At 35.7% G+C, this 288358-nt stretch overlaps 4 protein-coding genes across 19 annotated transcripts; 2 read left to right on the top strand and 2 right to left on the bottom strand.

Annotated features, from left to right (window-relative positions):
* Positions 1-22344: 22344 nt before the first annotated feature.
* CTH (cystathionine gamma-lyase) lies at positions 22345-45493 on the bottom strand. 3 transcript variants are annotated; one of them, XM_036863830.1, is made up of 12 exons: positions 45142-45492; positions 41620-41701; positions 39943-40038; positions 37146-37255; positions 35237-35368; positions 31970-32027; positions 31452-31529; positions 29718-29870; positions 28302-28423; positions 26430-26482; positions 23185-23323; positions 22345-22918 (listed from the first exon to the last, which is right to left on the bottom strand). In XM_036863830.1, the coding sequence occupies exons 1-12, from the start codon at positions 45307-45309 to the stop codon at positions 22892-22894; spliced, it is 1218 nt and encodes a 405-aa protein (XP_036719725.1). In that variant the 5' UTR covers positions 45310-45492; the 3' UTR covers positions 22345-22891. The 3 variants fall into 3 exon arrangements, with proteins under 3 accessions (XP_036719725.1, XP_036719717.1, XP_036719735.1); XM_036863822.1 differs by having other exon boundaries at positions 22345-23323; positions 45142-45493; XM_036863840.1 differs by lacking the exon at positions 35237-35368 and having other exon boundaries at positions 45142-45493.
* A 44997-nt stretch (positions 45494-90490) lies between these two features.
* ANKRD13C (ankyrin repeat domain 13C) lies at positions 90491-173136 on the top strand. The gene is made up of 13 exons (XM_036857340.1): positions 90491-91275; positions 115890-115931; positions 124693-124797; positions 130412-130497; positions 131678-131723; positions 136121-136187; positions 140865-141009; positions 147135-147266; positions 150446-150607; positions 158120-158199; positions 159448-159546; positions 162419-162519; positions 170910-173136. Exons 1-13 carry the CDS (start codon positions 90831-90833, stop codon positions 171038-171040), a joined length of 1641 nt encoding a protein of 546 aa, XP_036713235.1. The 5' UTR covers positions 90491-90830; the 3' UTR covers positions 171041-173136.
* Positions 173137-176553: 3417 nt separating this feature from the next.
* On the bottom strand, positions 176554-223788 carry SRSF11 (serine and arginine rich splicing factor 11). Of its 12 annotated transcripts, XM_036856177.1 has the most exons (14): positions 203912-204042; positions 203141-203252; positions 201797-201859; positions 200434-201325; positions 200030-200139; positions 198164-198256; positions 197312-197361; positions 195491-195618; positions 193386-193467; positions 188130-188261; positions 185664-185753; positions 179088-179204; positions 178569-178707; positions 176554-178463 (listed from the first exon to the last, which is right to left on the bottom strand). In XM_036856177.1, the coding sequence occupies exons 7-14, from the start codon at positions 197329-197331 to the stop codon at positions 178266-178268; spliced, it is 906 nt and encodes a 301-aa protein (XP_036712072.1). In that variant the 5' UTR covers positions 197332-197361; positions 198164-198256; positions 200030-200139; positions 200434-201325; positions 201797-201859; positions 203141-203252; positions 203912-204042; the 3' UTR covers positions 176554-178265. The 12 variants fall into 12 exon arrangements, with proteins under 12 accessions (XP_036712072.1, XP_036711997.1, XP_036712032.1 ...); XM_036856102.1 differs by lacking the exons at positions 200434-201325; positions 201797-201859; positions 203141-203252 and adding exons at positions 210022-210240; positions 223673-223788 and having other exon boundaries at positions 203912-204045; XM_036856137.1 differs by lacking the exons at positions 200434-201325; positions 201797-201859; positions 203141-203252 and adding exons at positions 210022-210243; positions 223673-223785 and having other exon boundaries at positions 203912-204045.
* Positions 223789-223817: 29 nt separating this feature from the next.
* On the top strand, positions 223818-275540 carry LRRC40 (leucine rich repeat containing 40). 3 transcript variants are annotated; one of them, XM_036856090.1, is made up of 17 exons: positions 228834-229169; positions 229498-229626; positions 230172-230285; positions 238744-238925; positions 240062-240135; positions 241292-241421; positions 244372-244495; positions 248345-248487; positions 250891-251063; positions 255007-255094; positions 255211-255256; positions 261870-261978; positions 264633-264740; positions 267256-267366; positions 270010-270087; positions 272329-272514; positions 274802-275540. In XM_036856090.1, coding segments are annotated over exons 3-17 (1659 nt in total). In that variant the 5' UTR covers positions 228834-229169; positions 229498-229626; positions 230172-230284; the 3' UTR covers positions 274908-275540. The 3 variants fall into 3 exon arrangements, with proteins under 3 accessions (XP_036711968.1, XP_036711985.1, XP_036711979.1); XM_036856084.1 differs by lacking the exon at positions 229498-229626; XM_036856073.1 differs by lacking the exons at positions 228834-229169; positions 229498-229626; positions 230172-230285 and adding an exon at positions 223818-224045.
* The last annotated feature ends 12818 nt before the right edge of the window (positions 275541-288358 follow it).

Raw genomic sequence — 288358 nt, 5'->3', positions numbered from 1 at the left:
GAAGACACAACACAGTCATAAATAAATAAATAAAGAAAGAAAAGAACGTGAATTTCTTTAAAAAAAAAAGGAATGCCTAACTAATAACCAGTGACCTCCTAGGAATTTTATTTCAGTGTAAAAGCCACCAATGTAATCAGTGCCTTCAGGTGCCAAATCCAAAGGCATAGATATTTCTGATCTTTATGCAAACAGCGACCCAACAAACAGAATTTTTTTTTTTTTTTTTTTTTGTAGCACCCGGGCTCAAGAGTTATGTCTTGTGGGCTCCAGAGCACAGGCCCAGCAGTTGTGGTGCACAGGCCTAGCTGCTCCGCGGCATGTGGGATCTTCCCAGACCAGGGCTCGAACCCATGTCCCCTGCATTGGCAGGCGGATTCTTAACCACTGTGCCACCAGGGAAGTCCCAAAAGCATTATTTAAAGTTTTATTTATAATAGCCCCAAACTGTAAACAACCCAACAAATAAATAGATAAATAAATTGATGTATTTCTTTACAATTGAATGCTCCTCAGCAATAAAAAAGAATAACTATTGATACACACTAAAATGTGAGTTAGTTTCAAAATAATTATGCCAAGCAAAAGAAGCCAAACAGAAAGTACACCTGTCCACTTATATAAAAGTCTAAAAAATGCAAAGTAAACTGTAGTGACAGAAAACAGACCAGCAGTTATTTGGGGAAGGGGAAAAGAAAAGAGGAAAGGGGAGGAATTACAAAGGAACACAGGAAATTTGAGGGAGTGATAGGTACGTTCGTTATGTTAATTGCAGTGACAGTTTTATAGGTGTCAAAACAGGTCAAAATGTACCAAATTGCACACTCTAGATATATATGGTTTATTGTAAGTTCAATTATACCTCAATAGAGCCATTAAAACAATATATCTCTTTAGGGACAGGGGCCAAATATTAATCATATTTGTATCCCTGAGTTCTGGATGCTGCTCTAGGACATCAGAAGTACACAACAGCACAACAAGAAGTAGCAATTGGTAAATGAGATAAGAATAGGATGGTGTCCAACGCCTGCAGTGATGTAGGTTGACTTTGGACAAGTAAATTCATTATATCTTAGTTTCTGGAAGTTATTGCATAATATTTATGCTGAAGCCTGCATCATAGGAATATTTTTGGTTTTTAATAAATGTTTATAAAGGACTTAACATCATAAGTATCAATGTAATTCTTTGGGTGAAACTTTAATACGTTATTTTCTGTAGTTAGCTTCAAATGTCCACTGCCTTTTGACACACTCTTTATTTAGAGCAAAAGGAAAAAAAAACAATAGTCTGTCATTTACAAAGTAAGAAAAGAAAGAAGAGAAGCAAAATTATTTTATCTTCAATTAAAGCACAATAGAAAGTAAAGTGTTTAAGCCCCGTTAAAAATATTTGGCAATAGGGCTTCCCTGGTGGTGCAGTGGTTGAGAATCTGCCTGCCAATGCAGGAGACACGGGTTCGGGCCCTGGTCTGGGAAGATCCCACATGCCACGGAGCAACTAAGCCCGTGAGCCACTATTACTGATAAATAAATTAAAAAAAAAAAAAAAAAAATATTTGGCAATAGATACAATACTGAACAATTCTGTCACCTTACAGCATAAAAAGAAATAACTATGAAATATAATATATCCATTTAATCTGGGTTAAAAATTTATAATAAAAATGTAGATTATCAATATGCTGAAATTCAGTCTTTGGCACCTCCATCTTAAAAAATCACCTCACTCTATAAGTCTATCTATATCTACTGTTATTGTTGAATCTGAATATAGAATAATAATACTACCAGTAGTTGGACAGAAAATCTCTGCCAAGGCATTCATCACCCAACAGGAAAATGAAAAAGAGAGAAAGTTGGTAAAAAAAGAAATACAAATGACTCTTAAATATATGAAAGATGTTCACTAAATGCAAGTTAAAACTATAATGAGATATCATTTTTCATCCATCAGATTGGCAAAGATCAAATATTGATAAATTCCTGTATTGGCAAATGTTGGGGAAGGAAGCAGTTTTATTCTTTGCTGGTGGGAGTGCAAATTGACACACAACATCCATGGAAGACAATTGGGCAATATCTCTCAAAATTAAAAAGCACATATCATTTAGCCCAGCTAACATATAGCCTGCTGAGTGTAGTACTTCAAATTGATGTTCACTGGGAATAAATGCCAGTCATGCAAATGTCCTTTTTCTTAATATAATATTTTCTATTAATGTAATTATATGAATATGAGAGATCATCTAATATAAAATTTAAACTATGGTATAGATTACTGAGATTAAAGTTTCCACATCATATTTTTTCTCATTTAGTCTATAAATTTTCATCAAATGTGTCCAATGCTTTTTTCTTAAATGACCTAGCAATTCTATCTGAAAAACAGAGACAATACATAGCCATGACTACACAATATTGGACCCAAAATGTCTTATTTATGTTTATTCCTTATCTTATTTATGCACAGGCACAACACATCTGAGGATTTCATTACAGGTGTGTTAAACTAATATGGAGGCTAAGAAACAGTAAAGAACTGATACTAATGGCAAGGAAATTTTAATCTCATGACATCAGTGATTTTACATAGGGGTAAGAGGGGTCTCTTTTTGATTCAGAGTCCAAGCAGTATTTGTCAAAGCAAACTTAAAATAAACCCACCCAAAACACAGCAGATGGAGCAGAAAACTGTAACATCAGGAAGTCATTTTTTATATATAATGCAAATAAATAGTCAGCCAGTGGTTTGCTGAACATCTTAGAAGTAAACATATCCTTTTATAAAATGCTATTAATAAAGGCTTGATACTTAGACTGCACTTTGAGTAGTGCATAATCAAAGAATGGCTTTGTAATGAGAGCCCTAAAGGAGGAAACTGACACATATTATGTGGGACAAGACCTACATGAGACATACAGAACAAAATAAAGATAGGACCAGAATGGAAACTATTTCTCTGCTACAATAGATATGAAGACACTAGATTCTTAGCAAAGGGAATTGGGGATTATTTCTGAAACCATTGGGAAACCTTTAAAGTCTGTTATACATAAATATGTGAGGTAAAACATTTCCTATTACAAAGTTTGGGTTTATTTATTCCCAACAACTCATTTTATTATCCTTATCATGTACCCAGTTGGAGATATCAAAGTAGTGCAATACTTCTGTCTATGGAGTTGCAATCTGGGAATAGCCTGCCTTGAAGAATTCTCTTGTAATGAAGCCTATTTCAATCTTGAAAGGCAACACGTTATACTAATTTAGATTTTTCCTAAGTGTATTCTTTGAAAAATTAGACATAACTGATGCTCCTTCGTTTGCGGGGTAAAGGGTGAAGGGTGAAAAGAGAAGATGTAGTGTGATTTCCATGGTTTGAAAATTAGACCTCTATTGGAAATAGACCTCTCTTGGAAATCTATTAGACCTCTCTTGGAAATCAATAAAACACATTTGCTTATTAAAGATGAAAAATTGTTGCAGTAAAGAAACCTCTTTAGGACTTCCTTGGTGGCGCAGTGGTTAAGAATCCGTCTGCCAATGCAGGGGACACGGGTTCAATCCCTGGTCCAGGAAGATCCCACATGCCTCGGAGCAGCTAAGCCCCTGTGCCACAACTACTGAGCCTGCGATCTAGAGCCCGTGAGCCACAACTACTGAAGCCCGCGCGCCTAGAGCCCATGCTCCGCAACAAGAGAAGCCACTGCAATGAGACGCTCACACAACGCAACAAAGAGTAGCCCCTGCTCGCTGCAACTAGAGAAAGCCGGCGCGCAGCAATGAGGACCCAACGCAGCCAAAAATAAATAAATAAGTAATAATTAAAAAAAAAAAAGAAACCTCTTTAACTTTATTTCTCAAATTAACTTGATCAAGGAAAGCTTTTCTCACATAATATTAAATAACACATTGAAGATGTAACATTTCACAGAACAAGCTTTGGAAGAATACACTACTTTGTGATAATTAGAGATAAGGAGCAAGGTGCCTAGATTGTAACCAGATCCATATACGGAAACTATTTTCTCCCACCCCAAATTATAAACCTATTAAAGACATAGACTGCTGGTTTAATAACTAAAATCCAAGAACAGGAGTATAATTTGAAACATCTTGACTAGAATGACTTCTTGGGGAGTCTATCTTCAAGAGTTTAGTCAGGGAGCAACACTGCGGAATTACATTGCTAAACAAATGGAAGGAATATGGAAGGATGTAATGGCTCATAAAAAGGGAACGAGTCATGAGACATCTATGTGGTTTAAGAAAACACAATCTCACTAAAAAGGCTTTAGAGGGAAAGAAGTTGTTCAAAACCCCAACAGGAAGTTTCCTGAGATAAGAAAAGGTATAAAAGTCAAGAATCATGGGTAGGGGATCACTGGAGAAATTAATTCCATTTTACCAATATAGATTGAGAAACTGATCTTATGTCCAAATTTACACCTGTTATCTCAGCATAACAACTAATAGTATCCACTTTTACTCTTAAAAAGTGTTTCAATTTGGATAATAAATTATATGGGACCTCTTACCTATTAAACACCTACCATGTGCCACGTGTACTAAGCAGTAACAAACATTTTTTTTGATACGGTATGTGCCTTGCCATCAAAAAAGTGAACAATCTCATTATAGAGGCAAGAATAGTATGTCTGAAACAATCTGAAAACAATGAAAGGTTTTCTAGTTTAAGGTTAATATCTAGTACAGCAAATAAATTGCAGAAGACAGCAGCCAGGGGAGAGGGTAGAATGCACCCGAAGTGCTGGGGAAGATAGATGGATAAGCTGATACCTAGAACCCAGACTTGAATCACTGTGTCCTTGAGTGGGACAAGGGTGCAGACAGACATGACTGACTGACACTAGCCAGGACCTTCAGGCTGCCTCTCCTGCTGCCAGGGAACTAAGACTACATTCCTCGATGGAGTCTCCATTTTTGAAACCACTTTCTTCAGATTAGAATGTCAGATACTGCTTCCATATCAAATGTACTACCCCAATTACAAATCAGGACTCTGTTCCCCATCTTTTTCAGGCTGCAAATATACCAAATTTTGAATTTTATTACTTTCCAGAAAAGGGCAGGTTTTTGACATCCAGAAACCAAATTATAGGACCGTTTTGCCCCCAGAACCCTTTCCATGGCTAGGGGAGCCTCTGGCTCTTGGTCTCTGCCTCATTTGTCACCATTTTAGCAGTCACCTGCTGAATATCAGCGCCTATGTTCAATTTGCTCCCAGTGTTCTCTGGGGTTAAACTATACTAGTTTTCTAAAAACTAATTCACTTTAACAACGCTTTCTTCTGAGCGGAGTCAGTTTTGTGCTCATAAAAGCAATCTTTACTTAACATTCTGTGAAATTTGGTGGCCTAGGAAGACGACACATGCCAAGTATGGCACAGAACCCAACAGTCTGTTTTCACAGGGAAAGAAGACGAATGATGCGATGCAATCGTCCCTCTGCGGGCAGCAGACCTAATAAGAAAATAAGCCTTTCATGTGGAGGCTTCATAATGCTTTTCACTGACTTCACACAGCAACTTCAAAGCCCTTCTCTGTCAGGAGTAATTATCTCCAATTTGCAAAGCAGCACACACAGTCTTTTCACAGATCACACAGTCCCCTTCAGACCTGAAGCTGTCTGTTTGTGGACGCTGGATAGCACGTCATTTCTTGTACAGGAAGCAGGATCCTGATTCAGCCCAGAGGCTAAGAGAAGAAGGGGAACACCTCTAATTAAAGACTTCCCAAAGAGCTATGTGCTTTGTGCTGGCATGCTGCTCACAGGGGTCCAAGAGCCCAAGTCAGCACAACTTGAAATTAAAAGACAGCCCTAATACTCGGATCACTCAAATAGGATCCTAGGGTATGGGGCACCTCTCATGAGCAAGTCAATCCCAGTGTTACATAAGACAGAGTAAACTAATAAAATGGACAAAACGGTGACTTGTGCAACCTTCGCTTAGTCCCTACAGCACTACTGCGAAACAAACCACTTGGCTCTTCACACAATCAATTTCTGGCTGTAAAACAGAATAAAATTCACAACACTTTATTCAGAGCAGTTGACATTTCTTCAACATAAGATATTTTTTTAAAGAATGAATGATAAAATATAAAAGGATTTCTAGGATCCCGTCTCATTCTAATACGCAATCTTTTACATAAGAATTTTTATCCTTTTGTGCATCTTGCTAAAAGGTATGAAAAGTGCGTGATGTCTCTTAACCAATTGTAAATCGACTTTCCTAGGATTTCTACCTTTCATTTTTAATTAACTAATGTAACTTTACAGCTAAATTCTAGGAATAATTGCTAAATTTCTACCACCATTTCTTTTAGATGGGACTGATTTGAAACCAGCAAGAACTGACTCTACACAGACCCTTTTCCCCAATAGATTGTTTTAATTAATTTTAATTTTTAATCGAAGTATTACATTTACAAATTTTTTGGTGTGTATACAAGACTAAAAGATTCGTAACAACAAAAGACTCATAACAACAGCAACCCAAAAAAAAAATAATAACAGTTCCATGTTCTCCTTGCCTGCCACTCTTCTTGTCTTGTTTACAGTTTTAAGTTTCTTTAATATTTATTTTCAAGACCCTAAAAAGTGGGTATGTACAAATGTCTCTCAACTCATCATAATTTAGTTATTTACTAACTTTTCTAATACCGTAAATTATTTCACTCACCCTCTTCTCCTCCTTCTATTTCTGCCAATATAATTATATTTTTTCTCTCTCTCCACCATATAAACCCAAATGCACAGTTTTCATTATTATAATTATTTAAATATTCATCACTGCTGTGTTTCCAGGAATTGATAATAGCCTCATTTTTTAAATTTCTTTTATCTCTAACACACTCCAGCAGCTCTACAAAATACCTTGCAATACAGTTTTCAGTTCAATCAAACCAGCCAGATAAGTTCTCGATAAACTCACTGCAGCTGTCCCCTGACCTCCTGCTCCAGTCTGGACTGACTGCTCTTTAGGCCATGCATTATCCTGGAAATTCCCTTTGCTGGCATCTTGAAAATTCCCTTCGCCTCTCTTGTTTTGGGCATGCTGTTTCCTAAGTCCAAAATATTTTTTTTTCTTAGTTTACTCACTTATTTTGTTGAAGATATACTTTTCAGTGTCTTTCTGAGGACAAAAAGGTTTGGGAATTTACATGTCCGACAATATCGTTGCTCCACTATAATACCTGATCAATATGCCGTTATATATAAAATATGTCTTTCAGCTTTTAAATTCCCATTAAGATGTCTGATGTTATTCTATTTTCTGTTGCTCTCCTTTGTAAGTAAACTTCTTCTCTCTAGAAAATTTTGGAAGGTTTTTTTTTTTTTTTTCTGGCATTTTAATGCATTGGAAAGAGTTTGTCATTTTTTGTGCTGGAAATTTAGTTGGCTTTTTCAATGTAGAATCACAAGTGTTTCAACTCTGGGTAATTTTCCAGTAATATTGAATTGATAATTTTTTCCTTTCTGTTTATTCTCTCCCTGCTGGAATTTATGTTAGTAGGATGTTGGACTTTCAGAAATAAGGTTATCTTTATTTTCTTATCTTTCCCTTCTATTATCTATTTCTTTGTCTTTTCATTTTCCTAGGGATTTTCTTAACTTTACCTGTTGACTCTTCTTTTGAATTTGTTTTTATTTGGCTATCATAGTTTTAATTTCATGAAGTTCTTTCATAATGTGATTATTCCTTTTAATTGTATCCTGTTCTTGATTGATGGATGTCATACTTTTATTATCTCTGGAAAAATAATGACGTTAATTTCTTTGTTTTCTTCTGCTCTCTGAATCATCTCCCCTTCTTCTTTTTTCTGTTTGTTTGTTTGTTTTGATGTCTCATGCTAAAGGCTTTATTCACATATCTAGTGCTCCTTAGCTATCATTTTAGGATCAGCAAACTATGACCCTAGGGCTAAATCCACCCACTACCTGTTTTTGTAAATACCTTGGTTTCACTTTCTCCAGAGATTAATCTCCAAGCTCCCCTAGGAGTGAAGAGGGGTAGTAACCTAAATAGCCAGCATGGGGGTGGAGATAAGGTAAACTAACAGTTTCTTTTACAGACTGTTAAATAATCCCCCAATTTGGGGTCCCTTTACATACCATTTTATGCCTTCATTGTGCATCACCTGATACCTCCAATTTCTGATATTTTCCAAGGTTCTATCAATACAAGGCAAATTAATTTGCTTGTCCAAAAGGAAATTTCTGTCCACTCTGGAAGTGAGAAATTCACCCAATACACAATCTCTTGGTTTTTGGAGAGCCTGAGGAAATGTCACCTATACAACCAAAAGCTGGCTTATGTGCTAAGATCACTGTCTTGAGGAACCCAACTCAGGATCAATACATTCCGTGATGCAAAGATTTCCTAGAGGCATAATTGTATGCTGCAGAAGAGCCCTGTAAAGAAGAGTAAGGACAGAGAAATAAAAATTGAAAGGTAGGGCTTCCCTGGTGGCGCAGTGGTTGAGAATCTGCCTGCCAGATTCAGGGGACACGGGTTCGAGCCCTGGTGCGGGAAGATCCCACATGCCGCGGAGCAACTAAGCCCATGCGCCACAACTACTGAGCCTGCGCTCTAGAGCCCGCGAGTCACAACTACTGAAGCTTGCGCGCCTAGAGCCCGTGCTCCGCAACAAGAGAGGCCACCGCAATGAGAAGCCCGCACACCGCAACGAAGAGTAGCCCCCAGTCACTGCAACTAGAGAAAGCCCGCATGCAGCAACGAAGGCCCAACACCAACAGCAGCCAAAAATAAATAAATAAATAAATAAATAAATAAATAAATAAATAAATAAATAAATAAATAAATAAAAATTAAAAAAAAAAAATTGAAAGGTACCCAGAACGAAGCCATCTGGTAGTGTTGTTGTCAAATACAATCTAGAGTCTAATCGGATATCTGCTTAATGACCTTTGAGATTTCAAGGGAATGTTTTTCTGCCACTGACGCAAGGATGTCATTAACCACATTGCAAGTAGCCCAGAGTATGACCAGAGGAATGATTTTCTAGTTAAGCAGAGACCTCTTGAGCTTTCACACTAAATTAGACTGATACTAGAGAGGCTATGGTAATGGAAATCTCTGAAAATAGAACATCTAATCCAATTCTGCAAAGACTGACTGACACTTAAATCTCATGTTCTAATCTGAAAACTACTCTGAGCTCTGAAATGTTGGCTTCACCGCACATAAAGTATTTTGCCGTAATTTTAGTTCCAGCTAATCCTGAGATAGAGGACAAAGAGAAACAGAGACAGAGACAGAGAATAATATAATTTAATAAAAGATGCCTCATGAAATGGAGCAATCATAGACCTCCATTCAAAGACAAATTATTTTTTTAATTTCTAAGTACATAATAAAAGAAAGAGACAAGGCCCTTGCTCACATGCAGCCTACAGCCTGGTGTAAAGATACAAGATGCCTAGGTCAAGAATATGGGCTCACAGAGGAAAGAAATTATTTCCAGCTAAAAAGAACAGGGATGGCTTTATGGGGAGATGATTTGAGCTGGCTTGTAAAGGATGGGTTAGATTTTGACAGATGATTGTAAAAACAAGGGACAAATTCTGATTCAAAGAAAAGCAATGCTTCTCGCAGCTCAGGAGACATTTCAATTTTAAGGCTCTCAATGTACTAAAAAGTAAAGAAATGAAAAAATATAAGGTTATAAAAACATGGCATATCTTAAAAATTCAATCCTGTGTATGTGTTTCTGTTTCATTTTGAGGTAATATTAAAAAGTCTAAATTTAGGACCGATTTTAATGAAATCCACAGGACAAATGGTCTTTTGGGGCTTCCCACCATCAGTTACCCGAGATAAACTCTGGGATACAAAAGCAAAGGGAGGGAATTCCTTGGCGGTCCAGTGGTTAGGACTCCGCGCTTTCACTGCCAAAGGCTTGGTTTCCATACCTGGTTGGGGAACTAGGATTCCCGCAAGCCACGTGGCACGGCCAAAAAAAAAAACAACAACAACAAAACACAAAAAACTCAAAGGGAGACAAAACTACAAAGTATATTCAGAGGAAATAAATGTGATCCTGATTACATAAATATACAAGACAGGTGAGGTGGGTTTTTCCTCCTATATCTTTAAGAAATGTTTAATGACATTTTTTCAGGCTAAAGAAAGCACAAGAAATATGATTTCTTTTAATGGCTTAAAAGCATTTATCTGTCTCCTTCATGTATCACTCCCCTTATCAGCAACAGTAATAATGTACCTTTTTAGTGAACTGTCTCATAGATTTTCTTCCACATCAGTTTTGATTCTCCAGCGAAAGGAAATATCATCAAAGTATAACGTGACTTTTGTTGAAGTGGCAGCCAACTTTCATGGCATAAACACTAGATGATCTGTTCACCAAGGGTCAGATCAACAAGAGAAGAAATTGTCCTCTGAGGAAAAGAAGCTCATCTTCAACAACAAAAATATCCAATAAAAATCAGCATCAATGCCAAAACTCACAAGCTCATAAAATCACTATTTCATGTTTTATAAATGCCTTTGTTTTATCCACTACATTTCACACAAAACTCACTCACTTCCCCCGGCTTTTTTCCTATAAGTATTTTCTCAGGATTAATCATAACATTGTAGATGGAGTTGTTGAACAAATCAGAGTTTATCAGGCAGAGAAATTAGCAAATCTATAATTATTTCTCTAGACCTTAGAAGAGAATGGGTTGAAAACACCAGGCAAGAAACTGTCAAAGGAACTGGAAGTGGGAAAGGGCCTGCAAAGTCGCAACAAATAAGCTCTGAAATATATCAGATGAAGATTTTCCAGGAGAAAAACAAATAAAAATTGAGAGCCATGAGTCCTACCTGAATGTAACCAGGGCATCATTTGAAAGTAGAGGTGAAGAAATTACAAATAGTCTTTATTTTGTTAGCTTAAATATTTATTTAAGTATTATCTTTTTAAGTAATGCCAAATGAATTTGTTATTTATTAGGTTTATAGACAATACACACTTAATGGTTGCTTTTTCACAATATTTTTCTCCATTGATGGAGTGAATGTAGAAAGATGGTACTAGAGTCATTGTTGATGATCCCTAATACAAGTAAGTGTTTTTTCATAAATAGAATTTAAATTACATATTTACTTTATATTATTCTCTTTTTGGGAGCTTACCTGTTAGGCCTGTCTCTGTCGGAAAGAAACATTTATTCCCTATTCCTCTTCAGTGTATCTAAGAAGCCCTACCATGGCCAGAGATGGCACCTGGTAGATTCCAGAGGAAGATATATATGACTCAGAGGATGCTCTAGACAACTCCCTTCATGATTGTGATATATTAATTGCAAAAAGGTCTCCAATGATTTACCTCTTTCTAGTATCCATACTGTTTGCAATGTGACTTTTAACTCCTTCCATAAAGAGGTGGAGTCTATTTCCCCACTCCTTGAATCTGGGCTAGACTTGTGACTTGCTTTGGCCAATAGAATGCAGTGGAAGCAATGCCATGCAAGTTCAAGGCCAAGATCTCAAGAGACAGTGCACGTTTCCATTCTCATCTAGAATTCTGCCACTGCCATGTTAGCAAGCCTGAGCTAGCCTTTTGAAGGATGAGTCATTTGGGGAAGGTAGAACAATTGCTGGGTAGAAAATAAAACAGAAATATCCACAATATTAACAAAATTTGTGTTTGAGGAAACAAAATCAAGAATTAAAGAAAAGTAAAGAGAATATAACATATATATCTTTTCTTGCAGTTACAAATCATCCTCTTTGACGTTTTTATTTTGAGAGAATTTTTACAAAGGAGATTAATATTTGCAATAATTATTTTTTTAAATCAACTTAGTAGACTTTGTAAGTATTATACTTTATGGATTGTTTTTCCCCTTTTATATATCAAATATTATTCCCTAAAATCAATTGTCTGGGAGAACAATTAAAAGAAGGAAGAAGGAAAAAAAAGTTTCCTAAAATAATCTCTCCTGGCAACTGAGGATATACTTATCTAGAAACAAACTTACTGACCATAAAATCTTGTTGTATGTATTTGTTGAGAACTTTAGTGAAACACAACTCATCAGTGGATTGCTCTGTCTGAAGCTGGGGGCTTTTTGGTTGGGGAGTGCCCTCAACCCTCTATGAGCCAACTGTAGTTGGCTATTTCTAGTACTACTAAGACTACCTACACCAGACCAGATGTTCTTGAAGATTTACCAAAGATTATTGATATAAGTTTTTTTTAAAACAAAGAACGAGGAAAACACATTATCACAATTTCTGGCAACTTTAAAACATTACCAGTTTGAAAAAGTGAAAAATCAGAAGAGAGAGGGATTTTGAAGTGTCTTTTGCAATAGCAAAGCAAAATGTAGCCAAATTTGGTTATAACTGATTTGGGGCATGGAGAGACAAGATAAATACTTCTCTCCTATAGATTTTCTCTGAGACTGGGAGTAAAAAACTCACCTGACATCACTGCATACACGGGCTATGTGGAGGTTCAGAAACAAGAGCGTGGATTAGGATGGAGCCAGGAAATGGGCTCTGGGCTTGGATCCACTGTAACTGGCTGTGTGACCTCTTTCAAGTTCCTTCTCAGTACCACGGAGACAATAACAGTGTTCTTTCAATAATGAGTTCTTATTTCCATTTTTTAAAATAACAGTGTAAGTCCAGTAGTGACTGTTACTATTTAGGGAGTGCTTAATATGTCAGACACTATGCTAAGCAGTTTACAAGTACCCTACCTGTTACTGTTCAAAATAATCCAGAGAAGTAGGTGCCATTATTATCCCTGTTTTAGAGATGAGAAAACAAAGAGGAGATTAAGTAATTTGTCTAAAGTCACATGAGAAGTAAAACCAGGATTCAAATTCAGGCCATGTGGCTCCAGAGTCCATACTCGTAAACTATTCTGTATTTGAAAAAAAAGTATGATATATTCTAGAGATAGTATGTGACTTCTAATATTAATTATATTTCACAGTATTATAAAACATGTGGTCTTGCAAGTTAAAATAATTATAGTTCATAATAATTGTATTGGAATTGTGCTAATTGGAATTAGCACAATTCTCCTGTTCTATATTTCAGATAATACATTTTCCAGCAGATGGGTGAATGTGACAGTGGAGAGATGTCTGGATCCCAAGGTTCTAATTTTTCCTCTCCATATGTACCTGTTTCTTCCATGAATTTAGGAAATCTGGTCTCTGGCATCCAGGTTAAAGAATTAAGCTTATTGTTTCAGACTAGTTATCTCCCACCACAATGGGGATGCTTGTCTAAACCACACTGCTCCCTCCTATCACCAGGTTAGATCCAGCTCAGTACAGGTCCTGGTTTATTATAGGTTTGAGGAGTACGGAGGAATCCACCAAGGTCTGAGGAAGATCTAAAGACCCAGTCAACCTAGGCCATGACCTGGGAGTGGGAAGGAAGCAGCGTTGTAGATCATCACCCCAACTTTAGTGAGGGATAACCAATCTGAAACATAATTCACTTGATTCAGCAACCTGAAGACCAGAAGCCAAACTAGGGAGTACATAAACAGGCCGTAAATCTTTCCAGAAAAACCTGAAGATACAACACTGATCTCACCCATTAGTCAGAACCTTCATCCCTCTCCCAGCTGTTTCTTGACTTCTAGAATATTCCCATAAAGAGGAGGACCTTCCAAATGTGTAGAAGTACCTAGGGCTACTCTAGGTGATGACCTCTCCCTCCTGCTCAGGGAAGAAATTGTACCTACAGGTGTAGGCTTTTTTAAAAATTAGAAACCAAGGTGTTACATCTACAAATTTTCTCTGTCTTATTTTTATTATTAATTCTCACAAAATAAGAAAATATTAAAATTGGAAGGTTGTGGTAAGTAGAATAATGGTCCCCCAAAGATGTCCCTGTCCTAATCCTCAGAACCCAAGAATGTGTGACCTTACATGGCAAACAGAACTTTGCAGACATGATTAAGGTCAAGGGCCTTGAGACAGGAGATTACCTTGGATTATCCAAGTGAGCTCAATCTAATCATATGAGTTCTTAAAAGTAGAGAATCTCTACCAACTGGGTCAGAGAGATGAGATGGAAAAGGAAGGAGAGGTTCAAAGCATGAGAGAAACTCAACCCACTGTCGCTGACTTTGCAGATGGAAAAAAGGGGCCATGAGCCAAGGAATTTGAAGAAGCTAATAGCCCTCAGATGACAGCCAGCAAAGAAATGGGGATCTCAGTGGTATAACTGCAAGGAACTGAATTCTCCAATTGAGCAAGAAAATGAATTTGCCTCTAGATCCTCCAGAGAGGAACACAGTCTGGCTGATACTACTTTAATTGTAGTCCAGTGAGACCCATATCAGACTTCCAACCCTCAGAACTGTAAAATAATGAATTTGTATTGTTCAAGCTGCTAAATTTGTGGAAATTTGTTATGATAGCAATAGAAAACTAATACAAAAGGGATCTTAAAGATTTTTTGAGCTCTATCCCTAATTTTGACCAGTGATAAAACTGAATTCTAGCTATGCTGTAGAATGTTCTTCGAACCCTATCCATCTGGCTAACACCTACTTTGCTCTCTGGATTCGACTTAGATACCTTTACTTCCAGGAAGTTTTCCCTGGTCCTCCAGGACTGGATTAGGTGTCCTTGCCCTATGGATTCATAGCACCCCATGCATAATTTAGCACACTGTCCACCTCTCTGAACTCTCACTAAATTTTTGAGGTCAAGGACTTTGTTTTACTCAACATGCTGCTAGAGTATTCTGCTGAAAATGACCAAAGTGCAGTAAACAAATTGGTAACCTTGAAAGGCAGTATGGCTTGGCTATTAAGAGCATGGGCTTTAGAATCATACAAGCTAGGTTCATGTCCTGGCTCTAACATCTATTAGCTGTATGGCCTTAGACAGTTTCTTTAAAGTTTAATTTCCTTTACTGTTATTTCCTCATAAAAAGAAAGACAGTATAACAGCACCTGCTCGAACAATTGTATGAGAATTCATTTAAATGATGCTTGTAAAAAGCTTGGCCATGTTCCTACTATATAAGAATAGCTAAAAAAATATTTCTCATTTTTATTATTAGGTATCTGTGATGGTTAATGTTGTGTTAACTTGGCTGGGCCATGATGCCCAGATATTTGATCAAACATTATTCTGAATGTTTCTTTGAGGGTGTTTTGGATGAGATTAACATTTAAAGTGGTGTACTTTGTAAAGCAGATTGCTTTTTATGATGTGGGTGGGGTAGGCCTCATCCAATCAGTTGAAGGCCTGACTAGAACAAAAGACTGAACTCCTCCGAAAAAGAAAGAATTATCCAGATAATTCTGAAGGCAGACGGCCTGCAGAGTTGAACAGCAACATCAGCTTTTTCTGGGTCACATACACACACACACCCTATTGGTTTCTTTGGAGAACTCTGAATAATACAATATCAAACCTGTAACCTGTAAATATGGTAATATTACATACAACATGTAAAAACAAAAATGTGAAGATGGGTAAGATTCCCATTACCCATTTTAAGTAAATTTTCCTTCATTTCAATATCAGATGGGACTCTTTCAGTTAAGAGGAGTACCAGCAAGAAGACAACAAAAGAAAAGCAGGCTTTAAAAAAAAAACAAGAAAGAAAGGAAGAAAAAGAAGAAGGAGGAGGGGACGGGGAGAAGGAGGGAGCGGAGGAAAAGAAATGTCTTAGCTCCTGTGACTGATATGTACAAGCATAGGTCTAGCCTCTGGGATAACTGTATCCACGTTTCAAGAATATCACCAGGGCCCGGTTTCTGTCCATCTCTCAGAGATGACTTCTCCATGGGGTTTCATTCTGAGATAGGTGTTCTCCTCGGAGTGGTGAAATGGCTATAGCAACTCCACATTACACACTTTCAGGCTCAAGTCACAAGGGAATGAGAATGCATCTTTTCTGGTAATTCCCATAAAGATTCTGAGATTCATTCTAAGTGGTCTAGCTTAGATTGGGTGTTCATCTGGAACCATCACTGTGGTCAAGAGACCAGATATGTGCATTGGTTTAGGTTAGTTAATCTGTGCTCACTGCTAGAGCTCCTCACTAAACCACTAATCAATCGTAGGGACAGGGAAGCTTTCTACAGGGTATATTGTGCCTGAAGAAGGTAAGATGGGTGCCAGGTAGTCAACAACAAGCCACTCCAATTGCTTAACAAAATCGCTCTTTACAATTTTGGTTATTTTGCCTTTTACAAATGCTATTTGATTTCTGAGAATCAAAAACACAAGAGGATGCTTGGCATTAAATAGTTTTTAAACATCCATGTTATAAATTCATCCAACATGGAAAATTTATAACAGTGAATTTCCTTTCTTGGCTCCTTTAAAACAAGAACAATTTCAAACCTTTCCACCACATTACAATTATCATTGTTGCCACTTGGTGATGATTACTTCTAAGCTTGCTTTATATTTTCATAATATTCTGTTACCATTATTATTAGCTATCACATATGGGCCAGCCAGATTCTCTGGCATTTCTTTCTGCAATATTCAATTTAAAAAACAAAGACAAAAACAACAAAATCCTCACACCAGTTGGATGAAGCAGATTGTCGCTGGACTAAAATGAAAACCCTCCTCCCTCCAACCTCGATAACCAGTCTGTTACTTGGTAACAACAGCAGTTTCTAAATCTAAACCACAACAGGAGTTGGATGGACAGTTTTTATCTGCCATGATTCCAACATGCAAAACACCATCTGTATAACTTAGAGAAAGAACCCAAAGGCATACACACAGAAATTTTACAATGGTTATTACTGAGCCAAAGGGACAGCTAACAACGACTGAGCACCTACTGCATGTGTGCTTTACAAACATTATGTAACTTAATTCTCATAAGAACTCCATGAAGCAACCATTACTACTATCTCCATTTTACTGATGAGGACAGATATTGAATCTTAGAGTATTTAAATAAGTTGCTCAAAACAAAGTCAAATAGCTGGTAAGCGCCGGACCTGGGTTTTGAACTCAGAAAATCTAATTTTTACTTTTCCGTAATGGAAGCCTGTTTTTAAAAATTTCCTTTTCCCTCTAATTCCCTAAATTCACTAGAAAAAAATCATTTTTCCAAAAAAGAAAAAATAGTATAGAAGGAAGGAGGAAGAAAGGAAGCAAAGAAGTCAGGCAACAATTTTGTCATAGTGTAATAATCACATTATAGCCACAATAAATTTTTTAGACTAACTTGGAGGTTGTTAGATATTAATGGAAGAAATTTTCACATGTTGAGGTGTGGGGAAGTCACTCTGGCTTATATATGATTTAACTTGAATTTTATGCTGACTAAAACAGCCTGTTTGCGGCCTATCAAACATACATTTTACATCTGCTTTAATCATTAAAGAAAAGGGTGCATTGACCACAAATAAAGAATGTCCCTATTAAAAATAAAGATTAAATGCCTCCAGTCCTGGGACACCAATGCAGGTACTCCTTCGATGATAAGACCACTTTCCCAGGTGTCAAGGCCATACTGACTCACCCAGTACATGCTAATCTGTTTGTTTGTTTGTTTGTTTGTTTTTGGAAACCTGACCCTTTGATGTTCTTTGTTGTGACAAGGTATAAGGCTGTGTGAAAACCATGTTTCTGTGGGGCAGTCCCTCAGACTTATCTAAGTGGCTGTCTCCCAGGCTATAGTCCTCAATTTGGTTCAAATAAAACTCTTTCTTATCCCTGTTATAGTTTGGTTATTGATTATCTGCATCAACAATGTAAAAGGACGAGGCATGACATTACTTTGCAGTGGGTGCTGTAATACCCATTGGACCCCCATTGCCAGGCCAGGGCTCCTATCCACCCTTCTCTAGAGAATTGCCTCAGCTGGGTGGAGCCACTTCACCAGGGAGGTTACCCACACCCACCATCCCCACCACCTTCCCTGCCCCTCCCCCTCCCCACTCCACAACTAATGATTGACTAATACAGGACTATAAAAGTCCAGCCCGCTTGACCCACATCTACAGGGCATTTATTTCAGAGACCATCCCTTGAGAAGCAGGCCAAAGCTAGACTTTGCCAAACTTTTATTCAAAATAAAGTGAGTTATGTGAATAAAATACATGTCCATCCTAGAGAGTCACATCCTATTCCCTTTCCCAACTAAACACTAATAACTAATAACAACCCTTGCAATATCAAGAGAGTAGTTTGCTAATCTGCTTATGAATTCTCTCTGCTGGACTAAGAATGGTGCACTGGAACAATGAAATGAAAGGTCAGAAGAGCAGAGTTCTAGCCCTGGTTCTGCCAGTTATTTTTATTAGCCATGTGATATGGAGTAGTCACCTAACCACTCTGAATCTTCCTTTCCTCTCTATAGAAGATGGACTTATACTTGTGCCTCCTAATTCAACAGGTAGGTGTGAGAACAGCTGAGCTAATAAATGAAAGAAAAAAACAAAAACAAACAAACAAAAATAGGTCTGGACTTTTTTCTATTTGAAGAAACTGAGATATGAAGTATTGTAAAATTAGTCATGAACTCAGCAATCTTTAATTCCCCAGGGCTATGCTATATGTGTTCTGTCAGAGGCACACTACTCAAAAGATCAGGACTATTTGCAGTATCTGACCATTCTCACTGGAACAAATTTAAATTGATTTTGTGAGCAATAAGTCAATATTTAATCAAATGTGGTTATTAAGAAAAAGAAATACAGCAATCCTTTCTTCAATGAACCTTCAATTTCTATTCCAAAGCAATTACATTGCATAGTTTTTTTTCTAAGTTTGGGACTTCCTTAGTGGCGCAGTGGTTAAGAAACCACCTGCCAATGCAGGGGACACGGGTTCAAGCCCTGGTCCAGGAAGATCCCACATGCTGCGGAGAAACTAAGCCCGTGCACCACAACTACTGAACCTGCGCTCCAGAGCCCACGAGCCACAACTACTGAACCATGAGCCACAACTACTGATCCCGTGTGCCACAACTACCGAAGCCCATGTGCCTAGAGCCTGTGCTCTGCAACAAGAGAAGCCACCGTGATGAGAAGCCCACACACCGCAACGAAGAGTAGCCCCCACTCGCCACAACTAGAGAAAGCCCTCGCACAGCAACAAAGACCCAATGCAGCCAAAATTAGATAAATAAATGAATAAATTATTTAAAAAAATTTTTTTTCTAAGTTTGTAGTTGTGTTATGAAGCAAATGGAATCAGAGTTTCTTTTGCTGTGGAGATGAAAAAAAATTTTTTTTTTAAGTTTGCTGTTCTTTTTTATTTATTTATTTATTTATTTATTTATATTTATGGCTGTGTTGGGTCTTCGTTTCTGTGCGAGGGCTTTCTCTAATTGTGACAAGTGGGGGCCACTCTTCATCGCGGTGCGCGGGCCTCTCACTATCGCGGCCTCTCTTGTTGCGGAGCACAGGCTCCAGACGCACAGGCTCAGTAGTTGTGGCTCACGGGCCTAGTTGCTCTGCGGCATGTGGGATCTTCCCAGACCAGGGCTCGAACCCGTGTCCCCTGCATTGGCAGGCAGATTCTCAACCACTGCGCCACCAGGGAAGCCCCGAAAATTCTTTTTTTAATACTTACTTGTCTTTGGATAATTACTCAGAGAAGTTTTCTTATTTTTACTAATAAGACTTTTGTTATCCCTTGACGACTTTGGTTTAATCATGTTTGCCATATTTCTTATTTCTTTTGATATTGGTCTCCTAAGAGAGGTTTCTTATGAAGCACTTGTGTTCCCTTTTGTGTTTTTCTAAAGTGCATTACAAGCTTTATTCCCTTTTTCCTGAAACTTTCTTTAGGTCTACTTAAGTAATTAAGTGATCATATTATATTTACAAAAATACAGGGTGTTAGATTTCTATTTTGTGTAAAATCAGTTTGTAGTTCCCAACTGTTTCCTGGCTCCTCTGTGGAATTCAGGTCATTTAAGGCTATGCTGTTGTTAAAAAGGATGTCTTAATTTTTTTTTTTTAATTCCAGATTTCACTGTTACTTTCTTATTTACCCCTCACATCTAAGAGCTAGTAGTCTTTGGCACAATATTCCAAAATAAAGGACCACATTATGCACCTTACCTATAATAGAACTCACTAAAAAACTAAAAGAAAATGTACAAGGTAGGACTGAATTTTGACTAATGTGCCTTATAAAGCAACTCAGTGAAAAATAGTGTCCCGGAAGCCTGACCTCATCTAACTTGATCGGTATGTGGCTGTCCAGTTATGTTACCCTCTACAAAGCTAGATGTATTATGAAGTGGGAAGGGGTGGGGTGCAGTGTTTAAACACTGAATCATCAACTCGGTGTGAACCATGTTAATGGAGACATACTTGCAGATAACCAGAAGTGTAGATAAGCTTCTTAAACCCTAATAAACAAAATGGTGCCTTCTCAGGCAATAAGGGAAATTGCCTAGAGCATGGTTGTGACAGTTAATTTTATCCACAAACTTGGCTGAGCTATAATGCCAACTGTTCGGTCAAATAAATGCTCGTCCAGATGTTGCTGTGAAGATATTTTTTAGACATGATTAACATTTAAATCAGTAGCCTTTGAGTAAAGGAGAATAGTCCCTATAAGGTGGGTAGGCCTCACTCAGTCAGTTGAAGGCTAAGCAATTCTGCTTCAAAAACAGCAACACAGAAAACTTGTCTGAGATTCCAGTTTGCTGGCCTGCCCTGCAGATTTTGGTCTCAAGACTGCAATAACTCTTAGGTGAATCTCCAGTCTGCCTCACACATTTCAGACTTACCAGCCCCCCACCATCACATGATCCAATTCCTTGAAATAAATTTCTTTCTCTCAATCTCTCTCTTCACACACACACACACACACACACACACACACACACACCCTATTGGTTCTGTTTCTCTGGAGAATTCTGACTAATAAAATGGTAGTTACTTATTGCTCACCAGAAGCTCAGGCAATGGATAGACCATATATAAAAATAGACCTTTGACCTACCATCTGCAGCAATCTCCCCAGAAAACCAACTCCTTATCTACAATAAATAACCCAGGAAGCCAGCTGCTATAAGTCAGATGTGCAGGAAATCTGATTGCTGCCTCTAGTGACAATCCAGGAAGCTAAACAATAACTTCTGTAATAATCAGCCCCAAATGGTTAGGACTTGATTAATAACTGACAGCTTCCTTAATTTTTGTCCCTGCTTTTGACTGAGGACCAAACCTAGAAAACCAAATATGCTCCCCTACCCAATCACACAGGATCCCCACTTCAAGTCAACCAGCCCACCCCTTCCCTAGGCCAACAGCCTCTAATCAGGGCATACTTGAAGCCTTCTCTTTTTACACTACAAAGCTTTTTCATTCTTCTGGCTGCCTTTGTTTTTCTTAGCTTTTTTTTTTTTTTTTAACATTTATGACAGTGATTTAATGTTATTCATTTAAAAGTCATCTAACAGTTTTAAACATGGAAATTTTTGTTTCTCATCCACATTAACAGGCATTACAATTTCTGCAATTCCTATGCTCTGCCTTCCTTTGAGTCTGCCAAAAAACAAGTGACAGTAGCTGACTCCCTTGTAAGCTTAGAATAAATAGCTTTTGCTTTTCTTATTCAAATGGTCATTTGTTTATCCCCACAGACTTAAGGTACTGAAATGGCAAGAAATCAAGTCTTCCGGAAACCATGGTGGGATATAACCAGCCTCAAAATGCTGCTACTTACAGAGACAGAATTTCCAGGGTCCATACACATAATCCAGAAGTGCACAGTACATAAGAATATGTATTTGTATGTATTCTCCTCCTACCCAGCACTATTATTAATCGAGCTCAATGATAGGCTCCCCTGCCCCAGCCATGCCCTTGGGCATGCAGGATCTTAGTTTCCCAAACAGGGATCAAACAGTGCCCCCTGAAGTGGAAGCATGGAGTCTTAACCACTGGACCGTCAGGGAAGTCCCAATGATAGGCTCTTTTTAAACTGAAACAAATGGTGATAGCAAATGTGACTGAAAGCCTTTACTACAAACAATTTAAAAAATCCGATTATTTGACTTACGACGTATTGACAATAGCTTGCTGATCATGCTTCTAGCTATGAAAGTATTTCTTCCTTTAGCCTCAACAAATTTACTGTTTCAGATAAAAATATAAGAAGTAATATTTCTCTATAAAAGTGGCTTTTGAGCTGCCCTGTACAGATTTTATAACTAATCTGCAAACACCAAGATTTGAGCATGATAATTACACAATTGAATTTATAAAAATTAAGTGGCTGAGACCTCTAAGAGTTGGGAATTAAAAGGGCCCAGGAATACAATTTAATGCCACATAATACAGAAATATCACAATGGGGTACATTTGATAATTAGATTTATTTTTTAAAAAAATAGTAAGTACAACCTTAAATCAGTAGAATTTCACAGACGTTTCAGATATTTGATTTTTGGCTTATGGTAATTAAGTGTAAACCATTGCTTTGAGTGCTATTTTCACCAATATACAAAATCACCCTTGATTTAAGAACATTCATTCAATAATTTAAATTCCTCAGAAAGCATCAAAAATGAAATACCATTATATTGTAAACATGATCAACATAAATCTTAAGCTTGAAAAAAAGAACACAATCCCCAATAGCAGCACAAATCTCACCTCCTTCAGAGGCAAATGTATATCCAAATTAACAAAAAGATCTTAACAGAATTGACTTGTCAATTACAATACGGGAAAGAGGAAACTTTTTAACAGGAATGATCCCAGGAAGATTACAGTTGTGAAAGGTAATAAGGTGCCTTAAAATTTTCACTTGAAAATTCTGTGAAGGCTCATTAATGGTCCATTCAATTATTCAGAAGTTTTGATCTTCACAGGAAGCAACCTCTAATAGCAGTTCTGGAATGCTAGTTGTGACTTGCATTTGGAGGGTGCTGTATTAACGGTGCACAAGAAAAATATGTTATTAAACCTTCAGGCAAAGACTTCACCTCCTCCAAGAATTCTTTTCTGAAGACTACATTCTTTTAAATCTGCATTTCGACTGAGTTCCCTATACATTTATACACCCTGTATATTGTAATAAGAAAAGAGAAAACGTTTACAGTCCACTCTATAAACATAGTGGCCCACCCGCCCCCAAGATTAAGCACATGTGTGCGCACACACACACACACACACACACTAAAATAAAACTTACCGCTGCCTTCAAAGCTTGATCTAGATCATCCAGTAGGTCTTGTTTATCCTCTAAGCCCACAGAGAGTCGAATCAGTGTGTCACTAATTCCAAGGACTTCTCTGTCGCTGTTAGGCACTGAAGCATGGGTCATGATTGCCCTGAAAGAAAGAATGAGCAAAATTTTGATCACTATATTGTAGCAGGGGAGGCATGTTTCTATCTCATAAATCGCAACTATTTTCAAAACTTCTCTACTCTAAACATCAAATGCTTCATACACCTACAATGTTTTGCAGGCAAAAAATTAAGGAATTGTGAAAATTATCATTTCTAGTCATGATTTTAAATGAACACAAAGATCTTTTATTGTTTTCATACCATCAGTAAGGTATACTCAATCGGACACTGAAGGTGTCAGTCAAGCACCCCCATGCAGGAGGGGAAGGCATAGCCTCCAGTGTGTGGATTTTAACACCAACCTGAATGAGGCCTTGGCCAGAAGTCATACACCCCATGACCAACCAGCTGCACTTATAAGAGACCTCTTGGATCAAGAGCTGGTCAGAATTAATTCCATCTGGATCAAAGGATCAATCCAGAACTGGACCTTCTGAGGCAGATCAGGGAAAGACAACCTACAATCACTGGTAGCAATCACTAAGCATTAGGAATTAATTCCAGCACATAACTCATGACACAGAGGCCTCAGAGGATGTTCAAAACCATGTAGCAACTCATCGTCATCTCCACCATGTGTAAGAGTAGAGCACCTACTATGGTTCAGGCTCTATAGTAAGAATTGGGAAACCAAGAAGAATAAGATATTTTCTTTACTCTAGGTAACAAAGCAGGAGCTAAAGACTATGACAATTCACAAAACAGAACAGTCTACAGCAAATGCCAAACAAGTATGGACAATAAGAACTGCCAGAGTTCAGGGGCTTCCCTGGTGGCGCAGTGGTTGAGAATCTGCCTGCCAATGCAGGGGACACGGGCTCGAGCCCTGGTCTGGGGAGATCCCACTTGCCGCGGAGCAACTAGGCCCGTGAGCCACAACTACTGAGCCCGCGCGTCTGGAGCCTGTGCTCCGCAATAAGAGAGGCCGCGATAGTGAGAGGCCCGCGCATCGCGATGAAGAGTGGCCCCGCTAGCCGCATCTAGAGAAAGCCCTCGCACAGAAACGAAGACCCAGCACAGCGAAAAATAAATAATAAATAAATAATAAATAAAGAATTGCCGGAGTTCAGAGGAGGGAGAATCTCTGCGGGCTGAGGCATCATGGAGGAGAGGCTTATAGCCTTAGGGAGCGCTTAGATGTACACTGCCCCCAACACTCAACCATCCGCTTCCACCACCAGCAGAAGGAATCACTTTCTCCTATCCACTTCAGGCCCATGGAAAGAAAATCTGAGTTGTGTCCAAAGTAAATGAATATCTTCTTTTATCACTCTAATGAAGTTTTACATGCAAACATCCTCCTTAAAATGTTCTGCCTTTTTAGGCTCTTAATTCCTTAAAAGAGAGTGAATGTGTAGAAATAAGAACTTAGGCTTCTGGGACCAATAGGCTTGGGTATGAATCTCAGCCCCTCCACATACTGGCTGTGTTGGGCTTGTAAAAGTTACCTGTCCTCAGTCAATTTCCTTATCTCAGTACACTGTTATCCACATTTTACAATCGAGAAAACTGAAATCGAGAGTGGATAAGTAAGTTTTCTAAGGTCACCAAGTTAACACACGTTGTTAGGCTGGGAGACCAACCCAGTACATGTTGGCTCAGCTTCCTCCCCGCTGACTGCAATGCTGCACTGGTTGCTGCGTTGTTGGGAGACACAGAATGAGGGTAATAAAACAGACAAGTTCTGACCTAAATTTATTCTTCCACTGGCACTGGGGTTAGCGCCTAGCTGGAGCTCCTGAGGGCCAAGCAACTTTAAACCACATCCCTAAATAAATCAAGCGAGGTCTACTTTTAAGAGAGCCTTAAAGTAATATACGCTGCATTACTACGAAAAATAAACCAATTTCATATGCTGAGTGTGCCCTCTTGTGCATCCAGACTTATTAGCAAGCATTTTCCTGAAAGACTAACAAAAACCTCTATGGCTTATCTTAATTATTTGAATCATTATTTGGGATTCTTTTTTTTTTAAAGATTATGAAATTGCCTGACTCTCCGCATGAACTATAAAGAGGGCAGGAAATGTGCCTAAATTTTCGTAATCCCTGACATTCCTCAGCACATAGTTATTTCAGAATATTCATGAAAATTAAAACATAGAAACATACCATGCATTTAATACAGTTGAAAATTAATAGGTAATGATACTGATTTATCCCTGCAATAATTATAATATATGGTCATAGAAACATAAAAAGAAAAACAGGGTGTAGCTCAGAAATGCTTGCTGGGACAGATAATCATTAAATAATAATCATTATTTTAATTATTAATACCATTTTATGGATGAAAAGATTGAAGCACAAAGGTTAACTGATTGATGTTCTCAAATCCAGATCGAGGCTGCTTTAACCTCTCCGCTCAGTTTCTGACGCAAAGTCTCAAGAGTGAAGTTGCTAACATATTCCTGTGTGACATTTGATTCATCAGCAAAACTTTCTGAATGGTTGTTTCCTTGTCTGTAATATAAGCTGTTGGACTCCCTGATCTTAGGCTGTTTTGTGTTCTAATATCCTCTGGTGCTTTGATAAAATTAGATGAATTGGTTGGGTCAGTTAATGAAGGGTCAGGAATACAGTTGGATTTTCGGTTTATGTCACAGACGACACAGAGCCATTTACCCCCACAGAGAACAGAAAATAAACAGACTTGATGGTAACTAGCAGGGCTCTCCTCTGATAAATAAGAGTGTGGAGGTTTTTTAACAGAAACACATTCTCCATTTCCCCTGGAGTCTTGAAATCAGCCCTTCTGGTACAAAGTCTCCAACCTCCCTTCCAGAGCAGAGTGGAGTAGAACAAGTAGCCCTGGTTCGGAGGTCAGAGAATTACTGCTGGAATCTCCTTCAGGCAAATAGGAAAAAAGCAAAAGTTGGGAGGACGCAGCTTACAGTTTAGTAGCTCCCATGCGATCTTTATCAGGGTCTCCATTCTATGGAGCTAGAGTTCATTCCAACTAGACAGTGCCATGCTGCTCTTACTGTTAAATATCTTGAATGATCCCCGATTTTATCCTACTCCTTTTCCAAACAATCATTACAGCTGAAATCAAAGTTAAAATACTGAGAAAAACAGAAATACTTACGGAAGCTCAGCAAGACTTTCATATCCTCCTAAGCTCTCAGCCAGCGTAAATAACTATGGCAAAGAAAATATTAATATAGATCTTCTACTAAAATAAAAATACTAAAATCTAAAAATAAATGTTGTTAATAAAATGGCCTTGGGACGGGGGATGGAAAATGGTGCAATTATGAATAAACTACAAATTGGATAAAAACTTGGAGAAAAAATGAGAATAAAATCCATAACAATGATTTCACCAATTAGACTTTTTTTTAAATTAATTAATTAATTTATTTTATTTATTTTGGCTGCATTGGGTCTTTGTTGCTGCGCGCGGGCTTTCTCTAGTTGCGGCGAGCGGGGGCTACTCTTTGTTGCAGTGCACAAGCTTCTCGTTGTGGTGGCTTCTCTTGTTGTGGAGCACGGGCTCTAGATTCATGGGCTTCAGTAGTTGTGGCTCGCGGGCTCTAGAGCACAGGCTCAGTAGTTGTGGCGCATGGCCTTAGTTGCTCCGCGGCATGTGGTATTTTCCCAGCCTAGGGATCGAAACTGTGTCCCCTGCATTGGCAGGCAGATCCTTAACCACTGCGCCACCAGGGAAGCCCCAATTAGACATATTATATGTTAACTTTTAAAACATTAAAAGTTGATCGGTACTTCCCTGTTGGCACGGTGTTTAAGACTCCACGCTCCCAATGCAGGGGGCCCGGGTTCGATCCCTGGCCAGGGAACTAGATCCCACATGCATGCCACAACTAAGAGTTCAGGTGCCACAACTAAGGAAACGGCGAGCTGCAACTAAGGAGCCCACGTGCTGCAACTAAGGAGCAGGCGAAGCGCAACTAAGGAGCCCTTGAGCCGCAAGGAAGGAGCCCACCTGCCACAACTAATAAAAGGAGCCCACGTGCCGCAACTAAGGAGCCAATGAGGCACAACTAAGGAGTCCTTGAGCTGCAACTAAGACCTAGCACAAAAACATGACCTCTAAAACCTCAGAATTATTACATTTGAGACCTAGCTCTGTGGTTACCCTTTAAATAAAAATCTCTAAATGTCTATCAAGTTATATAAACTTACTCATTAATATGTATCACTTACTAAATTAATACATCTATTTAACCCCTTCCTAGGGAAGAAGGGAAAAAAAGTCGGTTGTTGTATTTAGTGTTATAGTGTCATAGAATTTCACAACATGTTAAAAATTCTTCTCACAACTGTGTTAAATCAAATGTGCACTACTATATTTCTGACTTTAGAAGTGGACAAATTTTAGAACCAATAGAACTTTGACTAATCCAGCAGCATCCTTTTCTTTAGATCTGTAGTATTTAAAACTCAGTCTTAAATACATTACTGCATGAGCTCAAAGTAAGCCTAAAGTATGGAGTTACACAGGTCTCTCTCCCAGGGCCCCTGAGAGCCTCCTGCCTCTGTGAACACTAGGCAAAGGCCTCCCTTCCGTCACTCCAGGCAGATGCAACCCGGGTGGCGCAGGGTTTAGAAAGCCATTCCTAGGCTGGATTTCAGAACAGCCTTTCGGCATTGCACTGACCACACACTACTGCGGTTCCACATAGTATTTCATTTGAAAAGACGGTTCACTTTAAATTTAAAAACCAATGGATTAGAACATTCTGTCTCTCTCAAATGGATGGCAGTGTCTGCAGAGTTAAGTAAGTTAAGTAAGCAGATTCATATATCTGCTACTGCATCACTCCTGTTTCAAGTGATTTTCCAACCCAAAGCATTTCATGACAAAGAGGCTTGTGGGTGTGAACTCCAGGTACAACAACATTAATATGAGTCGGGTGGAAGTGAGAAATAATGAGTATAATAATGCTATAAGAAGGTCTTAACGTCTACAGTTTAAAAAACTATTTTGAAAGTTTACCTTTAGGTTCTTGAGGAAAGTCTCAGCATGTTGAAGGGAGCCCTTGATATAAAAGGTGATCATCCCTGGGCAACCTGTGCATTGACGCTTTGCCAGCTCATGCTGAGGATGAGAGGGCAGCCCTGTAGTCATAAGGTATAATGAATGTCTTATTTTAGAGTCCAACATGTAATTTCAGAACAACAACAAAATCACCATTTGCTTAAGTCAACTGCAAATAAGCCTAATAATGAGCTTTATGCCATGTTGACATCTGACCTCTTGTTCTGGTCCCTGTCTATCTCTCTAGCTTCATTTTGACCTATCTTTTCTGGTCTCTCCTTGCTCTAGCCATGCCAGCTTTCTTTACACCAGTGGCACCACACTCTTTTTCATCTCAGGACTTGTGCACATGCTGTCCTTTAACCTGGAACATTCTCTCCACTGACTGCCCCCTTCCCTCCGTTAATATATCCTCTGTAATTTTTTGCTTAATATCTGTCTTATCCACCAGACTAACTCTATGAGGAGAAAGCTATTTCTTTTATTAATAATTGGATCCTAGTTCCGAGTGCAAGGCCTGGCCCATGGTTGGCATTAATAAACACTTACGGAAAAAATCTGAAATGTCTTGTCCATGACCTTTTAACAAATGCTACCCATTCCTCAGGGCACAGCCCAAAACTTTTCTCCCTTCCTCCATTCAAAATGCACACCAGTCAACAGCTCTATACCTAGTGTACATATTAGGGCATTTAATCTCATATGTATTTCTGCCTTGCCTTATCTAAATTCCTTAAGGGCAGGGATCAAGCCTAATTCTCCTTTACACCAAGACTACATGGCTGCACATCTCAAAAGGGTTTAAAAGAACTATTTACTTAAGACGACCACAATTAAAAAGTCTGGTAAAATAAATTCAAAGAGTAACATGTAAGTCTGCTAACTCACATGAGCATTTCTAGATGTTGTGAAAGGTGAAGAAATTCAAAAAAAAAGTAAGAGAATTTCGGGGAAGTTTTGGTACCAAATATCAAGTCTCAATCTATATCAGATAAAAGTTAGAGCTAGTGCAGAATATCAGACTGATAAGATTACAAGCAAATTACTGGAAAGTACAAGGTTGCAATCTTGGAACAGGTATACACAAACCTTCAAGCTAAAGACAGGAACATCTAATATGTAAGATTAATTTTTTAACATCCAAGCAACCACTAGACTATAGACAGCTCTAGGCCAGAGATCATGTCCATCTTCTTTACCATCAGACCCACCAAAAAGCCTGACACACAGACAGACAAAAAGCTCAATAAGTGAACAACGTAAAAATACATGAAAGCACCTAACTTACAAACAAATGTTACATAAACAGGATGCATAGGATAACACTTAAAATCCTAGTGTAAGCATATGTGCTTAGAAAGCAGATTAACATACCGGGATAAATAACCTTTTCTACCCGAGGATTCGACTCCAAAAACTGAGCAACTGCCATTCCATTTTCGAAATGCTTCTCCATGCGGATTTGTAGGGTCTTCAGACCTCGATTGCAGAGGTAACAGTCAACAGGAGATGGAACTGCTCCAAGAGCTGCAAAATGAACATGTCCTGGATTAGTCTGAAGGTGAGGAGGCACCCAGAAAAGCCTCTCACTGCTCTTTTTCATTATAGTGACTCTGAGAAGTTAGCGACAAAGCCCAATGTTTGAGTTTTAGTGGGAAAAACTAATATATCAAATTAGAAACATGAGAATGAAGTATAAAACATGATTAGTGAAATGGGCTTTAAAATGAGAGGGGAAGGCTTCCCTGGTGGCACAGTGATTAAGAATCCACCTGCCAATGCAGGGGACACAGGTTCGAGCCCTGGTCTGGGAAGATCCCACATGCCGTGGAGCAACTAAGCCCGTGAGCCACAACTACTGAGCCGGAGTGCCACAACTACTGAAGCCCACGTGCCTAGAACCCGTGCTCTGCAACAAGAGAAGCCACCGCAATTAGAAGCCCGAGCACCGCTACAAAGAGTAGCCCCCGCTCGCCGCAACTAGAGAAAGCCCACACGAAGTAACAAAGACCCAACGCAGGCAAAAATAAATAAATAAATAAATAAATAAATTTATTTAAAAAAAAAAATGAGAGGGGAAATGAATATCCTGAAAACTAAGTACATATACAATGATATGAACTTTTCAAATATGAGCATCAATAGCCTTTTCTATGATTTTAATGAAAGGACATACTGCACATAGTTTAATCTTGTATTTCTTTGACAGTATTATAATACACAGAGAAAATAGCAGTTCAGCTCTTATTATTTCTGAGTGTTCTACCAATATTCTATTTAGCTTTTGTCTAAAGCAGGCTGTGATTTCCCGTGCCTCAGTCCTTTTTTTTTTTTTTGTAAACGAAAGGAATTTATCAAGCAATAAATTTTGGTTTCCTTCCTCAGTGCCCCCTTTTGCTACCCAACATGTTTCCCCTGGAAGGGGATTTTTATTCCTAATTATGTTTGTATCTTATCTTTCTGTCAAATCACAGTGGTTAAATCAAGTCTCTTTCAATAAACCCTTCTCCATACCTGAGATAACTAAACAATCTAAACAGAAAACAGACGTTTAGACACCTGTTGAAAAATATGTTTATATGTTAAGTGCCATTTAAAAGTTATCATCATTTCAGATATAAAAGGTATAGTACAAGAAAGCCATCATTCCAAATGTTTAAAAAAAAAAGACAAAAAAATCCATTAAGTCATAAAACTAAAAATTCACTTGAGGGACTTCCTTGGTGGTCCAGTGGTTAAGACTCCACGCTTCCAATGCAGGGGGCATGGGTTTGATCCCTGGTCGGGGAACTAAGATCCCACGTGATGCTCGGCGGGGCAGAAAAAAAAAATTTACTTGAGCTTTACCAAATTATGACCAAAATTAACATGGCTTTGAAAAATAACAAAACATATCTCTTGGTCATGTTGTAAAGCCCTATTATGTTATAACTGTATTTTTATAACCCAATTTTTCTTTCCTATAAAAAATCAGAATTTTTCCCATTATTTCTCATTTCTTCCTAAATTAGTGGAATGCTATCACTTCACAGCACTTAGTGGAAATACAAATATCAAATGTAGTCACTTTGAGAGCATAAGGGGAAATTTGGGTTTTTTAATACTTACAATTTTGCAAGAAACGGAGCCTATTATGAAGCCTCTCAGAATTAAGTGACACTAAGCCCATCACAACATCACTGTGGCCTAAAAAAAAAAACAAAAACAAAAAACTTTAAGTTAAAAACAACATATGTTTATTCCTCAGCTTATAATTTCTAAAATGTGATTTTCACTTGAAAAAACTCTGGGAAAAAGCCCTATAGAATCAGTTTAAATAAACTTTAGCAAAAGCTATACCTTAAACAATAAAATTAAAGTCATGTAAAAATTAAATGTTTCTTTTTAAGCTATCAGCAGGATAAAAATATAACATTTATAGTAAATTTTAATCCTCTGCTGTTAAATCATGAGCATAGTTTTGTCTGCTATAAATGAAGTCCTATATTTAATCAAAGTATTTTCTTACTTTCTACATGAGTCACAGAGAAAACCTGCATAATAGAAGAAAAGAGATAAAAGGATAAAGCCTTATGCTACTTTCATCTATTGATGGAAAAGAACATTCTAAGTGAAGACTGTCTTACCATTCATATATTTTGTTGCTGAATACATGCAAATATCAGCTCCCAGAGCCAAAGGCCGCTGAAAGGAATAAAAGGTTTTTATTCCAAATGGGAAATCACTTGAAAATATGCTTCATTGCCTGCCTATTTATTATTGTAAATTCCATTCCTATTCTAACTTTTAAAAATATGCACATCTTAAAATTTCCAGGAACTCTGATACTATCTTTCCCTTTTCTCCCTCACACCAAATAAAAATACAAAGTATTAGAACCAGTATTAAATCCAAAGGCACAAATTTTCTGGAAATAGCAGATAAACTGAGGTCAACAGGTCTTCTGAACTTGTTTCTTTAGAGCAGTTGCTGACTAGCCCCTAAATTTATTACCTATAGCAGAGATGTTGGCATTTTATGACTCAGTAAACACAAAGAATAGTTGACACAAACATTGAGCAATTGTTCTGTCAAGTAAGTATAAAAGTGATTTGCTTAGGTTTTTAATCATTAAAACCTTACAGTGTATGCTGTGGTTATTTATTTGATTTGCCATGATCTTGACCCTTAATTACGCTTTTATTATACTAGTTTTGCCAAGTGTAAAATCACTTATAAGGAAATTTGTTTAGATTGTTTTCCCTCACTGAACTTACCTGCAAAGTAATTCTTTAGTCTTAGATGTCTTTGTTTACAGTGAAAATTAAAGTAATAATCAACTTATTCACTAAATAATGTAATATCAACATCTTTCCATTTAAATTTCCTTTAAAATAAAGTCTGTGTGTGTGTGTGTGTGTGTGTGTGTGTTTAACCTCCCTAGCTGGGGAATATGGGACTTTTCATTTAGGGTTTCAAAAATAGGACATTTTAAGTGTGGTATTCCTCAAAGCACTCTCTACATATGTGTTTGCTCATCTCTAAATGATGAGTCAAACTAGATGTTGTGGGAGGTCTCTTCCAGTGCTAACATTCTGTAAACTCTATGGTCAAAAGGAAAAATAGGGCTTCCCTGGTAGCACAGTGGTCGAGAATCTGCCTGCCAATGCAGAGGACACGGGTTCGAGCCCTGGTCTGGGAAGATCCCACATGCCACGGAGCAACTGGGCCCGTGAGCCACAACTACTGAGCCTGCGCATCTGGAGCTTGTGCTCCGCAACAAGAGAGGCCGCCACAGTGAGAGGCCCTCGTACCGCGATGAAGAGTGGCCCCCGCTCTCCGCAACTAGAGAAAGCCCTCGCACAGAAACGAAGACCCAACACAGCCAAAAATTAAAAAATAAAATAAAATTTTTAAAAAAGGAAAAATAAAAACCAGTAACTAACATCTGTTGATGCCATTATGCTCCAAGAATCATGAGTTACTTTACAAAACTCAGCAAAGCACTGTTCAAAATACTTTACCTAACTCAACAAAATCAGTATGTTTATGACTCTAATTGTACAGGTGGGGAAAAGGGACTAAGAAAAATAAAATAGATCACTCAGATTTAAAAAACTGGTAGAGCCAGGACTCAGACTACCGGAATTCAGAGGTTCTACATGGAAACTTTATGCTTGTATGTCCATTTTGCCTTTTGTGAGACTTATAAAAGATCAAGAAGACAAAAGACAGGAAAGAAAGAACATACCCAGTTTTCATGAGTGTAAAATAATGAGAGGATCTTTTCAGAAGATTTGCTTTGTGGAACCAAATGTTGTTCCACATTTGGTTTGTGGTTGCCTAGGGACATTGTGATTCTGATTAATTCAACTGGAATGAATCCAGATTGAAATGAAGCAAATTGCAGTCCCTGGCATGAGGAATGTGATATGGGCTTCAGAAAGGTGGAAAAACTGGACCTATTTTAGTGACAGCAATAGGAGAAAAAGGGCAAGGCCTGATGAGTAATCTGGGCAGGCCCAGCTAAAACAATTCATGCGATCTCTTTGGGAATATACAGGACTCATGAGGACTCAGCTAGAGCAATCCTATGCTATAATAACTGCCCTACTGTAAGCGGTAGATGGGGTAAGGAGTTGGGATAAAGACTCCAAGAGTGAAAATCACCTGGGACAAATAGATGATGCCAGGAGATTTTCACCTGGAAACAGACTGCCTTACTTGATATAAGAATCAGCTGAAGCTATATCATGAGCCACAGGTAGATGATACATGAAGCCATCTGAACACATTGTAGCCAGGAAATGTGTTTCAGGAAAGGAAGGTAAAACATGGTAGTGCCTTCTGAATAAAATGGAGTAAGGTGAAGAAAAGCTTTATGCAGACTCCTAGGGAGTCAGCCAACTTCAGGGACCCAGAACAGAAGCAGGGAATATAAACAATTGAGCTTGTAAACATCTGCCTAATTGAAGAGTTGGAGAAAATGAGCTGGGGTTTCAGGAGCTCTGCAGAATAAAGGTGAACTACAGGAGGTGCAATAAGAATGACCACAGGATACAGACAAAAAGGAAAGAGCAGGGAGATGGTAACTCCTAAAAAGGAAAGGAAACAGAGTTGGGTTACTCAGAGGAAAGAAAGGGAGAACGTGTGGGGAAAAGGCAGACAACCAGTCAATTATAGAGAGATCCCAAGATGATTTACCAAAAGGAGCAAAGCAGAAAAGAAGAAGAATCTGGAAAAATGTACGAGAAAAGAAAGAAAGGAATTGAGGATGAATGGGAGGGTTTGAGTGGGGAAAGAGGTGTATGCAGAGGACAGGCAGGAAAAGAGATAGCCTAAAAGGAGCACTGTAAAGAAGCTGTACTCACAGATACAAGGTGAAACATGGAGTAGAAATTCATGATACAAATAAGGTAAAGATATAGAGGGCCGGGCATGGTCTTTGAAGCACTGAGGGAAGACAAACTAGAAAGAAGGAAGACAAATGGAGAAATAATGTATGACGTACACTGAGATGTCATTGAATATAGCTTTTCTCTTCCTTTTATTTGCAAAGTTAGCCAGGTTTAAATATATATAAAATAATATAACTGACCTGGAACCAACACATAAACATTGAAACCCCTACTATATACCATCATATAATACGGCCAGGTCTTCAGAGAGTTTACACAGAGAACTTAAAAGCTTTAATTAAGACAACATTTAAAACACACAAAGTCCCATACAACATATTAACGTAGGGTTGAAAAGATATTAACTAATGGTAGAAAAGATCCAATTTTAATTCTTTGCCTAATCAATAATTATGAGCAGATTTCATGTAATTTAATGCAAACAAGTCCTTTCTCTCCTAATTACAGGTACCTGTGTAGTCTACTAATCAGGCCAAAAATATTATTTTCAGTTACCTGGAAATATGCCGACATAAAAGTGTTATCCACGACCAAAATAATGTCTCCATGTTTATGGACAGTATGTGCACAGGCTTCAATGTCAATCATCTTCAAGATAGGGTTTGTGGGAGTTTCAATCCAAACAAGCTAAAACAATTCAGTAGATGACAATAGTTTGTAAAAACACACTGCCAAACATCTATCTCATATACTGTAACCATCTGGGAGGCTACATTGGAAGACCATGGATGATGAAGTTTAAAGGTTTGAATCTGAATCCTAGCCCCATGAATTTCTAAGAAGTCATCATAGGTAAGTAACTAACCCTCTACGTTCTTCCAATTTTTCATCTATACAATAGGATTGATAATATTTACCTTATACAGTTGTTGTAAGGATCAAATGAGATAATGTACATATCAGCAGAAAAGCGTTCAAGTTAATTATTGTAATTATTTTCCATTAAAAAGAGGATGAATTCCAAAGACATAGTTCAATGTCTGGGAATGTTGTTCTCAAAGATAAATAACATAGATTGTCTAAGTTTACATTCTGGAATTTTCAGTAAAGAGAACTATCTCTATGACGCCAAAAATATCCTGAATAGTAACTTAATGCCAGGTGCACTAGAAAACTACAAAATAAGTCCCCAGAACTTGAAGAAGAGCATGGGTTTTAGAGTGAGGAAGAAAAGTGACACACACAACAGAAATCCTGGCCACAGCTCACTTAAGAGACAGCATCATATTTATCTGTCTATTCTGAAACCTAGCACAATCCAGGCACATCATGGATGTTTGATAGTTATAGAAAAGACCAAAGAAAAGAATTCTGTTTGTTAAACAAGCTGCCACTGTATTGATTGACATTATCTACAGCTTTCTCTTTAAAAGAGTTAATGGTTCTTTCTTCTATGTAAATGGGCAAGTGGTCTGGTTTAACTCTCTTCCTACTCTAGAGTTTTACTGTAGAAAAGACATGGTAGTTAAAATAATGCATATTCTACAAGAACAGAATTATTTAAGAACATATAAAAATTTATTTCTGGGTAAGAATTTATTATTCCCATTCATAATAAAAAATTAATTAAAATAAAAATAAGTAAATAAATACAAAGTAGATTTTACATAGACTTAAAAAATCTACTTCAAATGATGAGGCAGACATTTCAGGGGGAAAAATGTATTAATTCAAGTTGGTAAACAGCCACTATATAAAGTTCTATTGACAAGAATTAATATACACACAATTTGCTTTCCTCCCTTAGAAAGACTCAGACCAGCTATTTTAATAAGAATCTTTTCTCCCAAGCAAGAAAACAAACAAAAACCAACAACAACAACAAAAAAAACAAGTTCCTTTGAAAACAAACCTTAATCACTCAAAGCTCACCCTGGTGTTAATCTTCAAAGTAATTTGTGTGAGAAAAGTTTTTCATTTTTTAGCATTCACTGCAACATAATCTTGAGTACAATTCAAACCTTTTAATCATTAGCAAAAAGCTGGAAAAGGCTGACACTTATAAAAGGCACTGGTCCTTCTTTTCCCCATGCAGAATTTCAATGAAGTCCCAAGAAAGAATATCACATATGCCATTCATTCCAGCACAAAACACCTTCCGGTGGCATACAAGCTTCCCAGGATGGAAGCTAAAGATTGCTTGTGGCCCATTCTCTGTTTCTATCATTTTGCTGAAGTATCCCTTAGAACCCTTAAACCTATGCTTAGGGTTTGGGGGCTTACAAGCTTCCTTTTCTGTAACATTAGGCTATACTACACAGAAGTCAGACCTATCCTAATCTTGATGGTTTCCCATGGCTTCCAGTAAAATTTGTTATTCAGATTTAAATTATGTCCTCAAGCAAACAGAAATGATGAAAACAAAACATCACAAGGAAAACAGACAAACTGAAAACTGAGTTACCTTGGTTTCTGGAGTAATAGCTGCCTCTAACAATTTGGTTTTTGAACAATCAACAAAAGAAATCTTTAATCCAAATTCAGTTGCCACCTGCCTGAAGTACCTGTTTGTACCTGAGGCAGAAGAGAATCAGATAAAATGAAAACTGTATGAGGAAATATTAATTCCTTAAAAGTATAAACACTTTAAAAATATAAGGAAGTGTCAATCACCAATAAAGAAACAACTAAAAGCAATTCTACTTTGTTTGAATAATTTGACCTTCTTGTATACTAAAGAATATAAGGCTTAAATTTTAAACTAAAAATCAAAGAGTCAAATAAAATACACTTGATACCCACATCAAGTGGTGTGAAGCAGAAGATGTTTCTTAAAATACACAATCTCTACTCTTCAAACATGAAGTGGCATGCTTCCTGAAATATCAATATCTTTTTTAAACAATTCCTTCCTAGTACTCATATCTAAAATAAATGAATTGGGACTTCCCTGGTGGTCCAGTGGTTAAGATTCCAGGCTCCCAATGCAGGGGGCCCAGGTTCGATCACTGGTCAAGGAACTAGATCCCACATGCCACAACTAAGACCCAGCACCACTAAATAAATAAATAAATAAAATTTTAAAAAATAAAATAAATGAATCAATGCCAATGAAATATTCAAAATAAAATTTCAAACTGATTATACTTTGGTAAGAGAAAATAATTGGTTTTTATCCTTTGTACTTTCTCAATCTTTTTGTTATGTGGTTCTGAAAGCTTTAGTAGACAAATGAGACAATGTAAATCAAACTACTAGAGTTTTACAGTGAAAGAAGATAAATCATTCAACTTAGAATAGTTTCTTTTAAAAATACGGTTCTGGATTTGATGTTTATATATGCGAATTTAAAGAAAAATTTGCTGTTATTGATAGGGAACCAAAAAAGAAAAAAAAAATTTATCATCAAAGATATACTGGAGGGACTTCCCTGGTGGAGCAGTGGTTAAGAATCTGCCTGTCAGGGGGTCCAGTGGTTAAGACTCCGTGCTTCCGACGCAGGGGGCGCGGGTTCGATCCCTGGTCAGGGAAGGCCACGTGGCCAAAAAATAAAAAAAAAAATAAAATAATGGGCTTCCCTGGTGGCGCAGTGGTTGAGAATCTGCCTGCCAATGCAGGGGACACGGGTTCGAGCCCTGGTCTGGGAAGATCCCACATGCCGCGGAGCAACTGGGCCCGTGAGCCACAATTACTGAGCCTGCGCGTCTGGAGCCTGTGCTTCGCAACAAGAGAGGCCGCGATAGTGAGAGGCCCGTGCACCGCGATGAAGAGTGGCCCCTGCTTGCCACAACTAGAGGAAGCCCTAGCACAGAAACGAAGACCCAACACAGCCATAAATAAATAAATAAATAAATTTAAAAAAAAAAAAAAAAAGAATCTGCCTGTCAATGCAGGGGACACGGGTTTGATCCCTGGTCCAGGAAGATCCCACATGCTGTGGAGAAACTAAGCCCGTGTGCCGCAACTACTGAGCCTGTGCTCTAGAGCCTGCGTGCCACAACTACTGAAGCCTGCGCACCTAGAGCCCGTGCTCCGCAATGAGAAGCCACGGCAGTGAGAAGCCCGCACACAGCAACAGAGACTAGCCGCTGCTCTCCGCAACTAGAGAAAGCCCACGTGCAGCAACGAAGACCCAATGCAGCCAATAAATAAATAAATAAATTTATTTTAAAAAAAAGATATACTGGACTTTTGGTAGACTGATCCTAGGTAATATAAGATGGAAAAAGAATGTAAAGAATTGTTAAAAAATCAACAGCAGTTTTCAAGATTTTGTACCTATATTTACCAAAAGGTGTTTATAATACATTATAATAGTAACAAAAGGTTTGATTTTTCTATAATTTCAATTCATCAGACTATCATAGGGTACTATGATAAAATATAAAGCATTCTGCAAATTTCTGAGAGGGATAAAATGATTACTAACAGTAAGTCTCTTCCTTCAAAGGACTTACAGATTTAACTTTTTGTTCAAATAGGAGATAGATAAAATGATAATAATATTCTATGTCACATTTTAATTATTTGGAAGCATTTGGTATATATGTATAATATACTTACAAAATTTTTTCCTGTTGTTTTGAACACAAAAATCAGTCTTACTTAAAGGTAAGGGCAACTTGTCTTCCTTACCTTCCCACTTACCACTTTATATAACTAGCATTTAAACAATTTGGAATGAAAGTTCTTAAATTTGTATCCATGGATAGGCTTCAAGGGGTAAGGGTCCTTGAAGAGGAGCCTTATCATTTTAAAATTAAAATGATAAACGTTGGGTATAGTCTTAAGTACATTTTTTGGAGAAAGAGGTCTATAGCTTTCAACAGATTTTCAGAAGCTTCCCTAAAAAAAACCCGCAAGGGGCGGGGCGGTTAAGGGTTGGGTAGAGTTAAGCCCTTTGAGAATGACTTGGGTTATAGACCATCTTCACTGCAGGTAAAAATTTTTAATTACACTAGAACACTCTCTCTTTAAACACTATCTTCTCTAGAGTAGAGTATGTCTGGAATAAGCTCATTCCAGCTGCTTAAATAAAATTGTTATTAAACAATCTCTCTTATAAGCAAGTTCTGGAGCATAGACCATAAGAGTTTATGCTCCTCCTTTATCAAGTATGAACCAGCATAGAGGTGTTCATCATATTTTGAAAAGATAATCAATAGTCAATAATCCTGGTAGCACTGTTAACATAATTCAGGACCCATTTTATTGTCTTTAAAATATCAGCTGAAACAACATGAATGAGAGAGGTCACCTACCTCCATACACATCATCCATACAAATAATTTGGTCTCCTGCTTTTAAGAGATGGGTAACAGTCACAGTGGCTGCTAATCCTGAAGCAAAGGCCAAACCTAAGATAAAAACCAAGTTAGAGTAAGCCAAAATGTCAGAACTATAGGTTAAAAACACCTACAGTATTTATTTGCATTACTTTATATCCCTCTCTCTGCCGACTGAAAGATAACCGTCACTACTGAGTCACCAGAAATCCCCTGATTAATACCGTTACAAAATCCCCCTTTCTATTTCAAAAATAAAATATCTTTAAAATAAAAACACTTAATTCTGCTTTGGTTATAACATTTCTCTGAAAAGCTTCAAAGAAATAATTCTTTACAAAATTCTGAGACAAAAGACCATTTGCCAATTAAATTACACTTTAAAAGTAAACTCTAAAGAAATTTCAAACTTGAGGAATAGAGCTAAGATATGATTCATCCATTAACTATATGGATATGCAGTTGAGAAAATATTTTAACAAAACTCAAAATCAGACCTGATAAATTTAATAAATTTTATTTTTAAAAATTTTTTTAATGTGGATTCTCTTTAAACACATGTGATCCTGAATCTCATATTGAACAAAAATAGTGAAACTGAATAATAAAAAAATAACTGGCATTGTACACATTAAACACTGTAAAGAAAAATACCCTGATAAAATATCAGTGTATCATCTTGATGATAAAAATCACTTGTGACCGGTAGACGGGATATCCAATTAACTTGGAAAATGTAATTTTTGCAAAGTTTTTTCAGAAAAGTTGAGGTTGACATTGCAGTTCTCTACTAAGCAGATCTGTGGTCCAGCAATGAATTCATACAGAAAGTTAACCTTTAAATCCAGCTCAAAACAACCATGTTTTCTGGAGCCCACCTGAAAAAAGTGTCTGGCATATGAACCCTCAGCCTTTATAATTTCTGTGGGAAATAATATTCCCCACACATTACTAAATTTAAGAAATTTACTGTTTAAAAAACTCCCCCTCTCATCCAAAACAAAAGAAACCCCCCCAATCCCAAACAAACCCCAAAACTCATATTAACATTTCTGATTCCTACACTCTTACTGGGAGAAAACTCCTTAGACTCTCATTTTTTTTATTCACTATTCTGCCCTCATTTAGTATCATTTGTATAAAAAGTACAAAGATGATTTAACAGCAGTCCACTCCCTTCATGGAAGAAATTCAAGTTTTGAGGAGTTAATCCCTAATCTCCGAAAGCACGGTATCAAGGGTCCCTGGCTATTGCAAGTGTTCCTTGGTGCTACTCTCAGGCACAAAATAGCAGGTGAATGAACCAGAGTATAAGAAAGTTTATATTCTCATAGGTGGTATTATAAAACTTAGTTAATTTGTATCTATTTATACTGACAGCTTCAGAGGAAGAGTGCATTTACATGAATACTAAGTGGCAAATTCTGCCATTTTGCCTCTCTTCATATTTATTTTCACCTTATAATTACACATATACATATGAAGTCAGCTGTGGAACCTCGAGCAAATAATTCAATGTCGTAAAAAAATAAGAGTTTTGGACTAGCTAATCCTTATTTCTTTCCAATTCTACATTCTGTGCCTCTATAATTTTTTCTATACAAATAAGAATGGATTCTAGATTTTACAAACTTTGAAATGAAAATCACTTACTATACTTAGCCCCATCCAGTGCTGCCACTGCTTTTTCCAAGCAATTCCTGGTGGGATTTCCAGAACGGCTGTACTCAAAACCCTGAAGGAAAGAAGTTAAGAGTTCATCCTAAGAGATTTAAATTTATTATCAGAGTCTTAACATAGACATTTCCTCAATTACAGGTCCATCCTGCCATGCCTTTCTGTTATTTATCTATTACATGTCTTGCCATTAGACAGAAGCATCACTGTTGTGGCCGTAGTGGTATGGAGAGGCCCTGAAGTCAGCCAAACTGGATTAGAATTCTGTGTCTGCCACTTATGAGCTACATGCCAATAGGTTAGTTACTTAATATTTCCCAGAGTCAATCTCTATACTTTTAAAATGGGAATAAAATACAGATATCTACTTCATAAAATTGATGTGAAGATAAAATGAGATAATAAGTTCTCTGCATGATGCCTGGCATGTGCTAACCACTAGATAAATGGTGGTTTTTATGTTAGACTCACCTCTACCCATTAATCTGGGGATATTAGGAAACAGGAACCACCTGAACCAACAAAGTCAACCTATTTCTAACCTGCATTTCATTTCCTAAAAAATAAGTGATGTGAGTTCTGTTTAGCATCCAACAGGAAGCTATGAACAGATCTTACAAATGCTTGAAGTTCAGATCTTAGCTCTACAAAAGCAACTCAAAAAAGAGAGTAATTCTCGGCAAAACAGCCCTATACAACCCCTTTTTAAAATTTGCATTATATTCCTTTTATATGTATGACCAATTCTCACTAGCTGAATTCATCCAGTCATTTTATTTGATTAATTTATCTTTATTGAGGTATAGTTGATGTACAATATTACATAAGTTTCATGTGTAGAGCATAGTGATTCACAATTTTTAGAGGTTATGTTCCACTTAGAGTCATTATAAAATATTGGCTATATTCCCTGTGTTGTACTATATATTCTTGTAGCTTATTTATTTCATAAAGTAGTTTGTACCTCTTAATCCCCTACCCTAAGCTCCCTCCCCCCTTCCCTCTCCCCACTAGTAACCACTAGTTTGTTCTCTGTATCTGTGACTCTGCTTTTTGTTGTTGTTGTTATATTCACTAGTTACTGTTATTTCTTAGATCCCACATATAAGTGATATCATACAGTATTTGTCAGTCTCTGTCTGTATCCAGTCATTTTATTTAATCCTCACAATCTGCTCTAAAGAAAGTAAAGCCAAATGTTACAGGGAATGTCAGTGCCAGAATTCAAAGCCAGGACTTAAACACTGACTAAAAATCCTATACATACTTTTCTCCTTCTGCCTCATATAGCACATAACAAAACACAACCACTCTTTACACCTGTTTCTGATTGACGAGCTCCCAGTATTAGATATAGATATAGATATGGATATAGATATAGATATTTAAGTTTTGTTGCTTTTTTTGTTTCCTTGTTTTTGACAAACCGAGTAGACATTTTATAGGGCTCCAGGATATCCTCATTACTGCCCACCATCACCTCCTTGATATGACCTGCAGCTGTACTCCAGACAGAAAAAAAAGTTTAGATTCATGTGGCTATTGCCATGGAAAGGTAGTCCTATGTCTCCCTAAATATTCACTGCAAAGATTTAACTTTGGGGTGGGGGGGATGGGGAGAAGCGTATTTCAGTGCCAATTCTCACACTCTCATTCATTCAATGACTTTCCAAATGGAACTGGAGAATTAGATACTTCTCATTCAGCTCCTCAAATTCTCTTTAGTGCTCTTAACTGACATTTTAAAGATATTAAGAGGAGTTTGTGGATTTTACCACCCCTGCTGGCTCTCTGAAAACATTTAATTATTAATATCACAGCTAAATTATTAACTTTTGCACTAAATGCTAAAGCTTGGGCAGCTACACATTCACAAAGCCCTACACCAGGAAGAAACTTGGAAGACAGGTTGTGTACACATTTTGATTACAAAATATAGTAGCTAGAAGTATCCTAAACCAGTTGTAGAAATGCCCTTAGAACTCTACTTCACAAGACAAAGGGCCATGTCTAAAAGAATTTTCCTCAACTTATATAACATAACACACTAAAGAGGTGTTTGAAGTATAATCAAGGTTTTGGATCTACAAAGTTTATTCAATTACAGTTGACACTTGAACAACTCCCGGGTTAGGGCACCGACCCCCTGCTCAGTGGAAAATCCATGTACAACTTACGGTCAGCCCTCCATATCCGAGGTTCCTCCATATCTGTGGTTTACGTCCCCAGATTCAACCAACTGCAGATTATGCAGCACTGTAGTATTTACTATTGAAAAAAATCAACATATAAGTGGACCTGCACAGTTCAAACCCCTGTTGTTCAAGGGTCAACTGTAATTTCTTCTGGACCTCAGCAACTTTTAAATACTCCAAGATCCATCAAGTATGCTACCAAAAAAGGAAAAGCTATATAATTAACACAGAGGGCTGTCTCATCTATGACTCTGGGTAGGTTCCTTTTCTATAAAAAGTATATAATACCTGTCTTGCTCTCTAACCTGGTTGTCAGGATCAAACAGAAAAAGTACAAATATGAACACCATGAAATAGCAAACTACTGAGCAGTTATAATGTACAATGCAGCTTAACATACATCTCAACAACTTATGTGGTAGGTACTATTATTAACCCATTTACACAGGATCAACCTGAGGCTTAGATAAGTCAAGTAACTTGCTCAAGATCACCTGGCTAAAAAGAGGTGGTATCAGAATTCAAACCTAGGTCCTCTGACTACATGACTTAACTCTTAATTACTAAGCCACACTGATGCAATGGGTTAGATTATTGCTAGCATTACTGTAGTATAGCACAGTGTAGACTAATGCCCAAGAGTGGGTGGGGTTCCAGAGCAGTACTGCATTGGAATCCCAGCTCTACTACTTACTAGCCATGTGGCCTTCGCATTGATACTTAACATCCCTAAACCTCAGGTTTTTCATGAGAGAAATAAGAACCTAGTTCATACTAGAATTGCTGTAAGGATTATCTGAGGCAATATATGTAATACACATGATATAATGTAACTATGAATCTGGCTCAATGGCTATTAATAACTACTGGAATAATACTGGGAATTAATAGCTATTGGGAATAATCTTGATTCCAGGTGACTTATGAGACAATTTTTTTCTTAGTTGACTCCTTACTATATCTTTACAATTTTTTTTGCTAAAGGTAGCTCAAGGAAGTTATGACACTAGTTCTGAACTGCAAATTTGCCAAAATCACATGAATATCAGTCCAAATCTATAGGGCATGTTGGACAAACTGTTCCTTTCAGTCCTGCTTATCAAAAGAAATGCTTATCAAAAGAAATATGATCGTTGAACCACTCAATACAAAGCTTTACTACAAGGAGGTTTACAGGTGTAGTAAACATCCTTCCTGATATACACAAATTACACCTCACAAATTACTTGCGTGCCTTCCTAACTTATAAACCATCTCTCTTTTACCGCCCAACACTGGACCGCCCCAGACAGACCCAGCTCACCAAGTGCCGGCCAGGAGCCCCTTGCTTGAACGTGGTGGACAGTGAGATGGGGGGCACTACGGCCTGGGAAGTCCATTGCTCTGGTTCCTGGCCCACATGGATGGCCTGCGTAGCGAAATGTTGGAACCTAGGTAGGAAACCGCGTGGGGAGGCGTCTTCTTCCTGCATGCTGATCTGCGAAGGAAGGCGAGAGTTAAAGAGCAAGGAAGATAAAACTATGAAACTGGTGAGTCGGGGCTTGAAAAAGACACCGAAGAATTAGGCGAAAGAGAGGTAAAGGTACGCCCAACCGGGTGACCAGCGGCGAGCGCACAAAAGCCGGACTGTAGCAGAGACTCTATTAGCGGGCCCGGAGCTTTGCTTCACCTCGGGGCGGAACCACCGCGACCCAATGAGCGCAGGCCCCGACGCGGTCCCTGCTCCTCCTTGGCCGGCAGCGGAGGCGTTGCCTGGAGCGTCGCCACCAACCCTTGGCTCAGGACTTGGAGTGAAGCCGGGGTCCTTGTGCCCATTGGTTTGTCCCTGCGGGTGAAATTCCTGAGTCCCGGCCCAGGGAAAGCTTCATTGCTGGCTCCTGTGAGCCACCCAGGCGTCTGTGTGACCTCAGACCGGAGGTTCGCCGGAGATGTGCAAAAAAAACTGGCTTGACACTGAAACCGAGTAACCTGTAAACAGGCCACGCAAATATCCTCCTCTTACCGTAGCCCTTGCCCCGACCCCTCCCACCTCCACCAACCACCCTTTTTCCTGAGGGCGGTTCTGACGGACGAAGCGACAAAGTGGAGATCGGTGACGAAAACGGTGGCCCAAGCTGCCAAATGGGCACCTTGGATTCTCATTAACTGAGGGCAGCCTGCCCTTGAAACAACGCTGAACTCTGTAATGACCCAGTACTTAACGTTGATTGAAACAGGAGTGAGGGTCATATTTTTCTTACGTAATAGTAGAGCTACTGTAGTAAGGATCTCTAAGCAGGATTCCGGCAGCTTCCTAAGAGCTATTCAAACGACTTATTTCAAGCATCATTATCTTCTTTTGAAGTACCCAGAGAAACTCTCCCTGATGAAAAATATATATATAGTGTGTGTGTCTTTGAAAAACTTATTGGAGCGTCAAATCCTTACACAAAATGCCTTCATTGTTACACAATTGACAGCAACATCCCCGTAGGAAAAAGGAAGCAGTCCCCTGTCACAATTTATTCACCTATATCCAGAGCCCTACTCTCACAAGGAGCACTCCTTTAAAACAGACAACAAAAATCTCCTTGTTCCCTAAACAGTACAGACTTGACCTATTTACTATTGTGACAATTTTCTAGGACTAGGGTTAGGAATACTTCTGTTCCTGCAGAGTGTTAGCTAAATATCTGAAACTTTATTAAACCATTTAAGAAAGAAGAGAATACAGAATAAACGGCTCTTAAAATTACAGGAAGGACTGAAGCAAATGGCTTTTCAAATTAACTACCAGGACACAGCCATTAAGCACTAGGAGAATAGGGTCTAAGGACCTGCAAACTTTTAGAGACCTAGCAAAATTTTTAGCCCTGGGGGGAAAATGGATGGACTCCAAAACACTAATAGATATTAATGTATATTTAATTAATATTTTCTGTTAAAAGATAACATATCAACTGCAACTCATCTCAAGAGATATATAGCTGTACATGGGTATGTTTTTATGTGATATGCTGCTTAGGGACCCGGAGGGTCTAAAACAGTCCTAATTAGTTTACCTCCTAATATTTGTGAACAAACACTGAGTTGCATGAATAGGGATATTTTATTTAGTATTACCATAACAAAAGATTCTTTAAAAAATGACACTGGACTTCCCTGGTGGCACAGTGGTTAAGAATCCGCCTGCTAATGCAGGGGACACGGGTTCGATCCCTGGTCCGGGAAGATCCCACATGCCGCGGAGCAACTAAGCCCATGCACCACAACTACTGAGCCTGTGCTCTAGAGTCCATGAGCCACAACTACTGAGCCCGCGTGCCACGACTACTGAAGCCCATGCGCCTAGAGCCCATGCTCCGCAACAAGAGAAGCCACCACAATGAGAAGCCCACTCTCCGCAACGAAGAGTAGTCCCTGCTCTCTGCAACTAGAGAGAAAACACGCATGCAGCAATGAAGACCCAACGCAGACAAAAATAAATAAATAAATGAATAATAAATAAAAATAACACTAATATAAATGCTCTAAATCGAGCCTTTTTCATGCTCATAAATGGAGAAAACTCTGTTAGGTGGCAGCTCACTATTAGGTATCAAGGATTCCTATGATTTAGTAACTTTACTTGTAGGAATTTATCCTTCAAATGTATTCCTGTCTGTGTGTGAGGATGAATAAGGATGTTCTTTGTACCTATTTTTGCTATTTTTAATAGCAAAAGGATGAAAAACAGCTTACTTATCCATCCATAAGAGACTGGTCAGTGTGTTATTGATACAGTTCTGTGATGGCTGCAGTATAGCTGAGAAGCAGGTGAGATTGATCTGAGTTGGTACGTCATGATCGCTAATTTCTGAGACAGCAAAGCAAGGTGCAAAGCAATGTATATGCTATGCTCCTACTTTTTCAAAAGAGTATATACCATGTTGTGTTATTTTTAGAGGAACACATATGATTTAATGTGTATAAAAATCATTCTGGGGGAATTCCCTGGTGGTCCAGTGGGTGAGACACTGTGCTCCCAATGCAGGGAGCCTGGGTTCGATCCCTGGTTTGGGAACTAGATCCCACACGCATGCCATGACTAAAGATCTCGCGTGCCGCAACTAAGACACAGCACAGCCAAAATAGATAAATAAATATATATATATACATATTTTTATACAGCGGGCTCTTATTAGTGATCTATTTTATACATGTTAGTGTATATATGTCAATCCCAACCTCCCAATTCATCCCACCACCACCACCACCACCACTTTCCCCCCTTGGTGTCCATACGTTTCTTCTCTACATCTGTGTCTCTATTTCTGCCCTGCAAACTGGTTCATCTGTACCATTTTTCTAGTTTCCACATATATGCGTTAATATATTTGTTTTTCTCTTTCTGACTTACTTCACTCTGTATGACAGTCTCTAGATCTACAAATGACCCAATTTCATTCCTTTTTATGGCTGAGTAATATTCCATTGTATATATGTACCACTTCTTCTTTATCCATTCGTCTATCGATGGGCATTTAGGTTGCTTCCATGTCCTGGCTATTGTAAATAGTGCTGCAATGAACATTGGGGTGCATGTGTCTTTTTGAATTATGGTTTTCTCTGGGTATATGCCCAGTAGTGGGATTGCTGGGTCATATGGTAAATCTATTTTTAGTTTTTTAAGGAAACTCCATACTGTTCTCCATAGTGGCTGTATCAATTTACATTCCCACAAACAGTGCAAGAGGGTTCCCCTTCCTCCACACCCTCTCCAGCATTCATTGTTTGTAGATTTTCTGAATGCCCATTCTAACTGGTGTGAGGTGATACCTCATTGTAGTTTTAATTTGCATTTCTCTAATAATTAGTGATGTTGAGCAGCTTTTCATGTGCTTCTTGGCCATCTGTATGTCTTCTTTGGAGAAATGTCTATTTAGGTCTTCTGCCCACTTTTGGATTGGGTTGTCTGTTTTTTTAATATTGAGCTGCATGAGCTGTTTATATATTTTGCAGATTAATCCTTTGTCCGTTGATTCGCTTGCAAATATTTTCTCCCTTTCTGAGGGTTGTCTTTTCATCTTGTTTGTAGTTTTCTGCGCTTTGCAAAAGCTTTTAAGTTTCAGTAGGTCCCATTTGTTTATTTTTGCTTTTATTTCCATTACTCTAGGAGGTGGATCAAAAAAGATCTTGCTGTGATTTATGTCAAAGAGTGTTCTTCCTATGTTTTCCTCTAAGAGTTTTAGAGTGTCCGGTCTTCCATTTAGGTATCTAATCCATTTTGAGTTTATTTGTGTGTATGGTGTTAGGGAGTGTTCTAATTTCATTCTTTTACGTGTAGCTGTCCACTTTTCCCAGCACCACTTACTGAAGAGACTGTCTTTTCTCCATTGTATATCTTTGCCTCCTTTGCCATAGATTAGTTGACCATAGGTGCGTGGGTTTATCTCTGGACTTTCTATCTTGTTCCATTGATCTATGTTTCTGTTTTTGTGCCAGTACCATATTGTCTTGATTACTGTAGCTTCGTAGTATAGTCTGAAGTCAGGGAGTCTGATTCCTCCAGCTCTGCTTTTTTCCCTCAAGACTGCTTTGGCTATTCAGGGTCTTTTGTGTCTCCATACAAATTTTAAGATTTTTTGTTCTAGTTCTGTAAAAAATGCCACTGGTAATTTGATGAGGATTGCATTGAATCTGTAGATTGCTTTGGGTAGTATAGTCATTTTCACAAGATGGATTATTCCAATCCAAGAACATGGTATATCTCTCCACCTGTTTGTGTCATCTTTGATTTCTTTCATCAGTGTCTTATTGTTTTTTGAATACAGGTCTTTTACCTCCTGAGGTAGGTTTATTCCTAGATATTTTATTCCTTTTGTTGCAATGGTGAATGGGATTGTTTCCTTAATTTCTCTTTCTGATCTTTCCTTGTTAGTGTATAGGAATGCAAGAGATTTCTGTGCATTAATTTTGTATCCTTCAACCTTACCAAATTCATTGATTAGCTCTAGTAGTTTTCTAGTGGCATCTGGAGGATTCTCTATGTATAGTATCATGTCATCTGCAAACAGTGACAGTTTTACTTCTTCTTTTCCAATTTGTATTCCTTTTATTTCTTTTTCTTCTCTGATTGCCATGGCTAGGACTTCCAGAACTATGTTGAATAATAGTGGTGAGAGTGGACATCCTTGTCTCGTTCCTGATCTTAGAGGAAACGCTTTCAGTTTTTCACCATTGAGAATGATGTTTGCTGTGGGTTTGTCATAAATGGCCTTTATTATGTTGAAGTAGGTTCCCTCTATGCCCACTTTCTGGAGAGTTTTTATCATAAATGGGTGTTGAATTTTGTCAAAAGCTTTTTCTGCATCTATTGAGATGATCGTATGGTTTTTCTTCTTCAGTTTGTTAATATGATGTATCACATTGATTGATTTGCATATATTGAAGAATCCTTGCATCCCTGGGATAAATCCCACTTGATCATGGTGTATGATCCTTTTAATGTGTTGTTGGATTCTGTTTGCTAGTATTTCATTGAGGATTTTTGCATCTATATTCATCAGTCATATTGGTCTGTAGTTTTCTTTTTTTGTAGTATCTTTGTCTGGTTTTTGTATCAGGGTGATGATGGCCTCATAGAAGGAGTTTGGGAGTGTTCCTTCCTCTGCAATTTTTTGGAAGAGTTTGAATTAGAATTGGCGTTAGCTCTTCCCTAAATTTTTAATAGAATTCACCTATGAAGCCATCTGGTCCTGGACTTTTGTTTGTTGGAAGATTTTTAATCTCAGTTTCAATTTCATTACTTGTGATTGGTCTGTTCATATTTTCTACTTCTTCCTGTTTCAGTCTTGGAAGGTTATACCTTTCTAAGAATTTGTCCATTACTTCCAGGTTGTCCATTTTATTGGCATAGACTTGCTTGTAGTGGTCTCTTAGGATGCTTTGTATTTCTGTGGTGTCTGTTGTAACTTCTCCTTTTTCGTTTCTGATTTTATTGATTTGAGTTCTCTCCCTCCTTTTCTTGATGAGTCTGGCTAAAGGTTTTTCAATTTTGTTTATCTTCTCAAAGAACTAGCTTTTAGTTTTATTGATCTTTGCTATTGTTTTCTTTGTTTCTATTTCATTTATTTCTGCTCTGATCTTTATGATTCCTTTCCTTCTACTAACTTTGGGTTTTGTTCATTCTTCTTTCTCTAATTCCTTTAGGTGTAAGGTTAGATTGTTTACTTGAGATTTTTCTTGTTTCTTGAGGTAGGCTTGTATTGCTATAAACTTCCCTCTTAGAACTGCTTTTGCTGCATCCCATAGGTTTTGGATCATTGTGTTTTCATTGTAATTTGTCTCTAAGTATTTTTTGATTTCCTCTTTGATTTCTTCAGTGATCTCTTGCTTATTTAGTAACATATTGTTTAGCCTCCATGTGTTTATGTTTTTTACATTTTTTTTCCCTGTAATTGATTTCTAATCTCATAGCGCTGTGGTCAGAAAAGATGCTTGATATGATTTCAATTTTCTTAAATTTTCCGAGGCTTGATTTGTGACCTAAGATGTGATCTATCCTGGAGAATGTTTCGTGTGCACTTGAGAAGAACGTGTAATCTGCTGTTTTTGGATGGAATATCCTATAAATATCAATTAAATCTCTCTGGTCTATTGTGTCATTTAAAGCTTGTGTTTCCTTATTAATTTTCTGTCTGAATGATCTGTCCATTGGTGTAAGTGAGGTGTTAAAGTCCCCCACTATTACTGTGTTACTGTCGATTTCCTCTTTTATAGCTTTTAGCCATTGCCTTATGTATTGAGGTGCTCCTATGTTGGGTGAATATATATTTATAATTGTTATATCTTCTTCTTGGGTTGATCCCTTGATCATTATGTAGTGTCCTTCCTTGTCTCTTGTAACATTCTTTATTTTAAAGTCTATTTTATCTGATATGAGAATTGCTACTCCAGCTTTCTTTTGATTTCCATTTGCATGGAATATCTTTTTCCATCCCCTCACTTTCAGTCTGTATGTGTCCCTAGGTCTGAAGTGGGTCTCTTGTAGACTACATATATATGGGTCTTGCCTTTGTATCCATTCAGCGAGCCTGTGTCTTTTGGTTGGAGCATTTAATCCATTCATGTTTAAGGTAATTATTGATATGTATGTTCCTATTACCATTCTGTTAATTGTTTTGGGTTTGTTTTTGTAGGTCCTTTTCTTCTCTTGCGTTTCCCACTTAGAGAAGTTCCTTTAGCATTTGTTGTAAAGCTGGTTTGGTGGTGCTGAATTCTCTTAGGTTTTGCTTGTCTGTAAAGCTTTTGATTTCTCCATCGAACTTGAATGAGATCCTTGCTGGCTAGAGTAATCTTGGTTGTAGATTCTTCCCTTTCATCACTTTAAGTATATCCTGCCACTCCCTTCTGGCTTGTAGAGTTTCTGCTGAGAAATCAGCTGTTAATCTTATGGGAGTTCCCTTGTGTATTATTTGTCATTTTTCCCTTGTTGCTTTCAATAATTTTTCTTTGTCTTTAATTTTTGTCAGTTTGATTACTATGTGTCTCAGTGTGCTTCTCCCTGGGTTTATCCTGTATGGGACTCTCTGCACTTCCTGGACTTGGGTGGCTATTTCCTTTCCCATGTTAGGGAAACTTTCGACTCTAATCTCTTCAAATATTTTCTCGGGTCCTTTCTCTCTCTCTTCTCCTTCTGGGACCCCTATAATGTGAATGTTGTTGCATTTAATGTTGTCCCAGAGGTCTCTTAGGCTGTCTTCATTTCTTTTCATTCTTTTTTCTTTATTCTGTTCTGCAGCAATGAATTCCACCTTTCTGTCTTCCAGGTCACTTGTCCGTTCTTCTGCCTCATTTATTCTGCTATTCATTCCTTCTAGTGTAGTTTTCATTTCAGTTATTGTATTGTTCATCTCTGTTTGTTTGTTCTTTAATTCTTCTAGGTCTTTGTTAAACATTTCTTGCATCTTCTCGACCTTTGTCTCCATTCTTTTTCCGAGGTCCTGGATCATCTTCACTATCATTATTCTGAATTCTTTTTCTGGAAGGTTGCCTATCTCTACTTCATTTAGTTGTTTTTCTAGGGTTTTATCTTGTTCCTTCATCTGGTGCAAAGTCCTCTACCTTTTCATTTTGTCTTTCTGTGAATTTTCCTTCCACAGGCTGCAGAATTGTAGATCTTCTTGCTTCTGCTCTCTGCCCTCTGGTGGATGAGTCTATCTAAGAGCTAAATAAATACTTTTTAAAAATCATTCTGGTAGTTTGAACCATGGATCTGCAGTAGAAAGACAACTTTTTTACATTTTATTTGCTTTTGTGTTCAAGTTTTATACCATGGGCATATGTTACCTTTTAACAATAAAATTAATACCAGCAATCCTAATTTTAAAGTGTCAGTTAAGCAAGTTACTTAGAAAGAAACTTTTTAAGTGAATAGAAGACAGCTACTTTAAATATAATAAACGCTATATAGTTTGGAGTGTGTGGTAATTTTTCATGTAAATTAACTTGTAAACACCAAACAGCATTATCATAACACTTACTGAAAAAAAGATTAATTCCTCTTGGTAATGGGATTCTGCATGGCCATATATTTTCTCCCATAAATGGGAGACTTCTTAGTTTTTACATTTCTTTCATAACACAAAGTTCATTAATATTTTTATAATAAATACTTTTTACACACTATGTAAATAGCATTGTCATTAAAGTCAGGCTATGGATAGAGATATTGCGACTGAACAGCAAAAACAGTAGGGACCTTGGTGAGATGTTCCTATAATATGTTATTATTGTAAAGCATAAATATAGGCAGTGATTAGATCTGCTTTGTTTTACCTCAGAGGGAAAAAAATTGCTCTTCCTTGGCTTTTGACAATCAAATTTTTGACAAGGCAATTTGAAGCTCGGGGAGAGGAGAAAGACTTTACAACACAAGTCCTTAATTTGGGTTTTGTAGATCACTACAGTGAGCCAAAGCCCTGAGGATATCACTTATGAACCTACTTTCATTTGCCTATAAAAATAGTTTTTTTAAATAATAAGAAAAAAACCCTGAATCTGGTTTTGGTATGACATAATTGAAAGTGATAAATCTTGAACATAAAAGTCTAAACACTGTTGATAGAATTATTAAATTTAATATCAAGAGAGACATCAGAGATTAAGTTTCTATCACAATTGCTTTGTTTTTAGTGATGAGATGAAAAAAGTTGTGGCTTGCTCATGCTGGCATATATGGTGAGCATCTAATCTGATAATAAACAGAGTTCAGACATTTGGGATAATAAAGTAGCCCAGAAATCCTTAAGATGCATTCCACAGTGATATAAAAGTAGCCAAGTATGACTGAAAAATGTAATGAAGTACCAACCGGGGCATTTTTGAGTAACAGTGAAGCTGCTGAGTTTTGGAGTCAGAATGCTTGGGTTTGAAGCTACACTCTAGCACCTGCTACCTCTGTGACCTTGAGAAGTCAATTTACTGAACCTCTGTAAATCTCAGTATCCTCCTCTGTAAAAATGAGAAAAATAATAATACTTGACGGTTTTCAAAACTAGGTCCTTAGAAGCTCATGGCAGGCCAGGGATAAGATATGGGGCAAGGGATAGGATATGGGGCAGGGATAGAATATGGGACAGGGATAGGATATGGGGCAAGTAGACTGAGTGGGCAACACTTAGGTCAGAAAGCTACTTTTTGATGTTTTTGATATTTCAGCATCTTTGCAGAGGTATACTCTACATAGGCCACGTGGTCCAATGGAGAAAGCTATGCCTTTTTGCACAGCCCATAAACCACCACAGAGATAAGATATGAGAGTGATAGGTGACTTGAACTATTCAGATGTGCAGAAGTCTTGTTCAACTGGTAATACAACAATTGAAAATCTCTTGACTTACTTGCTGACAATTTTATATCATAGGGAAAATGTGTTAAGAGTAATTCTCCAAGTTTCAGGACTGGCTGGCCCCCTGCAGAGCAATTAACCTCCCTGGTGGACAATGGCACACCCCTCCGTATTTCCACAGATCTCCAACCGTGGAAAGACCAATCCCAGTTGAGAACCATGACTAGAGGAACTAAGGGACTGCTCTGAATTTAATCTTACCAACAGGAGAATGGATTGGTAATGAAGACACATGGAGAACTTTGGGAGAAAATTACCTTATCTTGAAGATTCTGGTATCTAGGAAAAGGTAAGCAAGACATGTAAGACATACTAGACAAAACCTCCCCAAACTGTGTCCCTAGGAATTTCTGTACAAAACAAACAGCCTGTGGCCAAAAATGTTTAGGAGACACTACACAGTTAATCAGTCATCTTTAGAGTTACAACACCTACTATTACCATGATAAGGGTCAGAGAAGTCTTAGAACAAGAAACCAAGTATCAAATATTTCAAAAGGGTAGACTCTTCTCCATAGACCTGTGCTCTCTTCTTCTGGCTCATGTCCCATTTCTATGCAACATTTTTCTCTTAACAGCAATTTAAAAAGATAAAAAATTAAAATAAATAAATAAAAAGAGCTTCTCTGGACAGGCTTTAAAATACAGACATACCTCAGAGATATTGTGGGTTCGGTTCCAGACCACCACAACAATAAAGTGAATATCACAAAAAGGTGAGTCACACAAATTTTTTGGTTTCCTAGTGCATATAAAATTTTACTTACACTATAATATAATCTATTAAGTGTGCAATAGCATTATATCTAAAAACCAATGTATGTACTTTAATTTAAAAATACCTTATTGCTAAAAAATGCTGATCATCATCTGAACCTTCAGTGGGATATAATCTTTTTTGGTGGAAGAGGATCTTGCCTCAGTGTTGATGGCTGCCAGCTAGTCACGGTGGTGATTGCTGAAGTTAGGGTTGCTGTGGCAATTTCTTAAAATAAGAGAACAATGAAGTTTGCTGCATCAATTGACCCTTCCTTTCATGAATGGTTTCTCTGGAGCATGCAATACTATTTGATAGCATCTTACCCACAGTAGAACTTCCTTCAAATTGGAGCCAAGCCTCTCAAACTCTGAACAAACTCAAAGTCAGCCATGAGGGTTGGAATCAATTTCTTTCAAACTCCTGTTACTGTTGGTATTTTGACCGCTTCTCATGAGTCATCAATGTTCGTAATGACATCCATTCTATGTACAATAGTTTGCATCTGCTAATCCCAAACTCCCAGTCCATCCCTCCCCCACCCACCCTCCCCCTTGGCAACCACAAGTCTGTTCTCTATGTCTTTGAGTCTGTTTCTGTTTCTTAAATAATAAGACTTGAAAGTCAAAATTACTCCTTGATCCATGGGCTGCAGAATGGATGTTGTGTTAGCAGGCACAAAACAACACTAATCTCACTGTACATCTCCATCAGGGTTCTTGGATTACCATGTGCATTGTCTATGAACAGTAATATTTTGAAAGGGATCTTTTTTTCCTAATCAACAGGTCTCAAAAGTGGGCTTAAAATATTCAGTAAACTATGTCATAAACAGATGTGTTATCAATTCAGGCTTTGTTGTTCCATTTATAGAGCACTGGCAGAGCAGATTTAGCATAATTCTTATGGGCCTAGGATTTTTGGTAAACAAGCATTGGCTTCAGCTTACTGTCACCAGCTGCATTAGCCCCTAACAGGAAAGTCAGTCTGTCCTTTGAAGCTTTGAAACCAGGCACTGACTTCTCCTCTCTAGCTATGAAAAGGTCCAGATGGCAACTTTTTTCAATATAGGCTGTTTCAATCTACACTGAAATATAAGACTGTTTCATTTACATTGAAAATCTGTTGTTTAGTGTAACCACCTTTATTAATTATTTTAGCTAGGTCTTCCGGATAACTTGCTGCTGCTTCTACATCAGCACTTGCTGCTTCCCTTTGCACTTTTTTAAAAAAATATTTATTTATTTATTTACTTACTTATTTATTTATTTGGTTGCACTGGGTCTTAGTCACAGCAGGCAGGCTCCTTAGTTGTGGCAGGCAAACTCTTAGTTGCAACATGCATGTGGGATCAAACCCGGGCCCCCTGCATTGGGAGCATGGAGTCTTATCCACTGCACCACCAGGGAAGTCCCCCCCTTTTATGTTATGGAGATGGCTTATTTCCTTAAACCTAATGAACCAACCTCTGCAAGCTCAGACTTTTCATCTGCAGCTTCCTCACCTCTCTCAGCATTCATAGAATTGAAGAGAGTTAGGACCTTTCTCTGGATTAGGCTTTGGTTTAAGGGAATGTTGTAGCTGGTTTGATCTTCTATCCAGACCACTGAAACTTTCTGTATATCAGCAATAAGGCTGTTTCACTTTCTTACTATTCATTTGTTCACTGGAAAGTAGCACTTTTAGTTTCCAACTTTTCCTTTGCATTCACAGCTTGGCTAACCGCTGCAAGAAGCCTAGCTATCTGCCTGTCTCGGCTTTCAACTTGCCTTCCTAACTAAGCTTAATTTCTAGCTTTTGATTTAAAGTGACTCTTCCTTTCACTTGAACCATTAGGGGCCATTTTGTAGAGTTATTAATCAGCCTAATTTCAATATTGTTGCATCTGAGGGAATAGGGAGACCGCAGGAGAGGGAGAGAGAAGGGGAACAGCTTGTTGGTGGAGGAGTCAGACCACACACAAAATTTATCAGTTAAGTTCACTGTCTTATATGGGTGTGGTTCGTGGCACCCCAAAACAATGACAATAGTAACATCAAATATCACTGATCACAGATCACCATAATACATATAATAATAATGAAAAAGTTTGAAATATTGTGAGAACTACCAAAATATGACACAGAAAAATGAAGTGAGCAAATGCTGTTGGAAAATTCGCACCAATAGACTTGCTTGACACAGGGTGGCCACCAACCTTTAATTTGTCAAAAACCCAATAGGCAAAGTGCAATTAAAGTGAACCACAATAAAATGAGGTAGGCCTGTATTTAAGAAAAAACTATAAAATAATTCTAGCATCGGAGAAGATGTCATTAAATAGTAAAGAGTAATTCCAACTCTTCCACTAATTTTTTTATATGTAAAAGAAATGGGCAGTACTTTAAGGTTCTCTCCTCTGATCCTTCAATCAATCAGAAATTCCTTTGAATGTCCACACCTGGTTAATTTCTTCTCTGAATGGCCACTATAGCTACTGTAAGCTTTCATCACTCTCTTTCATCACCCTCCTTCTCTTTTAACACTTTCACAGAAAAATAGGTGTGAATTCACTTAATTTTCCCTTCTGCTCCCCCCTAACTTTACTCCACCTCTTTATTGTCTTTTCTCTGAAAGTCACACCCTTACAATAATAATAATAGCTATAAGAACTACCTTTTGTTGAGTGCCTACTTATTCTAAGGGCTCTACATAATTATTTTCTAATTCTTAGAACAATTCCAAAGGATAGAAATTATCTGAATTTTATAAATGAGTAAACTGAAATTCAAAGAGTTTATGTAACTTGTTCCAGTCACAGAGCCAGTGAATGGAGACTCTAAATTCCAGATCCCATCCTCTGCCTTTCCTACATTTTTATTATGTTCTCCCACACAACTCCCTCCTCTCAGGCTACAACCATGCTCAAACCCCTCCCATAAAAAAACAAACAGGGACTTCCCTGGTGGTGCAGTCGTTAAGAATCTGCCTGCTAACACAGGGAACATGGGTTCAAGCCCTGGTCCTGGAAGATCCCATATGCCATGGAGCAACTAAGCCTGTGCACCACAACTACTGAACCTGCTTTCTAGAGCCGGCGAGCCACAACTACTGAGCCCGCATACTGCAACTACTAAAGCCCACGTACCTAGAGCCCATGCTCTGCAAGAAGAGAAGCCACCACAATGAGAAGCCCGCACACCGCAACGAAGAGTAGCCCCCGCTCGCCACAACGAGAGAAAGCCCTCACGCAGCAACGAAGACCCAATGCAGCCAAAAATAAATAAATAAATAAATAAATGTATAAAACAAACAAAAAAATTCCCTCAACACTTCATCATTTTCCAGCAATGACTCTAATTATCTTCTTCTTTTTTTAAATTCTTATTTTATTGAAGTATAGTTGATTTACAATGTTGTGTTAATTTCTGCTGTACAGCAAAGTGATTCAGTTATACATACATACATATACATTCTTTTTCACATTCTTTTCCATTATGGTTTACCAGAGGATATTAAATATAGTTCCGTGTGCTATACAGTAATATCTTCTTCTTTCTATAATCAATGTATCTTTTAAATATATCCTCTCTTCTTCATGCCCATTGCAGCATCCTTGATCAGGTGCTACCGTGTGCTCCTGCCTGTTCCCTTTTCAGTTCACCTTGTACTTTACAGGTAGAATAATTCTTCTAAAGTGCAGGGGTTTTGTCTGTTTGTTTGTTCTGGTTGTGCGGGGTCTTAGTTGCGGCATGCAGGATCTTTAGTTGCTGCAATACGGACTTCTTAGTTGCGGCAAGTGGACTCTTAGTTGAGGCATGCATGCGGGATCTAGCTCCCCCACCAGGGAGCGAACCCAGGCCCCCTTCACTGGGAGCACAGAGTCTTACCCACTGGACTACCAGGGAAGTCCTTAAAGGGCAGTTTTGATCACGTTGGCACCCTCAAGTCCCTCTTCTCAAGAAAGGACTCCTATTTGTACTTTGTTCCTAGAGCTGTACATATGTGTGTGACAATGACCAACACTGAGCTATATTCATTATTAATTTATTCATTCAACAAACAACCACTCAATGCCAATTATGTATAAGCATAATGGTTTGTCTTGGCTCAAGTCTCTTCTTATATATTACCTGGACTATCTATTCTATCCATTCTAGCTGGAAGAACTTTGAAAATGAAGGTGCAAAACTGATTATGGTATGCCCTGCCCAGAAAACGTTTAAATTCCTTCACCTGACATCCAAAACCCTTGGTTATCTTGCCTGTCCCTACCCTTCTCCAGCCATACCAATCTACATCCAGTTCCTTGGATGTGCCAATATCCTTTCATGATTATGGGTCTTTATACATATTGTTATGCTGGAATTCTCTTCCCCCTTCTTCACCAGATGAGCTAACTGCTATAGGTCCTGTATATCTCAGATCAAGCTTTTCCTCTTCTGGTAAGATTTATCTGAAGTTACTATCCACAGAGTTCGTTTCCCTCCCACAGATGTGAGTTCCATACAATTCTTACTGTTTTTATTTGAAATTGCTTGTTTAAATGTCTTTTGCTAGGTTATATGTTCCTGGAAGGAAGGCAGCAGTATCTTCGTGTCACCAGTGCCTAGCTTTGTAGCTGGCATACAGAAAACACTCAATAAATATTTGTTAAATGACTGAATAAATGTTAGGCAATCGAGGGAATACCAAGACTTCATTCTTCTCCTCAAGAAGTCTAAAAAGTAAGTAGTGGAAACACATCAGTATTGTCATACTATTTACTGTGCTGTTTATTTGTTTTAAATGAAGCTAACTTCTTTATAAAAGAAATTTGTTCCCAGATGAATTATTAACCAGTGTATTATAAGAAATCTATAGATATATACATAAACCTCTTGATGCCTATTGGAGTGGTTTTTCTGAAGTACAAATCGGACCACAGAAAGAAATGAATATGAAAATGGAGGGGTAGTTGTTAAGAAATAAGGGAAAATGGCAGAGTAGGAAAAGTAAGTTAGCAGGTTAAACTGTTCTTCCTATGGTTGCAGTTCAAGAAAAGGAGGAGAAAAGCATAATAGTTGCTGCTGCTCCTGAGTCTTCTATATTCAGATTTTTACTCATAAACAAGCAGTACTTTGTCTTCTACATGACTACCTTATCTAATCATCAAAAAACCAAATTATTCAAGCTTCAAGATGATTGGATAAATATATCCAATTATACATTACACTTAGGCACTGTTGAGCTCCTAGTATAATAGTTTTTATTAGAAACAGGCCTGAAAGTCATGTTCTCCCATTTATAATTTCATGGTTATTTATTTAAAATTCCTTCAATCTTTACAAAAAAATGTTCAACACTAGATACATCCTTTGAGATATTTCTTCCATAAGCAGAAATTCCAAGTCTATTTATTTGTCTCTTGCTAAATTTTCACTTAACAGAGCCTCAAGCAAAAGTTTTGAGTCACAACCATTAGGGTGAATAATATCACCATCTAGTCATTCATTGAATATTATTTATTGAATGCCAACTGTGTCAAGCACTGTGCTAGATGCTGGTTACATTAATAGATACAGTAATAAACAAGACACACACATTTTCAAATAAGGGAACTGGTCTCCACTTCTAGCAAAGACAGAGTAACTGCTACCTGACTTCCTCTCTTGACACAGACAGCTAAAAAACTGAACAAAATATGATTTTTTAAAAACTATTATCAGACAACAGGCAATGCAGAACTATTATATCTTAGAGAAGGAAACAAACAAGATGAGCTGTATCGTCATCCCAACAGGAAACCTGGAGTAACTTTCTGGATCAGAGAGAGAGGGATCTCAAGCAGAACATGATGGCCCAATGCAGGGGACCCAGGTTCGATCCCTGGTCAGGGAACTAGATCCCACTTGCCACAACTAAGGATTCGCATGCTGCAACTAAGAGTTAGCATGCTGCAACTAAAGATCCCACGTGCTGCAACTAAAGAACCCGCATGCCACAATGAAGATCCCACGTGCCACAACTAAGACCTGGCATGGCCAAATAAATAATTTTTTTTTTTTTTAAAAAAAGGACATGATGACCTCATTTAGCTGAGAAGACAGAGATCAGAGTTCAGAGGATTGAGGTAAAATGTCAGAGAGGGAAATTATCTAGGGAAAAGCTCTAGGAATCTGTATAAGGCATTTCTTTGTGTCTTTGGATGAAAACTAAGCTACAAGTGCATAAGTGAAATTCCACAAACCTGGGCAAAGAACAGCTACTGTATAGCTGAAAGCTGAACAATTCCCAGAGCTCACACAAGGCTGGGAGACATATGAGTTAGAACCACAGGGTAAGACCTCAGACTTCTGGGACATTCAATAGTGACTCTGTAAGTGCAGCATCTCAGTAGTAGGCTAAACCAGCCACAAAGTAAAGGATACGTTATGACCAACCTAACAAAGCTTAAAAACAAGCCTTTAAAGGGGCAAGCTGATAGAAGTAATTCCACCACTTCCACAATAAGCTTCAGCATTCTTTAAAGGAAACAAAATCCAGACACTCAGCCACATCAAAATCCACAATACTCAGAATCCAAGCCAACACCTCTAGACAGGCGGAGAAGATAATTGTACAAGGAATTGGAAGGACAATAGTTACTACAGTAACTGTTTATAATAACTGTTTTACTATAGATTTCCTGGAAGCCAGAGAAAATAAAAATCAATATAAAAGCGCCCTGTAACTCTTCATATCAGTTGAAATGAAACGTGTGTTTCTTTCAATAGAAAATCTTTATTCTAGGCACTGAATTCTGGGAGATATTTATCCTATGGATTGTTTCATGTGAGCACTAAGTATCACGTTAAAAGTATACAGCTTCAGAACATAAGATTTTGAGAATTTAAAACTTTCATTTTAAGTTTAAAATAGTTATTATTAGTTTCAGTGTCGACTCCTAATTTCTCCACAGCTCCTTAGGGAGATGTCCTAGAAATCTGTGGCAAGGTATGGTAAGAATCAATGTACTAGAACAGCAGTTGTAATAATAACAAAACAAAAACTACAGTAACATGTACATCCATGTATTTAAAAAATCAACTCTTCAGGGGCTTCCCTGGTTGTGCAGTGGTTGAGAATCCACCTGCCAATGCAGGGTACACAGGTATGAGCCCTGGTCTGGGAAGATCCCACATGCCGCAGAGCAGCTAAGGCCGTGTGCCACAACTACTGAGCCTGTGCTCTACAGCCTGTGAGCCACAACTACTGAGCCCACGTGCCACAACTACTGAAGCCTGCGTGCCTAGAGCCTGTGCTCCTCAACAAGAGAAGCCACGACAATGAGGAGCCCGCACACCGCAAGGAAGAGTAGCCCCCGCTCGCTGCAACTAGAGAAAGCCTGCACGCAGCAACAAAGACCCAATGCAGCCAAAAATAAAAACAAATAAATTAATTAATTAAAAAAAAAATCAACTCTTCAATCTCCCCCTCCCCTCTTCCTGTGCATCATTTCCCCTTCTCTTCCAAATTTCAGAGAACTTCCATATGAAAATTTTACAATAAACATTAAAGGACATAATTTAATTAAAATATCTGACATCTGAAAAGTTTTTGATTACTTGTGTTAAAAGAATTTAAAAAATTAAACTGAGTAGGATCTTGGAAATCTGTTGACCTGAATGAGATTCTTGACCTCCACTTCTGAGTCCCATTCATATGCCTCTCCTGAGCCAAATGGTGACATGGGGCTTGTGGGAAGCTAGAAGTAAGACAGGAGTCAACATCAGCCCCCAGTGGGAAGTCCTCGTCCTCCAGACCTCCCTGTCCTGTGATAGGGAAAGTATGGAGAGATTGGGGACCATGGAGGAAGTAAGGCCTCACAGTTACCCAAAAACCTGGGTTTACCTCTTGGTGGGTGTTGAGCCAAAATGAGACAGGGCAGGGGGAGGGGCAGGGCACAACCTTTAAAAGAATGACACAACTATTGAGGAGACAACAAAAACTAGTTAGAACCAACTAGGCCCAAGATGGTGGAAGATTTGACTTCCCATAGACATTGAGCCTCACTGTAATAATCAGCATGGCAAATGACACACCCAAAGGTGCCATAACTGTTCCAAGGCTGACCATAAAAAGCCAAAAATTTGGTGGTGGCCCAATTCCTGGAAATCTCCACCCTTTCCCCAAAATAATTAGAATAATCCTCCCACTTGTTAGCCTGTGAAGTTACCCCACCCCATACTCTGGGGTCACTCACAGCTTCTGAGACAGTCCCCATTCTGCCTATGGAATGTGTATCTTTCTAAATAAACTTGCTTTCACTTTACTATGGCGCACTCTTGAATTCTTTCCTGCATGAAACCAAGGATCCAAACTTGGCAGCCCACCCCAGGGACTAACCGGAGACCTGGGATGTGACCATGTTCTCACTTCCCATTCTCCTGCAACAAAAAGATACAACCAAGGCAAAAAGCAGGATAAGGAAGGATTTATTACTTGCAGCAAGTAAGGAGAACATGGGGATCTTTCCCAAAGCAGTGTGTCCCCAAACGGCAAAAGTGGGGAAGTTTTAAGCTAAGGGTACACACATATTCGTGAAGGGGCTTGAGCAGAGGAGAATTCAGCACAGAATTGGGGCAAAGGTTGACAGAGTCCTATCTTTAGTTGATTGAAGTCAGGAGGGTCAACATCATTCTTTCATCCTACACCTGGTTGAGGGCCTCAAGTCCTGCAGAACTCAAAGAAACATATCAGATTGTTATATATATCCCTTCAGGAAGAACTAGGACTATTTTATCACTGAACTATTGTTTCTTTTTTTTTTTTTTTAATTTTATTTTATTTTATTATTTTTGGCTGCATTGGGTCTTCATTGCTGTGCGTGGGCTTTCTCTAGTTGCAGCGAGCCGGGGCTACTCTTTGTTGTGGTGCACGGGCTTCTTATTGCGGTGGCCTCTCTTGTTGTGGAGCACAGGCGGCTCTAGGCTTGTGGGCTTCAGCAGTTGTGGCACGGAGGCTCAGTAGTTGTGGCTCGCGGGCTCTAGAGCGCAGGCTCAGTAGTTGTGGTGCACGGGGTTTGTTGCTTTGCGGCACGTGGGATCTTCCCAGACCGGGGCTTGAACCCCTGTCCCCTTCGTTGGCAGGAGGATTCTTAACCACTGCGCCACCAGGGAAGCCCTGAACTATTGTTTCTTGACTGCTTTTCCTTTACTCCTTCATTCCCTCTCTTCCCTTAAGATTTTTAATTACTGAGACCTGTTCAAGGGCAAGCATTGTGGCCAGGCTTAGATCACAAAATGGCTTAGGCCAAAAATGTCAAGAAAGCCATGCCTAGTTCTCTTGTCTGGGGACCCCATACCCTCTCTGCTTATATCACCAGAGACTGGCACATTACGTCTAGTCCATGCAGAGAGAGAGAACTGCTTTCCTTCACCTGCAGCACTGCCATATCTCAGGCTACCATCACAACCAGACTGAAGACTCAAAAGCTGACAAAGGAAAATGCAACCCATTTAAGGGAACATGGTATGTCAGGTTCCCCCAGAAACAACCTTTGTAACTCTAAGATTTTTGTATGGGAAGGTTAATAGGGAGTGTTTTGGGGAACAATAATTATGATGGATATAATAGAATTGGGCAGAAGGAAAAGTTGAACTGCCGTGCAGTTGCAACAGAGGCTTTAGCAGTAAGTATGGGGCACTCAGGACCTGGAATTGCCCTTCAGAGCTGTCCTGCCTTGAGGCAAGGCGGATGAGCAGTGGGGAAGTGGGCTATCCCCAGGAAGGGGTTATGTCCTGGGGTGAGGTGGTTTTCTTTTGCTAAGGCAATTCCCAGAGAGAGAGTTAATTGTGAAGTATCATCCACCAACAATCAAAGCTGCTGGGAGAATGAGTGCCCGAGCCCTGGGGATCCAGGTGGCCTACGACAGCATCCACCCAGGGCCTGAGAGTAAAAGACAGCAAGATTAGTCTGGTCAAATAGAATAAACACTCAGTGAAAAAGAGCTGTTAGAGAAGCGGAAACCACACCTCAGATGGGACTCAAATCCACAATTTTCCAACTGAAACCACACACCTTGTCTCAGGACTCAGTGAAGCTCATGTTCTTTATGTCTTGGCACAGAAGGAATTCAGCAAGAGGCAAAGTGATAGGTAAGAAGTAGATTTATTAATACCCTTTGTAAAGAGGTTGCAGGGAGATAGGGTGCGAGAGGATGGTCATATCCCAGGTCTCAGGTGAGTTCCTGGGACAGGCCACCAAGTGAGGGTCCTTGGCTTCATGCACGTAAAAATTCAAGAGCAAGCCATAGTAAAGGGAAAGCAGAGATGCACATTCCATAGGCAGAATGCAGGCCGTCTCAGAAGGTGAGAGCAGCCCTGGGGTGCAGGGTTGGTTAGTTTTTATTGGCTGGATAATTTCATAGGCTAATGAGTGGGAGGCTTATTCCAACTATTTTGAGGAAGGGGCAGGGATTTCCAGGAATTGGGACACTGCCCACTTTTTGGCTTTTTATGATCAGCCTTGGAACTGTCATGGCTCCTGTGGGTGCGTCGTTTAGCATCCTAATGTAATATGATGAGTGTATAACGAGGTCCAAGGTCTACTGGAAGTTGAATCTTCTGCCATCTTGGGCCTAGTTGGTTCTGTTGCTGAAATATCGGCTTTCCTGTGCACCAAGGCTGAACAGAACTACGGAGACAGAAATTTTGGAGGAAGAGAGAGATGGCTTTATTTTTCTGCCAAGCAGAAGGGAAAACACAGCAGGCTAGCGCCTCAAGAACTGTACCCCTCCTCCTTGGGAATCAGGGAAGATTTTATATGTGGGGCGCGCAGTCCAGGGTATACGATAAGGATCAAAGTAGCGAAGGTCTTGCATTCTTCCTTTCCTTTGCATTATTTCAAAACAGCCATAGCTGGCGTCAGGCCACCCAGTAACTGGGGTCCGGCAGTCTGGTAATTGTGTCGGTTTGCCTCTGGTTTATGGGCGGTGACCTTGTCTGTGAAATGCAAAAACTATAGGGGGTGATTTGTTACGAGGGGCGTATAGAATGTAAGGGCTGGGACATAATAAGTTTAGGGAGTGAGAGGCCCGGATGTAACATGACAGAGTTAGGGGTGATAGGTGCGGAATGTAAATTACATAGTGTCAGGGAGTGAAGTTAGCTTTGTAAAGTACAAATCTAGTTACTACAAATTAGTGACAGTTAAAGTAAAACAAGGAGTGATTAACTCTTTCAGGCCAGGTTATGTTTGTTCTCTAGCCTGTTCGTTGTTCCTTTTTTTTTTCTTGCTCTCAGGAGAAGAAGAAAGAAAACTCACTTCTATTTATATTGCAACATGATTAACTCTTTCAGGCCAGGTTATGTTTCTTCTTTAGCCTGTTCACTGTTCCCTTTATTTTCCTTGTTCTCAGGGGAGGGAAAACTTCATTTCTATTTTTGCTGAAACAATTCTAACCAGTTTATGTCGTATCTTCAACAGCTATGTCATTCTTTTAACAGTTGTACCCTGCCCCCGTCCCTCCTGTCTCAAAGCTAGACATCAACTTAAATGATAGAAAAAAAAAAATGATAGAGATATAACTGTAAAGGTAAGAGATGTTAAAATAATTATGAGAATACTAACAGCAACTGTGGCAACAGATTTGACAAGACAGAGGAAATGGATAATATCCTAGCAAAATAAGCATTACCAAAATTGACTTAAGAAAGAGGGCAAATTGAATAGACTAAATAACAGAGATTAGGAAAGTGACAAATGTTCTACCATTGAAAACTGATCACATACCTAACAGCTCAGATAATTTCAATGTTACTTTAAACAGTGCTTCCAAAGCATTAATGTTCACAGGAAACTCCTGAAATCAAGCAGAACCCCGTGGGGCTCCTGGGCTTGGAAACCTTTAAACAGTTGCTAATCAGGGAAGGGAGAGAATGCAGAGACAAGGGAGGAGCAGTCAGGAAACAATAGTGCAGCCTTGGGGCAGGGTCCTGGTTCCGCCTCAAGGGATACACATAATGATATCTTTGAACTCCTTATAGAACTAAAACCCACCAAAAATGGAAGATGTTAGTATTCTTCAGTTCAGATTAAAGGAACCAGAGAAGCTCTTCAAGGAACCACCCGAGGCCAGATTAAAGGAACTACAGAAACTCATCAGACCACCTGAGGCCAGATTAAAGGAGTGCAGGCCCTGAATACACCCTAATCCTTATCAGAACCCCACCCTTAGACCACTGTTATAAAATTCCTTACAAAATCCTCCGAGGTGGGGGTGCATGCACAGTTTTGTTGTTTTTCATCTTTATTGGAGTATAATTGCTTTACAATGTTGGGACACAGAGTTTTGAGGGGCCTGAGCCCACTGTGTCCCCCTTTGCTTGGCAAAGCAATAAAGCTATTCTTTTCTACTTCACCCAAAACTGTGTCTGAGATTCGATTTGGCATCAGTGCACAGAGGCCGAGTTTTCAGCATCATTCCTGGAGATCTTGTTAAGTGCAGTTACTAATTCCTAAATCTGATTTTATGTCTAAAATTATGAATTTCAAACAAGCTTCCTGCGATGCTAATACTGCTGTTCCATAGACCACATTTTGAGCAGCAAGGATTTATACTACTCCCGTCAGAGCAAAAGATGAAAATTCCTCTATTAAATTTTATGATGCTAACATAAATTTACTATGGAAAAATGACAATGATATTATAAAAAGAAGGAAGTAAAAAAGGGAGAGAGAGGGAGGAAGGAGGGAGAATTAAAGCTTAGAACAATATTACTTAATTGAAAATAGGCTACAGAAATATATCAAAAAAAAAAAAAGATATAGTATGACTAAGGGATGGTTTAAGATCAGGAAATCTATCAACTTAATCCATTAAAACAACAAATTAAAGAAAAAAATCATATGATTATAACAGCATGAGCTAAGAAGGCACTTGATAAAAATATAGGCATTATTCCTAATAAAACCTCTAAGTAAAATAGTAACATAAGTAAACTACTTAAATGTAATAAGGAGCATGTCCAAAACCATACATAAGTACTATCTTAAATAATTAAACCTTAAAATCATTTACTAAAATTTGTCTTATGATCCTAAATGGTTAAACCTTTATATTATTCTATTAAAATTTGTTTTGACAGTGTCAGTGTGTTAAAACACAAAATCCAACTGAGTAAATCTGAAGATCTAATTGGCTTTATTAGGTGATTCATGAATTGGGCAGCATACCATCTGACAACTAGAAAGGCAAGGAGTGATACGAAGTGGAAGACTTTTATAGAAAGAGGGGTGGGGCAAGGAAGTCATTAATAAAAGAAAATAAAGTGTTATTTTGGGCTGGGACATCTTTTTTGGTGGGGAAGGAAATGCAAAGATTTTATCATGCAGATTGCCTCTTCTTCCTTTGGGGGAGGGAGTGGGGATCAAAAGGGTCCGCATGACAGATTACCTCTTTGGTGCTGATCAGAAAATTCCAAACTGGTTGGTTAAATTTTCTTGGGAAGGTCAAAACTGCAATTAGGTGAGGTATTAAATCTAAGCTTTAGCACAAGTGATGCCGTTTTGGGCCTGTGGTTTTTCTAATTAAACAGTAAAATCAAGATAAGGAAACAAAATCAGAAAATTAAATAATTAATGGAAACATCAGAAGAGAAAAGAAAAATATCTCTTTGTCAATAGTCTGATGGTATTACTAAAAACACATGAGACTGGTTAAAAACAAAAACAATCTCCTAGAATTAAAAAGATAATTTGGCCAAATAGAAGGAAATACACAAAAATCAATACCTTATCACCTAAATAATCACCTACAGAGGAAATGGAAAAAGATATTCTATTCACAATATGAACAAAAATATAAAATATAAAACGTATAGGAGTAGATATAATGAGAAAAGAACAGAAAAAAACCCAAATATTATTGAAAAAAATGCCATGGTTTTTTCTTTTAATTAATTAATTTATTTATTTGGCTGTGTTGGGTCTTCATTGCTGCACACAAGCTTTCTCTAGTTGCAGCGAGCGGGGGCTACTCTTTATTGCGGTGCGCAGGCTTCTCACTGTGGTGGCTTCTCTTGTTGCAGAGCACGGGCTCTAGGCACATGGGCTTCAGTAGTTGTGGCACGTGGGCTCAGTAGTTGTGGCTCGTGGGCTCTAGAGCACAGGCTCAGTAGTTGTGACGCATGGGCTTAGTTGCTCCTTGGCATGTGGGATCTTCCCGAACCACGGCTCAAACCCATGTCCCCTGCTTTGGCAGGTGGATTCTTAACCACTGTGCCACCAGGGAAGTCCCAAAATGCCATGTTCTTGATTTGATAATATAAAAATGATTTCACAAAATTAATATTGCATTTTAATACAATTCTAGTTAGAATCCCAATAGTAAATGGGGGAGGAGGTGGTAGATGTAATAAATTTAAAAGAAAGCATGTCAGAAAAGAACCAACAAAATTATGAAAAAGAAGAACAGTAAGGGTACGCTTGTTTTGCTAGATTTCAAAACATACTATAAATCTACTGTAAATGGAACAAAGGGTTACAATTGACTCCTCTGTGTCTGAAAGGTCTAAAATGATTGGATCTGAACCTATTTATATGGGACAGCGTAAGAGATTATAAAGCCAGTTTGACAACTAGTAGTCTCCTGTTTGTAAGAGGATTTGAAGAGATCGATCAAGAGGCAGGTAGCAAGGATTTTTTAAAACAAATTTCAATCTGCTGTATATTTATCACCCATGTCCTTCTTAAGGGAGAGAAGAAAACGGTATTTTCCCCATCTCCCATACCTGAGCCCCAAAATTGAGATTTCAGAGAACCATTGATTTGACATGGATCCCTGGAGTTCAGGATATGTAAGGATTATTATCTTTTGATATCTGAAAACATTTAAAGGAGAGTGGATGATTGGTACTGGGTCTGATGATAGAACAATGAAAGAAGACACCAGCTGAAGTAAACTGCAATTCTACAATAGCTGGACATTCTCAGAGCCTGGCTGAGCCCCACCAAAAAGGGGCTATAGTAGGAAATATTGAAAAGGATCCCACCCAAGAAGCCTATCTAGAGGGATGAGAGAGAGTCTACGTGTAGAATGAACCACTGGAATCCACTTACTGCGAAGTCACATGTGGCCAGTCAGAGGAGTGTCTACATCAGGGAACTATAAGGGGACAATCCTTAGCAATGTGTACCTCAGGGGTGGTCACAAAATATCCCTACAAAAGAGTTAGCATTTGGACTATTACCAAGACTGAATATGTTTGACAGCCAAAAGAGAACTAAAGAATTCACTAGTTATATAACACAAACACAGCCCCTAAAACCCTGTCGATTGCACCCCACTACCCAAAAGGAATTGGAAGTTGGCAACTGAATGGCAAACAAGAGTAGGACCCAGGGAAAGAATGATAAAGATCGACCATGCTACCTCCCTACCTTTTCAGTTCAAAGCCTGAGTCAGGCATGAGCTTGGAGAAACAGAAGGATTTATAGTAGATGCATGATTGGCACTTTAATACTTAGTATATTTGAATGAAAATGGAAAAATAATCTGATCTTATTATATCTGATTGGAATTTCATAGGGGTGGAGGTGAGGGCAGAAAAACCATCTGACAACTTGGGTTTAAATTTACAGAGATGAGAATAAATGAAGTTGCTTCTGCTCTTCCCCTACTAATTTCAGTTCATTCAATTAACTGCTTACATGATTATATCAATATGATATTAGGATAGGAATAGATAAATGCACCAGTGAATAGATAACCAAGGCAAAGAGAGTTAGAAGAAAGAGATATTGCTTACCCAGCAAGTGAAAAGCAGAGCAAAGATTTACACTCCAGCAGCTAACTCCAGTATGAACATTGCTCTCTACTACACTATTCTGTCCCTCTGAAGTGTGGGAAAGGGCACCCATACATTACTGATGGAGATGTGATAGGAACCTTTTTGGAAAACCATCTGACATATATCTATTAAAAGTAAAAATATATATAGTCTTTGAACCAGCAAGCCCACACCTGGGAATCTAGCTCATGTAGATAAAACAAAATTAACACAATATTGTAAATCAACTATACTTTAAAAAAGAAAAAAACACAGCACATGAAGATACTTGTACAAGGATATTCATGGGGAATGGTGCATTAGATGGCGATATATCCAGAAAATGGAATACTATGATCACAACAAAAAAGAATGAATTAGAGCTATAACAATTGACATAAAATTTCTTTAAGGTACTGTTGAATGAGAAAAGGAAGAGGGAGATAAGTGTATACAGGATATAATATAACCCCATACTTATAAAAATTTACCAAAAATCTTTATATGTATATGTGTAGATGATCGAATTATAGAAGCGTGGAGAAAAATAAAGAACAAAGAAAGCTAAATGGCGTCATTATAAAATAATGGATAGGCGATTCAGGTTAGCATCAAATTTTGTAGGTTCAAACACCAGATGTACCACTTAATGACTATGTTACTTTAGACAAGTTACTTAACCTCTTCGTTCCTCCGTTTCTTTACCTAAAAAATGGAGATGATTCTAGTACACGCCTCATAGGTTTGTTGGGATGATTAAGTGAGGTAATGTGCATAAAGCAAATAGATAGTGCCCAGCACATAGGGAGTTTTAAATAAATGTTATTAAGTAGTAGTAGTAGTAGTATATTAGATTGTTAATGTGGGAAGCAGGAGAACAAACCAAAGTCAACATATATTAATAGAAATGGAAGGAGTCAACTAAAAAAAAAATTTTTAAGTGACTTTAAAAAGTATTATACAATTGCATTTATATAAAATTATGTCCATATATGTATACATATTTAATGGACATTATTTTTTAGAGCAGTTTTAAGTTTATAGCAAAATTAAGTGTAAGATATATAGAGATTTTCCATACACGCCCTGGCCTCACTCATGTATAGCCTCACCCATTATCAACATCCCTCACCAGAATGGTATGTCTTTATAATTGATGAACCTACACTGATACATCATAATCAACCAAAGTCCATAGTTTACATTAGGATTCACTCTTGATGTTGTACATTTTATGGTTTTGGACAAATGTATAATGACATGTGTATCCACCATTATAGTATCATACAGAGTTGTTTTGCTAACGTAAAAATCCTCTGTGCTCCACCTATTCATCCCTCCTTCTCCACTAACCCCTGGCAACCCCTGATCTTTTTACTGTCTCCACAGTTTTTGCCTTTTCCAGAATGTCATATAGTTGGAATCATACAGTATGTAACATTTTCAAAATGATTTATTTTACTTAGTAATATGCATTTAAGATTCCTCCATGTCTTTTCATGGCTTGATAGCCCATTTGTTCTTAGCACTGAATAATATTCCATTGTCTGGATGTATCATAGTTTATTTATCCATTCACCTAAGGCAGGACATCGTGGTTGCTTTCAGGTTTTGGCAATTATGAATAAAGCTTATGTATGTGTTCAGGTGTTTGCGTGGACATAAGATTTAACTCCTTTGGGTAAGTACAAAGGAGAGTGATTGCTGCATTGTATGGTAAGAATATATTTAGTTTTGTAAGAAACCACCAATCTGTCTTCCAAAGTGGTTGTACTATTTTGCATTCCTACCAGCAATGAATGAAAGTTCCTGTTGCTCCACACCCTCACCAGCATTTGGTGTTGTTAGTGTTCTGGATTTTGGCCATTCTAATAGCATGTAGTGGTATCTCATTGTTCTAATTTACGTTTTCCTGATGACATAAAATGTGAAGCATCTTTTCATGTGCGTATTTGCCATCTGTATACCTTCTTTGGTAAGGTATCTAAGATCTTTGCCCTATTTTTTAATCAGGTCGTTTGTTTTCTTATTGTGCGTTTTAAAGGTTTTTTGTATATTTTAAATTACAGTCCTTTATCAGATATGTCTTTTGCAAATATTTTCACCCAGTGTGTGGCTTGTCTTCTCATTCTCTTGACACTGTCTTTGATAGAACAAAAGTTTTTAATTTTAATGAAGTCCAACTTATCAATCATTTCTTTCATGGATTGTGCCTTTGTATTTAAAAAGTTGTTGGCATACCCAAGTTCATCAAGGTTTTCTCCTATGTTATCTTCTAGAAGTTTTACAGATTTGCATCTTATATTTAGATCTATGATCCATTTTGAGTTAATTTTTGTGAAGGGTGTAAGATCTGTGTCTAGACTTTTTTTTTGTCCAGTTGTTCCAACATTGCCTTTGTTCCTTTGCCAAAAGTCAGTTGACTGTATTGTTTTGGGTCTATTCTGTTCCATTGATCTCTTTGTCCTTTTGCCAATACCACACTGTCATGGATACTGTAGCTTTACAATAACTCTTGAAATCAGGTAGTGTCAATCTTACAATAACACACGTATTCACTCTTTAATTCTCACAATAACCATTGATATAGAAACTGCTATCACCCTCATTTTAGATGAGAAACTGCTGGGAACTATTGTAACTTCCATTTAATAGATCAGGAAACTAAAATACAGAAAGATCAAATAACTTGCCTAGAGGAAGTTATTTTGAGCCTAAGACAGTTGGCTGCAGTGCTATTGTTCATAACAAATTAACCATCCTGCTCTTTGAGATGATACTATTTTGTTATTTTGTTGTTACTGGATCTGGCCTGATACGAATATTGGAAACTTTGTAAGTCATACCAGAATAGTATTTATAATTCTTTGTGTAGGGTTATTTAAAGAACTTCTAAAGGTTTTATTTACCAGAAGATAAGCGATCAACTTTTCAGTTAATTCTTATATTTGGGATAGTTGTTAATTTATTATTTTGGAAGAAATTGTTGAATTCTCTTTATTTAAAAAAAAAATTAATTAATTAATGAATTTAGTTGTGCTAGGTCTTAGTTGCAGTGGGTGGGCTCCTTAGTTGTGGCATGCAAACTCTTAGTTGAGGCATGCATGTGGGATGTAGTTCCCTGGCCAGAGATTGAACCCAGGCCCCCTGCATTGGAAGCGCAGAGTCTTTTTTTTTTTTTTTTTTTTTGGCTGTGTTGAGTCTTTGCTGCTGCGCACAGGCTATCTCTAGTTGCAGCAAGCAGGGGATACTCTTCGCTGCGGTGCACGGGCTTCTCATGGCGGTGACTTCTCTTATTGCGGAGCTTGGGCTCTAGGCACACAGGCTTCAGTAGTTGTGGCACGCGGGCTCAGTAGTTGTGGTGCATGGGCTTCGTTGCTCTGTGGCATGTGGGATCTTCCCGAATCGGGGCTCAAACCCAAGTCCCCTGCATTGGTAGGCGGAGTCTTGACCACAGCGCCACCAGGGGAGTCCCTGTTGAATTCTCTTTAAATGAATTACTACGTATATGACCACCAGTAATGAGCAATTGCTGGATCCACTTTCTGCTTGGTTATAATATATTACCAATGGAGTTTATCAGTCCATTTGATTCTGACACAGTACCTATTTTTTTTCTGGAAGCTTTTGGTTCACTTAGAGTTCCCTATGTATGTTGTATCTTGCTTATACTTAGAAAAAAGTACCTATCCATATTTTATAGACACATACTTAATGGAATAAACAAAATATACCTATATATTAATGTTTTCTATTTATATTAAAATCAATAAAATTTAACATCTTCTATTATAGTCACACATATTAAAAATACCTTTTTGCACATAGTTTATTAATCTTTCTTTTTTCCAAACCATTACTGAATTCATGGGCTTTATATACTCAACTTGTTTCAATTAACAAAATCATAATAATAAAAATTTTAATGCTCAAATTGTTACAAGTTGGTGGATGAGAATCCCTTTAAGATGGCTCCTTTGTCCTTAAACCATGTCCCTGACATTCCTGAAATTATCCTTGCTTTCTAATAATAACAATAGATAAGTAAACAAATAGACATTAAAATATTTTTCAATCACCCTCTATTCAATCTCATTATTTTTTTCCTAAAATAGCATTAGGGATAAAAGTCTTGACTGCTAGGGTTGCCCATGACTTTTGGTGGTGGGCAAAAGTACTGCTACTACTATTGCTGCTGGATCATTTTTAGTACAGAACTAGAACACAATATTTCTTTGTAAGTTTATGAATTCACATTGATTTTTCCAACTCAAAATTTTATGGTGTTGTATAGTACTTTTCTTACAGTATGAAATTTCAACAGCTGCCAAGGCTTTCAACTATGCCCTAGCACTCTGTAAACCTCAGTTTTCTCTATACCCTTATTTGCAAAATTGGTGTATTCAAAGGTTTGTTTGGACAACAGAGAAAATAGACATGTAAGTGCCTAAAAATGTTTGGTAGGTAGTAAATAAACACCCAACGCTGGCTATAGTTATAGATTCAAAACTCATGATTATTTCCTCTTCCTTGGCATTCCCTTCCCCTGATCCATAGGCTGTGCTACAAGCTGCCATATTAGTACAACTCAACCTCAATAATTGACTCTAGTTGTTTGATTTGGAGCTGGTATTCTGCGGGACTCTGGGTCAAATTCTCCTTGTCAGGCCTTAATTACTATTTTCTTTTCTCTTGAGAAATAATTGACATTAGTAGATTGTGAATGTTCTCTTTTCACCAAAGTAAATCACTTTAAGATCTGTGTGCACCTTCTCCTAAAGATAAAAGACACATTTATCTGGCTTGGCTTTCATAAACTGTCCACAGCTGGTTCAGTCAGCCATGACTGGAGAGGTGGGGCAGAGTCACGGAGGATAAAAACTTCCTTGTTTTGTGGACCGAGGATGAGAGGGCAGTTTCTTGAAGAAGAAGGGTCATTGTGTGTCAAGCAGGCAACCCCAAAGTGTCTAATACTAACATAAATAAACTAAATGAGGAATTATTGATATTCTAGAGCAGGGCAGTTCAATAGCATTTTCTGCGAGGATGCAACTTCTCCTTATCTGTACTTTTCAATATAGTAGCCACGAGCCAGCCATATGTGGCTTTTCAGTACTTGAAATGTCACTAGTGCAACTGAAGAACTGAAGAGATAAAGTTAATTCTACATAATGAAAATTAATTTAAATTTAAATAGCCACATGTGGCTAGCAGCTATTGTATTAGATAGTACAATTTTAGAATTGTCAGTGAAACCATGTTCCACAATTATTTAAAACTTCAGAATTTGGAATCAATCCTGGTTACAAATTTGGTCTTTGCTATTGATTATCTGAGTGAAATTAAGCAAGTTATTTTACTGAGCCAAGCCTCAGTTTGGTTTTTTTTTTTTTTTAATTTATTCATTTATTTTTGGCTGTGTTGGGTCTTCGTTTCTGTGCAAGGGCTTTTTCCAGTTGTGGCGAGCGGGGGCCACCCTTCATCGCGGTGCGTGGGCCTCTCACTATCGCGGCCTCTCCCGTTGGGGAGCACAGGCTCCAGACGCGCAGGCTCAGTAGTTGTGGCTCACGGGCCTAGTTGCTCCGCAGCATGTGGGATCTTCCCGGACCGGGGCACGAACCCGTGTCCCCTGCATTGGCAGGCGGATTCCTAACCACTGCGCCACCAGGGAAGCCCCAAGCCTCAGTTTTTGTTTTCAGCAGAAAAGTAGAAATAATAATCCATATTTTGTATAGGATAGTGCTACTACTCAAAGTGTGGTCTTCGTATCAGTGTCCATCAGTAGTCTATTTGCTGCAGGTTAGAAATGAAGAGTGAGGGACTTCCCTAGTGGTCCAGTGGGTAAGAATCCATGCTCCCAAGGCAGGGGGCCTGGGTTTGATCCCTGATCTGGGAACTAGATCCCACATGCATGCCACAACTAAGAGTCCGCATGCAGGCTTCTAAGAGTCTGCAGGCTGCAACTAAGAAGCCCACATGCCACAGCAAAGATTTCTCGTGCTGTAACTGAGACCCAGCGCAGCCAAAATAAATATAAATAAATAAATAAATATTTTTAAAAATGAAGAGTGAGCAATAGAAACTTTTATAAAAATTTGACAGAGTAATTTTATATCTTTTGACTATAATAAAATTTTTATGACATTTAAATTTTTCTAGCTATTTGCTTTTGTTGTATTTTACAAAATATTAGTCTGCAACGGACTGTAGATAAAACAAAGCTGGTACTTTATCACAGGTGGTTTGAGAGAAACTGTCAGAGATTCACTGCAAAGATGGGAGTAAAGGGTGTAGAATGGTACCTGTTATGTAGCAAGTAATTGATGAATGGCTATTATTATGAATGTCAGTCTTGTAATTTCTCAGTCTCTAAGGTAATAGAAACAATTTCTCCTTTGGACTGCTCAGAATAGAATCGCATTGGTTTATTCTGTGTCTGGCTAACTATGTCCAGGCCTGTAAGTCTTTATTTCTTTGAACAGCCATAAGGTACAATAAATTAGAGTCACTATGAGTTAATAGCAATATATTCATTCTAATGATTCATTGTGCTTTTGATTGAAAAATGTGTAAAAAATGTATGTAAGGAATAAAGTTTGTTACTCCAAGTGTTTAATGAAAATTTGTATTTGGGTGAGTAAAAAGAGTCTTGCAATTGAAGTGAAGCACAGAGGAGTTTTAGAGCAGTGAAAATAGTCTGTATGGTACTATAGTGATGCCATGCATTCGTCCAAACCCGTAGAATGTACAACACCAAGAGTGAATCCTGGGGAAAGTGGGGGTAGGGAGGGTGGGGGAGGTGTGGGGTGGTGGTGGGATGAACTGGGAGACTGGGACTGACATATACACACTAATATGTATAAAATAGATAACTAATATGAACCTGCTGTTTAAAAAATAAATAAAGTAAAATAAAATTCAAAATAAAATAAAATGGTAAAAGCAGCTGTACTTACTCAAATCTTATTTGACTGGTAATCATCTTGAGGGTTTGGGTGAATCATAATGTAAAACATGGGCTTCGAGTGAGTATGATATGTCAATGCAAGTTCACTAATCGTAACAAATGCACCCCTCTGGTGAGGGATTTTGATAATGCTGTGCATGTATAGGGCAGGAAGTAAATGGGATATCTCTGCATCTTCCTCTTAATTTTGTGGTGGCTTTGCTGCATTTGGAATTTATATGGCTATTTGGTAATATTGTTTAAGAACTACTAGGTCTTCATGCAATCCTGCGTATTGCATAAGAATATAATTTATGCTATGATTTTTTAAAAAGACAGATTTATTACTAGGAGCCACAAAGACCAATCATCATTAATTTTTTATTGTGTTTTATTTGATAAATGTGTGCAGCTGTTATATTGAAAAGACTGTGACAGTTTAAAACATCATAGCAAATAAACAATATTAAAATTTTTTTGTCCACACTTGTATACTGTGTATGCAAAATGCCTTAATTACTAATAAGCCAATGTGTTGTGATACCAATAAAAATATTGTTGTAATTGTATAAATGAAACATACCCAATCAAAAGGTTTTAATTACAAAATGGTCACTCAGAGAACATATGTGCTGGATAAAATGCTTGAAGAAAGAATCTTGGAAAATAAGGAGTTGCTGAAGTAACATAAATTAGACAATTAAAAAAAATAGGTGTAGGGCTTCCCTGGTGGCGCAGTGGTTAAGAATCCACCTGCCAATGCAGGGGACATGGGTTCAAGCCCTGGTCCAGGAAGATCCCACATGCCGTGGAGGAACTAAGCCCGTGTGCCACAGCTACTGAGCCTGTGCTCTAGAGCCCGTGAGCCACAACTACTGAACCCACGTGCCACAACTACTGAAGGCCATGCGCCTAGAGCCCCTGCTCCACAACAAGAGAAGCCACCGCGATGAGAAGCCTGTGCACCTCAACAAAGAGTAGCCCCTGCTCGCCACAACTAGAGAAAGCTCACGCGCAGCAACGAAGACGCAACATAGCCAAAAATAAATAAAGTAAATAAATTAAAAAAAAAATAGGTGTAGCAAAAGAACACAAATGTTGAATAGCCATAGCATTGAGCAAATTGAAATTGCATTCAAAAGGAAATAATATTTGTTCAATGAACAATAGAGCATCGAAGGAAACAAGAGCATATATCTAGGACTCGTTGAAAATTCAGGAACACAGAGTAATAGTAAATGCCTGGAGTATGAAAGAGCATTTGGAAAAGATGGTGTTTTAAAAATTAGATGGTGTTTAAAAATTAGAGACTGATCAAAATGAAGCTGTACATATGTTATAATGTCTTGTTTAAAATTAATCTGGATGAGTTTCTTTTTCTCCTTCCACTTCCCTTCCTCTTCTTCTTCTTCCCTGTCTTCCTCCTCCACCTCCAGTTCCTCCTCCTTTTAAAATTTATCTATGGTTATTTAAAAACAAATTAGAGGGCTTCCCTTCCCTGGTGGCGCAGCGGTTGAGAATCTGCCTGCCAATGCAGGGGACACGGGTTCGAGCCCTGGTCTGGGAAGATCCCACATGCCACGGAGCAACTGGGCCCGTGAGCCACAATTACTGAGCCTGCGCGTCTGCAGCCTGTGCTCCGCAACAAGAGAGGCAGTGATAATGAGAGGCCCGCGCACCGCGATGAAGGGTGGCCCCCACTTGCCGCAACTAGAGAAAGCCCTCGCACAGAAACGAAGACCCAACACAGCCATAAATAAATAAATAAACCCAAAGTTTAAAAAAAAAAAACAAATTAGGAAAACTTTAAGAACTAAGAATAATTGTCCTATATTTTGTGTGTATGCACACACATGCAGAGGGTAGTTTAAAAAGTCTAACAAATATTTCGATTGGTAGATCACATCCATTAGTAATATTCCTAATCCTTACTTCCTGAGATGAAACATTAAAAATATTTTGCTTTTATTTTATGTGTTAACTGTATATAGACACCACAGTGAGGACCCTCCCCGCAGAAGAAAAATAATGGTTACAAGTAAGCAGAGTCATCTGAAAGTAAAAATTTGAAGTGATCACATAGTGAATTTGAGTAGAGATGTACAGAGTCACCTAAAAAAACATAATGGCTTCCTGGCTTCCTGATAATGACCACACAGAATGTTTTAATATATCTAAAGAAAAAAGTGACAAGTAGATGTATATGAGATAAGGGGATAGGGGTGTTAGTCATCCAGGAATTCAAAGAAAAAGGAATCACAGAAGCACGAGTTGGCACTAGCCATCCGAGCACGGTGTGCTGGTGAGGCGTGGGCTGGTGCTCCTCAGGTCTTGTAAATCTCCATCTGCCTCACAGACAGAAATTTCACTCCTGTGGAGCAGGGCACATCAGGTTCACAAGACACAATGCCATTAAACATTAGAATCAAATAACTGGCTTGTCTTATTCTGATTCCATGCTCACCAAGCAGCATTCTGCTACTTTGGCTTTGTATGCACTCTGTCTACAGGGGGATGTGCTGATGAGTAATTCTAGTCCACTCGATCATTAATTTTAGATTGAAATATCAGTCTTTTATCCTTGGCTATGTTAAGTTCATCCCTGGAAAATAGACTCACTCTCAAGAAGCTGACAAAGTTAGATTTCTTCACTTGTCATAGTGGGGACCAGCTCATGGACTATGGTGAATCCATCGCAGCAAGTTCCACTATAGAAGGCTCTTGACTGTCAGCCAACATTCTCCACATGGTAGCTCTTTGCATTCCCTGGGCCAAATGTTCATAACAGTCAGGGAACCATGGTAGGTTAGATTTTAGCAATAGGGGGTCCTCAATAATTATATGATCGCTTGACTTATTTTTCTTCTCTTGATATTGCCTCAAAATGATCCAGATGATATTATTTTAGAAATTGCAAAAGTAGAATGTGAGGATAAGACTTAAGTGAGAGCTGAAATTATAAAGTTTGAGAAGTGGAAATAAATAAAGAGAGTGCATTTGGAGTAAAGATGGCATCCTCTTGATACCTGTCTCACATACTGTTTTTCCCTGTGCCAACTGCTCCAGCCTCAACGCTTTCCCAATATCTGCCTTTATTTTTCTATTAATGAGAATGGGGAAATCCTGAGGAGCAAAGACTCTACGAAGGATCTTAAAATCAGAATTGAAGGAAGAGTGCTGGTAAAATTTATAGTGGTATCAAGAAAACAGATAACAGGAGAGAGAAAACTCAAGAAGGCAAATCTGCATAGTAAAGGAAAGTTGTATTATTTCATTAAGGTAATAATGTATTGATTTTTTAAATATGGGGTTAGGAGCTGTTAGTAAATCACAATTTTAGTTAGCACATGGACTTTAAAGGAAATGAAGGAAAAAGGCAGACTGAGCAGAAAACATAGGTGACAACAAAATTTGTATTAGAGTCAATAAATGCAAGTGGTGAGTATCGATACCTAATGCCTGCTGTATAATAGAATAATACCTGCTATATTCATCAAATTTGAATGCAGAAATATAAAAAGCAATTTTCAGAAACATCACCTATGCCTAAGTGTCGTTTGTAGAAGTTGATGAGTGCTTAGGATGTGCTAATCCTAAACAGCAAAAGAAGACCTAGTTTAGGTGACAGATGATATTGAAACCAAACTTTGCAATATGAATGACAGAAGAGAACTTTATTCCAGGTAATGATTTCAATCTTCACACTACGAAGTGGTAAGATTTTATGATTCCGTCTAAATACTGATTACAAATCAGGATTCATATTAAAAGTAAAATTATAGCATGCCTTAAGAATGTTCAATAAACCAGCCCATCATTAATTAATTAATTCCTACCACAAATATTTATTGAGGGCTCATTAATGGGGCAGGGGCTATGGATATTAGGGTAAATACAACATACTCTATACTTTTAGAGTTTATGTTCGAATGGTATACAGATACAGAGAAGTAAGTCAGCCATTACACTATTGTGCAAATAGATGGTAAGTAATGGTGAAAGTACTCAGTGCTCTGGAAGTCCATAGAAGGACCTAACCCAGACGTGGATAAGGTGCCAGAGAAGCTTTCCTGAAGATACTGACAATTAATTTGAGACTTAATGGCAAGAGGAGGAGGGTGGGGCTGAGTTCTTGAGGGAGGGAATAGTGTGGACAAAGGCTTGGACATCTTTTGAGGAAAATTATTCAGCATGACCAGACTTGTGTACAAGCTGGACATGGTATAATGAGAGAGGTAAACAGGATCAGTGAACCCATGAAGGTGTTTGTAATCCATGTTCTGTTCTTTGGACTTTATCTAGAGGGCTGTTAAGCTTTTAAAAATAGTTGCTGTAAATATTTGAGACACACAAAAAAGCATAGGAATTTAAAAAAAATCTATTTGCGCCACTAAGCTTAAGAAATGAAACATAAATCCCCTTAGAGAAAACTCCAAAAAGCAAAAATTAAAAAAAACATACTTATAGGGCTTCCCTCGTGGCGCAGTGGTTAAGAATCTGCCTGCCAGTGCAGGGGACTTGGGCTCGAGCCCTGGTCCGGGAAGATCCCACATGCCACGGAGCAACTAGGCCCGTGAGCCACAATTACTGAGCCTGTGCTCTAGAGCCCGCAAGCCGCAACTACTGAGCCCACGCGCCTAGAGAAGCCACCGCAATGAGAAGCCTGAGAACTGCAACGAAGAGTAGCCCCTGCTCACCGCAAGCAGAGAAAGCCCTCGCGCAGCAACAAAGACCCAACGCAGCCAAAAATAAATAAATAAAATAAATAAATTTCAAAAATAAATTAATTAAATTAAATTAAAAAAAACATACTTAATACAAGCACATATACGTTGGAATTTCCTTCTCTATCCCTAACTGATGACATTTCCCCATTCAAATTCCATAGAAACCACTCTCTTGAATTTGGTGTTACTATTCCTGTACATTTGGTTTTGTACTTTAACTACATATGTAACTCTAAATAACACAAACAAATGGGTGAGAGGTTAGTAAGGTTGCCAGATAAAATACAAGTTGACCAGTTAAGTTTGAATTTCAGATTAAAAAAATAATTTTTTAGTATAATTATGTCCCAAATATTGAATGAATATTTGTAATACTTGCAATATTGTCCCATGCAATATTTGGGACATACTTATACTAAAAAATTATTTGTGTTTTTATCTGAAGTCCAAATTTAACTGGGTGTCTTGTAATTTTTTTCGATAAATCTGGCAATCCAAGTGGTGAGAGGATGTGGGGTTCTGTGTATGTGTGCATGCAGGAGTGGGAACTGGGAGCCAGAGACAAAAGAGTCTGTGGACAGTTTCAAGTGCCAGTGGCCTGAACCCAAGTTGGCCAGTGTAAAATTGAGAGAAATAGTTCAATTTTAGAGCTATATGGGAGATAGAAAAGTCAAGATTTAGTGACTGGTTGACTGTGTGAGTAAAGGAGAGGGAGTAGTTGAGAATAATTAAAAGTGATGTACAGGTCTGGCTAGTGGGATTGCTGACAGAGATAAGTTCTATATTGGACATGTTGAATTAGATGTTCTCTTGAGGAATATTTAGGCTAATCAATATAGCACGTAATTGGATGTATCTTGGGGCAATTAGGCAGAACTAGGAAGCCATGGACACTAGCACACTCACCCTGATCCATCTGCCCCATTTAATTTCTTACATATATACCTATCGTGTCTTAACCTCTTCTTTTACTAAAATTCCTATTCATATCTTTGTATCTCTTGCTCCAAGCCTCTGTTGGTGATCTAAAAATAATCTCGTTTACATATGTTGCAATTTATCTTTTCCTTTTCATTTCATATTGACTTGTCCTCTCATTAAGGTCTTGGCATATTTCCTCCCCCACCAAAAAAAAAAAAACGTCTGTGTGTTTTATCTTTCTCAGAGGAATTGCTTCCTTCAGGAACTTCCACAGCTACTGGCTCTGGTTTCCTTGGCAACCCCTGCCTCTCTTATTTTTTTCTGATTACTTAAGAGAAATCTGACTAAATCACTAATAATCACTGATCATAAATAGTAAAAGGAATTAAAAGTGCTCAGCATACCTTCTGAGAAAAGGAGTAGGCAAATTTGGAGGGAATTAAAATACCGAGACCTAAGGAGATGGATGTAAAACGTGTGAAGGTATTGATTTACAAAGTTTGTTATTCTCACTTGTCAGTGCACTGTTTGGAGTGTTGTCAGGGCTGATGAAGACAGTACCTCATTAGCTAGGCACCTATATCATCTATCCAAGCAAAATTCTCCTAGGCCTAGCTCAACAAATGTGGAGTGTAGGAAATCATATTCTAGATTATTGTGAAAGTATGATATACAAACCTTGAGAGAAGGAGAATAAAAGATGTAGACTAAACTTGCTCTAATGTTTACATTAGAAACATATTGGTATACAACGTAAAGAGGATAGCATAAGATTAGTAACTACCAATCTTCTATTAATTAATTAATTAATTAATTAATTAGGCTGCGTTGGGTCTTTGTTGCTGTACGCAGGCTTTCTCTAGCTGTGAGAGCGGGGGCTATTTTTGTTGCGGTGCGCGGTCTTCTCATTGCGGTGGCTTCTCTTGTTGCGGAGCAAGGGCTCTAGGCCTGCTGGCTTTAGTAGCTGCAGCACGCGGGCTCAGTAGTTGCAGTGCGTGGGCTCTAGGGCACGTGGGCTTCAGTAGTTGTGGCATGCGGGCTCAGCAGTTGTGGCACATGGGCTTAGTTGCTCCACGGCATGTGGGATCTTCCCAGACCAGGGATTGAACCCATGTCCCCTGCATTGGCAGGCGGATTCTTAACCTCTGCGTCACCAGGGAAGTCCATAACTACCAATCTTAACTGTAGGTCTGTTGAAGCATTTATAAATTATAACAGTGGGATTTTATTATTTTATACAGTACATTCCATATTTCATACTGTGATACTACTGCTTTTATTAAATAAAGACACCAGGATGGGGATTAGGTGTTTGTCTAAAGCTAATACAGGTACATACATGTCCCCTAAAATTCAGAAATATTCATTCTTAGAACCATGCTTAATCCTCCAGTTATTGTTGGGTGATAGTGAACAGTAAGGCATTTAACAAAATTTTCATTAGAAAAAGTTGGGACTCCACTTATCAGAAAGGACTTCTTCCTGCTATTCAAGGCAAATTGATCATTATTTGGATTCTTAGCCATACCAAGAGGGAAATTAAGAAGTGCTAGTCTGTAAGACCAGAGTAAATATAGTATATTGAAAAGTTGAGTTATATAGTTGAGCTGTTGGATTGAATTCTATCTCTGTAACATTTGAATAAAACGTAAATATGTTGTTTGATGGTGAAGTTATTTACTCATTACTTATTGATATAATTGATAACCAACATATTTCATCATACTTAGTCTTGACACTGTGATAACAGGCCAGTTCTTCCCCCACCACCCCCCACAAGGAAAATCCCACTTTAAGTCATTGGATGTAGTACTTTTCATGGCTGCTCTTGCGTTTGTCTCCCCGTCGTCTTTCCCACCTCATTCTCATTATGAAATAGTTTTGCAGTTTGGAGTGCTTGGCCGCACCCCCCTGACCCCCCCCCCCCCACCCGCCGCCACCCCGCTCAGAGATGAGTTGTGATTGGGCAAACCTGATAAGGGTAATCTCTTCTGCCACAGGGATTGGTTCAGGTAGCCCAGGCCTGAGCCAATCAACACTCTCCCAGACCTGGAGATTGGACAGGATCATCTTATGAATGTGGAGCAGCAGACTTGTGGGGTCTTGGGCCCTCCTTCTGGACCTGAAGGAGGAATCTCGAGGCCCCTGTTACCGCTGGCAGCCATCTTGTGTCCTTGAGAGAAGCTGGCCTTCGGAGAATGCTCCGAACGGGGAGAAGGTGCCCTGAGTTACAGAGAAACTGACATGCGGTTTGGAGGGGCCCCTCTTGAAGACGTATCTCTGTACCGTTCTGTATGTAAGTCAATAAATCCCTTTAATTTAAGACCGTTTCAATTGAATTTATTGTTATTTGTTAAAAAAAAAATCCAAAGTGATATATATTTACTCTTGGGCCTCACATAAGAATCCAAGAAACTAGTAGTCAGCTAAAGTATAGTCAGATTGGGATTATTTAGTAAGTTTACTTAACATCTCATCACTTAGTTTACAGTTCTCTTGGTACATTTTAGATACTTTGGGGTTTATGTTATGGGTGATCGATTCAACAACTGTTTATTATTAATATTAAGCATTCACTGTTTCACTCTCTGTAAGGCACTGTGCATACAACAGGGATAAACATAGTTTCAGTACTGAGAAATCTCAAAGAACTAGTTGAAGAGGTGGACAAGAATATCAAAGAGGCATGCAAAAGTTAAAATCAGAAAAGGCAAATCAGAAAGATTTGGGAAAGAAAGGGAAATCAGAAGAAGGCAAAGAAGGGACACATATTCAGAATGGTGGGGTGTTGGAGAGGAGACAAGGAGAGGGAAGGGCAGGTGTCATTAGAGACTCCTAAGAAGGGGTTACTAACTTCTGTTTTTGTGCCATGGACCTCTTTGGCAGTATGGTGAAGTCTAGGGACCCATTTTCCGAACAGTGTTTTTAAGTGTGTAAAATACTTTGGATTACGAAGGAAATTTAGAGTATTGAAATAGCTATCAAAATACTTGAAAAAACGAATTTGTGATATAGCAATATATGTGCTTCTTTATTAACTCATAGAAGAACAAGATTTATCAGTGGGCATAATTATTAACATAATTTTGAGGTAGTGATGAATGTAAATGATATTTTGAGTTATCTGCAGCAACTGTAATGTGATATGAAAATATCTGTGGTTTCTTTTGGTTGCAGAGGCACAGGTACCTCTAATATTATTGTGGTTTGTGGCCTACATTCATAATAGAAGGATGTGCTAAATTTTATTTAGTGGTTTCATTCAGTGTAATTTCCTGGACTCCTGAATTCTACGGCAAGTTAAAAAAAAAAAAAACAAACAAAAACCCTGTGTGAAGAAGAGATAAAATTTGAACTAATTCTTGATAGATTGAATGAGGTATCTAGGTAAGTGAAATAGAAATGAATTCAGGATGTATGGAATAGCATGTACAAAGGCATGGTGGCATGAGAGCAGGTAAGGGACTGTCAGCAGATTGCTTTGGGTAGAGTGAAGAATGAATCTGGCATTGTGCGAGGAGGTTAAGCTGGAAAGATTGGCAAAATCTCATATCCTTGGGGTATTGGTTGGTTGTACATTATAGTATTAAATGTGATTCTGTCTTTAATGTGTTTGGAATCCTTTGCAAACTCTCTACTGCCTAGCATATATAGCCCAAGTTTCATACAGTTGTTCCTGTAATCAAGTCCCAGCTTTCCTTTCTAGTCTCATTTACCACCACTTTTCCTGCCACATACCATGCTCTGATAATTCTCAAATATCATGCTATATTTATACATACTATTCTTTTTATCTCTATTCATCATTTGGATGATCACTTCCTGTGCCTCAGTTGCCTCATCTGTAAAATAGGGACAGAAAGTACCTCATAGAATTGTTGTGGGGATTAAATCAAATAGTTATTGAAACTTGCTTGGAACGATGCCTAACACGTGGTAAGCTCTCAATAAATGATAGCTATTATTATTATTGTAATTTTTATTCTTACCTATAATATCTTTTTCCCCTTGCCCAATTGGCCAACTCCTATATGGTCTTTAAAACCCAGTCTGGACATTACCTCCTCCAGAAAGATTTTCTGATCACCCAACTTTCATTTCCTCCAGATAGAATTAATAACCTCCTCTTCTGTAGTATATCAGGATCTCATATAATTTCAATTCTTGTATTTTCCACAATGTACTATAAACTTATATTTCTGTATCATTTTTCCCTATTATACTGTGGAGCTCCTAAAAGTAAGGGCTGAATTTTATTTTTGATGTTTGTAGTGTTTGATTTTATTGAGGGGACCCTTAGGAGTTTCCACATCTGTCCATGGGTGGCAGCCACTAATAAGGTACTTTTAAATTCTAAATCCAGTGGTAACACAGATATAATGGTAGACAATTTGGTATAAGTTTTTTAAAAAAAATTTTATATTAATAGGATTCTGGCCACTCTTCCTGTACACATCCTTTATATATTGGTGTTTTCAAGGTTTTGTTCTAGACTGGACCTTAATTTCTCACTCTACGCAATCTTCCTTGGGGAACTCAATGACTTCTGTGGCATCAATTACTGTGTAATGATAACTTCTGAATCTTAACCCAGATTTCTGTTTCCTAAGGTTCATTTCCAAATACCAAAATATTTGCCATCTAACTCCTTGTGGGTGAGCAACACGAACATTCAATTCAATATGCCAAAACTGAACTCAGTTTTTTCTAAACTCTTAAACCTTCTCCAGCCTCACTCTTATTAACTTGGTTTATACTCTCATAATCTCTCACCTCCTGAATCGCATACTTCTTCTAAAAATTAATTTATTATTTTTTCTGATTAATAAAAAGGAATACTTTCTCTTTGTAAAAAGAAATTCAAGCAATGCAGGAAATATGTGATTTAGCAATCTTATCTTCCAGAGAGAACCACTGTTCCCCCTGTGTGACGTATATTCTACCAGACTTTTACATGCATATTTTTACACACATTTTTATTTGATTTATGCAGGAATCTCTCCGTTTCCTTGTCTCTATAGTAGCCCCCTTGTAATCTATTCTGGATACATAATTTTCTAAGGTATGAGTGACTGGGTGACTTTTCTAAAAGGCAAATCACATCATGCTATTCCCGTTTTGATTTTGTTCTTTTTTGCTGTGTGTGTGTGTGTGTGTGTGTGTGTTTACTATTCTCTTGTTTAACATCCCTAAAAGGCTATCCATTTCTTGTAGGATAATGTCTAAACTTTTGAGGTGACATACAAAATCCTACACGATCTGGTCCCTTCCTATCTCTCTAGCCCTGTAGTTAGACTTGACTGTGCTACATTCCACCTTTGATGCATTGGGAAGTTTTTCCAACTGTCAAATGAAGATTGAAAATAATACTTATCACAAGGAAATAGCATATAAAGTGCTGAGCCTACCACCTGTTTCAGAGGCTATTGTGGAAGAAGAAAATGTTTTTGTACATAGGTGTTCAGTCCCTCTTGCTTTCTGAGTAGGAGGATCCTTTGAGGTGCAGATTGCCCATGCAATGCTTGAACAGAATTGGAACCCCCCCCACAGCCCCCGGCCCCCCCCACACACACACACAAGAAAGAAAAGGAAGAAGGGAAGAATGACATTAATTTGAATAGATTTGAAAGACGATGGGAGGTGAAACCTGAGTAGCAGGGAAGGATGAAGAGAGGACAGTTCCCACAGGAGTTTTTATTTGGAGGGGTGGTGGAGGTGGGGTGTTATGGAGGTAGTGATAAAGTTGGTTTAAGAAAGAAGACTTTTGAGAGAAGCAGCTGTCAGAGTAAATGGGACTTAGGAGAGATAAACAGGTTAACATCATTCTGACGTTGCTAACTCCTCTGCCCTCCAGTTCCCAACAGCTTTAGTTATTTGTCAAGGTCAGATTTATGTTCTTCAGAATTTGACGCTAGGTCGAGGCTGGCCATGAACTAGTCCAGCGATATTCCGGTTACACAATTATTGTTTGCCATCCTTCAGGGTCCACTCCCCATGCTTTAACTCTGACGCCTGCCCGAAATTCATTCATCCGACAAATGTTTGAGTGATCTCCCCTCTCCCAGTCTGCTGAATAGCCTGTTTACCAGGGTCAGTCCCTAAACTTCTGTGGTGGCTTTTCTGACACTCCAACACTAAAATTTGCCTCTCCCCCCACCCCCCCTTTTTATAATTCGTGCAACCCAGCACTCCGCATCCACTTCATTCGCAGTTACATTTTGTACTCAATTGCTTGACTATCTTTCCTCCTCTAACGAGCACCTTGGAGCCAGGAGTGGTGTTTTATAAATCTACTAGCACAGTGTACGGCACGAAGTAGGTGCTTAGCGAAAGTTTATTGAATGAGTGTCCTGTGCATTTCAGTGACATCATATCCTGTGTGCCTTGGCGTCAGTCAGCACTCCTGAGGGAGGCCCAGAGGTCGCAGGGTTTGTCATTGTTTATAACGTGCATCGAATATCTCAAACGCAGGCTAAGGTTTCAGACGGCCCACAAGAAGCGCGGCCATCAGGACGCTGGATCCCGGTCTTTTAGTTCAAAGACTACAGCTTGGGGCGGGAACCCGCTGCCTGGGAAGCGCCGACATTCGGCAACTCTGGGAACAGAACCTGCGAGGGAGGGAGCAGGCAGCTCACTTATCGCGGTGTTTCCTCCCTCCTCCCTCCCAGGGGAGCTCTCGCGAGAGAAGCCAGGGGAAGATGGCCGTGCTCTGTTTTTCGGTGTGAGGCAGTGGCGGCGGCTGCGGCGGTGGGGACGGGGATTCTGGTGTCGTGGGCACCTGAACTCTAGCTCCCCCCAGCGAGCGCGCGTCCCTTCGTGCCTAGGCGAGAGCCGGCTCTTCTTCCTCCGGGAGATGCGTTTGTCCCGGGCTCGGGGGCGCCCTGGGAGTTCATGCTGCGCTGGAGTATCCTGGCCACCGCTCTAATCGCCTTGTGCCGCCGCAGCGCAAGCTTCGTCGCCAGGGGTGAACCTCCTGGATCCCCTCTCTGCCCCTGGCGGCGATGACCGGGGAGAAGATCCGCTCATTGCGGAGGGACCACAAGCCCAGCAAAGAAGAGGGGGACCTGCTGGAGCCCGGGGATGAGGAAGCGGCGGCTGCCCTCGGCGGCACCTTTACCGGAGGCAGGATTGGCACAGGCAGCAGCAGCAAGGGCGGTAGAGCCTGTCATAAGATCTTCAGTAACCATCACCACCGGCTACAGCTGAAGACAGCTCCGGCCTCCTCCAATGCCCCCGGCGCCCCGGCCCTGCCGCTGCACAATTCCTCCGTGACTACCACCTCCCAGTCCCCGGCTCTTTTAGCGGGCACCAACCCCGTTGCTGTCGTCGCAGGTGGAGGCAGTTGCCCCGCACACTACCCGGTGCACGAGTGCGTCTTCAAGGGGGATGTGAGGAGACTGTCCTCTCTCATCCGCACGCACAATATCGGGCAGAAAGATAATCACGGTGAGGAGTGCTCGCCCCTGTCCACCTCTCCTTCCCAGAGCCTAGGTTGTGCCTCCCCAGGCCTCTGAAATCCTAACAGACCCTTCTTTCCTCTCTTTTGCCCACCATTCCAAGCCAAATGCCCGTAAATCTTGTAATAGCATGCCAGTGGTTTCGGGATTGGTTCTTGTGGGTGCGAAGGAATGTTCCTTCCTTGGCTACTTCAAACTCTTAGAAGCTGTTTTATGTTTGAGACAGGGCTTCAGTGTGTTGATTCTTGACCATAAGAAATTTTAGATTGCCTCTCATCCAACCTGGTCATCATCCATTGTTTATTGAACTATATCTTTTCTTCTTCAACCCCCCTACCCCCTTGGGATCTTGAATTTTGAACATATAAATTGCCCACCTCCCTTCATTGCCCAGGTACAAATCCCAACCTGACTGCAACTGGTTGTGATTTCTACGTGCCATCAGGTTGTTTGTTTATTTTCTTTCTTTTTTCTTCTACTTTTAGGAAGCTTAGTTTGGTACAAAGTGTTTACATTTTGCAAATGCTTTGATTTCTGAAAGCCACAGTACAAATTTGTTGGTATTTGATACCTAGAGCATGTAAAGTGACTTCTGAGTGGCTAAGATTTTGTTGAAGTAGAGCTTAGAGTTTTTTGCTTGTTTTAGATAGATAATTGCTAATAGTAATGTTTTATCTTGATGATCTGTGACTAAAAATAGTACTATGATTTTTCATAGTAACCTCATCATATCCTACATGACAACATGTAGTGTCATTTGTTATTCAAGGACTGTATTTCTACTTTTTGCTTTAATTTATTAGCTGAATTTTTTTGTTTCTTCTAAAAACATAATGTGACTGAGTTGACATTTAAGCCACAGTAAATTAATGAAAACTATTGTCAACACTGATATTTTCAACATTTGATAGGCCATTTTAAACTGGGTAGTTGACAAATATTGTTAATAGCTCGGCTTTTAACTGAACGTGAGTATTGTATACATTCAGTTAGAACACACTCAACTCTGCTCAAAATAGTGTTAACACATTAATGAAATACTTGCCTGTGGAATAACCTCCCTTAATTCCATTGGACTCTAGGCTTCTTATGTACAATTAAGGCAAAAATTGAGATTAAAAAAAAAAAGTAAGATTTGTGTTGGTTGTATAATTCTCTAACAACTGCATTTGTATTCTGAATTTACAATATTGTAAGAATTACTACCTCTCATTTATCAAAAATCAAATCCCCCAGAGTGTTCCTAAAAGCTGCACCCAGTTTTTCATTCCTACATTTAATTTATTTAATTACTTTACTATTGTTGCAATGACATAATATTGTTCATTGATGGTAATTATATTCTAACCCTTTGGGAAACAGTTTTTAGAGGGAGATCTGTTGTAGCTTCGGGTTGTTTAGTTATTAGGACATTTTTCAGATTTGGTCTTCATAGTAGCTATATATATATGGTTTATCTTATGGCCATTGCCTTTAAAATATAGAGTTCCATTACGTTGAAATGTACCTGAAAACAGATAAAACTTTGTTTTTGAGAGTTGATTCCCTTTGAAAGAAGAGAGAGGTGACTATGACTGACAAAGTATGATAGTATAGTATGTTAGAACTGATTTTCTTGATTGATCACGGAAGGTACTGAATTGCAGGATTATCGGGCTTGCATATCTGTCATCTAGCATTTACAAGTTGGTTTGTTAAAGTACGAATTCTGTTCAAAGTAATTAGAATCCTGAATATCCTTGAACTCTTCCTTAGCCCACTGAAATTCTCTTTCTAAGTTGTCTTGATATACTAAATGCTTGCATTGTACTTAGCTGCCCTTACATTGTTGATTTTATTTTATTTTTATTGACGTATAGTTGACTTACAATGTTTCAGGTGTACAGCAAAGCGATTCAGTTTTTTATATGTATGTATTTTAGATTTTTTTCAGATTCTTTTCCATTATAGGTTATTACAAGATATTGAGTATAGTTCCCTGTGCTATACAGTAGGTCCTTGTTGTTTATCTATTTTATATATAGTAGTGTGTATCTGTTAATCCCAAATTCCCAATTTATTACCCCCCCCCTTTCCCCTTTGGTAATCATAAATTTGTTTTTTATGTCTGTGAGTCTATTTCTGTTTTGTAAATAAGTTCATTTGTATCATTTTTTTAGATTCCACATATAAGTGATATCATAAGATATTTGTCTTTCTCTGATATACTTAGTCTGATAATCTAGGTCAATCCATATTGCTGCAAATGGCAATTATTTCATTCTTTTTTATGGCTGAGTAGTATTCCATTGTCTATATATATCACATCTTCTTTATCCATTCATCTATTCATGGACATTTAAATTACTTCCATGTCTTGGCTATTGTAAATTGTGCTGCTGTGAACATTGGTGTGCATGTATCTTTTCGAATTAGAGTTTTCATCTTTTCTAGATATATGCCCAGGAGTGGGATTGATGGATCATATGGTAACTCTATCTTTAGTTTTTTAAGGAACCTCAGTACTGTTCTTTTTTTTTTTTTTTTTTTTTTTTAAAGATTTATTTATTGATTAGCTGATTGATTGCTATGTTGGGTCTTCGTTTCTGTGCTAGGGCTTTCTCCAGTTGCGGCAAGCGGGGGCCACTCTTCATCGCGGTGCGCGGGCCTCTCACTATCGCGGCCTCTCTTGTTGCGGAGCACAGGCTCCAGACGCGCAGGCTCAGTAGTTGTGGCTCACGGGCCTAGTTGCTCCGTGGCATGTGGGATCTTCCCAGACCAGGGCTCGAACCCGTGTCCCCTGCATTAGCAGGCAGATTCTCAACCACTGCGCCACCAAGGAAGCCCCCTCAGTACTGTTCTTAAAGGCTGTACCAGTTTACATTCTGTTACATTGTTGATATTTTTGATGAATGTAACCAATGGTTCACATACCTGTGGAAAGTGTAATTGTTTTGCCTGCGATTTACATTCTCATCTCCTGCAGTGAAGACTCCTAAGAAAGAGTAGCTTCTATTTAACGTGCTACTTCTTTAATCTTCTTTTCCCCTGTAGCTGCATAATTTCTCTGCTATATTTTACTCATGAAATTTTACTAACCTGGATACTTTAGTCTTTTTAGATTATTTTTCATTTCAAATTACAAAAGATAAATGCATTTTGAGTCACCCAACAAAAACAAGCTCTTTGTTATATTTGGATTGTTATAGCATGATGAGTACACAGCAGAATCGTACACTCATACAGGTGCATAGCAGAGCCATACAATTATATCACATCATATGCCATAGTTAGTTTTATATTCACTAGATATTCCTTCCATAATGTAATGATGATCATCATCACAGATACAGTTTATTAAATACATCAGCGCTATGCTAAGTGTTTACATACATTATTACATTTAATTCTCACAATAACCCTGCTATAAAGGGTAGCTTTATCCTTGTTTTAAAGGTGAGGAAAGTGAAGCCTGGAGAGGCAAGGAAACTTTGCCAAAGTTGCATACTTAGTAAATAAGTTCCAAAGCTGGGAACTGAACTAACAGCAAGAACCCCAAAGCAGGGCTTCCCTGGTGGCGCAGTGGTTGAGAATCTGCCTGCCAGTGCAGGGGACACAGGTTCGAGCCCTGGTCTGGGAAGATTCCACGTGTCGCGGAGCAACTGGGCCCGTGAGCCACAACTACTGAGCCTGCGCGTCTGGAGCCTGTGCTCCGCAACAAGAGAGGCCGCGATAGTGAGAGGCCAGCGCACCGCGATGAAGAGTGGCTCCCGCTCGCAGAAACTAGAGAAAGCCCTCGCATGGAAACAAAGACCCAACACAGCCAAAAAAATAATAATAATAATAATAAATAAATAAATAAAATTTATATTAAAAAAAAGAACTCCAAAGCACATGATCAGCCTGTTTGTAAATATTTCTGTTGATCAGGATGCACTATTTTGCAAAGAAGTCAATTTTAATAATGTGTATGTGGCAATTTATGGCAAAGTTCTTTAATATATATTTCTCATTTAGTACTTGTAGAGAGAGAATGCCACTGAACAGCTCACAGAGATTTTCTGTAGAGCCCAAATCTCTCACTGTTGTTATGTTTCTTTTTATGTAATGGCACGGATAAATAGGCTACTTTGTCCACATGATAGCCCTTTAGGTATTTGACAAGCAAGAGCTATCATGTTCTCCTTATCTTCAGGTTAAACATTCCTAACTTCCGTATCCATTCTTCATATGACATGGTTTATAAAGTGCTAAGAATGGTCCCTGAAACACAGTAAATGCTATAGAAGTATATTAAAAAAGTAAGTGAAAATCTTAGTCATCTTCTTTTAGTGAAACTCTGGTTTGTTAGTTCTTTCCTTTGAGGATGGTGCCCAGAACTAGCCTTAGTGTTGAAGCTATAGTAGCCTCATCAGCAAAGACAAAGAGACTATATTTATTGCTCTAAGCAATACACATTTAGTAATGTATATTAGTAAAGAGCATACATTAAATAATATAGTACAAGAGTATGTGGATTTTTTAATACTGTTTATTCTCAAGTAAGTGGCTGTCTTTCCATTCTGTCCTTTCTTGTGCTTATTTATTTTTTTTTAAATGAAAGCTTTGTTTATTTATTTATTTATTTTTGGCTGTGTTGGGTCTTCGTTTCTGTGCGAGGACTTTGTCTGGTTGCGGCGAGCTGGGGCCACTCTTCATCGCGGTGCGCGGGCCTCTCACTGTCGCGGCCTCTCTTGTTGCGGAGCACAGGCTCCAGGCGTGCAGGCTCAGTAGTTGTGGCACACGGGCCTACTTGCTCCGCGGCATGTGGGATCTTCCCAGACCAGGGCTCGAGCCCATGTCGCCTGCATTGGCAGGCAGATTCTCAACCACTGCGCCACCAGGGAAGCCCTTATTTTTTTTCTTTAACCTCAAAACAGGACTTTAGGGACTTCCCTGGTGGCGCAGTGGTTAAGAATCCGCCTGCCAATGCAGGGGACACGGGTTCAAGCCCTGGCCCGGGAAGATCCCACATGTCTCGGAGCAACTAAGCCCATGCGCCACAACTACTGAGCCTGTGCTCTAGAGCCTGAGAGCCACAACTACTGAGCCCACGTGCCGCAACTACTGAAGCCCAGGCGCCTAGAGCCCGTGCTCTGCAACGAGAGAAGCCACAACAATGAGAAGCCCGCGCACCGCAACGAGGAATAGCCCCCGCTCACCGCAACTAGAGAAAGCCCACGCAAAGCAACGAAGACCCAACGCAGCCAAAAATCAATCAATAAATAAATACAATTTAAAAAAAAAAAACAAAAAAAAACAAAAAAAAACAAAAAAAAACAGGACTTTACATTTATTAATTTTTATCTTGTTAGTCTTGATCCTTTATTCTACCTACCTGGAAAGCTTATTGAATCCTAATTTGGTCACTATTTAGCTCACTATTCATTAGCTCTTTCAGTTTGCAGTGATCTCTGAATTGAAAAACTTTTTTTGGTGTGTGTGTATGTATGTATATTTACAAATTATTGTCAAATTGAGTAGGAGCAAGGATAGAGCCTTTTCTTTTATGGAAAAATGTTAGTTGAGTTTGAATTGCTTTTTCTAAGCCATCAATTATATTGAGGAGTATTGTATTTGGATCCAAACATATCTCTTGAAATATAAGTTAAATACAGTAACAGCCATAATATCATATATATACTGTGTTCAAATATGCCAATGATTTTGACACATGGTATATTTAATAACAGCTCTTCTTGGGTGGGGAAAAAGATACATTAAGTGTACAAAAATTACTTAAACCTTATATCATTAGTATATCTTTAGTTATATACCCCCCCTTTTTTTAAGTATAGGATTAAAGTTTAAGTCTAAGCTTTTTTTCACATTGAGTGTGAAGATTTTTCTGAATCCTTTTTTGCCATTGGTAGTTAAACAAAGCATCATGGTAACATACTATTTTTTTTTTAGTTGATGCTAATGATTTTTATTTCTTCCTCTTTAGAATTGAGAATGCTTATGAAGTTTATAGAAGACTTTCTTGATTTTGACTGCATCCTATTTGTTAAACTTGTACTTTTGTTTTTTCCCTTAATTGAGTCAAATATCTTTGTAAGTTAAGCACCTTATCTTGGACATTAGTCAGAAGCTTTTAGGGGCCAGAGTGACAAAAGTCCTTGATATATGAATTGCTCAAACCAGCCTTTCCTAGATGTGAAAAATTTCTGATCTATTCTGAGAGGTTTGGCAGTTTCTACTGCCTTTAATTACATCGTCTGGCATGTGACAAGCCATCTTCTCTATACACAGTTAATTTTCATTTTTACTGAATTGTAGTGTAATCTTCTTGAAGCTATTTTACATAGTGATTAGAGATTTCAAATTTAAGATAAAAGTCAGTTTGAGAATATTCCTGCCAATGCAGGTAACTCAGTGAAGTGATAAAGAAATGGCTAACTTGTGTCTGGTGGCTGACAGATTTCTTCAGACAGAGATTTCAAAACATCTTACATTCAGAAAATTTAAAAATGTACATTTGAGAATGGAGGCAATAGGAAATCTTTTTGGTGCCCATACAATATGTTTATTTTGGCTTATTCTATATGAATTGATCTTTCTTTTGATATCATTTTCTCTGCTTCATTTTTGGCATTAACATTCATGATGGGTGATACAAGAGAATAAAGCACAATATGTCTGTTTGAGAAAAGGCGACTATGAAGGTAAATTTTGCATGGAAAAAAAAATCTTGAAGTCTCAAGTGAACAATTTTAGTCAAGAGGCACATCTTTAAAAGAACACGAATAGTTTTGTATCTGTCCTCCTCGTGTTTTGTAGTCTTCTCTGAATTTTGTTTTTGGAAGGCATACCTCATTTTCCCTTAGAAAAAAAATGGTTTCTGGAGGCCCAAGATAATCCATTAAAGTTTTATGCACTGTCACTGGGTATGAGGGTGATTTGGCTGTGAAATCTGTCACTCCACTGATCTGTGGGGTTGATTCAGTTGATCTTCATGACTGTATGAACCTTCTTCCTTTCACCTTTTCCTGCATGTGCATCTCCAACAGAATAGGACGGTCCTGGGGTTAAATGACTGTTTCCTGATGCCATCATCATTAGCACTATAGAACGTGAACTGCTACTTGAAATTGTGATATGAACACATCTGCAGAGCTACCTCTGGAGAGCTACCTTCATTGAACCACAGTAGAAGTAGGAAGTCTGACCTTCAAACTTTGGCAAAAAAGGAAGCAGAAATGAGCAATTACTGATGATATTGTGTCCTGGGCATCAGCAATGAGGCAGGAGAATTCTGGAGGACTTATTGGAGAACTGAATATGTCTGTCCCAAGTTAATGGCATTCATAAGTCATAGAAATCTAAATGAAGAGTACAAGGTAATTGTCAGGATGCTTTGTGTTCTAGAAAATGAGTGTAGATTCTAAAAAATTGGATAGGGGCTGGAAAGACAAACAGTATATTCCTGTTCGTATACCATTTATTTCACTGGGGAGAGGTAGAAAATCTGTTTTAGAGCAAGACAGAAGCATGTCAAATGAGGGTAGGAAAAAGGGAAAAGGTCTCTTTTCTAACTGTTTAAAGATTATGAATGGTGTTAGTTATCAGGATATGTGAGGTTTAACTGTGTGGTTGCATTTCATCTGTTCTTAAGCCTGTTAGTCTTCTTGATATCCCAAAGATCATCTGTAAAACTAGAAGGCTTTTTCTATATATGGAATCAGATCTGAGTTTGAGACCATGCTTCTCTACAAACTGGTTTTTATGTAATTATACTATTTATTTAACTGCTGAAATAAGTCGATATAATAATATCTATCTCTTGGGGCATTATAGTCTTAAATGGGAGACCACACTTGAAAATATTTTAACAATGAAGGCTCATATCATAGTAATATCATTAATATCAATATCTTGCTCTACTTTTGCTGTGACGTACCTTTCAGCAGAGGACATTCTAGTTTTTGAGGTTTAGTTAGGACTTCATTCAATTGAGGTTTTATCTGATTCTTGAATTTATACTGCCTATCAGTTTGCTAAAAGGTTTATTTGCCTCTCCTGTCAGTCATCTTTCGTCTACTACTGGTGTAACTGGGTTCAGTGCATTTGGATTCTTGGCTGTAGATATTGTCAGGTGTGTTAATTTATCCTCTCTTAATCAGCACTGTGCTGACTTCTATAAAGCCATCTGGGCTGTGTTGCATATCCTCTTGGATATTGGTTGGCTTTCATAGAGAATCATGTGGAAACCTGCATTGTCCTGAGGTAAAATGCTTTTTGGAGAGTAAAAACAGATTTTAACGCTATTCTAATGGTTCTTCATAGTTTTTTTCCCCCTTTTTTTGTTCATTCATTCCTTCACTTAACAGATATATACTGAACTCCCGATATGTGATAAACAGTGTTTTAGGTGCTGGGGTTACAGCAGTGAACAAAATGAACAAAGTTGTCCCTGCTGTCAGGGAGCTTACATTCTAATGGGGGAAGATAAATAGTAAACGAACTAATAAAAATATGGTAAAGAGAATATGGCAAAAAGAGTTTTAGGCAGAGAATTGCAAACACAAAGGTACCATGTTCAAAGAATAGGAAGAAGACCAGTGTGGCTGGAACAAGGCAGAGAGTGGTAGGAGATGGGAGATTTTGAGACCGGGGTGTATACACGTAGAACTTTGGTAGACCATTGTTAAGGATTTTGGCTTTTACTTTGCGTAACATAGGAAGCAATTTGAGGGTTTTGAGTAGCCAGGTAACATGATCTGATTTTAAAAGGCTCTTTCTGGCTGCTATATGAGGCAGAAAAGAAACTTGAGTGAGGGAGGCATGGGTCAATTTAACATGCTATTATAATAAGTGGGGGTAACTGGAAATAATGAGAAGGTAGAGCTGGTTAGGAGTCGATGATAGATTGAAAGTAATATGTGTGTGTGTGAGTTTTAGTACTACAGTACCATTTATGAGAGAAAGCACAAAAATTCTCCCTTTTTATTGCTTGCTTGGATGAGACTTGGATGGAAGATGTCTGTGGAAGCTGGAGCTGTGTTGGTTCTAGGACTTGTAATTTCTTGCTTTGCTCCCTCGTTAGGGGGCACATGAAGTCAAAACTATTTTTGTAATAACCCAAAGTCATTGTTTGCCTTTTTCACAGCGCTGACATTTTCACTGATGGTACAAAAGCAGTGGTGGGTAAAATTGTTGGAACATTAGCATGAATCAAGGCACCAAACTGCTAGTAGTCATTGTATTATTCACTGCCGTGTACTTGAAGTAGGAAAAAAAAAAAAAAGCCAATTTCACAATGTCTTTGATGAAGGTGTAGAAATTGTTAATTTTAAAGTCAATCTTGAGTACATACTTTTTATATTCTTTGTGACATAATGTGAATTATGCATAGTGCTTTTCTGCTGCATACTGAAGAGAAAAAAAGGGAGAACATTTGTGCAGTTGAGTTGTAAGCCAAACTAGCTGCTTTTGTCATGGAACACCATTTTTATTTGAAAGAACAGCTTACGCACAAACTATGGTTATCACAATTTGGATATTTGGCCTACATTTTCTGGAAATTGGATGAAGTGAACGTGTGACCTCAAGGAAAACAATTGACGGTATTTGTTGCCAATTAAAAAATTCAAGCTTTGAAATGAAATTTAGAATTTGGAAAACTTGTCTCTGTCACTGTAAGCTTGACAGCTTCCTAGTATTTAAAGACTGTTCTGGTCAGATTGGTGATATTACTAAATGTGATTTAAAAATTTTTGTATAGTGAAATGTGTTGACATTTGGAAGATCTGCATAACTCAGTAAATCAGTATTTTTTAGACTGATCAATGCCTGATGTTACAAAACCATGCATCAGTAAAAGATCCATTCAAAGTGCAAGAGAAACCAATGAATTTCAGTGTACCACAGTACAAAAAATTTATTGATACTGTTTGAGATCTCACGTGGCAACAAACCTTAAAGAAATAACCACTTACTAAGTTTTGGTGTAGTATCAAAGAATACCCCCAAATTATTTGAAAAGACTGTTAAAATACTCCTTGTTTTTTCAAGTGCATATCGTCTGAATCTGGATTTTCTTCATATACGTCACAACAACATTTACACCTGATTGAATGCAGAACCAGTTATAAAAACCCAGCTGTCTTCTATTAGGCCAGACATTAAATTAAATTTGTTTTTATTTTTAATTAAAGAATTTAAAATAGTACCACTTGTCATTCTTTTTGTTTTGTTTTGGAAAATTGCAATTTTTTTCATGAAAAAATTATATTAACATGTAATGGTTTTATTGTAATTTTAAAATTAATAAGGAAAATTTTAAAACAATTTTAATTTCTAACGTGGTAAATATCAATAGATTTATTCATATAAGAGATTTTTGGGATCTTCAATAATTCTTAAGAGTATAATGGGGTCTTGAAACCAGAAAGTTTGAAATCTGTTGGTATAGTAAAAAGAATACTGATTTTAGAGTCATGACTCCCATAATTTCTGGATATGTAATTTTAGGAAATTACTTAACCACTTTTAGATGTATTTTTCTTATGACATGTGAAATAAGAATAATCTTTGTCTCACAGGGTTAGAGAGCAAATTAAATAAGATACCTAAAGTATACAGCATAGTGCTGGGCACATAGTATATAATATATGCCCTGTAAATGCCAGCCATTTGGTTGATAATTTGCATACTTTAAGACTATAGTGGTCTTAATATTACTGGAATGTTTTTTACTCATTTAACAAAACAGAGTTCAGTTTTGTTTACCAAGTTAGAACCAAGGCATCCAATTTCAGATTTAAAAGTATATTTTGAAAAGCTAATGGAGAAAGTTATTTTAAGCTTTTAGTGTCCTTTGTGTAACAAATTAGTTTAAGCAGTAGGTTGAGGACTTAAAACTGAGGGGATAGTAGGTGAAGGGTAAAGCTGGGATACTTGAGCACTTAGTTTCATGATACATTTAGTCAGTAAAGTAAATGTGGTATTGGGTAGATAATAATGTTGATGAAGATTATTTTGCATTTAAAATATTGAAATCATAGCATGACATTTGGCATCCTTGATTGTAAGTAGTATGTGTTTCTGATTATGTTCTTACCTTAAAGTGAGAGGGACTGGATTGTTGAACTCAAAATCATTTCTAGTTCATAAATCTTTTGAAATCGTGATTAATTTGGACTTGTAACTTAAGCAGATGCTGAGGCTTTTACCTTTTCATCTATATGTTCTTGGAGGGTTTAAGAAAACAAAGAGTACTTATCTAGGTGCATAAATGCCTTGATTTCTTCACCTGTATGCTCTGTCTAGACTGTGGTAGTTTCTCCTTAATTTGTGTAATTTTTTGAATAGTTACTATGTTCACATGCTACAAAAGTATAAAAAGATATAAAAGGATATGAAGTAAAAATAAAATTTCTCTCCTACCCATCTTTATCCACCCAGTTATCCTCTTTGGCAGCAGCTAGTGTTATCAGTTCCTTGTTTTCTTTTTCTGCTACCATTTAGAACATGGTACTTTTTTTTTCTCCTGAAAGATAGGGAAGTGAAGAAAGAACTATTACAACCTTTCCTACTATTAGGACAAAAATGGATATTCAGAAATTTGTATGTTTGATTTTAAATGTCTTTCTTTTTTCTTATTTTTAAATTTATATCTCCAGCCTCGACTTCTCCTTGGAGTTCCAGATTTTGTAATTATCTCCACTTGGGAATCTCAGAGATGTTTCAAAATTTATTTGTCCAAAATGGAGTTATCATTTTCCACTTCCCACCTGGCCATCTAGTAAATCACATCATTTAGCTATCCAGTTCTCAAGCGTCAATCACTGGGATCATTCTTTGTCTTACCCCCTCTTTTTACCCATACATGTCTAATTAACAGGTTATTTTGAATCAGTCTACTTTCTGTCTCCACTGCTACCACTTTGAGACCAACCAATTTTTATTATCTTTTCCCTGGAATACTACCCCAGACTCATAACTAGTTTCCCTATGTCCCCTTCCATTCCATTCTCTGTATGTTAAGAATAGTGATCTTAAAATGTAATTTGTATCATGTCATGTCCCTGCTCAAGGTCCTTTAATGCCTTCTCCACTTAAAAGTAAGTTCATATTTTTTACCATATGTTATAGAACCCTGCATGATCTAGCCCTTTCTTACTTCTCTGATATAATCTTGTACCAATCCCTTCTTTTTTTCTATGTCTGGCCATACTTATTTTCTTTCAGTTCCTTGAACATGCCAGGTTATTTCTGGCCTCTGTCTGGAAATTCTCATTCTTTGATTTCATAGTTCTTACTTAGCTTTTAGATCTCATTTTAAACATTATCTCTTTAGAGAGATTTTCCTGACTTAAATATCAAAAAATATGTCTGTCCTTATTATTTTCAGTTTTAGCTTTTTATTTTTCTCAATACTTACAATCTATTTTGTTTCATTTTATATTTCTTTTTCTTTTATGAATATAAACTCCATGAGGGCAAGAGTTATTTCTAGCTTATTAATGGTTGAATCTCTAGTGTCTAGCACTATGCCTAGGACATAGTGATCCTCAGTAAAAATTTATTGAATGGAAATGAATGGATTTTCCTTCTGGGTAAAATGTTGGAGAAATAACAGAACCTATGAACTCCTTCTAACTTTGTATTAAAATACAATGATGACTCTAGAATCAAGTAAACTAGATAATGAGAGAAATTTTCAATAATAGTAATGTAGTGTGATTACATATAGAAATTATATTGATGAATGACAGGTGTTCTATCCTGTCACCTGTAATGTGACATGAAACCCTTAGTGATTAGAACATTGGTCTACAAACATTTCATTAAAGGGCAAGATAGTGAATATTATAGGCTTGCAGGCCATACCATTTGTTGCATGAAAGTAGCCATAGACAGTTCATAAACAATCAGCATGTGGCTGTGTTCCAGTAAAACTTTATGTCATGTTCCTGAATTAGAGGATGAAGAAGTTTCTAATATGGGAAACAGATGGCAGGAGCAGTTTGTGCCCAACAGCAAGCTTACCCCTTCTTCTTGCCTTCATTTATTGTTATCATTAAGACTTATAACAGTAGAAAAAAAATAAAACTTTTTCTGGTACCTTATTTTGAATAGAGAAATTCACACTAAAGAAGCAAGTGGGCAAGAAAGCTTATTTTAGTTGAGAGCTAGACTAACCTTGGTGATGGTTGTTAAGGAGCAATAAATCCAGTAAAAAGGCCTTTTTAAGGAAGACTTTTTCTTTTAAAATTATTAGGAGAGTGAATACATTTTTACTTATCGGCCACTTATCTCTTATTTATCTTTAAACAGCTTTATTCTGATATAATTCCTATAGCATACAATTGAACCATTTAAAGTGTACAATGAAATGGTTTTTGGTATATTCAAAGTTGTACAACCATTACCACAATCACTTTGAGAACATTTTTATCACCTTAAAAAGAAATGTATTTTTTTACCTTTCACTGCCCCCCACTCCATTTCCTCCAGCCCTAGACAATCTCTAATCTACTTTCTGTCTCTTTAGATTTTATTATTCTAGACACTTCATGTAAATGGAAATCACACCATCTGTGGTCTTTCACTTAGCACATTGTTTTTTAAGGTTCATTCGTGTTGTAGCATGTATCAGTACTTCATTCCTTTTTATTGCCAATTAAGATTACATTGTATGGATGTACCTCATTTTGTTTGCACATTCATCAATTAATGGACATCTGAGTTGTTTCTACTTTTTGGCTATTATGAGTAATGCTGCTATGAACACTTGTATATAAGTTTTTGTGTGGACATGTTTTCATTTTCTTGGGTATATATCTTTTGCTAGGTCATGTGATAAGTCTGTGTTTCCCATTTTGAGGAACTACCAAACTGTTTTGCAAAGCGGTTGCACTATTTTACTGGCCGAACAGCAGTGCTTGAGGATTTCAGTTTTTCCTCCTTGCCAACACTTGTTATAGCCATCCTAGTGAGCATAAAGTTGTATCTCCTTATGGTTTTGATTTGTATTTTCTTAATGGCTAATGATTTTGAGCATCTTTTCATGTGCTTTTTGGCCATTTGTATATCTTCTTTGGAGAAATGGCTATTCATATATTCCCATTTTTAAATTGGGTTGTCTTTTTATTATTTAGTTGTAAGAGTTTATTTAGAGTATTAGAGTCTCATAGGAAAGTGCTTAAATATCAGCTTGTTCTTTTAGCTTCAGAGTTTAGAGGAGTTTCTGCTATTTATTCTCTTGAATGTTGAGAGGATAGTGAGGGCAATATGCTTGTCCTTTCCCATATTAGATCTGAATAAATCATTTCAGGATGGATGAGCAGAAAAAAAAATCCATTTGAGAGTCTTTGGAAAGCAGTTATTGTAAAAGAAGCATCATTATAAGTATCCTGAAGATACTGTTAGGAATACTATAAGAAATAGAAGAAAAGTTTAGAAAATAATTGCCTTGTTTTTCAGTAACACATAAAGCAGTTTGTTTCTCTAAAACTGTTAAATCATGATGTGAAGAAAACAGTCCAAATTATGAAGATACTATGGAAATTTTAAAAAATATAGTCACTGCATTAAAATGATCTAAATTGAGTACAGTAAATAAAGTCTTGACAGTAAAGAAAATTGAATGAGTAGTGTACAAAAATAATTTGAAAACAAAGACTGTAGAGGAAAAGGAGACAGATTAAAAGAATGAAGGACAAGTTATAAATATGGGCTATACATGTGTAGATTTTATTCTATGAATAATATGAATTTCCAGAGAATAAAACAGAAGAAATGGATCAGAGGCAATACCCAAAGCTATAAATAAAGAAGAAAACAGTTTTTTATCTAAACTTTGTTCTGATTCCAAAGTTAGAGCTCATAATTTGTTCCAGGGAAAATTAATGAAAAGAGATCTGCATATCTTCATGCTATTTTTTTTTTTTAATTGCCCGAGCAGCGTGGCTTGTGGGATCTTAGTTCCCCCTACCAGGGATTGAACCCGGGTCCTCGGCAGTGAAAGTGCAGGGTCCTAACCACTGGACTGCCAGGGAATTCCCTCTTGGTGCTATTTTAAAATCGAATGAATCCTACATATATACAAGTAAAAAGCACAGATTACTATAATATTGAACTAAAATGTATATCAGTTTGGCCTCAGACCTCGCCAATGTTAGAACATACTTGATACACCATCTGCCAACTGTAGAATTCTTTCTAGCCAAGTATTCATTTGTGAAAGCAATAGTAACATTCTAGAAAATAGACCAGCCATCATGATATCATTCCTGAAAAATATTATTCAAAGAAGTATCCCAGATTGGAAGGATTAAATGACTAACCCAAGAAAGGAGACGTGTGTCTGAAAAGGACTGATAATGAATTTTAAACCAGTTAAATATACCATAGATAAGTCTAATAATTAAAGCAAATATGATTATAATCCTGAGAGCAAATTTCCAACCCCCCCCCCAAAAAAACACTTTTGCTTCAAATTTTGAGAGACATGTAATCTATAATGGGTAAGGAAATGGTTTATAACCACTGATTAAATTACTGAAACAAAAATAGAGCTAGAGGAGACATAAAAGTACTGAACTCTTTACAGTTGCATCAAAAAGAATAAAATACCTAGGAATAAACATACTTAAAGAGGTTAAAGACCTGTACTAGGAAAACTATAAGACACTGATGAAAGAAATTGAAGACGACACAAACAGATGGAAAGATATACCATGTTCATGGATTGGAAGAATTAATATTGCTGAAATGGCTATACCACCCAAAGCAGTCTACAGACTCAGTGCAATCCCTATCAAAATACCAAGGGCATTTTTCACAGAGCTAGAATGGATAATTCTAAAATTTGTATGGAAACACAGAAGACCCCGATTAGCAAAGGCAATCTTGAGAAAGAAGAACAGAGCTGGAGGGATCATGCTCTCTGACTTCAGACTGTACTACAAAGCTACAGTAACCAAAACAGTATGGTACTGGCACAAAAACAGACACATAGATCAGAGGAAGAAAATAGAGGGCCCAGAAATAAACCCACGAACATATGGTCAATTAATCTATGACTTTGTCATAGGAGGCAAGAATGTACAATGGAGAAAAGACAGTCTCTTTAATAAGTGATGTTGGGAAAACTGGACAGCTACATGCCAAAGAATGAAATTAGAACATTCTCTAACACCATATACAAAAATAAACTCAAAATGGATTAAAGACATAAATGTAAGACCAGAAATCATAAAGCTTCTGAGAAGAAAACATAGGCAAAACACTCCTTGACATAAATAGTAGCAAAATTTTTTTGGGTCTGTCTCCTAAAGCAAAGGAAAAAAAAGCAAAAATAAACAGGACCTAATTAAACCTGAAAGCATTTGCATAGCAAAGGAAACCATTGACAAAGTGAAACAGCAACCTATGGAATGGGAGAAAATATTTGCAAATGATCTGACCAACAAGGGGTTAATATCCAAAATATATAAACAACTCATGTATCTCAACATCAAAAAAATAACCCAATTGAAAAATGAGACAAGATCTGAATAGACAGTTTTCGAAAGAAGACATACAGATTGTTAACAGGCACATGAAAAGATATTCAACATTGTTTAATTATCAGATAAATGCAAATTAAAATCACAATGAGATATCACCTCACACCTGTCAGAATGGCTATCATCAAGGAACACAAATAAAACAACTATACTCCAATAAAAATTAATTAGAAAAACCACAAATAACAAATGTTGATGAGGATATGGAGAAAAGGGAACCCTAGTACACAGTTGGTAGGAATGCAAATTGGTGCAGCGACCATGGAAAACAGTATGGAGGTTTCTCAAAAAACTAAAAATAGAACTACCATATGACCCAGCAATTCTGCTCTTGGGTATTTATCTGAAAAAAGCTGAAAACACTAATTCAAAAAGATACATGCACCCCAATGTTCATAGCAACATTCTTTACAATTGCCAAGATATGGAAGCGACCTAAGTGTCCATCAATAGATGAATGGATAAAGAAGATGTGGTTTATATACAATGGAGTATTACTCAGCCATAAAAAATGGAATTTTGCCATTTGTAACAACATTGATGAACTTGGAGGGTATTATGCTAAGTGAAATAAGTCAGACAGAGAAAGACAAATACTATATGATATTACTTATATGTGGAATATAAAAAGTAAAATAGACTAGTGAATATAACAAAAAAGAAACAGTCACAGATATACAGAAGAGTCGCAGATGTAGATATGGGGAGAGAGAAAGGGGGACAAGAAGAGGGTAGTGGATTAAGAGGTACAGACTACCATATATAAAATAAATAGGCTATAAGGATAATAATACAGGGAATATAGCCAATACTTTTTAATAACTATAAATGGAATATAACCTTTAAAATTGTGAATCATTGTGTTACACACCAACTATACCTCAGTAAAAAAGAAAAAGTACAGACCTCTTCATTTGTTGTAATGGGAATCAAAAGTATAGTTTACTTTTTTACTTTGAGTGTTAGATAAGTATGAGTTTAAAAATGTGTTCTAAAAAGTGTTAGTTTGCTATAAATAGAATTTAAAATCTATCTATAATCTGTTATTGTGGAAGATGAATTTTAAAAGTCCAAATTAAAAAAAAAAAGTAGAAAAGCAAAGCCACAAGACTTAAAAAACAGAAGTCTCCAAAAGTATGATTGTGTCAAATAAAGCTTTATATTCCCATATTGTGTTAGTAATGATTCTTGGATTTACAAGTGATAGAAACTCATTGCAAACTAGCTTAAGCCCCAAAGTATTTATTGATTCATATAACTGAAAATGATAGGGTAGGAGACAATAGTGACATGATTGTATCCAGATTTCCTGCAGTGTTATCAGGACTTTTGTTGGCGGCGGGGTGGGTGTTGTACAATATGTTAGATCTGGTGTTATGTAGAACTTAATTCTTCCCTCTTGCAGTTGGGCTTTCTTCTATGTCAGAGTTCTTCAACCTCTGCACTTGACATTTTGTGCTGGATGATTCTGCATGGTGGGAAACTATCCTGTGCACTATAGGTATTTAGTAGCATCCCTGGCCTCTACCCTCTAGATGCCATTAGCACCCCCCACTCCCCAGTTTTGACAACCAAAAATGTGCCAGACATTGCCACATATCCTCTGGGGGATAAAATTGTCCCTGATTGAGACCCGCTAATCTATATGGTAGAGAATATGCAGTCTCATACTCAGAACCTTAAAGTACTAAGGTTCCAATGGCAAGAGACAGTTTTCCTCACTGGCTCAAGTACAAAAAAAAAATTGCAGAAAAGAACCTTGACCCAGGTGGGAATTGTGCCCTTCCTTGAAATAATTTTCTAATTAAGTATCAGACTAGTTGGGTTTGTGTCATGTGTCTTCCCTGGTTCATGTACTTAAGGTATGGCATTTGTTACTAAGAGAAAGGAGTAGTGAAGAAATTCCAAAAGTAACAATGATGACATCTACTAACTAAAAGGGAAGAATAGGACTTTCACACATACTTGAAGGAGAATAGTGACAAATGGAAATTTTATTGTTGAGTCAATGGTAAAGAAAAGAAAGCTATGAATCCTCAAGATTTAATTGCTGATAAAATTGAATTTGAGGTAAAAATGATTTAAAAGTGCTAAGAGAGTAATTATATTTTGATAGAAGTTATGATCATTAGCACTCATAAAAGTATTGCATCTTTATGCACTAATCAAAAAAGTATAAAAAAATAGAAAGCAAAGTATTAACGAAGATGGAGAAAAGTTGACACATAAAATCAAAGTAGAATTTCTGCCTCTAGTAATGATGAACTAGATAATGAGGACAACTCTTCTTTAGAAGGCAATAAGAATAAAATATTCTACTTTAAGGGCATTGGAGATCTAATGAGGTAGGAAGGAATACTGGGCCAAGATCTGGCAGAAGATGGAAATCCAAAGATGCAAACCTAACATTTGAGGTTATTTTTCCCCAGCAGCTTTTGTGAATCCAGAAGAAGCAGTTAAGAGGCTGAGCGGTACTTTTGACAGCCTTGGTGAGCTAAGAGGACAAAAGATGGAGGTCAGGGCCTACCAGGTGTGGGGTATCTCTTAAACATGCTGCTTTTTGGGATGGAAACTTGAAGAGCTGCAGCTTAGGAATAAGGATGAACTGCAGGTAAATTAGCTCTGATATAGGTTGAAGCATAGCTTTGAGTCATTTGTGAGGGCCAGAAAAAAAATGTCAATCCCTGGATTAATCTAGTACCCCCAGCCATATGTCAGAAGCAAATAAAAGTCTCTGTAGAATTTGTTTCTTAGACTTCTAGATTTTTGCAGAAGGAGTTAATTAAATATGTTCAGTATACAATTAAAGATAACCAGCATTATAGGGAAACTAGACAACATGAATGAGAACCAGAGAGAAGCAATAAGAGAAACAGAGCCATCAGAGCTTCATTTATTGTAATTATTACTAGACAGAGACTTTATTTTTTATTTATTTACTTATTTAATAGAAGTATAGTTGATTTACAATGTTGTGTTAGTTTCTGGTGTACGGCAAAGTGATTCAGTTATACATATATATATTCCTTTTCAGATTTTTTTCCATTGTAGTTTATTACAAGATACTGAGTATAGCTCTCTATGCTATACAGTAGGACCTTGTTGTTTATCTATTTTATATATAGTAGTTTGTATGGACAGAGACTTTAAATAACAATGTTTATTATGTTCTTGGGGGATGAGAGACAAGGTTGAATATTTTAGTGGAGAACTGGAAACTATGAAAATTGAAGTAACATATTTGGAAAAGAATTCAATAGAAATTCTCAAATGAAAATATATAATAACTGAATTAAAAACTAAATAAATGGGCTTAATAACAGTTTAGATCCTGAAGAAGACAGAACTCGTGATCTTGGAAATATGTCAGGAGAAAATATCTACAATGAAAAAGGGAAAGAAATGTTTTAAAAATTAAAAACGGTAAGAGCAGTTCTATGTTAATTGAACCCCAGGAGAGAAGAGAGAGAATATGGGGCTAAAGCAATATTTGAGGAGACAGTTGCTGAGAATTTTCCAAAATTGATGAAAGACATCAATTCAGAGATTTAACAAGTCCAACCCAAGTAGAATAAAAAAAGGATTCCACATTGGAGTGGAATGGCGGAAAAAAAATCTTAAATGCAGCCAGAGAAGTCACATTACTTTAAAAGGATCAGTAGAAATTCCTACAGCTGACTTCTCAATGAAAAAGAAAACCATAAGACTACATAGAATACTGAAGAAAATAACAGCCAATCAAGAATTATATACCCTGTACAATATCCTTTGAAGTTGAATAAACATTTACAATCAAAAACCTAAGCGAATTCACTTATCAGACCACCACTAAAAGAAATACTGAAGGATGTGTTTCAGATAGAAGAAAAATGATTCTAATGGAAGGCTAAAGAGGTAGGAAGGAATGAAGAGCAATAAAAATGGTAAGAAATCTTAAATGAATATTGATTCTATAAGGTACAAATAAAGACTCATGGGATTAGATAACAGCATATAAATCTGGATGGAGGGAATGAAGTTAGTGTTCTAAGGTCAATGACTTGCTCTCAAGAAGGGAATGTGCCATTTAACATTAGACTTTGATAAATCAAGGATGCATATTGTAAACTCTAGAGCTGTGCTGTCTAATAGAAAGGCAATGCAAGACACATTTATAACTAAGTTTTTTAATAGCCACATAAAATAGAAGTAGGTGAAATTAATTTTAATACTACATTTTATTTAACCCAAAATATCCAAAACATTATTTTAACATGATGATCAATATAAAACATTATTGAGATATTTTACATTCTTGTTTTTCATACTAAGTCTTCAAAAATCCCACTTATGGCACATCTCAGTTCAGACTAGCCACATTTCAAATGCTCGGAACCACATGTAGCTACCATATGGGACAGTGCATCTCTAGGATAACTACTAAAAGAATAGTAAAATAAAAAAATATATACCTTCCATCCACAGATAAAAACCAAATGGAATAATGAAAATAATCAATTTAGAAGAAGGTAAGAAAGATGAGAAAAAGGAACATGGAACCAGCAGGACAAATAGAAAGCACAAAGCTGGATGGTAGATTTAAACTCCAATAATATCAGTAAGTATAACATATGAGACTGGATTAAATGCTCTGGTTAAAAGACAAATATTGTCTTACTGTATGAAAAAACACCCAACTACATACAGTTGGAAACACATCTGAAATATAACAATATGTAAAAATTGAAAGTGAAAGGAGTGAAAAATATGTTCCATGTAAATATCAATCAAAAAATTTGGAATAATTATATTAACATCATAGTAGGTTTTAAAGCAGAAAACATCTGAGATAAAGAGAGGTGCTTCAAGATGAAAATCATTCGTTGAACTAGGAAAGTATAAGGATTTGATTTGTACTTAGTAACATAGCTGAAAATATATCAAGCAAAGTTGCTAGAAGTACAAGAAGACATAGAAACCCCCAATTACAGTGGGATATTTTTAACATTCCCCTTTCTTTAACAAGCTGACAAAAAACCAGTAAGGATATAAAAGATATGAACAACACAAACTGGATCTAGTAGGTTTATATGAAACGCTGTACCCAAAACCCTTAGGATACATGTTCTTTTCAAGGTTACAGAAAACATATACAAAAATTGACCAAATTTGACCATAAAGCAACTCTCAGCATGTTTCAGATTGAGATTATACTGAGTCTGTTCTCTGATCACAGTGCAAGTAAACTAGAAATTATTAATAAAAAAGGTAAATATACTAGGAAATGGTAAAAAAATCAAGCATTTAAGAATCCATTTCAAGAAATTAGAAAAAGAACAACTTAACTTGCTTAATTTCCCAAGTTGAGTCTATTTTACCCACATAACATAGAAGAAAAGAAGTTATAAAAGAGCAAGAATTATTGAATTAAAACAGACATTAGGTAGCAACATGCCAAAACTTTGTTCTTTAAAAAAGGGCATAAAATTAATAAACCTCAGACTGATCAAAGAAAAAGAAAACACAAGTAACAAATGTGAATGAAAAGTGGGGCATCTGCATAAATTTTAATGTCATTACAAAATCATAGAAGGATACTGTGAACAAAATGTATGACAATAGGTGACAATTTATATGACATGGACAGAATCCCTGAAAAATTTAATTTGTCAAAATGCACACAAAAAGGAATTAGAAAACATAAGTACTCTTGTTATTATTAAAGACAATGAATCCATAATAAAAATGTTCACTCAAAGGAAACTCCAGGGCTAGATGGTTTTACAAGTGTATTCGTGTAAACATTTAGGAAAAATAACACCAAAAGTTTTACAATTACATTACTTAATTATGGAAACATTTGAGTTTGCAACCGTTGCCTAAGGTAATGCCTGTTGCGTTTTAGTCATCAGGTTTCTGTAACTTGATATTTTTAAGGTTTGTTTCTATAGTCAGAACTTTTTCTTATGCCTTCATTCACGAATGCTTATTGACTTTTGAATGTTAGATGTGTATTGGAAGCATTTCATATACATAAATGAACAAAATATGTATCTAGTTATCCTGAGGTTAATGTCTAATGAAGGAGACAGATGTTTACACAAAAAATTAAAAGTACAGTTTAGTGTGAAAAGTGCTGCAATAAAAAGATAGGTATAGAGGGCTTTGGGAGCAGTGCAGAGGGACATCTGATTGTCTAGAGAAGACTTCAGTGAATAGGTGATGTTTGAGCTAAGCCCTAAAAGGTGAGTATTAACTTGCCAGGCAGATGGGGAAGGAATATTTAGGAAGGATTAATAAAATGTGTGTAAAATATCGAGAAACTGGCTTATTGGAGAATTTATTGTATGCAGTTCAGGTGAAATACAGGGTGAGGAAGAAAATAGGAGAAGAACGGAAGGTAAGGACATATCTCAAGAACCTTTTATGCCATGTTAAAGATAAAATATGGACCACTTCCAGCCTTTTAAGTGGAACTGTAACATGGTCAAGTTTTTGTTTTAAAATTATTATTCCAATATAGAGAGGAGATTGAAATGGGGCAAAACTTGAGGCAGGGAGACTTGACGGTTGTTGCAGTAGATATTCAGGTAAGGTGATGAGAGCTTAAACTAGAAAAGAGGTGGGAATTAAGAGTGATAGTCCAAAGTAAAGGCTTTGGTTTTGGCATAGTGTTAAGCTTTTGTTTCTGGCACCAATTTGTCAACAAGTTGGTTTACTTTTTATGACTGCTTTTTGGTTTTGATAAATTGTCATAGAATATGAATGCAGACTTATGAAAATAGTTCAATATTTAGAAAAGGTGGAAGACGATCTTATTCTAGACCAATCAAATTGGAAATTGATACTTACACATGTGGATTTCTTTTCTTTTTTTCTGGAGCTGATCAGAAACAAAATAAATATTTAGAATAACTAGGTACTGTTTTTAGTAAAACACAAAATGTGTATCTTCTACAGACCCACCTAGGATTTAGCATTTTGAGACAGAAGAAATTGTTTACCTTTGCAATATACTTTTTTTTAAATTGAAGTATAATTGGCATACAACATTTTATTACTTTCAAGTGTATAACAATGTTTTCATGTTTGTATATAGTGAAATGATTACCACAAGAAGTCTGGTTAATATCCATCACCGTACGTAGTTCAAAATATTTTTTTTCTTGTGATGAGAACTTCTAAGATCTACTCTTAGCAACTTTCTAACATGCAGTATAATAATAGTCATGCTGTATATTACATCCCTATGACATTTTTTTGACTGAAAGTTTGTACCTTTTGATTCTCTTCACCCATTTCGCCTACCCTCCCATTCTCCACCTTTGGCAACAACCAGTTCATTCTCAGTATATATATATATATTCATATATTTAAAAGATTCCACATATAAATGAGATAATACAATATTTGTCTTTATCTGACTTATTTCACTTAGCATAATGCCCTCAAGGTCCATCTCTATTGTTACAGATGGCAAGATTTCATTCTTTTTTTTAATGGCTGAATAATACTCCACTGTGTGTGTGTGTGTGTATGTGTGTGTGTACACATACACACTGATTTTCTTTATCCATTCATCTGTTGATGGACACTTGGGTTGTTTCCATATCTTGGCTGTTGTAAATAATGCTGCAATGAACATGGGGGTGCATATATTTTTTCCAGTTAGTGTTTTCATTTTCTTTTATTTATTAAAACTTGAGGACTGGGATTGGGTCTTACTGATATTTATGAGCAAGGATGAGTATATATATAGTAAGGTACTTAAATTGTGTGCTGAATGAACAAAGATTGATATAATAGAGAAATTAGCAGCAAAGGAATCTGAAATCTGTTTGGAGAAGAAATCCCAAAAGCAAAATGGATATCTTTTACGGGAGGTGGGGGGAAGAGGAGTAAGATACCTTGTGTTTAGAAAGCATGGCATCCTCTGACCCTGACTTCGCCACATAAGCAGGATCATTTTGTGGTCACATTATTTTTGCTTAAAATCTGTCAGTGAAATTTCTGAAGGAGCTGAAACCACTTTAAAATAATTTTTCTGATGTTTCTACACTAATTTAATTTATTTTTGCTTTTGTTTTAGGAAACACTCCTTTACATCTTGCTGTGATGTTAGGAAATAAAGGTTAGTAAATATTTTCTTTTTTTGTTTAACTTCACTCATGTATAGTCAGTTTAAAAATTTTAAGATGAGTTTTATGTTTTGAGTTTTAAAAAATTCACCTGATTATTTGATGTGCTAATTGAGTTTAGAATTCAGTATATTAAAAAACACAAATACTTTCTCATTTTTCGTAGCACTTTTTTCAAAGAGTTAGTGGAAGTCTTGTGCTAATCTTTGTGCCTTTTGAAGCTTTTGTTTTCTTGCTTGGTTATTTTATCAAGGAAGTATAATTTCAGGAGACTCTTGTTTCCAAATATTGTTTTATTAATTATTGTAATACTTTTAATATTCAAAGAGTTTTATAAGATTCTTTAATATGGACTATTTTATATATCTAAACTCATAAGTCTAGATTTTTTATGGTAGATGATAATAAAAAGTTAGTACTTATTTATTCTCCAAAAAAACAAAAGGAAAGCAACAAGTCATAGACAGGTGATTTAAAAGATCTACTTTTTAAGGCTATTCCTAGATGCAATAAGTCTTAGTTATCTGGATTCCCAGTAACCCTGGAAAGTGAGGATTCCAGATAGCTTATTGGCAACCTTTTGAGTGCTAGATTTTTAGATTTTGGATGTGTTTGATAAAAATCTTTGGAAAACGTATACTCTAATTTTTAAACAGGCTAATTTTTGTTAACACTTTTCTGATGATCTAGCTATATCATTATGAACATCTATTATTGTTATATAGTGTAATGTGGCTGTTGCTGTAAACATTTGATCTGACTGTATGATGATCTGAAGGATGTTATTAGAACTTGCTTTGTTGAAGAACAAAATTCTTTTGTTGGTTTGGTTTTAAGTTCTTGTGCTTAGGTGAAGCATATGATTTGTAGGAAATTTAATACTACATAAATTGGGGGCTCAAATCTTTATTTCTTTATTTAGTTATGCTATTCTTTTCTCCTTACAAGGAAGAGACTCAGTCAAGTAACTTTTAAGTAAAGAGAGATTCGTTAAGGTGCTACATAATATAGAAATTCAAGCTGTGGGGACTAGCTATGTCTCAGGAAGAGTAGTAACCAAGACAGTCTGGGAGATGAGCCATCCTTTCTCCCTTCCTCCCTCCCTCTGTCCTTCCTCCCTTCCTTCCTCTCTCTCTCCCTCCCTTCCTTCTTCTTCTCTCCCTCCCTCCTTCCCTCCTCCCCCCGCCCCCGCCCCCGCAACCTTCCTCCTTCCTTCCCTTCGGATATGTATATCTATCCATCTATCTGTCTATCCAACTATCAATTATCTATCATCTGTCTGTCTCTTACGGTGCATCTGCTGTTCTTTCTTTTCATATATATATATATATATATATATATATATATATATATATATATATATAAATAAATAAAATATTCTCCCTTTTCTTGATTGATTTTTCTGTTTAGTGAAATTGACCATGACCCAAAATAACTGTTCTAGGTTCCTAAACCTTCAAGGCTTTCTGATTTCAGTGTTCTCCACCAAGTAGTTCAGTTTCTTAGGTTCCTGAATTTCTGAAAAAAAGTTTGATTGGTCTAGTTCATGTCGAGCCAAGTCACAGTGATGAGTGACTGGCAATCTCATGAATTGACTTTGGGATATATAGTTACTCATGTGAAATTAGCTTTAGCTTGGCTGGCTTTGGGTGAGAGTTGGGAGTAGAAGAGGAAATCAAGAATACAGAGGAAGAATGTTTATCAGGAATATTGGCAGGGCAGATGATAGTCATCTTTAGTATAGCTACCTTGGTGAAAAGATATCAGATATAGTTAGCTAAATTTGACCAGTTAAAACTTATGCTTTCTTTCAAAGAACATTCGATCAGAACTTCAGAAAATAACTGGAATGTATTTATTTACAATATGCTAGATGCTTTTTTTAGTGCTTTATGTATGTTTACTCATTTAACACAACAACCATGTGAGGAAGATACTATTATTATCCCTATTTTACAGATGAAAAAAGTTAGCTCTGAGAAGTTAAGCAACTTTCCCAGGGTAAAGTAGCAGTTTTGACTTGAACTTGGAGTATCTTGTTCCAGAGCCTGGATTCCTAATTATTATGGTGAATTGCCTTGCTCTCTTTTCACTGTGAACCATTCAAAAAGGAAATGGTCTAAATCAAAGTTAGCTAACATGCATCGTGTTTCCCTCCTGTTTTCGTGGAAAATATAGTTAATTTGATGCCAAGTCTGATTGCTATTCTAAATTTAGCACTTTAATAGTAAATATGGATTTACCAGGATTCGAATATGAAATTAAACATATCTATCATCCTAGGTCTAAGTGTTCTAATTTTCAGTGGAGGTATTGTTAGGTTTCATCATAGGATTGTATCAGCCTATCCAAAATGTGTTTCATAGAATTAGTTTCATTGGATATTGATAAGTTTTTAGAGGAAAATAGTGTTTCCAGGTCAAATTGATTTGGAAAATAGTGAGTTACTAAGTTTTAAGCAGTTTTCTTTATTGTGGACGTTCTTAGAACTTTTGATATGCTAATATTCATTGTGACCTTCTGAATTGGAGCCTTCTGTTGGATATAGAGTCATTGTTCCCCATAGTTATTTGGTATTTTCTCTTTTTCACAAGTATCTTGAGAAACTAGAATTGTGTGGAACATATTTTGGGAAACACTTGGTTAAATGATTCAGGATCTGCAAATAATGTCAGTATTTGCTCTTCCTGAGTCTTTTTCATGTAGAGTAGGTACAGCCATTAATATACTGATCAATTTATAATTTACCATTTACATTTTCCAGTTGAATACTCTTTTTTGCTTTTTTCTTTTTGACCTTTTAATATTTTTCATATTTGGTTGCATAGGAGTGAGATTGAAACATGTAGTGGAAGATAAAACATCTACCTTATACTTAATTCTGTAAAGCAATTTTACATTATACCATTGTTCAATCTGTGCCACTTTTATCTTCTCCTTTAGAGCTATACTATGCCTCTAGTGACTTCACTGTTGAAGGGCACTTTCTGTTTGTATACTTGTTTGTAAATACAGTAAAAATTCCCAGGGCATTCAAATATTTGTTGATTGAATTAAAGACAGATACCCTATGACTTGTACACCTTTATTTACTTCTCTTACTCATCTTAACCTACTGAATAACCTTATTTTTCACCATTGAAGTCTGATTTTATCTGAATTTCTGAGTCTATTGACCATGTTCGCCATGTTGGCTGGCAAGTTTTTCAACTATGGATTTGAATTGAAATGGAGAAAAACATTATACTTAAAAGATTTCAGGAATCTTTAGGAGGTGAACTAGAAAACTAACCTTTAATTCTTATCCTTTTGGTTAGACATCAGAAGAAATTCTTCAAACCAGTTGCTGCAACTTTTAATTTATTCTCAGTCTTTTTTGGAACTGCAGTTTTCCATTTTTGTTGTGAAATAAGTCTAGAATTAGTATGATTTTTCACTTTCATAAGGGTCTCTCTGACTATTCTGTTTTGTTCCCAGCTGTCCTATTTATCCCATTCACTCTCTTTATATTTTGTCACCTGTATAGCTCTGGTATATTTATATGTGATTTCTGTTTATCATAATTTCATTTTGTTTAGACTCCTCAAGTCATAACTTCTTTGTGGCGCATTTGTACATTTTTAAGCCTTACTGCCTGGTTGTTAACTACCTTTTTTTCTTATTATTCATTGTTACAGTTGCTGAGAGAAGGCATTTGATTGTTCCAGTTTTTTTGTTTTTTTTTTTTAATGTATGAGACTAGGTCAGAGATCATGGTATATCTTTGATTTTCTGGCTTTTCGTTAGTTGCTCACTTCTACGTCAGTTGAGTTGTGATGTGAGCGAAAGGCCTGTGGCAAGGTCTGTGGCATATGAGAAAACAGTTGACATCTTTAACGTATATATAAATCATACCAGTTCTATACCTTAGTTTACACAATTGGTATATTGCTTTAGATACTGTTGTGAATCTTCCTTTTTAATATTTTTAAATTAATATTTTTTCTTTAATGATTTTTAGGTTATTAATACATGCTTGATGAAACAATTGAAATAATACAGTATAAAGATGTATATAAAAAGCATCATCCCTCCTACTTTTTTTCTGATGTAATTAACATTAACAGCCTAGTGGGCATTCTTGAACACCTTCCTCCTTGTAATATAGGGGCTTAGTTTGTTTTTACTGAAGTTGAATCACTGCATATAGTACTTTGCCATGTTTTTCCTTTCACTCAAAAGTTTATCATGAAATACAAAGTCTGTAGATATCTATCCGTGTTCATGTTCCCCAACTTCTTTATTTATGTACACAAACACATATTTACATAAACCCCCCTGGTAGGTTTCTTTAGGAGAGTGTCCATTTTATTTATTTATGTATTTATTTATTTAATTGTTTGATTTTTTTCTTTGGGGGGGGGAGTATAATTGCCTTACAGTGTTGTGTTAGTTTCTGCTGTACAACAAAGTGAATCAGCTGTACGTATACATATATCCCCATATCTCCTTCCTCTTGAGCCTCCCTCCCACCCTGCACCCCCCCAACCCCCCAACCCCCACCGTCCCACCCCTCTAGGTCATCACAGAGCACTGAGCTGAGCTCCCTGTGCTGTACAGCAGCTTCCTACTAGCTATCTATTTTACACGTGGTAGTGTATATATGCCAATGCTACTCTCTCAATTCGTCCCACCCTCCCCTTCCCCCTCTGTGTCCACAAGTCTGTTCTCTACTTCTGCGTCTCTTTTCCTGTTCTGCAGATAGGTTCATCAGTACCATTTTTCTAGATTCCATATATATGCGCTACTATACGACATTTGTTTTTCTCTTTCTGACTTACTTCACTCTATGACAGACTCTAGGTTTATCCACATCACTACAAATGACCCAATTTCGTTCCTTTTTATGGCTGAGTAATATTCCATTATATATATTTGTGCCACATCTTTATCCATTCATCTGTCGATGGACATTTAGGTTGCTGCCACGTCCTGGGTATTGTAAATAGTGCTGCAGTGAGCATTGGGGTGCATGTGTCTTTTTGAATTATTGTTTTCTCAGGGTATACACCCAGTAGTGGGTTTGCTGGGTCATATGGTAGTTCTATTTTTAGTTTTTTAAGGAACCTCCATACTGTTCTCCATAGTGGCTGTATCAATTTACATTCCCACCAACAGTGCAAAAGGGTTCGCTTTTCTCCACACCCTCTCCAACATTTATGGTTTGTAGATTTTTTGATGATGGCCATTCTGACCGGTGTGAGGTGATACCTCATTGTGGTTTTGATTTGCATTTCTCTAATAATTACTGATGTTAAGCATCTTTTCATGTGTTTGTTGGCCATCTGTATGTCTTCTTTGGAGAAATGTCTATTTAGGTCTTCTAGAGGGTCCATTTTATTTATTTATATATTAAAAAAAATTCTTTTTAGCTGGTCTCTCTATCATCTTCTCTCCTTATTAACCCCCTTCTCCCACTAAACATGGTAACCCATGTTAACAGCTTGCTAGGTATTCTTCCATACTCTTCTCCATGCTTATTATTATGTACAAATATGTGTGTATGTATCTAAACACACATTCAAATGTGTAGTTTTTTATTTATTCCTTTATAAAAAAATGTGATCATAATATACTTCTCCATTGAGCAGATATATGATTTAGCAGTGCAATGTAGACATTTCTTTCAGTCTATTGGGATGACTTAAATTCATTCTTGTTTTTAATATTTGTCTTTTTTATTCATATTTTTCTTTCAATGCCTTATTATGAATAATTTCAGATATACAGAGAAACTGAAAGATTATCACTCTGAGCATTCAAATACTCTCTACCTAGCTTCAATAATTGTTCACATTTTATCATATTTGTTGTATTTTTCTCTTTATCTTAGTGTTTTATATATGTGTATATATATATATATATATATATATTTTTTTTTTTTTTTTTACTATTTTCGCTGTACCATTTGAAAACTAGATGTAAGCATCATGACATTTTACCACCAAATACTTCAGCATGCATCTCTAAGAATAAGGACGTTGTCTGTCGTGACCACAATATCATTATCACACCTAAGAAAAATAATAATATTGTAATAATATCTGATATCCAATCCATATTCAAATTTCTCCAGTTGTTCGAAAAATGTCTTCTATAGGTGTTTTATATTGAATCAAGATCTGATTGGGATTCACTCATTACATTTGGTTGTTTGTTTCAGATAATCTAGAAAAGTTTGCCCACCTTTTTTCCCCCATCCTTTGTACCTGACTTTTTGAAGTGTCTTCCCCAGTTAATTTGTAGAATGTCTCCCATCTCAGTTTTGCCTGATTATTTTCTCATAATGTTATTTAACTTGTTCCTTATACTCTGTTTTTTCTATGAATCAAAAATTAGGTATCAATGCTTGACTAGATTCAGGTTAAACATTTCTGGAAAGAATACTGCAGAGGTATATAAACTTTATATTGTATCACATTAGGAAACATAATTTTAAGTTATCCCACTACTACTGCCACTAAGTTTTGATCACTTGATTGAGATGATGATCTTCAGATATCTCTACTGTAAGGGAACACTTTTCATTTTATTAAGTAATCTTGGGATGATACTTTAAGTAAATATCCTATTTCCCAGCACATAGCCTTTTACCTAGTGCCTTTAGCATTCATTGAGGTCCTTTGCCTATATCAGTTATTACATTGTCGTTATTGCTGATTTTCTAGTTTTATCATTTCTTCTACATTTATTAGCAGCCATTCTTCTATAAAGGAGAACTCATTGTCCTCTCATTTTTTGATGTCATTATGGGCCTATCAATTATTTTTTGTTTAATGTGTTGTAACTAGTCATTTTTCTTTTTGATGCTCAGTTTCTCAAATTTGGCCAGTGGCTGACCATTCAGGTGGCTCCTTTGTCCTTTTGACTCTATTCTTTAAAAATGCCTGCATGTTATTAGTCCAGGGATATAGAAGCATCATACTTTAGTCAGTCATTCCCCCATGATGGATATTCATATTTGCATTATAAATAATCCTAAAATAAACATTCATGTACATATATGCTTATATATTACTAGCAGACTTTCTTAAACACCTTTGTGAAATTTCTATATTTATTTTACTTTATTCTAATGTAATTTCCTGCTAATGTAGATATTCCTTCTATTACTAGGAATAGTGCTAAAACAGTGCCATTCTTCCTCCACCTCAGCTCACTTGCATTACATTACAACTGTCATAACACCTTTATTTCCTTCAGAGCACTTATCATTATCTTTTTTTATTTATTAGTTTACTTAATTATATTTTAATATGGGAGCTCTCTGATAGCAAGATCTTATCTTTCTTCTCACTACTTATATCCAGGACCTAGTACTTAGAATTGGCATATAATAGGCACTTGGTAAATATTTGCTAAAAGACTGATTGAATGAATGAATCATTCATTTAGGTAATTCAGGTTGGATAGCCATCCTAAATTTCCCATGAGCCTTGGTTTCAAATGTTTTTTTGCCTGTTAATATGCTTCTTATTTTGAATTAAAAACAAATTTCCTCAATGTATACAAGTGTCTATACCTTAGACTTTCTTTTTTCTTTTGTAGAAAACTTTTATTCATGTTGTCATATATTATGTTCTTATTTTAAGACTCGGTTCAGATTACCAAGTATCCTCAGTGTTAAATGTTGTAAATGCCCCAGCCACTGGAGTTGGGAACAGTAAATACTATATAAACAAAACAATTGAAACCACACAATCCATTGATGAAGTACTATGTACATTAATTTTCCCATGAATAACTGGAAACGTTGAGAGCAATGATTTATACCCACCACCCCTGAACTTATCAGCCAAGATCCAAGAGGCCAGAGATCCCTCGGTGCATCCTAAAATATCCAGTGTTGGGAATTCCCTGGCAATTCAGTGGTTAGGACTCCATGCTTCCACTGCAGGGGGCGTGGGTTCGATCCCTGGTCCCTGGTCCGGGAACTAAGATCCCGCATGCCGCAGGACACGGCCCCCCACCCCCCCAAAAAAAGAAGAGAAAAAAGAAAAATCCAGTGGCTTGGGAACTGTGTCCTGAGCATAGATTTTTCTTATATGTAATTATTCTGTCACTTGTGGCACAGTCTTCAGTGTTCCCCTTAAGTTTCAGTGGGTGACTGTGCCTGGGCTGGATGGTGAGTCAAGTATACCTTAGACTTTGTTTGATTACTAGAAGGACCGTCTAGATTTGTCCTTGTAGTCATAAACAAGTTTTTGTCCCTTTTGGGTGTTTTTCTGAAATAAACAAATTGTAAAATTTGAAAAATAAGGGTTTGTGGAAACATTAGTGATTCTTTTTGAAAGTACTTTTTTTTCCCCTGAAATAAATAGTGAGCTTTCCATTTGACCTTGCAGATTTACAAATCCTCTTTGGGGCCTTATTAGATAGTAGAAATTTTTAGGTAAATTACTCTTGAGTTTCTTGGGTTGTCTTTTATAGTATGGAAACATTCTCAAAATACCTTGGGAACAATTATTAGGGAATATAATAGTTTCTTTGCAGAGAGATCCAATTTATTTTTAGGTAATAGAATAGATACTTCTTGAATCTAAGGATCTGAAATAACCTGGTTTAGATACAGAGGAATTTTAAAAATTATTTAATTCTCTTTAGTATAGTACTTATATCATAGATCTATTATATTAACTGATTTCTTGAATTTTTACATGATTTTTTAATTTAGAGTTGCATGATGTTTGATGTTATCACCATTTTATGTTTCAGAATGTGCCCATTTACTTTTGGCTCACAATGCTCCAGTAAAGGTGAAAAATGCTCAGGGATGGAGCCCGCTGGCGGAAGCCATCAGTTATGGAGATAGACAGATGAGTAAGCAATATAAATTACTATTGTTGATATGTATTCTAAAAATATGATGTGATGCATTTGAGATATTTGTCATTCATCGTAACTTTCCATACTATGAGAAGTTTGCAGTTACTTACAAACTTATATATGAATTATTCATGACTTTTATATATATATAATTACCATATATATTATATATATAAGTGTACCTAAGTAAAAATATATATAGACATACAACATTATATTCGTTTCAGTAGTACAACATATTGATTATTTGTATGTATTGTGAAATGATCACCACAATAAATCTAGTTAACATCTATCACCATACATAGTTACAGTACTTCTATTTTTCTTGTGATGAGAACTTTTAAGATATACTCTTTTACAACTTTCAAATATGCAGTACAGTATTGTTAACTATAGTCAACATTCTGTACGTTGCATCCGCATGACTTATTTCTTTTATAACTAGAAGTTGGTACCTTTTGACTCCCTTTATCTGTCTGTTCCCTGCACCCCATCCCTGACTGTTGGTGGCTCCAGTTCTTATCTATACTGAGACCTAGCTGTCTTTTGTCTCTCCAGGACTTACTCATAGTTTATACAGATTTTCATTGTGGTATATTTATGTTAGGGTAGTTTTAGGAATTCTATCAGCCTCTTGTCTTATTTTTGTAGCACATCAAAAGTTAGTTTGGAGGGAAAGAAACAGCAGTCTGTGTTGGTTTGCAGTCTTATCAGGAACTGGCAGTCTTCTTCATTTGGGTCTCAACTTTATATTTCTTTTCCCAACTCGTTAAGTAGATTAACTTCTCTTATATGTTTTCAAAGTGGTCCATTATTTTCCTTTGCAGCACACAGCACACTTCTAAATAACTGTTCAATGTCTTTTCCCTACACTGTATCCTGATGATATAATCTTTATGGGAACTCAAGTCATGAATATGTTTTCTTATTCATCCTTTCATTTCTGGCTCCTAGAACAAAGAAAATTAAAACTGCAAAGAAAATTTGAGATTAATCAAGAATTAACATTTTTCTGAGAAGTATTATATTAGGATTTTTATTTACTATAACTCTCCTGAGATGTTCAAAACTTTAAAATATTTTTTTCTTTTAAGAAAGTAATAACATTTGTTGTAGAAAATTAGGAAATTATTGAAGAAAAAAAGGAAATAATTTCACCCAGAGAGTTATTATATTTTCTTCTAGTTTCTTTTTCTAGTCATGTTACTTTCCTATTTAAAACCCTTTAAAAATTCTTATTCTTAAAATGAAGACGAAAATCTCTAACTTGGTTTATAAGATCTAGTATGATAATGTCACTTTTTAATCTCCATCCTTATCTTGTTCTTTCCACATGGTTTCTGTATGTCAGCTCTGCTGGCTTTTCAGTTTCTCATATTCACATATCCTTCCCCTTCTGCCCCAGCTCCTTTTTTTTTTTTTTTTTTTTTAAAGAAATTTTTTTTAAGGCATTGTTTACTTTGTTTTTTTTTTATTTATTTATTTTTGGCTGTGTTGGGTCTTCGTTTCTCTGCGAGGGCTTTCTCTAGTTGTGGCAAGCGGGGGCCACTCTTCATCGCGGTGCGCGGGCCTCTCACCATCGCGGCCCCTCCCGTTGCGGGGCACAGGCTCCAGACGCGCAGGCTCAGTAATTGTGGCTCACGGGCCCAGTTGCTCCGTGGCATGTGGGATCTTCCCAGACCAGGGCTCGAACCCGTGTCCCCTGCATTGGCAGGCAGATTCTCAACCACTGCGCCACCAGGGAAGCCCCCCAGCTCCTTATAATTCTTCAGATCTCAGTTCAAGTACAAGGAAGCTTTCTCTGCCCGTATACTATGCCAGAATGCTACCTGCCACTTTCATTAGGCAGTAAGCTTCATTTAGAGTAGGGATTGTCTATTTGTCTCTTAAGTACATATCAGGTGCATTGGAAACGTAGTAGGAATGTGCGATTAGCTTTGACATTGAGGAACTCATCTTAGTTGGGGGAGAGAAACTAATGAATATTCTGCAGCATTCTGAAGTATTCACAAAGTACTAGAGGAAAAAAGATGAGGGAGAAAGTAATTTCAGTTTTGGCAAGGTGTTTGGTTTATTTAAGCTGAGTCTCAAAGGATTTTAGGAGTTAATAAGGTGGGTAAGGACGTTCTAGCCTATGACAGCAGAATATATATAAAGCATGGAAATGTAAAGAACAAGGCACGTTTTAGGGAACAATGTATATTTCAGTGTGGCTCCCTAAATGAGGCTACATGGCAACCATGGGTGAAGGGGTGAAGGGTAGTTTTGAGAGATGAAGTTTGATGGTAAAGGAGCCACACTGACTGAGATCTGCTTTATGTGCTTTTCAAGGTTTTAATCTCAATCTCCAGTCACTGTAAAACCTCAGAAGACTTTAAAGCAGGAATTGACATTATTAGATAAGCCCGAAGACTGTTTAATTGAGTAGGGAGGCAAGAGATTTTTAGAAAAACAATCTTTAGAACAAATGTGGTAAACTTGACTTAAAGAAGAACAGTGTATTTAGAAAAGTAAGGGATAGATTAGAAAGATAAATGAAGGAATCTACAGTGGTTGATTATCTCTTGGATACTGGTAGTAATGGAAGGATTCAGAGTAATTCCAAAGCCTTTATCATGGATTAATGGCTATCTCATTAATTAATTGATATACAGAAAATAGGAAAAAGAACAGTATGGATTTTAATTAATTTGGTGTTAGGTTTGTTGAATTTGAGTTTTCTGTAGTATATGCAGGTGGAACTGTACAAGTAAGAAGTAGGAGATAATTAGACTGGAGCACAGATGGAAGTAGAAGGCAGAAGATACACATTTAAGTAATACTTGGAGCAGTAGGGCATAGCTCCAAAAACTTGAGACACAAAAAACTGAAAACTTTAAAAGTACTCTATATGGGAGAAGAAGGAAAGAGAAAGTTAAATTAGTTGTGGTTTTTTGGAGTTCTTCATTTGAGCCTTTGTATGAATTCTGTCTAATATCATCCAAATCCTCTAAAGCTGATTTTATTTTCATTATCAATCACTGTTAATAAGATTCTTACAGTATGGGAGTACAAATATTGACCCTCCCCCCAAAATGATGGTAATTTTGTCTAATTGTGTTTTTTTATATAAATTTATTTGTTTAATTTTATTTATTTTTGGCTGCTTTGGGTCTTCGTTGCTGCGGGCAGGCTTTCTCTAGTCGCGGAGCACGGGCTCGAGGCGCGTGGGTTCAGTAGTTGTAGCACACAGGCTCAGTAGTTGTAGCTCGTGGACTCTAGAGTCCAGGCTCAGTAGTTGTGGTGCATGGGCTTAGTTGCTCCATGGCATGTGGGATCTTCCCGGACCAGGGATCGAACCTGTGTTCCCTGCATTGGCAGGCGGATTCTTAACCACTGGGCTACCAGGGAAGTCCCTGTCTAATTGTGTTCTGAGTGTTCGTTTCTGCTTCCACAAGGTGACGTTATTTTTTTTTTTTTATTTTTTTTTTTGGTGACGTTATTTTTAATGTGAAGTCTCATAGAACAGGAATTTCTTTGCATACATTACTATGCTATATATAGTTGTTGTCACTACGTTTTTAATAATGTTTGGTCATTTTAACATAATTTTCTATTCACTAAATGTCTTCAGTCAATTACAGTATATTTAGTTAATGGAAACTATATGACTTCTGCTTTTCATTGATATCTTTTCTATTTAGGAAATTAATTCTTTTTGTTCTTTATGTCAACAGGGGTCTGTTTGAATTTGAAGGCAAGGTAGATTGAATAAACATTTATTAAAGTATTTGCCTTTATAGTGGAGAAGAATTATAAAAAGAATTCTACTACATTTAGGTAATATCGCTTTGATATTAAAGTTAAGTTATAATGAACATGAAGGTTAACCAGATTCATATAAATTTGAATCTGTAAAGAACCCTAATGTTTATATAGGTCATTGGTTCTCACACTATTTGGATTTTATAGACCAGAAAAGAATTTTATTTAAGGATTGATGTAGAGTAGCTGACTTTTTCATTTTAGCATATAAGAACTTTAAAAGTACTTTCTTCTGCGATCACAAGTTCATTAAAAAAAAAAAAGACATTTTGAAACCAAAAATAGTAGAAAGAATAGTCCTTAAATTTAAAAAAAGAATATAATTTATAAAGAAAAAAAATCCACCCTGGTTCCCAGTTTTTTCATTTGGCTGCATATCACTGGAAACTTGAACAGTTGGCCACTGAAATGTAGACTTCTGTTTGGGAACCGCTGTCCGAGATCACAGAGCTAGTGTATAACTGAAACTAGGTCCCATGTTCCCTGACTTTTAGGTCTCATCCTCTTCTGTCCCAAAAGACCTTTAGTAATTTAAACATTGCTCTTTGATTTTTGACTTTTAAAAATACATTGGGATTAAAGTTAGACCTGTGGTTAAAAATAAGTGTAGATTCTACTATTTCTCATATTCTTCCCTGAGCTTTTCCTAATTTGGCCTTTGTGGACAAAACAAATCTGATTTAATAAGCTTTTATTACTGTCTTCTTTCCACATTATTTTTCCCCCAACCTTATACTTCCCTTATACTTCTGTATTCCACATAGGCATTAAGTAGTTTATGAGTACATACTGTAAAATAGTAAAAATAATAGTATTTTTATTTGTTTGTATGTATATATATGTATATGAAAACAGGACCAGGAGGAAATCAGCATGTATTTATGTATACATTTTACCCCCCTCTGTACATTTTTTCATCTTATTTCATTCAAGGCTAATATTTTCCCTTATTTTAATAAATGTTAGGGATTGATTGATTTTGCTAGTTAATTTTAGACCTTTATTCTAATAAACAAAACTTATACTTACCTAATTGCAGGCACAGTAGTAAGCAATTTATATAGAGCCTCTATAGTAACTCCATGTAGCAGATTTCACTTTATTCTTAATTGACATATGAAAAAAAGAAACTGAAGTTTAGGGAAATTAAGTGTTCCATGTTTATACAGCTAATAAGTAGTAATGCTGTGGTTTGCGCTTAGGCAATTTGTCTAAATCTCCATCTCTTAACTGTTGAGAAGACGCTCTGAGGGGTTTCAGGTTTTATTAGAGTCAGAAGTTCTTTTCACAGATAGAATAGGGTTCATTTTAGTATTTTTTATGCTGTGTTGGTGGTATGTGAGAGTACAGCCTCAAGTGAAAGAAGAACAGATGCAACTGGTAACAATTGCAGATAATTACATTTTTAGAAAAATAATGTCCAGTGGGATTTTTGAGATCTATCTTTGAGATCATCTTTTAGATCAGTGTTGACAACAGGACACTGCATCATCTGACTGAGATTGGTAATCTTGACTCAGTCACATAAAGCCTACTGATGATTAAAAACTAGCAAAACTAGTATGAATAAGTTGATGTCGAGGTATCTGTTTTCAGTTTTCCTTGAGGATCATAACAGTTTTGCTAAAGGTATTTTCTAACTTATTCACAGTATCTATATTATATCTCTGTGTAATAAGCCAGTGGTGTTTCCTCGCATGGTGAAATTGTTTTTCATAAATTTTTTATTGAGGTGTAATTGGCAGTCTAGCATGGTGAAATTTATTTTAAATTAAAAAAATTTTTTAAATTTAAATTTTAGTTACAGCTCTTTTAAGGAAGCTTAAGCAGCAATCCAGGGAAAGTGTTGAAGAAAAACGACCTCGATTATTAAAAGCCCTGAAAGAGGTAGGCTAAATTTCTTTGCTGATTTTGCACTAAAGGATAATTGCAAGTTACTTTTAAGCATTTTAAAAATACAGTTTAATTTCTCACTAATTATTAAGGGTCAAGAAATGGTAAAAATCCTGCCTCAATTAAGCAATAATGACATTACAAAATACTCTGATTATGATGTGTAATCTTATGGGAAGCATTATTTGCTTTGATCTTAGAAGGCAGATAAAGAATTATTGCTTTCAATAAATTAGGTAAGAGCTCTAAGAAAAAAGGAGGTAAGTCATAATTAATGGCAGTAGTTTTCCTTTGTCCTTTGGATTGAAAGATTTTCTATGAGCTGAAGTGCTACTGCCTTAGGAGCAGTTTGCATTTTCTTTATGTAACAAAACTCTTTTTGTCTGTCCTACTTCATGATGTTAAGAGCTGGGTGTGCTGGCACAGAAAGGGAGAGAGGTTTGTTTTCTGTTGTTTTTTTCCTCTGTATTTTGGATGCGTGAAAGAACTGTGGGAGAAAGATATATCATCATGACTATGTCTTCTTTTAGGTATGCTTTGTTTTTGAAGTCTCAAGGGATAAATTTTTTTGACAATATTTGATTAATAGTTCCCTGAACAGTTACAGTCTTTGATGTTTAGCTTCTAATTTGTGAAATAAAAACGTTCTCTATAGATCTCATATGATGACATATTATTTCAGATTTAGTAAACCTGTGTTATCACTTTATAGAAAAAAAGTTTCTATTGCAGTGGGTGATTTTATTAGACCATTATGAGCCTACACAATAATCATTTTGGAAGTTACTCATTTTTTAAATAACACTTCTAAAGTTATTATTTTTACAATACTACTTATTGTTATGCAAAATGGAATATTTATTGATGCAAATTTAAATGCATGTCAGTTTCAGATATGTTCTTATGTGATTAAAACGTTCTTGTAAAATCTAGAGTGGTGTGAGTTTTCCTTTGTAGATATGTGTAGTAATGTCTGCTATTGTAATGTAATTTTAAGTAATAACCATATATATTTTTTGGTTCTTTCTCCAACTCCATACATTGAAATTATTTCCTATTCCTGTCTATAGACCTTTAATGATAACAGATTTTTTTTTTAAGCAAATTATTAAGTAGGTATAAGAGCTGTTAACGAAGGTGTGCATTCAATAATTATTCATATTTCATTTCTCAGCTAGGTGACTTTTATCTAGAACTTCACTGGGATTTTCAAAGCTGGGGTAAGAGTGTGCTATATTTTACTATAAAATATGTACGTATGCAGAAATGCAAGTGCAAATATAACTATTATATAGAAATGTTAACATAACAAATATTACCCTAAGGAAATTAAAATATTTTTCATCATGTTGAATGTAATGGCTATAAAGCCCTATAGTAATACTTAATTATACTAACCTGGTTAGTAACTTTCATAATTATTATTTTTAAGATTAAAAATTCTCTTTTTTTAAAATAAAATGCCAGTTCAAATATTATAATAATTTAATATAAGGAATTTTCAGAGGGAAGAGAAGAATAATTATGGGATTATTAGATTACTGAATTTAGGGAAGTTTGACATATAGTATTTAGATCCCTGAATGTGAAGAATTTGGTTAACATTAATTGATTTTGTATGTTTTGTCATCTTTCAATCACATTTGCTGCTTTTATTGCATACTTTATAGCCACTGTTTTAACATACTATTTGGTTGCACACTCTTCCACTTATTTATGAAAGACGTTAATTCCTAGATATTTTACAGTCATTTATTGATTTACCTTGGCAAGGTAAGTTTTCTCTCCTCCTCATTTTAAACATGAGTCTACTTAGGGAGAAAACTTTCGTGTCCAAATAGGAAGTTTGATCCTAGCGACCTTTACTTTACTAAGTAAACAACTATCCAAACCACTAACTTTTGGGTTAAACATTTTTTTAATGTAATCTATATATAGGTTTGAATATAGTGTGCTTATGTGTGTTTTTTAAAGCATCTGAATTAATCTTTATGATATTAAAGATATTTGAATGCTTATTATCACCAAAATAATCATAAAAATAAATCATAAAGTAATCATAAAAATAAATCAGATACTGACAACTCTAGAAACCACTGTTAATGTTTCATATGAATATTTCAAACTCTTTTCAATGCTCACAAACGTGTATGTACATATATATAAATATAAATATATATATGTATATATAGCCTCAGCATTAGTTTTTTTTTAATGGGATCATACTATTATATCATTATGCATTTTGTCACTTTTACTTAATATATCATAGGTATCTTACATTTTAGTTCATGAGGAAGTACTTCATTTTTTTTTTAATAGCTGCATAATACTGTACAGCATGGGTGATTAAGGTTTTTCTAGTGTTTAATCTCTAAATGTAAAATTTTAATCCCTAAATATAATCGTTTTTTCTAACATTGTTAACAACTTTAGCTCATCAGGCTAGTTTTGGCCCCATCAAAATCACACATGAGGGAGTTCCCTGGTGGCCTAGTGGTTAGGACTCTGGACTTTCACTGCTGTGGCCCGGGTTCAGTCCCTGACTGGGGAACTGAGATCCTGCAAGCCTCATGTCATGGCCAAAAAAAAAAAAAAAGATCACACATGATTTTGTTAACTCTGATAGTCCTTTATGCTCTATAAATTATTCAGAAGTCCCAGTGCTCTAGAATACTGAGAGAAAAAAAGGTTTGTAATAGCACTGTATAATAAAAGAGGTCTAAGTTAGATTGGTCTAAAGCCTGAGTACTGTTTTTTCATCCTGTTTTTTTCTATCTGTAAAGACCCCAGTCATTCTTGGCGATCCTAAACTGAGGTTGTCCCTTGAGTGTACTGGCTCTTTAATTGATTGTCTTAGTAATTGTTAGTGGTTTGAATTCTAAGATAGTCACTTTATGTTGCTGAGCAAAATGTTCTAAAATATTTTAAAAGTGACATTTCAGTTACATGAAGAAATAGAAATGGATGTAATTACTCTAGAAATTGTGCATATGATCTATAGTTATAAACACATTATAAATGTTGCATAATCAAGTTCATTATGCAACCACTGAGGTACTTGTTTAAAGTATTGCTTCTTTGAGAACTTGACTTTGATGCAAAAAAGTCAGCCCATCTGTTTCATTGTTGATAAAGGTTTTTACTGATTTCATGTCAAATTATTAGCACCTGATGGTTAGATGTCATCTATAATTTTAAAAACTAAACTCATTGGCTAGATTTAGCTTAGACACTTCGGATTAAAAAAATTGGATAATCTCTATTATTTGATTTGATTATCAAGCTTTTTTCCAGAGTTTAGACATGGTTCCTCCCCTTGTTAAAGCCCCTAATATTTAAAAAAAAGGCAACCCAGAAATAAGGGGAAGTTAAGAAATATTGAGGTCTGGCATTAAGTTTAATTTAGAGGTAGTGGAGCCCACAAACTCTACTCTTTCTCCTTCAGTGTTTGGCTGAAAATAGCCTCAGACTTGGTTAATAGCAAGTCTGAAGGTGACTAAATTATTCCAGCTTGAGTTTTTAGGTATGGAAAAGCTTTAAATTGGAATCAGAAGTACTGGCTCCTAACTGTTTGACATGGCAAATCACATAACTTTCCTGAGCTTCAGTTTCTTCATTTTAAAAATGGGGATAATAATAACTGCCCCACCTATTTCAAGCCTTTGTTTTGGTGTAGATGAAATGAAGTCATGTTTTTGAAGGAAGCCCTTCAGATACTGTAAAGTGTTAAATAATTTTATAATCACTACAAATTTAACATTATGTGTATATAGCATGTTTCAACAGAAAAACTAATAGTTTTTTTTCTTTATCTCATAATCTACAGAATATCCATCCTGTATTTGGGACAGTTTTTTGCATATTATAGATGGAAAACATTCGACCTAGAAACTCTTCTTAAAATCAGGGAGTAAGTGATAGCAAAACCAAAATTAAAATTTGAGACTTCCCATTTTTCAGTTCAGAGGATTATGCTGCCTTTGGAGTACTGTGTTAGACTCTCAGATTATGCTGAGGTAACTTAAGATATAGACAGCCTAATTGTTCAGTTTACATGGGGGAAGAAAAAGTCATCACAGAATTGGGAAAATGAAAATTGCTTTATTTTTGGAATGCATTAAAATCTTTTTTTCTCAATGATATCTTTTTTTTTTTTTAACTTTTGCTTGTCAAACCCCAAGCTTCTTATTTTTTTTCTACATTCCTCTCTTCCTCCTTTTCTGATTTTTGATAAATGGGTATTGGTATGTGATTCTAAGTTTTGTTTTTATAGGTTACCATACTACTTCAAAAGATGTAATCAGTTAAATTTAAATTGTTAGAATGCTGTCTTCTTGTAATCATCTTTTTCATGCTACACCAAATATTTAAGGACATAAAAACTGGATCTCAATAAGCATGAAAGAGGAGCTTTGATCATTTACGTAGATTTATGCCATTATTAATCTTCTAAACTTCTGTTGTTTCATATAAGGAAAAATTTTATCAGAAAATGATTTCTTATGTTCTTTGACCAGGGTAACTCTTAGTTGATATTCCCTCTGGACGTAAAATTTTCTTGCTTTTATAAAATAAAAAGTCTAGAAAACTGTCTTCAATGCTGGAAATCATTTTGGATTAAATGACCTCTCAGTATTTAAAAAAGACATTTTTATATTTGGTATACCTTTAATGTTAATGAGCAAATATTGATGCTTTTGAAAAAGTTAACTAAAAAACTAGCCCTTAATTTTCTCCAAAGTCTTTGTTTCTTTCTAACGCAGGTTGATTTATCACCCATTTTTAAAACACTGTTTTGTAAAATATACATGTAATATATCTTACATAGATACACACACCCACTTACATACACATGTACATGTGATGTAATCTTTAATTTCAAGAATTTTGAGTTTCACATTTTTTCTTTTTTTGGTATGTGGTAGTTTAATTATATAGCCTGTTATGTAGATTTATTTATCCATAGAATAACTCATATTTCCTCAAAATAGAGCAGATAATAAATAATAAAAAGCTATGAGAATATAGCTTGTGATATGAATGTAAGCAACACTGGAATGTAGAAATCTATAAGTCAATAGTATGATTGCATTTTATGGATTTTGAAACTGAGCTACAGTGAGCTTAAGTAACCCACATATTTGGGATTCAGACTCAAATTTGACTATCTAGCTCTAAAAGTGTCTTTTTCTGTTACACGTATTACTTTTCTGGTATTTAATCCAATTATATTTAGAGGATCAGATGGGATCCAGGCTTATCTGGTTACCCATTCAGGAGGATTTAGTTACCACAGGGCATCGTTTTCTAACTTACAGTAATATCCTACAATATGTACCCAAGAGTGGCATTATATCAACTCTGCTACTCTTACATGTGTTTGGTGGGGGGTGGTGGTGAACCATACAGCAATTACAATTAAATAGTAGGTATTTGAAGTTGCTCAAAATTGCTTTGTATATTATTTTTAAGTGGAAAATACTATTTTAAAGGAAATTATTACAATTTTGGTGAAATAGTAAAATGTTTACATTACTCTTCTTCTAATTAAAAAATTTGTAATCTCTCAGAACTTTAGGTGGTTATTTTTTGCCTTTTCTTTTTACAAATACAGTGCCTTTACTTTCCCGAATTCTGCCTTCTGATGCATGTAAAATATACAAACAAGGTATCAATATCAGGTAAGGTGATTTGATTTTTTTCTGAGTAACAGATAATTGAGATTTAGAGGTAGCTTTTCTTTTTGTAGTAATAGCTTATACTTGGATGTAGTATTTTATAACATGTTGTAATATATTCACAATATTTTATCTCCTTTGAGATACTACAGATAAGGAACCAAAGGCATAAAATCTTGACTAAAACAAAGGTATTACTATTTAACTGTAGACTATCTGGAAGGCAAGTAGAGTGAAGATCATGATATAACACTAAGAAGATATAAGATGGTCATCTCCCTCTTCCTAGCTTTGTAGGGAATAAGGGACACATAAGGAGGACATAACTATTGTCCTTTTTTCCCTCCATCCCTCTCCAACCCTTCCCTCCCCTGTCTACCCATCCATGCTTCTAGCCATTCATCTGTTCAGTCATCTATCCATTCTAGTGAACACTTTAAGGCTAATTTTAATTTTCTTCTGTTTCCTTTTAAAACTAAGATTGATGTTTGGATCTCACAGGGAATCTATTTATTTTATTTATTTCAGTATTTTATCATTATCTCTTTAGCTTTCTATTAATATAGGTATATTTATAAATTATATATATCTAAGCTATATATAATGCTGGTGAATATGCCAATTTTTAGTATATTCATATCTATTAGTATATTTATATATACATAAAATTTTACATGTCTGTATCTTATAAAAATCCAGAATATTAATTTGAGTATGTAAGGGTCTAGAACTAGTGATGTCTTAAAAGGTTATCTCATATAAACTCTTCGTTTTATAGATTAGAACGTTCTGACAAGTGAAGTGATTTTTATGAGCATATTGCAAATTAATAACTGAGCCAGGACCTCTCTGACTTCCTGTCAGATCTTATCATGTCACAAGGCAGAAATTTTAAAATATCAACTCTTTATGAGATTTATTATTCAATATGTTAAATTATAATGAAGAGATAATCTTTAGATGGAAGTAAGTTCTAGGGTCATTATTCTCCAGCAAAATTCTATTAAGGTAGAAGCTTCTGTGATTTTGTTTTTAAAAATAACCTCCTCAGATGTTTCTGATGATGAAAGTGTTCATGCACATTAAATTCATGGTCATTATAGAAACCTTGGAAAATACAGAAAAGTATAGATGAAAAAACTAGGAAAGGATTTGATAATGATGTAGATTTAATTCAGTAGCCTATTGATAACAATATATTATGGTTATCAAAAAATTATCAGTTTAAAAATGCTTAATATAGGTGCTTGCCAAAGTTAGTAGATAACTTGGGAGAATAGTATTATCTTCCATATGCTACTTTAAGTAAAGGTTAGTTTTAGTTCTGTTTGATTCTTAAATTTAGGAGAAAAGGAGCTTCTTTCTTTTAAAAAATTGTTTTGCATTTATATATGACTTTTAAAAGTAAATGACATGATGCATATTACCTAATAAATATAGATGATAAAAAAACCACAAAATGGTTAAGATAGAAACATGAGAATAAGAAGCTGAGAGAGAATAATTGTGTCAAAGAATGTAGTTTAAGGGAAGCTACTGCAGTTTAGCAAGACTCTGAAACCTGGGACTTACTAGCAGCCGAGGTTGAGGGAGAAATGTGACAGGTTCAAAGTGCTAGTTATCAAACAAAGTTTACTAGACTAATGGAGTAGCTGCAGTTTAGGATGTATGGCAAAGGTTTTTTGCATAGATGAAGAATTATTTTAAAGAAAAAGAAGTTTGTTAACATTAAATATAAACTTTCAAATTTAAACATCAGGAGATGATTAGTTCTTTTAAACATCACTTCAAATGAATTTTACTTGTATCTCATGACAGCTATGTGATCATTTAAAGTATCTTCTTTGGGAATTCCTTGGCGTTCCAGTGGTTAGGACTCCACGCTTTCACTGCCAAGGGCGCGGGTTCGATCCCTGGTCGGGGAACTAAAATTCTGCCGGCCATGTGGCCAAAAAAAAAAAAAAAGTATCTTCTTTGTTGTCAAAGAGAAATTAATACTTTAGTAGAAATAGGAAAGTGTGGGCAACTTTATTGTTGAGAATACTAACAAATATTTTCACTGTTAATAATTTTGAGGTTATATATAACCACTGACTAAAATAATCATTTCAAACTTTCTCAGTCAGGCTCTTCCTATTTCGAGTAGGCCCTATTTCGTTTTCACTGTTACTTGGGCATTTTTCAAGTTTTTATCTGAAACAGAACATCTTCTACTCAAATCTTTGCATTTGTATAAAGAATTTTTTGTTCTTCATGGTGAATTACATGGCAAAATTAAAAGTATTTAGGCTTATAAGCTGAAAGCCAAGGACTAGTTAATACATTAAAATATCATTGTGATAAATTGTATAAAAATTATATTATAAATTATATCATTATGATAAATTAGATTTAAGGGCTCAAATGTTGCCAGTGTCAGTCTGTCTTTGTCTCTCTGTCTCTCTGTACATCTCTTCTCTCACTATTCCTACCCCCACCCCTTGCAACCCACTACTACTCTCACCCAGGATGGGCAAGAAGGGAATGGAGGCAAAAGACTGTTCTGACCCTTTTCTTCTTTTTTTGTGGGGTATAGAGTTCCCTGGTAGCTGAAGCTTGGAGTCCAAATAGGCCACGCATGTAAAATGATCTGTTCCTTTTTTGAGACTTCAGTAGCCCACATCTTATAGAGGTAGGGGATAAGCCCCTTTTACTGGCATTATTTTCTCTTACACCACATGTACAAGCAATAACAGGATATGTTTAGTAGTACAGGCACCAGTAGTACAGTAGCAGGCCACTGGAAGTGGACCAGGGGCTAGAATTCAACTGTAAAGCAGCAGGTAGAGTTCACTCATATAGGAGTTGGTGACTTGGTATTTTTTTTAGGACTTCTTATTCGGTTCTGAGGGGTGTGTGTATTTTATATGGCTCAGAAGAGAGCCTCTTATACATAGGATAACCATATTTCCCTGTTCACCTCTGTTGTCCTGGTAAAATTATTAACAGTATCACCTTCACTTCTTATTCGGTTCTGAGGGGTGTGTGTATTTTATATGGCTCAGAAGAGAGCCTCTTATACATAGGATAACCATATTTCCCTGTTCACCTCTGTTGTCCTGGTAAAATTATTAACAGTATCACCTTCACTTCTTATTCGGTTCTGAGGGGTGTGTATATTTTATATGGCTCAGAAAAGAGCCTCTTATACATAGGATAACCCTATTTCGCTGTTCACCTCTGTTGTCCTGGTAAAATTATTAACAGTATCACCTTCACCTTTAAAAACTACTAGTTTTGGTGATAAATTATATGTAACCCTAGTTATTCTTTTGATGCAGCATGCGAAATACGTTCCATTTTTCAGCTTTTCCTATAAAGGGAAACCAAAAATGCCCACTCACATTGCCTTATCTATGGTGAGAACTGAAAAACCTACGAAGTAATGAGTTCTTATATTGCATTAGAAACTCAGTAGCCAGGTGGATCTCTCACAAAGACTTAAAGGAGTTTCCTTGGGCATGATCAGCATCTCTTAACAGCTGTGAGAACCTATTTCTTAGATTAAGTACTGTGTTTTGAGCAATCAGTCAGAGATATGCTGATGTGGTGATCTCCTACAAAGCCTTGTGCAAGATTGAAGCGCTTCAGGGTACTTGTGAACTTTTCCATCCCATTATTCTCCCAAATTTCAGCAAGTAGTGATTTGTAGATTTTATTTGAGACCAACCCACTGGATCGACCATGCCAGGTCTTGGTTACAATGAGCACAACAAACATACAAACGTGTGAGTCCATTAATATTTGCCATAGGAACGATCCATAATGTTTTCAGGCTGTGGAGATGCTGGAAAAGAAAATGCTGGGAAAAAGAATACTAATCTGAATCTGGGAAGTCAAGCAGAAAGGCCAAGAATTTAGAGTAAGTTAAATGGTTTATCGAGTTGAAGGATGAAGCAAGGTTTGGTATCAAGCATAAGCATAGATGCAGATCATAAGGACAAGACTGTGGACACACAGTCCTTAGTCTAAGAATGTGGTCCATCCATGGCTATACCTCTCTTATATACAGTTGACCTTTGAACAATACTGTTTTGAACTACTTGGGCCCACTTATACGTAGATCTTTTTCAAGAAATACGTACTACAGTACTACATGATCCAAGGTTGGTTGAATCTGAGGATGTGGAAATGTGCATACGGAGGGCCGACTGTGAAGTTACATGTGGAGGGGATGGGGGTCAGCGCCCCAAACCCTGGTGTTTAAGGGTCAGCTGTACTCTGCTGAGGTAGCAACTTGGTCTTGAAGGTATCACAGAATGTTAGACAGGTCTGGTTTCCTTTTCTGCCCTTCCCGCTTGAAGTAACTTTTATGGAGTAGCCACAGTATAGGAAATGGTAGAGAATAAGGGTACAGTTAGAGAAATGCATCAACAATGGGGAAACAACCTTCTTCTTGCTGGATTAACGAAGTATATATTCAGAAAAATGAAATATAGATAAAATTGAATATATATTTAAATATTCTTTTGGTGTTTTTTAATGAGATATTTTAAATTTAACTTTTATCTATAAATTTGACTTTGAAATATGGTATTAGCATCTTGGTTTGAGTTTAGAAGGAGCAAAACTTGTTTAATTAATATGAAGTTTTATTGAAATTTTATTTGTCAGAATTTCTCATCTATCCATCTTTCACAGGCTTGACACTACTCTCATAGACTTTACTGACATGAAGTGCCAACGAGGGGATTTAAGCTTCATTTTCAATGGGGATGCGGCACCCTCTGAATCTTTTGTAGTATTAGACAATGAACAAAAAGTTTATCAGCGAATACACCATGAGGTGAGCATGTTGTCTTATCAGTATTCCTGTAAATGGTTTAAAAAAGTCTGTGTAGGGACCTCCCCTGTGGTCCAGTGGTTAAGACTCCACCTTCCAATGCAAGGGGTGAGGGTTCGATCCCTGGTTGGGGAACTAAGATCCCATATGCCGCGGGGTGCGGCCAAAAAAAAAAAAGAAGTCTGTGTATGCAACCAAGCCTCGGTGTAATTGTTTTAAAAGGCATAAGGCATAATGGAGATGGTTCATTCCTAAAGCTTTCATTTTCTTACCTCTAGTTTTTTAAAAAAGTTTTATCATCTGTTCTCTATCCTGACTAATCCACTGAGTCTGTTTGCTCTTAATTCACTGATGATCTCCTAGTTAAATAAACTCTAACTTCTCATAGTTCTCATTTGTTGAACCTGTTCTGACCCTGTCCCCATTTATCTTCCTATCTTAGTTTCTTTTATTGTTGTGAACCATCTCTATCTCTTTAATATGAACACCTCTCTTGGCTCTCTGTCTGTACCGTTTTACTTTTCCCAACTCTTTGGCCACCTTTCTTTTCTCCATCTTTTCACTCTTAAAGTACAAAATTATACCGCTTCTAAACACCATATCTCCATGTTGGAATTGCCTCCACAACGACCTTTGAGAGACCATATTCACCATTATCTTATATCCGTTGTTCCCTGAATGCTTATAAACCAAAGAAAAAGCGTTTCTAGTATCTATATATATCACTGATAGCCCTACAAATGTTTTTAGGTCAATATTTTGTTTTGTCACTGTGGCTTTTATTTTTCACCATTTCCTTTCCTTACGTTTACCACATCTTGTTACCCCCTTCCTCAACATCTCTTAGATTAGACCCTCCTACTGTCAAAGCTGTTGACAAGACCTTCGTTACCTTGTATGTGTACTATTGAAATAAATAGTTTCCTAACTGGCACTGAGCAAGGAAGATTTGGATTTGAAGAGAAGAAAAAAAGACATTCCTTGTGGGGGAAACAGGATGAGTAAAGTCAGGGAAGTAGGACTAAGAATGGTTTATTTGGGAAACAGAAAAGCAATCTATCTGACTGCAGTGAAGGTTTCTCTTACTGAGCATAGGAACATGGTTTATGGAAGGCCTTAACAGCCAGATAAAATAATTTAGGATCTGTTATAGTCGGTAATAGAGAGTCATAGATTCTTAAACAAGGTATTGATATGATCAAAAAGTAATTTAAATGAATTAATCTTATATATAATAGTTTTTTGACTTTTCCTCCTTCCCTCTCTTCCTCAAACATTTATCAAGGACCTAATAAATGCTAGACACTGCTAGGTGCTATGGATAGTGGCATTGTATTAATAGTATACAGTTTGTCCCTTGGTATCTGCGGGGGATTGATTCTAGGAATCCCCAAGGATACCAAAATCCACAGATGCTCAAGTCCCTTATATAAAATGGTGTAGTATTTGCATATAAGCTACACACATCCTCCCATATACTTTAATTCATCTCTAGATTACTTATAATAGTTAATACAATGTAAAGCCTAAGTAAATAGTTGTAAATACAGTGTAAATACCTTGTAAATAGTTGCCTGCACGGCAAATTTAAGTTTCGCTTTTTGGAACTTTCTGGAATATTTTTTTCCCCGAATATTTTTGATCCCTGGTTGGTTGACTCTGCAGATGTGGAACCTGCAGATATGGAGGGCCAACTGTATATCAATTACTATCATATATTAAGCATTAAATGCCAGCATACTGGGACTATAATCTAAATACTTTAAAGCTCTTTTATTAAATCCTTAAAATAACCTGTCTAAATAGTACTGTCTCTATTTTATAGATGAAAAAATTGAGGCTTATAAATGTTAAATGATATCGCTAAGATCACACAGCTAGTATGCAGGATGGATTGGAAAAGGGAGAGAATGGAAGAGGGGAAAATATGTGTTTTTATGGTTATAGGCATACTTCGCTTTATTGCGCTTCACAGATATTGCGTTTTTTACAAATTGAAGGTCTGTGGCAACCCTGTGTTGAGCAAGTCTATTGGTGCCGTTTTTCCAACAGCATTTGCTTACTTTGTGTCTCTGTGTCACATTTTGGTAATTCTCGAAATATTTTGACTCCTCTACCATCAAACAGATTATGACTTGCTGAAGGTTCAGATGACGGTTAGCATTTTTTTAGCAATGAAGTTTTGTGTTTTTTTTTTTAATTTATTTTTTGGCTGCATTGGGTCTTTGTTGCTGTGTGCGGGCTTTCTCTAGTTGCGGCGAGCCAGGGCTACTCTTTGTTGCTGGTGCTTGGGCTTCTCATTGCAGTGACTTCTCTTGTTGCGGAGTGCGGTCTCTAGGCACACGAGCTTCAGTAGTTGTGGCTCAACGGCTCTAGAGCACAGGCTCAGTAGTTGTGGCTCATGGGCTTAGTTGCTCTGCGGCATGTGGCATCTTCCTGGACCAGGGATCAAACCTGTGTCCCCTACATTGGCAGGCGGATCTTAACCACTGTGCCACCAGGGAAGTTCCAGCAATAAAGTATTTTTAAATTAAGGTATGTACCTTGTTTTTTTAAGCATGATGCTATTGCACACTGAACAGATTACAATACAGAGTAAATGATGGTGGTGCCACTAATAGAATTGGGGCATTTGGAAAAGGAAACAGGTTTGGGGTTTTAGATGACCTTCACATTGAATCTGTTGCTAAAATCAGTGTATTTGTTTCAACCCTCTCTTTATATAGACTTCTCTGAAGTATTTGCTATTATCGGTAACTCAGTTCTTAAAATTTGCATTTCCTTATGACTTGACCTTGATCATTAGATGTTCTTTTCCCATATCTCCTTCTTAACTCTCTTTTGCCTGTTTCCTTTTCTCTGCTCTCTTCTTGAATATTGATATGCGCTTGATGTTGTTCTCATTTTTACAAATTGCCAAAATAATCTCTTCCATTCCCACAGCTCTCCCTACCTCTTATCAGTTGATAGTTCACAAGTATATATTTGTAACTCAGATCTTCTGAGTGGGGACCTATCTATTTAAATGCCTAATGGATATCGTGTGTGTCTCCTAGGTACCTCAAAATTTAGCTTATTTAAGACTTAACTCATTATTTTCCCTTTAAGGTGCCCGTTCTCCCATTTTCTTTCCTTTGGTGATTGACATCATTCTCTGTTCAGCGAGAAAAATTGGAGGTTTTTTTTGACATCTTTTCTTGTATTCTCACGTTTCCTAATTAGAGAACATGTGTGGTTATTCTTGTCTCCCTCATGTCTTATAATTATCCCTTTTTTATTCATGTTGTTATTGCCATAATTTAGATATTCATTATGTCAACTGGACTGTCACAAAAGTCTCATAAATGATCTTCCTGGCCCCCTTCTTGTCTGCTTTTAAATTATTTCACATATTGGAGATAGGTTGAACATTGAAAACAAATTCATGACACTTGTCTTCCTTAAAGACACTTTAAAAGTTCCCTATTGCCTGAAGAATGAAATCCAAGTTCCTTAGCATGCCATGGTTCCTTCTGTGACCTGGCTTTTGTTCACTTTTCCAGCCTTTTTCTTACCCTGTTATCATAGATACCTTCATGCTGAACTCTTTGCAATTTTTTCCAGGCTATTTAGTGTTTCATTCCTTTGTTCATATTGTTTCCAATTCTGGGGATACCCTTCTTCTTGTTCCCTCACCCTGGTGGGGCACCTACTTAGTGTTACTTCCTCATCTGCCAAGTGACCATTGTTTTCTTGATGTTCTCACTAAATCTGGTACCATAGAGCTTCTAATGCTGTTTTTGTCTCTATGACTTTCTTCTTTTTTTGGGCTAAGCTTCTCAGAGGTTTGGGGTTCTTTTAGTTGTAGTCTCTGGTACCTAATACAGCATCAGTACATTCTAGTTAGAGTTTGGCAGAGTCTTTCTGTAAAAGGAGAGAGTCAGTATTTTAGATATTTAAATATATTTGCAGGTCATATGGTCTCTGTCACAACTGCTCACCTCTGCTGTTATTAACATAAAAGCTACCATAGACAATATATAAATGAATGAGTATGGCTATATTCTAATAAAATTTTACTTAAAAAACAGATGGTGGACTGGATTTGACTGCTGGCCATAGTCTGCTGACCCTTATTCTAGACTCTCATATATGTACTAAATAATTCGAATTCTTATGTTTTAAATAACAGCAGGATAGCTAACTGGGCAATAGATGAGTTGGAAAGATAGTACTAAAGAGAAGCCAGAGATTAAGGCTAGTAGTGTAAGTATTAGCTGATGTTATAATATCAATGAGATCACCAGTGGTCTGGTATTTAGGGTATATGTGTGTGTATTTTATGTCTAAAAGAATACAGAAATGCTAGATTTTGAGCAATAATCCTCAGGGCAGGGAATACTTGTTTTTTATCCTAATATGTATACATAAGTAATAATTGTTCATTAAATGTTTGTTGAATGAATGTAATTAACAACAGGTCTTTTTCAATGATGTGGTTAGGAGATAGTCTATGATTTATAGAAGAGTTATGTTTCAAAAGTTTATTTGAGGGGCTTCCCTGGTGGCGCAGTGGTTAAGAATCTGCCTGCCAATGCAGGGGACATGGGTTCGAGCCCTGGTCTGGGAAGATCCCACATGCCGCGGAGCAACTAAGCCCGTGAGCCACAGCTACTGAGCCTGCGCGTCTGGAGCCTGTGCTCCGCAACAAGAGAGGCCGCGATGGTGAGAGGCCCGCGCACCGCGATGAAGAGTGGCCCCCGCTTGCCGCAACTGGAGAAAGCCCTCGCACAGAAACGAAGACCCAACACAGCCAAAAATAAATAAATAAATAAATAAAATTAAAAAAAAAAAAAAACTTATTAAAAAAAAAAAAGTTTATTTGAAATTGGGATGTTTGAAACTTAAAGCAAATTTCTTCATAGGTAGTGTTGTATATAGTGTTGTTCCCAAGCTAGTACATAAAATCCTAATTGATTTGTAATATATTTACATCATGATGGTTAACAGTTCTGTACAATCTATGCCAGTCAAAATTTCTCTTTAGGAAACTGTGTTCAGAATTCGTTTGGCTTACCAGGAATACATTTTCACCTGTTACAGCCTTAGCATTAATGTCAAGATTTTCTATCCCTCACTTGTAAGGGTGAAGGAAATGGGCTATATCTGGGTGAAAGTTTGTGGTGACAAATAGAAAATGGGCCTCTTGAGAATCTAGAAATCAGGAGGTAGGGAAAATAGAGCCTCTAGTTATTGTAAACCTTATGGATGGTTCTCATTCTCCAGTCAACTCTCTAGGTTCTGCCTTTTTTCTCCCTCTTTTCTTCGGATTCTGGGGTCCTAAATATCACAGAATCTCTCTTGGCCTATTATATTTAGAATAGAACCTCGTCTAATACCTACTCATTTACTCTTCTGTACCTGGTCTCTTAGTTTTCTGTCCCTGAAACAAGCACAAAGCTTTCTCTTTTAAAAAATAATTATCGATCAACTATTATATGCCAGCACTGGGGAATATGTTGAAGCAAGGCTGCTAATTGAGTTTGGAAATTATGGATTGATATTTATGGATTCCTTTTCTTTCTATAAGGTGTATAGAGAAGATCCCATGTGGCCTCCTTTCCTTTCTTTCCTTCCTTATCCCCTCTCTCCTTCCCTCCTTCCCTTCCTTCCTTCCACTTAAAACTATTGGGAAAGAAAGTCTCATAGTGGTGGGTCTTTAGATTAAAAAGAACTAAAGTAAGATTCATCTATACTTAAAGAAAACAAAACCTTCTTACCGGCATTTTGTCTCAGACCTGTCTACTTAATTCTTAAAGTAATCTTTTACAATTACTCTGCATACTTTGTACTTCTGTAATAGGTAATCTAGTATTGTTTCCATTACATATCTGGAAGAGTGTGAGTACACTTTTTATGTGTCCTGTATTTTTAGATTCATAATTAGTTATAATTCTAACTTATTTAGTTATATGAAGTTTACACTTCTGTAATTGTTTTTAGAGTAACTAGCACTTCACATTTTTTTAGAATTGGTCCTTTTTGTTTTTTTGAAATCTGTAACGTTTTAATTGTTGACATTTTCATATGTGGTGCTAATAACCTTTGAAAACCTAGATTCTTATATTTACCTTTTGCCCCCACCCCAGGAATCAGAGATGGAAACAGAAGAAGAGGTTGACATTTTAATGAGTAGCGATATTTACTCTGCAACTTTATCAACCAAATCAATTTCTTTCACGCGTGCCCAAACAGGATGGCTTTTTCGGGAAGATAAAACAGTATGTGCAAATCGAGATTTTTACACTTTAAAAATTGTTTAGTATTTAATGTTGCAAAAGTAATGTGATGGAAATGCAGGTAGAAAGAAGTATCTTACTTGTTTTCAAGTAGTTTATTCTCTTCTTCTTGAATCCAAATTGGGAATTATATTGGTTGGTCACAGAGTCGGAAGATATTCTTACAGAAGCCAGGAGAGAAAGTTTAGTTCATTTGAATTTTATGTTGAAAAATATTCTTGTTGTTGGTGGCCTTGTTATTATACAGGGAACAGTGTCTTAATATGGTTCCATTATATTTCTAATGCTTTATTTCTTAGGAAGACCACAAAGAAGGATATACTTTAAAATTCATTTCCCTGGACCTTATTTCTTTCTTCTTTTAGAATTTTAAACTATTATGCAGTATCTGTCCCTCAGTATTCCATATATTTGACTAAAATTAAATAAGCTTACATTTCTACAACACTGTAATTAAATTAAATCTCCGTGGCGGTTTCCCCATTAGTGAATTGTAAATTCTTTCCATAATTCCCATTTCATCTGTCAGCAAGAGGTTATATAATATATAATATTTCAAATATAATATATTCAAAATATATTCAAACAGTTTTTAGTTGGATGTATGAAGAAGCATCTTATAAAATTTTAAAGTCAAGGATAAGTAACACATTAGGTAAGGGCCAAGATTTTAAGAATTCTATTTATCTTTTATTACACACAGTAGAAGTGAATATATCCTCATTAGAAAGACAAAAATAGCCTGTAATAGTCAGGGTTCTTTGAGAAACAAAATCAGTAGGAGTTCTATATCTCTCTGTGTATGTGTATATATCTGCATATAGATGTATGTATACCTATAGACAGAAGGAGAGAAAGGTGAGGGAGAGGTTGATTTATTTTAAGAAATTGGCTTGTGTGAATGTAGAGGCTGGTAAGTCTGAAATTTGTAGAGCAGTCTAGCAGGCTGGAAATTCAGGGGAGAATTGATATGGTCTTGAGTTTGAAATCTGCAGGCTAGAATCTCAGGCAGGGTTTCTGTCTTGCAGTCTTGAGGCAGAATTGCTTTTCCTTTGGGAAACCTTAGTCTTTGCTCTTAAGGCCTACATTTGATTGGATATGGCCTTCCCATATTATGGAGGGTAATCTGCTTTACTTCAAGTCTGCTGATGTAAATTTTAATTAATCTAAAAAATGCCTCCGTGGAATTCACTGGTGGTCCAGTGGTTAGGACTCAGTGCTTTCACCACTGTGGCCTGGGTTCAGTCCCTCATTAGGGAACTAAGATCCTGCAAGCTGCACAGCACAGCCAAAAAAAAAGAAAAAGCCTTCGTAGCAACATCTAGACTGGTGTTTGCTTGAACAGTTGGACATCATAGTCTAGGCAAACTGACATAAAATTAACCACCACACAGTCTTACACATAAAGCTGAAAAATCTCCCTTGACCACTACTCACAATCCCAGAGTCCTTTGCAGAAGGTTATCCAGCTGTATATCCCCCCAGACCTTTCTTTATGCTTTATGTACATAAATATCTATCTATAATAATATTTAGCTTTAGTTGTTGATAGGTTTATTTTTCATAAAGTGTCATTTTATCTATTGTTTTGCAACTTTTTTTCCCCCAATGTCTTAGAAGTGTTTTCTTTTCAGTAGTATTACTTCATTCTTTTTAGCAACTGCATAGTATTCCATAGTATGGATATATTGTAATTTATTTATCCAGTCTCTTATTTTTGGACACTTAGATGGACACACATTTGTGTCCAGTTTTCTCCCACTATAAATGATGTTATGTTTACTATCCTTTTACATGCCTTTATAGATAGCAAGAAATGGAATGGCTGGATTATGGGGAATATACATTTAAATTTTTTTATCGATATGATTTATTTTTAATAAATGCTTTTTCATTATAAGATTTCAAAAATTGATCATTATCACTTGAGTGTTTCCCAACCACAGAAAAATTCTCACTGTGAGATCTAGGTTCATCAGTTTTCCTCTCTAAGCCTATTTGGCAACAAGTAGCATTATAGGATTCCCAGTTGTGAGATCCTACATTGCAATCCATTTGTTGGCTTGAAGTCTTATTTGTTTGTACTCTGTTCTTCTGGACAGCATTAGAAGGATCACTTCAAGAGAAGATAAAAATTGAAGCTGCTGTTCATCTAGTGCTACTGCTAAGCAGCTCAAAGCTCTTGAAGAGTGTCTAGGTGATCTTCTTAAATCTTTGACAGGTAAGGAGGGAGTCAGTAATGCTTATGGTTCCCATTTTGTAGGTAGAAACAGGTACAGAATGCCTTGCTTTCTAATGACTGGTAAAGAAGCCACCAAAAGCAAGGTGGAAATGGAAGCAACAATAAGCACTTAGTTTTGGAATGCCAGAAAACAACAGCAAGAGGAGAGCAAGTGATCTGCATGCAGGTAGAAATGGGAAGCTTGTTTTCAGTAAGTTACTGATCATGTTTTTTGAGGTAAGGTATTTCAAACTCTGACCACCTGTGGGTCTGAAAAAAGGTGAAGGTTAATGTTGAAGGAGCCCTCTTTTCTTGATGTCCTTTTAATCCATTTGAGTTTCCCTATCCCCAGTCCGTAATATAAATACATAATTATATTGATGAGCAAAACTACTTGGTTGTTCTCCCTTTGTTGAAAGAAGCAAGCAACTGTAACTTGAAGTTTGGGCCTGTTAGAGAATATTGGAACAGGTAATTAATTTTAGTTGTACTAGAAAATTTTATGTGACTAAGACTATTTCTTTTTATTCCATTTTTTTCTATCTATAAAATGGGAACATTAATTATCCCTGACCCCTCCTTGTAACTCATGATATTTGACTATTAGCTAAATTAAGTTGTCAGATAGTTTTGTGCTACTTGGGAGTAGATTCTAAAGGAATACTATGTGTTGTTTTTACTTAGACTTAATTCATTTGCAGATTAACTACCATATATCTTGTGTGTTTTAAATTTTCCTTTATAAATTTGAAATGTGTAATTTTATGTATTTTTTAGCTTAATAGAATGTATAAAATAATTTGATAATTTCAAGTACCAGAGGAATATTTTATTTACATCTAAATGTTATATGTTTATGAAGAAACTGTGTATTACTTTGAAACTTTAAAAAAAATCTAAGATAAACTTTATTATTTTGAAATATTTGATTTTGTTTTAGGAAAGGGTAGGAAACTTTTTGGCCGACTTTTATCTGGTGAATGGACTTGTTTTAGAATCAAGAAAAAGAAGAGAACATCTCAGTGAAGAAGATATTCTTCGAAATAAGGCCATTATGGAGAGTTTGAGTAAAGGTGGAAACATAATGGAGCAGAATTTTGAGGTATAACTTTTACTTTTCTTAATTTATAATGTTCTAAAGAGAGAGGAGGTAGACTTCATTCCTGGCATTCAGTGAGTTTATATAAGTATGCTCATAGGTTTTGTTTACCATGTATCACCTTTTATTTTTCTGTGATACGGTCTTAGGTGATTTTTTGTGAACCTGTTCTTGAACTTTGAGTCTTCACTAATAAATAGATTAAAATTGTTTTGTAAGCATGAAACCTGGTGTTAATTTTTAATCCATGTCCCTTTGCATATATTCTTTTTCCTATTTCACCAACTGAAATCTGCTGCTGATTTGAAGACCTGGCTAAAAATCTACCTACTTTATGAAGTCATTTCTAGCCTATACCTTCCCATAAATTTTTTATTCAGTATGTATTTTTTGAAAACATGGTACATGCAAAGAATTGTGTGACAGTAGGAAAAGGGGAGGGAAATCAAGGAAATACATAGCTATATGAGACAAGGTAACTTGGCTCTATAATCTTATTTCCCTAGTAAGATGAATTGGAGGGTTTCTTAAATTTATTTTTTATTTTAACAATTTTAGACTTTAAAACCAGAAAAAAAATGATTCCCAAATGTTAACATTTTACTACATTTTTTATAGCAGTGTTTTTAAGGATTGGGACCCTTTAGTGGATTATGAATTCAATTTGTGGGCTGTGACCCCCACTGTTTTTTTTTTTTTTTGAAGTAGAATCTAAATTCAGATAATAAGGAAAAACTAGAGCAGATAGTATGGGTCCTTATTACTTTATGAAACAATAGTGTCAGGGGTTTATGTTGTGTCTACTTGCATATGTGTGACTGCTGTGTTATAGTGTAAAATGTGAGTCACAGTCAGAAAAAGATGAAAGGCTACTATGAGGAGACTTGAATTCCTTGAATGTTTAGCCTCTCCCCTATGGTATTGTGCCAGATTACATTTTCAGGATAGACAAACTTTTCAGAACAGTATGCCAAGTCTCAACTAATTCATGGTGATACTGTGTGTGCCAGCAAAATTATTTTAATGTTTAGAAAGTTTATATATTGAGTGAATCAACCATAGTTTAGTTAAGTGAGTATAGGATGTAAAGTGCTTAAGAATCCACATTGAATGTTTAAGTTAAAATCGTGATCCAGTTTAGTGTGAGCCTGTCCCCTTCCTGCCAGATCCTCTTTGCAGTCCTCATTTTTCTTTTGTCCTTGGGTTAGAGCCTCACTAGACTTTCTTTTCCAGAAGCCTCCTGGGATTTGCTGATCTCTCGATCAGTAGGAGGTAATAGGATGTGATATGCTCAGGAAATAGAAATGGAGATGAATTGAAGAGAGGGAATGATGAGCTTAATCTTTGACAAAGCTGCTACCCTTTCCCATTGTTAACCAGACATAAAGACTATTTCTTTGGACTATATTGTGATTTAAATTTTATAACAGTTCTTTTTAAAAAAGTGATTTTGTTGTGGTGGTGCTTATTGCTACCTTTGTTTAATTTTGGCTGCAAACCATTTTGGGATGAGTACACAAATTTATTTTCTTTAGGGCAGAGATTGTAACTTGATGCACTTGAATTGGTAAAGGGGTCTTTAAATGACATTTTAATCACGTATAGTTTGGCACGTTGAAATTAAAACATAGTTTAATCCCAGATGCCTATATAATAAAACAAAATAATATGAATTAAATAATTAAGCTTCTGACTTCTGATCAGATCAAAGGAAATAGTTCCTGGGCATTGTGTGAAGTATTTTTTCATATATCATCTCATTTAATTTTTAATGATCACAATGACCTAATGAGATAACTATCATTGCCCAATTGTATAAAAAGGAAAATGAGGTTTAAAGAAATTAATATATCTGAAGTCACAAAGCTATAAGTAGCAAAGATGGGTTTTGATTCTTGGACCTTTACCCCAAGTTCTTCTTGTTCTTGGTCTAAGTATATTGCTTCCCAGATCGCCTTTGTTAAAGTCTCTTCTTTGTGTGTATCCAGATTTTCAACACGTCTTAGCAATTCTTTCAAAATATTGTGAAGTTGAAGTTGTAAAAGGAATGAGAGAACCTTGCTATTGGTAAATGTAGTAAAAATCAGTATTGTGGTGTTTTTTTCAATGATGCATATAGATCATATTAGTAAAAAGCATGTTTTTGGCTTTGGAACAATATTGAAAATTTCAAGAACCTAGAAAATATGTATGACTATTATGATTGTTTTCAAAAGACATGAAAATATTATATATATATATATATTTTTGGCCATGTTGTGCGGCTTGTAGGATCTTAGTTCCCCGACCAGGGATTGAACCTGCACCCTTGGCAGTGAAAGCGTGGAATCCTAACTACTGGACCGCCAGGGAATTCCCGAAAATATTATATTTTAAAGCCACATTTTAACAGAATTTCAGTTCTTAAAAATGTATGTCCTTTTCAGAATGAATTTATGTTCTTTATTCTAAATGAATAGCTTTTGAGTTTCCTTTTTTTTTTCAGACAAATATTTGTTTTAATTTCTATAAGAAATAGCTTATAGGTAACACTTAGAAGTTATTATTTGCCTTTTAACTAGTTTTGCCATGCCTACTCCTTCTTTCCCCTCTCCTTTCCAGACAGTTCTAATATTTAGTATATATATTTGACAATATTTTTTATAGTAAAATTTAAGTGCTCAGAAATTCTTAAGTTATGGATACTTGCTCCTCCACTTTTGGTGCTTTTTTCCACTTTGTTCTAACCAATTATTGTTGGAGGGGGGAGTAATGCCCCATTTATACCTTAGACAGTCATTGATAAAAGCATTAATTGTATGCCAGCTATATATACAGAATATTGAGTTAAACTCTATTAGTGATTATGTATTTTTTAATATATAAAATCAAAATAAGAATATATAGATATAAAATACATGAATGTGTTAAACTTCCAGAAACCTTTGCCATATAAAATATTAGAATTCAGCAAATCTAGCAATAAATCCAAACTATTTCTTATATGCTTCAAAGCATTAAAAGTTTGCATTTAATTATGTAGGAAAGGTTTGATGTCATTTTAGTTACAGAGCCTACTGACTTAGGGAAATAAACTTAGAAAGCCATCTGGTGTCCTGTGGCAGCCTTCATGTCTTCCTGTTTCATTAGATAGTTATGGGAACAGTATAGTGGGAACACTGATGGGTTCAGCTGTGAGTATCAGTATATAACAAAGGATCAATTAGAATAAACATAAACTAAGAAAGACCTTGTTAAAATATAATAACTGATATTCATAATGATGAAGTAAAGTGCTCAGTGGAAGGTTAAATTAGATTCATTACAGTCTCTACTAAGATGGGGAATGTATAATGTATAGTTTAGACTTACAGCTTGAGTCTGGCGCCTTAGACCACTCGGCCATCCTGACAGCCCTAATGTATAGTTTAGAAAGAATTCTACTGGAAATAGTAGAAACTGCTTAGAGAATTTTATTACCTGAAAAAATATACTTATATGACATGCCGCATTATCTAATCATGCCAGGAAAATAAGTCTTTACTATGATAATTTTTTTTGATTTTATATATATATATATAAAAACACATCAGTTATAGCCAAATGTATATACAGGTATTAAATATATATATTATATATTAAATATATATATATATATTAAATAGACTGGAAGCAAGAGTAGACAAATTTTAAGCAGTGTTCTGAAAGAGAAATTGACCATGATCTGCTTAGTTAGATAGAGATTTGGGTGGAGGTGTGATTAACCTTTGCTATGGTTCTGGGTTGGAGCATCAGTGGTAAATTTTTTCAGTCATTTCTTCTGTTTGTTACAGCTTCTATTAGCTTGCCTGCCTTCTGCAGGATCACAAGACACTGTTTTACCTAATGTTTTGCCACAATATTTATGACAGTCACTACCTATTAAGCCCATTTGTCATTCTATTAATAGCCATTGCCACATGCCATACTATTGTGTGTAGTATCACATTTTATATATCATATTTAGTATTGGTTATGATATAATTTTGGCTGATTATAACAGTAACTTAAACAAGACAGGAGTTTATTTTTCTCTCATGGAAAAATCTGAGTTTATATGGTTTCTTTGCTCTGTGAGTTAATCTCAGACCTAGCCTTTTTTTTTTTTTTTGATCTTATTTCTCTACCATTTCTAGGATCTGGCCCTCATTCACATGGTATACGATGTTTTATTACCTGTTTAGCATTCCAGCCATTAGGAATGATAATTCCTAATAGTAATTAAGAAAGAGAGGACATGCCTGTTCTGTTTGAGTACCCAATCAGACGTTGCATACATCACTGCTCAAATCCCATTGGTTAGAACTTAGGTATAACTAATTTAGCTAGCTGTAAAGATATCTAGAAGTCTTTAATCTAGGAAGTCATGTGTCCAGCCAAAAATTGGTAGGGAGGTTCTTTTACAACAAAGAACAGGAGATAGATTATTGATTGAGTAGACAATTAGTATTCTCTAATGTCTCATTGTTAGATACATACCTGATGCTTCAGTTACCACATAAACACTAGTAACTGTCACCCAATATATACCTTCAATTCTGACCTGTCTTTTAATCACCAGATCTATAGTATTTTGCCTACCTCCACTTGGATAAACGTAGGTATCTAAGATTTAGTATGTTTAAATCTGATCAATTTTTTCATTCTTCTTATTTTCTGTCCTGAGTGGTAACACCATTATCTACTACCATTACCCAAACCAGCAATCTGAAATTTGTCCTTGGACTTCTTAGCTCTCCTTACCTCTGTGTCTAATCGATTACAAAATCCTAAAGATCTCGTGAATCTATTTCTCTTCCTCCATTTTGAAATAGCTTATCATTTCTCATTTGGATTACTGAGATAGCTTCCTAACTTACTCACTGCTACCAGAATGACCTCTCTGAAATAGATTGAACTATGTAAAGCCTCAATAACTAAAATGTATAGAATATTTACTATGTGTCAGGCACTATTTTAAGTATTTTATGTTAACAAGCCAGTTTTATCCTTACAATGACCCTCTGAGGTTATGTAGTTGACTAAACTGAGACAAAAGAGGTTAAATAATTTGTCCAAAGTCAGCTAGTAATTGGCAAAGCCAGGATTTGGTCAGTCTGGCTCCAACGTTTGTGTTCTAAAACATTATATTGCTCAAAATATTTGTCCATTGCTTTCTGAGTAAAATACAATCTACTTAGTGCACAAAACCCTTTCAAACTGCTTTTTCTCTTCTGTGTCTTGCCCACTTACCTTGTATCTTGCTATTTTTCCTTCATGTATGCTACACATGAAGGGAAAAATAGCACCACACTTGTAGTTTCCCAGTACAGCATGCTTTTTCTCACCATTGTACTTTCCTCAATGTCCTTCATTTGGTTATTTTGTTCTCTTTCTTTTAGACTTCTCCACCAGGAACCACCATTGCTGGCACATCTTTTTGGCTACCCCAGTCTGGGTCAGAGAAACCTCTTCTCAGTGCTTTTATGCCATCCTCTTGATCCCTCTATCATAGCACACCCATCCTGGATTATAATTATCTACTTCCTGTGTGTCTCTTTGTAAACTTCTCAAGGGCAGAACGTCATCTTTCATATTGCCTGATGCTCAAAAACTGTTAGTTTCCTTTCTTCCCCTATTCTTCTGTTGCTACTCAGAGATCATCAATGATTTCTAACCAACAAAATCTATGGCCTTTTTTTCAGGCTTCTTTCCCTTTAAAGTCTTTGTTATGATATTGAAACAGTCTTTTCACTTCCATGATACTTGTCTTGCATCTTGTCATGATACTTGATACTTGATGCTCTGGTTTTTTCTTTTCCCTTTTTGATTAACATCTGGCTCCCTTCTGTCCTCTCCGCCCTCCCCTCTGGCAAATCTGTGTAGTTTTTAGGACTCAGTCATCAGTCCTCTGTTTTATTACTTTTCATTTAGTGAGAGAATTCTTAAATCATTATCTCTAAATATGATTTCTCTCCTTTTCTTTTTGTAACTGCCCTCTAGGAACTCCCCAGTATAAAATAGTTACTATTATTTACTGAATCCTTTATACTGTGCTAGGCACTAAGCTTTTCCATACACTAACTCCTTGAATTCTTAACTATGAGTTGAGTGGTCATATTCCCATTTTGCAGGTGAGTTAAATTGACAGTAATATAAATAACATGGCCCAATTCACACAACTACCAGGTAGTGGAGCTGGGTGGGATTCCAACTCATTTTTGTGTCTTCAAAATCCTTGATTTTAACAACTCTAATATGCTGCCTATTAACATCTTAAACTCATTATATCCAAAACTATACTTCTCTGAATGGGACCCTCTCCCAGTGTTACTATTCATTTTGTTATTTATGTGTCTTTCACTTATTGCCCTTTTGCTCTACAGTTTGTGTTGTTGGTTTCTCCTTAGCAATTTTCGATTTCTACTGCCACTCCCTTAGTTCTTTATTGCCAATTCATCCTATAGTGATCCAAGCTCTTGGTTAACAAAGATGAGGTGTAAGTTTTAAATCTGATATGACCTTTACCACTGTTGTTGATCTCCCTTTTGAACTTTCCTCCCTAGTTCAAATCAATCTAGTGTTTTCACTGTTAATTCTCTCTGTCCAAAATATTCTTTTTATTTTCTTTTCATTTAAATTTGAGCCTCAATCCCCTAGTCTCGATTTATTGTCTATAGAAAACTGCTTTCTTTTCTGAACCCCTGTATTACTCAGTTTTTTGTAAGCTCATTTGATCTTTAATCATTTAATACTTTGTATTCCTGATTAACTATTCATGTTTGTATGTGTTTCTTCTTTCCAACTTTGAATTGTAAACTCTGTGAAGTCAGGATTAGTTTTTATACTTCTCTGTAGTTCCCACGTTCAGCATCTAGCGTAATGCCAGGGACATTTTAGATGACTAAAACATCGAATGGGGTTTCCCTGGCGGCGCAGTGGTTAAGAATCCGCCTGACAATGCAGGGGACACAGGTTCCAGCCCTGGTCTGGGAAGATCTCACATGCCACGGAGCAACTAAGCCTGTGCCCCACAACTACTGAGCCTGCACTCTAGAGCCCACGTGCCACAACTACTGAAGCCCATGCTCCACAACAAGAGAAGCCACCGCAGTGAGAGCCCGCACACAGCAACGAAGAGTAGCCCCTGCTCGCCACAACTAGAGAAAAGCCGGTGCGCAGCAATGAAGACCCAACGCAGCCAAAAATAAATAAATTAAAAACAAAACAAAACAAACAAAAAAGACATTGAATGAATGGATTTTACTACTTTGACACTTTTCTTTTCATTTGAGATTTTTAAAATGATAATAAATATTATTGATGGAGCGTAAATCACCATGGAAGTATCTCAGAATAACCTCTTAAAGCATTATATTAAAGAGATTAAGTAGATTATAGTTTATTGTATGTTTTAATTTTATATTTTAAAAAATATAATTTTCTTTTCTCCCTTCCTCTTGGTCTCTGTCTCTGCTTCTCTCTCTCTCCCCCTCTCTGTTTGTTATTTTTTGGCAGCCGATTCGAAGACAGTCCCTTACCCCTCCTCCTCAGAACACTATTACATGGGAAGAATATATATCTTCTGAAAATGGAAAGTAAGTGTTGTTTTGTTTGTTTATATATTCTTTGGTTTTTAGAAAAGACAATTTGTAAAAACATGAATATTTAGGTGTAAAATGTTTTTTACAGAGAATTATTAATATAGTTTCATCTGAAGCAGTTCTTTTTCCTTTTAAAAATATGGATGAAGCATGATGAGGGAGAAGCATCCCCAGTTACATTCTCTTTTTGAATAAGTTGTAGAGCCTTCTTTTTACATCCCTCTTGCCAATTTATATACACCAAAAAACCTATAGGACATTGTTCTAAGGAAATATGAGGACTTGCCCAGTGCAGTTGCTTATTTGAGTTTTTGCACTGTATGATGAACTTTATATTCTGTTATTATCCAGAGTCTTTTGCAAGGTATGTAAGGCTACTCATTGTTTATCTACTTTTTGCCTTTCCAAGTTCATCTCCTGTCATCATCTCTTTGTTTCAGCCTGTGCCAGACTACTTCTTACTATCCTTACCCAAGACTTTTGCTTAATGTTATATTGCTAATACTTAGTAGAGTACCTAGTACATAGTTTTTGTATCCAGTAAATGCTTATTGAATAAAAGAATGATGAATGAATGGTTTATTTTGAATGAATAAATAAATAAGAATTTTTTTCTAGCTGACCATGTCAAAGAAAATACAGTCCTTTGTAGAAAATATTCTTTTGGTGGAGAATAAATTATTACCTACCCTCATGCTTAGTAAGAAGTTGTCTTTTTTTTTTTTGTTTATGTTGAAAGGCTTATTGTTATACTTTTTCTAACTTCTCTAAAATGTTTCCATCTTATAATATTCTACAAGTAATATAAAATTCTGTATTCTTTACATCACTTCTTATTGATCAGTGCTGAGAACCATAGACAGTAAGAGATTGAATTGAATAAGTGATTTAAAAGATATAAAATATTTTTAAAGTTTGTTTTTTTCTATGGATTTGCTTTGTTATTAAAAATAGTGATTATTAAAATTCAATATGAAATTTTCTGGGTTTTGATCATATTCTTCTGAACTTTTATGCTTTGCTATTTTCTTTTTCTTGTTACCCTTGCTTGTCTCATTTATTATACATGTTTCATTCCCTTTTAGCATAATTTTATTTCTATCAGAGTAAGAAAAGTTGAAATACTAATGAATGTCATTGGAAGATGACAGATTCTTCTCAGGAAGATGACAGCATGTGGAAAAAATTTCCTAATATTTTCTTTCTTTCTTTCTTTCTTTCTTTTTTCCTTTTTCATTTTAGAGCTCCTCATCTGGGTAGAGAACTGGTGTGCAAAGAGAGTAAGAAAACATTTAAAGCCACAATAGCCATGAGCCAGGAATTTCCCTTGGGAATTGAGTCGTAAGTTTGTTATTAACTGCACAAGTTTATGAAAGAAGCTATTAAACTCTAAAGGCTATAATAATGTTGGCATCTGAGTGGTGCATTTGAGGCCTTTGAAATGTAAAAGCAAATAGCCATTGCTTTGACAGTGTGTCGTGCTCCCTTCTAGAAATTTTCCAGCTCACAAAATATTAACATTTTAATTATTTTAACCAGATAAATTTTCAAATAATTATTTTTTAATTACAAATGTAATACATGAATACATGCTTATTGTAAAAAACTAACAGTTTGGAAGTTTATAGAATAAAAATGGCAGTTTTCTTTCACCTCAGGTAAATAACAGGTAAATAACTGCTGTATTTTTGTCTAGATTTTTTGTTTTTTTTAGAATTTTTATAAAAATGGGGAACAGTCTACATTTTGTTCTGTTAGTTCCTTTTTTTCTTTTAAAAGTGAGTTATCTTGGAGTTCTTACAATAAGTACATTATTATCTATCTCTTTCTTCTTTCCTTGGTATTTTATAGTACTGATGTACTGCCATTTATTTTATCATCCCCCTACTGATAAACATTTTAATTATTTGTAGTTTGTCACCCTTATAAACAGTACTCCTGGAGTACTTGAATATATCCTTCCAAACCTGTATTCATCAGATGCTCATTAAAAAAATCGATTTGGAGAGATGGGTGGAATGGGAGGTGGGTAGCTAGAGCCGATTCTGACAGAACTGTACCTTTAGGCTTCTCACTAAAGTAGGGGATGAATTGAAGTCCTAGGCTTTCCTTTGTAGATCCTTCCACTTTCAGTCTGGCGTAATACATTAAAAAAAAAATTCTCATGGAAGAGAGCAGGACCCTTCCTTTCTACAAATTCTATGCACATCTCATACTCCTCAATAGCCAAGCTTTGGAAGAGTAGATAGAATTTGGTATACAGTCCTCAAGTTATTGATCAAAGAGGGAAATAAATAAATAGTTCTCAGAAGATGCAGGAAGGGAATTAGCCATACATACAAATCTGCATAATTTATCATATCTTGGACCCAAATGACTCCAAGATGCACCAGATATATACTCTAATGAAGAAGAATAATGTAGCAAATTATAGATGCTCTCAATTTTAGGAGTTATCCCAATTTCAGAGATGTTAATGTGTGAAAAAAAAAATGGGTATTTTAGAATTTATAAAATGTGGAATTATAGCCATTCCCCCTGCAAAAAGTAAAATAAGGAATATAGATAGCATGTAAAAGCCAGAAAAAGAACTCATTCTAGAATAAAATATAAGTCAAAGAACAGAAGAAAATTCTTTGTAAATACTATAGGAAAACATAAAAAGAACATGAAATTGGTAAACTAGATCACTCTAAGATGAGATGCTAAGACAATAGAATGAAATGAAAAGGAGATTGTAAAGCTAAGGAAATAAATTAAGCACTAAATAGCACTATTGCAAAACAAATACATTAGAAACAACAATAAACAGGATAGATGTGACCAAAAATTAAATTTTTATAGCGTATAGTGAATCCAGTGAAAGAAGAGGTTAAAGAAATTTGAGAAGTAATATTTATGGAGGAGAATGGTTCAATATAAGGATCATTGCTGTTCCACTTAAATAGAAAGCCTCCAAAATGTAAACAAAATAGTATTCAAAATATGATAGAAGAAAAGAAAATTTCTCTGTATGGAAGAACTAAATCTGTAGCCTAACATTAGGCTCCAAGAAAAATTGATAGAGAAGGATTAGTAACAATGATTATATTGATTAAACTATTGTATTTCAATTGTAAATAGAGAGCTCTAAAGGCATTCAGGCGAAAAAGGGTAAAAAACAACCTGGCCTTACATTTTTTCACATCTTGACATTGCTGAGGCAAAGAAAGTGTGATCTGATAGTATATCTAGGTAAGATGTCATTTACATATCAAGGCAATTGAAAAGGATACAGAAGAATTCAATAAATATAGCAGCCATGGGCCTTTTTTGAAAGAAAAATACTACTACTTGAAAATGAAATTCATCCAACCAAAGGATAAAAGAAGTTATAGTATAATGACTAACATAATACTGAATGCTAAGACACCTCGTGAAATTGTAGTTAAGAGGGAAAGATTATAAACTGAAATTTTACGCCAGTCAGATTTCCCTTTAGTATGTAAAAAAGAAACACTCAGTTATCAAATCTATAAGAAATTAAGGAATAATAAGTACATAAGAGCCCTTCACACACACAAAATTGACAGTGAAATTCAGGCGTCCAAACAGTGAGGCTAATTAAAGAACTTGGGAATTTGTAGACTTCAGGAAGAAGACTAGTGTAAGCCTTGAATCTGCTGAAATAGAGATCTAAAATCAACAACTGTGGAAATTATGGCTGCCCAATAAAATGTGAAAGTTGGGCTTCCCTGGTGGTGCAGTGGTTGAGAGTCTGCCTGCCAATGCAGGGGACACGGGTTCGAGCCCTGGTCTGGGAAGATCCCACATGCCGTGGAGCAACTGGGCCCATGAGCCACAACTACTGAGCCTGCGTGTCTGGAGCCTGTGCTCTGCAACGAGAGGCCGCGATAGTGAGAGGCCCGCGCACCGCGATGAAGAGTGGCCCCTGCTCACCGCAACTAGAGAAAGCCCTCGCACAGAAACGAAGACCCAACACAGCCAAGAATAAATAAATAAATAAATTTAAAAAAATGTGAAAGTTATAAACTTTGACACAGTGAAAAGAATAATAAAACAAAAAATCAGGAGGTAGAAGGAGGTGTCATTTTCTCATCTTTAATATCTGGAAGTCAGTAATACTGTGTAAGTTTGAAGCATGTAGTTATAAAACAACATAAAGACACAATGAAATCAATTTGAAAAATTTTTTTCTCCTTCCATTTTTCAGATTATTGAATGTTTTGGAAGTAATAGCTCCCTTCAAGCACTTTAATAAGCTTAGAGAATTTGTTCAGATGAAGCTTCCTCCAGGCTTTCCTGTAAAACTAGGTAAGAGAAAAATTTTCATGTAAGTTCAGTGTCTATTAGAAATATGGAGCTGTTTACTAACATTTAAGAAGAAGAAATATGCTTTGAAGGAAAATGGATTTCCTAGTTTATATTTTTATATGGTTTTTCTGTAATTACATGCATTGATATTCATGTTTTGTCAAATATATAAAGTTCCTGATGAAAACTCTAATTCTACTTGATTTAAATCAAATGTAAGGGATATGCAAATACTTCATTCAAGAGGGTGTGGGTGAATTATGATGCACTGTGATAATGCTTTAATGCGAAATATAGGGAGACTGGATTTTAGCCCAAATTTTCAGCAGACTCTGAGTTTCTGAATAGTGGGAATGTTTCTGTTGTCAACAGTCATTATTCAGGGATACAGTAATACTCATTACACTTTACTTTTCAGTCTTAAATGTGTAAACTTAATTTCATTTTAAACAATGATCTTTCAAAACAGTAAACTCTCATTTTCGTATATATTTATCTTCTTAACTATATTAGAAAACTGGGAGCAAGACGCTATTTACAGGTTCTTTAGGAGTTGAGGCTTAGATTTAGCATTGATTTAAGCTCCAGGAGGGCCTTCAATACCATCCATTGATCCAGCCACCAAATATTTAATCAGTGCCTGCTGTGTACTGGACCCTTTTCTATGGGGGGGATGAGAGACAGCAAAAAGCCCCTGCCCTTTTGGTGTTTACATTATGGATGGGGTGGGGGGATATTATATAATAATATAACTTTTATATAAGTCCTCTGATATATTTTATATTGTTTCACTCAATATTACTGAAACCACATCTCAGAATAATTAGGCCAAAATGCTTTACTCCCAGAAGTAATGCTTTTATTACTAAAATTAAACTCGACCTTCTCAACTTTCCAAATTTGGGAATACATTTTGTGAATTAAAATTGATTTTAAAACATGTTCTAACTATGTCATTCTAGATTCCCTTTGTGATGTAAAAGCACTGGGAACCCAGTGTCTACTTGAGTAAACCAGTGATAAGATTCTAGGCAGAAACTGTTAGAAAACTAAATCTGAGTGTTTGAGCTGTGGATCATTACATGAGTATTTCTGCAGAAGCTTAAAATCCCACTGTAATTGTCTATAGCCAGAAAATAGTTCAAGCATTGGACTCTCTTCTATATACTGTATTTAAGGGGCACAGTGACAAACTAGAATAGAGGGTAGGGATTAAATATGTGAAACTATTACTGTATTCACATTTTTTAAAGTCCCAAACACAAATCAAACCTCACAAGTTTTTTTATGAAAAAGAAATACTTTGATTATATAGAAAGGAAAAAAGTCTACAATACATTTTTGCAGGCATTTCTCTGATATAGAGCCATATTAACAAGGGATTTATAATTTTTTGCTTGTATACTTATTGGGAATTTGCTTACCTCTGTCTCTCTTGTCTCTTTGTCCTTCTTTCAAAATGACCCTATAAAACTCCAGTCCTATATCAGTTTAATCTTCAGTCATTTCTGTTTCTATATTTAGGCTAGAAGGTACAATTGAGGGGAAAAATTTGGGTATTGTTAACACAATTACATGTTTTCAAAAGAAGCCAGAGCTTTAAATGCTGATTTTGAATGATCTTTTCTCTGATTTGCTGCTTCCCTCATTCTGCTTTCAAAGGCTAAATTTGAACCTCCTTCACCAGTCCCCATCCCCATCCCCCCACTACTTCCTCCCACAATCTAAGCAGATGAATTTTGTTTTCTTAGTTACAAAAAAAAGCCATCAGAAATGAGACCTCCCTCATTACTCCCAACTTCTCATACAAACTTTTCTGCCCCAAGCCCTATCTTTTCCTCCATCTTTTCTATCTCAGTGGAAGTGGTGTCCCTTTTCTTAGCTTGATTATTCTCTTCATTTGTACTGTGGATCTGTTCTCCTCCCCGTTTTTTTAAAAAGCTTGCTCTATCAGTTTCCCCATATTTCTCCTTTATCTTCCAACTCCTTCTGTACAGCCTTTTTCCTCTTAGCTGTTAGGCTCTGTTCAGGTCTTTCTCCTTTTAAAGTTAAACCAATTAAAGGTCTTTCTCCTTTTAAAATTCACCCAATCTAGGGAGTTCCTTGGTGGCCTAGTGGTTAGGATTCTGGGCTTTCATTGCTGTGGCCCGGGTTCAGTCCCTGGTTGGGGAACTGAGATCCTGCAAACTGCACGGTATGGCCCCCCCAGAAAAAAAGTCAGGCCCAGGGAGGTGAGGAGAAGATGGCCAAACTTCAGAAATAAAATTCAACCAATCTAATGAAACAATCCCTTTAGCTCCACCCTACCCAGCCCTTGCCTTTAATCTTTGCTTTTCATAGCCAAGTTGCTTGAAAGTCTACTTTTATCTCTCCATTCTTTCTTTCTATTTATAGTTATATTATAAATGGGGGAAGGTGAAAGGAGATAAAGGGAGGCAAAATTTTTCTACTTCACTTGAATTGCTAAAGTGATGACACCAGGAGCCTATGATAAATTAGTTATATGTAATGTATACCTAGAGCAACCACTAAAGAAGGTGTACAAAGAGATATACTCAAAACCACTATAGATAAATAAAAATAAAATTCTAAAAATTAGTCATGTTGGGACTTCCCGGGTGGTCAGGTGGTTAACACTCTGCGCTTCCACTGCAGGGGGCACAGGTTCGATCCCTGGTTAGGGACGTTCCACATGCTATGCGGTGCAGCCAAATAAATAAATAAATAAATAAATAAATAAATAAATGCGGTGCAGCCAAATAAATAAATAAATAAATAGATAGATAGATAAATAGATAGATAAATAAATAAATACATAAATGTCATGTAACCTACAGGAAGGCAAGAAAAAGAAAAATATATAAAAAAAGAGAGACAACAAGCAAAAAAACAAAAAAATGAAACAGCAGACTTAAGTCTTAAGTATATAAATAATTCCATTAAGTATAAATACTCTAAATAGAACATTTAAAAGATATAGATTGGAAAAACAGATTAAAAAAACATGACTCTACTACATGCTATCTTCAAGAAACTCTCTTCAAATATGATATTGAGAAGTTGAAAGTGAAAGGATGGAAAAAGATATATCATGCAAACATTAATCAAAGGATAACAGGACTAGCTACAGTAGATTTCAGAGCAAAGAAAACTACCGGGGTGCGGGGGGCATTATATAACGATAAAGGAGTCAATCCATGAAGAAGAATAGCAATCTTAAATGTGTATACCAAACAACAGAGCTGCAGGATAAGTGAAGCAAAAACTGAAAGAAATGAAAGGAAAAATAGATTTTCAATTATAATTAGAGTCTTCAGCACCCTTCTCTCAACAGGTGATACAACAACTTGAAAGAAAATGAGCAAGGATATTCTAGAACATCTCGACAACCCCATAAACCAAAGTACCTAATTGGCATTTATAGAACAGTTTACCCAACATCAGCAGAATACACATTTTTTTTCAAGTACTCATGGAACATATACCAAGATAGGCCATATCTTGGGCTATAAAACAAACCTTAATAATTGAAAAACAATCACAGTAGAATCAAACTAGAAATTAATAATAGAAAGATAACAAGACTCTCCAGTTTGTGATATTTTGTTATGCACTCTTCTAAATAATTTAAAGGTCAATGGTGAAATCTCAAGGGAAAAGAATATATTGAGCTGGATGAAAGTAAAATTACAAATATCAAAATTTGTATAATATAGCTAAAGTCATGCTGAGAGGGAAATTTATAGCACTAAATGCATACATTACAAAAAGAGAAAAAGTCTTAAATCAATAATCTAACCTCCTACTTCAAGAAGTTAGAAGAACATATAAACCCAAAGCAAGCAGAAGGAAGGAAATAATAAAGAGTAGAAATAAATGAAAGAGAAAACAGAGAACAAATAGAGAAAGTCAGTGATGCAAAGAGCTGGTCCTTTGAAAAGAGTGATGAAGTCAACAAATCTGTAGCAAGACAGATAAAGAGAGAATGAAACAGGATAGCATGACAGATCTTGCAGAAATCAAAAGGATAGTAAGTGTAATAATGAATGCAAGGGAAAAAAAGGCATTCAGAGTAGAAAGGAAGAAATTAAATCTTCTCTATTTGCAAATGACATGATTCTATGAGTTGAATCCCAAAGGTTCTAGAAACAAACTAGAGTTAATGCATTCTGCAAGATGGCAGGATAAAAGTTAAACATACAAGAATTAGTAATGGGCTTCCCTGGTGGCGCAGTGTTTGAGAATCTGCCTGCCAATGCAGGGGACACGGGTTCGAGCCCTGGTCTGGGAGGATCCCACATGCCGCAGAGCAACTAAGCCCGTGAGCCACAACTACTGAGCCTGCGCGTCTGGAGCCTGTGCTCCGCAACAAGAGAGGCCGCGATAGTGAGAGGCCTGCGCACCGCGATGAAGAGTGGCCCCCACTCGCCGCAACTAGAGAAAGCCCTTGCACAGAAATGAAGACCCAACACAGCTAAAAATAAATAAATTAATTTTTAAAAAAATAAAAGAATCAGTAATATTTCTGTATATTAGCATTGAACACACTGACACCAAAATTAAATATTTTTTATGATTGCGTAAAAAAGGAAATAGATGTAAATTTAACAAAACATTTACAGTACTTGTATGCAGAAAATTATAGAACACTGATGAAAGAAATAAAAGAAGATCTAAACAAAAGTAGAGACATAACGATGCTCATGGATTGGAAGATTCAACATAGGAAAGATGTTAATTCTCCCCAAAGAGATAGATGGGTTTAACACAATTCTTATCACAATCCCAGCCATATTTTTTTTGTAGACTGAGAAAAGATTATTTTAAAATTTACATGGGATGGCAAAGAAACTAGAATATCTATATTAGTTTTCGAGGGCTGCATAACAGAATACCACAAACTGTGAGTGGCTTAAACAATAGAAATTTATTGTCTCAGTTCTGGAGATTAGAAATCTGAGATCAGGGTGTCAGCTGGGTTAGCTCCTTCTGCAGGCTATGAGAGGAAATCTGTTTCATGGCCCTCCTCTAACTTCTGGTGATGTTTTTTGGCTTGTAGAAGCATCACTCCAATCTTTGCCTTCATCTTCACGTGGTGTTCTTTTCCTGTACGTGTGTCTTCGAATTTCCCCTTTTTGTAAGGACACTAGCCATTGGGTTAGGGACCACTCTAATGATTCTTAATTTGATTACTTCTGCAAAGACCCTGTCTCAAAAAACAGTCACATTCTTAGGTTCTGGGGGTTAGGACTGGAATAGATCTTATTTGGAGGGGAAAGAATGTGACTCAGAACAATAGCCAAAACAATATTGAAAAAGAATGAAGTGTGAGTAATCAGTCTGCTCCATTTCAGTATTTACTGTATAGCTATAGTAATCAAGACTGCATGGTATTGGTTGAGATATAAACATATAAGTCAACATAAGAAAAGAGAATCCAAACATAGATCCTTATAAATATGCTCAACTGATTTTTGATAAAGGTACAAAAGTAGTTCAGTGGAGGAAAGATAGCCTTTTCAACAAATGATACTGGAGCAATTAGACATGCAAAGGCAAAAAAAATGAAACTCCACCTTAATCCTACAGCTTATACAAAAATTAACTGAAAATGAATCATGGACTTAAATTTAAACGTAAAATAAAACAATAAACCTTAGGAAATAAACTTAGAAGAAATTCTTAGGGATCTGGGTTTAAGCAAAGAGTTCTTAGACTTCACACCACAGCATGACCCATAAAAGAAAAAAAATCAATGAATCGGACTTCTTCAAAAGTAAAAAAACTCTGCTCTGTGAAAGACCCAGTTAAGAGTAAAAAAACACAAGAATGCTTAAAACTCATCAGTAACAAAATAAACAAGCCAGTTAGAAAAGAGCAAAAGACACAAAAAGACATTTCACCAGAGAGGATATATAAATGGAAAATAAGCACAAAAACAGTGCTGAGAATCATTAGCCATTAGGGAAGTGCAAATTAAAACCACAGTGAGATATCATTACATGCACCTAAACAGAATGGCTAAAATAAAACATGGTGACAACTCCAAATGTTTGTGCAGATGTGGAAAAACGGGATTGCTCATACATTGCTGGTGGTTATGTAACATGGTACAGCCACCCTGGAAAACGTTTTAGCCGTTTCTTAAAAAAAAACAAACAACTAACCACCCAACTTCCATGTGATCAGTCAGTTGCATTCCTAGGCATTTATCGCCAAAAAATAAAGATATGTTCACACAAAAACCTGTATACAAAAATAAGTTTGTAATAGCCTCAAGCTAGAAACAACCCAGCTGCTCGGTGCAGATTCTCTTCATCTCTTTCACTCTGTGTTTATTATTGATGTTCACATCGTTAAGTCTACTGGACACTTTTCTGTTATCTGACTTAATCTCTCCAAGATTTCATTCTTTCTGTGGAGTCCTTGTCCCAGTGAAAGCTGGTAGTTTCTCTTCAGATTTCCTCGCACTTCTTTGATAGAGTTCTCTCTCTTGATCTGCTTCCTGCCTCTCTGACTGCTCCTTCTGGAGCACATCCCTCCTATTACTTTTGTCACCCTACATTATATTCTTATTACATCTGCCTAAACTTAAGCTAGAACATGTTACTACTATGCTCACAACCATCCACTGGCTTTCCATCTCATCCAGAGTAAAAGCCAAAGACTTTTTCTTGACCTAAACCCCGCTTGATCTGGCTGCCTATTTCTTCTCAAACCTCATCTTCTGCTGATCTTTCCCGTACTCATTTGGCTGTAGCCACACTGATCTCCTAGCTGTTCCCAGAATAAACCATACACTTTCATTTTAGGGCTTCTTTACTTATTCCCTCTACCTGGAATTTTCTTCCTCTAGGCAACTGTGTAGTTTGTTCTTATCTCAGGTGTTTGCTGAAAGGTCACTTTATTGAGGTTTTCCTTTGAACCCTAATCAAGAGCTCTTACCCTCAACACTGAAACTCCCTATCCCCCTACTTGCTTTATTTTTGCCTACATACTTAGTCACAATTATTTTTTACCTATTTGTGGTTTGTATCTCCCAACCAGAATGTAATCTCCATAAATGCATGATTTGTTTTCTACTGTTTCCTGGTGTATATCCAGTGCCTAGAACAAGGGTCATCAAGGTCATCAAACTCTTTCTGAAAGATAGTAAATATTTTAGACTTTACAGGCCATATGGTTTCTGTCACAACTATTCAACTCTTGTTGGAGAATGAAAACAGCCATAGACAATAAGTAAACCACATGTTCCAATAAAACTTTACTATGGACAGTGAAGTTTGAATTTCATGTAATTTTATCTGCATGAAACATTATTCTTTGTGTTTTTTTAAAAAACTACTAAATTATGTAAAATTTTTTCTTAGCCCACAGGCCTTACAAAAAAAGGCCAGGCAACAGGCCTTAGTTCACTGACCTCTGAATTAGAACAGCATCTTTACTTAATAAGCACAAATGAATGATCTTTTCCACCAGAAATAACTGGAAACTCTGTAATCCTTATGTTGATTTCTTTAAGGTTTTTTTTTTTTTTTTAAATGAGAATATTACTTTCTGCAATAGAATACTAGGCTTGTAACAGTCAGCCTTAGTTTATGGTATGCCTTTATTCTAGGCAGACATTCAACTTAGCTTTCACAGAATCATTTCAGAGTTTTAAGGAACCTTTAGAGTTTATTTTGTAGACGAAATCCTTGAGTCTCATAAATTAAATGATGTGTAGGAATCAGAATCCAGGTTTTACAATTAGTGTTCTTTCCAATAAATCGTATTAGGAATAAAACTGCAGAGTGATTAAAGTATTTGGCCATTTTTGATGTCAGATTTCACTCATAATTTCAGCTAGAAATGTATTTTATTTAGAAGAATATTAGGCTGTGGTGGTATGATATTACTCCAATTCTGATGAGATTATTTTTATCCCATATATTTAAGTGATGGATTGTTTTATAGTGTTTTAAAACAAAAAAGGATGAATGTATTTCATTTGTATTAAATGAAAAAAAAATCAGCTCAGATTCAGAGTATATACACTGCAATCTGAAGAAAAGATATCAGAATGCAAAAAGTACAAATGTAGCCATCCCTTTGCCCCAAGAAAAAATAGTCTAGTGGAATCTGCCATCATAGTGCTAAGACTGGGAAGCAGTGGGACCTTGAGTTTTTGATGTAATTGTTGATGCCTTGGTGTCTTTCTCTCCTCACAAGTAGCCAAACTCTTCCTGCAAACACACATACTCAATATTAGACGTGTATTAGGATTTGCCTGGTCCTTGAATAACACTTTTTTACATTTTAAGGAGTATAGATATCTCTAATAGTATTTCATCGTCTATAAATAGGTTACCATTTCATTTTACAGTGTTATCATTGATTGTCCTCTCTAGATATACCCGTGTTTCCTACGATCACAGCCACTGTGACTTTTCAGGAGTTTCGATATGATGAATTTGATGGCTCTATCTTTACCATACCTGAAGACTACAAGGAAGACCCAAGCCGTTTTCCTGATCTTTAACTGACACAGAAAATGATGCCATTCAACCAAGGAAAGCTAGAGAATGCAGAGACCCCAGAAGTGAATTCAAATGGAAGGGACAAATGTTCTCATCGAAGAAAAGGGAATTATGTTGGATCGACACATCAGTGATATGATATAATGAAATGGGCCTCTAATAAGAATTCCAGCAAGTTTCCTGATGTGCCATTTTCAGTCTTTTTAAAAATATACATATTATAAGTGTAATAGTTTGACACCTTAATGACCCCAAGTCCTTCTTATGTAAAACAGCTATGAGTGCTGTGATTTGTTTTTAAAAATTTTTACACTTCTTGTTGAAATATATATGCATATAAATATATCTATATCTATATCTAAAACACTCCTGGACCATTAACATAAATTAAATGTCTTAAGAGATATGAAGCCCTTTTAAACTTGTCATCTTATATTCAAGGTGACCTTTATAAATATTCCTTCAAGCTTTGTTTTCATAAAATGTAAAGTATGTAACATTATGTATAGTACAGTAATTTGAATGTTTGTTCAATATAATGAACTAGAAGGAATGCAGTTTTCTGTAGCTGAATGAACCAAATGGTAACCATTAAACAATTGCATTTATATGTTGCAATACACTTCAGAAGGAGCATTCTCTCTGCAGGGAATAAGGTACCTCCTTTAGCACCTTAGTGCAATTCATTGTGGTGCTATTTGTTTTTACCTGAATTCTTTCTTCAATGGAAAATGTTTGTTAATAATCTTCCTTTCATAGAAACTCTTTTTTTTTCTAAACTTGAGTTTAAAAGTCCTTTTTGTGTTCATGATAAGCATGCTTAAAGATATTCTTCTTCCAAATCTGAGCACTTTAAAAAAATTCCAAATTTTTAAACTTGCTTCCTAATAAGTGCACATCATTCTGATTATTTTGTTTTTAGTGGAATATGGATGCATTTGTGTCAGTTTTAAAAACAATCCACATATTTTGGGCATCCCTACATATTTAATGCTTTCAAAATAAGGTAAAAACATTTTATATGCTAATAGAATATATTTGTTACAAGTTAAATTCCAGAAACATACACAAGATTGACAATTCCTACTGTTTATTTTTTTAAGTAAGTCACAAGAAAATATTTATTGATTTTAATTATCTCCAAAGTGTTAAAATCATGCATTATTCATTTTTGCACATAAAATTTTTCATACTTATTCCAAGATGGTTTGAAGGTCCAAGAATGACAATAAATTAGGGAGAATAATGTATAACAGTCATAAAATGTTATGTTGTATTAAAGAGCTTAGCTAAAGAAATGTTTTTTAAATGTATCTTGAAAAATGTGTCAGAATGCATCTGTCAAGTTTTTTAGAGTGACCAGTAACTTTTTTCAGGATTTTAAATAATTTGAATGTTTAGAGACCTTTATTGAAGAGATGACTTAAAAATCCGAAGCATCAACTATAAGAAAAATTTTGTAATAAACATCTTTAAAGCTGCATCTTCCATGCTGGTACATACTACATTGCATATGTTGACATTTTATTAAATACATTTTATAATGAAGAAAAATAATCATAGTTAAAAATTCAAAGACCAGTTTCTACCTTACGTGGGTCTGTTGAATTTTGTGGAAAGGGTGGGTAAACCAAGACTAGTTTTATTAAATAGAAGTTGATCCCTATTATTTTGGGAATGTTTGTTGGACTTAGAGATTCTGTTATCCTGTCAATGATTATATGAGGTTTGAGATACTGAAAGGCAATGATCACTGTAGCTTTTAGGCTCCCTTACTTTGTGGGAATATGGTATACTTTCAGGAATATACTGCAGACTTTTTTTGTAATTCAGTGGGGAAAAAACATGGTAAATTGCAGCTTGGGATTTATCAATTTCCTAAAAGCTATGACTGTTTTGCTGGGGTACACTGGAGGTAGGAAGACTACTGAAAACTTTTGCACTTGAATTTTGTTTTTAACTTTTTCTTTCATAAAGAATAGTAGAGATTATCCATTCCAAAATGTCTTTTATCTGATCACAAAGGACAAGCAAATGTCAGTATCTCTTATGATGGTAAAAATAGGAGTTATTTAATGCAAATAAACTTTTCACAGTATTAGACTTTTCAAAATGTGCCTTTTAATACAGCTAATGAATGAAGCTATATGCCGTGTTTCAAGTAAGTAGATAAAAACGCTATATATTTTGATACTCTTACATGGTAATCTAGATTTTGTAATGTAGGTTCATAAAATTCTCTTTGCCTTCCATTTGTGACTGAAAAAGTTGTTTAAAATTGGGGGGCTATAAAATGGTTACCTTAAATGGCCGTTTAGAAATGTTCAGTATATCCTGCCACCAGTATGCTTTCAAAAGAATATGGGATTCTTATCTTTAAGAAAATTCCCTAGAGACAGTTTGCCTGTCTAGACATTCATGTACAGAAAATTATCAAGCTTCATAAGAAGGGAGGCATAAAGCTGATGCTCTTATTATTGTGAGTATAGCTACATACAATTGTCTAGACATGAACACATTTCAGAGAAGCTGATAGCCAACAGAAGCTGAAAAACTATTCAGTTTTTCTCCTGCTTAGAACTGGTATTGAGCCCCACTCACACTAATAAAAATGTGTTTTCATAGTGTTTGTTATTCATGCACAGCTTATCATTCACATCTTGGGGAAGGGTGGTGAATAATGAGTGCTTAAGTGAAATTTCTGCCTAGTTTTCACTAAGCCTAAAGCAGACAAAGAGCTTGTTTCAAGGCCACAAAAGGACTAAAGAAAATACTGAATTAAGAAAATCCTGAGTTCCTTTTGCTGTTAACTTTTGTCACAATATGGTTGAGAAAAAGTTGTAAAAAACGAGGTGAATTCAAAGTCCTACTTGTAGTATGCTAGCCTCTGAAATTGAGCAAATTACTTAGTATGGACACATTATGCCTGTGCTTAACTCCAGCAAAAGGTTTATCTTAACTGTGTTTTCCAAAATTAACAAAATGTATCCTTACCAAAGTTGCTATACTTGGGAACTTTCAAAGACAACTGACAGTGAAACTTAGATAAATGGACAGGAGGTATTAAATCACTTGTAAAGAAATTAAAACTAAATTCAGTAAAAGCCCATCATTTGTATATTATGAATTAGCAAAAACTGCTTTTGTAAAGCATTTTATATCAGAAATCTGGGCCAATAGTATCTTAGAATGCCATCTAAAAATGTCATCTCAATAGCACACTTTTTAGATCATGTGGTCATCCTTACAGTACTACCTAGTGATGAACTTTAAAAAAAACTGTTAGAGCTCATTTTAGGAATAGTACTTCTGGCCATAATGGCACATATGGTACATGGAATTAGAATTTTCCTTTTGCCACAGCACCTAAAAAAACTGAAGCAAATTTCCTAAGGGTTTTAAAGAAAAGTATTTGGCAATCATTCCTGAATTTGCTCGTTGTTTTGCAGGTGAAAATGATTAATTAGCCTAACGCAGAAACTTTGTGTAATATAAAAACACAAAAATAAGACGCACTTGTACCTCCCACAGAATTCTTGGTCACTGAAGAAAGTTGACAGTGACTGGCGGGGATGTTTTAAGTAATGAATATAGGTAGTGTTAGGAATTTTGAAGAAGTGAAGCAGAAATTACGTAGTTCATACACGTTGTGGCTTATCTGCTTGGTCCTGCAGTTTCAGCCCATCCTTGTGGGTTCCAGCTTCTTCTTACCCCTCTCAACTATCCTTCTTTTCTTGACTGCCTGTGGGCTTTAGTCTCCAGCATCAGATGCACAGCATAGACAACTTTGAGACTACTAAACCAGCTCCCACAATTAAGGTCAAATCTCCATCAACAAATCTTTTTGGGTCGTTCGGCTCCCTGGATTGAATGCTGACTGATTGATAAGAACAAAATTACATGATGCTAACCTACAGGATGCTTGTCTTCCGAGACTTGATATTTAACGCCTACTATAACCTTTAAGTATATTCTTAAGAATATTCCCACTAGCAAAGAATTAGCATGGTTCACACGTTTTGCTAAAGAATGTCTAAATGAATTTTACATATACTTTGATATTATAAAATGAAAATGGGAAAATAAAACTAAGTAAAACAGACTCAAAATCAACAACTCCAGAATTAGTCTCATTTAAAAACTACCTCTGCTAATAAACCCTTAGTAACATATCCTGATGCTCTTTAAAAGTATCAGTAGAATTTCCATATTTAAACACAACTACATGTGCTTGATTAGAGAAAATATTTTAGCTAGGACAGGAGTGAAATGCACCAGCTAGATTTGAGACAAAAGGAACAGAAATCTCAATTCCAGTTTAAAAGATGTCTATCAATCTTCAAACAGCATAGACCACTTAATCTGGTGCCCAAGTGAAGAAAGTGGTATTGTTTTGCCAGAGGAAAAGTAGGCTTGTACAGGCTATATGACACTGAGAGCAGAACATCAGTTTTAAGATGCAACTCCAAGGTGAATGTAAAATTAGTTTTCACTGTTCTAGTAGAAGCCCAGTTTGTCTTTCTTCCCTAAGTAACTAATATTCTTCTACCTTCCACATAGAATCACTACCAGGGAGCTTATTATCCAAAACCTATATTCACAAAACTGTAAAGGGAAACATAGCCATATCTGCATGCAATTTTAGTGCTTTTGCTAAAACGTTACCCCAAACTAAATTTTCATATAGTTTTGAAAAGCTCCATAATTAAATAGCAGGTACCATTTACTGACCCAGGCACACTGACCCAGGGCTACATTTTTTTCTACCAACTACTTTACAAGGTAGATATCACTCCCATTTTACAGATAGGAAAATGAAGGTAGGAAACACAGGTCTCCCACAGGTCTACCCAGCTGTAAATGAAGCTGAAATTCATGACTAGGCTCTTAAATAGCTACTACCTCATTCACTCATGAAGAATTTAAGCAAATAAATAGCACAAACATTTTTCTAACAAAACCACTTTTATTTTTAAATCATTTTCACTACCAAGTACAGAACAAAATTCAGTGTGGAGGCAGTGTTCACTTAATTTCGACTGGTTATGTGTTAAAGGCTTGTGTCCCGTGCAACCCTACCTTTGTGCATAAATGTTCACTGAAAAATAACCTAAGTATAGACTCCCTTCACGACAGCATCTTAAGTTAGTTGTACTATTTTAAAGCCCAAAATTTCTTAATCCCTTTTGAGAAATTAGCGTACTATATATTCAAAGACTACAAGTGAGGGAATAAAATTTGAGTAGTATTAGGCTTAACCAAGTGAAACTGCCAATATTTTACTTGTTTTTGACTTACAAAACCGACAATATCATATAGTTCAATCTTTAAATGTTTTTCTACTAAAATTTTTTGTAAGTTTAAAGAATGTCATTTGAGTTCAACTTCGTGTTTAAAAATGCAGTGATTTTTAGGACCATTACTAGAACATCTTACTCACTACAGACAAAATTCCCTTCCATAAAATCTTTAAAAAGTTACTACAAACTGTAAAAACAATGCTGGCTTATCTATACGGCATTTCAATTTTAAAAGTTAAAAAAAAAAAATTATACTCCAATTTGGATAAAAGCTACAATTCCAAGTCTCATTTTCCCCTTAATCCCAGCCACTCAAACACTACTCATTTCATAAATGAATAAATATACTATTTAGTATTGTACAGTAGATACATACCATTGAGTTTCTATACTATTCCAGAAAAGTATGTTTATATTCACCAAAAATATAAATTTACTAGATATAGGTGGGATCATTTGTTTATCCTAAAGTTCATTGCTTTACTCAACCCAAGTCCTACACCCAAAATATAAGAAAGAAAATTACACTTAGAAAAAGACTGTTTTAGATAGAAATTAAACTAATTTTGACAATTCTAATGGCAACTAATCACTACAGTGATGGATTCCATCTTACTACTATATTAAAATATGTGGACTGAAAGGAAAAAGAACTTGATATGTAAAATGAATGAGGTAAATGCCATACATTCAACAACATAAATAAATACAAATACGGTTTTACAGGAACATAAACATAAGTTTAAGGGTTTTATTATCAAAGTTTTGTAAAACAATTTCAGAAACTGTACATCAACATGGCACAGACTGTAGCCTACTTTTGTTTTTACTGCACAAAAGTGAAGCTTGGAAACTCCTGTAAGAAAACAGTTGCCTAACTACTTTGCATTTAACATGGAATCACTGTGTGCATAAGATTACTACTGCAGTAACAGTAACACAAAATTTATTGGTTTTATACAACTCGAGATCAAATAAAAAGTACATTATCAAGTAGATTTGTCTTATTTTTAAAAGCATATGAAGGTCAATTTAAAATGCACTATCCCCCTTTTCCAACAATGAGATTAAAACAAATTAATAAAAGAGTGGACAACTGAAAATCAGGACAAGAGATAACTTTCTTTTACAGATGGACTTCAGGATAGGCAGATAACTTTCACTGATGTAGATGTTCAATAAATTATTTTAGGAAAAAAAATTCCCAAACACCTTATGAAAAAGTATACAACTCTACTTCAAAATATGCTATTTACTTACTGCCAAAGACAGTTTCATTTGAAATCTTGTTTCTGTACTTAAAGCCTAATTATAGCCATCAAAAAAGGTTAGTGCATATATAACCTTTCAAAGTTAAACAAAAGCCACAAAAATTTAGCCACAAGGCTTAAAGGATTATCTATTTCAAATGCTCATTTCCAGATGTAACTATAAGAATGTTAATTTGTCATGTCAACAAACAAGACCATAAGTAGATCCATCATGTTGGAGGATTTGAATGACATTTAGGATATTCCTGCCACAATTAACATGCAATCAGTGCATTCCCTACATGGCTCTATTACGGCAATGAATCAAATTCTAGAAATACTATAAGTGAACTTAATAAAGATCATACAACATAAACAATCCATGCCTGCTGTAGATGCATGCAGCTTTTCATTTTTGTTATGAAGCAGCACCAGAATAGTAAAACTGCTTGTTTACTCAATCAGATTTCAACCTGTCAAGAACTGGTTACCCATGTATCATTTTTGTAAAAGCTTTTGGATGTAAATAACTAATATCAACATCAAGAGCTTTATAACCATTTATGACTCAGAGCTGTATACATCTAGATTTGAGATGAACAAATACAGCATTAAGAAATCACACAGAGGAATGACACTGATGCATGTGTACAGGTGGATTCCCACAGAGGCAATATTCAGTCACTCATATCCATGTCTTCTTCATGATGATCATCGCCATTCACTTTGGATTCTCTTAGTGAATCACCAGTTCCCTTTTCCACAGAACATTCTTTTGCTTTAGGAGAAGCTGGCTCTGTCGGTTTCTTCTCCTCTTTCTTCTCTTTCTCGCTGTCATACCCCTGCTCCTCTTCATCGTAGTCCCGTGTAACCTGCTTTGCCAAGGAGAATAATAACAGTAAACGTCTTCACAGGAAAATCACTGCTTTAAAGTACCAGCAACACCCAAAACACCAAAATAAATTAGTTTGTAAACATACTTTTACATCTTTATCACTCTCTGATTTTCTTTCCCGTTCCTTTTCCTTATCTTTACTTTTCTTCTTCTTGCTTGTGGATCGTTCTCTTTCATCTCTGCTTCTTTCTTTGTCTTTATCTTTCTTCTTCTCCTTTTTATGTCTAGGATGACAGTAAAATGCTGACAAGATGCTTGAAACGAACCGCTCAAGAACTTTCACCATTAATTAAATAGGAATAAGTTTAAACTTGTTTTAGATGGCAAACTTGACCCACGTTCACTTGCCATAAAGAGGACAGCAAAGATCCAATTTCAAGTCACTCGATACAAGCTGTATATCAGTAATATAGGGGAGAAGACTATAACTTGATTACAGGTCTAAAATGCCCAATCCTAAACAGTGTTTATTATAACACAGTCTCAAGTCATGAAGAGAATATATCAGCACATTCTTAAGCATTTTAATTCCTGAAAAGGAAGAAAAACTCTAGGACAGTTCCTGAAAAACAGGACAGATTTAATAAAAGATTAATATTCTTACCTCCTAGGGGATGGTGAGCGAGACAATTTTCTTTTGGGAGACCTAGGCTTTTTAGGAGATCTTGTGCCACTTCTGCTTCTTCGTCGTCGTCTCTCTCTAGAACCACAAATGTGCAAACTAGACTTTAAAATACAGTATTATCCAAAAACTGCAGACACATCATAGCAGATGTGTCTATGATGGAGCTCCACTAGAAACAGAATTCTGACAACGAAAGACCCATTTTCAAATACTGTTTTGAGCCTAAGAAGCAAATGAATACTAGAAAACTGCAATTCTTTTTTGCAAACTATGTGCCTTTCCTTTAATGCCCTCAAGAAAACCCTAATTTCTAGCAATATGTCTTAAAGACATTATGTCCTCAAAACATTAGAAATGTTAAACTTGGGGAAAAACTGATTAACAAAAGTTCTAACTCAAGGAAAAACAGTCTGAAGTAAATTATTATCTATGGAATCAGTTTTAGATTCATTCAGTGGCCAGAACATGTATAGGATAATATGCTGTGTTATGGAAGGCAGTTGCTAATAAAATTCAAAATTACTTCTAAATCATTAGGTAAAATTTAGAGAACTAGAGTTAGCAGTAACACACATCAAACTGACTTCCTGTTGTCTAGCAAACCATGCCCAATTCACGCCCTGCTTTGAGCAATTAGCTTTTTAAGATGTACCTCTCCTCTCTCTTTAAATTTTGACTTAAAAAAAATTCTGCTTCTACAACACAAACAGATGGAAAGTTCTGCCCTGTTCTTGGACTGGAAGAATCAATATTATTAAAATGACCATATTACCCAAGGCAATCTACAGATTCAATGCAATCTTTATCAAAGTACCAATGGCATTTTCGCAGAACTAGAACAAATAATTTTAAAATTTGTATGGAAACACAAAAGACCCCAAATAGCCAAAACAACCTTGATAAAGAAAAACAGAGCTGGAGGAATCATACTCCATGTCTTCAGACTGTACTACCAAGCTACAGTAATCAAAACTGTATGGTACTGGCACAAAAACAGACACACAGATCAATGGAACAGAATAGAGAGTCCAGAAATAAACCCACACACTTATGGTCAATTAATCTATGACAAAGGAGGCAAGATATACAATGGAGTAAAGACAGTCTCTTCAGTAAGTGGTGCTGGGAAAACTGGACAGCTACATGCAAAAGAGGGACATTAGAACATTCTCTAACACCCTATCCAAAAATAAACTTGAAATGGGTTAAAGATCTAAATATAAGACCAGATACTATAAAACTACAGGAAAAGTAGAACACGCTTTGACATAAATCACAGCAATATTTTTTGGGATCCATCTCCTAAAGTAAAGGAAATAAAAGCAAAAATGAACTAATGGGACCTAATTAAACTTAAAAGCTTTTGCATAGCAAAGGAAACCATAAACAAAACAAAAAGACAACCTACAGAATAGGAGAAAATACTTCCAAACAATGAGACTGACAAGGGGATTAATCTCCAAAATATACAAACAGCTCAATATCAAAAAAACAACCCAATCAAAAAAATGGGCAGAAGACCTAAACAGACATTTCTCCAAAGAATACACACAGATGGCCAACAAACACATGAAAGGATGCTCAGCATCACTAGTCAATGGAGAAATGCAAATCAAAACTACAACTGAGGTATCTGTCACCTCACACTGGTCAGAATGGCCATCATCAAAAGGTCTAAAAATAATAAATGCTGGAGAGCGCGTGGAGAAAAGGGAACCCTCCTACACTGTTGGTGGAAATGTAAACTGGTGCAGCCACTGTGGAAAACAGTATGGAGGTTTCTCAAAAAACTAAAAATGGAACTACCATATGACCCAAATTCCACTCCTGGGTACATGTCCAAAAAAAAAAAAAAACCATAAAAAAACAAAAGAAAAAAACAAACCCACAAACAAACCAAACCCCACACAATTTCGAAAAGATACATGCACCCCAACGTTCACAGCAGCATTTTTTAACAATTGCCAAGATATGGAAGCTATGTTAAGTGTTCATCAACAGAAGAATGGAAAAAGAAAATGTGCTGTATCTATACAATAGAATATTAGTAAGCTATAAAAAAGAATGAAATTTTGCCATTTGCACCAACATGGATGGACATGGAGGGCATTTAAGCTAAGTGAAATAAGTCACACAGACAAAGGATTAATCTCCAAAACATACAAGCAACTCATGCAGCTCAATATCAAAAAGACCAAACAACCTAATCCAAAAATGGGCAGAAGATCTAAATAGACATTTCTCCAAAGAAGATATACAGATTGCCAACAAACACATGAAAGAATGCTCAACATCATTAATCATTAGAGAAATGCAAATCAAAACTACAATGAGATATCATCTCACACCGGTCAGAAAGGCCATCATCAAAAAATCCACGAACAATAAATGCTGGAGAGGGTGTGGAGAAAAGGGAACCCTCTTGCACTGTTGGTGGGAATGTAAATTGATACAGCCACTATGGAGAACAGTATGGAGGTTCCTTAAAAAACTAAAAATAGAACTACCATATGACCCAGCAATCCCACTACTGGGCATATACCCAGAGAAAACCGTAATTCAAAAAGAGTCATGTACCACAATGTTCATTGCAGCTCTATTAACAATAGCCAGGACATGGAAGCAACCTAAGTGTCCATCGACAGATGAATGGATAAAGAAGATGTGGCACATATATACAATGGAATATTACTCAGCCATAAAAAGGAACGAAACTGAGTTATTTGTAGTGAGGTGGATGGACCTAGAGACTGTCATACAGAGTGAAGTAAGTCAGAAAGAGAAAAACAAATACCGTATGCTAACACATATATATGGAACCAAAAAAAAAAAAAAAGAAACGGTCATGAAGAACCTAGGGGCAAGATGGGAATAAAGATGTAGACCTACTAGAGAATGGACTTGAGGATATGGGGAGGGGGAAGGGTAAGCTGGGACAAAGTGAGAGAGTGGCATGGACATATATACACTACCAAACGTAAAACAGATAGCTAGTGGGAAGCAGCCGCATAGCACAGGGAGATCAGCATGGTGCTTTGTGACCATCTAGAGGGGTGGGATAGGGAGGGTGGGAGGGAGGGAGATGCAAGAGGGAAGAGATATGGGGATATATGTATAACAGATTCACTTTGTTATAAAGCAGAAACTAACACACCACTGTAAAGCAATTATACTCCAATAAAGATGCTAAAAAAAAAAAGAAAAAAGTCAGACAGAGAAAGACAAATACTGTATGACATAACTTATACATGGATCTAACAAATACAACTAGTGAATATAACAAAAAAGAAGCAGACTCACAGATATAGAGAACAAACTAGAGGTTACCAGTGGGAAGAGCGAAGGCAGGGGGCAATATATGGGTAGAGGATTAAGAGGCAAAAACTATTAGGTATAAAATAAGCTATAGGGATACACTGTACAACACAGGGAATATAGCCAATGTTTTATAATAACTATAAATGGAGCATAATGTTTAAAAATTGTGAATCGCTATACTGTACAGCAACTAAACTTAAAAAAAAAAAAAACACAAAAAAACAAATCCCACCTAATGACAGCAAACTATTGGGTATAAGACAGGCTCAAGTATGTACTGTACAGCATGGGGAATATAGTCAATATTTTGTAATAACTGTAAGGGGATAGTGACCTTTAAAAACTGTATACAGGGCTTCCCTGGTGGCGCAGTGGTTGAGAGTCTGCCTGCCAATGCAGGGGACACGGGTTCGAGCCCTGGTCTGGGAAGATCCCACATGCCGCGGAGCAGCTAGGCCCGTGAGCCACAATTACTGAGCCTGCGCATCTGGAGCCTGTGGTCCGCAACAAGAGAGGCCGCGATAGTGAGAGGCCCACGCACCGCGATGAAGAGTGGCCCCCACTTGCCGCAACTGGAGAAAGCCCTCGCACAGAAATGAAGACCCAACACAGCCATAAATAAATAAATAAATAAAATAAAAAAAAAATTGTATACAAAATTTTTTAAAATTAATTAAATTAAAAAAAGTTATAGGACTTGGAAGATGACCATTATATGATTTAGGCACAAACAAACTAATCAAAAAACTAAATAAAGCCCTGTACTTTCAGTTGTCTTCATTTCAGCTTCCAAATTAAGCTTTAAATAACAAAAACCACCTTACAAGTCATCTGTGACCCCTGTCCTGGAAGCATTACACAGAACTTTCCCTTCATCAAATATTTAAGGTTTGTCAGGGTTGTATACCTTACACTTTCTTGTACTGCTTTGTGTAACTAATATTCCAAATTCCTTAGATGGAAAAGATGTTTTTTATATTGTAATTCTGTTCCCTATGATAGACTGTAGTACAGTGGCAAACAATAAAAACATATAGAATATGCCATAGATATTCAATAAAAATGTACAGAATATGCCATAATTTAAGAATGATTCAATAATTAAATAGGATAAGGCGCTTATGAATAAATCCATTAAATAAACAGGCAAACAATATGCCTCCAGTTTTTAAGGTAAGAAAATACATATTGCACATCCCATCTTTTATGCCCCTTTGCCACCTCAGACCTACTCTGGCATTTCCTTGAGCACTTATATCTGGTTTAACTTTCTTTTTTTATATATTTATATATATCTTTTTAAAGAAAATATTCAGCACCTTGAAAAGAAACCCCATATCCTTTAGCTATCACACTCCAACCACTAATCTACTTTGTCGTTATAGATTTATCCATTCTGGACATTTCATATGAATGAAATCATACAATATGTGGTCTTTTGTGTCTAGCTTCTTTCATCTGGCATGTTTTCAAGACTCATGCATATTGTAGCATGTATCAGTACTTCGGTTCCTTTTTACTGCTGAATAATAATCTATTGTATGGAATGTACAACTTTGTTTACACATGTTAGTGGATATTTGGGTTGACTTCTGGTTTTGAATAATGTTGCCAAGAATATCCATGTACAAGTTTTTGTGCAGACATGTTTTTGTTTCTCTTGGGCATATCACTGGGAGCAAAACTGCTGTGTCAAAAAACTCTCTCTGTTTAATTTCTTTAGGAATTGCCAACCTGTTTTCCAATGCAGCTGCACAAGTTTACATTCTTTCTAAGATTGAGCTGTAACAGTTTTTTATATATTCTAGATACAAGTCCATTATTGGAAACATTCTTTTCCTACCACTCTGACAGTTGTCTTTACCTTCTGAGTGTTCTTTGAAATATAAAAAGTTTTTAGTTTTCATTATCCCCAACTTATCTATTTCTCTTTTGTTGCTTATGCTTTTTGTCATATCTAAGGAATCACTGCCAAACACAAGGTCATGAAAGTTAACTTACATATTTTCTTCTAATAGGATTTTAGTTTTGGCTTTTAAGTCTTTTATCCATTTTGAGTTAATATTTATACATAATGTGAACCTCCTAAGTGAATTTAATCAAGATTAAGAAAACAAACACTGCAGTAAAATGTGTAAACAAGACTGGAAGAAAATGATTTGCTGAGAAATTCAACAGCTTTAAATTTTGAGAGAACTAAGCCTCACCTGTGTCTGTGGTAAAAGATTTAAGGATTCTTAGTGATGCTAGGAGTCCTAACATTTGAAGAATTATTTCCTTACTGTTTAAAAAAAGTACAATGACCCTTTACTTTTGCTTAATGGAAAATGAACAATGTCAAGAAAATGTTACTGGGACTGACATATACACACTACTATATATAAAATAGATAAGTAATAAGAACCTACTGTGTAGCACAGGGAACTCTAGTCAGTACTCTGTAATGGCCTATATGGGGAAAGAACCTAAAAAAAAAGAGTGGATATGCGTATATGTATAACTGATTCACTTTGCTGTACACCTGAAACTAACACAACATTGTAAATCAACTATACTCCAATAAAAATTTTAAAATAAAATAAAAAGTTAAAAACAAAACAAAAAACTAAAGATTGGAAGAAAATGGAATTAAGTATGGCCAGCCCTTACTACTATCATATGAATTCCACGTTAAGTGTGAAAAATGTATTTTCTGAGAAAGTTTGCAACACTGAATTTTCACTACAGCAGGTTAAAGATAGAATTACTACTCTAAGAATGACACAAATCAGAACTTGCATTGCCTCCAATTATTTTATCAATGAACCACTATGTATGGGAAAAAAATTATTCTGAGTATTAACATGTAGATATTTTAAATATAACTTACTATGATAAAATGAATTTAATGTGATAATGCAGTATACTTTAGCCATTAAAACTTAGATGTTTAGGGGAAAAAAACCCACACAAACAATTCAAATTATGATGTGAAATGCATATAGCAAACATAAAAACTGACCTCTGCTGAATTTCCACATTATTTTAAATACACTCTACACCATAAAACATTAAGTGAAAAGAAAAATGAACTTTAGGTTATTCTTCACAAATTGCCTTTAAAAAAACCTCACCACTGAAGTATGTAGCTATGTACTGGAAAACATTTCATGTTCACAGCCTATTGATAGTCTTGCAAACAAAGCTTAAAAAAATGAAAGCATAAAAAAATGCCAAGAATTCATAATGCCACCCTACCTGCTTGCACTTCTGGAACGTCTGGCTGTGCTGTAACTTTTTGGTGGTGTTTTGGAACGTTTCTTTTCTTTGTCTTCTTTCTTTTTGTCTCTAATAAATGAAAACAATTTATGAATGTATTAGAAGATTCAACTAATATATATTTCTATCAAACTACAAATAAAAACAAAAGTACAGTGAAATCTAATCTGATTCTTAAATTTTATGTTTTTCTGATACAAACTTAAAAAAAATAGTAACTCAAGTGGCATATTTGTGGTAAACAAATTTTAAAAATCCTATTTTCCTGGTATTCCACATACTTCTCTCCAAGAGCAAAGCAGACTATGTGGCAAGAAAACAAGGATGGTGGCCAGTTTCTTAGTATGTGTGGCGATAAATGCTAATAGTTTAAATAACTTTCCCTAGGCTCTTCAACACTCTGTTTTTCTCTCAGCTAAGTACCAGTTTCCCAACCGACCCTGGCTCTAAATCCTCTACTGACAGGCCAAAACCCCATCACTATTTTAAGTTTTTCTTTCAAAGCACACACCCGATGTAACCTCTTCATGGATGAAGCCAACCTTCTTACTTTTTCCCTGCTGCTATATATCCTGGGCTATTCAATGCTTTTAGAAAAAAAACATCAACATGGACTGCTACTACAACCAGGCCTCCACTCTAAGGTCTTTTTACAGATTCTTCTAAGATTACTTTTATTCCCCACAGCATTTTTTCGTCCCAAGATTCTAGGCAAAAGGTAAAATATATACATATTTATAATATATATATGTCCCTTATATCCTTATACTCATAAACACACACCTATTTTCAACTATTCTATAATTTTAGAGATTAAAGTATCTCTTCGGTTGTTCTAAACTAATCCCACCCTATATTCTGTATTTCATTCCCTCCCATCTTTGCTCATCCTGCTCCATCAGTTATCCTCTCTATTCATTCAAGTCTTTATCATCGAATTCCTAGATTACTTTAATAGTCCCGTAAGTGGCCCCAGTCATGTTTTCCACAAATTGATGCTATACCCCCTATCAGAAATCTTTCGAAGTACAAACTTGAAAATATTAATTCCCTGCTCATCACTTTTCAATTCATTCCTGTTGCCTCCTGGATCAGCCGCAAACTCCTTAGTGTGAACAACGAAGCCTTCTATGGTGATCTGTCTCCTTAACTTTCCTGACCTCATTTCCTGGTCCTTCTATACCAAAATACTTGCTATTTCAAGAATTCATGCTAACTTTGTAAACATTCTCTACCTGAAACCATGCCCCCGAGTCCAGTCAAATCTATCAGAATTCAACACTCAAGAGTCACCTCTCAATAAATCTCTTCCAACATCCCTAACAATGGCCCTTCCTTTGTAATTACATTCATCTCTCTCTTAGTATAAAGAAAGTTCCTTGAGGGAAGGAATGCCTAATTGCCTTGTATAAAAGACGTTTCATTAAGTAAGCTTGTTTGTTTGACTGACTGAATTAAGAGATGACTAACTCTAAAACATGAGTAGAAGCCTCGTTAGAGGATGAACACTCAGTAAAGCTATCCCAGAACCTCTGTCCCCACTTGAGTTGTATGCTGACCAAGAATAAATTTTGTTGCCCCCTCCCTGTGATCCTTACTATTTTAATTACATAATTAAATATATGAATGGGTAAAGTAGTATAAAACATATGGCTGCTTCTAGAAAATTAAGGCAAATATTTTAGAAAGAGATAAAGGACATTTGTTAAAAATTAAGTGTTGTGAAATTGTATTGTGTGACAACAAAAAATGGGGGAAAAAAATCTAGGTATTTCCAAGTAACAGAGTTCTCAACACTTTTAAAGGTGGTTTAAATGAAAAGAAAGTGATTTGGTATGTATTACTCAAGACCAGGCCTAATTTCAAACAGTTTGGCCCTATATGAAAAAACAAATTACTGAATGCATGTTTAAGTTGAAATACAATGTTAAGGTGGGGATGTCTGTTTTTTAATGAATCCTCACTTTAATTCTCTACTGGTCCCCAAACCATGGGATAAGACTGTTAAGTATGGTTCAGTCTCTGGAATATAGCAATATTGAATTCATATTTACAAAGGTGCTCACGATGAGGTATATAAAGATGAATTAGAAAGGCATGACTGTCTGCCATAAACTCTTTGGCATACCAAGAGACGTGGCTGTTAACACTAAATCCTTAGTAATGGTTGAATGGAAAAGAGGAAATGAAAAAAGGCAGTAGAAACAGCTAAGAATTTTTACTACAAAGAAATTTTCTCTAGGCCTTCAGCTGTAAGTAGAAATCTCAAGTTTATGAAGGAGCACAAGAAAACAATGTCAGCCTCCTCCAACAGTTTCTTCCTCAGTATAGTCCTATCTCCTATCATAACCTCTTCTTTGTCATTAAAGCAGCAGTATTTGGGGGTGTTGGGAACTCTAAAATTTGTCTTCCCACTCAGTGTTTGTTAATAGTTTTTTACTGTACCTGTTTTTTGATGTGCTCCTTGACCTTCTACCCCTCTCTCTGGAATGAGATCTTCTCCTTCTTGGACTTTTGGATCGTCGTCTACTCCTTGACTTAGAATGTGATCGCCTTCTTGATCTGCTTCTTGACCGCCTTATAATGTAAAAGGAAGCAAACACATGTATGTAAATGGAAAAACACTAGCTCTGTTTCTGACTATTTCATATAAGCATCAGACAAAAGATTCAGACATGTGGACTAGCCATCAGTAAGTGAGGGTAACTTCCTGCCATTATTTATTTACTCCACACAACATCTTTGATATCCTAGAAATTAGTAAATACCTTTTAACACCTGGAATTCCTCACCTTTTAATCTTTTGCTCAACCTGTCAAATCAATCCTACTTTGCCCATTGAAACTACAACTCCAAACTTAAAAATACTGCTAGAGAATGAAGGAAAACAAAAAATATCTGACTCATTTGCATCATTTTGCAATTACATAGCATTTTTGCAAGTACACCTTATTTGATTCCTCACTATTGCAAGTTAAACCCATTTACTACTTATCGAATACTTATTTATGCCCACTACATGCTTTACAAATACTAACTCATTTACCCTCATAATAAACCTAATAAAGTATGTACCATTATTATTCCCATTTTAAAAATGGAAACCATACAGTGCGTTGCCTTCTATGATTTCCAATTGTTCTCTGAAATATATTCCACTTCTTCGATTTACAGTTTAAGAGAAATCCAAGCAATGCAGGCATGATACAGATACATACAACTCTGTACAAACTGCCTTTTCTACTCTTATGTGTCCTCAACATTACATCATCATCTCCTTCCTGCCATGTAAGAGATGTTTCTCTCTGTGCCTACCGCATACCACCCCACCCCCCCCATACTTTCTCTGAAAGGTTAAGTGCAATTAACCTTTTGATGTTCTTTGATCCTCTTTCCTATATTTTATTCCTTTCTATTTTAAGAATAATTGAAAATAAATTGCAGTTCTTTGCTTAGACTTGGTCATTTAATTTCTAGTGGACCATTCAACCTCTTTCCATGGAAAACTTCAAATACAATTTAAACTTTTTGCTTTCACTTTTTCAAAGTGCCAAAGGATGGACATTTTAGTGATGTAAAAGATGTGTGTTCAAATCTCATTTATAAGCCAGTTAACTGAGAGCATTCATTATTTAACCTCTTTGAGCGTATTACTTCAGCAAAGAAAAACAGCACCTCCATCACAGAATAGTTGAAATTATAAAGCCCAGCTCAGTGCCTTACTGTAGACATATATATTATATACTGACTCCCTCTTCTCTTACTGATGTGCTAACATAGTATTGCCATCATTCTCTAGAACAGCTGTTTCAAAACCCATCAGTCGTAGTGTCTCATCAAAATTCAGTAACTTTATGTTTTGCTCATCTCTTATTTTTGACCATATTTGAAACTATCTACTAAAGCAATCCCTCTCAATAACATGTCTATATCCTAGGAAATTTTCATGTAATGCTTACCTACCTTTTTCTAAGCTCCATAAGGACAAGGGGTATATATGTCTATCTTATTCACCACTGTACCCTTGAGCAACCAGTACAGTGTCTGACTAGTAAAAGGTACTACTAATATATTTTGAGCGAAATATTGACCCTATAAAATATCAGATCCATCACTTTCTTATTAAGAATTTAAAAAAATTCTGGAAAACCAAAATTGATGCTATTAGAATTAAGTAGTGTTCATCTTTTGAGAATTCCAGCTTTAACAAAAATTTAAGTCAACAATCATCTTAGCAAAACTGTTACACATTTATCCTACCTCTAATGTATATAGAAAAAAATATAGTTGTAGGAAAAAATCATAAGTGCATTCTTGTAGGTTTCCTTCTAAACAAAGTGATTAATAACATAAAATAGTTTAAAAAAATCTAATAAGCAGAGCTATTACATCAATCAATTTATTATAAGGTGCTGAAAGTTATTTTTCAACAGCATTGCACTGCAGAGCCACTTCAACACAGTTTACATAAGCTTTTAAAAATCAGAAAAATATAGATTATCACATTATGTATCTAAACACGTAAAAAGCTTATTGAACGTAATGGTCATTTTATATACCAAGATGCTTAAAATACTACAACAACTCAAAATATTTATCTTTCTGTTATGAGGCATTACTACAAGTGTTCAAAAGCACTTTGTTCAGGGAAATAAATGTTTCACTGTTATTTCCCATTGGTCATAATTAAAATTAGTATTTGAAAGCCTTAGCATGTCCCTGTTATGTACAAACGAAAAAGATATAGGTTCTCCCTTTTAAGTCTTTCTAAGTGTTAAACTAAGCTACGAGAGCACCTGTCCTGGAAGGTTAGGATTCTAAGTACAGGCACAGCTCAGAGATACTGAGTTTGCTCCCAAACCACTGCAATAAAGTGAGTATCGCAATAAAGTGAGTCACAATGAATTTTTGGTTTCCTAGTGCATATAAAAGTTATGTTTATACTATACTGTAGTCTGTGAAGTGTGCAATAGCATTATGTCTAAAACAGGGTACGTAATTTAATTAAAAATGTTGCTAAAGATTGCTAAACATCACCTGAGCTTTCAGTGAGCCGTAATCTTTTTGCAATAGTAACAACATCAAAGATCACTAATCACAGATCACCATAACAAACATAATAATGAGGTTAGCTATTTTGGAGTGGCAATTGACAAGTATGGAAAGATTAAACCAAGATGACTAGTAAAGATCCTTGAACACCATTCTAAGGTTTTATGTGTCAACTTCTTAAGACAATAAGGAGCTTCTGAAGGTTTCATAGAGCTGTGACATGTTTTAGATTTGGGTTTTTGAAAGACATCTTTAAGAATGAGATGGGCTGGGGGAAAGTGGGTGACAGACACACCAGACAACACCACCCTGTAACATTCTGCTACAGACTGAATGTTTGTGTCCTCCCAAAATTCTTATGCAAAACTGAATACCCAATGTGATGACATTATGAGGTAGCGGCCTTTGGGAGGTGACTAGGTTATGAAGGTGCAGCTTTCATGAATAGGATTAATGCCCATATGAAAGAAGTCTCAGAAGACCCCCTGGTCCATTCCCCTATGTGAGGACACAGTGAAGAGACAGCAAACTATAAATGAGGAAGCAGGTCCTCACCAGACACCAAATTTGCTGACACCTTGATCTTGAACTTCCCAGCTTCCAGCACTGTGAGAAGTAAATTTCTATTGTTTATAAGCCACCCAGTCTATGGTATTCTGTTAGAACAGCCAAATGGACTAAGACACAGTCTAAGAAATGACTTACCAATGTTATGGGGTCTGTCAATTTTTTTTTTTCAAAATAATAACAAGATATTATTTGCCTTTTCCACTGTGACATTTGCACTAATGGTGCAAAAGCAATGGTGGTGTACAAGTGCTGGCATCTCCTTATTACAAATCAAGGTAGCGGCAACTGAACCTATTATCTACTGTATTCTTCACTGGCATTTGTAGTATGCGCTTGCAGTAAAAAGAAAGAAAGAAAGAAAAAAAACCTGCCATTTTCACTAAGGATGTCTTTGATAAAGCCAGTAAAAACTATTAATTTTATTAAATCTAGTCCCTTGAGTAATATTAGAGTAGTATTATTTTTGACTAGTAATATTAAATCTAGTCCCTTCAGCAATATTCTGTGCAACAAAACGGGTAGTATGCATAAATCACTTCTGATACTTTATAGTTCAATGACTGTGTCAAGGAAGACACCTGTGTGATTGAGTGTGAGCTCACCTAATTGCTTTTGCCATGAAACATCATCTTTACCTGAAAGAACAAGTGACAAACCATGGTTGTTCAGACTTGGGTATTTGGTAGAACACTTTCATGGAAAATGAGTGAGGTTTATCATTTCAAGGAAAACAAATTTGTTGCCAATAATAAAATTTGAGCTTTCAAGAGAAAATTAAATTTTGGAAAACTTGAACACACCATTGTGAACTTGACAGCTTCCTAACACTTTAAAACGGTTTACCGATGAGATGTGTGGCGATATTACCAAGTCATTTTTTGATCTTGTGTAACAAAATGTGTCAACATTTGAAAACTTGGATAATGCAATAAATCAATCATTTTCCAAACCATCAATGCATAATTGTACAAAAGCATGCCTGAGAAAAAGATACATCAAGGTGTAAGAGAGATCAATAGATTTTAAAGTAGCAAAATATAAAAGGTTCACTATTACGGTTTCAGATTCCATATTACTACTATCTTTTAAGAAAGTACTCTTGTTAAGTTTTGGTATTCTATCAAAGAATACTATTCCCAATTACCTGAAAAGACTATAAAACTACTTTTCCCTCTTCTCACTATATATTTGTGTAAGATTTTCTACATATATTAACCAAAATATACTGCAATAAGTTGAATGCAGAATTCTGTACATGTCTTCCAGTAAGCCAAAGGTTAGAGAGATTTGCAAAGATTTAAAACAAAGCCATTCTTTTAATTTTTCTGGAAAAGTTTTGTTTCAAAGCTAAGTTAATACAAATGGGTTTACTATTGTTATTTCAGATGATGGTTTCAAATTTTATTACGGCCAACACTGATAGATGTAACCCACATGAACAAAAGCTCATCGGAGTACTCAAATTTTCTACAAGTATAGAGGTCTTAATACCAGCAAGTTTGAGAGCCACTGGGCTAGAGAGACCCTTACAAACTTATACAGGAATGTCATGTGAAAAAGAAAATACACTGGTCCTTTTAAATTGCCTAGTCTTACTCTAGGTAGGATAAAGAATGATAGGTACTATCATGTGGTTTGTCCAATACAAAGAACAATCTCAAAAAAGGATAACAAGTTGTCATCTGCAAATATTCAAGCTTTAGATGGTAATCTGCAAGCTGCATGACAACATTCCATGTTCAAACTCTCAGGAGTCCGGTGAAAAGTCAGAACTAGAATTCAAGTTAAAAGTTTCAAGTCCAGTGTTCTTTCCATAGTACTAATTCATCTTAGTGCTCAAATCCCAGTGGCTTCCTCCTAACCCTGGATTTTTGGGGGTTTTAAAGTATCAATCATCCATATCTTTTCTCCATTTATATATGTGTGAACACTAACTCTCATACTCTGCTAATAGCAGTAGTTACCAAAACCACTTTAACCAGGAGCTAATTAGGTTAAGAGATAAGCAGATGTGACATACAGAGAAATTATCTTTGTCTAAGCTACAACTTACTACCAAAAAGCAATCAATCTAATAACCTGTGCCTAGAAGATGAGGGAGTCCTCCTCCTCCTAGAACGTGATCTTGACCTCGAGTGCCTTCGTTTTTCTTCTTTCTTATCTGGATTTAAAAGAGAAAGAATCTGGCTTTAGACATCATCAAGCAGGAAGATTATTCCCATTCAGGAGTTATTCTTAGAATTTATTACCTTAATTTTCAGCTTTAATACAAAATTCTTAAATTCAGGCAGCTAAAGGTTCCTTTGACTATTTCATTTGCCAGACTTAGGAGGCTGTCAAGTGCCATCCATAAAACATCTATGAGGGTTTCCCTGGTGGTGCAGTGGTTGAGAGTCTGCCTGCCAATGCAGGGGACACGGGCTCGAGCCCTGGTCCGGGAAGATCCCACATGCCGCGGAGCAACTGGGCCCGTGAGCCACAATTACTGAGCCTGTGCGTCTGGAGCCTGTGCTCCGCAATAAGAGAGGCCACGACAGTGAGAGGCCCGCGCACCACGATGAAGAGTGGCCCCCGCTCGCTGCAACTAGAGAAAGCCCTCACACAGAAACGAAGACCCAACACAGCCAAAAATAAATAAAATAAATAAATTAAAAAAAAAAAAAAAACATCTATGAAAATAATTACCTTTCTCATTCTTTACCCTTTAGAGATTTCTAAATCATGAGTCCCTTTTTCCATTCCTAGGTTCTACTTCCCCAAATATAGCTACCATTCACCCAGATTAAAACTCTCATCTTTACATGTTTATGTATTAATAACATCTCCCCAACCAGTACTTAAGTGTAAAATATGTTTAAAAAATACGTTTATAATAAAAATATAAAATAAACATTTAAAATTGTTGGTCCAGCAAAATGTTCCTTCTTTCATTCATCACTTAGCTCTATGCTCCTTTCCTAAATAAACAGTGTCTCATTATTAACTCTTTTCACTATACTGCTGGGACAGAACTGGATTTTACTAAGCTAGCTCTTTTCTTAATCTGTCTGTCCTTCTTCCTCACTCATTTTCAACTGTGTAAGTGCAGGGAGCAGAGCTAGAAAGATCTATCACCATTTCCTAGTTTTAAAATAACACATAAACTCCTTAACTTACTCCTTTAACTTAGGACATAATGAAAGAGAAATACAGCCATTGCATTCTTCGTATATGGACTATCAAAGTGAGACTGAGTTCCTCTTTTACACATTTAGATCATTTCATTAATAGGATTCAATTTATTGTGAATGTCATTATTAATAAATTAACAAAAATCTTGGGGCAAAAAGAAATTCATAAAGAAACCAATTTTAGTCATTTCAGTTATGAGTTTTCATTGAAAACAGAAATGGTATTCTGGCTTTGGAGTCGTACAGGTCCAGCCATGTGACCTTGGGCTAATTATTTAATAATTTGTTAATTAAATGAGATAATACACAAAGCATCTGGTATTAATTTATCCATTATACTTAACAATTATTTGGCTAATACTATATATAATAAAAACCATCCCATTTATTAAGAAATAGAGTGAAAAAAATGAAAACATTGTTTTTAATGGGAAAAAAAAAATTCAGGACCAAAGATCCAAATATATACAGGAAGACAATGGGACAACCATTCATTTCATCTCAAAGAGACAATCTGCAAAGAATAATATATTTGCTTTAAACAAATGGCATAAACAGAAGATCTTTAGTAGGTTTTCTTGGTCAAATAAAAGACTGAAATCAATTAGGCTACCCCAACTTAGACAAACATAAATGATTAAAAACCACCAAAAAAAAAAACCTCATAAATTAAAAACAACCAAAATATCACGCGAAGCATTAGGTAATCCTAGGCACTAATGTTTCAGAATGAAGAATTCTTTAGTTTAGGGAGTAGGAGGTGCTTGTACACTGTAGGATGTTTAGTATATCCCTGGCCCTCTACCTACTGGATGCAGTTGGTACCAGCATGACAACCAAGTGTCTCCAGATATTTCCAAATATGCCTGGGTGACAACTCTTACCCATACCACGCACCCACTCCCAAATGAGAATCACTGCACTAATGATCTTTTCAAGGAAAATAAAATTAAAAAAAATGACTGAAGTATTATTCAACAAATTTCCAAACGTAATTGCATAAACCTATTTTACCTGGTTCTATAGCAGCAGAAATTAAGGACTGTGCTTCTCGTACTCTCTTCATGGCTTCCTCTATTTCTTTACTAGAGGTATCTGATTTCAGACTTGGTGAAACAAGACCAGCAGCTACATGATTCAACCTGGAACAGAACCAAGAATTGTATGTGAAATATTTAAAAATGTACAACAGCATTTCAAATAAACACATGTTCCTATCATCATTTTAGTAAGATACTCCTTGAAAAAAAGTGGGGGGGGGGAACTCCACAGTAATTTTGATAAAATTATATGTAATATATATATAGTATAGTAAGCTTTTGAATATTTACAATGGCACCTGCATTTTAAAAGACTCAGAGATATGTGGAAGAAAAAAAAAAATCTATTTAATTTTGCTGAACATCCATGAACTTTCTATGCACATTTTGAGAAATGTTAGTACATGGGAATATGCTGATGCTAAAGATTTTTGATTAACAGAACCTTCCTTAATATGATTTAAAAACTTTTACATCATCATAATTTTGTTGGGGAAGAGAATTACTTTCAAGCTTGCACATGGGGAGAAACTGAGGCAAAAGCCAATGGCACACCAAAATTACTTATGAAATTCCTGAATGGAAAGGCTAAAGATACACCTTAAGGGTTTATAAAAGTGAAAAAATACTGTAGACACCAAGTTGAGGCTGGTAGTTATTTGTGGGTAGAGTGGGAAATGTAAACAAGAATGAGTACACAGGGAGTTTTAAAAAACTGTATTAGTGATATTTTTATAAGCAGGGTGGTAGATACTTGGATTTTACCTGATACTTTTTAAGAAAAAAATGCCACTAACTACTATAATCAAATGAGTCTGTCCTGCCTCCCCCACATGCTCTCCCACTTACTGACAGTGACTTTCACCAAGTTAAGAAGAAGAAGCATTAAGTTCAGATTTAATATACTAAGAAATTACCAATGAAAACATCTCATGAATTTGTGATATATCAAGTAGGAAATGTAAGTTACAGCATGAAGAAAACTTTCCAAAGCCCCTAAAAAGATGCTGACTATTATTATGTGACATGTATTACTCCTTTACTCTGGGCTAGTGTTTCCCTCACTTCTGTCTTCCTCTTATTCATCCCCTAGGGCAGTGGTCCCCAACCTTCTTGGCCCCAGGGACCAGTTCTGTGGAAGACAATTTTTCCATGGACGGACGGGGGTGTGGGGGGTGTGGGGGGTGTGGGGGTGGGGGGATGGTCCAGGTGTAATGCGAGTGATGGGGAGCAGCAGATGAAGCTTCACTCGCTCGCCGGCCACTCACCTCCTGCTGTGCAGCCTGGTTCCTAACAGGCTGCTGTGGACCCGTACGGGCCGCGGCCTGGGGGTTGGGGACTCCTGCCCTAGGGCTTAGCCTCTCTGATCTTTGAACTAAGTTCTCCTCTTTGCAATAAGTTCCCATAGCACCTCTGTACTTCCTCCAGTTGGATGCACATGCTTTACTATAGTTAAACAGTGTCTCCCTTTCTGAGTATAAATGCTATGAAGGCACAAGCTTATAGTAGGTAGTGTAATTTTTTAAATCAATCAACTAAAGACAACACTTAGCTCTTTACTTGTCATCCTGGTTTAACCTATTTACAATGATTTTCAAAGACCAATAATTATTCCAAAACAAAACCCTTTATAGATGGGCTTACCTCTGGATTTTTTCTCCTTGTTTCTAGAAAACAGGATTACATACTGCATGCCTTGAGAAAACTTTCTTTTAGCTATCAAAAATAAAATACCTGTTCTCTAGATATTATTATATCTCTATCACCAATGGAAACAGAAGAAAAAAATCCTTACTTGGGATCAACAGTACTCATAAGTTTCAGCAACTGGTCTGCAGCAAGAGACTGGAAAAACAAAAAAATAGCAATGAGAACACATAGAATAATAAATGATTACTATTTTAATTTTTTTAGTATGTTGAAATGTCCTAGAACAATCTGGCAAACCTATAGAAACTAACATATCCCAAGCACAACAATGACCAATAGAAATATAATGCCAGCCAAATATGTCATATTAAGTTTTCTAGTCGCAACATTAAAAAAGTAAACTGGTGACATTAGTGACTGTAGTACTGGATACCCAGAGCTGCTTTATCAAGTTAATTATGAAGATTATGAAGCTGAACAGTCCAGATTTTATAGAATAATCACCTCTTGCTTATTTTAAGACTTTCTAAGGGAAAGTAACATTTTAAGGAAACATGTAAAACAAAACTCAAAGTGCTTAGTCAGTATAATAATCAAAAGAATTCCATAAAGTAAGGACTTCAGAAAAAAGTTCAGTCAAATCGCAATGAGGGAAAACAAAAATTTCTAAATGAGTAGATGACAAGAGAATATATTATGAACACACATTCCTATCATTTCATGACTTTATTTTGACTTCGTAACATATTGATGTGGTGTTGGCTTCCTGTGAAACTAGTCTACTTTGAACTTTAACAAATGAGAAATTCTTTGATGGGCAAGGGGCTAATAATGCAGTGACCTTTTAAATCTCTCATTAACAAGTTTACATAAGAAAAAATTACTACAATATACAACAGTCAGTTATCTCCTGCTCTTGAAATGCAAACTAACATTTAATGAAGTAAATTTTTTAATTACAAAAATGAGCTCAGAGTTGAAGGGTATTAAGTTATACCTGAGAGTTCAAGTTTGCTCCAGGAAGCCCAAGTGCAGCAAGGGCAGGATCAAGAGTAGGAGCTCCCAAAGCAGCCAATGGAACTGCGCCAATCTGTGAAATTTCAAATTTTATTTATTTAAAATCTTGTTTGTTTCCTTTACTGTGGGGGTTGGGGGAGTGCGTCAACTTTTTTTTCCTCTAAAGGCCAGATAATAACTAGTTTAAGTCTGTAGGCTGTGCGGACTCTGGTGCAACTACTTAACTATGCCACTGTAGATCAAAAACAGTCAGAGACAATACATAAATAAGTGGCCATAATTGTGTTCCAATAAAAATTAACAGATAACAGGGGTCTGGCCCAAGAGCTATAGTTTGCCTACCCCTGCTATATATAACATGATGGCCTCATTTTTCACTCATCACAGCACATTTATCCTTAAAATCAGAATTTAGAAAAAATGCAAAGATTTTCACACATTCTTGTGCCATTTATAAATATTTACTGCTTCTTAGCTCCAAATCCACTGTTTGTTGTCCTACTGTGTGATAGTGAAGGCAGCACCCTCATAAGCATTTCTCCTTTGACAGCTGGCACGATGTTAAGCTTTATTTTTGGGGGGAGCTGGAAGGACACTGACTTTGGAAGGGAGTCTTTCTAGTTCTTATGTCTCCTTTCTGATTCTTACTGGCAGTGCCACATGGGACACTCAGTGGCCTTCACCTCAGTGAGTTTCAGTGCCAACCTCTTAGGCAGCTTCCTAGCAAGTTCCATGGTACCCCAGAGAACTTTCTACTGTATCTACCTTTTTGAAGGAGGTCTGAATCTTAGCCTTGAGGGGGAAGATGTGCCCCCTCACCTACATGTGTTTCTTTCTTGTATTTTCTTCCTTAGCTTAGAAGTAGAGGTTGCTTCCTATACCTGCGATTCTGGTACTCATTAGAGTTCCCTTAGTAATCTCCTGTTACTAATTAGTAATTCCTTATACTAAAACTTTTCTCCTTCGAATTACGGTATGGTTCTGTCTCCTGCCTGACATAATTCTGATTAGTCAGTTTAATGCACACAAACCATGCAAAATCTTATAACTTTGGAGGCCGTTGACCTTCTCTACAAGCACTGTGCTGAAATTTCTCCTAGTTTCATTATTATTTAGTAAAAATAAGTTACCAAACTTCCTGCAATGTAACTATTTACTGAGTTAAAACACTGTTAATACAGTTCATCCTTGAACAACATGGGGGCTAGGGGTGCTGACTCTTCATGCCGTCGAAAATACACCTGTAACTTTACAGTGAGCCCTCCGTATCTGCTGGTCCACATACTTGGATCATGCAGTACTATAATATGTATTAGTAGAAAAAAATCCTTATATAAATGGACCAAGCAGTTCAAACTCATGTTGTTCAAGGATCAACTGTATTGTTATAAAAATGGCTTAGTTATTACACAATTTTATACATCAAAGGTATCTACAAATTACCCAGATCTTTGAATTCATCTTTACTTTAAGCCACCTACTTAATTTAAAGCCCAAGAGCAAGATAAAAGCGCATGGAGAAAGAAAAAAAAAAAGTCTGAACTTCACCTTAATGTTCTTTTGTAGTTCAAATGAACATACTATTTTAAACAACATGTGCAACAGAAATCTTACGCCTCCTGACTTACGGGCTATTTTGAGAGCCAGTGACAAAACCGATAAAAGATATTTACAATTTTCAGAATGTTCTTAAAACACAAACTACCGCTTTAATATTTATGATTACAATACTACAGCCTTTTACAATGCTCTGACCACATGATAACAGTATATGAACCAGAATCACAACAGCACTCAAAAAGCACAAATATATTTCCATTCTTTAAGAATTCAACAGAACGAATACCTGGGTAAGTGGGTTAGGAGTAGGCAGGAGTCCACCACCAGGCAGAAGACCTGCCACTGCATTAGCTGGTGCCAACAGAGACAAAGCCTTAGTCTCATCAGGAATAACTCCTGCAGAGAAACATCCATGCATTAGAACACACTCTTTTGCAAGACAGAAAACACACAAAAACACCCAGAAAATGTCTCCCTGATACACCACCTGAGTTTGTTGAAAGTATTTATGTTCGCTAAAATATAAAGCTTGATTTCTATGATTATTTATCATTAATTTTATGTCAGAATGAAACTTCAATGTGTGAAAATCTGTTTCCTTTTTCTCTACAAATGGTTAAGTTTCTAGAGTAAAAAAAAAATAGCACAATACACACTACTTTTTTGTTAACACTGCCAAGATTTCATCACCTGTACTCGATTTTTAAGTCATGAACCAAACGTAAGCAAGCACAGTCGGTTCTCCAGGGGTGTGCTCTCAACTTTCAAAAGCTGTTTTATGAACAACGACTCGTGTCGGCTGCTTCACTATAAAGCACACAGAAAAATCAAGATACACAAGACAAAAAAAGTTTGATTTAGGGGTTAATAATATGGTACAGTTACTATGATTTTCTTTTACACCTACCATACAAATTTTGTAAAAATTAAGAGAAGAAAAGTATGTAAAGGAAATATTCTGTTGGAATCAAGCGTAGGGCTTTTGCTGACTCATGAAAATGAATATGAATGTTTCTGAAGGTCTCTGAATACACACAGGATGTGTGTGTGGGAGTGAGTGAGTGAGAGAGAAAGAGAGAGAATAAGTAAAACAACATGGCACATTCCTTACCTGTACAGTAAAATGCTTTATGTTCCAACATGTGCCATGCTAACCATACCAAAAATGCTGCTACATAGTGTCAGTTGAAAAGCTAACTTAGCCAAACTCCTAAAGCCAAAAACAACATGTATGTCTGTTTTTAAAGCCTTATCTGTGTATTCAGATAAAATCTAAGGGCCCTAAGACAAATATTTATGTAGACAATTTAAATTCTATCCAACAGCAAAAGCCCTATACAGATGGATTAATCTGTTAATGTGCCCAAGCCCCCAAAATGAGAGTTCAATAATACAATTAAACTACATATTTGCAAATACCAGTAGGATTTCTGTAATACATATTAAGAAACTGCATCTCATCATAAAACATACAATATGTACAGGGCACTTAAGAGAAACTGGATAAGCTGCAGAAGAAAACTGTTGGGTGGTATTTTCAGCAGGGCCTGGTATATAGTTCAGGCTGAACCAGGGAAAAGAACTGTAAAACACAACAACAAAAAAGAAAAACCACTGTTAAATAAAGGTAATGGTTCCTTCCACCTAAACTGAGAAGTGCCGATAATATAAACAAATGTATACTACACAGCACTGTTATCTTGCTTGTGTCAGAGCTGTCATCAATTTAGATACCAAGAGTTATGGAGGGGGGGAGAAGATCATTTAGATATAGGGCATTAATGCATCATTATTAACAAACCTACAAAGATTATGGGATAATTTTGCATGCAAAATTATGTCTCAAGAGGATAATATTAAGTATCAACATCTTACTAAAATTAGTGCATTTGCAACATTTCTGGCAAACTAAAATCCTCTTGAATTTATTGTGAGACACCTGATAGAAGATCTGCATCCATTAAAAAAAAAAGTCATGCATCTGATCCTCTGATTAAAAAAAGACTATTTAAAAATAAAACTACAATTTAAAAATAGCAATGAGGCCCCTCACCAGTTAATTTTCATGCGTCAAGAGTATTTTTTTTTACTGCTGCTTTGATAGAACCATGAAATACTGCATGAATGTGTAGAAACGAAAGAAAAAGAAACAGACAAAAGAAACAAACATTAACCAAGGAACCTAAATAATCCCCAAATCCATTACTATTAAGAGTTCCTTCCAAATCCAGCTATCTCAGTTTTACCAGTTAAGACTATTCCTTACCATAGACTTTGTATCTATTGTTCTAAAACACTGACCAAGAACCAACACCAAAGCGTAAGAGCTAAAACCAGGGTGAATGGTGACAAAGGGATTGAGTACATCAGATATTTAGCGGAGGTAACATTAATACAGCATACCATACCAAAAATTACAGTAACACACTAATAGATTCTGGAACTAAATATTTCTGTAATTCTATATATGTACTCCCTAAATATTTCACTTTCAAAACAGATCCAGAAAAATTATTATGGTCTAAAAATATTTATGAAAGCCAGTTATATGATATACTGTATTATGTTCAGGGCTTGGGAACTATAATACTTAGCCAATAAGAATTCTTTAAATTAAAAGGCTAACTAATGTTTTGTAAATTACTCACATGATTTGACCCTTGTTCCAAAAGCTATGTTCTACATTTTACTTATCCTAAATTTGAATTCTGTAAATTTTCTCTTGGTGAAAAGTCTTATCCTACAACAGGCACACTGATATAAAAGAAAATGCTTAATCAAAACATACTAACTCATAAGTTTATCAGCATATATATATATTTTAAAACCTTAAAATTGGGCTCATACACTTTAATATCACGGACATAGATTTACTGTTATTATATAGCATGCCTTAACCCAACTATGAATGCAATTTAATTTCTTTACAAAACCACAGAGGCAATTTTTCTAAGTTTTAAGGACTAGACATTTCACAACTTTTACAAGGAATGGTGTAAATGTTCACATTGGTATTCAAAGATCTAAGATAGTATCTAAAGTTAACAATATCAAGATTCTGCTTCCACTGACCAGTTCACTAAGGAAAGGGGAAAGCATTTATATCCCGGTCAGCATATATGTTAATAAAATCCAGTAGTTTTAACATATTTCAGTGACTTCTTTGACTCAAATTTATAGTTACCAAAAAGCAAATAAAGTAGCAGTACATTGGGAACAAACTAATATATGTCTTAGAAAATTTTACAAAATGGAATTAATAGAGTGCTGTCTTGTCACAGTGGCTTTTTTAGATCCAAAAACCCTGCTCATTATTTTTCTGCCAAATTACTTTAACAGCCTAAAATGTAAAAAGAGAGAAAAATGTAGTTAACAAATGGTTACACCAGGAAAACACCTGGGGGACTTGAGTGCTTGCTGGCCTTTAGTTAATGTCTAGAATCCCCTGTAGCTGCAGAGGACCCACTGTTTTTCAGTCATCTGGAAGAGTTTTGCATTTGCCTTCTCCACTACAAAAATCACACACACAAATAACAGAGAGAAGAATTTATTATTTAGAGATATTCTAGAAAATATAGCAAGAATGAACAAGAAAATCTGGCATAAAAACAAAACACCCAGTGCCCATCTGGCACCTAAGCTATAGGAAATCTTGAACTTTCATAAAAACCAAAATCATTGCGACCCTTGGTATACTGAACTTCAATGTGGGATATATTTTTTAAAGTTATCAGTGAGAAGAATCACTAAGAGGAATCACTAAGGAATAAAACCAACCTGGCCACATTTATTCAAAACAGAAACAACATCATGCATTTATTTGAAGGTTTCTGTGTAAATATGCATGGCGTGAACTGTTCACCTTCAGGACTTTTTCATAAAACAACATTAAATTAACTAAGTAGATATTAGGGATATGGTTTTAATGAACTTGAAAATGCTTTAAAATAATTCAAAAGGTTAAATATCTTATACAAACAGACCTGATTTTGAATTTTTAAGTTAAAAAGAAAGCCTTCAAGTAAAAATATGGACCACAGTATAACAAGGGTTTCAAAATGTTAATAGCTTAGATTTTTAACATGCTACTAATGCTCACTCTAAAACTACACTGAGGTAGATGGTCATCATAGGATGCCCACATAGGTAAGTTAAACAAAGCACAAACCTTCTGCATATGGTACGACTATCAAAGCTCTGTCAACGAATACAGTGTTTGTCAGATGCTGTGCCACAACTGCTGAGTCCGGATCATGGAACTTAACAAAGCAGACTCGGGATGAGACTGGCAAAGGCGAATCACTAAAAAATAAACAGATAACATAAAAGGAGAGAAAAATATCAGCTAAAACAGAAATGAATGATTCACAAACGACACTTGCATTCCAAAAGTAAAAGAGGCAGATAAAAATACATAACTGCACACATTTAGTTAACCAGTTCAAAAATACGTGACATTTCCAATAAAGTACTACCCACAGAACTGACTGTAGCAAACTGCACCTACACAAAAACAATCACTGTTTAAATTTACAATGCATCAAGTTACAAACAGCTTGAAACTATAAAGTCTCAGAGTTTGAACAGGTCACAAAAATGTCAACATTTATTTCATAATAACAATACCAGCCATTTAAAAATACAGGTAACAAGTAATTAGTTTTGGCTTAGAAAACTTTTCATTATGTCTAACTTTTCAGAGTTAAAAACAAAACCTTTCCATTTTAGGGACAAACGAATATTGTGGTAAAGTACATCTATTTGACAGTGAGTTTTCTTGATCTGCCACTAAATGCCCTGTCCTCTTAAACCTACAGCATATTAAAACTCCCAGGCATTATAAATAGTTAAGGCTCTCCCACTAGAGCACTTTCACAGAAAAAAAGAAAATTAAGCACACATGGGAGTAATACTACACCCCGACCCCAATTAGGCAAAATTTCAATAAGCAAAGAGTCACTCTCCTCGGCAACTGCATTCTTATATAAAACAAAAACAAGTTGCTAAGGTGCAAGCAATGGGAGGTCTAAGTAAGATAAGATTAGAAAAAGAGCAGAGTTTTTGTTGTTTTTTAAAAATATAAGATGGTTAAATTTCTGCCACTAAACTCTCTGTGAAAGGGAAAGATTAAATAAACAAAGGCAGGGGTTGCCTTAACACCAAACCAAAAGCTATTTGAAAATCAATACCCTAAGGCAGTAGTAATCATCTCATCTCTGGTTTATATTAGAATCAGGGCGGGAGTGGGGGGGGGGGTGCGGAACTACAATTACACCAAGATCTCTGATGAACGAAGTACTGAGTGCTGCCTTCTTTATTTTAATTCTCCCTGACAATTTTAATATGCACCCAGGGTAAAGATAGGTTCAAAGCAAAGCTGTCAATGTATGTATCACAGATATCGAAATGGACTTTGGCCATCTTGTTACAGAAGTTTACTGCAAAATGTTTTTGAAAGGATACAATGTTTTTTTAGTGTAAAACATCACTGGTCTAAATTAACAATGTTGCACCCAGTATACTGAAAAGAATGCTGTTTCATTAGTTTTAGTACCAAAGCTATATACCTCTTCCTATTTCTTTTCTGACATCCACATTGTTACCACTAAATTAAAAAGCTCTTTAAACGCTATCATTTTATGTTCTTAACATCTAACACAATGCCTTGGCAGGTAGTAAGCACTTAAATTTCTTAAAAAGTGACCTCTACCATTTCTTTGATACCATCTATTGTCATTTAACTAAAAGAAAAAGATAATGACTATCAAATATTAGGTTCTTAAAGAATATAAACATAACACTTCTTTTAAAAAAAGTAGGGGGCTTCCCTGGTGGCACAGTGGTTAAGAATCCGCCTGCCAATGCAGGGGACACGGGTTCAAGCCCTGATCTGGGGAAGATCCCACATGCCACGGAGCAACTAAGCCCGTGCGCCACAACTGCTGAGCCTGTGCTCTAGAGCCCGCGAGCCACAACTACTGAAGCTTGGGCGCCTAGAGCCCGTGTTCCGCAACAAGAGAAGCCACCGCAATGAGAAGCCTGCGCACCACAACGAGTAGCCCCCGCTCGCCGCAACTAGAGAAAGCCCACGCGCAGCAACAGAGATCCAACACAGCCAAAAAATAAATAAAATTTAAAAAAAAAATTAGGAAAGTATGCCTACATGCTCCCAATGTATTTCCATTTACTTGGCAATCTTAAATAATTCACATTTTTTCTATCCACTCACGTCTGTGCAACATTATTTGGCTATATCAAACCTGTAAGTGGTGGTGAAGTAAAGACAAAATACAAACAATTTAAATATCACGGAAAAGACAGTCACAGTAAGACAACTCAGAAGGCCAAATAATTAATTTCTCTCCACTTTAAATGGTCTTGTTTAAAACCACTGCTATTTGGTCCCACAAGCATACTGTCATACTTTCTCAGTTAAAATTAATAAAAGAGATGTTAAGATAAAGAATTGATACTGGAAATTAATTTTCATACCCTAGAATTTTGTGCAAGTACCACTGCTAAAAATAAGACTGTCTTTACTCCTTATCTTTAAGAATTAATATAGAAGAGGCAGTGCAGCTGAAAAGAACTAAGGAGCAAGATTGGTGGTGGTATTCTCTCTACTTTCTTAAGTGACCTCTAAGGGTTGTTTCAGAATCTTCTGAGATGCACACATAAAATTCAGATTACTCTTTTCCATCTCAAGCCCACTGAATCTGAGAATCCCTTTTTTTTTACAGGAAGGCTCTGATTCTTAACAAGATCGGCAGCTTATATTTGTGCCTGCTAAAGTAGTACTGCTGGTTTGGGTCAGAAGTTCTTTCAACCCCCAACTTAATACTGAGCTAACCATTTCTGAGCAGAGAATTTTGAGCTTATAAACAAAGCATCTCCTAAATCCTGCAAAACAGCAAGTGTGTGGCAAAGTTAACAACTCTGTTGACCTCATATGCCCTTTCCATCGTGTGCTCTTGTCCAGTTCTAAAGAAATACAGTAAACTGTTGCATTTATTTAAAAATTTTTAAAAGGTGAACTATGTTCTTTCCCTTACCTAACTATACTAAGTTACTTATATGATCATTAAAGTATCTCTTTTTGGTCGCTGAAAAGTTAGTAATGAATTTATCTGCAGTGTTATAAGTAGCCTTCAGTTACTGCGTAACTGGCATATTCGTCTCAAGGATCACTACCTGGTAAGGACTCTACCTACTAGGCGTAAAAGAATGATTCCACTCACAAGTTGTTTGGCTAAATCAAGGAAATCCTGATCAAGTGGCAAAACAGAATCAGAACATTGGGGTTCGAATAATAGTTCTGACACTAGTAGAGGGGCTTGCGTATACAGAACAACATATGTGAATTACAGTTCACTCATTTGTAAAACAGGGTAAAATACCTTCTTCTTCTGAATATTTAAGGACTGAGCAAGATAAAATAGGAAAGCATTTAGCATACAAGAGACAAACCATGTTGAATTTTCAATATTCATTTTAAGAAAAACCAGAATCAAAGTAACGTTTTCTTTTAAAAAGGAAGAATGAGGGAACACTGACAGATGCTTTCAGATAGCTGTAGGTAGGGCTATCATACTGAAGAGAGGAATAGAATACTATTTCCTGTGAAGAGAGATTGTATTATCACTGGGTGAAATTATAAGCCAGCAATTTCTGGCTTAAAATAACCAAGAAATAGATGGTTCAACAATGAAACAAAGGGAGACACCTTCTTGAGGAGGTTGTCAGTGAAATGTCTGGCATAATCCCAGATCCTAGGAATTTTTCCCCCAAACAGGCATTTAGAACTGAAATTAGTTTCAGCAGGTGTGGGTTGGGGCTCAGTCATGCAAGTTCTTTAAAAATGCCCCTAGGGTGATGTTGATGACCCCAAGGGACCTCATTCTAGAAGAGGGAGGAAGTTAAACTTGTAAGTTGGTGAATGGTGCTACACAGAAAAAGCAGTTAAACTGAATAGAGAAGGCAGGGAGCAGGGGTGTTGTATTTTTATATAGTGTGATTAGGTGACATTTGAGCAACAAAAGAAAGCAAGCCTGTCACAGGCATATCTAGGATAAGAGTTCCAGGTGGATAAGAATACCTTTTGGGAGAAATACACACATACCCATTAAAAGAAAAAAAAAAAAAATCAAACACCAAATGTGTTTACAATCAATAGAATTTTAAGTGATCCGAGTCATTCAATCTTATTCTACGAATAAGGGTAAATTTTTGTAGTATTTTTGGAATGATGAACCCCTTTTAGACTGCTAGGGACTCCATAGCACATTATCCCCAGCAAACTACTGTTGAAAACTGTAGCGAGCTTAAAGAAATTGTCAATAAAGTATTTCCAAATTGTGCAGGTCAGATTAGCTACTGAGGCTTAGTTAAAAAAACAACAATGTTAAATGAACAAAAGTAAGCATCTACATTCACACTATTCAAACTGGAAAAGCCACTAGGCAACGTAACATTCACTATATTGTTACCGTATATATTTTCAGAAGAGAAAATGATCTGTATGTGGGAGCATATATGAAGGAGTCAAAGAGCAAAAATGTGTCAATATTTATCTATTCCTCCCAATATAGGGGAAAGAATCCTCTTAATGCATAGCACCCCAGATCATGTTACCTGGTACACAAAACTCTCCTGGTTATGATGGAACCACTCCTTTGACTACAAATCAAAAGCCAGACTGTTCCATCATGACTCCCTCTAATATATGGACCATGCATTAGGTAAAAGATCCAGTAAACATCCCACACTTCTTTGTCATCTTTTTATAAAAGTATCATAAAAAGAACACCTTCAAAATAAAAGTCGGCAACTACAAAAAAGTTCTTAATGACTTGCTGGACCAGAAATAATTTTTTCATAAATAAATCCAGTATCTCACATACTTTGAGAAACAAAAAGATTACAATCAAGTCATTGATAATAATCAGATGTGTCACTTTTATTTTCTGCCATTTTACTGTTTATTAATTTTAGTAACAATTTAATAAAGGGTATGTTGTGAGAAAATAACAGCAAAACATCTATAAGTTCCTATTATGAAAGCTATTTGTCCTTCACTGTCAAAGCAAATTTCTGTTCAAAATAACTGTAACAAAAACATGTTTGTTCCTAGATGTCTACACTTCATGTAAATTACTCTGAAATCTCCCTCCACATGTATATTCCCTCAAAATTAAAGACAACACAACACTTGCAAACACTAATAATCATCTGAAAATACTTCAAGTAGAAAGTGATGAAATACAGTAATACTTAAATACCGCAGTATGATCAACTTCCATTAATTATTTTAGAAAAGTGTACAGAGGTTAACGATTTATTACATCCACAACCGTGGATTCCTTGAGGATTCCAATTTCCTGTTTAGTACTTAAGTGACATCATAAAACTCTTATGGTACAGCGGGTACTGAGTACCCACTGACAGTAAAATCTGAATTTTCACTCTTCCCAAAGAGCACTGGACTGTTTTATTATTTCAAATTTTTGCTCTAATATTTACCACATTTTGTCAGAGCTTTTTTTTCTTTACAATTACTGCACTCATTCAATACTTCTGTGATACAAATAAGAAATGAGACTAGGATAAAAACAAAAACCATATACCCCAAATTAAAAAATTTAACATTCTACAGAATTCCTTCTGAAGAACAATTCTGAAATATAAATATATACATTATTTAAACAAAGGAAAACCCAAGATTTCAGCTATAACTCATTTTCTCATTTTAAAAACTACTCAGGCTCACTGAATTAATTGTCTGTCCAAACGAGTATTAACTCTGAATTATGTTCACTGGGCCAGAATCACTGAAAAACAATATTTAGCATTAAGTGAACAACAGCCTATAAAGTTCAACATCAAATTAACATAGAAATGAATATTTTTGTTACTTTGCAAAAAATTCAAACATTTGTTTTTTATAAAGAGATTAACCTATATACAAAATACATCAAGTGGGCAGTCTGTCTTGATTTAAGTGCCCAAAGAACGACCACGCTGGCACAATTTAAGGAAAAAGAAAAAAAAAAAACAACCCAAAATTAGAAGCGTCTCCTAATCCCCCAAACCCTGGCCCTGCCTCTCTGCATTATTATTAGGCCTAATGCACAGATTGCTTGCATAAGTAAACGCAATAGGCAACCTCAACTAAAGCAGCCTAGCCCAGGGAAGCATGAACAAGGGCCTGCAGGAAATGCTGTGCGTTAGGCCCAGGCTGAGCAGGAGTTAGCAAAAACCGTGATGGTGGACGATACTCACTCAGGCGGGAAGAGGCGCAGTTCGTCGATCTTCCCTAGGAAACCGAAGAGGGTCCGCATCTGCTCAGAGCTAGCGCTCGGGGAGACATTAGTCACCTGGATTACCTCGGTGCCGCCGCCTCCGCCGCCGCCTCCGCCCCCCGGCCCGCCGCTGGGGCCCGGGCCCGCAGTGCTGGGGACGATGGTAGTGTTGCTCATGGCGCTGCTCGCGTACTCGCTCCTGCTTTAACACATCAAACACACAACAAACAGTGAGAGGGAGGGGGAAGAGGAACCGGTTCGCCGGAGAGGGGACAGGACGGTGTCCGAAACTGCAGCCGCTGCTGCCGTCGCCGCCGTTTCTCTGCCCCGCCGGTCGCCGCGGGGAACGAAGAGACCGCGCGAGCTCGAGACCACGAGAAAACAAACGGCCGCCCCCACCTCGCTCCAACCACCTTACTCGCGGCCCGAGCTCCCCACAATGCCTTGCGGCGCAAGGGCGCGTCATCATCGGCTCCGCCCCGTGCCGGCCCAGCAAGCCTCACAGCCGGAGAAACGCGAGAGGCACCGCGGTCTAGTGAAAGGAGTCATCTCCATCCCTCTCGGCTCCCTTTTTTCTTTTAAAGACAAGAAAAGTGGAAGGCATTAACTTTTTTTTTTTTTTAAAGCAAGCCTCCACTCCCCGGCAAAAAACTGCATGCATACTTGAGCAACTATTCTTATTAAAAATGCCCACGATATTTCTTTCTTTGTACAGAGTATCTTCTACAGATCTGTCCAGTTACTAATGAAATTTACACCCTAGCTATCAAGATTTTCCTCCCTACCACTATAAAATTTTCTAAATCTTTACACACATCTTTATAACCCTGAATTTGTGACGAATTTGCTTTCCCACTAAAATCTTCAGAAAAAAAATATTTTAATGTTACACTCACTAGTGCTTTATAAGCTAATTTCACAAATTCACTCTTTTACACTTGATCTTAGCCAAAAGGCCGAGAAGCGATACAAATTCACTTTTTTAAAGAACATTTTACAGTACCTGAATATGTACAAGTATGTGATCTAAAATTTCTACAGAAAAACCTGCTTTACATGCATATTCTTGCTTAAAATAATTTTGAAGCTTTTGATCATAAAAAGATCCTTGCCTAATTTTTCAAGCTCATGTGAATTATTCTCCCACTTTCATCCAGTGTTATCCAATGACTTGCAGTTCCCAAACCTGACAAAATCTTTTATTTCACAGTGCCTTTACACAAATTATTAATGACCTCCCTCATTTTATCTAACTGCTATCCCCCATAGGGCCTTCCTTGCCTCACTGACACAACTTCTGCAAGCAGTTAAGGGTTTCCTTCTCGCCACTCAACAACAGAGGTATATATATTTGTTATACTGACATGTCCCCCACAAAGCTCTGAGTTTTCTGGGTCAGTTTAGGACCTAGCACAATGTCTGTCACAGTCAATGCCCAATAAATGTGTTGAACACATGCACAAATATGTCTTAATGACTGTCATTTATTCTAAGACAATTGTTAAAAATTTACTTGATCCTAAATATTTCTGGAGGCCAAAATCTGAGGACTTATACAATATTTTCTTTAGTAAATACTTCTATGGAATAATGCAACTGAGAGCGTAATTTGTTAGAGATTAGAAACTAAAGTTACTGAGATTTTGATGTAGAGCCAATTGGCTAGGTTTTCTTACTAGTTACATCATTTCTGCTAGTTCTTATACAAAGGGATGGGTAGGTTGAATATAAGCCTAGCAAAATTACAAATTACAATTAATTGCATGTCATTCATAAATGCTTATCTGTGAATATAAAAGATGCCAGATGATTAATTTTCTTATTTTGAATCAGACATATGTAACTGCCAAATACAGATTCTTAACAGTTTGATAAATTAGTATATCAGTACCCACAAAATGGAGGCCGCCACAGTAGCCCAGCCCATGTAACAAATCTAAACCTAAGTCAGCCAGCACTTACAGGAAACACCTGCCAAAGCAACCTAACATAGCAAATCGCAATCTTCCAACTCAGTTTTAGCTAGGTTACCTTGCCCTAGAAAATAGGACCTGCTAGCCTTATGAAGAAATTCTCCACCTCTTGGCCAATGCTTCTTCTAATTCTTTATAAAACTCCCTCTTGCCCAAAATCCCTTGTGAAGAATGCTCCATACTTGCCAGGCACTGCACTCTCCCAATCCATGGATTGTTTTCCTTTCAATAAATGGCATCAAACACCTTACTAAATTGTTTCAGTTTTGTCACTTGATACATTTAATTCTTATTAGAAGTGGCTACAATGTTCTATGACAAAAGGGCAAATAATTCAGGGGCAGGGTTCAGGCCTGTCTTTTTTTTTTTTTTTTTTTTAATGTTAACATCTTTTTATTCTCTGGGGTGGATACACAGAAATCTTTTCTATTATTCCACACTTTTCTGTATGTTTGACATATTACATAATTAAAATTACAAATTCAAGCCAAAGAAAAACATAGTTCTGTGATAAGATAAATTTTAAGTCCTCAGAAACCAGGTTATACATAAAAACTTACTGAACACACAAATAGATGGTGCTTCCATATGGAGAAACAGTGGCAAAAAAAGAATCGTTCTAATAAGGAGGATTTCTGAATATTTTATTTTCAAATCATCTAGCAGCTTAAAAAAAAAAAAATACTGGACTTACAGCCAGAAGACTGGCTTAAAATAAAATACTACCTTGTTATTAATTGTGATTTGAGGAAACTTCACTTCACTTTTAAGAACCTACTTCAGTCAGAAGCTGAGTGAGGAGCTGAATCATAATTTTGAAGATCCTTTTAGGTCTAATAAATAGATTAAATAACTAAGTAACTATTTTGTGTTATTATTGTCTGTTTCCCATAGAAATGAAATAGCTAAAGGCAAATAACTAACATAGGAAAGCAAATAAATATATCCAATCTATACTAGTATTAAATCACTTTAGGTTTATTTAGGCTCCCAATTAAACAAGACTATAAAAAGTACAGAACCTGGAGACAAGTATCATGCCTGTCTTATTTACTTTAACCCCAGTATCATGAAAATGTTAAAAAAAAAAAAAAAAAGCCTCACAAATTCCTTCAAATATTATTATGCCCCTGCTATGTTTCAGGATTTTCCTAGCCCCTAGAAATACAGCAGAGACAAAAGATAGGCAATGTTCCTGATCTCATGAAACGCCAGGTTCGGTATGGCAAACTCTCAATACAAAAACAAAGACGTAAGGGAGTAATGTGCTGTGATGAAAATAAACCAGGATAGGAGATGGGGGAGAAGGTGTTATCTGAGCTGAAACTTTATTAAAAGGAGGAAGCAAGCCATTTGAATTTCTGGGAGAAGAGCAATCCAAGCAGAGGAAATAGCCAATTAGAAAGGTACTCAGGGTGAGAACAAGTTTGAAGCTTTCAAGGAAAGTAGGAAGACCATTTTCTTTGTTGATTAAATGCTTTACAGTTTATATTTCAGAGAGAGACTTATAAGAAAATCCTGTCAGTATCATGTGGAAAGTGAAGTGAAAGAAGCATGCATAGGGAAGAGCCACTGCTCACTTTTGGGAGTGGGTTTGGGAAGGCTTCCAGTTATATTTGAATGAAGATTATTACCAATCTTACTAATGGTTGATGCTATTTCCAAAGCAAAAAGTAACCTGTCATTTTGGCCTCTTTAGTCATATTATGGCCTATTAGTCATGTTTGGCCTATACATGCATATTATAGTGCATAATTTCTGATAGGCTTTTGAAATATGAAAAATAAGACTCCCCATAGTAGTGCCCTATGGCTCACAGGTGGGGAACTGCTGCTACCACCACACTAAGAAAAATTTAAAGAGGTGCTTGATATTGGAAAGAAAGTCTCTCAAAGAATATTAGAAAATAATACTTTATGCAAATCCTCAAAACAGTACCAATCCTATCAGTTATAATGAACAAGCTTTAGTTCTTTCCAGTATCAAGGTTCTAAAAGATCTCATGTATAAAAGAATGAAATTACACCCCTATCTTACACCACTCACAAAAATTAATTTGAAATGGACTAAAGACTTAAATGTAACACCTGAAGCAATAAAACTCCTAGAAGAAAGCATAGGAAAAAAGTTCCCTGATGTAGGACTTGGGAACGATATTTTGAACGTCGAAAGCATAAGCAACAAAATTAAAAATAAACAAGTGGGACTACATCAAACTAAAAAGCTTCTGTACAGCAAAGAAAACCATCAATAAAATGAAAAGACAACCTATGGAACAGGAGAAAATATGTACAAACCATATATCTGATAAGGGGTTAATATCTAAAATATACAGGGAACTCCAAAACACCTCACATCTGTTAGAATGACTAGCATCAAAAAGGCAAGAGATAAGAAAAGTTGAGGAGGATGTGGAGAAAAGGGAACCCTTGTGCACTACTGGTAAGAATGTAAGTTGGTGCAGCCACTATGGAAACGGAAACACCATGTTGAGATGTCTGTATCCCCATGTTCATAGCAGCATTATATACAATAGCCAAGACATGGAAAGTGTCCATCAATGGATGAATAGATAAAGAAGTTGTATCTAAAAAACAAAGAAACAAAACCAAACTCACAGAAAAAGAGATCAGATCTGTGGTTATCAGAGGTGGGGGTGAGGGGAGGAAGAATGAGAAGAAGGTGGTCAAGTGGTACAAACTTCCAGTTATAAATAAGTACTTACGATATAATGTATGACATAGGTATACTTAACAATGCTGTATGATATATACGAAAGTTGCTGAGAGAATAAATTCTAAGCATTCTCATCACGAGGAAAAAGTTTTTTTTTCTTTTTCTTTTATTTTCTATCTATATGTGATGATGGATATTAACTAACTTTGTTGTAATCATTTCAAGATATAGGTAAGTAAAATTGTGATGCTGTACACTTAAAACTTATACAGTGCTGTATGTCAATTATATCTCAATAAAACTGGGAAAAAGAACAATTGCAATAAAGATATTTCTAAGGAAAAGAAAAAGACCTCATGTATTTAGATGGAAATTCTTTAATTAAAAGATAGAATAGCCATAGGTATGTACAATAACTCTACCCACTGGACACCATGTTCCCAGTTGGGTAAGTCAACTTACCTGTTACTGTTAGCCACCTTTGTTCACACTATTGGAAAAGATTGTAGAGTCCTCTAAATCAGGGGTCCCCAATCCCCAGGCCACGACCGCTATGGGTCCACGGCCTGTTAGGAACTGGGCTGCACAGCAGGAGGTGAGCAGTGGGCAAGGGAGCGAAGCTTCATCTGTATTTACAGCCGCTCCCCATCACTCGCATTACCGCCTGAGCTCCGCCTCCTGTCAGATCAGTGGCAGCATTAGATTCTCATAGGAGCGCAAACCCTACTGTGAACTGCGCATGCGAAGGATCTAGGTTGCGTGTTCCTTATGAGGATCTAATGCCTGATGATCTGAGGTGGAGCTGAGGCCGTGATGCTAGCGCTGGGGAGTGGCTGCAAATACAGATTATCATTAGCAGAGAGGTTTGACTGCACAGAGACCATAATAAGTCAATTGCTTGCAGACTCATATCAAAACCTATCAGTGAGCGGCAAGTGACAATTAAGCTGCATCTTACAGAGTAGACTGGACATAAGCAACATACTTCAGGTGTCACTGTCTCCCATCACCCCCAGATGGGACCACCTAGTTGCAGGAAAACAAGCTCAGGGGTCCCACTGATTCTGCATTATGGTGAGTTGTATAATTATTTCCTTATATATTACAATGTAATAATAATAGAAATAAAGTGCACAATAAATGTAATGTGCTTGAATCATCCCGAAACCACCCCTCCCCCCCACCCCACCCCCCCCACCCCCTGCCCCCCCGGTCTGTGGAAAAACTGTCTTCCATGAAACCGGTCCCTGATACCAAAAAGGTTGGGGACCGCTGCCGTAAATTGACACAATTTTGCAAATCTGCACCAGCCAACAGGTCTTTTACCAAATTAGTTGTTAGACAGCTCTTTCCCTCTACCAAATATACTTTTTGAGGACAGGGAAGGCAATGTATTCATCTCTGTGTTTCTGATATCCAACAATATTTTACTGGAACAAAGTAAGCATTTGACAAAAACTTACTGAGTATCATCTGTGTGCTAGAAGCTTTAACACAATCTACTCAACAAAGGCTTGGTGAATGAAGGCAGGAATGCATTTGTTAGATTTACAAGGAAGTTTGGTTGAGAAACTCTCAAAGTATTTGGCTATACATTTTCCCCCCACAGCTATAGAAAGCAGTAAGAAAAACATGGGAAATAAATTGCTGCTTACAAACCATAACTTAAAAAAAAACAAACTTACCTGCAGATCTGTTCTGTATTTCTTCTTCTACAAATTAGATAATTGTATTTCTCTTCTATTTCTAATTCTATTAATTAGATGATTCTATAATGATTAGTATCTATTTTAAAATCATAATTGTAAATCCCACACTCCCTTTTCTGCTCCATCTAAAATGAAGGGGAGAGACTAAAGGATAAGTTAGCATTAGGGGGCTGATGGACAGATGGATGGACAGACACACACCAGAACAGAAAAAGTCTACTTACTTCCAAATACTTGTTTTGTTAACTTATATTGTCTGTCAATAGCAGAGATTCTATATCTGCATTTTAAAACTGACAGCATAGGGTCTGTGAACACCTTGAAACTGTAGGCAAAAATCTGTATTTTTCATTTCATTTTTCAAAGTTTGTTTTTATGATTAACATAGAGAGAAAAGGAGTTAGAGTATTAGGATACTGTTGCCTATAGCCAGATGCACAGTACTCTCAGCTGTGGTCCATACAATCACAATCAATTTATTTGTAACAGATTTATTGGCGTTTGGATTGAATAGGGTCAACAGACATATTTGGAGGGGAAACCTCCAGGTACTGACTACTCACTGCTATCCTCTATGTTATATGAGATTTTTTTAGTCTCAACTGAGAAAAGGCCATTTCAGGGACTGCTTCATAATCTTAAAAAAAAAAAAAAATCCAGTACTTAACATGTATCTTTATTCTAAGTAAATAGTTTCAAGCATTTTAATACTAAAGAGTTTTGCCTGATCAAGGAATTAGATATCTGCACAATTTGAGCTCTTTTTCCCCTTACGCTATAAAATTAACTTTCTCATCATGAAGGAAAATTATTTCTAAAGAGTCTTATGAAACTGGTAAAACCGAAAGTGTACTCAACTCAGTAATTTGAGGATCTGCATTAACTGAATGCTTTTAAAATGTGCTTTAATCCTCACAACACTTAAAAGGTGCTACAGTGATTAAGAATGCAGGCCTAGAGTCAAACCAAAGGGGCTCTGCCACCAATTAAGGTATTTGCAATCTTTGGCTCTTTACTTTGTGCTTCAATTTCCTCATTTTAACAATGAGGATAATAATAATGTCCAACTCACTGGGTTGTTTTTTGGATGAAGTGAGAATACAATTGCTTAGAAAACATAAATATCAACTACTATTATTATCCCTAATCTACAATTTAAAAACTTTCAGTTTGAAAAATGTTTACCTCAACTGTGTTCCATTTTATACCATCACTCTATTTTAGGCTAGTATCTTGGACTATTACTACTTCATCATTTACATGAAAGATATGAATCAAAAGAGTTAATTTATATAGTGAGAGGAGTTTCTTACTTAAGATCCCACATTTTAATATAGGCTTTCGGTGGCATATTTTTTTAAAAAAAGATTATAAAATAATAAACGCAAAATGTAAAATATTAAAACTATATGAGTGTAAAAAAGTAGAAGTCCCTCATTCCCATTCCCCTATGCATGTTCTCAACTACTGTAATAGGCAATGTGAGCCTCAATTTCCTTATGTGAAAAATGGAGATAATGATACCACTTAAAGTTTTTAAGATTAGAAATATTATGGATATGAAACACCTAGCACAGTGCCCAGGACATAGGTACTCAACAAATGGTATATACCATTACAAGAAAGTCTGTGTTCCACTTCCTCTTCTCTTCAACAGATGAATAATAACAATAATACTTTTGGTCTAACCTTAGAGCATTACTGTCAAATGTGAAAATACTTCGTAAGTGGTAGTAAACATGTGAAGTATACTATTATTAGATGCTCCTTCTCCTTTAAGAGGCTGCTGCAATGGAAACATGATGACAGATTTCAGATTTTCATATTCATTTTGTTCCTAAAGCAGCACTTTACCAATAGCATGTGTAGATAGATGACAGCTAAACAAAACATTCCTTTTTTGATAAAACACAAATGCTTCATGGAAAACTCTTTCTAGGAAGGCTTCAATTACTTTTCCATATTTTTAGAGCAAGATTGCTATTCTAATTTTCTTTTTTTTTTTTAAATTGAAATATAGTTAATTTACAGTGTTGTGTTAGTTTCAAGTGTACAACAAAGGGATTCAGTTATATATATATTATATACACATATTCTTTTTCAGATTCTTTTCCATTATAGGTTATTACAAGATATTGAGTATAGTTCCCAGTGCTATTTGGTAGGTCCTTATTGTTTATCTGTTTTATACATAGTAGTGTGTATGTGTTAATCCCAAACTAGGACTTAAAAAAAATTTTTTTTTAAATTTAGAATTTCGGCAGCTCTTTAGGTCAGAGATTACCTATGCAGTTTCTGGTGCTATTCTAATTTTCAAAAGACAACTCCACATATGCTTGATCAATCTTAAAAGTACTGTGACATGGGTCGGAGCAACAGACTATCAAATAACCAAAGCACCGATTAAAAAAAAAATAGCAAAATATTAGTAAATACACAAAACAGTATGAATTTTTGATACACGCTAAAGCGAAAGGCCACAATGCTTTTTTCCTTCAATTTCCATCTCAGCCACTTTTAACTATGAACTGCAGTTGGTTTCAAGCCACAATTAGCTCATGTTGACGTCTAAAGCACGTGGAGACATTGATCAAATAATTATTGTGAAAGAAGGAAGAGATGGTGGAAAGGTAACTTTTTAGGAAACGAGGAATCAAAAGAGAAGCAAAAAGGTCAGCAGCTCTATAATGGAAAAAAATCAAAGCTTTATTAACGGCAGATAAATTTAGTGATGAGTGCAAAACATGTATCTCTACAAAGATGAAGAGCAAAAGCTCTGGGTTCACAGATTTGCACTGTGGAGACCAAGTATTTAAACGTTCACTAGTATTTCAACCCCCCCAATAACAGTACCATTCAAATCACTTAAGTATATGTAACTGTGATATTTTAAAGGATGGAAAAAAAAATGATGTAGAAAAAAAGTAGTGGACACTCTTGAAGGTATTTTGAAAGTTAAGCTAACATTTTTCTTAATTGCAATTGTGAGTATAAATCCTCCACTTCCAAATTTAACAATCAAATTTTTAAATAAAAATCTATCAATTGTGAATGTCAACAAACTATCAAATTATTACTATTTCTCCCGTATCAACTTCAGTTGGTACTAAGAATAAAGTCTCAGGGGCCATATCTTGTCTCATTAAAACTGTTGGGGACGTTTGCTTATATAGAACATTTACCATGTATAATCATTTAATGTCTCTTTTTGAAGTATTGAGCAAATGGAGTGGCAAGCCAAATCCAATAGAATAAAAATGTTGGCAGGGGTGGTATAAAGTCAAATTTTAAAATAGTGGATTTTGATTAAAATGATTTTTCTTTAAACAGATTTATTTGATAGTGGTTTTGTATCTGTTAACACAAAGAAAGAATAGTATTATGAAGTACATTCTCAGATTTGGTGCCCTAATTTTATCTCTGTATTACTTTACTACTTTAAACAAATTCATAAAACCTATACAATTGATGTTAAAATTAAGACTTGAAATCACACAACACATTAATCTTGGAAAAACGATCAAGAAAACAGCTATTAAATGTTAGGAGTAAGAATCACTAGGGACAATGGGAAATATTTTCAGCTGATTTTAGAAAAAGAAATAATACCATAAGTGCTTTTTATTTAGTGACATAAGCGACTGCTTTACAACCACCACCTGTGTTCTAGCTTTTTTTTAAACAAACTATAAACAAACAAAAAAAACTAAAAGTAATTCAGATAAAACAACAAACAAAAAAAAACTACTTCTTCCACTTCATGTGAAAAACATTAGCAATGTAAAAGCCGTTTTATAAGAGGAAAGTAAAAATATTTTCCTAAAGCTAGTGGACTGTAATTCTTTTACACTGAAAGTAGAGAGAAATAGAAGACAACATTTATATCAAATATTAAACCTCCTAGAGCAAGCTCACTGCTTCCTGATTCAAAAGTAAGAAAGGGAAGCACAGGGAACATACAAAGGATGCACAAATAAATAATCTAAAATAAAATGCACTGTCTCCAGAAAAAATTACCACACAAAGCTCCAATGACAACAAAATACAATTCAAAGCCACATTTGAAACTATGAATAAATATGCAAAATATGTACTACCTTCAAGGAAACAGCATGTTTTCTACTGACTACTTTTAAGTTGGCAGTTATAAGCCTAAATGGAAAACAAATGGGCAAAATGCAATTTTCAAAGGAAACTAAAGATGTGTAACAAGCACCATTAAAGTTGAATATTTAAAACACGAGGAGTCCATGTGCAATATAATTTTGCTCTCAATTTTGATAATTCAAACCAACTTATTTATAGAGTAAGGACAAACATAGAAAGAAAACTTTGAATAATAAGCATATGAGAATGTAAAAAATTCAACTCAAAGAATACTTAATAAGCAATACATGTTAGGTCCAACAGCTCCAGTCAATAATGACAGTGTTAAAAAGTAGAATGTTCTCTCAATAAATAACGTTAGCATAAAACAGCAGTTCTCACAGATAAGGCAATGTTCTGAAAGGTGAACATTATACTGATTCAGTATAGGCTAAATCTAAATCTCCTATTTTACAGAAAAAGAAAACTTCCTAGAGATGTCTGCAATCAAATTCACTTTGCTCCTGATGACATTAAAAAAAATTGTGCTCAAAAATTTGCACAAAAAAAAAAAAAAAAATTTGCACAAATTAATGCCATTTTCCTTTGCCACAATAAATTCATCTTACCAACTGTAGCTTTCAACTTTGAAAATATTTAACATGTAGCAATGTTCATAAGAATAACACAGCCATGTTTTAAAATGCCTTATTAAATTTTAATGGTGGTGATAAGCTGCTCTGTCTTACTTTGATAAGTCATACTTTCCATTATGAAACAGAACAGCATCCTTTGGTTGATACAATTCTTAGGGTCAATATATTTTTGGTTTCTTCACTTTCTGTTTTCATTTAGCAAAGCTAGAAGAGTGAAACCTTCCATACTTTAATAAAATGAATATAATAAACAGTAGCTAGGCAAATTCTGTTACAAATGGCAGCTATGCAGTAGTCTCCAGCCCCTACACAGGAGATATCCGTTTCATATTATTTTAATAATCCATCTTTTTTTTTTAAAAAGCAAATACTTTAGCTTCAATGCTCATGTTGAAAAAGGTTCGGATTTTTTGTTTTAATGCATTCTTTCGAAAGTAATACAATGAATATACAGTGTTAATTCCCACGAATATAACTATATATAACTACACTTTCTCATAAAGAAGCTCAATTAAGTTGAAAAGCTTTCAGTTTGCATCAGTTTGAGATGAAACATGATTTTCCTGATTGCATGAGGTAATAATTTTCACCCTCACTTGTTCAATCTGCACTTGCTACAGAGGTACAATACGCGGTGTACTACAGATATATACTTGTGAAATTTTTATACATGTCGGTTTGTACCTATTGAAGTTTACCACAAGAGTGCAGTCACTTGGATTTTTCAGAATTACTCTGCCATTAATCAGGATATGCTTCTCTTATACAAAATGCAATAATGTTTCAACATACTATAAATGTCAATAATGAAATATTTAACTTCAAGTAGAAGCACACTAAATCAAAAAACTGTATCTTTCCTATAATTAAAAAAAAAAATTGAACTAAAGAAGAATCTATTGTAGGGGGAGAGGTGGCTACTGTAAAATTTTATACTTGAGTAAATAATCCTCCAAAGGTAGGCTGCTACATCCTACAAAAGAGAAAAAGGGTTTTCTCTAATAAATAATTACCTTCTAAAACATAATTGAAGTCTCCCTAAAAATGGTTCGAAGACAAAAGTTGAAAATGGTGAAATAAAAGCCACTAGGCAAATCATAATGATTAACAAGAAAGGTTTTAGAGAGAGAGAGAGATCTAGGTTCAAAGGCCTCATCGTACCACTTATAGAAACTTACGACCTTTGGTAAGTTTCTTAATCCTTTTTAGCCTCAATTTCTTCACCTGTAAAACTGATTCTTGTGCTAAATAAGAGATAGTAAAAGAGGTATTATCAGCACTGAGCCTGATACTTAGGGCCCAATAAGGTAACTATAATGATTATTGACAAACTTCGGTGGGGGGGTGTTTATTAGCGACCTTGCAAAAACTGCTATGTTCCTTGCTTTAAAACCCACTCTTTGCTTGTTTGATAGTGTAATTACTGGTAGTTTTCTGCTGTTCACTTTCAATGCAAAGGACTCCAGAGAATTAAGAAGAAAAATAATCGAGGGGGTGGGGATTTAGAAACCTAATTTTACGGTTGGCAAGAACGTGTGCGCTGCAGAATTTGTTAGCGGGCCGTCATATTACCTTTTAATTATCCTAATGATTCCCAGCCGGGCTGATGGGGGGTTAAAAGGATATCTCCCGGTGTATGCTTTTAAAACAAAATTACTTTGGGCAAAAGAAAAGTCTAGCACCCAGGACAATACTAAAGAGGATGAGTTATTAATTACTTATTGAATGACTCACTAAAGCTGTATATTTCAGGCAGAAACTAACTGTCCAAGATATGCGACTTACTGCACAAAATTTTCATCTTCCATTCTGAACTGGATGGAATCCGTTTCCTCACCAAGCTCTCAATATTTAAAACTTTATTTTCGCTTAATTAGTTTTAAAAAACCGAATGAGAGAGGAATGATTAACCCTAAATTAATGAAAAAGGAGTGAGCTTTAAAAGCTGTCAAGTAAACTGCCTACAGTTACACAGTTTGTAAGCTACAGAGGAGCTGGGGTTCGAACTCGTAGCTCTCGGACTCCGAAATCCAAGCTTTTCTCGCTACACTCAAGCTTGCGCTTCCACTTGGCTTCCCTAAACCGTCCGGTAGAGAGAACATTCATTATGAAGCTTTTTTTTTCTTTTCTTTTCTTTTTTTTTGTCTCCTTCTCTGTTGCCAACCCTTCCATTTCGCACTACCTCCTATGCTGGGCTACAAATTCCGTGCAACAACAGTCGAGGTACACTAAGGCTAGGAGCCGGAGTATAGGCCCGAAGAACAGAAATTGGTTTTACTTCCTACGCGGAACGGAGGTCTGGCGCCAGCACCAAAAGCGACAAACAGGCGGGGGTCCAGAGAGGCTGCAGACCGCGCCCAGGTCTCAAGTTTTAGTCAAGGCCCACGTTCCGGCCAGGCGAGGGGAGCAGAGAAGGTTATCCTTTCTTGACACCCTCGCCGCGGCGGGAGCACAGAAGAGAAGGTTGGAGTCGCAGTAATAGTGCCCACAATAAATGCAAACCCCCTCTTCAGCCCGTTAAACGCACTTACTTGAGCGAAGTAATTTCCAAGACACAAGGCCGGCACCGGCAACGGGAAGGGCCCCTCGGTCCTCCTGCCCCAGACGCTGGCGGTGACGACAGCCGAGCCGCGCCGCCGAGAGCGAAGGCCCGGCGCACGGAGCGCGCGCTCCCGACAGGGGCTGGGCGGCTCCGCGGCGCCACCTTTAAGCGTCACTGACGGGGCTCTGCTTCTGAACACCCGGGTTTGAACATGTCGCGGCCGAAGGGAGTAGCTGGGCGGGATCCCCGAGCGGGGTTCCGAGCTGAGAGGAGAGACCTCGGTGCCTCCGTACCCCAGGGGCTATTAAAGGCGGCGAGGAAGAGCGGGCAGTTAAACCTGTCGGGCCGCAACCTCAGTGAAGGTAAGATCCAGAGGTACGACCCGATTGTGCGACCTGGCAGAAAGCATTTGCCCCACGTAGCCTCCCTTTCCTCTGGCCTGGGTTTGGCCGCCTTTGGCCCAGGCTCCTAGCCAGGATCCCGGTGCTCGAATTCAGGCACTCATAACATTTCCACTGGTTCGGTCAGCTCGTTCGGTTCCTCCTTTCGCTCCAGGAATGTATGGTGCAGGGAATGTGCTGGGAATACGGTCAAAATTTAAACGGGGCGCTTTCTGGGAGTCCTACATTCTATGGAATAAACAACATAATGTTTGACTAAATTAGCTATCAAGTGATGGGCACATGCTTTGTTTCTTTGGCCCTCTGTTCCTCCTCTTAATTTAATCACTTAGGGCAGTTATCAGCGCTAAAATTCTGTATTTTATCTGCTCCTTTGTGAACTTAGAGTGAATGCCACTGTTCTCTATCAAGACCCTTTTCTGTGTGCAACTGGACAGAATCCTAAATACAAGGAATAATGAACATAATCCTAAATTGAAGATCAACATGGATGCCATACAGAGTGAATTTGGGGCCATCCTGAAAATCTAGTAAAGATAAAAAGCACAAATCTGGACACCATGAATGAATAATAGCCAGATTGTCTTCTGATTTTCTGTTGTATACGGGAGGGAGTGGGAAGTGGGGAGAGAGAGATTATGGCATTCCTCCTGTTTTCCTCTATTTATATTTAGGTTTAAGGCTACTTGGGATTAAAAGCTTCCATTTCCTTGTAATGACTGCTTTTTTTTATTGTGCCATGTATAGAGTTGACCATGCAAACAAATAATTGCTGAATGAATGAAAGGGTATATGACAAAATCTCTGCTCTACCTAGAAAAGCTTTTAATCAATGGGGACATTAGTATTCTAAAACTACAGATGTGCATATACACTTGCTTTTTCCAAAGCCTGGAACTTTCTACGTGATACCTGACTAGGGTTCACTCTGCTTCCTGTAGGACTCTGCTCAGATAGGCCCTTCCTAACTACCCTATCTAAATACCATTGCTAACATGTATTCTATGTGTTTTTAATAGCATTTATTACTATCAGAATTTATATTATGTATTTGTTTATTGTCTTCTCTTCTCCGCTAGAGTATTAGTTGTAGGTGGTCAAGAAGCTTTGTTTTATTAATTGTTGTGTTCCTAGCACTCAAAATAGTGCTTAGTACATAGTAGATTCTTATTAAACATTTGTGGAAGGAATAAGTAAATGAATGAGTACTCCCAAATACTAAGTGTGTGCTGGAATGTACTTATTGATTGGATCCAGATGGTTTAGTCTATTAAAGTTTCAGAGAGCAAATAAATTTTGACTCCTAGCTTCATGATGACATGGATCAGGGCTGTTTAGGTCATTATTGTATAAACAGAGCCTAACATAATATCTGACACATACCAGGTACTCAGCAAATTATGTTGAAGGTACAATATTTCATAGGAGACAAAAGATGTAAATGGGAGAGGCACATGGTATCTATAGCTTATATATAAAAAAGGAATTCTTGTTATCATAATATAAAAGGTGTTTCTTTATCTAGTTGTAGCCTTCAACTTCATCTCTTGTCTCTCAGCCTTTGATATCCAAACTGCTGTAATTCTGAACTATTTGTAGTCCAGTATGGGGCCATACTTCTTATCTCCATATCTTTGCTCAGGTAATTTTGAGATGCTTAATCTCCCTGTGTTTTACTTTCTCATTTATAATGTGATAGTAGGAATAGGACCTACTAAGGTTTAAATGAGATAATACACATAAAAGGCCTGGTACATAAAAAGTACATGGTAAAAAATGGCCATTGCTATTATTATTCCAATAGCCTCCTAAGTGGTTTCCTGAATTTCTTGTCTTAAATCTCACCCTCTAAATCAGTGTCATTACCAAGAATTCTTTCCAAAACAAAGATCTTACTATGTCATTCACATTTAATGACTCCCAGTAGCCCACAAGATTCAGCATAAAGTTCTTAGTACAACAAACAAAAAAAGTCTTTTGAAATCTTGCCCCTAAGTGTCTACAATAAAGCCTCCTGTCTCTTTTCGGAATCCTATACTTTAACAACAACAACAATAGCAAATCGTTTTTCCCCCAACAACCGTACTTTAAGGTTTTTTTAGAACAGTTTTAGGATTCCAGAAAGTTGAACAGACAGTACAGAGAGTTCTCATATACCCTCTCTCCCCAGCTCATAGTTTCCCCTATTATTAACATCTTGCATTATGTGGTACATTTGTCACAATTGATCAGCCAATATTGATATATCATTATTAATTAAAGTCCATTATTTACATTACTGTTCACTCTTAGTCTTATACAGTTCTATGAGTTTTGACAAATGCATGATGTCATGTATCTACCATTCCAGTATCATATAGAATATTTTCACTGCCCTAAAAATCACCTGAGCCCTACCTATTTATTCCTTACCCTGCTTCTCCAGAAGCCCTGGCAGCCACTCATCTTTTTCTTTTTTTAAATAAATTTATTTATTTATTTATTTTTGGCTGTGTTGGGTCTTTGATGCTGCGCGCTGGCTTTCTCTAGTTGTGGAGAGCGGGGGCTATTCTTCGTTGTGGTGCGCGGGCTTCTCATTGCGGTGGCTTCTCTTGTTGCGGATCACAGGCTCTAGGTGCGCGGGCTTCAGTAGTTGTGGCTTGCAGGCTCTAGAGCTGAGGCTCAGTTGTGGCACATGGGCTTAGTTGCTCTGCGGCATGTGGGATCTTCCTGGGCCAGGGCTCGAACCCATGTCCCCTCCATTGGCAGGCGGATTCTTAACCACTGCGCCACCAGGGAAGTCCTAGCCACTCATCTTTTTACTCTTTCTATGGTTTTGCCTTTTCCAGCATGTCATATAATTGGAATCATACAGTATGTAGCTTTTTCAGACTGCCCTTTTTCACTAAGTAATGTGTATTTAAGATTCCTCCATGTCTTTCCATGGCTTGATAGCTCATTTCATTTAACACTGAATGATATTCTATGGTACGGATGTACCATTTTGTTTATCCATTCACCTTTCGAAGGACATTTTGGTTGCTTCCAGTTTTTGGCAACTATGAATGAAGCTGCTGTTTGTGTTCAGGTTTTTGTGTGGACATAAGTTTTCAATTCATTTGGGTAAAAACCTAGGAGGGCCTTTGTTTTGCTTTTTGGAACTTTCTGGAATTTTTTTTTCCCTGAATATTTTTGATCTGCAGTTGGTTGAATATGCAGATGCGGAACCCAAGGATACAGAGGGCAGACTGTATACTCCAGGTCTTTCTTTCCTCCTTTATGTTTATGTGATTATATAAATGTATTTGTAAAGGGCAGTCAGGTCCAGTGTTTCTAAATTGGAAAAATAGAACCTAGCCTTTAATTTTGGTGTATATAACAAAAAGCAGTTAAAATTCTGTTGATTCTTTTTTTAAGAGCAAATGTGGATTTTTATTTTGAAAGAAATCATAATACATTTTTTAAAAATTTAAAGCTAACAAAAAATTTAAAGCTAACAAATACCAAAAACATTCCAATTTTCAGAAAGATAACAATATATATTTTTTTACTAACTACCTAACAGCTATATACAGTGCATGATTTCTATAATGCTTTCTTTCCTACATTTTTGACATCAAATTATTTAGTCACTTCTTCATATGACAGTGGTTTTGCAGTATCATTTTCTGTTGTAAGAATGGAAAGGTAATTCAGCCCTTCCTGTAGCATGGTTGCTATAATCTTTTTTTCTTTAATCACAGCATTTAATCTGTTTACATTTAATATAATTATTGATACATTTGAGTTTAAATCTATATTATTTTATTGTCATTCTTTCCATTTTGTTACTTTTTTCTTGTTTTATTTTGGTTTAATTTTTTTTTTTAATTTTTATTGGAGTATAGTTGATTTACAATGTTGTGTTAGTTTCAGGTTTACAGCAAAGTGAATCTCTTATACATATACATATATCCACTCTTTTTTAGATTCTTTTCCCATATAGGCTATTACAGAGTACTGAGTGGAGTTCCCTGTGCTATACAGTAGGTCCTTATTATTTAGTTATCTATTTTATATATAGTAAGTAGTGTGTATATGTCAATCCCAATCTTCCAATTTATCCCTCCCCCCCAAAATTCTGTCGATTCTTGTTCTTAAATGGTGGCCTCCTGGAATGGATTCTTCTTAATGCGGTCACTTCTAAGAGCTGTGAGGCATTTTATTAACTAGATGGGGTTGTTAACTGGTACCTGTACAGTGCAGATAAATATTTACCGGTAACTGAAATCTGTCAACTCTTGAGGGTTTTTAGATACACTCTCTTTTCTAGTTCCTTTGCAAAAGAACTAGGTCCTAGTTCTTTTGTAAAAATACTATTTATTATTTTCCTCTTTATATAACCAATATGTCTACTATAGAAAAAGTAGAATCTATATAAAGCATAAAATATGAAAATAACCGTCTACGGTTATCATTGTTGATATTTTGGAGGTTTTTCTTTTATAGTTGGTGTGTGTGTGTGTGTGTGTGTGTGAATATGTATATTTAATTTACTTTCTGTTTTTTATTTTTAACAAATTTGGAATTGTACTGAGTTCTGCTTTTTTGACTTCTATTTGTACATTTTTCAGGGGCACTTGAAAAATAGTCATTAAAATAATCAGATAATAGACTATCTTATGAATATTGTGATTAATTTAAACATCCAAATATTGTTGGCAGTTTTAGAGTCATCATTCTGAGTGTCAGTTCTATAAGTTACTTAGAAAGGTATACCCAAACAAAATAACTAATAGTAACCAACTTCAAAGAAGAATATTAGAAATATTCTGGAAATTCTAAGTGACAGCTCTTTTTATGAGTAGCAGTGTGGGAATATATTATCTTTTGTTCAGTATAGATATTGCAGCTCTTTTTCATTGGACCAGATAAAATGAAAGTAGAATTGAAAAGGAGGTATTGATTGTTGCCTTGTGCTTGCATGACCTTGGCAGAACAGTATTGTAGGAATGTTTTCGAATGACTCATCAAAAACTTAATGAAAGTAAGAGGGGCCAGTGTTTGGAACAAAAGAATGCTGTAAATTCTAAAGGAAACCACACTATTGAACTGACAGGAACAGTGGTAAGTGGATAATTTATTAAATAAGCCAATTAAATTAGTTTGGAAACCATACTATTTGAAAGAGAAATATGGGTGTAAGGCTATCTATCGTTCCTTATCTTGAAGAGAGCAGTTTGGTTAGTTTCTGTTTGTGGAATTAAGTAAATAGGTCTAGGGCTTCTAGGCCTCAAGATGTCATGTTGTCTGTTTTAGGGTAATGAAAATTTGCCATATTCAGTTTGTACAGTTTTTTGTGACATAATAAAAAGTGTAACAAACCATATGTTTACTAAGATTTTAAATAACCATCCTTAAATCTGTATTAACCATGTTCTGCTTTACTATTTAGCTTAACTCTGTATTTTGACTCCTGATTGTCTTAATGGAATTTACTGTTATATTCTAAAAAGCTAATGAGAATTAACCACAGTATCCAGATTTTATAACAAATAATTCCAGAAAGAAACTATGCTTCCAGGTGAGTAGATCATCAAAACAAGCTAATTCTTAAACAGTTCTTAGAAATGAAAACACGAGGAAAGTGCCTTAATCCATATGTAATGGCAAAATCTGAGGTGAACATTTAATTTTTAGTATACTGAAATCCAGGGAAGTCTACTTGTTTAGATTATAAAACAAGGACCTTGATAGTTAATTGAAAATCCCATTCCTATTTCTTGATCTGTTGATATATTTCTAAATGTTAGTATTTTAACCTGTTGGGATGTGTATCCCAAGTTATCGCCAATGCCAAAGTTTATTTAATAAATTAGTGCAAATTTAAACTTACCCTTATATTAATATCATGTTCACTCACTTGCATTTTAATATGTTTTCTTGAGTAGAAGAGAAAAAATACAGGCTGGGAAGAATGGAATTATAGTTTCAGTGAGGCTTGTCTTCACTATAAAACAATGTACCCTCAAGTTAATGTAATAAATTCAAGCATGTTTTTCTCTTAAAGTGATTAGTAAACATGTTTCCTTTTTATATGTTTAACATTGTTTCGCTTTTTTCTTACAGTATCCTGGACTTCAGGAAAGAAGTGTTCTCTTCATGCATTCTAAAATAACAATGGTTCAGGTGTCCTAAACCACAAAGATATATTCCTTTGAATCAACCTAAAGCTGCAACTGAGTTAATGCCTTCCATATAACTTTTTAATTTTACTTTGGGGTGTGTGTTTGTGTGTGTGTGTGTGTGTTAAACTTTAAAGATAGCCTCAAAGTGACACTATAATATTATGGTTTATCAATTTGGAATTCTTTGTTTAATGTAATGAGGCCATTGGTGGCCATACATAAACTACTGTGGAGAAAATTGGAATGTTTATCAATGAGCTTTCCGGGATCCTTTACAGAGTGACTTGATCTATTGGTTTATTCTTTTAAAGTGCTCATAATTGGGTAGACAGTCTAGTAAATGGCATTTGTAAGATAAACTATTATCAAAATATTACCCTGCACCTGGCAAAAGCCTTTTTGTACTGCTATTATTGGATTCTAGCATTTAAGTGACAGTAGGGCCCTCTCATTTAATCAACGAGGAAACTGGGGACCAGAGATACTAGGTTACTGGCCAGTTTGATTAGTTATACAGTTTAAACCAGAGCCTTAGGTCCCTGACTCTTTGGTCAGTGGTATGTCCGTGATGCTATACTGTGTATCATAGTTGAATATATTTACAATCTTTTAGAAGATGGTAATCAACCTAGACTAGATATAAACTTTAATGGGTATGATTTTCTGCCTTAAGTAAACAGTTATTATTGCATACTGTGCATGATCATTATATTTATGAAACTGTACAAAGAAGTCAAAAAAAATTTTTTTTTTAAAATTTTTATTTATTTATTTATTTATTTATTTATGGCTGTGTTGGGTCTTCGTTTCTGTGCGAGGGCTTTCTCCAGTTGTGGCAAGTGGGGGCCACTCTTCATCGCGGTGCGCGGGCCTCTCACTATCGCTGCCTCTCTTGTCGCGGAGCACAGGCTCCAGACGCGCAGGCTCAGCAATTGTGGCTCACGGGCTTAGTCGCTCCGCGGCATGTGGGATCTTCCCAGACCAGGGCTCCAACCCGTGGCCCCCTGCATTGGCAGGCAGATTCTCAACCACTGCGCCACCAGGGAAGCCCAAAAAAATTTTTTTTAATCTCATGATTTATTGCTCCTATAGTTTACTGGCTGCACATTCTTTTATTCATCCATGTAAACACCATTTTAGACGTGTTTTTTATTTCTTCTCTGTTTCTTCACCTACCCACTTGTAAGTATCTTCCTCAAATTAGACAGTTCTCTGCTGTCAACCCATTTGTGACTCCCTATTTCTGTAATTAGCTGTTGTCAATGGAAGAAAGAATGAATTGCCCAAAAAAACATGTAAAGAAATCTTTTTTCAGTGTTTAAGAATCACGCCATCCATTGTGGAAGTCTCTAGTCACATATGGCTATTTAAATTTTAGTTAACCAAAATTAAATAAAATTAAAAATCAAGTTCTTCAGTCACTTTAGCCACATTATAAGTGCTCATTGGCCATATGCAGCTAGTAGCTACCATATGGAATAGGGCAGATACAGGATATTTCCATCATTGCAGAAAGGTCTTTTGGGTAGTGCTGCTTAAGGGTATTATCTACCCTGTGAGAAACATATATATGTATATATATATATACACACATACACATATACACACTTCAATTTTTTTATTCATTCACGTATATACATATGTGTACATCTGCATTCATAAGATTGTCTTGATATATTACATCATCTATATTTAAAAAATTGTCACTCTTTGTCTTTAGTTATCTTTATTGGGGTATAATTTACAAACAGTATGTACATTCATTTTAAGTGTACAGTTTAATGAGTTTTGACAAATATATACAGTTGTGTAACCTCTACCAAAATCAAGATAAAAAACATTTCCAGTACTTGAAAAGTTCCCCTTGCTGTCAGTCTACCCCCACTGCTAGCTCCCCGGAACCAGTGGTCTGCTTTTTGTCAATATAGATTAGCCTCTTCTAGAATTTAATTCAAATAGAATTATACATTTGCAATTTTTCTTTTGCTTAGAATGTTTTTTGAGGTTCATCCATATTGTTTACATAAGTAGTTCCTTTTTATTGTTGAACAGTAATAGTCCGTTGTATGTATGTATTTCAGTTTGTTTATCCATTTACCTGTTGAGCTGTGTTTAGCTTTTGGCTATTATGAATGAAACTGCTTATGATTTTTCAAGTACAGTCTGTGTAGACATATGTTATCATTTCTGTTGAGTTAAGTACCTGAGAGTGGAATCGCTGGATATATAATAATAAGTGCATATTTTACTTTATAAGAATTCACCAAACTGTTTGTCCCTAGTAACATGAGAGATTCAGTTGCCACACATCATTACCAACACTTTGTATTGTCATTATTTTTAACATTAGCCATTCTTGTGGTTGTGTTACAGTATCTCCTTATGGTTTTATTTACATTTCCTTGATGATTAATGATGTTGAGCATCTTTTCAACTGCTCATTAGTTTTTGTATATCTTTTGCCAAGTGTTCAGATTTTTTGTCTATTATTAATTGGGCTGTTTGTCTTACTGAGTTATAAGACTTTTTATATTCTGGGGATGCAAGTCCTCAGATATATTATATATCTATATTGGTATCTATCTAATATATTCTCCCAGTCTGAGGCTTGCCTAATTTTCTGAACAATTTCTTTAGAAAAACATAAGAGTTTTTAATTTTGATGAAGTCCAATTTATCAATTTTTTTCTTTTATGATTGTACTTTTTCTATACTGAGAAATTTTATCCATCCCAAGGCTGTGAAGATTTTCTCCTCTGCTTTCTTATAGAATTTTTATAGTTTTATCTTTTACATTTAAGTCTGTGATCTACTTGGCATTAATTTTAGAGTGTGTCACAAGGTAAAGGTTGAGGTTCATTTTTTATCTATACGAATATTTGTTGAAAAGACTATTCCTTTCTTATTAAATTATTTTGGCAACTTTGTTGAATATTAATTGACATTATTTTATTGCCTAGAATTTTTTCTGAACTCATTTTTTTTTCTCCTGTTGGTCTGTATGTCTGTCCTTATGCTAATACCACACTGTCTTGATAAGCTTTATAGTAAAAATTAAAATCAAGTACTGTTAAATCCTATCGCTTTCTTCTGTTTCAAAATTGTTTAATCTACTTTAGTTCTCTTGCATTTCAGTATACATTTTAGAATTAGCTTGTTAGTTTCTACAGAAAGGCCTTCTGGGATTTTGATTAGGATTATACTGAATCTATAAGTCACTTTGAGAAGTGACATCTTAAAAATATTGAGTCTTCAAGCTGTAACGTGGTATATTTCTCTACTTATCTAAACCTTCTTTAAGTTTTTACAGCAAAAACCAGAAGTCTTTCATATATTTTGTATTTTCGTACCATAGGTTTTGCATATATTTGTTAAATTTAACACTGAGTATTTCGTGGTTTTAGATGTTATGTCTTGTAAATCTTTAAGCATTTAAGAATGTTTCCAGTTACTGATTGCTAATATGTAGAAACACAATTGATTTTTGTATATTAAGCTTGAAGTCTGTGACCTTTCTAAACTCATTACATATAATTGTTTTTGTAGCTTTCTTAAGATTTTCTATATAGATGTTCATGTCTGCTAATAGAGACAGTTTTGCTTCTTCCTTTTCAATCTGAATGGCTTTTATTTATTTTTCTTGCCTTGTTGCATTAGTCAGAACTGCTAGTAAAATATTGACACAGTAAGAATGGGCATCCTCACTTTGTACCCAATTTTAGAGAGTAAGCACTGAGTTTTTCACCATTAAGTATTTCGTTAGCTGTAGATTTTTCAAAGATACCCTTTATCAGGTTGAAGGAGTTCCCTTTCATACCTAGTTTTTTGAGAATTTTTATCTTGAATGATTGTTGAATTTTGTCAGATGCTTTTTTTTTTTCATTCCTTGACAGTCATGTTGTGTTACTCTTTTTCTGTTAATATGGTCGACTGCACTGATTCATTTTCAAATGTTAAAGCAGCCTTGCATTCCTTATATAACTCACTTGGTCATGGTGCTTAGATTTGGTTTTTTGTTTTTGTTTTTTTTTCCCCCCCTTTTTTTTTTTTTTTAAATTAATTTATTTTATTTTTATTTATTTTTGGCTGTGTTGGGTCTTCGTTTCTGTGCGAGGGCTTTCTCCAGTTGCGGCAAGCGGGGGCCACTCTTCATCGCGGTGCGCGGGCCTCTCACTATCGCGGCCTCTCTAGTTGCGGAGCACAGGCTCCAGACGCGCAGGCTCAGTAGTTGTGGCTCACGGGCCTTGTTGCTCCGCGGCATGTGGGATCTTCCCAGACCAGGGCTCGAACCCGTGTCCCCTGCATTGGCAGGCAGATTCTCAACCACTGTGCCACCAGGGAAGCCCTTTCCCCCCTTTTAATGTCTTTGATTTTGGTATCAGAGTAGTGCTGGCTTTATAAAATGAGCTGGGAATTTTTCTTTCCTCTATTTTCTGAAACAGTCTGTAGAATCAGTATCATTTCTACTCTAAATGTCTGTAGAATTCACCAGTGAAGTGGAGTTTTCTTTGTGGGAATGTTTTAAATAGCAAGTTTAATTTCTTTGGTAGATACAATGTACATTATTGTGATTTATAAGAAATATATATATTTGGTCATTCAGATGACCAAAATATATTTCTCAGAGATATTTGGTCTTCATCCATAGTTCCTGGCCCACAGCTCCCAAAACCCTTGGAATTTTCCTGAATAATAGAGCAATGGGAGCATCCTTTGTTATAATATTTGGTTTCTTCTCCTCAGTTCCCGAAAAACAAAAACAAAACCCCCAAAAAAACTGCTTCAGAGCCATAAAAGTGAAATGGTGTCTTGTTAACAAGACTTTAATACCACAAGTGAGTTTATGTTAATGAAAGTGACTTTTGCAAAACACCTAAGGACGGAGGCTGGTAGCCAGGAGAACTAACCACAGATAGAATCAGAATCAGAAACCCTGATTCTGGACAGGAGAGAGGGGATAGAGGTTGAATCAATCACCAATGGCAAATGAGTTAATCAATCATGCCTATGTAATGAAGCCTCTGTAAAAACCAAAAAGGAGAGGGTTCTGAGAGCTTCCACATTAGGGAACCAGTATGCTCCCATGTGCCATTGTGCCGGACCACGAGCTCCACAAGGATGGAAGCTCCCTTTTTCAGACCTTACCCTATGTATCTCTTCATCTGGTTGTTGGTTCGTATCCTTTAATATCGTTCGTAATAAATCTGTAACCTAGTGAGTAAATGGGTTTTCCTGAGTTCTCTGGGCCATTCTAGCAAATTAACTAAACCCAAAGAGGGAGTCATGGGAACCTCTGATTTATAGGCAGTTGATCAGAAGTACTGGTAATAAGCTGGGCTTGTGACTGGCCTCTGAAGTGGAGGGCAGTTTTGTGGGACTGAGCCCTTTACTTGTGGAATCTGATTCTATGTCCCCTAGTAGTATCAGAGTTGAGACACCAGGAGGGTGTCTGAGAATTGATTGTGTGGGGAACAATATGCACACTGGAATTGGGTCCAGGAACCCTTTCAAAAGGCTACTCAGATTTCCTGTTGCTGTTGTGCTTTATTTTTTTCCCCCTTTCAGGGAATTTGTCCATATCCTCTAAGTTGTTGAATGTATGGATATAAAGTTGTTCATCATATTCCCTTATCCTTTTTTAAAAAATAAATTTATTTATTTATTTTTAGGGTCTTCGTTGCTGCGCGCAGGCTTTCTCTAGTTGCAGGGAGCGGGGTGGGGGGGCTACTCTTCATTGTGGTGCACGGACTTCTCATTGCGGTGGCTTCTCTTGTTGCGGAGAGCATGGGCTCTAGGCACGGGCTTCAGTAGTTGTGGAACACAGGCTCAGTAGTTGTAGCTCATGGGCTCAGTGTTGTAGCTCGCAAGCTCTAGAGCGCAGGCTCAGTAGTTGTGGTGCACAGGCTTAGTTGCTCCGTGGCATGTGGGATCTTCCCGGACCAGGGCTGGAACCTGTGTCCCCTGCACTGGCAGGCGGATTCTTCACCACTGCGCCAGCAAAGAAGCCCCTTCCCTTATCCTTTTAACATCTGTAAGATTGGTAGTGATATTCCCACTTTCAAAGAACTGGGTATTGGTTTTATTGCTTTTTGTCTATTACCATATTTGTTTTCTATGTCATTGATTTCTACTCTTTTTTTGTTTACTTTGGGTTTACTTTGTTCTCTTCTATCTTCCTAAGATTGTAGTTTAGATCATTGTGAGATGGGATTATATATGAGCAAGACTGGCCATGAGTTGATAACTGTTAAATGTGGGCGGTGGGTACGTGGAGCATTATTTCATTATACTATTTTTTAATTTATGTATATATTTGACTTATATATGTATAACTTTAAAAATTACATACAGCAAATAAACCTAACTCCGTAGTAAATTTTTTTCACGTTTATATGCCTATTGACATTTATTTTTTACCTGGTAGTTTCTATTTTGTGAATTGGTAAGCTACTTTTAGGATGGCTCCACCAAATTCCTCAATAATTAGGACAATATACCTTTCAGTGGTTCTTCATATTTGTGGGGAGGGAAGAAAAGTGACATGAATCTTGGTGCTATAAACTCTTGAAGAAATTGAGATATTTCACAAACAATGGGGAAAAGAATGAGCAGTAAGTCAATGTTTATGGAAAAGCAAATTGATACATATTTAATAACAGCAGTATGGTATCAACAATTATCCATCCCGTGATAGTTCCTACAAAGACAAATTTGGTTAACCAAAATATCTGAAGTAATAATGATAAAATTTTAACATTCATTTAGTATAGTTGATGGGTAACAGATATTGTTGTTGTATTGTATACAAATTTCTTGTGTTCTCCACCTTCCTCCTTACAAAAAAAGATATTTTCTATTACATTGCCTTTTAAGTATAATAGTCTTAATGTACCTATGTATAGATGTTAAGAGAAAAATATATGCACAATGCTCTACATATTTTCTTTAGGAGTAGACTTGTGCATATCACATAGCTTCTTCCATACATTTTTTTTATGTTTTGTATTGTTTTGTCTTGCCTTGGTTTTTTTTTTTTGTTCTTGTTCTGGAGCTTTTTGTTGGTGATCCAAACTGGTATGGCACATTTGTAACTTTTTTTTGCTTAAGGGTAACATTGATTTTAGTCAAATACATAAACGTACCCATTTCTATTGACTGATTTGGTGTCAGTAACTTCACATGCAAGTGCTGGGCTGATGTGTGTTTCTCATTCCCACTCAGTCATCCATATCTACCCACCAAAATAATAATAACAACAACAGTGAAGATACATTTTATGCTGCTTTTGTGCTCAAAGAGTTGGAAAGAGTGGTTTTTGTTTGTTTGCTTTGCTTTAAAAATAAACCTCTGTCCATAAACATGGGTGGATTTTCATTCTGTTTTATTCCCATTTGCTGGGGATTCATTGATAGAAGGGTAGAGAAATGCAGATTGCTTAGGCAGAGAGAAGGGTAGGAAAGGGATCTTATAATTTATTCTAATACAAATATAGGTACCTCATTTTTTTTGAGTGAACGGATTTCAGAAACTTTGCTTTGCTTCTGTAAAACCATTGTATTGGCTTGCTCGACCTGATTGTGTCGTGAACTTGAAACTTTGACCACACCTTTCCATTTAATGTCATTTTAAAATGATAGTTAATAACTGTAAGGCATAACCAATGGTTGCCTTGATTAATATTAGCTAAAGTTCTAGATTATACCCATATATCGTCCTACTGGTATCAAGGAATGAAGGACTATTTAAAATAGTTCTGCTGTAGCACTAGAGCAAGTTAATATTTTCTAGATCTTCAAGTGTTATAGTGATAAACCTGGACTCTTTCTGTTTAACTTGAACAGTCTTATCTGCAGTGTCAAAGGAATTGCTGTATATGCTGCAACAGAAGTAATACAATGTTGTGTGATGGGATAAGAAATAAAATTGTACGTCAGATAAAATAGAGAGCAGCTACCAGAGTCAGATATACCTTACAAATATTCACTGAGAAGCAAAGACAATTTAGTTTTTCCAGGGTTTAAATCCCATCTAGCTATATAACCCTGGGTAAATGATACATTCTCTGTGCCCCATTTTTCTCATCTGTAAAGTGAAAATAACACCTACCTCACGGAGTTGCTATGAGATATAAATGAGTTAGTTTAAATGTTGATTTCCATACGTTCTCTGTTATGGTAGCATAATGGTAGAGTCCATTCTTTATTTGTCTTGTGTATCTAACCACTATATGCTGTGCAGGGAATGTATATAGTAAATATAGTTGAATGAAGATAAGAGTGAGATCTTATATGAAAAATACATATCCAATATTCTGCTTTGGAATAAAATCAACTTCCACTGTAATGTAGTTGTAATTCATTGCTATTTGTTTTATTTATTTGAAAGTGTTTTTTTAGTGTTTCAGAAACTTCTTTTCAGTAGATAAGCAGAATAGCTGTTATAAACATATGTACTTAGTATCTCATTTCTTTCTCTTCTTTTTTTTTTTTTTGGTGTGGTGGTGGTGGAAATAGTGCCTCAGTGTGTTTGGAGAATAAATGTGGATATCCCTGAAGAAGCTAATCAGAATCTTTCATTCAGTGCTACTGAGCGATGGTGGGAACAGACAGATTTGACCAAACTAATCATATCAAACAATAAACTTCAGTCACTTACTGATGACCTCCGACTCCTTCCTGCACTGACTGTTCTTGATGTAAGTTGACTGATTATAAATATGGGTCTTTGTCTGAAGAGACTCTAAAGCTAAATTTAGGCTTTGAGAAATAGAATACCCATGTTCAATCGGTAGCGTGCAAGGAAGAATAACAAATTACTGTGTTCGGCATAGCATAATGGTTAAGAGTGCAGAGTCAGAACATCAGGCTTCAAATTTTGACTCTGCCACTTGATAGCTGTGTGATCTCGGGAAACTTACCTCTTTGTGCTTCAGTTTCCACATTTATAAACCGAGACTGGTACTACTACCTGTTTTTAAAAATTGTTCTTTGAATTAAATGAGTTAATGCATACAGACAGAATTGGTATTTAACAAGTGGTTGCTGCTGCTCGTCTTTTTTTTAATTTCTATTATTTGTATCATTATTATTCTAGATGTTAAAGCAAGTATTTAATATTGTTTTGTTTTTGGTTTTGGGTTTTTTTTTTTGGTTTTTTGGGGTTTTTTTGGGGTAACTTATCTCCAAGACTGACTTAAATTATTGGGCTTAAATTTTTGTGTGTTTATTCAGGGACTATGTTTTTAATCCCTAGTTGCCATGTCATGAGTAGTTTATTTCATAATCCACAGACTTCTGATATACTTTACTTAGGATCATCAAAAATTTTCCATTTCATGTCTGAAAAAGTTGGATGTAGTCAGATTTCTAGAGAAGTTTTTATTTTCTTCATTTGTAAAATGAATGGATTGGCATAAGTGTTCTCTTAAAGGTTCCTTGTACCTTGAAAGCAATATGATTCTGTAAGAACATGAGAGAAGTCCCCCTCCTCATTTATTTTTTGTAAATGTTGACATAAATCATACCATCAGAGGGCTGTTAATTTCTGACCCTGTCATCTCTCATTTGAGATTGAAATTCCACTCAATGAGGTGAAGTTTTTTTTTAACTGTAGTATTTAAAATTGATCTCTTATCACTTCATGATTTATGAGCAGCAGTTTGGTCAATTTCAAACTCCTTTTTCTCTTCTGTACTCAAAACAAATTACCAATAGCCCAACTATGCTTTTGAGCTAGAATAACGAGACTATCATCAGAGAATATTGTACAATAGCAAAGCTCATGGTTAATTATAAGACTAAGATATTGACTGCGTCTTTTAATAACTTTTAGATACATGATAATCAGCTGACATCCCTTCCTTCTGCTATAAGAGAGTTAGAAAATCTTCAGAAACTTAATGTCAGGTAAAATTTAAGCTTATTTCAGTATTGCTAGTATAAGGGTGTAAATCTAACATTCTTTAAAATTTTTTTCAAACATTTTTTCTAACATGTAAAAAATGTTTTGTATTATCTCAGAAAGTGATTAAGCAGAATAATAATTTTAAGTTTTAATTCTCAGATTATTTTATTTTTTGTTTTAGAATTGCCTGCATGTTTTCTGGTTTTACAAATTTAAGGCCAGTTGATTTTTTTAAAAATACTTTTTATTTGTATGAAATAATTTTTAGTGGTTATAATGAGAAAAATTTCATGTTTTCAATATTAGTAGTTTTTAAACTTTTCTGAGGACTCCTGGGATTCCATGGGTATGTGTCTGGTACTCACTGATAGGTACATGGGAAGCCAGGTGGCTAAGGCCCTAGCTAACTCTGTTTGCCCTTCAGTACACACTCAGACTTTCAAGAAAAATAACTGCCTTATATGTTATATATACACAGGGGGAAAGGGATTAGGGATGATTTAATTTAGGAGAAAAAAATGAAAAAGTTTAAGTGTTCAAAACATAGTTTGAAAAGCTGGGGCTTATAAAATAGATACAAATCTATCTAACACAGCATGATAAAGTTGCAGTTTTCTGGAGTTAACTGGTTTGAGGGAGAACAGTTCCTCAAATAACAGTCCTTATTTGGTGAAAAATAAGACTGGAGTTGCATATTGCATTCATCTGGACATGCCAGGCCCTCAAACAGAAATAGCTATTTTTGTCTTGAGTGCTAAGTTGAAACCTAATCCCCATGTAAAATGTGACTTCATTGTAGTGTATGTATGTGCACATTTTTGTCAAAATTCTAAAACTCATGTGCAGTGTAAAAATTATAGCCCAATGTATTCTTTTATATGTAAAATCAAGTTGATTAAAAGGAACCAATCAAAAGTTCACAAATTATATGTTTGGTTAAAAATCTTTATTTCTTTGAAACTCTCAATTTGATTACTTTAGATTACTGTCATTTTAATGGGTGTGTGCTTTTAGGATGTAAAGTTTGTAAGTACTTAAAATTAGTAAACTTACTTCATTTTTTTTAATGAGCCCAGGTAGTTGATTAGCAAAAATGCCTTTATAAATATTTATTGTGTTGTCACCAAATTGTTCAGCATTTGTTTTATCAATCAATAGCCATAACAAGCTGAAAATACTCCCTGAAGAAATTACAAATCTAAGAAACCTGAAGGGCCTATATCTCCAGCATAATGAACTAACTTGCATACCAAGGGGATTTGAACAACTTTCCAACTTAGAAGATTTAGTAAGTTTTGATTTTGCAATATTTATATAATTTGGGGCTGGTGGGATTTTTCATTAAACTGAAAAATTGGATGTATGATTGAAATCATGGGTACATGGGCAGCTGATTGTATGACTAGATTATCAGAAACTGAATTACAGTTAGATTGCTAAATTAGTAATTGTAAATTTGATTTTCTTATGTTTTTCTTATGAAGGAAATCACCTTAGATTTTAATTTAGGAATAGAGTTTGGGAAAGGAGCCATTGAGGATGACTTTGTTATTCATAGGCTTTTATGGCTTAGCAAAATAGAGGAAAGGTGTTTTTAGCGTATACCAATTCCCTTTTTTATATCCATTCTCATTTCCTCCTCTGTAGCCCTTATGGCCCTTTTGTCCTCTAAGTGTCCAGATAATGCCTTCAGGGCCTGCTTTTTCTACCCTATTTTTCAAAATGGCCATATTTCCTGGTAAAAATTTTTATTCTATCCGTTTCACATCTTAAATAGAGATAACCATAAAGCAATGCAAGTATTATTTTAGTCATACTATTAAGAATAATACAAACAATAGGCACTTTGCTATACATATAGCATATTACATATTACTTTGCTATACATATAGCAGAGTAGACAGTTTTATCCCCGTTACAGATAAGAAACTAAGACTTGTAAAAGAAAAAAAAAAAAAGTAACTCATCCAAAGTCATATAACTAATATGTAAGGAATTCAGGAATTTAACATGAAATAATCTGACTTCAAAGTGTATCTTTTTTTTGTTCCCCCACTTTACCACAGAAGAAGTAAGACTCTACTGTAAGGTATCCTATCTGAAAGACTTCAGCTATATTAGATCAGATGTTCTAATACAAATCTCTACTCCACATAGTTATTTCATGTTACATTCTTGTTCTAGTCACAATTACATGTTTTGAAAACCTCATTAGTCATTTTAGCCTTGAAGTTTATTTTTTATTCAAGGAAAAATTGCTTCTTTTACTTATTTTTTTCTTGATATTTCACCCATCTGCTCTAGTGTTTGAAATCAAAATACATACTCTCTTCAACCATTTCTTTAGTAGCTCTTTGTTTTTCAATCTGATCAGATTGGAAATAAGGTTTGGAAAGTAAAAGGCATAGGTAGGTGAAATGAATGGTAAAGGAAGGAGCCATCAGATTTCCTTATAAAATTTACTGGTAAAAGATAGCAATTGATTTAAAAAAAAAAAAAAAAAAAAGAGCCTGGTAGAAAGCTTAAAGGAAACCTAATAAACTTTCCTTATGGGTTCCCATATAGTCATTGCATAATGAAAGGATGTTTCAGCTGAGAACTGTGTTCTTAAGGACTCATTATCAAATAAATCATAAATGTGAGCAGCAATATATTAAAACATTAAAAGTATAAGATCTATAATAATTTAAGCTAGTAATATTTCTTAAAGTTATATAAAAACTGCCTAACACAATGGTACTAAATAAATATTGAAGAAATGACTTAGCATAAATAATGATTAATTTATATGCACTGTACTTATTTTGTATCTAATTTAGTCATTAACTGCAGTAATTATTTATTAGCAATTCTGTTGTTTTGGGTTCTTTAAAATTTCTTAAGAATTTGTGAATCTTTTCTTTATCAGAAACTTTTTTTATTTTTAGCTTTTGATATTGGAATAATTTTAGATTTACAGAAAAGTTGTAAAGATAGTACAGAAAGTTCCCATATACCCTTCACCCACCTTAATGGGCGAACATTTTACATAACTATGGGATATTTGTAAAAACTAAGACATTAACGTTGGTTCAATATTACTAACTAAACTACAGGTTTTATAATATTTTCCCCGTTTTTCCACTAATGTCCTTTTTTTTTTGTTCCAGGATCCAATCCAGAATACTACATTGCTTTTAGTGTCAGTAACTTTTGATATTACAAAATATTTATTTATTAGTAATCTGTTGATTCTTAGACCTTAGAGTATTTGAGTTGTACATTATTATATTGATGTTGTAGATTATGATAATATGTTACTTTATGTTATTATAATAACAGTGTGTTTTAAAAAATACACTGATCTAGCATTTTTCCTTTTTCTATCTTCTTAATTTATTTGGAGTTACAGTTGTTTAACGTTAGACTAAATCATGGTCTTCAGAGAACAGTTCCTTTAAGTCATTTTTTTCTTATTCATTGTTGCCACTTGCCTTACCTAACAGTTTGATGATAGCTGGTGTAGTACTTACATCTGATTTGAATGTCGTAAGAAGAATACCTGATTCATAACATTGTCTTTTAAAGGGAGTTTCAAAAAAATATTCTGTCATAAAAGACAAAACAGAAACAAAGACTTAAAGCAACATCAAGGTATAGAGATTAATTAGGCAAGCTTGAATGAGTGAAAACTAGAGAGTAGAGTAGACTTCTTTACTTTTTAAAGTTTAAAGTTAAAGCAGACTTGCTGAGGTCAGCAGAACGAAGAGGGAATATTTTTTTCCTCTCAAATTAAAATGGCCATTTTTTTTCAGCTTACTTTTTTTCTTCCAAGAATTTTTTTTTCTTGCAAAGATGTTTTTCATTTCATATTACAGTTTAACTATACAGTTTGCCTTATTTATCATAGGTACTCAACAAATAATGGATGAACAAATAGATTTTTTTTTGAAAACATGATAACATGGTACAGCATGACTTAATATTAACAGAAACCTTTGTGTAAAATATTTTTGAAGTCAGAATTCATTTTAATTCCTCTCTGCTACATTATTAGGCACATAGTAGGCCCACAGAGTATATTGAGGTAATGAATGATGATCTGTGAAATTGTCAGTGAATGAGAGTTACAAAACATATCATCTGTAAATAGTTTTTTTAATGTTGCAATGCCCTCAAAATTCTGAAATTCCCCTTAGAGATCCTTTCTTTTTTTATTTACTTGTTCATTCATTCATTTTGTCTTTCTCTTTTTAAAGGATCTTTCGAACAATCATCTTACAACTGTTCCTGCTAGTTTTGCTTCTCTATCCAGGCTGCTGCAACTCAATCTTTCCAGTAATCAACTGAAGAGTTTGCCTGCAGAAATAAGTGGAATGAAAAGTAAATCTTCTGTATTTTAAAAAATAAAAAAATTTGAAATTGGTGCAGCTTACATTTTAAAAAATGAATTTTTATATAGTTAGTTACAGAGAAGTAAAATAATAGATTTTGTGGTGGTAAATGCAAACAATAACAACTAGTCAGATTTTCTCCAGGCCATTGTAGTCTAGCAACTTTGTAAAGAATTACCACCAGGGGACTTCCCTGGTGGTCCAGTGGGTAAGACTTCGTGCTCCCAATGCAGGGGGCCCGGGTTCAATCCCTGGTCAGGGACCTAGATCCCGCATGCATGCTGCAACTAAGAGTCCACATGCCGCAACTAAGATCCTGTGTGCCACAACTAAGACTCGGCGCAGCCTAAATAAATAAATAAATAATAAAACAAAACAATAAAAAAAAAAGAATTACCACCAAAACAATACTTTGGCATATCAAAAAGAGAAAAAGAAAATAAGATTATAAATTGTGGTAATATTGTATACCTGAGAAATTGATTAAGGTTTTGAGCTATTCTCTCTCTTCATTCATTTATTCAACATTTACTAAGAGGTCATTACCCTTTCCTAGGTGATGCCACCTTTGATACGTGGTTATGTTATAGCTGTATCCTCCTTGAGGTCCATAAGTAATAATGTCAAGAGATAGCCTAGTTTTGCCCAAACTGTCAATTCGTTTTTAAAAAAAAGTTAAAATTTAGTGGTTCCATTACAGTTTACCATTGAACCATTATATTTGGTGTATTGTAGAACTAATATTAAGGGATAAAAAAAACTGAAGGTACATTTCAGTACCTTTTAAGTAAGTATACTTAATCATGTTAGAATTCTTGATTTAGAGTCCAAAATCTTTATAGTGATTTTTTTTTTTTGTCTAAAGGCAAACTATTATTATTTCTTAGTTGATGACCACACTGTGTCAGCTATAGACCTTACTACTCCTTTTTGCTAATTATATATGAGCCTTTTCATTTTTTTAAACCTCCCTTTTGTGGAGGAAGTCATAGATGTGATTTCGTACAGTTGATTACAGATTATTTTGCAGTGAATTTGTACAATTGTGCTGTTTGACTTTTTTAAAAATTAATATATAATTGACTAACAATATTATATTATTTCAGGTGTATAAGATAGTGATATTTTTATACATTACAAAATGATCACTGCTGTTTTACTTTAGATTAATGGTTATTTGTAATTTATAACAGGAATGCATAAATTAAATCTGCCATAAATTGAATTGACATTTCAGGGGAGCCTTTAGTTGTGATACCAGTAGTTGACTCTGCTTGCCTTTGCCATTTTCAATAAAGGTATCAGAAAGTAGAGCTAAACATAAAATATATCTGGAGTGCATATGTAAACATTTTTTTTTTCACAAATTGAGTAGAAATATTGAGAGAGAGGAGCAAACATTGAAGTCAATAGAAAAATACTTTGAACTTACAGCAGTTTTTCTAATATACTATATAATTATGCTCAGATGCTTTCTGTTCTTTAGCCATGACAATGAAACTTTTAAGCTATCACCAGTAGGACATTTAGTTATTATTTCACTGTTCATGATGAGATTCCAAGAACAGTATCTAACATTTGTATGGTTCTTTGTAACTCAGAATACTTTTAAATATATTGTTTTGCTGCCACAATAGTTCTACAAGTTAGTAGGGATGCATATTATTTACATTTTAAAGATTCAGAAACCTAGGCTTAGAAATTATGTAGTAAATTGTAGAGCCAGCGTTTGCATCTTCTTACTCCATCCCCATTGCTCTTATTTTTACTTTTACTATTTATATTTTTTAATTTATTTTTTTATTGAAGTATCATTGATTTACGTTGTGTTAATTTCTGCTGTACAGCAAAGTGATTCAGTTATACATATATAAACATTCTTTTTTTTTTTAAATCTTTACTGGAGTATAATTGCTTCACAATACTGTGTTAGTTTCTGTTGTACACCAAAGTGAATCAGCCGTATGCATACATATGTCCCCATATCCCCTCCCTCTTGAGCCTCCCTCCCATCCTCCCTATTCCACCCCTGTAGGTCATCGCAAAGCACCAAGCTGATCTCCCTGTGCCATGCTACTGCTTCCCACCAGCTAACTATTTTACATTCAGTAGTGTATATAAGTCGATGCTACTCTCACTTCGCCCCAGCTTCCCTCTCCCACCCCGTGTCCTCAAGTCCATTCTCTATGTCTACATCTTTATTCCTGCCCTGCAGCTAGGTTCATCAGTACCAATTTTTTTTTTTTTAGATTCCATATATATGCATTAGCATACGGTATTTGTTTGTTTGTTTTAAATTAATTAATTAATTAATTAATTTTTGGCTGTGTTGGGTCTTGGTTTCTGTGCAAGGGCTTTCTCTAGTTGCGGCGAGCGGGGGCCACTCTTAATCGAGGTGCGCAGGCCTCTCACTGTCGCGGCCTCTCTTGTTGCGGAGCACAGGCTCCAGACGCCCAGGCTCAGTAGTTGTGGTTCACGGGCCTAGTTGCTCCGCGGCATGTGGGATCTTCCCAGACCAGGGCTCGAACCCGTGTCCCCTGCATTGGCAGGCAGATTCTCAACCACTGCACCACCAGGGAAGCCCCAGTATTTGTTTTTATCTTTCTGACTTACTTCACTCTGTAGGACAGACTCTAGGTCCCACCTCACTTTCTTCTATGTACTGCTTCTATTCTCAATCAGTGCTCTTAGATGCAAGCACTTGTGAAAACTAGTTTCTAAATTTAAAACAAACTTGCTTTATAGAATTTATTGGATCTAGGGTAGATCAGATTGTGACATTTTTCTCAGTGATCTAGCCAAATAATACATAAATTATCATATTATAAGTTGAAAGTAGTACTATTAAATTTGTTTTGGAAAGCAGTTAACTTTAAACAATGAAAGAAGTAGTCTAAGGCAGTACATCAATTCAGTGTTGAATTATGTTAAAATTGACAGGCTCAAAGTACAGGAAAAAAAGTTGTAAAATGCATATTGCCTATTCAAACTATAGGGTTGAGAATATATAGTGGAAAATATATGGTGGCCATTGTAAGTGGAAGAATCTGTAATATGGATTAGGGAGAAAACTGCTTATTAAAGTCTTAAGAGAAAGAAGACCTTTACTTTTTTTCCATTTTTGTTTTCTGTTCTGCCTTTTAAGAAAGATCCAGGAGGTGAGAGAGATGCTGCAAGTGAGAACATTCTTCTTGAGCTATCTTACACCTTCTTACCAAGAGTGTTAGCTAAGGTGTTAGAGAGAGAATGTAACTTAAAAAAAATTAGAAGAAGAAAGGAAGGAAAGAAGACAGGGAGAGAGGCATTATGTGTAGATGAAAGAATAAGAGGGAATACATAGAAATCCAAGGGTTTTTGACAGAACATCAATTGCCTGTTTTAAATACAGATGTGTCTAAGCTACTACTGGCCAGAGTTACTTGACATTCTTTCATACGAGTAGTATGCATGTATATTTACCTTAAGCTTTTTCTTTTTAAAGATGTATAATTACTGAGGGAAATAATCTCATAGTATATAGTTTATATATTTTAGAGTACTTTAAAGGAGTACTAGAGTACTTTGTTTTTTAAATCTTTACAAAGATGACCTGAACTATTATTAAACATTGATTTTAATATCATTGTTTCTCTTTAATTATAACTAAAAGTAAAACATTTTTAGTTTACATTTATGTAATTCAGTGGTATTCTAGGATTCTTGATTATTATAGCAGTATAGATCACAGGTTTGTAAGTCCTCATGATTACGTACACATTCTTTGAATGTATATACAGTTATAAACCAATATTTTTTCTCTATTAAAATATCTTTGTGTTTCACTAAATATATATTACAGGATTAAAGCATTTGGATTGTAATTCAAATCTCTTGGAAACTATACCTTCTGAATTGGCTAGCATGGAATCACTAGAATTGCTTTATTTACGGAGGAATAAATTACGTTTTCTACCGGAATTTCCTTCGTGTAAATTATTAAAGGTACTATTTAGTTGATTATTAAATAACTATACATTTTCTGAAAGTTAATCATGAAAATGAAATTTTAAACGTATTTTACATTGAGAATATGTATTAGTTATGTGTTATTTTTTCCTATATTCCTATTTTTCAGAATTTTAAAGACTAAATATATTAATGGTATTGTTAATAATAGATTTTTTTTAAAAAAGCAGTAATCAATTTTAAAAATAAGAATTTGTCCATTTCATCTGGAGAGTAGTTTATAACTGGAGAAGTAGTAGATGATGAGACTAACAAAGTAAGTTGGGACCATAGTGCAGGAAACCTGGAATACCAGGAATGAATACGTATCTAATTCTATAAGTTGCCAATTCATGTTTACCTCATCATAAAGTCTGTTTAAAATTAATTACTTTTTTTGGTATTAAGTGTATAACATTAACATTGTATTTAAATTTGCTATGCTTCGCTTTTCTGTATGTATACTTTCATACATTAGTGTTGTTTGTTTTGTTTTTTGTTTGTTTTTCTGAGTATAGTTGCTTTACAATGTTGTGTTCGTTTCTGCTGTACAGCGAAGTGAGTCAGCTATATGTATACATATATCTGCTCCCTCTTGGACCTCTCTCCCAACCCCCCACCCCCACCCCATCACACCCATCTAAGTCATCACAGAGCACCAAGCTGAGCTCCCTGTGCTATACAGCAGGTTCCCACTAGCTATCAGTTTTACACATGGTACTGTGTATATGTCAATACTAATCTCCCAATTTGTGTCCCCATCCCCCTCTGTCCACACGTCCATTTTCTATGTCTGTGTCTCTATTCCTGCCCTGCAAATAGGTTCATCTCTACCATTTTTCTATATTCCACACATATGCATTAATATACGATACTTGTTTTTTTCTTCTTGACTTACTTCACTCTGTATGACAGACTCTAGGTCCATCAACATCTCTACAAATGACCCAATTTCATTCCTTTTTATGGCTGAGTAATATTCCATTGTATATATGTACCACATCTTCTTTATCCATTCATCTGTTGATGGACATTTAGGTTGCTTCCATGTCCTGGCTGTTGTAAATAGTGCTGCAATGAATATTGGGGTACATGTGTCTTTTTGAATTATGGTTTTCTCAGGGTATATGCCCAGTAGTGGGATTGCTGGGTCATATAGTAGTTCAATTTTTAGTTTTTTAAGGAACCTCCATACTGTTCTCCATAGTGGCTGTATCAATTTACATTCCCACCAACAGTGCAAGAGGGTTCCCTTTTCACCACACCCTCTCCAGCATTTATTGTTTGTAGATTTTTTTTGATGATGGCCATTCTGAGCCGCGTGAGATGATACCTCATTGTAGTTTTGATTTGCATTTCTCTAATAATTAGTGATGTTGAGCATCTTTTCATGTGCCTCTTGGCCATCTATCTGTATGTCTTCTTTGGAGAAACGTCTATTTAGGTCTTCTGCCCATTTTTTGATTGGGTTGTTTGTTTTTTTAATATTGAGCTGCATGAGCTGTTTGTATATTTTGGAGATTAATCCTTTGTCAGTTGCTTTGTTTGCAAATATTTTCTCCCATTCTGAGGGTTGTCTTTTCGTCTTATTTATGGTTTCCTTTGCTGTGCAAGAGCTTTTAAGTTTAACATCATACACAAAAATAAACTCAAAATGAATTAAAGACCTAAACATAAGACTGAACACTGTAAAACTCTTGGAGGAAAAAATAGGCAAAACACTCTTTGACATAATTCACAGCAAGATCTTTTTTGACCCACCCCCTAGAGTAATGAAAATAAAAACAAAAATAAACATATGGGACCTAATTAAACTTAAAAGCTTTTGCACAGCAAAGGAAACCATAAACAAGAGTTTCTTTTGAACAGAATGGTGACAATGATATAAGTAACTGAAAAAGTTATCATTTAATAAGATTAATTATCTATCTGATAATCTTAGATTCTGCTAGTGAGAAATCAGTATATATAATAACCACTAATAAAAATGTTGAGTAACAAACATTTATTATAATATAAATAACTTTTTAAACTTGTACTGATTTGTTTTAAAACTTTAATTTTTTATCAGTATAGTTCTTGGATTCGTGTTTTTATTAATTCTATAAATGTAACTACTAAATCATTTCTCTGCTTTGGTTTTATAAACTTTGAACTTTCTTCCAGACTAAACCTTTAATTAATTTTTAAATTACTAGGAAATTCTTGAATATTTTCCTTTTTGTCATTTTTCTTTAACTGTAAGATCGCTTAAATATAATTAAAAATTTAAGCATCTTAGTAATTAGAAAATTTTCCATGTGTTTTTCAATGATTTGAAATCAAGATTTCAATTTTATTTTCATTATCTAGTATAAAGTTGAATACAGAAATACACATGATTGATCTTTGCTTTTGTAGGAATTACATGTAGGTGAAAACCAGATTGAAATGTTGGGGGCAGAACACCTTAAGCATCTGAATTCTATCCTTGTGCTAGACCTGCGAGATAACAAGTTAAAATCTGTTCCAGATGAAATTACACTGCTGAAATCTTTGGAAAGGCTTGATCTAAGCAACAATGATATTAGTAGGTAAGTTTAAAGATGGAATGAATAAGAAATCATGTCTGTATTTGGTTGTAATTCATAAGTTATAAAAGCATGTAGAGATCTCTTTTGTAAATCGAATTCAATAAATGTTTATTGAGTAGGTATCATGTGTAGACCTACAAAGATTTTGTTCTTGGCAGCAAGCTTAATATGCTAATGGAATCAGTTACTCCAGCCTACTAGGACACAAACTCTACAAATAACTCCTAGATCAATGCCTGGGTACGTAGAAGCTGCCTGATAAATATTTGTTGAATTTGTTAAATGACGTAAAGCCATGGGAGAGATACGAAATACTTTGGGAGTTTAAAGGAGATACAGGAATCACAATTTATTGAGAAGAATCAGGGCAGACTTTGTGGAAGAAGTAAAATTTTTAGATGATATTATAGAACTGGGACCAGGGTGAAGCAAGTTAATTGCCTAGAGCACAAAATTTAAATGTACTCACAGGGTCATGCCTCATTATAGTCCTACCATGTGATCTTTGAAGGATGACCGCTATTTTCAAGTGCATGTGTAAGGTGGTCAGAATGACTCATTTGGCAGGAGGAAACTGCACAAACAAAGCTCTGAAAGTTTAGAAAATAAATTGTAGGTATATATAGAGAGAACTGCAAGGAATCGAGTTGAGATGGTAGGGTGCACGAAAGGAGATTATGAGAATTTAGGTCTTGAAAGATAAGTTGAGGCCATGTGAAAGAGGTCCTTAAAATGCCTGTGAAGAGCCAGTTTTCATTAATTAAGAGGTGGGGAGATTAAGAACAAAACCAACTTGATTGTAATCTCATTAAAAATAAATTGGTGATAGTGGGTCAGATACTTTGGATAGGAGTGGTTTTGTAGACGGGAATTCTAAAAAATTCTATTAATCTAATAATGATCACTAAGGAGCACTTGTTATATCCAATTTACTGAGTTGACAGCTTTGTAGATTTTTCTCTTATGTAATAAGGACCTAAACTGTAGTGACAATGGGAATGGAAAGAAGAGGAAAGATGTGAAAGGTGTGATGAGTTAGAATAAGTAGTATTTAGCAATTGATTGTGTTGGAGCTGCAGAGGAAGAGGGTAGTGAGCAAAGAATCATAAGGAGTTATAAAACCATAATATTTAGAGATGGAATTATTTTACAGATACATAAAAAAAAGACTCAGACTCACCTAGGATTGTATGCCAGCTAGGTGTCTGAAGTTTTATGTTTGGATGTCAGAAACATGGTTTGCTCTTCACAGAAGGAGAAAGGTTAAGCAAGGTAGACTTTCTTCTATGTGTATATTTCAATAACTATTTTTAAAACTCAAAATTGTTTTCACAATGTACATATGGCATATGGTACATCTTTTTATTTTATTTTATTTTATTTTATTTATTGTTTCTGGCTGCATTGGGTCTTCGTTTCTGCGTGCGGGCTTTTCTCTAGTTGCGGTGAGTGGGGGCTACTCTTTGTTGCAGTGCGCGGGCTTCTCATTGCGGTGGTGTGTCTTGTTGTGGAGCACGGGCTGTAGGCGTGCGGGCTTCAATAATTGTGGCTCGCAAGTTCTAGAGTGCAGGCTCAGTAGTTGTGGCGCGTGGGCTTAGTTGCTTCATGGCATGTGGGATCTTCCTGGACCAGGGCTTGAACCCATGTCCCCTGCGTTGGCAGACGGATTCTTAACCACTGCGCCACCAGGGAAGCCCCATATGGTACATCTTGACCATAGATTTGAATGCTTGGACAGTGACCATTCTTTCCACTCACTTCTATTTATGACAGAATTAATAAGTGACCTGGATATTCCTAAAAGTACTTATAACTAATGAATGAAATAATCGCTTGCCTCATAAATATTGACATATACATTTTTCCCCATAACAGTCTTATTTTGGCTACTACGTGAAAGCAGCAGAAAGCAAAGATTTAAAACAAAAACGATGACAAATAATATTAAATAAATAAAGTAATGGGTACAAATATTTCTGATATATATGTTTCTCTTTCTCCAGAGCTCTGGATATAAACTGTGTATATATCACAGTGCCTAGAACATAATGAAACTAATAAGTATTTTCCTTCCTTTCATCTGATCTCATACTTCCTAGATATTAGACCATTCTATGCATTTTGTACCCCTCCAGAATCTCCTCTAACTAAAATATTGATTCCTTGCAATGCTACCAGAGTAATTTTTATAAAGTACAGATTATCAGGTTGTTCTTCTACTAAAAAACTTTGATGATTCTCCATTCATATAGCACTGTTTCCCAAATATGGCGATGTATCAGAACCACATGAGAAGCTTTAAGAAAAAATGCAGATACTGAGGCAACAATGAATCAGAATCTTTAACAATGGAACCTTAGAATTGTTTTGGGTTTTGTTTTAAAAAATTTCTAGGAGATTTTGATGCGTCTGGTTTTCCATCCAGCAGTTGGGAATCACTGTCTTGCAAGATAATGTCCAGAATTTTTAGTGACAGTCAAGTACATCTCACAGTCAGACTTCATTCATTCTCTCTTTGTCATCTTTCACTCCCACAGGTATCCTACTCTGACAGCACTGAACTGTAAATGCACTGACTTTTTCTTCATTTTCTTTACCTTAGAATGCCCTTTTCCTGCCTGACTGCCTGATGGAATTCCATTCTTTTTAAGCCCAAATCCAGGCTTTGCTACTCCCTTGTCCCTCTACTCCCCTTGCTAATTTCTACTTCTGTACTCTCAGAGCAACTTTACTTGTTTAGCACTTGTCTTATTACATATATATATAAAATATATTCATTTGTTGATGTATAATCTACATACAATAAAATCTACCAATTAAAATATACAATTTGATGATATTTGACACATGTATGTAATTGTATAACCATTGTTACAGTCATGAAGAACATTTCTGTTTCCCTAAATTCTCCTCCTACCCTTTGCCATCAATCCCCTTTTCATATCCCCAACCCCTAGCAACCAGTGATGTGCTCTGTCACTGTAGTTTTGCCTTTTTAAAAATATCATATAAATGAAATCACAGCATATAGTTTTTGTGTCTGTCTTTTTTCTTGTAGTGTAAAGCTTTTGTGATTCATTCATGTGATTTTGTATATCAATAGTTTATTCATTTTTATTGCTGAGTGTTATTTCATTATACAGATATACCACAATTTATTCATCTCTTCACTAGTTAGTTGATGGATGTTTGGATTACTTTCAATTTTCTGACTATTGTGAATATTCATGTAAGTCTTTGGTTGGACATTATTTTCATTTTTCCTGGGTAAATATGTAGGAGTGGGATTGCTTAGTTGTATGGTGAGTGTATGTTTAACTTTAAAAAACTCCACTTTCCAGAGTGGCTGTGCTATTTTATATGCTCACCAGCAACATAAGATAATTCCTATATTTTGGTTAGCCATACATGTGTCCTTTTCCTTTGTTCAACTAAAAACTTTTTAAGGGAAAGTTCTTGATATCCCTACACCAATGCCTAGTATATTATAGATGCTTAATAGATTTTGAGATTTAATATTTATGTGTATAAACTGGTTATCTTTTTGTGTACCAAAGATAAAAATTACTTTCCTTACTAAATGAAAATATGAATTATGCAGTTGAAAATTATTCTTTCTCATTTTTTTTCAATTAGGAAATATTTTATTTGCTTACATTTACTTTTTAGCACTGGATACAATTTAGCAAATGTTTTATAGCTCACATTCTTTTTTTAGTATCACAATATGATAGTATCGGAACAAATCTCTCTCTTTTTTTTTTTTTTTAAACATGTTTGGCATCTATTTTGAGAGGAAATATTTTAGGCCTAAATTACTTGGGCTTTCTTTGACACTATTTTATGGTGTATAGTTTGTCATATGTTAGTTTTATAATCTACTACTTGGTTGAATTATACTTACCCTTAATGTCTTCCTTGAAATCAATTTAATCTTTTGTAGTCTGCCCTGTTCATTGGGAGAACTTCATTTGAAATTCCTGGCACTAGGAGGAAATCCTTTGAGAACGATTCGAAGAGAAATTATAAATGTAAGCATATTTAGAATTCAGTGCTGGTTTTTAAATTTGATATTGAAACATACACGTTGACCTATAAAACTGCAATGTATGTCTTGGTGAATATGTCTTTCTCCCCACATTTTCAGAAAGGAACCCAAGAAGTCTTAAAATATCTACGAAGCAAGATTAAAGGTACTTTTCTATTTTCTCCCATATTTTGAAGGATAACATGAAAAGTGGTAAAGAGTTAATAGTATATAAATTTACATGTATTTTTGGTATAAATATTTAGAGAAAATGGTCCCTGGCAGGTGTGGCTCTAATACTGAATCCATTAGGCCATAAATATGCTGAAATTATTTTAAAAATCATTAAATTCACAATAATACTGTTCTATCCTTAATCTCTTTGAGTTGTGTTATACTGTACCAATTAGAAAATATAAAAAAAGATTCTGTAAGCACCTAATGCTTTACCTTTGAAAAAAGAGCAAAGCTTGACTATTATGGTATAATATAAGGGTTCTATTGACTGGGAAGTATATTAACAGGCATTTGAATATCTGCTGCATTCATAGTTTTGGTAAGTTCTGACAAAAATAAAGACAAAACATTTTTTAGGATATGCTAATTTAGCATAAACATGCACCAAAAGAAAAATTACCATAAATTTAATTCTTAATGTTTCACTAAAATTGTGATTTATTCCAGTTTTTATTTCATGTATGTTACTGTAGCACACACTACATGTAGAACATTAAGAAAAAATTTTTTTGTGCCAGTGTAATGCTGCATAACAAACCACTCCAAAACTTAGTGGCTAAATACAGTAGCTGTTAATTTAGCTCACAACTCTTGGTTATGCACAGCCTAGTCTAGCACCATATTGTCAGTCAGTAGATGTTAAATAAATAAGATAATTGTATACTTAAGTAATTTATATTTTCCACTTTGCCCTTCAAATAAATTGACATAATTTTCTAAGACTCTCATTTTCTGCCAATCAGAGAGTGCCCTTTTTTCTCCAGATATACTTTCTCCTCAAGAAAGATTGATTATTCTGATATAAATCAGTTAGAAGTCATGTCAGAACAATCAAAAAAAATTTTAAAGCCTTTTTTTTAGACTAGTTTAAGGTTTACAACAAAATTGAGAGGAAGGTACAGAGATTTCCCATATGTCCTCTACCTGCACACATATACCCTCCCCCAATATCAGCAACACTCACCAGAATAGTACATTTTTTACAAAGGATGAACCTACATTGGCACATCATAATCACCCCAAGTGCATAGTTACCTTAGGGTTCACTCTTGGTGTTGTACATTCTATGGGTTTGGACAAATGTATAATGCCATATATTCATCATTGTAATATACAAAGTATTTTCACTGCTGTAAAAATCCTCTGTGATCTGCCTATTCATCCTCCCTCCCTCCCACAATCCCTGCCATCCCTGGCAACCACTGATCTTTTTCTTGTCTCTGTATTTATGTCTTTTCCAGAATGTCAAATAATTGGAAGCATACAGTCTGTAACCTTTTCAGATTGGCTTCTTTCACTTAGTAATATGCATTTAAGCTTCCCTCATGTCTTTTTAAGGCTTGATAGCTTATTTCCTTTTAGCACTGAATGATATTTCACTGTCTGTATGTATCACAGTTTATCTACTCACCCACCTACTGCAAGACGTCACGGTTGCTTCGAAGTTTTGACAGTTATGAATAAAGCTGCTAATTTTTGCATATGGATGTCCCATTGTTTCAGCATCATTGTGAAAAAGACTGTCTTTGCCTTTGTATATTCCATTGTATTACCTTTGCTCCTTTGTCAAAGATCAGCTGACTACATTTATGGGGGTCTCTTTATGGATTCTCTATTCTGTTCATTGATCTCTTTGTTCTTTTGCCGTATCACACTGTCTTAATTACTGTCTTTAAGTTGGATAGCATCAGTCTTCCAATATTGTTCTTTTCTTTCAATATTATGTTGCCTATTCTGACTCTTTTGCCTCTCCATATAAACCTTAGAATCAATTTGTTGATACTGACAAAATAACTTGCTGGGATTTTGATTGGAATTACATTGAATATATAGATCAAATAGGGAAGAACTGACATCTTGACAGTATTGGATCTTTCCATCCATGAATATGGGATATCTCTCCATTTATTTAGATCTTCTTTGATTTCATTCATCAAAGTTTTATAGTTTTCCTCATATAGTTCTTATTCACATTTATTAGATTTATACCTGAGTATTTCAGTTTTGGATGCTAATGTAAATGGTACTGTGTTTTTAATTTCAAACTCTACTTGTTCATTGTTGATATAGAGGAAAACAATTTACTTTTATATATTAACCTTATATCCTGCAGCCTTACTATAGTATAATCACTTATTAGTTCCAGGAGGTTATTTTTGGATTTTCTAACAAGATGATTGTGCCGTCTGTGAACAAAGACAGTTTTATGTCCTCCTTCCCAATCTGTGTACCTTTTATCTCTTTTCTTGTCTTATTGCATTAGCAAGAACTTCCTCCAGTGCAGTGCTGAAGAGGAGTGAGTGGAGAGAGGGAACATCCTTGCCTTGTACCTGATCTTAGGGGGAAAGCTTCAAGTTTCTCAACATTAATTATGACAGCTGTAGGGCTGTTATGGTCTTTATTAAGTTAAGAAAGTTCTCTTTTTTCTGTTTTACTGAGTTTTTATCATGAATGCCTGTTGGATTTTATCAAACACTTTTTATACATCTACTGATATAACCATGTAATTTTTCTTTTTTAGCCTGTTGATACTAAGGATTACATTAGTTGATTTTTGAATGCTGAACTAGCCTTGCATGCCTGGGTTAAATCCCAGTTGGTTATGGTGTATAATTCTTTTTCTACTTTTTTAGATTTGATTTGCAAGTATTTTGTTGAGGATTTTTACATGTATGTTCATGAGAGATTTTGCTTTCTAGTTTTATTTTCTTGCAATTTCTTTGTCTGGTTTTGGTATTAGGGTAGTACTGGCCTCATGGAATGAGTTAGGAAGTATTCCCTCTGCTTCTTTCCTTGGAAAAAGATTGTAGAGTATTGGTATAATTTCTTCCTTAAATGTTTGGTAGAATTCACCAGTCATACTGTCTGGGCCTGGTGCTTTCTGTTTTGGAAGGTTATTAATTATTGATTCGATTTCTTTAATAGATAATAGGCCTATTCAGGTTGTCTGGTTTTTCTTGTGTGAGTTTTGGAAGATTGTGTATTTCTAGGAATTTATCCATTTCATCTAGGTTATCAAAATTGTGGACATAGAATTGTTCTTAGTATTCTTTCATTATCCTTTTTGTGTGCATGGAACCTGCAGTGATGTCTTCTCTTTCATTTCTGATATTAGTCATTTGTGTCCTCTCTCCTTTTTTCTTAGTTAGCCTGGCATAGAGGCATACTACTTTTATTGATCTTTTCAAATAACTAGCTTTTGGTCTTATTGATTTTTCTCTATTGATCTCCTGTTTTCAATTTCATCAATTTCTACTCTAATTCTTCTTATTTCTTTTCTTCTTAATTTGGGTTTAATTTTCTCTTCTTTTTCTAATTTCTTAAGGTAGAAACTTAGATTGGCGATTTTAGATCTTTCTTTTTTTCTGGTATATGCATTGAGTGCTGTGAGTTTCCCTCTAAACACAGCTTTCACTGCATACAACAGATTTTAATAAGTTGTGTTTTTATTTTTATGTAGTTAAAAATATTGTAGAATTTCTCTTTAGATTTCTTTTTTGAGCTATGTGTTATTTAGAAATGTGTTGTTTAATAATCACATATTTTGAGAATTTCCAGTTATCTTTCTGTTATTGATTTCTAGTTTAATTTCATTGTCCTCTGAGAGTAGACATTGTATGATTTCTGTACTTTAAAAAGGTATGTTTTATGGCATTATAGGGTACAAGGTCGATTAAATATATTAGGATATATACTAAGCTGTTGTATTGTACATGACTTCTTCTCATATGCCATTGGTCAGAACTTATATTGCGGCCACTCATGTAAGGGCAGCTGGGAAATACAACTTTTTTTTTTTTTAAATAAGAAGCAGCTTTATTGTTATGTTATTCACATGCCATACAATTCTTCCATTAGAATTGTACAACTACATGTTTTTTGCTATATTAACAAGGTGAGTACAACCATTGCCGTAGTCAGTTTTAAACATTTTCATCACCTCAAAAAGAATTGCAGTACCTTTTGGCTATTATGGATAATGCAGTGATAAACATTTATTTACAAGTTTCAGTGTGAACGTGTTTTCATTTCTCTTGCATATATATCTAGGAGTGGAATTGCTGGGTCATATGGTAATTTTATGTTAAGTCATTTGAGAACTGCCAGACTGTTTTTCACAAAGCAGCTGCACTAGTTTACATTCTCATTAGTATTGTATCAGGGTTCCGATTCTTCCACATCCTCACTAACACTTCTTTTCTGACTTTCTGATTCTAGCCATTCTAGTGGGTATGAAGTGGTATCTCATTGTAGATTTGATTTGCATTTCCCTGATGAATAATAATGTTGAACATCATGTGCTTATTAGCCATTTGTACATCTTTGGAGAGATATCTCTTGAGATACATTGCCCAATTTTTAATTTTTTTGATTATTGAGATGTAATAATTCTTTATGTAGTCTAGATATAAGTCTCTTGTCAGATATATGATTTGCAGATATTTTCTAGGCTTCTGTGGGTTTGTCTTTTCATTTTCTTGATAGGGTCCTTTGAAACACAAGTTTTCTTTGAATTTTGATGGAATCATTTTCTTTCTTTTTTTGCTTATGTGTTTGGTTTCATATCTAAAAGTCCTTTGCAAAATCCTGTTTTATGAAGATTTTCTCCTGTTTTTTCTTCTAAGAGTTTTATACTTTTGCTCTTACATTCATGTCTTTGATCCACTTTGAGTTAATTTTATATATAGTATGAGATAAGGGTATAATTTCATTCTTTTGCTTGTGACTATCCAGTTTCTGTGTACCATTTGTTGAAAAGACTTCTTTTCTCACTGAATGGTCTTGGCATTTTTTGTTGAATATCACTTAACTATAAATGTAGGATTTATTCTGGACTCTCAATTTTATTCCATTGATCTGTATGTCTATCCTGTGCCAGTACTACACTATCTTGATTACCATTGCTTTGTACTAAGTTCTGAAATTGGGAAGTGTAAGTCCTCCTACTTTATTCTTCTTTCTCGGGTTTGTCTTGGCTATTCTGGGTTTCTTGCAATCACATACAAATTTCAGAATCAGCTTGTTAATTTCTACAAAGAAGTCAGCTGGGTTTCTGCTTGGGATTGCATTGAATCTAGATCAGTTTATGGAATATTGCCATCTTAGTTTTTTTAACCAAAAAGTCAATAAATGGATATGGTAAAAAAAATTCAAGCAATATACAAGAACGTACAATGAAAAATAAATCTGTGTCTCACAGTAGTCCCCTCCCAAGAGACAACAGCCTCTCTCTTTACATTCTCCTTGATGCTGATTATTAAAAGTAGCTCTTTGGAAAGTGTTGAGAATATTCTATTTCAATATGTAATCATGCTGATATACATGTATATTTAAAAAAATAATGCTGGGTTTTATTGCTGGTTTAATATGTGTCTCTGCTGATGTAATTTGGCAATATATAGTACATATTTTTTAAAGTGACATAACCAAATCACTAGGGAACTTCTAAATACCAAAGCATTTCACTTGGTATTAATATTTCTCTCGGTGTCTTTTATTTCTATTTGATATTCTGTCATTTATTCTGTGCTACCTCTGTAAATAAAATATTTATATGATATGTATTTGTGTGGAAAATAATCACTTAATAATTATTGATTAATGAATAACTGATGAGCTTAATGCAAGAGAAATACACTTGGTATTATTCAACAAATGTTCATTAAATGCCTACTGGGTTGAAGCAAGATCAGGAATACTACTGTTTTTTTTTTTTTTTTTTTTAATGTTCTTTTGGCAAGCCTCTGCTCTTAACATATGAATACTAGGACCGTTTTATCATTTTTACATCGCTAAAAATTAATAGTCTTATTTTATTTCTGTCTAGATTGCTGAAGTCTCTTTTGCCAAAAAATCACAAAGCTGTCTCTTTTAAATGTGTATGATTTTTGTTTGTTTTGTTTTTTATGCCATATTATGACTGTGAAACATTAAACAGTCTCTGGAGATTAGTGAAAGGGTTGATTGTATGTAAATGTGTAAGTAGGTATGCATGTTAGGAAATATCTATTTAAAATAAAGTCTTACATTTGCTAAGAAAGATCTTAATGTGAGTAATGTACCAAAAGCTTACTTGACTATGCAAACTGACAGATTTTAAATGATTGGGGATAATCAGCTTCATAGTATCCTAAACTGAAAAGATAGGCAGATGCCTATTTGGTAGAAATTTTGGGGAAATAATACTTTTCCTTTGTTAACAAATTCCTTCATTGGAAGTAATACCATATTATTTTTGCTTAAGAGGAAGGATTGCTTGTCATTGTTTCTTCTGAGACATTGTAGTTATTCTTTATTCTTTCCTACTCCTAAACTTTCTTAAGGTAGGATTTATTAAAATATTTTGAACTTTCTTTCTATTAAATAAAGATTAAATTCTAGATCTAGATTTGAGATATTGGAAATAAAGCATATGAGAAGATATTTTCACCAGTAATATCTGTCAATAGAAATCATGTAAACTATTTTTAAGTATTTTTAAGAATTTTAAAAATGACTTTGCAGTATAAATATTGGTTTTTATATAACTTTTCTTTTGCCAGATGATGGACCTAGCCAAAGTGATTCTGTTACTGAGACTGCCATGACACTACCAAGTGAATCTAGAGTCAATGTACACGCCATCATCTCATTAAAAATATTAGACTATAGGTATGTAATTCATTCTTTTAAATGTTGCAAAACACATAGGAAACTTTCAGAAATAATCCTTCAGAAAAATTGGTGAAGAATTCATCAGAGTGCATTAGTACTTAGAATAATAGCAATTGCAAAAACAGTGATGAGATAAAAGCATATTAAAAGTACAGTGAACTTAAATGCCCATTCCTTAGGTGATTTGTGTTTATTAGGCTTAAGAGATAGATAAACGGTCGTTAATAGTAAAATTTTTATAATAAAGAACAATTTTATTATTATAAAAAATAAGAGTGACAGTATTCATTGGTAATAAAATTTTCTGACTCAGTTACCAGCATCCAGAGAGAATTTTATATTGGAGGGGCTCCTATATTGGTAACTAAAAAATAAGTATCATTTATTTAATGAACACCTCAAGCAGGCAAAGCGTGAGAGGTTGTACTCTGTTTATATATTTGAATACAAGTCAAATAATATGTCATAATAATGTGCTCTGGTAGCACATATATTAAACCTGAAATAATTACAATGTTGGTATATAAACTGAGGCAGAAGCCTAATAATTTTTATATATTATGGGTGTGTGTTCGATTGGAGAAAGAAGATATCTATGCAGAGATTGGAAGTGGTTGTCAAGTATTCTTCAGTACTATCAAGGCAACAATGATAAAAACAACCAATACTGTCAAAGCTCTTGCAGTGATTAGCTCATGTCTGGGTATTGTAATGAAAATAAAAAAGAATACAGACTCAAGTCAGATAGTGACTGGATTTGTTCAATTACCCACACAGCCAGCATTAATTTCTGGCCTCTTTTCCTTAATGTATCAGTAGGTACCACCTGCTGAGCGGTTAAGATTCAGTCTCTGTTTCAGATTTGTTATGTTCCATTCACATAGAAATCACTACCCTAAACCACCTTCCTTCTTTGACACTGTAACACAGGGTAGTACCCTTCCATACTTGTAGTGTGTCCTTCTTCTCATAGCATAACATAGCAATTTAGCATGTCTTATCTTACACATAATGTATCCATTTATTCAGTAGATATTTTTGGAGTCTACTAGGTATGTATCAAATTCTGTGCTAGGTGTTGTAATACACTGAATGATCAGACAGACTTGATTCCTGCCTTGGAATTTCTTAGCTTAAAATTCCTTTTATCTCTGGCTTCCATTCTCTCCACCCTGCATGATATGATTTGTTGAGTTTCTATTCTGTGCTGGACATTGTACTAGGTACTTCACATATGCTCTTGCTTTTAATCATTTAAAAAATCTATAAAGTAGTATTGATACAATTTTTTTTTTGGTGCAGTATAATCATTCCCATTCTTTAAAGGTACAGATGTCACAAAAGCATAATGAAGATAGCACTTAAGACCATACATCTTAAATTGTTTTGATTCTAAATTTATTGTAATTTGTTTTCCTTGGAGACTTTAATTGGACAGGAGTATCCTATTTAAAATATAAATTATTTCCCAATCTTAAGGCATAAATGCCTTCAACTAAAGTTTTAAACATAGCATAAATCTTCAAAGTTTAATTTGAATAAATCAGTTTCCCATGACTTGAGCATTTCTGATGGAAAAGATAGAAGTGCTCCATCTGCACAGCAGAAAATGAGTTCTGAAAGCAAAAGTGGAAGGCATAATAACAGTGAAATCTAGGCTTTTTATCTTTTTTTTTTTATCTTTTTATCTTTCTGTATACTGTATGCTTTTCTTATACAGTTCTCCCATAACACACATTATATGTAATATTGTTTTCTTGCTCATACAGTCATTCGACATTCCATTGAAGATTCTTTTAAGTGGATGAGGTTAGGCATTAAAAATTGTAAAAGAATAACATAAGCATAACAGCTAATTATAACATCAAATTGTTAAATCTGCAAGTGTCAGAGTTCTACTATACTTTCATTTAAGATTAAATTTATATTTTATTGAAAATATAACTGAAAATTTTAATGAAAAGGAAATGTATTTATATTTGCAAAAACTCTGACATAAATAACAATGAATAATTCTTCAGATTCTAATTTCATAGAACTGAGGTTTAAGGAAGGTAAATTACAAAGCTTATTTTATTAATGGAAGAACCAGGAATAGTTTAATCCAAGGCCACTACCCTGTGTACCTTTTCACATGCTAAATGAGAGAGAAATTGGTTTAGGTTATGAGAAAACTAGTTTAGTACAGTGTTGAACTTTTAAAAATGATTGTTGTCTTATAGTTAACTATATACCCAAAGAAAGTTGAGAGCTAACCTCTGTTAGAGATTTTTAAGAAAAGGGGTGAGAACAGTTTTTTAAATTATAGATTTAGTTTTACTCTGAGGTAGAGGAATCTATTTACTGTTCCTTTACTGTATGACTTTTGGACATCTTAGGCTCTGAAGATATCTCTCTGTTTTTATTCCCATTGAGTATATGACTACACAGAAGGTCTGGCACAAAGTGTTATGACACAGTATGTTGTCTGAATGCCTAACAGTTAACATTTTGTGGGTTGGCAGGTTTTTTGGCGTTTTTTACAGAACTTCATAATCAACTACCTTGAAAAATCTCCTTATGAAATCTTTAAAGGCCTTTAAAATGAAAAGCAATAATCATATCTTTCCAGATTGCTAAGAATGATGCATTTTAAACCATTTTTCATTTAGTGATAAACAAACAACTTTGATTCCTGATGAAGTGTTTGATGCAGTAAAAAGTAACATTATCACTTCCATTAACTTCAGTAAGAATCAGCTATGTGAAATTCCCAAAAGGTAAGAACTGTTCGTGATGCTATTTCTGTTAAGTTGTGAATCATTCTCAGTTGTACTTACATTTTAGTTGCAAGAATAATTATTTTTCATAGTTTTTTAATTAAAAAGTATATGTAAAATTTCTTACATTGTTAATATTTGAGGGATTTGGTAAAATTTACTTAAGTATTCCCTGAGACACTTTTAACATTGGTTCTGAGAGATAGGTTAAAACTTTCTTTTTCTTTTACATTTTAAACTTGGAAAATAGGTATTAGAATTATTAAAAATATTACTTTTTTCCTATATAGTGAAATATCAGAGGAAAGTTTTAAGAGACCATCTAAAGCCAATTTCATGTAGATTAATAGGAATTTGGGGCTTTATGTTAATGAATTGCCAAGCCAGTGAATTTTTCCACTGATAGTAAAAACAAAATTGACAACTCTGTTAACATTTTCCTCCTAGAAAAGGATTCTTCATTTACAAACATTATAACTCATTTGCATTGTACTTTGTACTGTTTAATACATCTCTCTGGATGTTAATTATAGCAAAATCTTTAGGTTTTGAGAGAATATTAGTTTAGTATAGTGTTGAACTTCTAAAAATGATTGTTACCTTGCCATTAACTATATACCCAAAGAAAGTTGACAAATAGCCTTGCAATTAGAACAGCAGTATGGGAGACAGGATAGGGTAATCATAAAGAATTTGGGCAATAGAGTCAGTTGCTTGTATCTGTATCCCAGATCTATGAGCTTTGTGGCTTTGGGCAGGTTAACTAGCTTCTCTTAGTTTCCTCAGCTGTGAAGTAGAGATAATAATAGACTTATTTATAAGAATTAAATTAAATGACATATCCACTTAAAGCATTTAACCAGTGCCTAGCACTTAATAAATACTTAAGTACTTAAAAAAAAAAGAAAAAGAAAAAAAAAGATGATGTATTGGGGAAATTTCATCTGACTGCCCAAAATTTTTTTTAGATGCTTAAAATTTTTAAAAAGTCAGACAAACTATTATTTGCTTTCTATTTACAGAGAATAGTTTGAGGAATGTAGATCTTGAAAGATGATAACTTTAAGAGATTCTACTGAGAAAGGAGATCTAGTTCATCTTCTCTTTCTCTCTTGTTTAAAGTGTTCAGAAGGTATTTGATAGAATAGTTGAGCATTTAGATTGGCTCTTAGATAGAACAAGTTTGCCTTGGGGATCCTGGATCAAACAAGCTGATTGGGGATGAAGATGGAAGGAGTTAAAAGATATTATGTTATTGCTTACTTTCTCATTTTATCCCACCGTCTGGTTATTTTTATGCAAAACAGTATGCTATTCTGTTACCACAGTTATTTTGTCATTTTTTTTTCACAAGTCAAAATTGATTGCAAAAATAATACTTATTTATAAAATATTGGACTAAATGAAGAGACAAGTAATTTATGGTCTCATCACTGATTTATTCTATTGACTTCCTGGCATATTTTATTTCAAGCTGCTACCCATTTAGAATTATACATATAATTCATATCTTGACTGGTTTATTTGTCATAAACATTTTCCCATGTTGTAAACAATACTTTAAAAATGTAATTTATATATATACCATAAGCTTGATTATGGCAGTAAATAAAACAAAACATTGTATCTCTAAGCCAAATTTTCAGAAGAATTACTAAATCAGAGTATGGCTCTCGATACATAAGTCCAAAAGCTTTCCAAAAAAGTTTTATCAGTTACATATCCAGACTCATGGTATCTTTCACAGAATCTTACTTAGCACAGCATTTGATATTCTTTCTTTCTTTTTTTTTTCTTTGCTAATATGATAGACAAAAACGATTTACAGTTTAACTTTTGTTTTTTGGCAAATCATATATAACACCTCTTGTTCTTAAATTATGATCAGGTTTACTTAGAAGTATTTAATTCTTCCTCTCTAAGTATTTGGCTTAAGTTGCTTAGTAGTAACACTTAGCAAACCTAGGAATTAACTTACTGTTTTCATGCAATCATGATTATCGTGATTAAATGATAATTTGGATAAGAGATACTATACTTTTAAAATGTTGCCATATCATATTTAAAAAGCATTTTGATGTATCAGATACTTCTGGTACTTAGATGGTTTTATATTATGGAGTCTAAAACGATAACTACGATGTTACAGAATATTTGTCTAACAATTTATTTTATGGATTCAAGTCACAGATATAGTATAAACATTGCCTAGATTTAACTTTTTTTGTCCATAATTGGTTTAAATATAAACTGAATGGTTTCTTAAACTTCAATCTACACTTAAGGTCAAATAGAAATTCTTGGACAGATAATATTATGGTTGTTTTTAAAAACCTATTTTGATCAGTTACACATCCAAACTGATTGCAATTTTTATGAGAAAAGTAACAGTTACAGAAAATCTTAATTAGCAAAAATGATATAAGATTTTTTTCCTCTATAGTCTGCTTGTAGTTTTGAAGTTCTGACAGTGAATTCAAATAGTATTAACATTTAAAAATTATTTTTGTTTCAGGATTGTGGAACTGAAGGAAATGGTTTCTGATGTCAATCTCAGTTTTAATAAGCTTTCCTTTATATCCTTGGAATTATGTATGCTTCAAAAATTAACTTTTTTAGATCTGAGGTATTTATTGATACTATTGCTTCCCTTTTTAAAAAATTATTTATTTATTATTTATTTATTTTATTTATTTATTTTTGGCTGCGTTGGGTCTTCATTGCTGTGTGTGGGTTTTCTCTAGTTGTGGCGAGTGGGGGCTACTCTTCGTTGTGGTGTGTGGGCTTCTCATTGCCTTGGCTTCTCTTGTTGCGGAGCACAGGCACGTGGGCTTCAGTAGTTGTGGCACTCGGGCTCTGGAGTGCAGGCTCAGTAGTTGTGGCCCACGGGCTTAGTTGCTCTGCGGCATGTGGGATCTTCCTGGACCTGGGCTTGAACCTGTGTCCCCTGCACTGGCAGGCAGATTCTTAACCACTGCACCACCAGGGAAGCCTTGCTTCCCTTTTTTAATAATAACTTATCTTTGTGTTTTACCTAACTTTTGCCCTTCCCCTCATGTTTTTCTAAGAAAAGAAATTGGTCTTTAGTTTATTAATAACATTTTAGGAGAAATCTGTAATTAAGCATTTAGGAAATATTTTAATCAGATGTCATTTGAAGGTAATTTACAAGTTATGTGACAAGACAAAATTACTTAAAATATTAGAAAATATTAATACATTCTTTAGATTCATGCTTAGGCAAAATTACAGATAGCACATGGAAAGTGTTTGCTTCACATTGTTTCTTTTTTAGCATAAAACTGTCAAAACCCTATGCTGGCACAACAGCTAGCATGACTTCTCTCAAAAAGAACCTGTTTGGTTTCAAAATATTATATTAACCATGCAAGGCAAGAAATAAAGAAAAAGAACACTATGAGTGGCAATAAAAAGAAAAGAAGCTATTCAAGGCTCTACAGAGGTAATAGGAAGTTTAGTTTAAATATGTCCTAAATTGAAGTGACAGGATCAGAAGTATCACAGTTTTTTGAGGGTAATAATAGGTATTTCAGGGTTAGACAGTCATTTATTTTCTTGGGCTTTAAAACTTAATTTGTAAAATATGTTTCTATTACCTGGGCTTCTTACTGCTCATATGTTGTTATTTTTAGCTGCTCTTGCTTTGCTCAAACAATAGTTAAATTACAGTAAGCTATTTATATCTGTTTGAAGATTTATTCTTCCTGTACAGACAAAATTTTTTTTTATGGGATTAAAGCAAATATACTAATAACTCTGCTCCTGCTAAATGTGGAATTGCTTCTGTTTTCCAGGGGCAGTTACACTGGCAAAACAGTTTAAAACCTCATTTTAGTTCAGTATTAATGGAACAGTGAGAATAAATTCCTGCCCCCATTGCTGCTGACTTTATTTTTCATCCCATTCTCCTGTGTGTGTGTGTGTGTACACGTGCATGCCTCTGTCTATAACTATACCTGGAAATTTCTAATTAAGTGACTAAAATACGCTTTTATGTTTGCTGTCAGTAGGTATAAGACTCCAGGAAACTATAGAAACCATCATTGTGTTATTCAGCACAAATTAATAAAGACAATAACTGGAGAAAAGTACAGAGAAAAGAAAAAAGAACATATGTTAAGTTGAGAAAGTATGACTCATATATTAGGCTTGACTTCTGAATGCAAAGATATAGGTTAGAGAAAATTATTCAATTGTGATAGATAGCCATCTAGTTGGATATAACTTTTTCACAAATATTTTCTATTATTAGTACTTATACGGCCTCTAGAGTGCTTCTACCTTCTTGTTAACCTTTCTTCTAAAATTGCTCCCAGATCTTTTCAGTAGTAAATGAGATTCCCTTTACTGCTGTGTTTTATTGTAAGATCTTAAAAAATTACACATTGTGCAAATTGAAATTCTAAACTTAGAGTAGAAATGGACTTACTTAATACTTATGTAGTAGAAAGCTCCAAGTTTCTAAATATATAGAATCTCTTTATTTTCCTGTTTCATCTTTTTCATGTAATTTTTCAGTTGTTTTTGGAGTAGAATTTAATGTCTATATGTGAAATATTTCTATTCACCAAATACTTATAATACTTGTGATATCAAATAATGTAGTATTTATAAGCATAACCGAAAGGCCTCTGGCTGTGGAAAGTATTGTTGATTGCAGTTTGAAAGAGATAAGGGATTAGTTTACAGTGTTTACCCTGTTAAATCTATTACTAAAGAGTTAATTGCAGTATCAGTTGGTTGCACATTGCTATTAGGATTTGGTACATTAATCAAATACTTGAAGCAGCTGACCGATTCAGAATTCTCAGGACACAGCCTTAATGAAATCAAGAATTGACAAACTGAGCTGCGTAAATTTTTGTCTGGTCAACATTTTAATTAATTAATTAATTAATTATTTTTTGGCTGTGTTGGGTCTTTGTTTCTGTGCGAGGGCTTTCTCTAGTTGTGGCAAGCGGGGGCCACTCCTCATCGCGGTGCGTGGGCCTCTCACTATTGCGGCCTCTCTTGTTGCGGAGCACAGGCTCCAGACGCTCAGGCTCAGTAGTTGTGGCTCACGGGCCTAGTTGCTCCGCGGCATGTGGGATCTTCCCAGACCAGGGCTCGAACCCGTGCCCCCTGCATTAGCAGGCAGATTCTCAACCACTGCGCCACTAGGGAAGCCCCTTGGTCAACATTTTAATTATGAACTAAAGTTGTACAAATTTTCAAACTTTGTAAATCATCTTTTTTCTCTCTATTTTAGGAATAATTTTTTAAATTCTTTGCCTGAAGAAATGGAATCATTGTTAAGACTACAAACAATCAACCTTTCCTTTAATAGGTAAGAAACAGAACAGACAAATCTGAATAACAATTTTCTGTGGAAAATTTGTAGGTCTTACTAGAGAATACAACTAAAAGAGCCAAATAAACAAAAAGGCCCTATATGTTTTCTTTATTTAAATATCCAGGTTTATTTTCAGTTAGTTCTACTTAGAATTAAAAGTGATGTTGCTTTTTTAGAATTTTCACAACTGATGTCTAGTAGATTTTTTGTTTCTTTTACCCATTTTAAGAAACCTGTAAGCTAGTAGGAAGACAAATATGCAAATAAATAATTCTAATCGCTGTAGTGGAAGCACAGTGCATAGACATAGGTGTTTCCAGAGATTACTTGAAGGTAGAGGAGGTAGCTCTGAAACTGAGGCTTGGAAAATAGACATTTTCCAGACACACAGGGATATGGCATCCCATGTAGAGCAAATAGCATGTACTAAGGCACAAGGATGTGAGAAAATGATGGGACACGTCAAGAAGTTCAATATGGCTCGGACCATAAAGTGGGGAAGTAGAAGAGTGGAAGTCACAGATGAAGTTGGGTGTGTAAGCAGTAGCCAGCCCTTTAAGAGCTTTTTATGCCTAGTGAAATTTAGATTTTATTCTGTAAACAGTATGAAGATACTACTAATAATTAAGAATAGCTAATATTTATTGGGAGCTTATTTATTAATATTTATTATCTGCTGACACTGGACTAAGTACTTTACATGTATTACCTCATTTAATCCTCACAGAAGCCCTACATGGTAGGTTCTGTTATTATGTCCATTTAGAAATCGAGGATTAGGAATTAAGTAACTCACTTAAGGTTCACATAGATTATAGAGCTGGGGTTTGAGCCCAGGTGGTTTGACTCTAGAAGTTGGGCTCTTTAACAGCTATGTCATATTGTTTCCTATGGTGAAAGTTGATTCTGGTAACAAGTTAATGTAAATATTAGTAGCTATCATTTAATATATTACAGATACTATACCGAGGTCTTCATATGCATTCATTTAATCCTTATAACAAGTATATAAGTTTAGTACTATTATTATTCCTCATTTACAGATGAGGAATCTAAGGCGCAGTGATGTTAAAATATTGCCTGTTTAAGTTTTTGTTCCGTCTACTCTATTATTTGTGTTTTCTCATGTGTAGGTTATACCACTGTTGTCATTATTTAAAAATATATGCACTTCTCAGGTTTCTTCTAATTTTTATTTGTGAATTGAACTGTCGGTTCTCTATTGAGCTATCAATTGCATTGTTAATTAATGTCTTTTGGGGAGCTGGCAAAACCTAACCCTAACTTCTCTGTTAACTGGTGAGCTATGTCTTTTTTAATTACCTTGTTTATGGGTTGTGCGGGAAAAAGAGGAGGTACTACTTAGGGTGGTTTGGTCCATCTGTACTCCTTGTTATTGATTCTCTGATCCCTCTGTAACTTCAGAGGTGCCTTGAGTTTACCCTTCATTATTGCTTTTTTTTTTAAACATCAAGGCAGCAAAGGAAGGACAGTATGGGGAAGTGAAAAGGCAACTATAAAGCTTTCTTTCAGCTCATCCTTGTCTTTTCTAGTTGAGGCAGCAGTTTGCCTCACACTAAAACCAAACTAGCTTCTGTCCCCCAAGAGATCCTCAGGGATTTTGTGTTAATTACTGAGAATTGCTCTGAGAGCCATAAGCTTTCCCATCTTTCTTGTGGCATCTTCAGGGTTGCTTTGGGTGAGAAAACCAGCAGCCTATAGGAGTTTTGTCATTTTTTCAAAAACCAAAATGAGTGTATTTATGGTTGTTGAAGAAATGACAAAACTAGTCAGTTTTGAAGCTTAAGTCAAAGCAAAGTATAAATCTCTAACTTAAGATATTGGCAGTGATTCTCTTTCATAAGAAGTAAAAGTGAACTAAGGAAGAATACCTACATGGAGACATTATACAGAGAGCATTTCAGGAAGATTTCCTTGTCTCCTGAATGAGAAAAGAAAAACATAGGAGAATTTACTCCAAACTTTTGTTTGATTTTATACATTAAATAGAAACTGTTACAAGTCTGTCCACTTAACATATATTTCAAGGTTTCCAGAATTAATCCAGTTTAAAAAAATTTTCTGAAAAATTTGAATGCAGAACTTATACCAAATATTAAAAACTTACATTAAGAAAACTTAATCTCATGATATCAAACTTAAGACCATCTATTTGAAGGAATGATTTTGCTTCTGATTCTAATATATTTAGGTGTTCTGTTCATGTTCTAATAGGTTCAAAATACTACCTGAAGTTCTGTATCGAATTCCCACACTTGAAACAATTTTGATTAGTAACAATCAGGTTGGATCTGTGGACCCTCAGAAAATGAAGACAATGGAAAATCTGATTACATTGGACCTTCAAAATAATGACCTCCTACAAATTCCACCAGAGCTCGGTAATTGTGTGAACTTAAGGTAAATGCACCATTCTACTAAGTTTTTCCATTTAATTTGTTGAAGCGTTGTTTTTTTTGTTTTGTTTTTGTTTTTGTTTTTTGAGGTACTCTTGCAGGCAAGTTGAAATAAAACGTTTAATGTCCCGTTAAAAATAACAGGTAACAATACTCCGAATCCCAATTCTGTTTTTCAAATGTTACCAAATATATTTTTTAGTTTTGTTTATACAGTATGTATATGTGTAAATATAGCAATTGATTGTTTCTAGTGATACTTTTCTCATCACTATGTATGTGTATAATCTGAAACTCTACTGCATAAAAATGTCAAGGAAATATAAATTCCTTAGCTGTGCATATAAGTTTTTTCAATATCTGATTACAGACTACTACCATTTTTTCAAGGCCAGTATGGTCTTTCTTACTCTGTGTTTGCTGTTACCTCAGCCTCAAGTGCCTTTACCCTGCTTTTATCAGTAATCAACCTAATTATCACCTTTGAAAACCTTTCCGATATTCCAGGCAGAGTTAGTCCCTCCTCTGATTTCCCATCCTGCTTTGTTTGGACTCATTTATACCATTTCTTTGTCCTCCTTTGGAAAAGAGTTACCCCAGTGCCTAGACCATAGTAAGCACCTAATAAGTGCTTGTTAAGTGAATATAAAGGGAATTTGAGACATGAACAGAAAGCCCAGTAGTTAACAGAATGTGTCAGAAAAATTTAAATATTGAAAACTACATATGATGGTTTAGCATATTTTACTTTACTAGAGCAGCACTGGTATCTTTCTCTGGTACCTCATAATACTGAATTATAGAAGACAAGTAAGTTGATTCTTGTTATGTGCAATAGTTGTATTCTATAAAGTCTCCGTGAACACCAAATTAGTGAATACTAAACCATTACTCCCTAGGGAAAATAACAGAGTTAGGCTCTTTCAAGCCTCTGGTCACGTTTTCATCAGCCAATCAACATATAACCTTGTGTTATGTGTGTTTCTGTATTATGACGCCTTATTTAATATTGTTGATTCATTAATATTGAGCTATGGCCAAACAGCACTGTGACTTATGCCTGAATGAAGCTTATCTAACATACGTATCTTCTGTGTAAGATACATGACATCCTTGTGCTTAGAAAAACTAGAAGACACTTCAGCATTACGCTTGCAGGCCATATTAAACAGTGAAATCACCAAGAAAAAGTACAATAATACAAAAAATGTTGCACTAAATAGACCATGGAAGGAACATTTGTTTATAGTATGGGAGCTGAAACAAAAAAGGCAGAGTGTCACCTTGTTTGAGCTCAGTTGGGAATGTACCTGTCAAGTGACTCAAATTTTTTGCTGCTCTGTGCATGTCCAAAATGACCTTCAAAATGCCACATGTATTGATTTGGGGGTTACTGGTAAATTTTAGTGAATAGGCAAATTAGCAAAGTCTGTTTGAGTAATGAAGATTGACTGTAATTAACCTTTTTTCTATAAATTAAGAAAATCATTCTTTAAAATAACTCCCAAGGCACATAGGAATATTTGAAGATATAATTTAGATCTACGGTATAATATGTTGTGAATCCTTTGACTTTTATTTACATAAACACTTAAGTTATTGAAAATTAATATAAAAGTCTCTATCTTATAATTTAAGATATTTCATTAATTAAATAAAGAAACAAATCAACCAGACCTTAGATCTTAAACTGAACCTCATTTCAGAACATTTAAAATAGATTTTATATATGTGTCTGGTCAAGGGAAGGAGTATGAAGGCAGACGTGTTAATGTTCCCAGTGTGGAAAAGGATATATCGACTGTGTTATAGTCTTTGGTATGAGTGTCAGTTTGCTCATTCTAACACTTGTATAAATATAACTCAACCATTTAGTATATGGTCATTATAGGATTGAGAAGGTGATGGGTAAAATGATGGTTCGTATCGCAGCTCTTCTGTTTAATAGCTGTGTGATCTTGGACAAGCCTTTCTTACCTTCCTGAACTTGTGTTTCCTTATCTATAAAATAGAAATATTAATGGTGCCTACATCACAGGGTTGTTAAGATAATTAAGAGAATCAGTGAATGTAAGTTACTTAGAACAATACCTTTCACATAATAAGTATTCATTTAATGTTGTTTCAGTCATTATTGTAGTTACAATTCCAATTGTTTTAATGCTTAGATTTGAAAACGGACAAATTTTTAAAAACACACAAATTTTACTTATAAAATAGCAAATGAAATTAGAAGAAAAGCCTCCCTAATGGAAAATGTTTTAAATTCTTAATTTCTCTCCTTTGTTTAGGACATTGCTACTAGATGGAAATCCGTTCCGTGTTCCTCGAGCAGCCATATTAATGAAAGGAACAGCTGCTATTCTGGAATATTTGAGAGACCGGATTCCTACTTAAATTGGAGTTGTTACATAATCTTGGTCATGTTAGTTCTTAGAGTTCTTAAATTGATAACTAACATATTTCTAAGGTATCACGTACATTTATAATGGTGTAACCACATATAGTGTTCATACATTTGCTCTGAATGTTTTGCATAAGATTTATCCTCACTTTCATTCCCTTATAACACAGCAAACAGTTTCTTCAAAAATGAATTTTTATTTATCATACTTTAATATTTTTATAATGACAAAGCATTGTTGTAGAGATGGGTTTTTTTTTTCCCATTTCTGTTTGTGTCGCGTATATTATGACCAATTGACTTGAATATGACCATCCAATTTCTACCTTTTTATTGGCTATAAAATTGAATTGAATTTTATTTAATACTGTTCTTTGGCATTTAAAAAAGTAAGACTTTTCATTATCCATAATAGAACTTTTATGACGTGTTTGGTTTCAGTATAAGTTTCAAGTTAATATTTACTGTCTTTTTTTTGTTTATGTAGTTGAAATATTTTTTCCTAGCCTTTTTTACATGTTTCATGAAATCATTCTGTCGGGGTTTCTAATGTCACAGAAATGCTACATAAGATATAGTTATTGGTGGAGAAAGTAATAAAAATGTTGTTATAATTGCTCTCACAATTCTGAATTTAAAACTTGACTGGGTTGTTTTTTTTTTTTTTAAGATGTCTTAGTGTTAAGTTTCCATACAGTAATCTAGTACTTCTAGATTCAACAAATTTAAAGAAAGTGGATCTGCATATTTTTCCCTCAGCGCGTGAGCATTTAAAAAATACCTTTTGTTCTTTAAAAAAAAAAGTACTGAAATTTTATTAATTTTTATGGATAACAGCAACAGAAAATAATAGCATATACTACATAGACATCTTGAAATGTATTTTGTTTAAATGCTTACTAAGCAGGTATTTGTATATATAATTACTCTGTTGATGTGTTCTAATCCATCCTTGTGCATTTTTTTTATTTCCAGGGTCTTAAATTTTTAAATATGCTTGTAGTCATTGGTAATTTTCTAAAAGGCAATTTGTTATATTTGATAAAAATCAAATATAAACATTTGTATTTATACCAAAAATATCAGAAGTAGGCTAGTCAGTCATTATAAAACATACTATGTGATTCTATTAAGTAACTAATCAATAGAATGTATATTAGTTTATATAAATAGATGGGTGGATAGGTACGTAGGTAGGTAGATAGACAGGTGGATGGATGGATAGATAGCTTTTGGATGATTGAGACATGCTCATATTATGAAAAAAATCATTGCTAATAAAGATAAATACTACATGTTCATTAAAAAGTTACATTTTTCAAATATTGATTACAATGTTTATGTTTTTGGTTTAAAAGAAACATTCCCTTTTCATACAACAACTCTGTGGCTGCCTAAGAAATCTGCTTCAGTATTAAACAAAAGCCATTTTACAATAAGGTGACATTTTATTATTTATACAATAAAGAGACTTTTATGTTATTCAAAACACTTTTTTAAATACTGAAAAAGTTGAGTACACCAAAGCCGAAAAATGGCTCTGCTATACACTGCACAGCATTACTTTAGTCCCTGTATTTTGTATCTGTACAGAAAGCATCTTCAAAATGCATTCTAATCACATTGTACACCTTTACTGATTAGTGTCAATACGTAAAATAAAACTGGAGAACACAGCTTGCATTTGCAAATTAACTGACCAAGTAATTTCACTGATTCAGTAAATTTAAAATATAGATTCATAGGACTTCTTTGCACATAAAATGAAGCAGCTTTCAAGATTGTCATGGTCTCATACTGCAAAAAAAACATTAACTACATTCACAATCTATGTTAATAAAGTAGTAAATATGTCTTCATTCAGTTTTTATTTACATCAATATGTAATTCAACTAAAAAGTACTGTTAATTGTCATACAGTAATTTCTTTTTTAACACATACAAAAATGACAATTTTTGTATATAATTTGAGCTCAAAATCACGATTATCTCAAAATATTAATTACAATACAGCCATTTCAATTAAACATGTCATGATTTAACTTTTTATAAAATGGTAAAATTTGTTATTAAAGTAAGCAATTTGTTTTGAATTGGCTAGAGTTCACCCACGTAGAAAACCTTAAATGGTAAGAGGTGTTTCCAGCCCCCTCCCACCCGAATTTGTATACAGCCACCTAAGCTAGCAAAGAGACAGAAAAGGCCCCAATTTATAAAAATTAAGCCTCTTTTGCTATACCGCTGTGGCTTGTTGTTTCTTCCATAAAAGCTTTACAAGGGTAGTGTCAATAAACTATGCAGTGAAATGCATGCATTAATATACAGTATGTCTGTAAAATGTTAGTGTTTAGTGCACATTAAAATGTTCAGAAAGACTGCAAAAGAAGTCATAAATAAAGAAGCACTTACAAAGATCTACCAGTTGCAAATTGTAAACTTGAAAATTACTTGATAATATAATGGAATTTCTTTGAAAACAGATCCCAATTCAAGTTCTTTCTCTGGCTAAAGGAGCTCTAGTTACTTGGCCTTAAGATGTCACTGTTTAGCTGCACATATGGTAGAGAAGTCAGATGTCATAAAAGAATATGAGTCTAGAGACTGTCTTCAGTTTACTGAAATAGTGGCCCAATGTTGCATCACTGCTTAGGATTTTTTTTTAAACTTACAGAAGAGTGAAATATTTCACTAACTGAATTATATGACCTCAAATGAAAAATGGAAAATTTGTGTGTGTGTGCATGTGTTTAGCATATGGAAAAATATTAATATAAATAGGTGGAATTAGAGCTTCATTATACAGTAATAAAAGGATTATGCCCCAAAATAACTGAGGTCAAAAGAAATCAGTTATCAAATAGTTTAGGAATGAGAGAATTTTCATGGATACTTAAAAATCCTAAAAACATAGTATCTAGTTTCTTTTTAATTCTTAACAAACCAATTAAAGTTTAATCACTATCTTTGTTTAGAATTGCTGTTGTTAATTTAATATTTCTTCTCTGAATAAAAAGAGACCATGGTTCATATTTATGGTTTACTTATATACAGCTGGGTGGGGTCATGCCCTTGGCTGGTTATAAAGTGGGAAAAATGAAACTACAGTACCTGCAAACCTTACTTTTTGCAAGGTTGTTTTTGATGGTCTTTGAAATTTACAAACAGAATTCAGTAGATTTTTACCTCCGATTTTTCAACTAGGAAAAAATTCCTCTTTCATATGAAGACAGTGTCATTGTCCTTAAGCTTCCTTTAGTCCCTTCTGTACACTGAGTACAGAAAGAAACTTGATTGGCTCTTGACACAGAAATATCTGGTTTATCTGTCTATGAATTATCTTTCTCGTGAATACTAAGGCTTGCATTTTTGAGGAGGAAAACGTAGTTGAGGATGTTAAAGGGAAATGCCTAAACACCATAAAGCAGTATTAAACGTTTATTGCATTCCATTGACACTAGGTGTCATCAAAGCTAAAACCAAATTTTCTAGAGTAAAACTTAACATAAAACATTCCTTTCTGCCCTGAACAGATGCCTTTCCACATTCAAGACCAATAAGAGTCCTCTGAGTGGAAAGACTGCAAGTATTGAAAATAACATTTATTTTAGCAGTACATTCTGAAAATAAATCACCATAGCAAATATGGGAACTGCTTTTATGTTCTATCTGCCTGAGAGTTTCATCTTGGTTTTCCTGTGGACTATTCAAAAAATTACATAAGATCTCCTGACTAAATAATGGAAGGGGATTAGGGAGAGAAAGATACAAAGAAATATAATGTGATTTTTTTTTTTTTCCCATTCATCAAATACTTTCACTAGTCTAGCTATCATAAAGGTCAGTAGACCTGCATACCTGGGCATTATTTCACCTCATTACTTTACATGTGCAAAACAAGTGTGCAAAGAAAAACACCTATGTATGTCTATACAGAGACATAAAACCTGAGTCACAATAAAAAGTTTTTAATATAAGAAAACTTTTCTTAATGTAGGAAAATAATTTCTAAAGGGCCAAAAATACCTTTATACAATATAATCTGCTAACTTTAAAACTCAGTGTGCATAAGCATCACATATTTTTTAAGACCCAACAAAAAAAGGAATCATTTACAGTTTTCTTAACTATAGCTTAGATACCTATATTTTAATTTCTAACATCTATTTTCATTCCCCTGAATTCATTAACTTTTCTAAAAGAAAAAAAGTTAAAAGCACATTCAAATATGAGGACTGTTTAATTTCTGATGAACAGTTCCTGCTTTTTTCTAAATATTGAGGACATAGGAGATTTGGGGTTGCTAGGCATATAACTGAATGTCAAGCCACAAAGGAATTCTAAAATTCAAAAGAAAACAATAATAAACATTACTTGGAAAAATATTTTGTGGATAGAGTTGGGCCAAAGTCTGCATGAAGCCATTCTTATTTGCAGGCTCCCTTTCTGCAGATGATTCACTCTTAAAAACTCCTTTCCCTACACTCCCATTTCCTTAGCTTTCATTTTATTTCATTTCCTTAGATTTCCATACTTGAACCCTGAATTGTGCCGACTGAAGCGCCATGGTTCACATTCAGCCACAAGGTACAATGTCTTCTTCACTTAACTAAATCTTTATCTCTTCCTCTTCAGGAGCCCAGTTTTCTGGGATGACTCCCTGGCCCCCTCTCACGTACCCTTTTACTTATTAGGAAAAAAATCTGTTTAAGTGTCCCTACTGTCTTATCACTAGACACTGATTTAAGGATAATTCAAGACATACTTATCTCCTGGGCTGTATACATCTCAGATGCATACTGAGAAAATTTTATAGAAAAATGAGGGCAAGTTGCTTCTCCATCTGCCCCCAGAAGACATTGTCATTAATTATGCATTTATGTCAGGTAAGTCACTGACAGAACAGGAAGCCATCTGAACCAAAAGGTTCAATCCTTGCCTCTGTAGTTGGATATAGGGCCCTGGCCCTTTCAGTGCTTGTATCGACAGGTGAAGGGGTTCTGGACAGTGTCCTTGAATGCTGACTTTTCTCTCTGCGGTCAGCAGGCCTGGTTTGGGGAATAGGGTGGGAAGTGCGTGTGGTAGCGTAAGGGATTAGAGGCATTAACCTAGGGAACTGTACTCTTGCTGCCTTTTTATATGACACTTGCCTGAGGATCACTGGAAGGATTTTGTATTGTGCAGAAGGCTAAAAGCAGAGTCACACTTTCTCTGCCAACAGACTTGTTACCATGGGAACCAATGCAGAAAAATGAAAAAATGACAAGAAGCTGCGAATTAAATGTGGAGAAAATTGATAGTTGGTTTCAACATGGCAATTTGAGCACCTGAGATTTAAACAGGATGTTCCTTGTGTGGCCAGACCAATGAAAATGGGCAAAATGACGTGCTGGTCTCTGGTCCTGGAGGCTATCTGGGGAATGCAGGAAGAAAGCAGTAAGCGTGCTGTAGTTTGGATAAGGGGGACTGTAAAATTCAGATCCATCTCTGGTGATGTTGAGCTCTTCAGCCCAAATGTTAAATTAACCATATGATCAAAGGTGCCCTTCAAAAGGCATGTCCACGCTTAGCTTGATAAATGAAAGCAGCCTGCTGTAACAATTCTCACCTTTCCAAAGCCAACACACACTACCTGACAAGAGTATTGCATACCTAATATGTTACTGCTTGAAAACCTTCCCGAATATTAAAAAACAAAAACCAAAAAAACACAGCTTTCAAATCTGTGGTCCCTCTCCCCCCTCCCCCCAACAAGGCAGCTAATTAACCTAGAATTTAAATTAGTTTTATTTAGGAAACCATTATTTCACTTTACCTGATACAAGTACTCCTGTGTACCCTCCTTTGTCATTCTGGAGTTGATAATAAACTGAACAAACCAGATGAGCATTCCAAGACAATTTGTAACAAGCACTTGGAGTTTCAGCCTAATCTGAGAAAGCAGACCTACATATTGCACTTTTGGAGGCTCCAGGGAGACACCTGTCCTGTCCTCTAGCTTCCCAAAAGGATACTTTCTGAAATCCTATGATTAATGTCTCATTCCTGTGACCAGCCTTTGGCCCATATTTAAATGTAATTCCCCTGAGGAGATGAGGGAAGGTCACACTATAGAGGACTTGATTTCACCCTTCCTGGAGAGCTAGTTTTCAAGTAGTAGTGAAACCCTTCACCTGATCCACCCTCCTAACAATTAAAAGCTAAAAACAACATCACCCAGGAAGTAGGAGACAAGCCATTATTGTATAGTTGTCTTTGGGGTATGTCTAACTTCAAATGGTCTGAATAAAATATACTGTTTGTGTGGTTTAAAGTCCACTGGCCATAGATTTCACTAGAGATGCTTTTTTCTTTCTCACTAATGACTTGCTGTTCTAGTTGTTAGAATTCCTTACTGAATCCTTTGACAGTCTCAACAATGAGTTCTTGAAATGCCAGAAGCCCATTAAATTTCTGTTTTTCCAAGAGTGCATACAGAGTTCTGAAATGCAATAAAACACCTTATTTTCTACTACTTGCAGAGTTGGGAGGCAAACTTGATAATAAACAGAAATTTGAGTACAGTATTCTTGCTTATGCTAAAATAACTTCTTATATCAATATTTCAGTGAGTTTCAGGATCTGAGACATCTATGTTTTTGCGGGTAGGAAGCCTTAGAATAACCTGATGCAGGACTAGTCTTTAAAGCTACATGAAGCACTAAGGACAGTTCAGCAGATCTCTTTCTGAGATAGGCAAATAAAATATAATAGGGTCTTCACAAGCAGTAATGCCTTTGAATTTGACATATGATAAATAAGAGACTGCTTTTAATTTCTGTTATCTCTAAAATCAGGCAGCAGTTGCTTGGAGGAAGACTAAATGGTCTGCCTTAAACTAAAGAATGATTATCTTTTGCTGTGATTTTTTTTTTAATACTAATTCTCTCACTGGTAGATCATACTTTGGACAAACTTGAGCTCTCCACCAGGCCAAGAGGCCACCTGACACTAATATATTTAATAGTTCTACAACATCCCTTCATTCTTCAGACAAGAATTTGAAACAGTTATAACACATCTCATGATGTATTGAGAATTTAAATTTGATTCCTTCATTTTTTTAAACGATTGATTTCCCTTCTCAATTTTTTTGAGGTTGTGTAAGTGATTCCCTGCTGTATCATGTACCTTAAAGAGTTACAGACATAACTTTTACATAGTTTTCTCTAGTTTATCATACAGTTCAGCATATAGTTCACAAATAGCCAGTCTTGCCAATATTAGGACATTATTAGGACATTTATTGCTTTCAGCTACCACAAGTATTTGGAAATCATAAAAGCTGAGTGGAATGATGATCTCTGCATGGAAGGCATATGATGAATAAGTCTAGAGATCTAATATGCATGATGACTATAGTTAACAATATTGTATTGAATACTGGAAATTTGTTAAAAGAGTAGATTTCAGATGCTCTCACCACACACAAAATGGTAACTATGTAAGGAGATGAGATGTTAAATAGATCGACTGTAATAATCATTTCACTATGTATTTGTATATCAAATCATGTTGTACACCTTAAATATATGTAATTTTTATTAAAAAACTTGAAAGGGGGAGGCATCACACTCGATAGCTGTCCTTTCTGGATTAAGGTGAGGTGTTGACTAAATAAACAGATAGTTCAATTTAACAGGAAAAAAAAAAAAATGGCCTCTCATACTGACCACTGACCATACGTAGATATGTAGATACTGGGCTTTTTCAATACCTTTCAAACTTGATCTTAAGAAATATGCCCAAAATGGTATCTGTAGGTCAGAATCCCTCTGATTAAGAATTTAAGAAACATGATCTCATTTTCAAATTCAAGCGTGCTACACAGTCCATTGCAAATAGTTTTAATAAACTCCCATTTTCTAAGTTGCTGCACAAAGACACTAAATTGCTTCAAGGTTAAACCCACCGCTTCATCGCCAAATGGCAGCTAATTTTCCAGACCATGGTTGAACTCATATACTTTTTGAAACCCCTTTTATTATACAGTTGCTGTCCCACCTTTAGGCTAATCCTAACCTGAGTTTGACAATCCTTGATTTTAACCTCAAAGAGCAAACAAAACCTCAGGGGTTTTGTTGCATATAAAGCCGTATCTGCTATTTCTCTTCAGAATCTCCTTCAGAATAACTTGTGGGAATTTAGATGGCTTCCACTTCTTAGTGCTTAAGAGGTGTTGCCAGGGCACCTGCAACGGTCAGCACTTAGAGAAGTGTGAGGGGATTGGCCGCATAGGTATTTCAGCTGTCCATCTAAACGGTATGTATGTGTGAGAGCTGGTCTGTATCTGCATAGTTCTAGGCACTCTTTAGTTTTCTACTTTCTAGAAAATTTTATCATAGGTACTGCTCAAGTTGCATTTTTTACTGAACTCTAATGGGTCCTGTTCTGTTCTTAAACACAAAGAAAGCATCTTCCTAACATGGGGGTGTTTATTAATAGTCAAGAGTGTGATCTTTTCCTTATATATAGGTACATAAGTATTTAGAATATGCAGGTCCACCAAAAGTATGTACATTTTTTAAGGTGTTTAAAATACAAATTATTTTAAAGCAAAGATTTCAAGAGATGCTAAAGATTAACTGTTCTATTCTCTCCTTTCCTGAGATTGATCTCTTCAAGTGGAACAGTAGGCCTTTGTTATCAGGCTTTGGTGCCCTCCCTCCAGGAAGGAGGAGATGCCCTTGATTTCTGACTTTGACTCCTAAGGGGCAGCCTCTAGGAAGGACAAAGACAAATGAAAGAGGAAAGCGAGAACTAAGCTAGCTTAGTGACCATCCCTCCCAGATATGATTTGTTCTAGACCATACTGCAGAGATTTACATTCTCACTGTCGCCTGAAACTTTGTCCTTTTTGGAAAAGAACATGTATGAGGGAGAGAAGCCTGCCTTCCTAAGGGAATAGAAAAAGATTCCTTATCCACATTAGAAAAACTTAATAAAGCTGAAAGGAAGCATTTGCCATTTTATTACACTGAGACAGAAAGTGATAATACACTGCTCTCCCCTTATATTTTATACCTACACAGTAGCATTTATTAGACTTTTTATGTGTCTGTCTCCCCATTAGACTGTGTTTCTTGAGGGGAGGGACCATGACTTATTTATATTTCCCTCTGTTCTCAAAATCTTTTGCTCATTAAATATGTTTATTAAATTGGATGCACAGGAAGAAAAAGATAAATTGTTTTAATCACTGATAATTTTTCTTAAAGGATAAACACATAGATTGGCTACAGGACAAATCTTAGGATAGTTCAGAGGAAGACTTAGGAGAGAATTACTTAACCACCTCTCCAAGCTATAGATCTATTCAAACTTACATACAGGCCTGGATGAATATTCTAAATATGAGTATATATTGTTGTGGGAGTGTAGGTGAATGTGCTGGGCATATTTATGGAAAGTTTAAAAAGAAAAGAAGACATAGTCCCTTACCCTTCAGTAGTTTATGATGATCTAGGTCCCTAGGTCACCGGGATAGTAACTATCATTTTGGGGAAATATGTGAAAACCTAAAAAAAATAGTACCCGATATTGTGTGTGTGTGTGTGTGTATGAGAGAGAGTCTTGAGTTTGAATTTTTCTGAGAAATTGTCACAAACAGATTTGTAACATTTGCTAGCAACATTCATGGTTTTATAAAGAACACAGAGTGATGGCCTGCTAGAGAATCTGTCTTGATCACAACTTAGCAATAAGTATTTTGCACATCAATTGCAAAATACTTATTGCTAAGTTGAATGACACCACAAGTAAGGCTGAAAATTTATGTCCAAAGACTTGCTATAAAAGATGGATAATTTAAAACAAACAGAAGGACAGCAAGGAAAGTGTTACAAGTCAAGAACATAATGATAAAATAAAGGAAAAATCAAATTTGGAGATTGAGACTTGCCCACGACTTAACAACCTTTTCTTTCACAGGTGATTTCTGGCTTAATGAACATCAGTAGAAGTAAGTGGAGTCTTGAATATGTCCATCATTCACTTATTTTACAGGGAGGTGACACAATTGGATAATCAGCATTCTGTTGGGAGGGGGGAGGCATGCAAGGAGCGTTGCAAAGGGATGCAGGCATTTTAAGCAACGGTTCCTCACAGCTTTCTTCTCTTCCCTCAGCTGCTTAGGGCTCCACACCCCAACCCAACCTTGGTGGTTTTCTCATTTGTTGTACCTAAAAACAGAGCTCCCCAACCTCTTTACCTCATGGCACAGATAGAAAACGATCGTGTTTGTTCTGAATAATGGGGTATAGGTGAGTAAAATAGATAAGGCCTCTCCAAGCCCCAAGTGAAAGCAATAAGTTACAAGTCCCTGTGCTCTGAGGGGATCGATATCTCAGTACTTGTGTGAACTAAGCTGGCTGTTGAATGGAAAGCACTGACCTAGAAATTGCTCCCAGGAATACAAAAGTAAGACTCTCCATACATGATAAAAAATAATACTTTAGGTACTAGTTGATACCCAATATCTAGAGATAGTACAGTACCACAAGCATTAATAAACAAAGAAACAAACAAAAAACCACTATTGGAATACAGAAATAGCTTTCAAGTAACTCTTCTCTCATTCTCAGTACAAATTCTTCCTAATTTACATTCTAATATTTAGTCCCAGATTCTACAACCAAACCTATCATGGAAAGCTTTTGGAAGTCTGAGAAGCGATGAAAAAGATGATGAAATAGAAAATAAGGCAAATAAAACAAGCCAAAAGCTGTATTCAAAAGAATGAAACCATGGTGGACACCTTCTATATTTGCTTTAAAATGTGTGGCCATGTTGTGTACAATTTAAATTGTTTAGGAGATATTTTTCTTTTCTGACAAGAGAAGAAGCGTACTTCGTAAGCAAACCCAAGCTGGTGCACTAAAATTGGCACATTTGAGGTCATAGAGAAGTTATAAAGCACCAACCCCCAAAGAAGTTTGACTGAATTTGCTAAGAACATACTGTATTAGTAGTGGGTGATCATGTGGCCAGAGGAAACTGTTTCCTTTGGAGGAAAACACCAGAGGATTTAAATAGTTTTACCTAGACTTCAGGAAAGAACACTGTGTTTTCTTTCTACTTTTGCTTGGGTTTAAAAGAAGCAAAGATTAAATGATTGGCAGAGAAACACCATGAATAAGTAGGCCTTTGGTGGAATTAGTAAAGGGGAGGCTCAAACAAGGATGGTGGCTAAGCTCTGAGAGTGAGGATATAATTAGCTTAGAAGAAGTAAACAGAAAATTTTGGTTTTTTAAAACAATGCTCTAGACAGTAGAGGCCCTGAAGTTCCAAATGCCTGCGAACCAAAATAGCTTGAGGCCACAGGTCACCAGAGGTGCTCTGGGCTCTGTGCCAATACCCAGACATTCTGACTGAAAGAAGGGAGGTTGGGGGACATTGTAAACTACCCCTTGACTCTGATTGTCACTTTATGAGACATAGTTTGAAATACATTCCATACTCACTTTATAATAAAGTAAAATCTGATTATAATATTAGGCTAATTATTTGTGCACATAGATAAAATGAAAAATTAGGAGTTTATGCTAGATAACTTGTTACTGCCAGATGTCAGCTAGAAATAAAGCTGTATACAGATATACACATATTCAGATGTGGACTAGTTTTGGAATTATATAGTCAAGGCTATATGCTAGGCACACTTAATTCCTGATGTTTTAAGTTTTGGAGAGCTCATTTAAAAATATATATTTTAAATAATTTGTGGCAAGTATCTTCCCACATATTTGGAATGAGCATATTTGAAGGAAACTCGTTAAAATAATGGCAGATAAGGCACAAAATATTTGGAAAAGTGAAGCTAATTAGAGAACGATTAAACTGGCAGATGTCATAATTAAACTGAACAACTGGAACATCAGAATTTTAAATCACACATTCACCTGAGGCTGAGAGAGAGAGAGCAGAGTCTCTTTCTCTCTGTGATTGGGTACTAGGTGGTTGATACAACTGAGAGGTTTAGTCAAAAATTATAGAAACTGCTTAAAATAAACTCAAAGCTTTTGTTTTTCTTGTACTGTTTAAATTTAGAGCATTATTTCAAATTAATTCTCTCAAAAGCCTATGAAAAGGGGTGTTAAAAGTTTTATCAACAGTTTATTAATATTTTTTATGAATAGTTATATCAGTACAACAGGTGTAAAAATGGACTGTCCAGAGCGTGTGGTCATCCAAGCTAGACTTGCTGACTTAGATATATAATATAGATATAAGGGCGCCATCTGGTGGCAGCTCTTCCAAACTGCAGACATGTTCCTAAAAAGTGTGGATCTGTCCTACTACGTATGAGGATACTATTGATATGCTAGACTTGAATCCAGTAATTTAAACAGAGGGTCTTATTGGGATGAAACATATGATTTGTTGCTTTATCAGGGTGGGTTACTGAGGGAAGCGGTAGACTCTTCTCTGGAGGTTTAATTCCCTGAAGGTCAATAGATGAACCAGATCCTCTCAAGGTCCTTTTCTGTCTTATGATAGAACAATAATTTCCCTCATTTTCTCGCAGAACTTTCACCTCCGGCTATATTGTTTGATATTGGCTTTTATTTCAGAAAAGTCCTATGGTAATATTTTTTTTTATGAGCTGAGTTTTAGTGATTTTTTTTCCTTTACTGAGAAGTTACATGACTAAAAAAAAATTACCCACTATATTACAAAAATATTTTCTGGCACAAATAACGATTAAATGAAAGATATTTCTAATATATGCCTTATTTTTCATTTTGAATTCTTCTTTCTACTTCTGGAAGAGTATCAGGGAGGTCAGCTACCAAGCAGAGCTGAAAGATCACTCTTCCTGCCAGGAGGGGAGGGAGAGGAAGGGAATTCTGGGGCCGGCTGAAGAAGGGGTGTGGTCACCGGGAGACCAGAGGGTGTGTCTGAATTTGGGTCTGATCTCTGCCTTCCAGTTTCTTTCATTCCTCTCTACCAGCCTTTTGTCTCCATTCTTTTCCCTTTCTCATTCTTGCCCCCTTAATGACTTAATCATTTCGCCCCTTCATCCAGCCTGTTCTTACTCTTCCTCACTTTTCTAAAATACTCTTACTGAAAATATTTAAAGAACTACTATTCTAAAATACTCTTACCCACTTACTACTCACTTGTTACTCTCTCAATTAATATTACCCTTTTCATTTTCACTTCATTTTTGTTCAAACAGAAATCGGCATTGTTTTCCTCATGTAAATATATAGACACTGGGCTATAAGACCAAGGTGTAGGCTTCTGGGCAGTTCGAGGCACCCTACTATCAAAGAAAATGATGGAAGTTTCCATCAAGATACACTTAACGGCTTCTAGATACAAAATTTCATGAAAAGAAGCCCTAATCATCCTGGTAGCAAGTCCTCCTCATATAAAGAAATTAAAAGGCAGAGGCAGATGGAGT

This window comes from Balaenoptera musculus, chromosome 1 (genome assembly GCF_009873245.2).
Source record: "Balaenoptera musculus isolate JJ_BM4_2016_0621 chromosome 1, mBalMus1.pri.v3, whole genome shotgun sequence".
Lineage (NCBI taxonomy): Eukaryota > Metazoa > Chordata > Mammalia > Artiodactyla > Balaenopteridae > Balaenoptera > Balaenoptera musculus.
The sequence above is the reverse complement of the archived record's forward strand: the minus strand, read 5'-3'. Positions and strand labels throughout refer to the sequence as shown.

Excerpts from the sequence above, each read along its gene's own strand:
- CTH (XM_036863822.1), bottom strand. The coding sequence starts at position 45,309 with ATGCAGGAAGAAGACGCCTCCCCACGCGGTTTCCTACCTAGGTTCCAA. Across the intron at positions 35,369-37,145 it reads CTATTACTCCAGAAACCAAG|CTTGTTTGGATTGAAACTCC; the intron begins GTAACTCAGTTT and ends GAATTGTTTTAG. Across the intron at positions 23,324-26,429 it reads GAAAGTCTTGCTGAGCTTCC|GGCAATCATGACCCATGCTT; the intron begins GTAAGTATTTCT and ends TCTTTCTTTCAG.
- LRRC40 (XM_036856073.1), top strand. The coding sequence starts at position 223,895 with ATGTCGCGGCCGAAGGGAGTAGCTGGGCGGGATCCCCGAGCGGGGTTC. Across the intron at positions 248,488-250,890 it reads CTTCGTGTAAATTATTAAAG|GAATTACATGTAGGTGAAAA; the intron begins GTACTATTTAGT and ends TTGCTTTTGTAG. Across the intron at positions 270,088-272,328 it reads ATCAACCTTTCCTTTAATAG|GTTCAAAATACTACCTGAAG; the intron begins GTAAGAAACAGA and ends ATGTTCTAATAG.
- SRSF11 (XM_036856102.1), bottom strand. The coding sequence starts at position 210,218 with ATGAGCAACACTACCATCGTCCCCAGCACTGCGGGCCCGGGCCCCAGC. Across the intron at positions 204,046-210,021 it reads CTGCGCCTCTTCCCGCCTGA|TGATTCGCCTTTGCCAGTCT; the intron begins GTGAGTATCGTC and ends TTTATTTTTTAG. Across the intron at positions 188,262-193,385 it reads CCCTCATCTTCTAGGCACAG|GCGGTCAAGAAGCAGATCAA; the intron begins GTTATTAGATTG and ends TTACATTATAAG.
- ANKRD13C (XM_036857340.1), top strand. The coding sequence starts at position 90,831 with ATGACCGGGGAGAAGATCCGCTCATTGCGGAGGGACCACAAGCCCAGC. Across the intron at positions 141,010-147,134 it reads ATCAGCGAATACACCATGAG|GAATCAGAGATGGAAACAGA; the intron begins GTGAGCATGTTG and ends CCCCCACCCCAG. Across the intron at positions 159,547-162,418 it reads TTTCCCTTGGGAATTGAGTC|ATTATTGAATGTTTTGGAAG; the intron begins GTAAGTTTGTTA and ends TCCATTTTTCAG.